Source organism: Trichosurus vulpecula, chromosome 5 (assembly GCF_011100635.1).
Source record: "Trichosurus vulpecula isolate mTriVul1 chromosome 5, mTriVul1.pri, whole genome shotgun sequence".
Classification (NCBI taxonomy): Eukaryota; Metazoa; Chordata; class Mammalia; order Diprotodontia; family Phalangeridae; genus Trichosurus; species Trichosurus vulpecula.
This window is the reverse complement of record NC_050577.1, coordinates 265,598,437-265,886,794: the sequence shown is the minus strand read 5'-3', so window position 1 is coordinate 265,886,794 and position 288,358 is coordinate 265,598,437. Positions and strand designations below refer to the sequence as shown.

General features: G+C 40.3%; 9 protein-coding genes and 5 pseudogenes across 22 annotated transcripts; 7 read left to right on the top strand and 7 right to left on the bottom strand.

The window, feature by feature from the left end:
- The first annotated feature begins 27,517 nt into the window (after positions 1–27,517).
- Positions 27,518–27,790, top strand: LOC118849824 (annotated as a pseudogene).
- A 6,384-nt stretch (positions 27,791–34,174) lies between these two features.
- NACA (nascent polypeptide associated complex subunit alpha) lies at positions 34,175–48,312 on the bottom strand. 5 transcript variants are annotated; one of them, XM_036759434.1, is made up of 10 exons: positions 48,234–48,312; positions 47,642–47,713; positions 41,381–44,890; positions 40,211–40,456; positions 38,896–38,981; positions 37,934–38,011; positions 37,461–37,607; positions 37,152–37,280; positions 36,609–36,731; positions 34,175–36,265 (listed from the first exon to the last, which is right to left on the bottom strand). In XM_036759434.1, exons 2-10 carry the CDS (start codon positions 47,709–47,711, stop codon positions 36,251–36,253), a joined length of 4,404 nt encoding a protein of 1,467 aa, XP_036615329.1. In that variant the 5' UTR covers positions 47,712–47,713; positions 48,234–48,312; the 3' UTR covers positions 34,175–36,250. The 5 variants fall into 5 exon arrangements, with proteins under 5 accessions (XP_036615329.1, XP_036615327.1, XP_036615328.1 ...); XM_036759432.1 differs by having other exon boundaries at positions 40,211–41,427; positions 41,704–44,890; XM_036759433.1 differs by having other exon boundaries at positions 40,211–41,427; positions 41,863–44,890.
- Positions 48,313–66,137: 17,825 nt separating this feature from the next.
- PRIM1 (DNA primase subunit 1) lies at positions 66,138–87,934 on the bottom strand. The gene is made up of 13 exons (XM_036762033.1): positions 87,744–87,934; positions 84,405–84,562; positions 79,247–79,353; positions 79,097–79,170; positions 78,009–78,145; positions 77,463–77,521; positions 76,965–77,074; positions 76,272–76,363; positions 75,737–75,875; positions 74,654–74,723; positions 74,396–74,490; positions 70,154–70,252; positions 66,138–69,586 (listed from the first exon to the last, which is right to left on the bottom strand). The coding sequence occupies exons 1-13, from the start codon at positions 87,844–87,846 to the stop codon at positions 69,567–69,569; spliced, it is 1,263 nt and encodes a 420-aa protein (XP_036617928.1). The 5' UTR covers positions 87,847–87,934; the 3' UTR covers positions 66,138–69,566.
- A 10,327-nt stretch (positions 87,935–98,261) lies between these two features.
- On the bottom strand, positions 98,262–106,842 carry LOC118851283 (annotated as a pseudogene).
- A 6,086-nt stretch (positions 106,843–112,928) lies between these two features.
- Positions 112,929–138,211, top strand: LOC118850653 (17-beta-hydroxysteroid dehydrogenase type 6-like). Of its 5 annotated transcripts, none has more exons than XM_036760218.1 (6): positions 112,929–113,025; positions 113,626–113,676; positions 120,352–120,683; positions 121,935–122,151; positions 127,912–128,075; positions 137,037–138,211. In XM_036760218.1, the coding sequence occupies exons 3-6, from the start codon at positions 120,371–120,373 to the stop codon at positions 137,252–137,254; spliced, it is 912 nt and encodes a 303-aa protein (XP_036616113.1). In that variant the 5' UTR covers positions 112,929–113,025; positions 113,626–113,676; positions 120,352–120,370; the 3' UTR covers positions 137,255–138,211. The 5 variants fall into 5 exon arrangements, with proteins under 5 accessions (XP_036616113.1, XP_036616109.1, XP_036616112.1 ...); XM_036760214.1 differs by having other exon boundaries at positions 121,893–122,151; XM_036760215.1 differs by lacking the exon at positions 112,929–113,025 and adding an exon at positions 113,078–113,096 and having other exon boundaries at positions 121,893–122,151.
- A 3,319-nt stretch (positions 138,212–141,530) lies between these two features.
- LOC118851282 lies at positions 141,531–142,271 on the bottom strand (annotated as a pseudogene).
- A 9,363-nt stretch (positions 142,272–151,634) lies between these two features.
- Positions 151,635–158,913, top strand: LOC118850652 (retinol dehydrogenase 16-like). The gene is made up of 2 exons (XM_036760213.1): positions 151,635–151,947; positions 158,641–158,913. The coding sequence occupies exons 1-2, from the start codon at positions 151,635–151,637 to the stop codon at positions 158,901–158,903; spliced, it is 576 nt and encodes a 191-aa protein (XP_036616108.1). The 3' UTR covers positions 158,904–158,913.
- A 5,064-nt stretch (positions 158,914–163,977) lies between these two features.
- LOC118851597 (17-beta-hydroxysteroid dehydrogenase type 6-like) lies at positions 163,978–188,973 on the top strand. Of its 2 annotated transcripts, none has more exons than XM_036761099.1 (6): positions 163,978–164,046; positions 164,638–164,688; positions 168,075–168,406; positions 175,131–175,389; positions 179,652–179,815; positions 187,800–188,973. In XM_036761099.1, the coding sequence occupies exons 3-6, from the start codon at positions 168,094–168,096 to the stop codon at positions 188,015–188,017; spliced, it is 954 nt and encodes a 317-aa protein (XP_036616994.1). In that variant the 5' UTR covers positions 163,978–164,046; positions 164,638–164,688; positions 168,075–168,093; the 3' UTR covers positions 188,018–188,973. The 2 variants fall into 2 exon arrangements, with proteins under 2 accessions (XP_036616994.1, XP_036616993.1); XM_036761098.1 differs by having other exon boundaries at positions 164,028–164,117.
- A 3,319-nt stretch (positions 188,974–192,292) lies between these two features.
- On the bottom strand, positions 192,293–193,033 carry LOC118851281 (annotated as a pseudogene).
- Positions 193,034–195,159: 2,126 nt separating this feature from the next.
- Positions 195,160–209,985, top strand: LOC118851413 (17-beta-hydroxysteroid dehydrogenase type 6-like). Of its 3 annotated transcripts, none has more exons than XM_036760849.1 (4): positions 195,193–195,232; positions 195,824–195,874; positions 202,691–203,022; positions 209,723–209,985. In XM_036760849.1, exons 3-4 carry the CDS (start codon positions 202,710–202,712, stop codon positions 209,983–209,985), a joined length of 576 nt encoding a protein of 191 aa, XP_036616744.1. In that variant the 5' UTR covers positions 195,193–195,232; positions 195,824–195,874; positions 202,691–202,709. The 3 variants fall into 3 exon arrangements, with proteins under 3 accessions (XP_036616746.1, XP_036616744.1, XP_036616745.1); XM_036760850.1 differs by lacking the exon at positions 195,193–195,232 and adding an exon at positions 195,285–195,303; XM_036760851.1 differs by lacking the exon at positions 195,824–195,874 and having other exon boundaries at positions 195,160–195,232.
- Positions 209,986–218,275: 8,290 nt separating this feature from the next.
- LOC118851548 (17-beta-hydroxysteroid dehydrogenase type 6-like) lies at positions 218,276–234,296 on the top strand. 2 transcript variants are annotated; one of them, XM_036761030.1, is made up of 6 exons: positions 218,276–218,353; positions 218,945–218,995; positions 222,413–222,744; positions 226,740–226,998; positions 232,582–232,745; positions 233,124–234,296. In XM_036761030.1, exons 3-6 carry the CDS (start codon positions 222,432–222,434, stop codon positions 233,339–233,341), a joined length of 954 nt encoding a protein of 317 aa, XP_036616925.1. In that variant the 5' UTR covers positions 218,276–218,353; positions 218,945–218,995; positions 222,413–222,431; the 3' UTR covers positions 233,342–234,296. The 2 variants fall into 2 exon arrangements, with proteins under 2 accessions (XP_036616925.1, XP_036616924.1); XM_036761029.1 differs by having other exon boundaries at positions 218,320–218,424.
- Positions 234,297–237,618: 3,322 nt separating this feature from the next.
- LOC118851280 lies at positions 237,619–238,357 on the bottom strand (annotated as a pseudogene).
- A 5,409-nt stretch (positions 238,358–243,766) lies between these two features.
- LOC118850303 (17-beta-hydroxysteroid dehydrogenase type 6-like) lies at positions 243,767–274,650 on the top strand. Of its 2 annotated transcripts, none has more exons than XM_036759603.1 (6): positions 243,767–243,848; positions 244,449–244,499; positions 251,180–251,511; positions 258,877–259,135; positions 266,402–266,565; positions 273,485–274,650. In XM_036759603.1, exons 3-6 carry the CDS (start codon positions 251,199–251,201, stop codon positions 273,700–273,702), a joined length of 954 nt encoding a protein of 317 aa, XP_036615498.1. In that variant the 5' UTR covers positions 243,767–243,848; positions 244,449–244,499; positions 251,180–251,198; the 3' UTR covers positions 273,703–274,650. The 2 variants fall into 2 exon arrangements, with proteins under 2 accessions (XP_036615498.1, XP_036615499.1); XM_036759604.1 differs by lacking the exon at positions 243,767–243,848 and adding an exon at positions 243,873–243,919.
- Positions 274,651–278,037: 3,387 nt separating this feature from the next.
- LOC118850305 (60S ribosomal protein L6-like) lies at positions 278,038–278,650 on the bottom strand. The gene has a single exon (XM_036759606.1). It carries the CDS (start codon positions 278,648–278,650, stop codon positions 278,054–278,056), a length of 597 nt encoding a protein of 198 aa, XP_036615501.1. The 3' UTR covers positions 278,038–278,053.
- Between the last annotated feature and the right edge of the window lie 9,708 nt (positions 278,651–288,358).

Below are 288,358 nucleotides of genomic sequence, written 5' to 3'. Positions count from 1 at the left end.
GAAAGATCTTCAAATCTAAATTGCTACTACAACAGGTTAAATAGGAAATAATTAAGGGAGGGAAGAGACTAGAATTATGAGGAGTTGGGATAGGCTTCATGAAAAGGTAGAATTTTAGTTGGATTTAAAGGAAACCAGGGAAGTCAGTAGGTGGAACAGAGAGGGAGAGTATTCCAGACGGGGAGACAGACAAAAAAAATGCTGAGTCTGGTTCCTGGAACAGCCAGGAGGCTAATGTCACTAGATAGAAAAATATGTGTTGGGGCGGGGTGGGGTAAGGTATAAGAAGACTTGAAAGGTAAGAGGGGGCTAGATTCTGAAGGGCTTTGAAAGACAAGACGATTTTGTATTTGATTCTGGAGGCGACGGAGCCATGGAGTCTGTTTCTGAGAAGGGGTGAAATGGTTCAACTTGAAAATAGGCAGCCAGACCCACCAACAGGTTATTGCAATTGTACAGGTATGAGATGATGAGGGCTTATGCTAGAGTGGTGGAAATGTCAGAGGAGAGAAGGGGTCATATCTGAGAGATGTTGTAAAGGTGAAATCAACGGGGTCTTGGCAACAGATTGGATGGGGTGGGAGAGAAGGGAGGGAAGGGGAAACTTGTTGCCTATGGAACAGGTCAGGCATAGTGGAAGGGCTGGATGATTTGGTTGAAACTTTGGTGTAGGAGGATTAAGGGGGCTGGGAATAATGAATTGGTTTGGTAGAGAGTTTGGAAGATGACCTTCAGGAGCTCAGAATCACTGAAATGTATCAGTGAGTGGAGGGTGCCACTCCTATTCTTAAAGGAGATTGGAAATCAGCTGGTGGCAAGTACTGTATGAGATGGGAGGTACATGGTCAGATGGGAGGCTTTGCTTCTCTGTTCTTCCCTCTAAAAGGTGGAGAGGAGGCAGGAAAGGGGCTCAGCAGGAGATGGAAGTTGAACCTGCACAGCAGGAGAAAGACATTCATTTCCCATCAACTTTCTTCTTCTTCCCTCAAAGGCCGGGTACAGCAGAAGATAGAAGGCCTGAGGTTAAAGGGAAGTGCCCCTCTTTGCACCAGAGATTTTCCATATCCCATTTGAGAGACTGGGCTGGCAGTAAGAGATGGAAGCTACCTTGTGCTGGCACAGATGGACATTGTTGGTTTGGGGTAGATGGATGACACCTGGCCAACTTTTTGCCTTCTTCCCTCAGGGGACGTGCCACATCCAGCAAGACATGAAGGCACAAGATGCACAATGAGAAAAATGTTTGGTTCCTCTTTTTGTGACCTATTGACTTTGTATGGACCAGATTCAGTCTTGGGAAAGCTTGGCCTCTGAAGAGAGAGATTAGACCTGATTTTCCATTGCTTCTGGCTCTTTATACCTTCACTGGGCACAGGAACCAGAAGGCAAAATAAAGATAGAGAGAATACGGATTACCTTCTGAAAGAAATGCTAAAAGGAAAAGTCCTAGGAATGTCATAGTCAAAATGCAGAACCCCAATGTCAGAGAAAAAATATTACAGACATCCAGAAAGAAACAGTTCAAGTGCCAAGGAACCACAGTTAGTATCTGACAAAGCTGGAAGTTTCTACTATAAATAAGAAGATATCTTGGAATACAATATTCCAAAAGGCAAAAAGTATGAATAATTTAATCTCAAAACCTGGATATAATCCTACAAGAAGAAAATAGATTTTTAATGGGATAAAGGTCTTTCAAGCATTTCTGAAGAAAAAACCAGAGATGAGTAGGAACTTTGAAATGAAAACATAGAAGTCAAGAGAAATTAAGAAAGGTAAATTTATTTGAGCAATTATAAAGGGCAATATAATGATGCAATGCTAACATTCTTTTTTTATTAAGATTTTTTATTTTTAGTTTACAACACTCAGTTCCACATGGTTTTGAGTTCCAGATTTTCTTCCTCCCTCCCCACCTTCTCCCCAAGATGGCATGGCATCTGATATATCTTCTATATATAACTTCGCATTAAACTTATTTACACAACAGTCAAGTTGTAAAGAAGAATTATAACCAATGGAATGAATCATGAGAAAGAAGAAACAAAAGCAAAAAAAAAATCCAAACAAATCCAAAAAGAAAACAAGAGAGCAAATAGTTTGCCTCAGTCTGCATTCAGACTCCATAGTTCTTTCTCTGGACATAGATAGCTCTTTCCATCATGAATCCTTTGGAGTTGTCTTGTATTGCTGAGAAGAGCCAAGTCTATCAAAGTTAGTCATCACAGAATCAATATATCTGTGGTTGTGTACAATGTTCTCCTGGTTCTGCTCCACTCACTCAGCGTTATATCATGTAGGTTCCAATGCTAATAGTCTAATAGGGGAGAAGAAACAAGTATCCCTTTGGAACCTTAATGTGTTCAAAGAGTATTGAGAGAATTAAAAAATAAGATAAACAGAAGTTCCGGTATGTGAATGGGTGCTGTTCTGAGAATTTTAAGAGAGGAAAGGGAAGGAAGGGTAAAAGGAATACATTAGCATAGAAAGGAGGAAGAAGGAAGTAGACCTTGGTATTACTCATAATAAGACTGCATGGGAAAAAAGTATACAAACTTGGGTTGATTATCTCCAATTTATCTTTAATAATAGTTTGTACATAGTCGTTTCCATTCTGTCACTCCATTAGACTATGAGTCCTGTCTTTTTATAACCCTTCTGGCATTGCTTTGTTCAATAGTTTTTCAGTTGTGTCTGACTCTATATGATCCCATTTGGGGTTTTCTTGGTTTGCCATTTACTTTTCCACCTAATTTTACAGATGAGGAAACTGAGACAAACAAAGTTAAATGACTTGCCCAGGGTCATACAGCTAGTAAGAGTCTGAGGCCAGATTTGAACTCAGGAAGATGAATCTTCGTGACTCCAGGCCTGGAGCTCAATCCATTGCACCACCTAGCTGCCCAATATAATATGTAATATAATATTATTGCACCATTAAAAAAAATTACTCGGGGTAGTTTCAGAGAATCCTGAGTAGCATGAAATGATACGGAGTGAAGTGAACAGAACCAAGAAAACAATTCAAAGACAGCAAAATTGTAAAAACAATAGAAAACCAAAAAAAACCCTGCAACTTTGAAAGACTCATGATCAGTTCAATGCCCAACTATGTCTCCATAGGATCTATGATAAAGCACATTACCTACCTCCTGACAGAGATGGTAGGCTCAAGGCACAGAGACATTTTTTCCCCTGACATGGCCACTATTTAGATTTGGTTTTGTTTAACTATGTGTATTTGTTACAAAGATTTTTTTTTCTTTCTCTTGGTTTTTAATTAGGAGGAGAGATTTGATGGAGATTTGAGTTAGCAATAGTGATGCCAAAAGAAAAAAAAGCTATTGAAACATTTAAAAAATGTACATAAGATGCGGTGGATAGAGCACTGGTCCTGGAGTCAGGAGGATCTGAGTTTGAGTCCAGCCTCAGACACTTGACACACTTACCAGCTGTGTGACCTTGCGCAAGTCACTTAACCCCAATTGCCCTGCCTTCTCTCCTCCAAAAAAAAAGTGTGCACAAGAGAAGAGAATGAAGTTCAGAAGGAAGCATAGAAAAGCATGACACTTTTGAAAATAATATGTGGAATTTATATTCTTTTTTTAAAGTAAATCACATGAAATAGTGTTCATTATTTCATATATAACCTCTGGGTTCTCCTATATATATTGAAATGCCCTTTTTTCTTGGTGTTTAAGTTCAGATTAAAATTAAAATAACATAAAATAAAATGGAATACATGTAACTTAAGCTCTAGGCTCACCTTCCAATTCCAACTTTCAACAGCAGGTTCGGTCACCAGAAGGTAGCTGTTAGTTGTTTCCCTTAGTGTTCTAAGTTTGACCTTTAGGAGCTGGAGGGGAGAAAGTATCCAACACCATTACTGCTCAAGAGCCCCCATCCAGTGTGTCCCTCAATATCACTTAACCAGTTAACATCTTCCCAATATCAATTAACCAATTAATATCAATTAGCTCTTAAAAAATAAAGAATAAACACAAAGGGATAGAAGAAATAGAGATGGTATGCATTCATTTATGGCCACACAGTAGCTGGATGAGGAGAAAAAGTAGCTATGGAAGACTGCCACTGACACCCGTGCCAATGCCTAGGGCGTTTCTTCTTTTTCATTTGAAAGCTGCCAGGGAAGAAAGGGAGAATTTGTTTGCTCAAATCTTTGGTAGGTACACTCAATTTTTAGTCACCAGGCAATAACAAATAATAATAGCTAGTTTTATATGGTGTTTTAAGCTCTGTAAAGCACTTGCAAATATCTCATTTTATTTTTGCAACAAGCCTGGAAGGTATTTGCTATGATCTCCATTTTATAGATGAGGAAACTGAAACAGCCTAAGGTTCAGAAGTAACTTGCTTAGAGTCACACAGCTAGTAAGTGGATTGGAACTCAGTTCTTCTCAACCACAGATGTACCGCTCTAACCACCATACTATCTAGCTGCCTTTAAAGTAAGCCAACATAATAGTCCGTGCTATGAAATGGGCTGCAAGCCCTCTCCATTATTAGGCTAACTAAACCTTCAAGTGGATTGGTTTCAGAGAAAGCATATTGAATATATGCTTAAAGACTGGGCTGGCCAGTCATCCCATTACATACAACAGGCTTATAAGTGTGCATTGACAAAGACTGAAAACATAAAACAATAGCCTATTATCCCCTTTATACTCTCTGTCTAGGTTAATGCCTACAACTAAAAATATTAAACAGTTTATGGGACTGTTGAATAGATACTTCACTTTCTTCTAGGTTGTGCATTATTCCAAAAACTCATACACTCTCCTTATTTTCAGACAAGCTAGGATATGTCTTAGACCCATCTTCCTGTCAGGGACTTTTCTTCTCCAAAAAGAAAATTGCAGAAAATTCTTGCTGGTGTCAGTCAGTACCAATTGAGCAACCTAGGAATTCCTGACTTTCTAAACTCAATATGATTGTTACCAAGGCTAGAAACACTTATCTCAGGATTTCTGTTTAGTCACCTGTGTTCAGGGAAAGAAAAACAGAAGAGGTATCCAGAGATGTAAAGTACAGTCTTAGGCTCATCTAGGCTGGCATATATGCTCAGTGTCATGTGTAGGCAGTTGTCAGTGCTGTTGGAAGGGGGAGTGAAAGACGGAGCCCCTTGTACTCCTTACAAGAAGTCCAAAAGAAAGTGCTAAGCTACGTAATCAGAAAGAAGCTAGAACAGAAATTATTTCTCCCTTTAAAGTCTACTAAGTTGGCAGCTCCTGCTGCTCAGTAATCAGTGTTCATTGGCATAGCCCCCCATTCCAAGGGTAGGAGAAGGTACTTGAGAATTAACCAGAAGCCTTTAGTTATAGCTGTCCTTTAGCAGGGGGCAAAAATCTTTGTTCCATTGCCCGTAGAGCAAAAGCAAGTGCTCCAGTGGGATCACTCCTGTTACAAAATGAAAAGCTCCAAGCTTCTCCTAATCACGTTCCAAGATTTAATAACAGGAATTTAGTTGTTTGTAGATATTTTCAAGTTCTTGTCTTCTTCTGAGTTTGTGTATCGAGCTTCCCTGTCACCACAGTAGCTTTTTATGGTCAGATTCTTAATTTGTTGTTTGCTCATTTTTCCAGCCTTTCTTGATTTTGGACTTTAAGTTAGAGTTGGGCTCTGCTCACCTCTGTGGATGAAAGGGGGGAATGTCTGGCCTGAGTTTCTGTCATTTATGAGCTCTGCTGCTTTTATAGCTCAGTGGGGTGTCAATGCTTCCAAAGTGATCCAGGAGAGAGGTCTGGTCACAACCCTCCTGGTCTCCATTCTCCTTACAAAGGTAGGGCCTCTGCTCCCTTATGACTGTGACTATTCCTCTCCACCTTAGAACTACTACTTGGAACTGGGTAATGGGCAAACGGAGCAGCCAAATGGCACCTGATTGTGACCAGGTGTTCAGTTTCCTTACTGTCCCTAGGCACTTGGATGCTCCTGCTGCCCCACAGGTTCTGGACTATTCTCATCTCATTGTCTGAAAACCTTTGTATCTCCCTAAGCTGCCCTGGACTGGAAAAATTATTCACTGTGACTTTTTCCACTCAGCAAAAATGCTGACTTCATTCTACCATCTTGGCTCTGTTCCCAGGAAGTTAATTATTTAGGAAATTCTTTAGATCTAGTTTAAGCTCACTTTTGCTGAATAGAGGTGACGATGATTAGGTTCCCTCAGCTCTCTAGGTGTGTTTCTGAGGGGTTGAGGGTTGTTTTTCTAGGATTATGTAGCTCATAGGCCCCCACTGATGTACTTCCCACCATGATTATAGGTTGATTACCGCTTAGCCAGATTCAGTTGGTTTTTAAAGATAGGTATTTACTAAGGTGGTATGATATGAATAGCTGGTACAAAACATTCCCCCCAAAGTCTGTATGTCACAGACTTTTGGTACATTTCCACCAGAACATGCAGAATCTAAGGGGTAATGTGCTCTAGCTTAAAGTGCTTGTTGCAAAGTATTAGAAGTACTTTGTGGGGGTCCCAAGAAGTTTGTCGTAGGCATTGTCCAGCTACTTTTCATGAATCTTTGTTGAGTTTATACTTGGACTCCAATGGGAGAGCACTGCTCTCAACTGGTTTGGGAAATCACAAAGATGCTGATGAGAAATCCAAATCATCCAGACTCTTTGAAGGTTGAAAGGTCCTCCTCTGGCCAAAGGTAGCATGGAAGGAGACTTAGTTTGAGGCCAAAGCTGAGACCTCTCCTTTCCCCATCAAGTGGGTTCCTCTTCTGGGGTTTTATTGGTATGTCACACTGGCCCCAAACTCTCTTGGTTCTTTTTTTGGTTGTTTTTGGTTTTTAACTTTCTGAGTTTTTATTTTTTATTATGTATGTTTATTTTTTATTTTTTATTTTTAGTTTACAACATTCAGTTCCACAAATTTTTGAGTTTCAGATTTTCTCTCCCTCCGTCTCCTCCCCCTCCTCCCAAGAAGCATGTAATCTGATATAGGTTCTACATGTACCTCCGCATTGAACTTATTTACATAATAGTCCAGTCGTAAAGAAGAATTATAACCAGTGGGATGAATCATGAAAAAGAAGAAACAAAACCAAAAAGCAAGGGGAAAAAAAAGAGAGAGCAATTATTTTGCCTTAATCTGCATTCAGACTCCATAATTCTTTCCCTAGATGTGCATAGCTTTTTCCATCATGAGTCTTTTGGAGCTGTCTTTGAACCTTGCATTGATGAGAAGAGCCAAGTCTATCAAAGTTAGTCCTTACAGATACTGTGTGTCTGTAATTATGTATAATGTTCTCCTGCTTCTGCTCTCCTCACTCAGCATCAGTTCATATATGTCTTTCCAGGTTATAATGAAGTCCATCTGCTCATATAGCATAATAGTATTCCATTACATTCATATATCACAATTTGTTTAGCTATTCCACAATTGGTGGGCATCTCCTTGATTTCCAATTCTTTGCCACCACAAAAAGAGCTGCTATAAATATTTTTGTACATACTGGTCCCCACGGCCATATGGATTTACATGTGAAGTCTATCAAACATTTAAAGAACAATTAATTCCCATACTTTATAGACTATTTGGGAAAATAGGCAAAGCAGGAGTCCTACCAAATTCTTTTTATGACACAAATATGGTACTAATACCTAAACCAGGAAGAGTCAAAACAGAGAAAGAAAATTATAGACCAATTTCCCTAATGAATATTGATGCAAAAATTTTAAATAAAATATTAGCAAAAAGATTGCAGCAACTTATCACAAGAATAATATACTATGACCAGGTAGGATTTATTCCAGGAATGCAAGGCTGGTTCAGTATTAGGAAAACTATCAGCATAATTGATCATATCAACAACAAAACTAACAGAAGCCATATGATTATCTCAACAGATGCAGAAAGAGCTTTTGACAAAATACAACACCCATTCCTATTAAAAACACTAGAAAGCATAGGAATAAACGTAGTCTTCCTCAAAATTATAAGTAGCATCTACCTAAAACAATCAGTAAGTATTATATGTAATGGGGATAAGCTAGATGCATTCCCAATAAGATCAGGGGTGAAACAAGGATGTCCATTATCACCCCAATTGTTCAATTTGGTACTAGATATGTTAGCTTTAGCAATAAGAGAAAAAAAGAAATGAAAGGAATTAGAATAGGCAAAGAAGAAACTAAGTTATCACTTTTTACAGATGATATGATGATTTACTTAGAGAATCCTAGAGAATCAAGTAAAAAACTACTTGAAAAAATAAATAACTTTAGCAAAGTTGCAGGATATAAAATAAACCCACATAAATCCTCAGCATTCCTATACAGTGCTAACAAAGCCCAACAGCAAGAGATAGAAAGGGAAATTCCATTTAAAGTTACTATAGACACTATAAAATATTTGGGAGTCTATCTGCTAAGACAAACCCAGGACCTATATGAACACAATTACAAAACGCTTTTTGCACAAATAAAGCCAGATCTAAATAAATGAAAAAGCATCAGTTGCTCATGGTTAGGCAGAGCTAATATAATAAAAATGACAATTTTATCAAAATTAATTTACTCATTCAGTGCCATACCAATTGAACTACCAAAAAATTATTTTACTGAGCTGGATAAAATAATAACAAAATTCATCTGGAAGAACGAGAGGTCTAGAATATCAAGGGAATTAATAAAAAAATGCTAGGGAAGGTGGTCTAGCCATACCAGATATTAAATTGTATTATAAAGCAGCAGTCGTCAAAACTACTTGGTACTGGTTAAGAAAGAGTGGTGGAATAGATTAGGTACTATAGCAATCTACTGTTTGATATACCCAAAGAATCCAGCTTCTAGGTTAAGAACTCACTATTTCGCAAAAACTGCTGGGAAAACTGGAAAATAGTATGGCAGAAACTAGGCATGACCAATACCTTACATCGTTTAACTCTCTTGGTTCTTAAAATCCACTTTCTTTAGTTTATCTGAACACTGTTCCTATACAACTTCACTCAAGTTCCCAGAACTTTTCATACACAATTCCAGTCTATGATTGAATTGATTGAAACTAAAGCCTATGATTGAGAGACTGGTTTCACCTGGTTAAGGTATCACAGCATCTTATGATTTTCTTTAAGTGGGGCTGGGATGTTTATTTACTAGAGCAATCCTGCCTTTTAGATTTATGTTACTTTCATTTCCAAATATGCTCCTCCTCCCTCTTCTGCCCAGTGAGACATCTCTTGTTAAAAAAAAAAAGAGAGAGAGAGAATTAAAAAGAAGGAAAGAAAGTTCAGTAAAACTAGCCAACATATTGATCTAGTCTGAAGGAATATTCAATGTTCCACACCCATAGTCTCCCACCTCTCCAAAGAAAAGAGGGAAGTACATTTTCTCATCTCTCCTTCAGGGCTAGACCTGGTCATTATAGTGTCCAGTTTCATCCTTTGGTTGTTCTTGTTCTTCTCACTTACACTGTTCTACATTCTATATGTTGGGGGTTTTGAGTTTGTTTGGTTTTTTTTCTGGATCTGCTTGCTTCATTTTGCACCAGTTTGTATGTCTTTCCATTATGTCTTCAATCCATGGGTCGAAAATGGCTTAACAGATTCTTTCTTAGAATTCACCAGTTTGGTCAGATTTTTTGAACTTGACATTGAAACTTGTTGAAAGGAAAAACCAGAAGATGTTTTATCTCGACAGCCACATGGAAGCCCTTTCCCCTACCTGCCCCCTTGCTTACTAGAACCCTTGCTGGCTTCCATTGGAGGATATTTGCAATTGCAACTGATGAGACAGAGAGAGATTAATCAGAGATGATTTTCATGTTGTCGAGTTCTGAATTGCTGCAGCTAGCTGGGCACTCTGCTTCTTTATGGGGCGGCATTTGCTTAAGGTGAGGTTAATTTAAGGCTCCCTAATTCCCAACTGAACTATAGTAAGCTGTCTACTGACCCCATTTTTCTTCCTACTTGGCTAGGGGTGGATGGGGTGGAAAGAGAAACTGAGATTTGTTCCTCCTGACTGCTAACCAGAATTGACCAGTTCTCACTTGTATTGGTCTTTTTTCCCCCTTTTAAATAGTATTTTATTTTTTCTAATTATATGTAAAGGTAATTTTTTAACGTTCATTTTGGGGGGAATGGGGGGAGGCAATCAGCATTAAGTGACTTGCTTAGGGTCGCACAGCTAGTGTTAGAGGTCAAATTTGAATTAAGGTCCTTCTGACTCTATGACCAGTATTTAATTCACTGCACCACCTAGCTGCCCCAATATTCATTTTTTAAAATAAAATTTTGAGTTCCAAATTTTCTCCCTCCCGTTCTTCCTTCCCTTCTCCCTGAGATGGTAGGCAATTTGATATAGGTTCTATATGTCTCACTTGCACTGGACACTTCCTGACTATCAATCTGTATTCTTATGCAACTCCACATGTCTGATACATGCAAGGTTATATGATTAATGCCCCTTTAGTTTCTCTTTCTGTATAAATGTAAGTGCAAGAGAGGTGGACTGTGGATATGGATGTCAATTGGATTTCCCATAAACAAGAGAGCTCCATGATAATCACACCAGCTGAAACAGCACAACTATCCTTAAATAGGAAAGTGCACAAACACAAGCCATAATCTATAAACTTATAGATCTAATACAGATAAGCACTTGAGGCAAACAAGAGCCTAGAAAAGATAAGTTTCATATGGGGTAACAGTGGAGAACCTTGGGGGGCATCAACATACATGGACACTCATGGTAATGCTATTGCCTAGAGATCTCAGTGAAACAAACTCTGAATGTGAGAGACCTTATCTACTATATATGCTTCTTTGTATTTCTTATATTTGTTTCTTATGATATATTGATATTTCATCATATTCATGTGCCCCAATTGATAGGCATCTAACTTTATTTCCAGTTCTTTGCTATTATAACAAGTACTGCTACAAATATTTTCACATATATGAAATCTTGCTATCTACCTTTAACTTCTTTGGGTTATGGCTAGCTGTGGGATCTCTGGGTCAACAACTATGGACATATTAGTCATTTTCTTTGCATAATTTAAAATTCTTCAAACAATTTGTTGAACCATTTACAGAATGATTGAATTCACAGTTTGGATAGCAAAGTATTGTTAGTGGTCCTTTCTTCCTATAACCCAGCACTGCTTTGTTCAGTCATTTTTTCAGTTGTGTCCAATGCTTTGTGACTCCATTTGGGTTTTCTTGGCAAAGATACTGGAGTGGTTTGCCATTTCCTTCTCCAGTTCATTTTACAGATGAGCACTTGAGGCAAACAGGGTTAAATGACTTGCCCAAGGTCACACAGCGGAAAAAGTGTCTGAGGCCAGATTTGAACTCAGGAAGATGTCTTCCAGATGTCAGGCCCAGTGTTCTGTGCACTATGGTGCCACCTAGCTGCCCCTCCAGTACTTCTAGTTATTCTATTTTAAAGTGCCTTGATCAACAGATTTGAAAGTTATATTCAAATTTATCATGTGTTTAAAAAGAAAAGCAAGCAGACCATAATAGAGATTTGCAGTTTCATCTACAACTCCTTTTTTTATTCTGTTCTTTTCAGGAAAATGCTTCTTTTTTCTGGTGTTCATTCAGTTCAAAATTAAAAAAAAAAATTAAAAACTAGTGTAATGAGGGTCTATCACAGGTGCTGAGGCCTCAGATCCTATTAAAGTGATACCTTGGAGAAACTGTTGGACATACTGTAACTGGTTCTAGTTGGATAACCACATGTTGAAGGGGAGGATTTTCAATAGGCTGTTGGAGGCATTCAAAAGGGCCCTGTCAAGTTCAGCTACTTCCTTTTTTGCCTTCAATTGCTCTTGAGGGGATCTTGTTGTCTCTTGCTTATAATTTCTGGTGAGAGACCATGCTATAAGAGGAAAGACATCCCAACATTGCAGAGTCTGCAGATGTACAGATAGTGACGCATTCATTGATGATGTCCTGAGAAACCGGGAGTAAAATTTGGGTGACAGTTGAGATCCAGGTCAGCAGTATCTGATATGCGGGTTATACTGCAATCATGCCACATCTGGACATAAACTTGGAGGGACCCAATGCTGTGTAGGAACTAAGCTAAGTTTAGAGCCTACTGTCCCAGAAAAACTGAGGTGGCATAGGGGAGGGTATGGCCTCTCAGATTTTGGGGAGGAGGTGGAGGAAAGATTCCTACGTTCTTCCTATATCTTCCGAGTAAATATTCCTTTGTAAAAGCCAGTTCATATTAAGTGGTTATACCTAACAATGAATAAATATTCATTAAAATAAATATTCAATAAACCAGGTGTTAAAGACAATGACAGTAAATAAAAAGCCATAGACCCTGAGGGAGCTGGGTGGCTCAGTAGATGGAGTGTTGGGCCTGGAGTCAGGAATATTTGAGTTCAAATCAGCCAACATAAACTTCCTAGCTGTGTGACCCTGGGCAAGTCACTTAATCACTTCAGCTATTAAAAAAGGATAATAATAGTACCTACCTAGAATGGTAATAGATGCTACATGAATGCTTATTCCCTTTCCCCTCAGGGTAGCATAGACTCAGGAGGGGCAGATATAGTCAGCCTTTACTGCGAGAGAGTCAGCCAGAGTGCACTCACTGCATTGTTGTATGTCTGTGAAACCTGGACAGTCTACCAGCACTATGCCAGGAAACTGAATGGCTTCCATCTGAATTGTCTTTGGAAGATTCAGAAGATCACCTGGCAGCATAAGATACCAGACACTGAGGTCCTTACTTGAACTAGACTGCCAAGCATTCAAACTCTGCTTCAGAGAGTACAACTCCAATGGGCTGGACACGTTGTTCAAAATACAAAACATACGCCTGCCAAAAAGACTATTTTATGGAGACCTCACACAGGGCAAGCGTTCACATGGTGGTCAGAAGAAGCCATACAAGGACACTCTCAAAGTCTCTCTCAAGAATTTTGGAATTAATTGTGTGACATGGGAGACACTAGCACAGGACCGCTCAGCATGCCACGCCCACATCAGAGAAGGTTTGCTCTATGAGCAAGGCAGAATTGAAACAACTCAAAGGAAGCGCAGGATGCACAAATTCGGAGTATCTACCCCAAATGTTCACACAGACTATTTGTGCCCAACCCGTGGCAGAGCATTCCGAGCTTATATTGGTCTGATCGGCCACAGTTGGACACGTTGAAACTTGACTAATGTCATTTTGGTCCTCTTCAAGAATGAAGGACAACAACCAATAAACTGCAAAAAAAAAAAAAAAACCCAATAAAATTAAATGTCTTCCCTCTGATTCCTCTCCCCAGAGTGGGAAGTTTTTTCTGTGCCTGTTTTATTTTTTGTGGGGGAGGGGGCGGGGCAGGGAATCCAAGAACGTGGAGGAAAGATCAACACCAGGTACATTCTGTTCTATATTTTCAAGCCAAACACAGCTAGAAAGGTCAGTTTTCCATGATAGGTTTCTCTTTTCTCCCCACCCCCCTTTTTTTATTTTAAAGTTTAATTGATGTCTTTTAAAAAATAACAGCCATTTCTCAATTTTATAATAATAGCTAACATTTATATGATGTTTCAAGGTTTACAGAATGCTTTCCCTCCATTATCTCATCTGACCTTCAAAACAGTCCTGTGAGCTGAGTGTTATATTGTTATTTTGATTTTACAGATGAGAAAAATGAGGCTCAGGGAGGTTATGGAATAAATAGTAAGTGTCTGAGCCAGGATTCAAATCTAGGTCTCCCTGACTGCAAGTCCATGGCTCTATACACTATTTTACAGTCTTTCTTATATAGGGTGTCCCAAAAGTCTTAGTGCAGCTTTAAGCTTTAGTACCTATGCTACTAAACCTTCTCCAACATACATATGATTGGGTACAGTCTCTGGGAACCCCCTTGAACTCTCCTTGAATCTTCCCACTTGATCTGGCCTTCACCTGAGGCCATAAGTCTTTCCTTATCGCTAGGCCCAAATCTCTACCTAGTCTAGCCCTCTGTTGTCCAGCTGCTTCCCACCCTGGATCCCATCAAAATCCCATTCTCTTGTTTCCTGGAGTCTTGACCTCTAGTCACCCCAGTCCCATCAAGATCCTCCTTAGACTCCTCCTCAAGACCCTCCCTAAACCCCTCCTCTAGTCACCCCAGACTACTTGACCACCCCTCAATCCCTCCCACAATCTTTCTGTATGTAAACTTGTGGTAGCAAGCTCCATCTTGCCTCTATGAAGGCACTCAGATTCGATCTAGCTCAGTTTAGATTCAATCTGGCCCGCTGGCATTAGTGTCGCAAATGCTCAGGCTCCCTAAGAATCTGCCCATTACGGCAAATCTTTAATAAACTTTGTTTTTCTTTGACTGAGAAAGCTTGAGTCGAATTCATTCGGCAGGACTCTGTGCTTCAGTATTTTGGGGTCTCGAGCACGCCTAAAAACATGGTTCCTGAGCCTCATCATTTTGGTTAAACTCATCACATACAAATATCAAACTTTCCCTAACAAATAGAAACAATTAAGCAAAACCAACCACCAATATGACTGTGTCTACTTTGCAATGTATTTCAAGTCCAAGAAAAAAAACAACTTTGTATTATTTACTGTTTTCCTGAGCACTGAATGTAGTTTCAAATGTAACATGTACCATGCTGGTTTTTCTGGCACACTCTGTCCTCCAGTCACTCTGGGTTTTCTGGTTCTTCCAGTAGTTGGAAGCTTCTGTGCCAAAAGTCAAAGCCAAATTCTTCTAGTGACTGGGTGTATATACCCCAGAACCTGTTTTCCCAGTTGGTTCAGCTCCAACAGGTGTGGGGAGACAGACACAGGACAAGATGAGACACATTTGTGTGTTGGGGGCTGTCAACTCATGGACAACCAACTCCCAGTGAGTGGAAAAGAAGGACCTTTGAGTTTGAATTTTCCATTTCACCAGCTCTGGTGGAAACAACCTATGGATTGAACTATGTAAGATGAATCAAAATAAACCTGATCTGGGATCACAGCATCTTTCAAGTGAATACTTTCACCAGCAAAAAATATTTCCATGTTTCCGTCTTCCCCTGTAGCCTATGGCTTCTGGCTCAGTCCTAGACAATAATTTCCATGAGAAATGGAACCATGTCTTACCTGAATTTTTGTAACACACCTAGCACTTACTACAATGATCTGTGTGAATTAAGCATTTAATAAATATTTGATTGAGGTGAATGGAATAAAGAGAAATGGAGCTAGGGATGTCAGAGTCAAAGTTATCTAAATAAAACTAATAATTATATACCATTTTAAAATTTAAAATATATGTGTTATCTTTTTTAAAAAGTTTCTATTAATGCTTATTTCTTGAATCACTGACGTTTCCCAAAGACTCTCCTTTTAGTAGAACCTTATCTTATAGCAGCCAAAAATTGTGCTACTGGGGCAAAAATTCCTAATGCATTGGCCATGTCTGCCAACATATGTACCTCATTCCTCACCTCTAGCCTAATGTCTCTGTCAAAAAGAGAAGGATATGTTTCAAAATCAGTCCTCTGGAATAAAGATTGGTCACTACATTAATGAAAGTTCTGATATCTTTAATATTTTCTTCACATTACTGTGGTCATCTCATGTTTTCCTGGTTCGGCTTAGTTTACTCTGAATCAGTTAATACAAATCTTCCTAAGTGTAAGGCGATGGGGTTCCATTCTCACCTGAATTAGTGTAGGATGTAATCAGAAGTGTTAAGGATAAGAGTGGTCATACAGGATGAAATTTCAATGTGTAAAAAAAGATGAGTCTACCTCCTATGATCTCTTTGTGAGGCAAATACCTTTGGTCAAGAAGCAAAAAGCAATTAGTTAATGAAGACAAATAGATAACTATGCCTTTGAGGTCTTTAAATAGGAATAGGAATTTCATCAGGTTAGCTAATGCAGTGGTCGGTTATTCCAGATTTGGAAGAGTTCCAATTCAGAATTCAGAGTCATCAGTTTGGATCTGGAAATATAAGAAAAACCAATCCCACTAATGGATATTGATGCAAACATTTTGAATAAAATCCTCACAAGGAAATAATAATGTATTCAGAAAATTCATATCAGGAATGCAACAGTGGTTCACCATTAGGGAAACAATTAGTAAAATTAATTATATAAATAACAAAGATAACAAAAGCCAAATAATTATTAATAGATTTAGAAAAAGTCCTTGACAAAATACAGCACTCATTTGTGTTAAAAACCCTAAAAAGCAAAGATATACATATTCTTTAATATAATAAAAACAAATAATTCAAAATCAAGACCTGGCATTTTTTTCAAAAAAGAAGCACTAGAAGTTTTCCTAGTACATACAGGGACAAAACAAGAAGGTCCTTTTTCTCCCCTATTTATTAGACATTTCTAGAAATTCTAGGTCCAGTAATAGCATAAGGGAACAAAACAAAAAATATAAATATAAGCAAAGAAGAGATAAAATTATCAATATTTGTAAATAATTTGAAGTATATTTTTATTTTTATTACTAATACAAATGTTTTTTCCATTCTACTTTTCCTAATTTTTGTCTTTTAGTTATGTAAAAGTCTTTTCATTTTATATAGCTGAAAAGGTCTGTTTTATCTTTAATATCTTCTCTATGCCTTCTTTGATTTTAATTCTACCCCTAACTCTAGTTGTCAATTTTATCTTACTGTGTTCTCTTTTAATTTTTTTATGATATGACTTTATCCAACCATCAGCAGCTAATATTTCCCAACTATTTATCTCCCTTAATTGTTTTAGTATTTTATAGTTTTATACTCACATGTGCATATATGTTCCTATACAAATTTTGTATGATTTTGCGAGGTTAAGTTACAGATACTTTGTTAATGCACTAGTTATTTTGAATAGAATTTCTCCTGTTTCACCTATTTTTTCCCCCTCTGAGGGAAAAATTATATTGGTGGATTTATTTATTTTTATTCTTTTTAGCCTGTAAAGCCTGGGTGTACATGGAAAGATTTAACTTTGGTGGTGAGAAGAAAGTGCCTTGGACATACTTTTAAATTTAACCTGCATTATTAACACTTTCTCCATCACTTTCTTAAGTCTAGACCAGTGGTGTCAAACTAAAAAAGATTAGGCCACAAATTAACATCATCTATGTTGTATTGACTTTTATTATTTTGTTAAACATTTCCCAATTGCATTTTAATCTGGTTCTGGCAGTATTCAGGGGAGTTTTCCTTATGTGTGAAGCCTGTAGCCTGAAAGTTTAACATGCCTGGTCTAACAATCAACAAAATAAATCAAAACCTGATTTGTAGTTCTGCTGATTTCCAAGGTGTAAATACACTGAAAATTTAACAATTGGCTCTTAGGAGCTGGTCTGAATTAACTCTAGTACACTCCAGCTATAAGCCAGATAATAATATTGCTGGGTCTGAGGATATGTAGAGTTTTATGACATTTGGAGTAGGAACTAGGGATGGGGAATGAATATGATATTTCATTGATGTAGATCGGGGAGACAACAGGAGTCGTATAGGCTGCACATGGCCCACAGCACTCCTGAGTTCTGGCCAACAAGATTTTAATGTGTTGATACATTAATTTAAATATATACATGCACATATGTAACAACAAAGTTGCTTGCAGCTGCTGTTGAGGTATAAGACCAATAACACCAACACACAAGATAGCTGCTAGCACAGGTTCTTTGATCTGCTTTTCTAAAGGAAAGCAACTTAAAAGGGGTCAACAATCTTACTTTAATTAAACATATCTATATATAGATATATATACATATATATAAAATTCACTTAGTTCAGGGGAAAAGTCAGCAGCCTGAACTTCAGAACAAATACAAACAGAAATTATAAGCAGGAATTATATAAACAGCGCAAATACAAACAGCAAAGACCAACAGACAGGGCTTCCAACTGTCTGACAAAAAGCAATACATACACGGTTACCAGAGAGAAAAGCACCAACATCTGGGTTTTCAAAGCCAGGGGGCTCCATTAACAGCTATCCAGTGTCTCATCTGGCTACATCACACAAAAATTCTTCCCTTGAGTGAGCCCCAAAGCAAAATGCTAACCTCTGAGTATATATACACTTCTTCAGGATCAGAGGGCATCACAACCCTTGTGACCCAGGCTCTTGTGACTCAAATCATGTGTCTTAGGCTTCCAAGTGACTTAAGCAGGTCACATGGGCCTATTAATGGATGGGAAAGATCTTCCTATTAAGCAAAAATACATTAACAATACATTGGGCCCCAGGATCTTTCGTATCCATTACATAGGCAACTTCTATCTGAATGGGTGTTAACATTTCTTAAGTACAACAAAATTGCCACAAAATAAACACAGCACATTTGCAAAATACATAACAACTCATTACCAGAGTGGCCACATGGCCCTAAACAAACACCAAGTACATAACATTATAATCCCCTCAATCCAAAACAAAAATGTCCAAATAAAGTCCTTCTTGGGAATATGTCCTTCTCTCCATGCTGCTATTCCAGGCTTCTGTCATAGCACTCTCAGGTGCAAGAATGCTTTAATGAGCAAAGTCTCAACACAAACAAAAATGTTTAAATAAAGTTTTCTTGGGGGTGTGTCCTTCTTCCCACACTGCTTCAGCCCTTGCTTTCAAGTCCTGAGGGGGGCCTGGGCAACAAAGCGAACGGGGGAGGTCCTTGGGGGTCCATGGCACTTCCTCCAACTCACCACATCCTCCCCCTGGGTCCCAAACCATCCCAGGGGGACAGAACAGAAAAGCACACTCAGAACCTTGCTGTAAAGTTTTTATCTTGTCCCAGCGCTGAGAATTCTGAACAGGAGTTCCTCCTCCTCTCACAGCAGCCAGCAGCTCCTGGCTTTTGCCTGAGTCCTGATGCAGGTAGCTCTCCATTTCCACTCTCACCTTGCCAAAGTCTGCACGCAGGCAGTTCTCTGATCCTGTGCCATGGCTCCACAGATTCATAGCTACCACAACTGGGAAACAAACCCCAGCCCCTATACTTTCCTTTTAGTTTGCAGATCCTGCCCAACCATGCCATTTTGTAACAACAATGTTGCTTGCAGCTGCTATGGGGGTGTAAGAGCAATAACACCAGCACACAGGAGGGATGCTAGCACAGGTTCTTTGACTTGCTTTCTAAAGGAAAGCAAATTAAAAGGGGTCAACAATCTTACTTTAATCAAACATATATATAATATATACATATATGTATACATACATATACATACATATACACATATATAATACATACACGTACATACATGCATATACACATATACATATACATATATATCTCATTCACTTAGTTCAGGAGAAAAGTCAGCAGCCTGAACTTCAGAGCAAATACAAACAGAAATTACAAGCAGAAATTATATAAACAGAGCAAATACAAACAGCAAAGATCAACAAATCTTCCAACCGTCTGACCAAAAGCAATACATACATAGTTACCAGAGAGAGGATTGTCATATGGGTTTCAAAGCCAAGGGGCTCCTTAATGGCTGCCCAGAGTCTCATCTGGCTACATCACACAAATACTCTTCCCATGAGTGAGCTCCAAAGCAAAATGCTAAACTCTGAGTATATATAAATTTCTTCAGGGTCAGAGGGCATCACAACCCTTGTGACCCAGGCTGTTGTGACTCAAACTCATGTGACTTACATAGGTCACATGGGCCTATTAATGGATGGGAAGGATCTTCCCATTAAGCAAATTGCATTAACAATACAACACATACATATATATACACACACACATATGCATATACACGCATGTGGTTTTCTAGGTAAATATATAACCCACAGGGATCCTTATGTAATGTTTAGTGGCCTCTAGTTCCAGTTTCCATCTGAGTTTGATACCACTGGCATAAGGGTCTCCCAGGTGAAAAAATTCCCTCTATCAATGCAAATCAACAACTTTTCTGTATTTTATCATTCTAGGGAGTTGCCTGGAGATACTGAGAGATTAAGTAATTTGCCAGGGCCCTCACAACTAGTATGTGTTAGACTTAGAGGAAGGGCTTGAACTCAGCTCCAAGGCCACATCTCTATCCACCACATCTTTGGGGTCATGGCAAGAGGAATGGTGCCTTATGAAACCAGCTAATATAGAAGTTCTGCTGAGATTAAAAGACAGAGACACAGAAAGATAAAGGAGAATGCTTTCAGATTCCCCACACTAGAAAGGATCATAATACTATGCCCTAAGGGCTACAAAACAGTGCATACCCTTTGATCCAGCAATACCACTACTAGGTCTGTATTACAAAGAAATCATAAAAAAGAAGAAAGGATCTACATGTACAAAAATACTTATGGCAGGTCTTTTTGTGGTGGCAAAGAAGTGGAAACTGAGGGAATGCCCATCAATTGGGGAATAACTGAACAAGTTATGGTATATGATTATGATGGAATATTACTGTGCTGTAAGAAATGATGAGCAGGCAGATTTCAGAAAACCTGGAAAGACTTACAGGAACTGATGCTGAGTGAAGTGAGTAGAACCAGGAGAACATTGTACATAGTAATAGCAGCATTGTGCAATGATCACTTAGCTCTTCTCAGCAATACAATGATACAAGACAATGCAATAAAACTCATGATGGAAAATGTTATCCATATCCAGAGAAAAGACTATGGAGTCTGAATGCGAACAAAGTATACTATTTTCACTTTTTTTTCTTTCTTGTGGTTTTTTCCTTTTGTTCTGATTCTTCTTTCATAACATGACTAATGTGGAAATATGTTTAACATGATTGCACATATGTAACCTATGTCAGATTGCTTGCTGTCTTGGGGAGGAGTGAGAAAAATTTGGAACTCAAAATCTTATAAAAAATGAATGTTGAGGGGCAGCTAGGTGGCGCAGTGAGTATAGCACCGGCCCTGGAGTCAGGAGGACCTGAGTTCAAATCAAGCCTCAGATACTTGACACACTTACTAGCTGTTTGACCTTGGGCAAGTCACTTAACCCCAGCTGCCCTGCCTTCCTCCCTCCAAAAAAGAAAAATTAAAAAAAAATGAATGTTGATAACTATCTTTACATGTAATTGGGGAAAAAATTAAACACTATTTACAAAAAGAAGGGTCATAATGGCAGGGATCGAATACAACGAGACCTGTTAAGATAATGAATGCCTCCCTGGCATAGACTTGCTTCTAGCTACATTCATCTATATAAGATTCCCAAAGATTAGGAGTTGAAAATGACTGCACTGAAAAATATTCTTCACTGTGAGAGTTGGGGAAGAAACTTTTGTAGATTGCAAGCTAAGATTAGTGGCCCTAACTGAAAGAGTGTAAGACACTTTCTGGGGTGCCATACCGACCATACTGTTGGGGACCTGACTCCTCTCTGAGTGGTAGCATGCCATATCATTTGATTAAGAGATCCTGCCGCTCATTATATTCTTCAAGGAGGTAAAAGAGAGAAAGATTCCATGTATGCCAAGAGAGTCATAGTAGCACTTTTTATAGTAGAGTGGAAACAAACTAGATGCTCATCCAGAAATAATCTTGGTTCTCTCAAGTGATGCTTTTATGTCATGGTTCCCTCAATGCCCTGGTTCCCCTCCTCTGAGCTTTCTTTCCCTAGTGTCAATGTTCTTCCTAAAATGTAGGATCCAGGTCATTCATTCATGAATTCTTTTAACAGGCATTTCTTAAGTGCCTGTTGTATGCTAGGCAATGTGCTAGGTATCAGGATACAAAGAAAAAAAGCAAAAACAGTCCTTAATCTCAAGGAGCTTACAATCTATTTTAAATATAGGACAAAATAAAGTACTTTATTTATTTTTTGTGGGGTGGGGAAATTGAAATGTAATGGTAGAATTCTAGTTGCTATGACTGGTTTACAGTCAGTGTTAACTTGAGATTAAAAAATCACCCCAAATTTTTTTTAAAAATCTGACTTGTTTCCCTTTCTCCCAAAAGAAAGCAAAATAAAACAAAACAAAACAAAACTAGATTCCCATTTGTTGGGCAATGTAAAGGAATTTATCTTTCTATTCAATTTATCAGTATGTCTGGCTGGGAGTTTGAATGAACCAAAGATTTTTCATTTTTTTAGTAGTATTTTATTTTTTCCCCCGATTGTATGTCAAGGAAATTTTTATTTCATTTTTACAAGATTTCAAGTTCCAAATTTTTCTCCCTCCCACCCCTCCCTTTTTCCTAAAATGATAGGCAACTTGATATAGGTTATATGTGTGCAATTACGTAAAAAATATTTCCATATTAGTCACAGTTGTGAAAGAAGAAACAGATCAAAGGGGAAAAAAAAAACATGGAAGTAAGTGAAAAAAGTATGCTTTGATCTGCCTTCAGTGTCCATTAGCTCTTTATCTGGATGTGGATAGCATTTTCCATCATGGGTCCTTTGTACTCATCTTGGATTGTTGGGTTGCTGGGAAGAGCTATTAAGTCATTCAGAGTGGATCATCATACAATATTGCTGATACTGTATACAATGTTTTCCTGGTTCTGCTCATTTCACTTTGCATCAAATTCATACAAGTCTTTCCAGGTTTTTCTGAAATCTGCTGGCTCATCATTTCTTATAGCACAATAGTATTCCATTACATTCGTATACCACAGCTTGTTCAGCCATTCCCCAATTGATGGGCATCCCCTCAATTTCCAAAACTTTGCTACCACAACAAGGGCTGCTATAAATATTTTCGTACCTGCAGGTCCTTTTCCCCTTTTGATGATCTCTTTGGGATATAGACCTAGTAGTGGGCAAAAGGCCTTATTTCTCAAATGCTTAGAGAATTGAGTCAAATTTATAAAAAATAAGTGCCATTCCCCAATTGATGAATGGTCAAAGGAGAAGAAGAAGAAATCAAAGCTCTCTATAGTCATATGAAAAAATTCTAAATTGCTATTGATTAGAGAAATGCAAATTAAAACAACTCTGAAGTACTACTACCTCACACTTATCAGAAATGACAAATGGTGGAAGGGATTAGGGAAAAATAGGTACACTAACGAATTGTTAATAGAATAGTGAATTATTCCAACTATTCTGTCGAATAATTTGGAACTATGCCCAAAGGGCTATAAAACTGCATACCCTTTGACCCACAATACCACTGTTAGATCTGCATCCCAAAGAGATCAAAGGAATAGGAAAAGGATTTCTATGTACAAAAATATTTATAATAGCTCTTTTTTGGCAGCAAAAAATTGGAAATTGAGGGGATGCTCATCAATTGTGGAATGGCTAAACAAGTTGTGGCATACTATTGTGAAGTGCTATGGTGTTATAAGAAATGATGAAGGGGATGGTTTCAGAAAAACATGGCAAGACCTGTATGAACAGATGCAAAGTGAAGTGAGAAGATCATTATGCACAGTAACATCAATATTGAAATGATGACCAATGAAAGATTTGGCTTCTCTGATCAATACAATGATCCAAGACAATTCCAAAGGACTCATGATAAAAAAAAAAAAAGAAATGCTATCCACCTCTAGAGAGAGACTGATGAACTCTGAATGCAAATTGAAGTGTAATTTTCTCACTTAAAATTTTTTTGGCTTTAAAAAATATAGTTTTGCATGATTTCATATGTATAATTAATTTCATATTGCTTGACTTTTCAGTGGGTGGGGGAAGGGGGTGGGAGGAAGAGAATTTGGAACTCAAAATTTAAAAAGAAAAAAATGTTAAAAAAATATTTCTTTGGAAAAAAAGGAATTGAATTGAACAAGGCAGTTAGAGATACTTAAGTCTGGGATGTGTCTGTGAACCTGACCTTTCTCATCTCTCAGTTAGGTGGTGCCATGAATAGAGCACAGGACCTGAAGTCAGCTCAAATCCTATCTCAGACAGCCTACTAGCTATATGACCCTGGGCAATTCATTGTTGTCCCCAGTTTTCTCATCTGTAAAATGGGGGGGTGATAATAATAACACATAACAATTATTAATTCATTCAATCCTCACAACTTGTAAAGTACAGTGCCTGGCACATAGTAAGTACTATATAGATGTTAGTTATTATTGCTCTTTCCCTCGGTAATCTCTAGTTCTTTAGACTCAATGATCACTTCTATACAGATTACTTCCATATCTTAATATCTAATCCCACCCAGCAATACCACTTCTAGGGTTGTATCCCAAAGAAATCACACAAGCGGGAAAAGGACCCATATGTACAAGGATATTTATAGCGGCTCTTTTTGTGGTAGCCAAGAATTGGAAATCAAAGGGATGCCCATCAATTGGGGAATGGCTGAACAAGCTGTGGTATATGAAGGTAATGGAATACTATTGTGCCATAAGAAATGGGGATGATATGAACTTCGTAACAACCTGGAAAAACCTACACGACATAATGCTGAGTGAGCAGAGCAGAGCCAGGAGAACATTGTACACAGCCACAGATATATGGATTCCGTGAGGACCAACCCTAACATACTTCGCTCTTCTCAGCGACGAAAGGTGCAAGGACAACTCCAGGGGACTCACGATGGAGAATGCTATCTTCATCCAGAGAAAGAACTGTGAAGTTTGAATACAGATTGAGGCGCACTACATGCTCGCCTTTTTTCTTCTCTTTTGTTTTTGTTTTTGGGTTGGTTTTTTTTTGGTTCTGTCTCTTCTTTCTCATGATTCATTCCATTGGGCATAATTCTTCTCCACAACTTGACTAGTGTATAAATTAATTCAATGTGACGTTATACATGGTAGTTATATGAGATTCCAGGCCGTCTTGGAGAGGGAGAGGGGAGGGAGGGGAGAAAATCTGAAACTCAAAATTATGTAGAACCGTGTGTGGTAAACTAAAAATAAATTTAAATAAAAAAAAATATCTAATCCAATCTCTCCCCAGGGTTTCTTTCCATCATCCTGCTGGACAAATTCTTCTCAAATTCAATATATACAAAAGTGAACTTATCAGTTCTTCAAAAACTACCCTTTCTTTTATTTATGGTAATGGCACCAGAAGTAGCCATGGGTTGGGCGTCAGCTCTGGCACTTTCTTCTCTGGCTTGTAAAGCAATGTATGTTTGCTTAAGGCAGAGTTGTACCCAGTGTGCTGTATCTCCCCCATTTTCTGGCTTGTTAGTGAGGAAGTTCAAATTCCATGTGTATGGTCTGAGGATACTCTTCCCTTGCTGAATGGGTCGGTGTTGGTATAGGCTGATCTTGTCCCTTGCACTAAGCCCATGAGGCCCAGCCCCATATACCCACTGGACTCTGGGGGTGTGTTTGCATATTTGCCCAATGTGCGGAGTTGGGTGCCAGGAGCTGAATGCATTCTAACCTTCCTAAGGGTGATAAACTTTTGATTCCAAACCTTCTGCTGTCCAGTATGTCTTTCCAATTCCAATTCCTATGGAACATTCTTTTATCATAAGATCATAGGATCCTAGATCTAGAACTTGAAGAGACTTCAGATAACAGCTATGATGCCACCTCCCTCATTTAACAAATAAGAAAATGGAGGTACAGGAGTGATAAATTACTTAACCAAAGTTACACAGATAGTGACCATCAGAGATGGGATTTTAATTATGGTCTTCTGACTCTGGGGCCATTCTTTTCAATTCTTTTTATTTTTATTTTTTTAATTCTGGACTTAAACACCAAAAAAGAGCATTACCATATATACAGCCTAACACAAAAAGATGATTATATATAAAACTGTGAATCTCTATTTCATACTACTTGCTCTTTTTTAGATGTTTAAAAATTTTTTTCATACTACTTACTCTTTAAAAAAGTACATAATAAATTCTACATGTCCTTTTCAAAACTGTCCTGATTTTCTGTGCCTCTTTCTATACTACATTAAGAATTATGTGCATTGCGTATGACCTGTATCAAATTGCTTGCCTTCTCAATGAGGGGGCAGGATGAAAGAGAATTTGGAACTCCAAATTTAAAAAAAAAAGAATTGTTTTTACATGTAATTGGAAAAAATATTTTTAAAAAACATGTAATTCTGTGCACTTAAAAAACATGTGGTCTGGTTAAAAAAATTTTTTCTTCTCACTGTTGTTAACTCTTCTGAGTCAGTGCTCTTTCCACAGGACTACATCCTTCATCCTTCCTAAACACCTCTCTCCTTTCCATTCCCCACTCTCCACTGCAACAGCTACCAGGCTCTAAACTCTCCTCACTTAGATAAATGTGTCTCAGTCTCCGTCTCCCCCCTCTTAAATCTAATCTCTGATTTCAAATCCAGCATTCTTTCCTTTGCACTGCATAGCTTCCCCACTGCTCCCCGCATTGTAGCCTGCATAATCTTTCCAACATCCTATACTGTAGTCTATTTAAAATGTTCAGTGACTCTCCATTGCTTACCAAATAGGGTTGTGTTTGTCCTTCGTTTTCAAAGAGGACCATGGCATCAGGGAAATGATGCTGTGACTTGCATGACTTTGATCTGAGTGAAGGAGGGCTGTGCAAAGTCACCAGCCTCACCTTCTCCTCCAGAGCCATCTGGATCCAGTGACCCGATATTCATCAAGTTGACTGGAGGTAACCCAGGATGCAATGGGGGACCCTGGCCCCTTTAGGCTAAGGCCTTTTCGTGCACTCACTTAGAGTGAGGTGATGGCCATTCAGTGAATAGGTCTCTTTAAGAAGTGAGTCAATGGATGGCCTCTTTAATTAGAAAAAAAGAAAAAAAAACAAGCTGGGAGGGGAAGACCCTCAGGGTTGCTGTTCCAAAGAGAAACAGTTACCATTGACATTTGCTGTAAGCCAATGGGGCCCAAAATAGGCCATTAAGTGGAGCTTGGGCAGGGACCTATTGTGGTCAAATCTACGAGCTTCAGAGTGAACTAGGTTTAAGTTTTTGTGAAAGAAGAGAGAGAGAGAGAGAAAGAGGGAGAGAGAGAGAGAGAAAGAGAGGGAGAGAGAGAAGGAGAGAAAAAGAGAGAAAGAGAGAGAGGGAGAGAGAGAAAGAGAGAAAAAAAGAAAGAAATCACAAGACCCTAAATTATCTGGGATTTCCACAATGCAGCCCCACCCTCTCTAGTCATCTCATACTAAATACCTTCACATATTTGATGTTCCAGCCCAACTGGAATATTCCTCATTCTTGGTTCTGATTCCTTCCCCTGTACCTTTGGCTCCTTTACTTATGTTATTTATTCATCATGCCTGGAATGGACTCTTCTCCCTGTGGAAAAAAAACTTAGTACTCTGGCACAAGTCTGTCAGGAACAAATTCAATAGTTTTCTAATTCTAAGCATCTCTGCTTAGATAGAGAAATCCAAAGGGATATAAATGTATCCTGCTTTTGAAAATCTCTTTGATCCAAACCATTTTCTACCCATAATTTATAAATTCAAGAACAAAGTTCAAGAACAAAGACAAAATTCCATAGTCGAGATTAAATCAGAGTACACAATTTAGTTTTAAGGTTTTCATCAAAATAGAATGGTAAAAAGGCTAGGGAGTGAGGATCTTCACCAAACAGTACTATAGAAATTTCAGTGTTAAGAAGGGCACTCTTATAGAAGATGTCTTCTGGGGGAGTGGCCCAGGACTTTGGCTGCCTCAGTCCCATGCTTCACCTAGGATCAAGGAAGCCACTGTGGTGTGAGTGACTGTGATGGATGCAATTAGGGCCCAACAGCTGGCAGCTGAACTGGAGGTGAAGATGATGGCTGACATGTACAATAGGATGACCAGTGCATGCCAATGGAAGTATGTCTCTCCCCATTACAAGGAAGCCGAACTTTCCGAGGGGGAATCTGTGTGTCTGGATCGATGTGTCGCCAAGTACTTGGACATACATGAGTGAATGGGCAAAAAATTGACAGAGGTGTCCATGTAGCATGAAGAGCTTATGAAGAGCATACAGCAGGGCTCAGAGCCAGCATGAAGGCCCCAGAGACAGTGAGCACCTAGCTCTAGACTGCAGCCCTAACCCTTTTACACTTGTCAATAAAAATATTGGTGATTATAACAAAAAAAAAGATGTCTTCTGTCAGGGCTAGGATATATCAAAAGGGTCACATGCCTTAATAAAACTTCATATTAAAAGAAAAGGCAAAAAAGTAGAAGATGCAGAGTGGGCAGAAACAATGTGGTAAGACTCCCATCCACAAACTCCTCCAAACAGATCTAGAAAATATGTCAGAATAAGTCCTGATGCTGCTGCTAAAGTGCTGCACTCAATGAGCCAGCAAATTTGGAAAATACAACAGTGGCCACTGGATTGCAAAGGATCAGTTTCTATCCCAATCCTAAAGAAGGGCAATACCAAGGAATGTCCAAATTGCTCAACAGCTGCACTCATCTCACGCACCAGCAAGGTTAGGCTTAAGATTCTACAAATTAGGCTTCAGCAATATGTGAACTGAGAATTACCAGAAGAGCAAGGTGGTTTTTGAAGTGAATTGCCAACATTCTTGCCAACATAGAAAGCAAGTGAGTTCCAGGAAAACATCTACTTCTATTTCATTGACCACACTAAAGCCTTTCACTGTGTGGATCACAACAAAATGTGGCAAGTCCTCAAAGAGATGGGAGTACTGGATCATCTTACTTGTCTCCTGAGGAGCCTGTATGCTGGCCAAGAAGCAACAGTTAGAACCGAACATGGAACAACTGACTAGTTTAAGATTGGAAAAGGAGTACAACAAGGCTGTAAATTTTCACCTTATTTACTTAACTTATATAAAGAGTACATCATGTGAAATGCCAGGCTGGATGAATCAAAAACTACCAGAAGAATTATCAACAATCTCAGATATGCAGATAATACTACTCTGATGGCAGAAAGTGAAGAGGAATTAAGAAGCCTCTTGATGAAGTTGAAAGAGGAGAGTCTCAAAGCTGGCTTGAAGCTTAACATTAAAAAAACTAAGATCTTGGCAACTGGTCCCATCAATTCCTGGCAAATAGAAAGAGAAGAAATGGAAGCAATGTCAGATTTTATATTCTTGGCCTCAAAGATCAAAGCAGACGGTGACCGTAGCCATAAAATTAAAAGATGCTTACAGGTAGAGGTGGTCTAGGTTCCTAGCCAATCAGAGCTAGCTTCAAACAATGCAATAAAGTTTTCTCACAATTTCCATAACGCAATAAAATTTCCTCACAGGACAGAAATTAGACTAGATTCACAATTGAATAGAAAGGGAAATGAACTAAATACAGAATTGAGTCACAAGATACAGTCAATCAATTCCCACATTATTAGACACATCTGTGAGCTACCATGATTCATCTTATTGAGTGTTCCATTTAGTACTTCTTTTGCCTCTCTGTTTTGCTTTTGCAAGTTGCATCCAGATTTAAGTTATTTTACAAAAAAAATTGTAATTTATGGTTAAAATATGGAAGAAATATGGAAAAAATGTGGGAAAAAGTTGCATCCAGATTTAAGTTATTTTACAAAAAATAAATTGTACTTTATGGTTAAAATATGAAAAAACAGGAAAATCCACAATAAAAATTCCAAATTAAAAAAAAAAAGAAATTAAAAAGATGCTCGTTGGAAGGAAAGCTATGGCAAATCTGGGGACAGCATACTAAAAAGCAGAGATACCACCTTGCAGACAAAGTTCGTAGAGTCAAAGCTGCGATTTTTCTAGTATTAATGTATGGCTATGAGAGTTGGATTACAAGGAATGTGGAGCGCTGCAGAATTGATGCTTTTGAATTGTGGTGCTGGAGAAGACTTTTGGGAGTCCCTTGGATGAAAGGAAATCAAATCAGTCAATAGTTAATGAAATTAATTCATGATATTCACTGGAAGGTCACATACTAAAGCTAAAGCTTAAATACTTTGGCCACATAATGAGAAGATAGTACTCATTGGAAAAGATCCTGATGTTGGGAAAGATTGAAGGCAAAAGGAAAAGGGGATGACAGAGGATGAGATAGATAGTGTGGAAACAACAAACCTGAACTTGGACAGACTTTGAGAAATAGTGGAGGACTGAAGGGCCTGGAGTGCTACGGTTCATGGAGTTACTAAGAGTCAGGCACAAGGAAATGACTGAACAACAAACTAAGTCTACATCTTCTCTCCTAAGAAGTCTTCTCTGCCTTGATAGATGAAAATGATCTCTCCCTCCTGAGATTTCTTTGAGGACTTTTCTGGACCTTTCCTTTTTTTTTTTTTCCACTTAGTAGTATTTTATGTTTTCCAATTACATGCAAAGATAGTTTTCAACATTCACTTTTACAAGATTTTCTCCCTCTTCTTTCCTCCCTCCTCCCCAAGATGGCATGCAATCTAATATAGGCTACACATCATATTAACATATTTCCAAGTTAGTCATGTTGTGAAAGAATGAGAACAAAAGGGAAAAACCATGAAAAAGAAAATAAAAGAGAAAATAGTATGCTGTGATCTGCATTCAGACTCCATAGTTCTTTCTCTGGATGTGGACAGAATTTTCCATCATGAGTCCCTTGGAATTGTTTTACATCATTGCATTGCTGAGAAGAGCTAAGTCTATCTATCAAAGTTTGGACCTTTCCTTTTTACTCATGCTCCCTTCAATTTATTTGTAGGCATGTCTTTACCCTCAGTGGTCCGCTAGGTGGCACAGTGGATAGAGTATCGGGACTAGAGTCAGGAAGACTCATCTTTGTGAGTACAAATATGACCTCAGATACTACCTGTGTGACGCTGGGCAAGTCACTTACCCCTGTTTGCCTTAGTTTCCTCGTCTGTACAATGAAGGAAATGGAAAACCACCCTTGTATCTTTTCCAAGAACACCCAAAATGGGATCAAGAAAACTCAAACATGACTGAAAATGACTCAACCAAAAAATCCCCCTTCACTCTCATTAGATCCCAAGGTTCTTGAAAGCAGCCTTTCAAAAAATCTTTTTGTACCCCTAGCCCAGCATAATTTCTTCGCACATAGTTTAAATTCAACTCAAGACATTTATTGAGTAGCTGCTTATAAGCAGCTTGTAAGAGTCATATCTTTGTTTTCTTTTTTTTAATAAGTTATTTTATTTATTTTTAGTTTTCAACATTCACTTCCATAAGTTTTAAATTTTCTCCTCTTCCCTCCCCTCCCCCTCCCCAAGACGGCACACAATCCAAGATTCATATTTTATAATCTTACAATATTTCTTATAAGAAACCTAAAAAGAGATGAATTTCACTTCCATTCACGAAGCATTCACACACCTGCAAAGGCAGGATGCTACAGCTCAGGTATAAATGAAAATGAAGCTACAGAACTATGAATGAAAAGTCCCTGTCCTTAAGGACCCTCCATTCTACAGGGGCTACGAATGTCAACAAATGTAAGACAAAGAATAATATTACACAAATATAAAATACAAAATAATAAAGGAAAAAGGGAGCCCTAACCTCCACGAGGATCAGGATCAGTGCTTCCTCTCCAATGTGAGCCCTGAATTGGGAAGCAAAGGATTTGAAAAGGCTGCTTCATGGAAGGAATGTATTCCAGGCCTGGGAGACAGCCTTCACAGGGGCACAGAGGTAGTAGGTGACTTGAGGATGAAAAGATTATTTCCTCAGAAGAGGGTGCTGATTGCCAGAAGCTAGTCCATCTTTAAAGTTTATTCAGCCTCTGTTTAATTCAACTGAATAAATATTTATAACAGGCCAGGATGCGGTGAGGCACTGTGCAAGGTTGAAAAAAAAACAGAAAATCAACGCGCGCGCACACACACACATCTCTATCTACCTATCTATCTAATCCATCTATCTATCTATCTATCTATCTATCTATCTATCTATCTATCTATCTATCTATCTATCTGTCCGTCCGTCTGTCCGTCCATCCGTCTATCCGTCTATCTATCTGTTTTCTTTTTGCTCTTACGGATCTTACAATTTAGTATGAGAGGTAAGAGACATAGGTAATTCTAATTATATAAAGATAACTGTAGAACTATAAGAACACGATTTAACACCTATCTTTAAAGGACTGTGCTGTGGAAGTAAGGACCCAAATATTAAAATGGTAAGAGTTCAGATAATTCTGAAGGAAGAAGTACACAGAACAAAGTAGAAATCAGGCTGGGTTTTAGCTTCTGAAAAATTGCCCTGGGCATCAACAAAGTTTGACTCATTTAGCCTGTAGGGAAGAGAGGGGAGGGAGGTACAGAGACTCATAAGTCTTATGTTCTAATGTCCACAGCTTTGGGCCCCTCTATTGTTTACTCTGATTAGGACATTCTGTTCTACTACCAGTGACCAGGATGATGCAATTCCTTGGTGTTAACCACACACCCTTCCCCTCCTCTTCTTCCTCCTCCCCCATATCCGGTTGGAGTTTCGTGATCTCCATTTGCCATAGCTTCTCCAAGTATGAGGACAGCTTCTCTGGATTTGGCTGCCACCTTCAAGGGGACCTTGAGCTACAAACAGACTTAGAGGTGGAAGAACAAAGTTAGTTAGGTGGGGTGCACTACCCTTAGGGTCAGGAAAGACCTGAATTCAAATGTAGCCTTAGACACTGGAGAAGGAAATGGCAAACCACTCCAGTTATCTTTGCCAAAAAAAGCCTAGGGACAGCACTGGCCTGCTATGGTCCAAGTCAGACATGACTAAGCCAACAAAGCTGTGTGATTCTGGGCAAATCACTTAACCTCTGCCTGCCTCAGTTTCTTCAACTGTAAAATAGGGGTAACAGCACCTACTTCACAGGGTTGTTGTGAGGATTAAGTGAGACACTATTTTTTTGTAAAGCACTTAGCTGTGCCTGGCACATAGTAGGTGCCATATACTTATTGCTATTATTATCACCTGCAGTAAAAGAGACATAGCTTCCAGGAATAAGAAAGTGATAGTACCCCTATACGGGGCCTTGGAGTATTGTGTTGAGTTCTGGGCATCACAGCTGATATTGATAAGCAGGCATATGAGTGCCCAAGAGGGGCAGCCAGGGTGATGACAGACTCTGAGTTCAGGGTCATATGAGGAATGATTGGGTGGGCATATTCAGCCTGGAGAAAAAGATTTAAGGGGAAACATGAGAGACATGTTCAAGTATTTAAAGGGCTGACATACGGAAGAAGGATTGGGCATAGAACCAGGAGCAAAGCGTGGAAGTTGCATATGTGACTTTGATGTGAGGAAAACCTTTGTAACAACGATAGCCATTTCAGAGTGGGTTCCCTGTAATTGGAAGTCTTCAAGCAGAGGCTGGGTGACTGCTTTTATGAGTAGATGGCTGCTAAGACCCTTTTAAAACTCTGAACTTTTTGAAGTTCACCTTTCCTGTTTGGTGGTGAAATGGAAGTAATTAGACTTTCAATTGTAGGATCATAGGATTGAAAATCTAGAGCAGGGAGGGACTCAGAGGCCATCATTCCCATTTTACAGGTTAGGAAGTTGAAGACCAAGAAGGTAAGTGATTTGTCAAAGATCACAGGTAATGAGCATCATAGGTGGGGTACTTAGCCCAAAGAAACCAATAGTTCAGTGGGGGAGATCAAACAGACACAACTTAAGAGTGTATCACTAAGCAGGTAGAACTGGATAAGGAATGTTTTCAGCCACAGCCTAGGATCTTTTTATTCCTTTGAAACAAGGAAAACCCAGGGCCCTCAGAAAGGCCTCATTCAAGTTTTGCAAAAGCACGTGCCCCTGGGATGTAACTCTCATCACATCATTTCCCTAGTGTTTGTGAAGACCATCTCCTTTAAAAGTCCTGCCCTAAGTACTCTGGGTGGAAAAGCCAGCCTTTTGCTGCTTTACCAGATAATGGGGCCCATGAGGCCCTTGCCACGGACCAAGTCCTGGAGTTGTTTCCAACCTTAAGAAGACTAGATTTGTGATGGCTAGGTTATTGGGGATGTGATAATGGAGTCTGTGTGTACAGAAGCTAACCCATTTAGGTATTGTTCGGGAATAACAAGTATATAGTACCTACCATGTGCCAGGCTCTGTGTTCTACTATCTACCTTGTTTGATCCTCACACCTCCAGGAGGTAGGTACTATAATTGAATCCAAGTCTTTCTGACTCCATCTACTAGTCAGCTAGCTGTCTTATTAGCTTCATTAACTAATCACTGAATTAGAATATAGTCAAGAACTATGGGAAAGAAAAGGCACTTTCCACAGAAGAGCCTCTTAGGCTTGTTACACAATCCTGAGTATGGTTTTCATTTTAAACTTAGAAACACAAACCCGGCCTCAGGCATCAATGTGCGATGTAAATATTTTTATGGAACTTGCAAAGTCCTTTACATTTGATCCTCCCAAGTAGCACAAAATGCATAATGATGACCTTGAGTCATCAAGAAAAGGTATATACAAGGTATATATACAAGATATTTTATTTACGAACACAGCTAACATTTACATAGTGCTTTTTAGGGTTTGCAAAGCGTTTTACATATTTAAGGCAGGGAAGTAGATAATAACAATTTACACAACTTTAGTGTATAATGGGATAAGCCTTCAGCTGTCCAGAATGTCCAGAATTCCTTGAGATTTCCAGATGTTGAGGTGGTGCCTAAGGCCCTTTTCATGTTGTCTGAAAAGTAATTTTATTTTTGATGCTTTTGTCTTTATATCATATTCATTTCTGAACATAGCCCTCTTCCATCCAGTGAGAATTCATGGAACATTAAAAAAAAAGAGTTGTTTTTGCTTCCCCCCCATCATTTGTTTGAGATGGCTCACTATGTATGTGGCAATGTTATATAAAGAGGTCAATAAAAATTTCAGTAAAATCAAATAATACACTACAACATGCTCAATATCAGTAGTCCCTAATCTTGGAAATAAGGGGAGATTCCTTTTCTTACCTCTTCTCCAGGGTCCAACTTGGACATCTTTTGTATTTGGTCTTCCTGGTTATGCTTACGTCACTTTGCATTAATTTGTCTCTCTGTGCTTTCTAAATTCTTCATGTTGATAATTATTTAATGTTGGATTAGTATTCCATTACTTCACACACAGTTTAACCATTCCCTAAATGATGGACATCTTATTTCTAGTTCATTGCCACTATAAATGTTTATATATAAATATACTGCACCTTCGTTCATGTCTTTTATCACCTTGTGGCCTATCTCTAGCAGGATCTGAGCCGAGAGTATTTTAATTTTTCCCCCAAGAATGGTTCAAACAGATCATAGCTCCACCAACAATTTGCCTTGTCATCACACAGCCCTCCTGACAATGACTAGCCCTTCATTTGACATCTATGAATTCATTGGTTATGCAAGCTCACATTTTGATTTCTTATTTATTAGTAATTAGGCTTTCATACCATTTGGTTTGCGAATTCTTATGAGAACTCGATTCTTGCTCTTAGCTACTTGTGTTATTTGGGCCATCAGATCCTTTAAGAGATTCGATGCAAAAATTTCCCCCCCCAGTGACAGCTTCCCTACTTATCTTTTCATCGATTTTGTTTCTGTAAGAGAGCTTTCAAAATTCATGTAAACAAAAATAATCTATTCCATCCTTACTGCCTCTATTGTTTTTGTGGTTAAGAAATCTTCCCTGGCTACAGCTTCTTTGAAAGACAACTATTATAGTTGTAATTTTTTTTAATGGCAAGACCTTTAAAATTAAGGCTTCATTTCCATTTTGACCTTTTTAAAGGTATAGTTTAAACTCCATTTCTGTAAAATTGCCTTCCAGTTTTCCTAACAACTCCTGTGAAACAGAGTTCTTCCTCAGTTAATTTACAGAACACTGGATTGTTAAATTGTATATGATTTAGTTATTTGCTTTTAATAAGTGATTACAATCTAATTAGTATGTTCTCAAAGATCACTTTAACCTTTACCGTACAATATCTCTAGCCCCATCCCTTCAACGTAACAGCAATAAAGCCTTTGGTCCTCAGAGGACGAGACCACCAAAGAATTGTTTGTAAGACAGAAAACAGGGCATAGTTTACAAGGTCTTTTAAGACTATGAATTAAATGAAGGCCAAGGGACTCAGTACACTTCCCCTCACCCCCACAAATGAAATGATTCAAGGCTTGCCGGTAGAATGTTTAACTAGGAGCAAAGAAGTGGGAAAAAAATTTGAGTTGGCAGAGGAAAAAACATGTCTAGTAGCAAGACGTGTTCACTGCAAGAAAAGAAAGCCACACATTCCAGGTGTCTTACAAAAAGCGGGAGGGCCTACGTTATGAACAAAGAAACTGAAGCCTGCATTCCTCCAACTGGGGCTGATTCAAAATAGTGGTACTAAAGTAATCTGTGTCAGGCTTCTGAAGTCTCCACATTCTTGGGGAGTGCGCGCAGAACAAGCAGCTACTGGGTTCATCCAACAAGAAGCCACAACTTTATTGATAGAAACAGTACAAATTTCAAATCGGGTTGCGTTTAATCTTCTCTGAAACACTGAAAAAATGTCTTTGTCTCCAGATTGTTACATCGTTAATTCCTGCAAAAGAAAAACGATAATCAGAGGAAGGGACAGACAATTCTGAAAACTCCAATCAACAGGGACTAGACACTAACAGAAAATAATGGGCTCGAGGATGAATGCCTCCCTGATGGACAGAGATTGAGAGTGGAGGCTGAAAAGCAAAGCGGGGGCTGGTGCTCTCTTAGAAAGGCTGTTCTGTTTTCAAAGACAGCAAGAGGATCCAAAACCATACAAAGCTTGCTAAATAATTCAAAATGTCTCAAAACTCCACTTTATTTAGGTTAATGGTAGAGTTTCTAAGTGAAACCCTTCACTAAGAATCAGGGCAGAGGGAAAGAAAAAGGACATCAATACTTACCATAATTGCATTTACAATATCATTACTGTTGTTCTTTAGTGCTCGGACAGCCTTTGCTCTGGATACGTTTGCTTGGGACATGACCAATTCTATGTCTTTAACTTCCACACCTGTTTCATCAACCTGGGGACAAGAGAGAAAACTCAAGCCTATAACCATGGGTAGGACAGAACCTGGCCCAAGAAGCTTCTGGACTACCAGACAGATCTCATACCAAACTCCTCACTACTAGCGGTTGATACTAGCTAATTGGAATAGTAAGCTCTTCACATAATATGAGCCTAATTAAGACCAGGCAATCATAGATGTAGAATAGGAAGGGACTTTAGAGGTCATCGCATTCATATCTCCCCCCCTCCATTTTACAAATAAGGAAACTGAGGCCCAGAGAGGTTAAAAGACCTGCCAGTCCAGTGCTCTATGTGCTGTGACACTAGGAAAGGACTTCTAAGAATCACCACCACCACTTATGACAAAGCAGCTCATCAAGGAAGCCACTTCACAAGATCACTGCAAAGACACCATATCCCCAATCCGTTATACCTCTTCCTCTTCGCTTTCTTCTTGTACAGTTGGAGTCTGTGTGTTCTCCTGTATGTTTGAAACAGCTTCACCCTGAACTTTGAATTTCTCAGCAGCAGCTAGCTGTGCCTGCTGAGAGAGATCCTCAATCTGCAGAAAAAGAAAACACAGGCAGAGACACTCATCAGTTCAGACCATCAGTCTAGATCAGCCAGGGGATCCCAGACAAGCCCAAGTACCAGCTCTAGACTGCTTGCCCAACCCCATAGTCCTGTGCCATAGGAGAGAACAATTTCAAAACCTCTGGCTCAGTCGTGGAGTCTAGCTCACCTTGGCCTCCCCAAAGACTATGTAGGTATCTGAAGCTGGGCTCTTGTAGACATCGGGCTTTGTGATTACAAAGAGGATATTCTTAGATTTCCGGATGGTGACTCTAGTAACCCCTGTCACTTGTCGAAGTCCCAGTTTGGACATAGCCTGCAAAGTGATAGGAAATACATAGAAACCAAAACTTCCAGCTCAAGAAGGGAGCTTTGAGTCTAAGACATATTAGAAACATAATATCCAAGATAAAAACCACCTCCTTGGCTCAAAAGACCTTGCCAACTGCTGAGAAGGAAAGGTTTGCCAGGACCTCTGGACTCTGGTTACCTTTGCCGTACGTGAGGCTAATTTTCTCTAAGGTTAGAATGCTAGAGACGAAAGTTAGAAGAGAAATACCCCATGACATCAGATTTGCTAATATCATTCTTCAAAATCATTTCAAGAAAGTCCTTGTTCCCTTCCTTTTGGCTCCCTCATACCTTTCGTGCTTTCTTTTCACTTCGACTCTGTTTTGCTTTACTGACTGGTTCCTCATCGATCTCAGCGGCTGCTGCCAGCTGGTGAAAGAAAAGTAAGACTTGAGTCAACTCCACAAGAGTCCTGGCAGTCACATTCCCCCTGAGGATGGATGGTCAGTGTTTTCTCAAAGTCTCTTTTTCCAACAGAGCTCTATGAGGTTACTTCTACAATGACCTTCTTCTTCCGAGAGGGAACTCTTTTTCCCTAGTAAGTTTTTAATCGATATTTTCAGTTTCTTAGATCACACTAATATCCTACGATAAGTGTCTTTCCCTTCCCCCTTCCCAGAACGCTATCTTTGGAGAAAAAAGGAAAAAAAAAGTCAGACAACTGATAGCTATATTGAAAAAGTCTGAAAAGATGTGCACTGTGTAAGCCACGGACCTCCCACCCCTATGAGTTGGGGGGCTGTCCTCTCAAATTTCTTCACTCAAGTCTTGCTTGATCTTTATAATTTTGTTACATTTCCTTTTGATTGCTTTGTGTTGCTGTTCTTTCCATTTGTTGTGGTTACTGAGTATATTGGTTTCTTGGTATATTGGTTTCTGCTTCAGTTCATATACATCTTTCCATGCTTTTCTATGTCCATCACATATTCCATTTAGCATTCCATTATATTCATGTACCACAATTTCAATGGGCATCTACTATGTTTCCTATTCTTAGGTATCACCAAAAAAGTGCGGTTATAAATACTTTAGCATTTATGGGGCCTTTTTTCCTGCATGGTGTATAAGCCCAGTACCGGGGTTTTTTAGTGATTTCATTTCCATCATTTCAAACTGCTTTCCAAAATGGTACTACCATTTCACAGCTTCACCAACAATACATTGTATTCCCTATCTTTCCACAACCACTGCAACACTGACCACTGGACATCCGATCACTATCAAAAGGGAACTTTTAAAGGAAATGTGCCTACCTGGGCCTGTTGCGTGGTTGCCTGTGTAGAATCCTGTTCCTCAAGCTCTGGTACTGATTCATCACTGTCAGATTCTGTTCCAGACCCTGTGAGGACAAAAAAAATCTTTATTTTCTAATAGTTACTTTGAAGAAAGGAACCTGAAGATGAGGTGGGAGGTAGCAGAAGCCACTTACCATACATACCCCATAGACTAGCATATCATGCTGTTTCTTTTGTTAGAAGCTGACTCCAAATGAGCAGATTTCTAGGAAGCCAGCTAGGCAGACCCCCACATAAGGGTTACTGTGGGTGTGCCCACACAACTTTATACATAAAGGACTCAAGCCCCACCAAGGCAATCTGATGATTTCTCACTTCTTGGCAAAGTCCACTTTATGTTGGTCCATTCAACTCCAACCTCACCACACCCCTCCAACTATTCTGGAACAAGTTTTGCAAGCAAGGTACAACCAGTGACCAAGTGACACATGTGAAGCAAACTTAGTCTAGCTATACAGTAAGGGGGGAAGGGGGGAGCAAGCCAGGCAGGGCATTTCCTCCCTCTCTTCAAACAGCAAGGAGCCATAAATAGCTGGTACAGGAGTTTGACAACTTTAAAACAGCTTTCCCCTATAAGTTTGGACTAGATTAGTTAAAATTTCTCAGCAATGCCAAATTACAAGCTGATTAGCAACACCTTCACTAATATTGAAGTCATCACATTCTTTCTCTTATGACTCCTCTGAAACCCCCAATACTTTAAAGATAAAAATTTTCCCAACTGAAAGGCAAGCATGAGTAAAAACTACTGAAGAGCAAATCTGCTGTACCATCTCACAGAGGGAAAGATAATACAGACCAAAGTCCTAAATCTAATAGAGGTTTATAAGAGTCCCTGGGCCTCAGTCATTGACAAATCTTAATGTGACAGGAAAGAAAATTGAGGTAGCTAGAGACCCCCAATTCTATCATACAATCCTAGGCCCAGGGACATGGTTAGTGATATGGGTAAAGATTAAGCAAATGACAGTGTGGTGGGTCTTGGTTTTCAAAGTCAGACTAGATAGGCAGGGAAAGGAGTTGATAGAAGACTCAAGAATCTAGTTTAGTGACCATACCACATGAAGTTGCATGGGGCAAGTCTGAGATGATGAAAACCAAGAACCCACACCATTTCCCCAAAGTCTTTGCATTTTAAAATACCATTCTATGATCTATGTTCAAACACAAGCAAGGATAGGGGAGAGTGGCGCATCCTAAGGTTAGTATTGGTGGGTGGCCCTGAGAAGGGTGCGGGCGACACACCATGCACACGGCAAACCAAGGCGAATACCCTTGTTGTTCTTCAAAACGGGCTGCTTGGCAGGAGGGATTGGGGCAGGGACCCCAGTAGGTTTGGGGGTGGGCATGTCCACCAGGACCGGCTGGAAAGGCACTCCCCCTGAGGGTGGTTCCGGGGGGATCAGAGGCGGCAGCTCGTCCTCATCAGCTGGGGCTTGGGGCTTACAGGGTGCTTCGGGCACCAGCCCAGGTGAGGACGGCAGAAGAGGCTGCTGTTTAGGGAGCAAAGGAGGAGGGACTGGGGAGGGAACAAGAAGCAAAGAAACCGGTGGGATGGGAGCTGGAGAGAGACAAGCTGACTCAGCCTTAGTAAGGTTGGATTCAGAGGCAGCAGCTACTAAGGGAGAAGATGGGGCAGGAATAGGCATTATGAGATCCTTTGAGGAGGAAGCAGGACCTTCCTCCTTTTCAGTAACAGGGGGACCTTTAGAAGCCTGGGGTGAAGCACCTTTTTGGCCTAGAGGGGCTTCTGTAGTACCAATCTTAGTTGAGGGATCAGGGGAAGCTGCTGGGGTAAAAGGAGTCCTAATGGGTGAAGTTGCATGACCTTTCTTGGCTGATGGGCCTTTTGGAGTCAGGACAATAGGTGTACTCTTGGGAGTTGTAGGGGCAGCAGAACCCTTCTTGGTTGGGGGACCTTTAGGAGCTTGAGAGACATTGGCTCCCAAAGGTGAGACCACTTCAGAAGTGTGATTAGTGGCCCCTTTAGGGGTTACAGTCAATACTGTGGAAGGAGAAGTTGATTTGGGAGATGAAGGAACAGGGCCATCTTTGGGAGATGGAATCATATCTGACGAAGTAGGAGCTTCTTTGGGAGCTAAGTCGGATGGAGCAGCAGAACCCTTTTTGGGTAGGGACCTTTTAGAAGTTTGAGGGGAGACAGCTGCCCCTTTAGGGGATGGAGAAGTAGCAGCTGGGGGAGCAGGGGCACCTTTAGCTGCTGCAGGGGAAGTAGCTGAGCCCTTTTTGGCTGGGGACCCTTTAGGAGCCTGAGGACAGACAGTGGCCTCCAAAGGTGAGGTGGCTTCTTTAGGGGACAGAGAAGTAGCAGCGCCCTTCTTGGCTGGGGATCCTTTAGGAGTCTGAGGAGAGACAGTGGCCTCCAGAGGTGAGGTGGCTTCTTTAGGGGACAGAGAAGTAGCAGCTGGGGGAGCAGGGGTACCTTTAGCTGCTGCAGGGGAAGGAGCTGAGCCCTTCTTGGCTGGGGACCCTTTAGGAGCCTGAGGAGAGACAGTGGCCTCCAGAGGTGAGGTGGCTTCTTTAGGGGACAGAGAAGTAGCAGCTGGGGAAGCAGGGGCACCTTTAGCTGCTGCAGGGGAAGGAGCTGAGCCCTTCTTGGCTGGGGATCCTTTAGGAGTCTGAGGAGAGACAGTGATCTCCAGAGGTGAGGTGGCTTCTTTAGGGGACAGACAAGTAGCAGCTGGGGGAGCAGGGGCACCTTTAGCTGCTGCAGGGGAAGTAGCTGAGCCCTTCTTGGCTGGGGACCCTTTAGGAGCCTGAGGAGAGACAGTGGCCTCCAGAGGTGAGGTGGCTATCGATGAGGAATCAGAAGAGACTTTGGGGGACAGAGAAGCAGCAGCTGGAGGAGCGGGTGCACCTTTAGCTGCTGTGGGAGAAGTAGCTGAGCCCTTCTTGGCTGGGGACCCTTTAGGAGTCTGAGGAGAGACAGCGGCCTCCAGAGGTGAGGTGGCTATCGATGAGGAATCAGAAGAGACTTTGGGGGATGGAGAAGCAGCAGCTGGAGGAGCGGGTGCACCTTTAGCTGCTGCAGGGGAAGTAGCCAAGCCTTTCTTGACTGGGAGTCCTTTAGGAACTTGAGAGACAGTGGCCTCCAAAGGAGAGGTAGTTACAGCTGGAGTGTTGGAGGATGGAGAAGGCACAGCTAGTGTAACAGGGGCCTCTTTAGGGGATGGTGGAGCTATAGCTGGTGTAGTAGGGACCCCTTTGGGGGAGGGTGGAGCTGCAGCTGGTGTAATGGGGGCCCCTTTAGGGGATGGTGGCATTACAGCTGGTGGGGTAGTGGGGGTCCCTTTGGGGGAGGGTGGAGCTGCAGCTGGTGTAGTGGGGGACCCTTTGGGGGATGGCAGCATTGCACCTGGGACTTCTTTGGGGGCCGGAGGCACAGCTGGTGGAGTAGTGGGGGACCCACTGGGGGAAAGCAGAGCTCCAGCTTTTGGAGCAGTAGGGGCTCCTTCGGGAGATGGTGGTGTTGTAGCTGGAGGAATAGCAGGGGCCTCTTTAGGGGCTGAAGGTGGCAGAGCTGGTGAAGTAGTGGAGATCCTTTTGGGAGATGGTGGAGGAGTCACAGTGGGTGGAGTAGGGCCTCCTTTGTGGGGTGGAGTCACAAGTGGGGATGTAGGTGACCCTTTAGGAGATGGAGTGGCTGAGGCCAGATCAGAGGCAAGGGGGAATCTGTTAGGAGTAACAGTGATCTCTAAAGGAGAGGTGGCCACTCTTGGGGAATCAGAAATCTCTTTGGGGGATGGAGTCATAGTAGCTGGCAAAACAGATGGAACTGGTACACTTTGGGGAGTAATAGAAGCTAGAGTTAAGGAAGCAGGGATTGTAGCAGAGCTTGTCTTATTTGGGAACACCTCTGGAGTTTGAGGAGTGACAGAAGCTCCCAAGGGAGAAACAGCAATAGTTGAGGGAATATGGGGACTTTCAGGAGATATAGCCATATGACCTTTTGGAGCGGCAGGAGAGAGAGTTGCAGCTGGATTACTAGTGGTTTCTTTGGGAGCTACAGGGGAAAGAGTGAGGAGAGCAGCAGGATTTTTCTTTGTTGGCGAGTCCATCTGAGATGAAGAAAAAAGGAGCCCCTGAGGAGAGGGGTCTATAGTTGGGGTAGTAGGGGAGCCTTTGAGGGCTAGGCTAACAGAGCTGGAGGGGCTATCAGGGACTACAAGAGGAGAGCCTAAAGGACAAGGAGTAGAAAGATCTGTTTTGGCTACAGGGACTTTTGGAAAGCCAGAGACCTCTAGAGTAGAATTGTCTGCATTTTTGTTTGGAGCAGTTGGTACTGTCAGAGAGGGGACTACAGCAGGAAGGGGGGATCCCACAAGATCTTTTTTTGCTGGGGTGGTTTCCTGAGATGGAGAACCTGGTGAGGATTTCAAAGAAGAAGATGAAGGGCTTGGGAGAGCCACATGGGCCAAAGGTAATGTAATAGGTACTTCCTGGGTTGGAGAATCTGTTTGGATTGGAGTAGAGACTCCAAGAGGAGACATAGGGACAACTTGGGAATCTGTGAGATCTTTCAGAGCTGGAGAGACAGGGGTCTTAAGAGAAGGGGCTGCAACCTGAACAATAGAAGGATCCTTGGGAACGACAGTGGACAGAGGTAAGGCTGTAGGGACAACAGCACATTCCTTCTTGGGCTTGGAGTCTGCTGAATCGGAAGGAATAAAAGGGCTACCCAATGGACAGTTGCCTCCCTCAAGGGAAATGGGTACAGTAGCAGTTACAGTAGGGGGAGCCAGTGTGGCAACTTGTGTGGTTCTCCCAACTGGAGTAGGGGTTCCTTTTAGGGATAGACTCCCAAGGCAAGGAGCTTTGGGACCTAAAGACAGAACAGGCGGAGACAAGGGGTAAGTAGGGGGAACTGGTGGAGAAGTGGCAACAAATGGCGGGTCAGAAGACAATTTAGGGACTATGCTTATGGAAGAAGGATCTTTCTGAACAGGTGACATCAGTAAGGAAAAGGGACTCCCTACAGGTGAACTGGATACAACAGGAGAAACCAGAGGGTCTTTTGGAAATAAAGTGACAGGGGATCCTAGGGTTGTAGGGGACGTTGTAGGTCCCTGGGAAGATATACCTAGTGGGATGGTAATCGGAGCAGGGCTTTTAGGTTTTGAGAAATTATCAGAGCCTATCTGAGCTGCAGCTCCAGAGTTGGGAGAAACAATCTGTTCTGCATGTGAGACAGGAGGGCCTACAAGAGGAGTAAAGGCAGCAGAGGGGGCTGTTGGAGAAGGGGGGGCCACAGGAGCAGCCTGGATTGAAATAGGTAAGGCAGGGGCCGTCTGGAGAACTGTATTTGACTCAGAGGCTAGAGGAGTTCCAGGATGTGGTGGGAGAGCAGTGACTACAGCTGGAGGGGTGCAAGTGCCTTTTAGGTCAGTGGATTCCTGAGGGGGAACTGTGGCAGAGGTGGAAGCCACTTTTGGGACTGGAATTTTAGGATTAGTAGGACTCAACAGAGATGTGACTGTCCCAGGTTGAGTCGGGCTCACTGGATTTGGTGAAGCATCCAGGCTCTTTTGAGCAGAGGAAGGTGCCAGGGCCACCAGAGACAAAGGAGCTGAAGAGGAAGGGGCACCTTTCAGGGCTGGAGAAATCATAGGGGAAGCCAGAGCTAGGGCAGCTGGGGAGATGGGAGGTCCTATAAGGTCTGGGAGAAAGGCTGGTGTGGCCATGGGGGATGATGGTGGCAAAGTATAAGTGGCTGGAGCTTGGGGAGGACCAGTTCCTAATGGCAGGGTTGCCAAAGGGGATGCCTGGGAAAAGGGTGCTACAGAAGGAAGAGAAAATGGGGAGGGTGGGTCAGGTGTAGTCAAAGGACAAAGGGGCTGGGGATTGGGAGAGAAAGAAGAAAGGGGAGGAGGGGGAAGGGGAGGAACAGGTCCAGGCTGTGCCAAAGCAGCGCTAAAAGACACAGGGGGCATAGCTGGAAGGAAGAGAGAATAAAAGAGGGAGGAGAAAGGAAAAAACAAAGGTGAGTTATCCAATCCCATTCAGTGAAACATGCCTCACAGAAAATACTTTTTGTTTTACCTGAGCATCAAAGTCACTTTGTATGAAAGCTCATTTAGATGGGAGCAACACATCACCAACTAACTTTCTCTAAATATAAGGACATCATAGGGGTTACCCATAAGGATTTTGCCAAGTCCCTACAACAGAAACAAAGTCTCAGGGGAGAGAAGAGCACCTAAAAAGTGGTTTTACAAAGGAAGCGTGGCATGTTGGGACCCTATAGTCCACATGGCCTCTATTTCCCAATTCTAGGACCACTGACAAAAAACCCCTTTCCTACCAGCACATTCTTTCATATTGCCTACCCAAGGATCATAAACTAACAAAACCATGTTCATGTACCTGCTACTTGGTGTTGATAAGACGAATGAGCAAGAAACAGTTCAGTACAAATCCAAGAACACCATCAGATCAGGAACCATCCCCTGACCCACCCCAGGCCACAGATTCCCTCAAGTCAGCAAAAAAGGAAGTCTAAAATCCCCTCTCCTCCCGATTCAGTGCAGAGCAGTGTGGAATTACTGAAAGAATATTGGAATGGGATTTGGGTTCTAGTTGACTGCTACCATATGATCATGGAAAAATAACTTCAGTGTTTTGGGCCAGTATCTTCCTTTGCAGAACACAAAAAAGTTGGTCTAAATAACCCCTTATATCCCCTTTCCATCTCTAGGATTCTATACTTACAGGCAAATGTGCTGGGAAGGAGGGAAGAAAAGATATATGCCCTCGTTTGGCAATGTTAGCTCTTTAGAGGCATGACGATTAATCAGAAATTCCAGGGGTTTAATCTTAGTCATAAGGGTGTAGACTGTCATATAATTGTGGCTCAACCTGTCCAACCAGACAAGACTTCAGTTTGAAACTAGGGTACTATACAGAAAAGGGGTGGGGGTATGGGTATGAAAGATTTAGAGTGGAAAGGGAACTCTGCATCACCTAAATAATCACTTGATGCTCCCCAGCCCTGAAATGAGGAAATGAAGGTCAACATCAGAGATAAAAGTTTGGCTCAGTCGAAGGATTCCTCTGAATACTGAACTAGCATGAGTATTCAGGGAGGTATAAAACTGGATAATCACTGGAAGGGAACACCTTGCCAAGAAATCACAGTTTACTCCACATATTCAACTCAACCCAAAAGTTCCTATACAAAAATAAGGTGTTCCAACTAGTCCTCTTTGGAAAACTTGTAGTTCAAAGCTTAATTGAACTATGCCTGTCCAGTAGGAAGGCAAGACAGAAACCCAAAACAAGAAAGTGCCCCACTCCTGCTTTAGCTTGAAATCTGGCCATCTGGCCAGTAATATACTGTCCATGGATACCTGGGTTATTCACTTCAGTACTGCAACTGCACTGTTTAGTCATACAAAGTCATATTCCACAAATCACTGGCACCCCTCAACATTGAAAACCCATTGTTCCAAATCAAGTCTCTTCACGTTAGAATTAAGGCTCGTCAAGAACAACTGGGACAGAAAATCCTGTCCATGGGCAAGAAAACTAGAAGCCAGTTTTCTCTCTCAATGAATGGGAGTCAGAGTAACTCAAAATTTGAGGAACATTATGAACTTGACAGCTCAGATTTCAGAAGTGCCTTGGACTCCATCATATGCTTCTATAGTGATATTTAAAGAAAAACTGTATTAGATTGATTCTTCTGAGAAATACTGAAATCATTTTACCTTCTCACAAGCCTTCCCTGTCCCCTTCCAACCAAGGACCCTGCTTTTCTTTCTGAGAATAGTGGCAGCTGCATTTAATCCCTTCAGCTGTTCAAAGTCAGACTGGAGGATAGGGAGAATTTTACCATATCCCCAAAGAGCTCACTGTGTAAGACACTACTGGCTACCCAATGACCATTTTCTATAAACCAAAAACGAAAGTCTCATTTTAAATCAGGGAATGTGAAGTAGGGGTAAAGAAGTTGTAGGCATGAGAAGAAGCGGGATACACTTCACTCAGCCTAATCCCAAACCACTCATTCGCCTTCACCTCCCATACAGCAACACACCTGTCTTTACAGATTGAAAAGTAAAGAAAAAAGCAACTTTATTGGGCTCATTGGATATCAGGTCCCAAAGTTTCATCAGGTTAACATCTGCTGAAAACGTTGCTGCAACACACTAAAAAACCCATTCACAGCACTAACCCCGGGATACACCATCCCAAGGGAGAACTCCAAGGCCCACTAGGGCTCTCTCACCACTTGTGAGCATCTAATCCAGACACGTGACGCAAGGCACAATGCCAAACGACATCTAAAACCTTGATGCCACTTCCTGGCTGGAGCTTCACCCAAGCTCGGGTCTCTTCAGCCAGTCTGAGTGTCGGCCACTTCCAGCAGGGGGAGAATCTCTGGAACCTGCTCAATTTCGTTGTGGGGGAGGGGTCACAAAAGCTCCTTTTTCGGAAATAGATGTAACCCACAGAGATAGTCCCATGGGGGGCGGAGGTACTGAGAACTTTAATCAAAGTGATGCTCGAGAAACTACCCCTAACTCCCATCAACTAGATCTTATCAAAGAGTCACGCTGCAGCTGACGATCCTCTGCTGCCCTCCCTCCACCCCCTCCATTCCTCCACCCGCACCCCGCTCCCTGTCACTTGATCCCCTAAGACTGTTCAATCAATCTTATCGTGAACCGACGGGAGGACCTACCTGTCTCAGCCTGGGGCTGTGGCAACTCTTGCTCTGTGGCTGGGACGGTTTCTGTCGCTTCGCCGGGCATTTCTGGGGGGGGATAGAGACCTTGAGTTACCAGGGAACCCCTCCCCCGGCTGCCCCCGCAGCCCGCTGATTCCCACTTGGGTCCAGCACCAGCTTCGCGCGAGGTCCGGGCCCCGAGGATCAGGGGAAAGCGGTGACTTCTATCAACGCCTCGGGGGCTCCGGCCTACCCGCTGACCCACAGGTCCGCGGCGGCTTGGTGACCCGCCTGGCCGCGGGGCCCCCTGCTCCCACGGCGCCACAACGGCTGAGCTCCGCACGCCGTGGGGGTGGGGGCGGCTCTCGTTCCGATGCCTCTCCCCTCACCCCCCCCCCTCCACCCCAGGCCGGACGACGGCCTGCAGACCCCATTTTGTCCGGGGGACCCGGGCTACCCTCCCCATCCCGCAGTCCCCCGTGTCCCGAGGGACTCCACCGGACTCTTGGTTCTCCTTAGCTCCGTCCCCGGTGGCAGGGGAGGAGGCCTGGCTCTTGGGGGAGGCGGATGGCGGCGGATAGAGAGCGGCGGCAGACCCCGCACTTACTGTGAGAGGAACGCGGAACCAAGATGGCTGCAGAAAGAGATCGGGAGTGAGCGTGACCGGCCCCTGCTGCGGCGGAAACTAAGCGCGAGAAGGGGCGGGGCCAGCGCGTGCGCTTCCGGTTCAGCAGCTTCTAGTTGAGGAGCCACCTGAGCAGGGAGTGGCTTCTAGCCGGGGCTGTCATTCTGCCTCTTGCTCCGTATATATTTATTAAGCGTCTGTGCTGAGCGCTGGAGATATGGAAGGAGAGGTCACAGAGAGTTAGTCCGTGCTCTCCAGGGTCTCGCAGTCTAATGATGGCGCCCACATGCAAACAACTATGTAACAAACAAGTCACACTTATAATAAATTGGAGATAACCGAAGAAAAGCACTGGAATTTAGAGGCACTGGGGAAGGCTTCCTGTGGAAGAGGGGAGTTTAGCTGGGGCTTGCAGGAAGCCAGGGAGGTCAGTGGTAGTCCGAGTTGGGGAAGGAGAGCGCTGCAGGCATGGGGTACAGCCAGGGAAAATGTCGGGAGTCTGGGGAAGATGGAATTGCTTGATCAAGGATCAACCATAGAGTACATGGGGTGGGGATGAGGGTGTGTGTGTGAGGTATAATAAGACTGGAAAGGAATGAGGGGGCTAGGTCATGAAGGTCTTTGAATGCTAAACAGAGCATTTTATGTTTGCTTCTGGAGGCAATAGAAAGCCACTGGAGTATATTGAGTAGGAGGTGTATATGTGTGTGTGGCATGATTGGTCCTGCTCTTTAGGAAAATCGCTTTAGTGTCTGAATGGAGGACAGATTGGAGTAGGGGGAGACTTGAGGCAGGCAGACCCACTAGCAGGCTATTGCAGTAGTTCAGGAGGTAGGTGACAAAAGCCTGCTGGAGAGTGGTAGCAGTGTCAGAAGAGATGTGGCAAAGGTGAAACAGACAGTTCTTGGTAACATTGGATATTGGGGGTTAGAGATAGTGAGGAGTTGAGGGTGATTCCTAGGTTTCCAGCGTGGGGGATTGAGAGGATGGTGGTACCCTTACCAGCAATAGGGAAATTCGGAAGAGAGAAAAGTTGGGAAAAAAGATAAGTTCAGTTTTGGACATGTTGAGTTTAAGACACTTACTGGACATTCAGTTTGAGATATCTCATGGGCAATTGGAGATGTGAGACTGGAGGTCAGAAGTCACATTAGGACTAGAGAAATAGATTTGAAAATCATCAGCATAGAGATGATAATTACACCCAGAAAAAAATAAGGGGCAAGATAGAGCCCCAAGGGACACCCACAGTTAGAGGGTATTGTTATACCAGAAGCGAGTGAGACACGCCACAGAGTGTAAGTTTTGAATGGAGAAGTTTATTAGCCGGCGGTCATTCGGGAAAATTCCCATAGCAAATGACCACGTTTAAACCGAGAGGGTGGTTTATATAGACAATACAGGATTCAATGCTTAATTATCTCTTAAAGTTTACATATGTTACTTTGCAGACTCAGCAAGCCTGTGTTATTTCACTTTTTATGACCATGATACGTTAGAGGAACCCTGAATAGATTGTAAATACAACATATCAGATAGTTGACAAAGTGTCAATTGGAATTACAACCCAGGATCTCTGTCCAGTTTGCCATACATCCCACAACATGACTCATGAGATAAGAGCTAGGAACAGTCACATAATTCAAAAGAATATCTGGGGCTGAGGCTTTCATCCTTCAAGGCCATAGGCAGACTGAGGGATGCTCCAGCTGGCTTTGTTAAGCGGGAGACAGAGTTGTCTCTCAGCCCACTCAGTTAGTTAAAGGAAGATCGTTAGGCTTTCCTGGTAATTAGCTTACATTCCTTGGAAATGTCTTAGGGGCCCAACGGCAGGACCTCAGTCTGTTTTTGTCTTATGCAGACTGGGGTTTGCAGTTAGGGGCTGGGGAAAGGGTTTTTCTAGCAATAGCTGGCTACTCAGGTATCACAGTATGACCAGGATGAAGGAAACTGAGAAGGGGCAGTCGGAGAGATAGAAGAACTGAGACAGAGTAGCATCATGAAAGCCTGGAGAGAAGAACTTTTCCAGTAGAAGAGAGTGGTCCACAGGAGTAAAGGCTGCAGAAAAGTCAAGGATGAGGATTGAGAAAAGGAGATCAGATTGGACAATTAAGAGATTGTTAGTAACTTGGGAGAGAGCAGTTTCAGTTGATGAGTTAGGAAGGTTGAAAGTAGGTAACAGAATGAGAGGAAAGGAAGGATAGGAAAGGCAGTAGAGGAAAGGATGGTAGACAGCCTTATCAAGGAATTTAGTCCCAAAAGGGAGGAGAGCGAGAGGACAATAGTTGACAGGCATGGGTAGATCGAGTGAGAGTTTTTTGATGATGAGGTAGATATGGACATGTTATGGAAATATTTGCAGGCAGTAGGGAAGAAGCCAGTAGCGAAGGAGAGACTGAAGCTAAGTGAGAGAGTAGGGATGCAATGATAGAAGGAGTAATAATATGCTGGAGAAGACAGGATGGAATGGGATCACTTGTATATGCAAAGGGGCTTGCCCTGGCAAGGAGAAAAGCTCCCTCTTCATGTGAGATGGGGATGAGGGAAGAGACAGCGGAAGAAGAAATTTAAGTGATACGACATGAGGAACAGAGGAAGAGGGGCCTCTCAGCAAATGGCCTCATTTTTTTTTTCAGTGAAATAGGAGGAAAGAGGCAGAGCTTTGGAAGATCCGAAGAAGGGATGAGGATTTGGAAAAGCCTCCGTGGTAAATGGGATAGTGAGTCATTTAGGGAGGTTTAAACAGATTGCCTCACACAGTGAGGACCCAGTTGAGATTACATAAATTTGTAGTCAACCTAGTTAGCAAGGTTGCTGGTAGTTTGGCTTGGGAGTGTAAGAGGGTAGGTCTTTGATAAGGCTGCCAATCACTACTCTTCAAATTAAGCAGACTTCCTGCCTACTGCAGTCCCTTATACCTTCTCACTTCCCCTCGGTTTCTGGAAACAGTAAGAATTGTAGGGAATGCTAGTCTTGACACTATCTGCTTTGATGGACAGAAACAATATTCTTTCTTTACTAACCTAGAAAGATGGCAATCTCCCTTCCTCACATAATGCTTCTTAATGACTGAGTCTTACGTCACAGTGGCATATTTGCTAAGGCTTGCAAAACTTTACATAAATTAGATTCTCAGAACAACCCTATGAAGTAGGTACTTTTATTTATCCCTTTACAGATGAGGACACTGAGAGCCATAAAGTGACTTGCCCCTGGGGTCACCCAGCTAGTAGGTATCTGAGGCAGGATTTGAACTCAGCCTTCCTGACCTCAAGTCCACTATACCACCAAGTAGCCACAATTTTTAATGCTCTTGTATACTATAGATGGCTCAAGTGTTAAGGAAACAATTCTTAATTCCTTTTTATATACAAATTTGTGTTACTAGGGAAAAAGCAGAGATGCAGATAATCTTTTTCATAATAAATTTATTTATTTTTAGTTTTCAACATTCACTTCCATAAGATTTTGAGTTTTAAGTTTTCTCCCCCTTCTTCTCCTCCCCCCTCCCCAAGACAGCAAGCAATCTGACATAGGCTCCACTTATGCATTCATATTAAACATTTTCACATAAGTCATGATGTAAAGAAGAATTAGAATTAACCAGAGGAACCATGAGAAAGAAGAAAATAAACAAAACAACAAAAGAAAAGGAGAGCAAAAGTGTGCTTCCAATATGTGGATAATTTTACCCGGATAGATGGCTGGAACTGTTTCTATCTTTGTATCATACCCAGTGCTTTCTTAGCAAGCTGTTAAACTGTATCATGATTGCTAAATGTTTGTTGAATAAATGAATCCTCTGTAAATGTGGATACTCCTTCTCTTAGTGTTGAAAGCAACAAGTCAATCTCCTCCCACTCTCCTTCTCCAAACACACCCACTCACTCTGCCTGTTTGACGCCAGGCCTCACTCAGGCCAGGACTGGAACGAAATGAGACATTCTAGGTAACCAAGAAGCTACGTCTATCTCCTTAGAGCCTTAATGCCCTGGGCCAATTGAGTCTTGAGGACAGTTTCATTGACTTTTTGGGAAAAATACTAGTCTATGTGACCTTTGATTTTTACTGCCATAGGTCCGAACCAGATGTTGCTCCTATTATATCTGTCAATCTGTATGCTGTAATCTAGTTAATATGCCGTATTTTGCATTCTCTTTGTTTTTGCTGTGTGAATGGTTAGATGGATATCTTTTGATCAGTTATGGTCTCGTTAAAGTGACTTTGTGTTCCTAGGATCTGTGACATTGCTAGGGAGCTTTTAATCTCACCACTCAACTGAATCTGCTTTCTCATAAGAACAAGAGCCATTCCCCAATGACATGTCTTCAAAGGATCAGAATAGACAGTTTTTGAATGAAATTACAAATCACTTTCCATAACCACCTGTGAACTAGTTTAAGTATTAGTTTCATTCTATACAGAGGCTCAGGGACATTAAGTAACTTATGGTCACGGTCACAGCAGTCTGCAAGCAGCTGAGACTCCATTATGCCAGATTCTAGTTTCCTTTCTCTAAGCGTACATCAGCAGACTAGAGTAATGGTAACTAATTTGGGATTAATGATTTATTTATTCATGAAGTATACTAATCTACAGGAAAATGAGTTAACTCTGTCTTGAAATGGAAGAGATCTTAGGCATCATACAGTCTCCTAGAGGGGTGCCCACACTAATGAACCCTTGAAATAGTCTCCTAATACCATATGGAATATTGTCCTCATTCTTCAGGTAAGGAAACAAAGACCCAGGGAAATTAAGTTTGTTTTAGTTAACACAGAGTGATCTGAAATTGGAGTGAAAAGAGCCAGTGTTCCTGGTAGTTCATAAACCACAAGTCATCAAGGGTCCAGAAAGGGTTTCCATAGTTTGAAGTATTTTGAATTATAGAAAATGAAGTAAAAATAGTACTTGTTATATGTTTTGTACTTGTAAACAGGGGTGGTCAGGAGGACAAGCACCTTTGGTGTGAGGGCTTGCCAAGACCTTTTCAGGGTTGCTTGTCCACCTGATTCACTCAATTCTCACCTGTGGCTCCAAGAAGCTGTGACATGCATGGTGGCCACACATGAGACAGGGTAAACTGTCTCAGCCACACCAAACCAGGATGAAGATGACTGAGAAGTCTCAAACCTGTTGGTGAGTTCGGGGAATGTCTACCCCAAGCATGCGAAGACTTCCCCTGCCTGAATGGGCAGATGAGAACAATATGTTCCAATGACCATGAAGACTGCTGAAGCAGGTGCTGTGGAGCTCTTAGACCTTGGTCAGATATTGAAGATGCTATGGTCATCCACTGTATCCGGGGCTATGGCCAGTTGTCTTGACTTTTGTCCTGTCATTGAACTTTGATGACTCAGGAAGAGAGTGAGGCTGGTAACTTTATGCAACTCTGCCTCACTTAAATCCAATTCATAGGCAAGTCAAGACACCACTAAGTGACATCATTGATCCTTTTTGAAAATGAAAGAAAAACAACTTGCAAACAAAGAACAATGTTTATTTATCACGCCCATATTTTTATTATGTTATCAGCATGCTTTTATGTTAACTAAGGTTATTTTGTATTTTATTTATTGGAAAAATGAAAATTTTGTCCTCAATTTAGAGGGGAAAAATAGATCATTCTATGAAAAAGAGACTAATATACCTTTCAGGGGTGTTTAATCTTGGCTGAGAAATTTTCATGTAGTTTTATATTCCTCAGTATATATTTTTGTGTGCAGTCTAATTTTTTTATATTTTTTATTTAAATTTATTTATTTAACATATTTGGTTTTCAGCATTGATTTTCACAACAATTTGAATTACAAATTTTCTCCCCTTTTCTCCCCTCCCCCCCACTCCAAGATGGCATATATTCTGGTTGCCCTGTTCCCCAGTCAGCCCTCCCCTCTATCACCCCCCTCCCCTCTCATCCCCCTTTCCCTTCCTTTCTTGTAGGGCAAGATAAATTTCTACGCCCCATTGCCTGTGTATCTTATTTTTCAGTTGCATGCAAAAACTTTTTTTTTGAACATCTGTTTTTAAAACTTTGAGTTCCAAATTCTTTCCCCTCTTCCCTTCCCACCCACCCTCCCTAAGAAGTCGAGCACTTCAACCTAGGCCACGCATGTATCATTATGTATAACCCTTCCACAATACTCATGTTGTGAAAGGCTAACTACATTTTGCTCCTTCCCAACCCATCCCGCTTTATTGAATTTTCTCCCTTTCCAAAGTGTTTGTTTTGATTACCTCCACCCCCATCTGCCCTCCCCTCCATCATCCCCCCCTTTTTATTTTTTTTTTATCTTCCTCCCTCTTCTTTCCTGTGGGGTAAGATACCCAACTGAGTATGTATGGTATTCCCTCCTCAGGCCAAATCTGATGAGAGCAAGGTTCACTCATTCCCCCCTCACCTGCCCTCTCCCCTCCTCCCACAGAACTGCTTCCTCTTGCCACCTTTATGCGAGATAATCCACCCCATTCTATCTCTCCCTATCTCCCTCTCTCAGTATGTTGCTCTCTCATCCCTTAATTTCATTTTATTTCTTTTAGATATCTTCCCTTCATCTTCAACTCACCCTGTGTCTGCTCTCTCTCTTTTACATATATATAATATATATATATATACATATACACATACATATATATACAAAAACACACATATATATATACACATACATGCACATGCATACATATACACATAGATACATACATACATACACATTCACTTATATATATACATAAACATATATATATGCATATTCCCTTCAACTACCCTAATACTGAGGTCTCATGAATCATACACATCATCTTTCCATGTAGGAATGTAAACAAAACAGTTCAACTTTAGTAAGTCCCTTGCAATTTCCGTTTCTTGATTACCTTTTCATGCTTCTCTTGATTCTTGTGTTTGAAAGTTAAATTTTCTATTCAGTTCTGGTCTTTTCACTGAGAAAGCTTGAAAGTCCTCTATTTTATTGAAAATCCATATTTTGCCTTGGAACATGATACTCAGTTTTGCTGGGTAGGTGATTCTAGGTTTTAATCCTAGCTCCATTGACCTCCGGAATATCGCATTCCAAGCCCTTCGATCTCTTAATGTAGAAGCTGCCAGATCTTGGGTTATTCTGATTGGGTTTCCACAATACTCAAATTGTTTCTTTCTGGCTGCTTGCAATATTTCCTCCTTGATCTGGGAGCTCTGGAATTTGGCAACAATATTCCTAGGAGATTTCTTTTTGGGATCTATTTGAGGAGGTGATCGATGGATTCTTTCAATCTCTATTTTGCCCTGTGGCTCTAGAATATCAGGGCAGTTCTCCTTGATAATTTCTTGAAAGATGGTATCTAGGCTCTTTTTTTGATCATGGCTTTCAGGTAGTCCAATAATTTTTAAATTATCTCTCCTGGATCTATTTTCCAGGTCAGTGGTTTTTCCAAGGAGGTATTTCACATTGTCTTCCATTTTTTCATTCCTCTGGTTCTGTTTTATAATATCCTGATTTCTCATAAAGTCACTAGCTTCCACTTGCTCCAATCTAATTTTTAAAGTAGTATTTTCTTCAGTGGTCTTTTGGACCTCCTTTTCCATTTGGCTAATTCTGCCTTTCAAGGCATTCTTCTCCTCATTGGCTTTTTGGAGCTCTTTTGCCATTTGAGTTAGTCTGTTTTTTAAGGTGTTGTTTTCTTCAGTGTATTTTTCAGTATTTTTTTGGGTCTCCTTTAGCAAGTCATTGACTTGTTTTTCATGGTTTTCTCGCATCCTTCTCATTTCTCTTCCCAATTTTTCCTCTACTTCTCTAACTTGCTTTTCCAAATCCTTTTTTAGCTCTTCCATGGCCTGGGACCAGTTCCTGTTTTTCTTGGAGGTTTCTGTTGTAGGCTCTTTGACTTTATTAATTTCTTCTGTCTGTATGTTTTGGTCTTCTTTGTCAGCAAAAAAAGAATGCAAAGTCTGAGACTGAATCTGGGTGCGTTTTCGCTGCCTGACCATATTCCCAGCCAACTAACTTGACCCTTGAGTTTTTCAGTGGGGTATGACTGCTTGTAGATTACAGAGTTCTATGTTCCACGTTTGGGGGGGAGGTGCCAGCTCTGCCACACCGGCACTGCTCCTTCCCCAAGAACCCCCAACCCAAACTGGGCTTAGATCTTCAGCTGTGCACTCCTGCTCTGATCCGCCACTTAATTCCTCCCACCAGGTGGGCCTGGAGCCGGAAGTAACAACAGCTGTAGCTGCCCCACCTCCGCTGCCCCTGGGGCTGGAAGCCGAACCGCGAACTCCTTCCACTCCTGCAGCTTTTCCCACTAACCTTCTCAGCAATCTTTGGTGTTTGTGGGTTGAGAAGTCTCGTAACTGCCGCAGCTCACTGAATCAGGGCGCTAGGGCCCTCTCCGCCCGGCTTCTGGTCTGGATGGTCCACGCCGCTCAGGCTGGGCTCTGCTCCACTCCGTTTCCAGCTCCCAGCTCCCAGCTCCCAGCTCCGAGCTCCGCGTGGGATAGACCTCACTCAGAGACCATCCAGGCTGTCCTGGGCTGGAGCCCTGCTTCCCTCTGCTGTTTTGTGGGTTCTGCCATTCTAGAATTGGTTCAGAGCCATTTTTTATAAGTTTTTGGAGGGTCTCGGTAGGGAGCTCACACTATTCCCTGCTTACCAGCCGCCATCTTGGCTCCGCCCCCCTGTGCAGTCTAATTTTTAAGGAATTGTTTTCTTTGGTGAGCTTTTGTACCTCCTTTTCCATTTGACCAATTCTACTTTTTAAGGAGTTGTTTTTTTTTTCAGTGATTTTTTTGTGCATCTTTTTCCATTCTTTGTGCTTCCTGTACCAAGCTGTTGAGTTTTTTCATGATTCTCTTGCATCACTCATTTCTTTTCCCAATTTTTCCACTACCTCCCTTATTTTATTTTTAAAATTCTTTTTGAGTTCTTCCAGTAAATCTTTTTTTTTCTTTTTTTTGGGGAGCGGGGGTGGGGGAGAGACCAATTCACATTTTTCTTTGGAGCTGTGCATATAGCCGTTTTGATACTGTTATCCTCTTCTGAATTTGTGTTTTGATGTTTCCTGTCACCATAATAACTTTCCATGGTCAGGTTCTTTTTTTGTTGCTCATTTTACCAGCCCATTTCTTGACTTTCAACTTTATGTTAAAGTTGGGCTCTGCTCTTAGGATGGAACGGGCACTGTCACAAGCTTCAGGTTTTTTCTGCTGCTGTTTTCAGAGCTAGTTCTGGGAGTCTATAAGTTTTCAATTCTTCCAAAGTGGTATGAACTAAGGAGAGGTACAGTCACTGCTATCCTGACCTGTGCTATGGCCTATGAATGACCTTAAGCTTTCTTTTCTATCCTGGAACTCTGACCAGGGTCCCCGTTCCCTTGTGGCTTTGAGCTCTAGTGTACTAATGCCCCTTCTTGACCTGGGACTGTACCCATTCCAGCATCCCACATCTCTGTATAGGCAATGCAACAGAGTCCTGCACCTAGTGCCAGCAAAGGGTCCAATCATCTTTCTGGCCAATTGTCCCACCCCCTTATGATCTGAGGGCTGAGAGCTCTGGAAGTCACTGCCACCCATTCAGTCACCCCCAAAGCCTACAGCTGGCTTGCTAAGGCACTGCCTGTGCTAAACTACACTCTACTCTCACCCCAGTGAACAGACCTTTCCTGTTAACCTTCTAAATTGTCTTGTGCTGGAACATTGTTTCATCTTGTCCTTTTGTTGGTTCTGCTGCTCCAGAATTTGTTGAAGCATTATTTTAAAGTTGTTTGGAGGGGAATTTGGGAGAGCTCAGGTAAGTCCCTGCCTCTACTCTGCCATCTTGGCTCCACCCTCTTGTGTGTAGTCTAAACTGGAGGTTCCCAAACTTGTTTGGCCACTGCTCCCTTTTCAAAAGAAATAATAATAATTACTCAGTGCCCCACTGGGGTTAAGTTAGGTTAACCCTTATTTTTATCCAGTGGCCTCTAATTGTACCCAGGGCTACCACCGTGGCCCCCCACGCCCCCACCCTGGTTGTTCCAGTGCCCCCTAAGGGGTGGTATCGCCCAATTTGGGAACCTATGGAAACCACAAACCAATAAAAATTCACATTATTTTTCAAGTCAAGTGCTTTTTAATTTGTCCTCATATCACAATATAATGCACCAATCTTCCTTCTATAGGAAAGTAGGAGGTAATCTACAATATCTCTGGCAAAAGTGATCCTTAGACCAAAAAATATATTTAAGGGTATATATTGTTGTTCAGTTGTGTCCAATTCTTTGTGATCCTGTGGACCATAGCACACCAGGCCCTTTTATCCTCCACTATCTCTTGAAGTCTATCCAAGTTTATGTTCATTGCTTCCATGACACTTTTTAGATATCTCATCTGCTGTCCCCTTCTCCTTTTGCCTTCAATCTCTCTCAACATTAGAGCATTTTCCAAATAATACTATTTTCTTATTATGTGGACAAATTATTTAAGCTTCAGCTTCAATATTTGAACTTCCAGTGAATAGTCTGAATTTATTTAAGTGTTGACTGATTTGATCTCCTTTATGTCCAAGGGACTCTCAAAAATATTCTCCAGCACCATGGCATATCCGTAAGGGGCCATAGCCACCTGGATTCCTACCGTGAAGCTACCAAGTAACTGTTTTCTTTGAGAACATAGTTGATAGGAAAGATTACCAACAGATTCTTTCTTAGAGCAAAGAATTCTCATGGAAAAGAAATATCTATGACTTGTCATTTTTGTGTAGTGAGGCTTATCTATAATGATGAATTTTAATTATCACTCTGAAGATCAGGATGATTGTTAACTGTCTAACTAAATATCTAAGCTTTCAATGAAGCTATGGTAGGAGTAACATAACAGGGACTAAAGTCTCTACCATGTAGACTAATCTATTTTTTCTCCAAAAATGTGGTGAAATTGTCCTTGAGAATTCATTGGTCCGGTGAACTCAGGCTCTGGCTATTGTGACATGACTTCTTGTTGGCCTAAATACCAGAATCTCTCTCCCTTACGCTTAGCCAATGTTCTTATACAACCAGCGGGGAAATCCTTGCTTGCCCAAATCAACTCTCTATTCTTGCTGAATCAATTCTTTCCATACTATGGTTAATCAAACCTCCTTATTAGATGTTTATTAGTGCCTCATTTTGTTCCAGTCCTGAACTTGAATCACCATATTGGTCTGAGGCAGGCCTGGCCTGGCCTAAAATGGAAGCCATTTTATCTAAGAAAAAAATTTTTCTTCTTAATCTTCAGAGAAGGAAAAGGCCATGGATGCTTCCTTCCCCCCATCTCAGAAATTAAAACCCATCAAAATCATTTCCCATTCTTTGTTCTTTTGATTCAGTCTCTAATAATGAGGAGGCCTTTCTTCTCAATAAGGCAGCCTCTTCTATCTATCCCTTTTATTCCAACCCTTCTGAGACCACTACCCCCTTACCCCATCTTTAATCTCTATTGGTTCTTTCTTTGCTATCTAAAGACATAACCAGGTTTTCCCCATATTTAAGATTTTTTTCTTTTACCCTATCATCCTCTCAAACTCCCATACCACAGTTTGCTCAGTTATTCCCCAACTGATGACCACCCATTTTGTTTTCAGTTCTTTCCTAAAACAAAAAATGCTGCTGCAAATCCTTTTTGTACATATGAACTCTTTACCCATCTTTGATCTCTTTAGGGTTTATGCCCAATGAAAACACTGATTTTCTGAGTATAGTTCAAATTACTTTCCAGAATGGTTGGACCAATTCATAGCTCTTTCAACAATGCATTAGTATATTTGTATTCCCATAGCTCCTGTAAAATTTTTAATATCTAAACAGTAAAATCTTTCTTGTTCTTTATATATCAAAATGTTTTTACTGATGTTTAAGTATATAATAAAAAAGAAAAATTTAAAAAATATGAGTGATGATCATTTAGACTATACAAACTGTAGTATATGAATGCAATGGATATGGTATCAGAAGAAATGAAAAATATGAAGAATTCAGAAACTTGGGAAGACTTGTATGAACTGATGCATAATGAAGTAAACCAAACTAAAAGAACAACTTTTACATGAAAAATCACAATATATAAAGGAAAACAATGTAGAAGGACACTAGAGTTTTTTTTTTAGATTTTTTATTTTTAGCTTACAACACTAAGTTCCACATAATTTTGAGTTCCAGATTTTCTTCGCTCCCTCCCCCACCTCCCTCCCCAAGACGGCATGGAATCCAATATATCTTCTACGTACAACTTTGCATTGAACGTATTTACACAATAGTCAAGCTGTAAAGAAGAATTATGACCAATGGAATGAATCATGAGAAAGAAGAAACAAAACCAAAAAAAAAATTAAAAAACAAAAATAAAAGAGAAAAAGAAACAAAGGGGGAAAAAAGGTAAGCATAAAGTGTGCCTTAATCTGCATTCAGAATCCATAGTTCTTTCTCTGGATGTAGATAGCTCTCTCCATCATGAGTCCTTTGGAGTTGTCTTTGCACCTTGTATTGCTGAGAAGAACAAAGTCTGTCATGGTTAGTCATCACAGAATCCATATATCTGTGGTTGTGTATAATGTTTTCCTGGTTCTGCTCCGCTAGCTCAGCATTATATCGTGTAGATTTTCCCAGGTTATTATGAAGTCCATATCATCCCCATTTCTTAAAGCATGATAGTATTCCATTACCTTCATATACCACAACTTGTTCAGTCATTCCCCAATTGACGGACATCCCCTTGATTTCCAATTTTTTGCTACTACAAAAAGAGCTGCTATAAATATTTTTGTACATATGGGTCCTTTTCCCACTTCTGTGATCTCTTTGGGATACAACCCTAGAAGTGGTATTGCTGGGTCAAAGGGTATGAACATTTTTATAGCCATTTGGGCATAGTTCCAAATTACTCTCCAGAATGGCTGGATTAGTTCGCAACTCCACCAGCAATGTAACAATGTTCTAATTTTCTCACATCCTCTCCAGCATTTATCATTTTCCTGTTTTGTCATTTTAGCCAATCTGATAGGAGAGATGTGGTACCTAAGAGTTGTTTTGATTTGCATTTCTCTAATCAGTAGTGATTTTGAGCATTTTTTCATATGCCTATAGGTATCTTTAATTTCTTCCTCTGGAAACTGCCTGTTCATATCCTTTGACCATTTCTCAATTGGGGAACGGCTTCTATTCCTATAAATTTGGCTCAGTTCCCCGTATATTTTAGAGATGAGGCCTTTATCAGAGACGCAAGTTGTAAAGATTTTCTCCCAATTTTCTGCTTCCCTCCTAATCTTTGTTGCATTGGCTTTTTTTATACAAAAACATTTCAATTTAACATAATCAAAATTATCCATTTTGCATTTTGTAATGCTCTCTATCTCTTGTTGTGTCATGAATTCTTTTCTTTTCCATAAATCTGATAGGTAAACTATTCCTTGCTCTCCCAAATTGCTTATAGTATTGGTCTTTATTCCTAAATCATGAACCCATTTTGACTTTATTTTGGTATATGGTGTAAGATATTGGTCTATGCCCAGTTTCTGCCCTACCATTTTCCAATTTTTCCAGCAGTTTTTTGTGAAATAGTGAATTCTTAGCCCAGAAGCTAGATTCTTTGAATTTATCAAAGAATAGATTGCTATAGTCATTGACTACTGTGTCTTGGGCACCTATCCTATTCCGCTGATCCATGCCTCTGTTTCTTTGTTAGTACCAAGTAGTTTTGATGACTGCTGCTTTATAATACAGTTTAATATCTGGTATGGCTAGGCCACCTTCCCTAGCATTTCGTTTCATTAATTCCCTAGATATTCTAGACCTCTTCTTCTTCCAGATGAATTTTGTTATTATTTTATTCAGCTCAGTAAAATAATTTTTTGGTAGTTCAATTGGTATGGCACTGAATAGATAGATTAATTTAGGTAAAATTGTCATTTTTTATTATATTAGTTCAGCTTAACCATAAGCAACTGATATTTTTCCATTTATTTAGATCTGACTTTATTCACGTGAAAAGTGTTTCATAATTATGTTCATATAGGCCGTGGGTTTGTCTTGGCAGGTAGAGTCTCAAATATTTTATAGTGTCTACAGTAACTTTGAATGGAATTTCTCTTTCTATCTCTTGCTGTTGGGCTTTGTTAGTGCTGTATAGGAATGCCGAAGATTTATGTGGGTTTATTTTATATCCTGCAACTTTGCTAAAGTTGTTTATTATTTCAAGTAGTTTTTACTTGATTCTCTAAGTAAATCATCATATCATCTGCCAATAGTGATATTTTAGTTTCTTCTTCGCCTATTCTAATTCCTTCAATTTCTTTTTCTTCTCTCATGGCTACAGCTAACATGTCTAGTACCAAATTGAACAATAGGGGTGATAATGGACATCCTTGTTTCACCCCTGATCTTATTGGGAATGCATCTAGCTTATCCCCGTTACATATAATATTTGCTGATTGTTTTAGGTAGATGCTACTTATAATTTTGAAGAAGACTACGTTTATTCCTATGCTTTCTAGTGTTTTTCATAGGAATGGGTGTTGTATTTTGTCAAAAGCTTTTTCTGCATCTATTGAGATAATCATATGGCTTCTGTTAGTTTTGTTGTTGATATGATCAATTATGCTGATAGTTTTCCTAATATTGAACCAGCCTTGCATTCCTGGAATAAATCCTACCTGGTCATAGTGTATTATTCTTGTGATAAGTTGCTGCAATCTTTTTGCTAATATTTTATTTAAAATTTTTGCATCAATATTCATTAGGGAAATTGGTCTATAATTTTTTTCTATTTTGATTCTTCCTGGTTTGGGTATTAGTACTATATTTGTGTCATGAAAAGAATTTGGTAGGACTCCTTCTTCACCTATTTTCCTAAATAGTCTATAAAGTATAGGAATTAATTGGTCTTTAAATGTTTGATAGAACTCACATGTAAAACCATCTGGCCCTGGAGATTTTTTCCTAGGGAGTTCATTGATGGTTTGCTCAATTTCTGTTTCTGAGATGGGGTTATTTAGGAATTTTATTTCCTCTTCTGCTAACCTGGGCAATTTATATTTTTGTAGATATTCATCCATATCCCTAAGGTTATCAAATTTATGGGCATACAGTTGGGCAAAAAAAATTCGCAATTATTGTTTTAATTTCCTCTTCATTGGAGGTGAATTCACCCTTTTCATTTTTGATACTGGTAATGTGGTTTTCTTCTTTCTTTTTTTAAATCAAATTGACCAAAGGTTTATCAGTTTTATTGGTTTTTTCATAAAACCAGCTCTTTGTTTTATTTATTAATTCAATAGTTTTCTTGATTTTAATTTTATTAATTTCACCTTTGATTTTCAGTATTTCTAATTTGGTGACACTAGAGCTTTTGATCAATGCAGAGACCAATTTCAACTTCAGAGGAGTGAGGTGAAAAACGCCCCTTTACTCTTGGTAGAGAGGTGGGATACTCTTGGTGCCAAATGAGTCATGTCTTTTAGACATGACTGATGTGTCAGTTTTTTTTGGTTTCCAAACTTCTTTGTTAAGGAAGACATTATTTGGAAATGACAGTGATATAAAAGATAAAAAAAAAAGCATCAAAAGACTACAAAGAGAAACTACTGTCTTCAAAGTTATTAATAGTCAAATGGACAAATCCAATGATTTCATCTTCTTTTATCTTTTCAAGTATTTGACACACCCTCCTTCTGTATACTATCTCTTCCCATATTTTTGTGACACTACTCTCTCCTACTTCTTCAGTCTGACCACTTCTTTTGCTGGGCCATGTTCCATATCCTGTTCTTTAACCATAGGTGTCATACAAGGGTCTGTCCTATGTCAAGTACTGTTCTCTCTCTAGTGATCTTATCTGCTTCGATGGGCTTAATTATCATTCCTATGCCTATGACCTTCATCTATACATCCAGCCTTTATCTCTCTCCTGGCTTACAGTCCTACATGATTATCACCTCTTGGTTAATTTGAATTGGATGTCCCATTGACAGACATTTCAAACTCAATAAACTTACTGTCTTTTTCCCCAAGCACTCCTTTCTGAATTTCCCTATTTCTTTTGAAGGTAACAGCATCATTCCAGTTACCCAGGTTTGCAGCCTCAGAGTCATCCTTGGTTGCTTGCCTTCCCTTTTCAATCAGTTTCCAAGTCCTTTTTTGATTCTACTTCTATAACATCTCGTAACTACCCCCTTCTTTCTATTCAACCCCCTAGTTCAGGACTTCATCATTTCTCCTTGACTATTGATTGCAACATTCTCTTAGTTGGACTTTTGGTTTATAGTCTCTTCCCTCCAATTCATCCTCTATACACCTATTAATTCATAAGGGACCATGTCATTTCTCAAGAACCTTTAATATCTCCTTATTGCCTTTCAGATAAAATTAAGACTCCTCAGCTTAGCACGTATAGTACGAGTCTAAGGCCTTTTTTCACATTACCCTTCATGCATTGTTTCAGTTAAATTCGACTACTTACTGATAACCAGACTTAGCCTTCTACATGCCCTGAATACTTCTGAGTCCTAGTTTTCTTCAGGGCTCAACCCAGATGTCACCTTTTATAAGCCCTCTTTCCTATCTTTAACTTTCTCTCCTTCATAAGTCATTATGTATATCCTTATGTGTTTACAAGTTTCATGAGCTCAGCAGGGACTTTTTGTTGTTGTTGCATCATCAGGACTTGGAACAATTTCTCACACATAGTAGGCACATAATAAATGCTTAATGGATTAGATGGATGGCCTGTCCTCTCATTTGTAGTTACCCAAACAAAAAGCCTCAACCTTCAAGAAGATCCTCTTTGACTCACTGCTTAAATAGATAGCTAAGGATGGATGTTCAATCTCTTTTTTAAAGGCATCCTCAGCACCTATTATGTGCCAAGCACAGGGCTCAAGGCTGGGAGATACAACAAAAAGAAGGAACTGTTCCTTCCCTCCTAAACCTTGAATTCTCATTGGGAAGAGGGCAAACCTGGGGACTGGTGGTCAGGAGGAGCACTTTGGTCTGAAACATACAAGGACAGTGATTGTGACCACGGGGGAATAGATTGACATGCCCCATCCAGGAACAATGGCACAACAGATTTGATCTTGAGTGGGGTAGAAGAAATACCAAATACTACAGGCTTTCCTAAAAAGATTAGGGGGTAAAGAAAGGTTACTTATTGTTACCACCATTATTTAACTGTTTTAGAAATGCTACCTGAAGCAGTAACACCAGAAAAAGGAATTTAGGGAATATGCAGAAGCAAAGAGAAAACACAGAAACAAAATCATCACTACTTGTAGACAATATGATGGTTTTACTTAGAGAACCCTAGAGATTCAATCACAAATTAATTGCAAATAGTATCTTTAATAAAGTAGTGCATATGAAAAAATCCACCAAAATCAATAGCCTTTCTGTTTATTACTTACAAAACCCAGTAGGCAGAGAAAAAATAAAATTTAAAATAAGTACATGATATATAAAATATTCTATCTGTTAGTCCATCAACCAAGACAGCCCCAAGACTTATATAAAAAGCCAGCTAACTAGCATTTATTAAGTGCCTACTATGTGCCAGGAACATAACAGTATACAAACATCCATATATACAATGATAGGATAAATTGAAGGTATTCTCAGAGGGAAGGCATGCAAATTAAGGATGGGGAAGGCTTCTTTCATAAGATGAGACTAAGGAAGCCAGGGAAACCAGGAGGTAAAGATGAGGAGGGACAAGGTTCTAGGCATGGGAGATGGCCAGTGAAAAATTGTCAAAGGCATTTCAGTGTATTCTCTTGTCTAACAATCCTGAGTAAAGAGCATCCCATCACAGTGAGTGAGTGATCTTTGAATTGGAACCGTGAACGGAGAATTACCAAAAGAGCAGGCTGGTTTTCTTTTCTTTTCTTTTTTTTTGCAGGGGGGAAGGCAGGGCAATTGGGGTTAAGCGACTTGCCCAAGGTCACACAGTTAGTGTGTCAAGTGTCTGAGGCTGGATTTGAACTCAGGTCCTACTGACTCCAGGGCCGGTGTTCTACTCACTGCACCACCTAGCTGCCCCAGCAGGCTGGTTTTCAAAGAGACAGAGGAACTAGAGACCAAATTGCCAACATTTGTTGCATTATGGAGAAAGGAAGAGAGTTCCAGGAAAAAAAATCTGTTTCTGCTTCATTGAGTACACTAAAACCTTTGACTGTGTGGGGTAACACCAAAATGTGACAAGTCCTCAAAGAGGCGGGAGTACCAGATCATCTTGTCTCCTTAGGAACCTGGTATGCTGGCCAAGAAGCAACAGTTAGAACCAGACATGGAACAAATAATTGGTTTAAATCTGGAAAAGTGGCATGACAAGGCTGTATATTGTCACCTTACTTATGTAATATATGCAGAGCATAGCATGTGAAATGACAGGCTGGACAAATCAAAAGCCAGAAGTAAGGCTGCTAAGAGAAATATTAGTCTCAGATGTGCAGACATTACCACTCTGAAGGCAGAAAGTGAAGAATTAAGAAGCCTCTGAGAGTAAAAGAGGAGAGTGTAAAAGATGGTTTGAAGCTTAACATAAAAAAAATCAAAAAACTTAAGATCCTGGCAACTGGTCCCATCACATCCTGGCAAAGAGGGAGAAGAAATGGAAGCAGTGTCAGATTTTATGTTCTTGGGCTCAATGATCACTGCAGATGGTAACTGCAGCCATGGAATTAAAAGATGCTTGCTCCTTGGAAAGAAAGCTATGGCAAATCTGGACAGCATACAAAGAGGAGAGACAGCGTCTTGCTGACAAAGGTCCACATAGTTAAAGCTATGGTTTCTCCAGCAGCAATGTATGGCTGTGAGAAGTGGACTATAAGAATAACTGAGTACTGCAGAATTGATGCTTCCAAATTGTGGGCCTGGAGAAGACTTTTGAAATTCCCTTGGACAGCAAGGAGATCAAATCAATTAATACTTAGAGAAAGAAAATAACTTAGACTATTCATTGGAAGGTAAAATATTGAAGCTGGAATGCTTTGGCCACATGATGATAACACAGGACTCATTGGAAAAGACTGATGTTGGGAGTGAAGGCAATAGGAAAAGGGAATGGCAGAGGATGAAATGGATAGTGTCCTAGAAACAATGACCATGAGCTTGGAGAGACTTTGGGAGATAGTAAAGGACAGAAAGGACTCGTGTGCTATGGTCCACGTGGTCATGACTCAGACACTACTGAACACAACAACAAATGTGCCAGGCATTGTGCTAAGGGCTGGGGATGTCTTGGTGGCATCTCATTTCCCACCTGGGTACTTTTGTTGTGGACTTTTTGGGTTCTCCCATGCTCCCAGTAAACTCATCATTGGGAAATCTCATTATCTTGTAAGATGTAATCAGCCTTGATTCTTGTACTTCATTAGTACCTTCTGCCCTTCTGATTGGAGAGTAGAACCATAAATTTCTCCATTTAAAGAGTGGAATGGGACTGATGTCTCATTTCTCACTCACCAGCACTCATTGTGAATGAACTTTGGCTTCTCCATCAGTCCATGTGGGCCCTTTCACCATCTCTTTTCAGCTTTCTTTTGTATGGTTCCCTCCCTCTGCATTAGGTTGTAAGCTCCTTGAAAGTAGGGACTTACTAATATTTGTATCCCCAACACCAGGCATAGTGCCTGTAAGCACTTACATATTTACTGACTGGTAGAGAAGTGAAAGAACAGAGGTCCAGAATCAGATGTACATTTTTTGGATATGGGCAATATTTTGATGTTTTGCCTGATTATATAAATTTTCTATACTGGAGGGCTTCCCCTTGGGGGCAAAGGAGAGGTGAGTTGGTAGGAAGTACATTAATATGAAAAAAGAACATTAATAAAGCATTTTAAAAGTTTAATGGTAAATAAAAGAAATCTGTCACTTGGATCATATTGATACAAAATTAGGTACCTGGATGAAACCAAATTAAAAATATATTTTCAAAGTAAAGTATTTGGCTAGTTTAAAATGTCAACGTGCTTTTTATCACATAACTCTAAGTCTTTGACAGTAAGGTTAGCCAATATTTATTTCCAGACTGTTCCTTAATTTTAGAATTCTAAGAACATGGGAACAAGAAGTAGCGGCAAGTAGTTTCTTTGGAAACAGCCATGAAGAATACTTAGGATCAATAGTGTTAAACCAGCAAGTAAGGCTGAAATTTTAAAAATGAAATGGAATAGAAGACTTTTAAGCATTTCTGAAGAAAAGACCATCACTGAATAAAAACAAGGAAATGAAAACTCAAAGACAAGAAAAAGCTAGAAGGGTAAATTTAAGAACTCTGATCAATGCAACGACCAACCACGTCTCCAGAGGCAAGGCACGTTGTCCATCTCCTGACAAAAAAGTGATGGAGTCAAGTTCAGAAAGAGATATACATTTTTCAACTCGGTCACTATGTGGATTCGTTTTGTTTGACTTAGGTGTTACAAGTTTTGTTTTTTTCAGTTTTTAATGGAGGAGTAAAGGGTGGGGGTTGGGGGAGAAAGCATATTAGCAGTTACGATGCCAAATAAAGTGGGCCACTGAAACATTTTTAAAAAATGCATAGAAGAGAATAGAAATAAGTATAGATAAGCAAGTTGGTTTGGAAAGCAACATATAAAATTTATCATTTTAAAAAAGCAAGAAGTATGAAGCAGAGATTCACAGTTTCATAAGCAATCCTCTGTTTTGTATGGAAAGGCTCATTTATTGGGGGGGGGTTGTTTTAAATTAAAAATTTTTTAAAAGGTAAAAAAGTTTCTATGTGCTACTTAAAAATTAATTGCGAAGGCTGGGCACTGGGGGTATGAATGGCTGACCAACAAAAACTCGGAAAAGTTCTGTTGTGACTTAAGAACATACACGACATTAATAAACTTGAGGACAAACCCTTCCTCTATCAGGAAAATCTCCTCTTTCCAGTGAATTGAAATTAGGATCTTGAGTGTATTATCGCTCAGATGCCTTTAATAATATTTTTAGTAACTAAGGTGAAAACTGTGGTTACCAAAAAATATTAAAGGTACCCCTGTGTTACAAATTATTCCAGAAAGCTAATGAACTGGAATCTGTGAAAGCCTGATTTCTCCTCTACAAAAAAAAAAATATACTTTGAAAATGATATCAAATTCAACTATCACCAAATTCTCTTTCTGCCAGATGCCTTACATTTGTAAAATATATTTTTAATGGCATTAGGAACCTTTTCAATATAAACTTCTGTTAACATTTGTAAGCTATGACCCAATAATTATATTGTGCATGGTCCAACATGATTGGATGTAATGAGCTATTGGTTGAAGGTCAGAGAAATCCACTTTGGTATAAAGGGAGCTGTTGTCTTCAGAAGTCTCTCTGTGCATCTAAAATAGAAAGTTACAGATTTTTTTTTTTTAAGCAAAGTAATATCAGAGGATAGTAAGAAACAACCCATCATTTCTATATTTAAATATTGTTTTTAATGAATTCTCAGTCCTCTTAGAGACTTGCTCTTATGTTTACTGAAACCTACATTGTAGGTTGGTACAGTATAATAGGACTACTTAGAACTTAATATTAATAGTGTCTCATCATGGCAATTAAGGTGGCTTTCTGATTTTAAGTTACAACTGTGTTAATTCTCTCAACAAATATTTATTGATTTCCTGCTACATAGGAGGTACTATATTGGGCTCTGTTCCTTAAATTTTTATATAGATGCTTCAAAAAGAAGTAAGAAATTTATACTTCCATAGTACTGCCATATACTTCTAGAGAAGGGGATTACAACTTTCAAAAACACTTTAAGGATATCAAAACCAAGTCAATAATTTGAGGGAATGCTGAGGTTAGAACCTGAACATCTTCCTTCTTCCTATACTTTATTCCTCCCCCACAGACAGGTTAAAGGGGGAAGGCCATGGAAACTTTGCTAATTTTTGAATGCTTACCACTCTTCCTCAGAAGTTCTCCTTTTCTGGACTTATCCAGTTCTTCTAAAAATTGTTCAAAGCTTCTCACGTAGGGAGCCAGACTTGTCTTCTTATAATCTAAGGGACAAATAAAATGTGTTCAACTCAACATTTTAGCATCGAAGGCATCACAACTGTGCTTATGGGGTCTATGAATGTTCTTTAATGTACGCCACTTCTGCTTGGTTGACTGCTTTCATAGTCTATTCTAGTAATAGGCAAAGTCAAATTACTATTTATTTAAGCTTCTTCCTCTTAGAAATTTTGGCTTCTAATAATAGATTTCCTAAAATAGCAATATATTTTAGGGTGATCAGGCCTATGGTTTTTGGAGACATTAGGACTGTGATGCTGAGAGAAAGAATATACATTTTTTCAAAGTATATGAAGCAAAGGTTTTATGTTGAATTCTCTTCTCTTTTATATTATGTGAGTTGTACATGTGCAGGGAAAAAAAATCTACTTTGGAAACTTTTGGAAAGGAAGGGGTTAAGATGGCTTACAGGTCTATCTCATATTCCGTTTTATAGTAGTCTAGGAGTATCCCTGCATAAGTCCCAATCCTCACTTAAGCAGGCTTAATTTAAAAAATAAAACAAATCTAAAACATCTGCAAAAATTTCTTTGCTGTTGTTCATTCTTTTCCGGCATGTTGGATTCTTCATGACCCCGTTTGGGTTTTTTGGGCAGAGATAATAGAGTGGTTTGCCATTTTCTTCTCTAGGTCATTTTACAGATAAGGAAACTGAGGCAAACAGGGTTAAGTGACTTGCCCAGGGTCACACAGTTAGTGTCCGCGGCTGAGTTTAGGGTCTCCTGACTCTAGGCCTGGCACTCTATCCATTGCACCATCTAGCTGCCCACAAAACACTTAGGGGACCTTCATTTATTCATCTAATAGATTACATTAATGACTACTGTTTTGGACTGGTGGCACAGAGTCCCAAAACACCTCTTCACTGAAAAGTTGGATAATATAAGAAATTTGTATTTTACAAAAAAAAAAGTCTCACAGCGAATTTTCCTGATCTTAGTTGACATATCACAGGAATAACTTTATCACTAATTGTAATAACAAACAACCTCATTAAGACAATGTTTTAAGGCTTACAAAGCACCTTTCAGATAACAACCCTGTGAGGGAGTAGTACAAGTATTATAATTCTCAGAGGTCAAAGGCTAAGTCATTTGGCTAGGATCTTAAATCTAATAAGTTAGAGCCAAAACTTCACTAATCTAGCACTGTCATAATGAAAACGTTTTCTGACTTTTAGCTATCATACCATGGGGCAGCGAGGTGGCGCAGCGAGTAGAGCACCGGCCCTGGAGTCAGGAGGACCTGAGTTCAAATTCGACTTCAGACACTTGACACACTTAAAAGTGTAAGATACAGTGTCTATTCTAAAGGATTTTAATTGGAGAAACAAGATGTATTCTTCTGAAGAAATTATCTGATTAAAGAGCAAAATCAGTTGAACAGATAATTAAGTACTACAGAAGCCTAGATATGGAAGACATTTACAGACTGAAATGGTTAAGGTGGTGCTACAGCTGTCCTTTGCCTTCAGGTGAAATGCACTCTAGGTGAGGAAGCACAATTAATTTAGTGATTGTGGCACAGTACTGTTTGACAAGCATGCTGTAACCATAAAGAGGCAGCTAGGTGGCTTACTGGATAGTGCTGGACTTGGAGTAAGGATGATCTGAGTTCAAATCCTGCCTCAGACACTTACTGGCTGTGTGACTCTGGGAAAGTCACAGGTTCACTCAGCCTGTTTCCTTATTTGCAAAATAGGGATGGTAACAGCACTTATCTCATAGATGTTAGGACCAAATGAGACAAAGTGAGAAGTAGTATATAAATGCTAGCTGTTATTATCATGGACCTAGGTTGTATGATCATTTACACAGCTGTAAGGCTCCTTCAAGGTCACCTACTTCAACCCACTCATTTTACATATGAGGAAACTGAGGCCCAGAGAAATTAAGAGACGTGTTAAAGGTCCCAGAGCTAGCAAATGATAATACTGGGGCTGAACCGCAGGTCCGTTGCCTCCAAATCCAGTGCTCTTCCTCTGATACATGCCACTTCTGTGACTCAGAGTCTTGGTGGAGACCTCTGAGATCACTGCATTTTAGTTCAACCTTCCACTCAAAGCAACATTCCTGACAAAGTCACCAAAGCTTAGCCCACAGCCTCCAGAGATGGGTACCTCATTAAAAATAAGATAGCATCCCTTATGTAAGCCACTAGGTTATTACCGTTATGCCACCTAATAATACCACCAGCCTATACTATTTTGGTAGGGTTCTAATTATTACACAAGTCCTCATGTTGGTTTGAAAACTGCTTCCATGGTATTTCTATCCGGTGGTCCTGGTTCTATCTTCTGAAGCTACACAGAATATACATATCCCATCTTCCGCGTGATCCATTTAAACATTTGAAGACATCTATCATATTCCTCTCTACATCTGATCTTTTGCAGGTGAGACATTCCCAATTTCTTCATCTACTACTGTATATGCTTTTCAGACTCTTCACTATAGCATAGTCGCCCAAACTTGAATACATTACAGTTTCATGTCTGATTTGCCTAGGTTAGCTTTTTTCTCTAAGGGCTGAAAGTCAATTAAACTAGCTACTACGGAGATGTCATTTCTAATGAGACAAAATGATCTGCCCTCTAGACTTGCCATAATAAAAATCTGGATAGTTGAAATAATACCAGGTGGTATCCACTGGCCCGTTTAAAATTTATCCTTTTTCCATAATACATACCATTACATTTTTTTTTTGGAGGGGGGAAGGCAGGGCAATTGGGGTTAAGTGACTTGCCCAAGGTCACATAGCTAGTAAGTGTGGCAAGTATCTGAGATTTGAACTCAGGTCCTCCTGACTCCAGGGCTGGTGCTCTACTCACTGTGCCACCTAGCTGCCCCACCAGTACATGTTAAATGTATTAGAGTTGCAAAGTAAAGTGTTATGTGAGGTCTGAGGGGGAAAGCTATTAATTTTTTTTCTTTTTAAATTAAGATTCTTATTTTTAGTTTGCAACACTCAGTTCCGCATGATTTTGAGTTCCAGATTTTCTTCCCCCACCTTCCCCCCTCCTTCCTCCCCAAGACGGCATGGAATCTGATACATCTTTTACATATACCTTTGCATTAAACTTACACAACAGTCAAGTTGTAAAGAAGAATTATGACCAATGGAATGAATCATGAGAAAGAAGAAGCAAAACCAAAAAAAAAAAAAAACAAAAGAAAAAAATGGGAGAGCAAATAGTTTGCCTCAGTCTGCATTCAGACTCCATAGTTCTTTCTCTGGATGTAGCTAGCTCTCTCCATCACGAGTGCTTTGGAGTTGTCTTTAAACCTTGTATTGCTGAGAAGAGCAAAGTCTATCAGGGCTAGTCATCACAGAATCCACATATCTGTGGTTGTGTATAATGTTTTCCTGGTTCTGTTCCACTCACTCAGCATTATATTGTGTAGGTTTTTCCAGGTTGTTATGAAGTCCATATCTGAGGAAAGCCGTTATTAATCAAAGGGAATAAGGGAAGATTTTATAGAAGAAATGCCATTGGTCATTCAGTTGTGCTTTAAAGAATAAGCTAGAATTAAAAAAAATGCAGGGAAGCCATTCTAGGCAAGACGAATATTATCAGTAAAGACAGTAAGATGACAGAGTCAAGAGTTGTCCAATTAGGCTCCAGTGTGGAGTATGTGGAAGGGAATAATATGAGATAAATCCAGATATATAGACTGGTGCCAGATTGTGGAAGGCTTTCAGTGCAAAGCAGAATAGTTTCAAAGTTATTTGATAGGCAGTAGGGAGCCACTGAAGATTTTCGAGGAGATAACTGGAGATCTTTGAATACGCAGTTTTATTTTAAAAGTAATACGATGGACAGATTGAAAAGGGGAGAAGGCAAAGATAGAGGGGCCTATTAGGATGACCAGGATGTTGAATCAACACGATGTGATAAATGACTGGCAGGTGATGCGTTACAGTGCAGCCTCCTCGATTCTTTCTTTGTACTTGGATCTCTAGAGCCTAGCAATGTGGACGGCAGATAGCAAGCACTGAAACGCTCGCTGATGGCTATGATACCGTTACTACTGTCATTAAGAACTGACCATACTGAATCTACATATGCAGGGCTCTCCTATGAGCAAGGTGAGTTATAGGGAGGCACCTATGTATCACCCACCTACCTCTAGTTCGACGCTTGGTTTCAGGTTCAGCTTCATTCTCCTTGTCCCCATCATCTTCGTTAGTGGAGACCGTATCTAATTCGTGACAGATCTGGCTACAAATAAGAGAACTTCAAAGTTGGGTCTAGGTTGTCATTATAACGTAACTACTTAATTAACAGCTGTATTACAAACTATGCTACTCCTTTAGGAAGCCTACTCAGAACAAAGGTCTCTAAGAAAATTTAAATAAAGGGCAGCCATTGATATAGAACACACCTTATGGTAGGAACGGTGAATGGGTCAAATTGATCCACTTTCTGCAAATCAATAGGAACAGAAATACGACCTACAAGAACCAAAATAAACAAATAGCTTTAATTCTTTGCTGTTAACAGAGAGCAAATCATCTCAATTTGTCTGTCATAAGAAATTATTCAATAATACTTTTTCTAAAAATAAAATGGGGGGGAAGCTGAACTAGAAGCACTTTGAGAAATGTTTGGAGTTGTCATACAACAAAGTTTATAAACTCATGCATAGTCTGTACAGAGAGAACACTGGCTTATTCACCAGTTCTCTGAACCATGAAATGAAGGGTATCACTTTGAAGTTTGAAGTTAAGTTTCAGACAACTGAAGAGGAAGTACTATTTGAATCCATCACCCAGAGATGGGATAGGCTAAAAATAGCTTCAAAAGGTTTAGATAAAATCATGAACAACAGAGCCCTAAGGGGTTACACCAAGAGAATACAAACTTTGAGGATGTACCAACTCTAAGGAGGAAAACCACATTCCACTACAACATATCCAATAATGCCTCTGTCAAAGGCAAAGCACTGTGCTGGGTGGGCCATGGTTATTCCCCAGTATGGCAATTTTAATTTTCATTTTAATTGGAATCATTAAAATAATCAAAAGATCTAAAAACATATTTTACAACTACTGCGAAAATGACAGAGACAGTAGTGGGCTGGGAATTAAGAATCCCAACTCTGCCCTTAATTAGAAATATAATAGTGGACAAATAACTTAATCTCTCTAGGGTTCCTTCCAATTTGTGAGTTCTGATATTAATATTGTAAATAATAGATCCATTTAAAAAGTACATAGTTAGTGGCAATTGTTTAGTTGAGAGTGGCTGGCACATTAGAGGTACATGATGTTTCTTAAAATTTAAATTTGTTATTACTTGACTATATAGAAAGACAGTTAACTGAGTTACCTTAATGGATTACTACTAGATACCAACTCTTCAACCTTTCTATCTCAGCAGAGGATACTCTACCCATAAGACTTTCTTGCTAAGATAAAAACTTTTAAGAATTTTCATTTCCTATTTGTGCTTATTTAAATTGTACCTGTTTTAGGATGAACGCTGAATGGACTCTTCAATAAATGATTGATTCCTTTGCTAACATTAATATCCAGCCGAGGAAAACAGTATTGTAGCATGATTTCCCACTCTACCCAGGGTCCGAACTTCTCATTTTTAACAGCCTTTTAAAAATAAACAGAAGTCCAATGTGATAAGCAGCAGAGAACCTTTTACATTATTTTTTCTTTTTGGTCTGGTTCTGTGATTTCATTGGTATAGCAAACTCCTGATGAAGAAACTCTCTGTACCAATGCAGATGGGTATCTGTTCTACAACTTCTGGTCTTACAAGACTATGTGGGGCACTTATAAGGTCATCTTAAGGTCACATGTTAAAGTCACAGGCCAGTATGGCAAAAGGATGTATCAAACCTGATCTTCTAGACCATGCCACACCTCTTTTTTTTTTAGCAAGGGAAAAATGACCGGCCATTTTCAACACACTAAGAAAAAAAAAATGAGTACTCAATAAATCATATTCTTTCCCTTTCCCAAACCAAGTATTTTAGTGAAACATACCCGATTTTTGCTCATTACTTTCTTCAAATGCTCCCAGCGCTGGACTGAATTATGACATTTCTGGAATCCTTGTTGAAGATCAGCATGAATACGTGACAGGCAGTTAAGAAACTGGAACATTAGCTTACGGCATAAATAAAACCAATTCCAAAGCTGATTTATTCAATGGATCCTCATTAGAGGGCTTAAAATTTGCAGATATTTGGGGGGTAAATACTCATTTTTTAGAGCCACAATTTGTAAAAGAATCTTTAACCATTCGACACAACATAATGATGGCATGCCAGAAAGCCTTCCTAACGAAACAGCAACAACCCAATCAGTCTACTTTATTCCTCAACAAAATGCAATAAGAGCTTAGGACAAATTCTCCTAGATCTACATATTTTTAAACTTCATTTAGTTATATGGAAGAAGCGGTATTCCTAAATTCTGAAGGAGTGGTAACTTCCAAAGACAGAATAAATGTGATGCTATAGCATGTTGATTTTTAAGTTGACTAGATTTTCTGAATGTCAATTTTTTGTTACTATTTTTGCAGTTCCTTAGGAAATGAAGGAAAGAAATCCACAGGGCAAAAAAATTACATTAATAGACTCGAAGGATAAAAAGGACGAAAATAGGGCAGAAAACAATTATTCACAGTATCACAGATGAAGACACTTAGTTTAATAATCTTTTTAGAAAGGATATATTCAGGGACAAGAGTTAAAATTTTATCCCAGTTCTCTTTATTTTCAAGAATATCTTGACCAACCAGGGCATATTCTTCAAAATATTTTTCTACTATATTTATTGATTTTCTGTAGGAACAAAAACCACAAATCCATCATAAGCAACACGCACATATGAATTCTGTTATTTATTGGGATTAGTTAATTCAATTCATCTATTATTCAGTTTTCACTGAGTTGATGTTTAGATATGCAAATGTTAATTAACTGTGTTAAAGCCCACAAAACTATAGTGTCAGGAATAGCCTCAGACAGTATAGTAACCTAATCAGCAGCAGCAGAATAGAGAACATAATTCATAGCTTTAATTTTGAGCAACCTGCTTTAATCACATAACAGCATTTTAAAAGACAAAAGTTGAAATTGGCAAAATAAAAATAAAAAAGAATAACATATATGAAGTATATCTCAGAAAACATGAAAAAAATCTTGAATTACAGTGTCTTTTTGAACAGACCTGATGAAAGGGTGAATCTTTGTGCCGAGATGAACCTTCTTTCTCATCTCTTCTCCGCCCTGAAAAATAATAAAAAAGAACTGTTTGTGCATTAAATAGTACAAGAAAAATAAAAAAAAATTATTCAAAATGTTCTGTTATTATTATTGGTAACCACGAGGTTATAAAAATACACAAAATGTTGATTATATTCTTTCTTTAAATGTGGATGCTTGGAAGCTATTTAATATGCTGTTCCGACACCTGCAATTTCATATGATAATTTCACTTGACACAAACAAATAGGAAAAACAAATTAACTTCTGGAAAGTTTTACTATGACAGTAAAAACTTACATGCAAGTTTGAAATATCAAATTATTCCTTAAGAGTTTCCAAATAAAATCAGCCATCATGATTAAAGTTACTTTAGAATGGGATAATCTAAAGGATGTACTTATCATAATAAACAGAGTACCAAGCTTTCATTTGCTGTACTACTAAATATTCCAGACTTAATAATGTTTGGCATATAAGTAAATTTCAATTGTAGTTAAGAGTACCATACCTTTACAAGACTTAGATATTCTACTATCCCAGAGCGTACTGCTGAGGACAATTTTCTGACTGTTTCATCACAGACCCAGCAATGAACACCTCTCCTTCCAGAATATACCCAGAGGCAATGTTTAAATCCAAAGTCCTCTGTGGGGAGAAAAATTGGGTGTTTTTTTCTCTCCTAATAAATCTACACAATACTTTGTTTGCAAATAGTAATTACTGTAACACTCCATTTTTCTATCACATATTTAAGGATAATAATACATTAGCACAACTTGAGAACTTATGAAAAAAAGATGCTATAGTAGTATAAGGACAGGTAGGTGGCACAGTGGATAAAACATTGGGCCTGGAGTCAAGAAGACTCATCTTCCTGAGTTCAAATCTAGTCTCAGACACTTACTAGAGGTATGACACTGGGCAAGTCACTTAACCCTGTTTGCCCCAGTTTCCTCATCCGTAAGATGAGCTGGAGAGGGACATGGCAAACCACTCCAGTATCTGCCAGGGAAACTCCAAATGGGGTCATGAAGAGTTGGCACAACTGAAAAGACTGAACAACAACATAGCAGTATAACTAATGCTCAAAAGAAAACCACTGATCTAAATTAGGAAGTCTTCTCTTCTGTAATGAGGTGACATATAGTTCTAGAACCTTCCACCCAATGGAACTCAATGGTTATATTTCCTGAATAAATCTAATCATTTTTCTTTCTTTATTTGCAGGGGTGGGGAAAGGCAGGGCAACTGGGGTTAAGTGACTTGCCCAAGGTCACACAGCTAGTAAACGTGTCAAGTGTCTGATGCCGCATTTGAACTCAGGTACTCCTGACTCCAAGGCCAGTGCTCTACTCTCTGCGCCACCTAGCTGCCCCATCATTTTTCCATTTAACAGTCCTACACATATTTGAAAACAGCCTCTCTAGGTTTATACTTCTTCAGGCTAAACATTCTTACTTCCTCTAACCATTTCCCACATGACACTGTTGAGTCCTCTCACTATCCTGGTTGCCCTTCTATCTATGTGCTACAGTTTGCCAGCATCCCTACTAAAATATAGTGTCTAGAATTCAGAAACCATGTAAGATACTTTACCTTTTAGAGCTCTGTCTATGATGTGGATGGCCACTGTCATAAGGGTCCAGCATCTAGAACATATATCTGCAGAACTGAAGCAGAGTGACCATTAGTGACCATTAGCCAACGGAACCCCTCCATATAGCTCTGAGGTGCTTATGTCCTTACCTACAGCACCTCCTCACATCATCATAGTCTGTCATGTCAATGTCAAACACCAGCTCTTTTTCCTGAGCTTGAAAAGCCCCTAGCTTCACTGCATTATGTTGAATGGGCTGTGGACAAGACAAAAAAAAATCTATTGACTTCAAGCAAGCATTTTCATTTGCTCTACTATTAACTAACCATCACATATAGAATAGTGGCCAAAATGAAGAAAGCATAGATATTCAGGTTAAATTAGTTAAATCTCATTAATTTGGATCTTACATATTAGGAATTTGTGATAATTTAATGAGGGTTGGCCCTGTCTACTTTTATACTAGCTATTAAAAAGAGGGTTTGAAGAAAATTATAAATGTTGGAGATGTGGGAAAATTGGAAAATTAATATATTGTTGGTAGAGTTGTGAACTGATCCAATCATCCTGGACAATTTGGAACCATGCCCACAGGGCTATAAAACTGTGCATACCCTTTGATCCAGCAATACCACTACTAGGTCTGTGTCCCAAAGAGATCATAAAAAAGGGAAAAGGACCCACAAGCACAAAAATACTTATCGCAGCTTTTTTTGTTGTGGCAAAGAATTGGAAATTGAGGGGATGTCCATCAATTGGGGAATGGCTAAACAAGTTGTGATATATGAATGTAATGGAATACTATTGTTCCATAAGAAATGGTGAGCATGAAGACTTCAGAAAAACTCAGAAAGACTTGTGTGAACCGATGCTAAGTGAAGTGAGTAGAACCAGATGAATACAGTACAGTAACAGCAACATTGTTTGATGACCAACTTTGTCAAACTTAGCTCCTCTGAGCAATGCAATGATCTAAGACAATTCCAAAACACTCATGATGGAAAATGCTATCCACATCCAGAGAAAGAATTACGGAGTCTGAATGCAGATTGAAGCAAACTATTTTCTCTTTTTTGTTGTTGTTTTTTCTTTCTCATGGTTTTTCCCTTTTGTTCTAATTCTTCTTTCACAACATGAGTAATGTGGAAGTATGTTTACTATGATCATACTTGTATCGTCCCTATCAGTTTGAATGCCGTCTCGGGGAGGTGGGAGTGGAAGGAGGGGGGAAAAATTAAGAACTCAAAATCTTATAAAAAAGATGATCCCTCCCCCAAATAAACAAAACAAAACAGAGGGTTTGCTAAATAGTTTATATAGGTGTTCAATATATATTGACTGTTAGAGTGTTTAATCTTAAGGTAAATCTTTTCAAATACTTTATAAACAAATATTGTAATAAATAATATGCTAATTATAAATTTTTCTAAGGATTTCTACTTCAATGTGAAAAACACTTATTAGGTGCCTATTCTGTTAAGAGTACTCTGCTAAGTATTGGGAGATGCAAAGTTTACATAGACATAATCTCTGCCCTCACAGAACTTATAACCTAGTAGCTTATATAAGATATCTATGTAACTATGAGATAATGATGACAACTTACACTTATATAACTCTTTAAGGATTACAAGTACATTCCTAGCAACAATTGCATGAAGAAGATAGCGTAAGTATTATAATATCCATTTTATGATGAGAAAACTGAGACTAACTAATGAGAAAATGAGATAATATGGTTTTGATTCTGACCATTTCACTTCCTACCAACAAGACCTTGGCTGAGTCATTTAAATCCTCTGCATCAGCTTCCCTCTCTGTGAAATGAGGGTCTTCAGTCTTATAATCTCTAAAGCCCTTTTTTTAGCTCCCAAGTCCTAGATCTCTGAAGTCACAATGTTAGGAAATACAGTAGCCAGGATCTGAATACAAGTCCTCTGACTTAAAATCCAGTGCTCTGTCCATTCTACTACGCTACCTTTTGGTTCTCACTTCTCGATCTTTTAAGAATGGGCTTTCAACTCAACCTGCAGGTTGGATGGCTCTTTCTAGTGTTGCCCCTTAACTGCTAAATTCAATGTCCTTCTCTGTCTTCATTCTCCTTGACGTAGCTGCAGATTTTGACACTAATAAGCCCATCCTCCTGACCACGCCTTTTGCCCTTGATTAAGATGACTTTTTTTCTAGTTCTCCTCATAGCTTTTTGTCATCCTCCTTCCTGGTAAGCTTGGGCGGCACCCCACAAGGGCAGTGTGTTGTTCCCCACCCCACCCCACTTCTCTCTCTTACACACACACTCCTCTCTTTTCCCCTTGGTAATCTCATCAGCTATCTTAGATTCAATTATCACCTCTGTTTGATTCCCAGATCTACACACCCAGGCTTGCATCATGAACTGCTTCTTAGACATCGCCCCCAGGATGCCCAGTAGGCACCTCAAACTCAACATTTCCAAAATGTAATTATATCTCCCCACCCCTCTCCTACTACTTTTCCCATCACCCAGGTTCCTGATCTTGGACTCATCCTTAATTCTTCCATCTCCCTGCCCCACAAAAATCCATTTAGTCGCCAAGTCTTTTGATTCTGTGTCTCATTTCCATCCCCTTCTCTCTATCCACACAACCTGTACCCAAGCTAAGCTATCACCACTTGCCTAGACCAGAGACCTTCAGACTTTTTTGAGGGCACATACCTATCAGTAAACATTTTTTGAGTGTGTACTCTCTCTCTGTTTACTTATTTGTACATTTTATATACATTACTACTGTACTAATAAGTATATTATCACTATGCACGCTCATAAACTACACAAAAAACCAGATGATTTTTAAAATCCTTAAAAAAGGATAAGATAAAGATGGAAATAATATTTTAACCTAGAGTCATTAGGGAGCCACTGGCATTTACTGAGTAGGGAATGGTATGGTCTAAACTTCCCTTCAGGCAGTTCTCAAAGAGGGACAGGGGTGGAAGAGGAGGAGAGCCTTGGGGCACAGAGACCATTAGGAGGCTGTTGCAATCATCCAAGGGAAGGATAATGAGGGCCTCACCTGGAGTATTGGAGACAAGTCCTCATTTGGCTAAGGGGGGTAGGGAGTAGGGAGGAAAGTGGGAAGAGGGTGGCATGTGACTGTCTTTCCACTCTCGGATTAGTTGATCACACATTCCTTGGGGTTAAGTCATGGTTCTCTTGGAGTCATTACACAGCCTCTACATTGGCAACCACTAGCCTAGAATGAAGTAATCTTAATCGGTCTCACCACTTCCAGTCTCTCTCCATTGTCAAACTATCCTATACCCAACTGTAAAAGATATTCTTCAAACAGACATAGCAAATATGTTTAAAATATTTTTCTCTTGAGAATAAAATGCAAATGCCTTAGCTTGTCACCTAACATTCTCCACAATCTGGTTCCTGCATCTTTCTCCAGTTTTATTTTATATCATTCTCCTTCACCCAATGTCTTTTTCCAGCCAAACTGTACTGCTAGCTGTTTCCTATACACATTCAATCTCTGGCCCCCATGTCTTTGAACAAGTAGCCCCTGATGTGTGGAATACCCCTCCCCCTTAAAGAATGTTCCAAAGTATAGTTGAGGTGTCACATCCTACTTAAGGCATTTCTTGGCTCTTGATTATTAGCATGGTCTCCCTCATGAAATTACTCTGTATTTACTATCTTATGTCTATCTTTCATTTTTTCGGTAGAATGTAAGCTTCTTGAGTGTAAAGATGGCTTTGTTTTTGTATCCTGAGCCCTAGCACAGTGCCTTACACATAGTAGGCCCTTAATAAATGTTCATCGAACAATGTAAGTGCACTAGAGAGATGTAAAATGCTAAAATCTATTCAAAAGAAGAGAGATCCACTTTTTTAATGACTAGGGGACCAGGGACGGATCTGCATAGGAAGGGGAACTTCAGTTAAGCCTATTTGACTACGGTACATAAAAGTTATCAAACAGCATTTCTTTAAAGATATTTTAAGTTTTTTTTAATTCAGATTTAATCTGAGGAAAACAGAGTTCCTTTTATTATCCCCTCAAATCCTATGATCTTCTCAAACCAACCTTCCAGTCAACTTTATTAAACAAATGTTTTGTGGTTATCTATCATGTACAACTGAGACAGAGAATACACGGAGCACTGACATGAGTTCAAATCTGGCCTTAGACACTTACTAGCTGTGTGATGCTGGGCAAGTCACCTAATTTCTGTTTGCCTTGGAGGCAGCTAGGTAGTTCAGTGGATAGAGTATCTGGCCTGGAGTGAGGAAGTTTTTGTTGTTGCGTCGTTTTGGTTGTGTCCAACTCTTGACTCTTTGTCACTCCTTTTATGGGTTTTCTTGGCAACGATCCTGGAATGATTTGCCATTTCCTTCTCCATCTTATTTTATAGATGAGGAACTGAGGCAAACAAGGTTAAGCGACTTGCCCAGGATCATACAACTAGTAAGTGTCTGAGGTCAGATTGGAACTGATCCCTGATTCCAAGCCCAATGCTCTAGCCATTGCACCACTGAGCTGCCAGAGTTAGGAAGAATCCAAATTCAAATCCAGCCTCACACACTCACTAGCTGTGTGACCTTGGGCAAGTCATTTAACCTGTTTCAATTAATCCACTGGAGAAGGAGATGGCAAACCATTCCACCAATATCTTTGCCAAGAAAACCCTACACGGAGTCACGAAGAATAAGACTTGACTAAACAACTGAACAGCAACGACAACATACAATACACTGAGCCTTGACTGACTGCCAACTCACATTTGAATTTGACCAGTTCAACTTTAGATTCCTGAGAAGTCAGTGGTTTAGGGCAATGAGTGGTTTCCAAAGTGGGGAAGGGAGTATTCTGCAGATGTCCGTGACCACCCTATGGGAGGTGAGGTCTATCACATCCCACCCACCTTGTGACAGCCAATCACAATGGCTTACCCCCTACCTAACCACACCTATCACGACCCTTCTGCCATCTGCATGCACTAAGGCCTCTGGCAGCTGTCCCTTTCTCTACTCACAAAGCCTAGTCCAGGTCCTCATCACCTCTTGCTTTGACTGCTGAGCCGATATTCTAACAGTCCCCCTGCTTTAGGTGTCTCCATAATACAATTCATCCCCTACAGAGCTACCCTAAAACTTAGGTCTGACCATGTCACTCCCCTTCTCAATCAATTCTGGTTTAATGAACTTGTACAACTTGCTGTAGTCACGCTTCTTTAGCAACATTGTGAATATATCCAAAAAGTTTACCTCAACAAGGTTGGGGGCCCCATATACACTTCGTAAAAATGTGCAGACACTTACTCTGTGGGAATACACTGCTCCAATATCAATTTTGTATGGATTCAATTTCTGTATTTCCTTTTCCATCTCATTTTGGTTGTTGAAAGACTGGTAGCGAATGTATATATCATCTTTCAGTGTGAATGAAAACTCCCGGTGTTGAAAATAATTCTTTACCACTGCAAAATACAAGCTTCTCTTTAAATTTAGTTTTTTCCATCTTTCAGCTCAAAGCAGACACGACATTAATCATGTCAATAAATATTGAGGGCTTACTATTCAGTTTCATTCAACAAGTATCGTTTAAGTGTGCAAAGCATTATGATAGGTGCTGTAGAAGCAAAAATAAAAAAAACTCACATGTACATAGAATTGTGGTGGGCCTGTTACTTATGAGGGAGGGTGGAAAGAGAGGGAGATAAGAGAACTTAAAACAAGGCAGTGCTCCAGGAAGAGGTACTTATAAGGAGACCTCAGATAAGTATTCCAGCATGGTTACTGCGCTATGCCTACCTCTCTCTGTATTTTAGACAGGAGACATAGTAAAGAGACTTGTTCAATCAGTCATTATTTCTAGTCTAGATTTCTAAGAACATTACTTCCTTAAGCAGGTAGAAGGCAGTGCTACACGCCAAGTCCTCCCCACCTGCTGATTGTAAGATTCAGGTTCTACCTAGTCTCAGGGTTTGTTTATAGAAAACCAAGAGCTGATTATCAGGATTCAACAAGAACAAGGCGCAAGATTGATGCTTATATGCATTTGGGAAAAACAAATTATTAATGCAAATAAAATGTATTTTTAAGTATATAAAAGGCAGAAATTAAGCTTCACTAATACATAATATATGGATTGACACTGATGATTTCACTTGATCCATGCCAGATGGTCGTGTAACTACAATATACAAGGAAGAGTGGGAATTACAAGATACAGAATGGTTGACAATGGTACCCCCCTGTGTTCTTTCACTTTCAGTAATATTGTAACTTAATTGTAGCATCACGTAGTATTAAATCAAGATTTTTAAGAATAATAAAGCATATTCAATCACCCTGCTCTCGCTGAAAATGTTTTTATGACAGCAAAGATATTTTATGAACTGTTAATAAAATTAAAATTATTTAAAATATTGTTTGTTCCATCTTTACATCATTTTAAAAGTAAATACCACAGTTATATAATTTATAAAAAATTGAATATAAATACGTGGGGAGAGGGGAGATTTACCTCTTACACATACTTGACACTTCTAACACTGGGCAACTTAATCTCTGTGTTCTCTAGGCAACTCCCTCAGACTGACTGTAAGCTCTGCATTGGTAGAGGGAGCTTCCTCATTTGGGAGTTCACTATAACAATGAAAGCATAGGCCCAGCCCCTATTCCTACATTGGGGAATGAGTGCTCAAAAGCTTTCACTGTGAAGGATGCATGATTTAAAATAAATTTAGAGAACACTGATCTTGAACAAACAGATGAGGGAATATCTGAATAATTCTCTTTTCAGAAGATGGAAAGACAACAATAAACACACCCAATAACACTTAAAAATAACAGCAGCAAAACCTGAAAAAAATACACATGGGAAAGAAGATCATCAGGGAAGAAATTTGCTAAAATTAACATGCCTAATTTAAAAACAAATTGCAAACAACTTGGATTACATAAGTTATGTAAACAATGGTTTATGTAAGATCATTCTTATATTATTTATTTGAATGTTTTGGTTGATTTATAAATTAAGACAAAAAGATTTGTCTTCTTAGTCCCTCAATAGGGTTTTCTCAGGATTAATATTTCAGTTTCATAGGTGTATTAGATAGAGGCAGAAAGATGTTAAGTCCTGTTCCTGGTATAGCGGAAAAGAACCTTGAATATGGAGACCTGGGATCAAATCCTGGCTCACCTGGTCACCCATGTGACTTTGGGAAAGTCACTAAATCTCTTTGGGCCTCAGTTTTCTCATCTGTAAAATGAGAAGCTTGAATTAGATGATTTTGAAGGTCCTTTTCCCTTCCAGACCTATGAAGCTATGATCCTGGTGAATTGCTCTTCATAGATCTATGATGAAGGGATCAAAATTCCATGCCAACCCTCTCATTTTCTTAGTGAGTTAGGAGAAGGTGGATTAGAACCCAGGTCTCCCAGTTCCCAGAGCCCTAGGATTTCAAAGCTCAAACTGTGCAATACCTCTCTTCTCCTCCAACTCTAAGCAGCGATCCTCACAAGATTGGGGGGAAGAATGGGGAGAATCCACAAAATCTCAGATGATGAGACCTCAGGGGGCATCTAGTCCAACCCAGAACTAAAACAAGAAGCCAGTCTACAACACAATGAAGTGCTCACCCAGCTTTTGCTCAAGGACCTTAAGAGAGGAGCGACTCTCACTTTCTATAGGCAGGCTGTTACCTCTGGAAAGATCTCATGGGAAGTACTTTCTTTCCATTCCACGCGTTACCTTCCTCTTCAACTTCTACCTGCTGCTCCTAGGTTGGTATTATGGGAGCCAGCGGAACAAGTCTATTCCAATGCAACCCAACCAGAATTCATTAAGTAACTGCCATGTGGTAAGGGGTGAGAGGAAGCGCTGGGAAGCTTACAGAGGCATCCCCAGACTCAAGAATACCCGGCTTCTCGTCTTGTCTAAAATACAGCCTGGCTGTGTAACTCTGGCCGAGCCACTGTGGATACCTCACTGTGGATAACGATGATGGTGACAGAGCGCTTCGACTACAATCATGATGATAGCTAACATTTATATGGTGCTTAATAATAATGTCGATAATGGCTGACATTTTCATAGCGCTTCAACAAGAATGATAGCTATTGATGTAGCGCTTCAACAACATCGACGGCTTTGTAGCGCTTCAACAGTAACAGTAATGACGGCTAACATTTTCATAGCACTTCAACAACAATGATGCTGGCTGACATTTACATAGCGCTTCAACAAGAATGATAGCTATTGATGTAGCGCTTCAACAACATCGACGGCTTTGTAGCGCTTCAACAGTAACAGTAATGACGGCTAACATTTTCATAGCACTTCAACAACGACGATAGCTGACATTTACATAGTGTTTCAACAGGAACAACAATAAGGAAGACAGCTAACTTTTACACGGCACTTCAACAATGATGGCTAATATTTATGTAGCGTTTCCACAGTATAGCACTTCCTATGTGCCAGGGTCAAGGAGGTCAGTCCCCAGAAGCGGGGTTGATCAGGTCACTCTTTGTAACTGGACATGGCTGCACCCCAGTCCAGGGCTCCCCCAAGGCTCTCCCCGCCTTCCCCAGTCCCCCACCCTCCCACCCCGCAGCTACTCCCCCCTCCCCAGGAGCCCATTCCCCGGTCACCTCCGCCATAATTGAGCCAGCGATAGTATTGGGAGAAGGGAAAGAGCCTCCGGTAGTAAAGCTTGAGAAGCTCGGGCAGCTCGTTGGGGTCAAACACCTCCATGAGCCTTGGGGGTTTTGCCTGACAGCACCTCTGGCGGGAAGAGAAACCCCAGCCTCACAGTTTGGCGGGAGATGGGAATCCTGAGTCTGAGTCACTGCGCAGGCGCGCCCAGGGCGCGACGGGAAAGGGTCTTTCGCGGGGCCCGCTGGGACTTGTAGTTTCTGGCTCTGTAAACTGGAGAGGGCAGTTGCTGCTGGAGAAGGGAGAAGGAAGTATTTGCTTCTGTAGCCATCATACGGATCCCGTGAGACTCGTTAGAGATGGGCGCACGTTGGAGCTCACGCAGTCCTCCGCCCCATCATTTCACAGAGGAGGGAAATGTTACAAGAATCATTAACCTGAATATGGACATATGTTTTGCATGATTTCACGTGTATAATTGATATCACATTCTTGCCTGGGAAGGGCTGGAAAGAGGAAGAGAATTTGGAACTCAAAATTAAAAAAAAAGAATATTAAAGTATAATTTTTAATTTTTTTTTAAAGAATCATTAGCCTGACTGACCTTTGAGATGAGTTTGAACTTAAAGAAACGAGACCAGGAGGGAGGTCATCAGCAGTCAGCAGTTCAGCGAACATCTATTATGCTCCTGCTGTGTGCAAGGCACTACATTGGGCACCACGGCATAGTAAGAGGGAAAGGAAATAATCCCAGCCTTTAAGCAGCCCGTATTCTGTAGGAAGATACAGTACAAACATAAATACAAAATTGGAGGAGGAAGAGACAGGGTAAAAGTATTGGTAAAGGTTTAGCAATTGCCTGGGGGGGATGGGTTATATGCTGCACACAATTTTAAGTTTAATCTGCATTATTGACATTTTTTCCATTACTTTCTGGTAAATCTGGCACTTTGTTTTTTAATTTCTTTTTAAAAATTTATCTTTAGTTTTCAACATTCACTTCCATAAGTTTAACATTTTCTCTGCCTCCCTCCTCGCCCCCCCTCCCCAAGATGTCTTCCCATCTAATATAGGCTCTACATATACATTCATATTAAACATATTTTCTTATTAATCATGTTATATAGAAAAATTAGAATGAATGGGAGGAACTATGAGAAAGAAAAAACAAAAAAAGAGCAAATAGTATGCTTCGATCTGCATTCAGACTCTATATTTCTTTATCTGGATGTGGATGGCATTTTCCATCATGAGTCTTTTGGAGTTTTGTTTTAGGTGCTTGCATTGCTGAGAAGAGCTATGTCTATCAAAGTCAGTCATCGCAAAATATGGCTGTTACTGTGTAATCTATCACTTTCTTAAATCTAGAATCTCTATCATCAACAAAATAATACATGAAGCGCTAACTTGTAGCTGCTGATTTTCCTGGTGTAAAATTCTCAAGATGAAAATTTAGCGATTGGCTATCGCAAGTCGAGTCTCCAGCACACGCAGGGAAGAAACACTAATTGCTTGGTGTCCGACATTTTCTTTCCAGGCTCAACTGAAGTATTCCCTCTTTTACAAAGCCTTCTCTGATTCCCACCCACCCCTGAACAATAAATCAAGCCCCAATTTGTAGCTTGCTGATTTTCGAGGTGTAAATTCTCGCAATGAAAATTTAGCAATTGACTCTTCCAAGTCAGATTTCCATCACACCCCTGGATAAGCACCAATTGCTTGAATATTTGAGCTGAGCCTTGAAGGAAAATGTCCGAATGTGAGCAAGCTTTTGTGACTCTGGGCATTCAGAAATACGGGAAGAGGTACTGAAGTTCTGCCCGTTGGAAGGGGATGTGTTAATGGGAGAATGTCAACATGTCCAGAGAAGGTGTAGAGGGTTGAATGGACCTTCATTTGCTCTGGTTGAAAGGAAGGAGCATCCCTACTCCCTACCTTGTTGGAAAACATTGACCTATTCTTTCAAATGTATTCTCAAAATATTCCAAGTAAACTTTTTCTCTCTCTCTCTCTGTGTGTGTGTGTGTGTGTGTGTGTGTGTGTGTGTGTGTGAGAGAGAGAGAGAGAGAGAGAGAGAGAGAGAGAGAGAGAGGGATGGATACATTCACAAAGAATTGGTAGAAGATGTGGTGCCCCATTTTTGTTCTAATAATTTACTCTCAGTCTCCACTGGGTTGGGAGAAAGTCAGCACTTTTATCCATAGATCATAAGTCAGACTTCCCTTTCAGTCAGTTGAATGTCATCTTCTCCTCATTGATTTCTCCCATTCAGATAGGTATCTGGGTATGAACCTCCCCAAACCTCCTTGAACCCTCCTCACCTGAGAAAAGCCTAAAACTTGGATTGGCCAATCAGGAGAAAGACATTTTTTTGCCCACTCTGAGCTTAACTTACCATAATGCTTTGTGTGCTCTAGCATAACAGACATGCTTTGCTCTGCTCTCTGAGTGAACCCAAAATGTCCCTTCCTGTGTCAACAGCTACAAGGCTGGATGAAGCTGACCAGAAACATTCTCCTGTTTATGACTGCCAAGGACAACTTTCCTTGAATGGGACACTATCTTGAATAATGGTACTTTTCTTATCATGGTAGTTTATGGACACATGTTATATTACATTATGTTATGTTATATTATGTCATGTTAATGATAGAAGAAACACAGACATCCTGGAACTGTAATTTCAATGGACACTTTGACACTTCTCCTATCTTACCGTATTTACAATCCATCCTACTAAGAAATTCCTTTCTCATATTATGGTTAACACATATACAGACTATAATTTTGGCTGACAGGCATCTTGATCAAGAAAGGGAGGGATGAGAGGGAATTACTCTGAAGATATAAGGTCCTCTTTGTCTATCCTTCCTTGGGCTCATTTTCACAATGAACTCCCATGCGTATCTCTATATGCATGATTCACCAGCTTTGAGAGACATAAACAAATTGCAAATTTCTAATTTTGTTTGTTTCTTAGAACAAACTCTATAATGGTTGACATAGGTTACATAATTTTGGAAGTAGCTTGAAAAACTGGTTTCCAGAAGTAATCCCAGGACTCTCTTTGTGCTTGACTTCCACAGCTACTTATTTCAGATTGTTTAAAATAGTCAGGATTTGACCACATTTGAAAAGTCATTGTCATTCTTTCAAGATCAATAGCTCTCTCCAAAGTTATCAACAACCTCTTAAGTGTTAAATCCAGTAGCCTTTTCTCACTCTGCACTCTATTTCTTTGCAACTTTGGAAGCCCAGTCTTGATTGGAGTTCTTAACCATTTTTGGGTCCAGGGTCGCTTTGGCAGTCTAGTGAAGCCTGTTAGAGCTCTTCTCAGAATAAGTGTTTTTAAATGCATGAAATAAAATACATAGGATTACAAAAAAACCCAATTACAGTGAAATATGGTTATCAAAATTATTAAAAGTCCCAAGTTCATAGAGCCCCTCCTGAAATCTATGCATGAACCACCTGAGGGGTATTTGGACCCCAAGTTAAGAACCCCTCATCTAGATCAAACCTTTCTGGAAACTCCATCTTCCTTTTCTTCTGTGACATCACTCTCTCCTGATTATTTTTCTTCTATTTGGTTGAACATTTCTTCGCTTTGTTAGATAATCATCTTCATTCTTCCTGTCCTGGGCCCTCTTCTTTCTCTACACTCTCTTCCCTTAATGATCTCATCAACTCTTCATAGATTTAATTGTCTCTAGGCATATGTAATCCATGTCCCAGACTCTCCCCTTAATTTCCTTTATCGATTTCAGGCTCACACAAATTGGGTCCAATTCTGGAGGCTGACCCTAGGAGGGTCAATTTTTCTCTCTTTGGCCTACTCCTAAAATGTATTCAGGAAACCTCCCCGGCAAAAGTGGATTTCTAGCTCCCACACAAGCCTTGAAGCCATCAAGTGCATATCAGGACAGTTTTAAAAAAAAATTACTAGAAGATGAAAATGATGGAAAAACTCATAAGAACTCATAAGGGAATACAGAAACACACAAAACACTCAAATAATCCATCACCTCCTTCCAGAAGGGAACTGGATTTGGGCTTCTATACATGCAGCACTGACATTCTCATGATTTCCTCTTTCTGACAGAATTCCTGACAGACTCATAGTGATCCTGAGATTAAGAATTCTTCTGGAAGGTGGGGGGCTGCTGAACAACCAATCTCTTTTATATTGGTCTTGTACTGTCTGAGTAAACTCATTTGTTAAGTGGGACACTGCTTAGGACCTAGGGGAACTTTCTCTGAGGAGGATGCTACATCAGGAAATTCTTTTCTCTCTTTAGAAGGTTCAATCTCTGAACTCTTGAACAAGTCCCAAAATTGGTGGTAGTCAGGATTTTGGTAGCCACCAATTTTTCTTATAAACAAAAACCAATCACATACATATATCAAATAACTTGCAAAACATCAGAATTGAAAGGGTTGAAATTGAGGGGGGGTGCCCATCAATTAGGAATAATTGTGAATGTGGTAGGATACTCTTATGCCAAATGAAATAAGAGAAGAGACAATTTGAGAGAAAATTAGGAAGACATGTGAACTGATATAGAATGAAGTGCGCAAGACTAGAAAGACAATTTATACAATAACACCATTGTGAAGACAAACAATTTTGAAAGACTTAAGAACTCTGCTCAATGCAATAACCAACCATGAAGGATGCTACCTACTTCCTGACAGACAAGTGATGGACTCGAGATACAGAATGAGACATATTTTTGGGCATGGCCAGTCAGGGTATTTGCTTGTCCTGACTATGCATAGTTGTTACAAGGGTTTGATTTTCGTTAATTTTCATTTGGGTAGAGGATGAGAAAATAAATGCTTGTTAACTGAAAAAAATTAAAGTTAAAACATTTTAAAATAAATGAAAGGGTTACAGGCAAGGTAAAAAAAAAGTCTGATTACTAGCCATTTTTGGTTGGTAGCCCTGGAGGGACAGAGTGAGCTTCTCTCTCTTAGTTCTTCTTTATGGATGGTTTGGATAGTTAACAGGTGGCCAGTCACCTGCTAGGGGCAGAGAAGGGGAAAATTAAGGTGTCAGTGATAGCATGTATGATACACTCCAGTCCATTATGGACTGCTTGTAGATCTACAGATTTTAATTGTCATCATCTGTAACTATAATCTGAAAACATCTCACTGTACAAGTCCTGAATGGGTTGGGGAGAATATCTATCGCCAGGGGGTGTCCACATAACCCCCCAGTCCTGCTCTACACTTGTGCATGACTTGTCAAGATGGACTATCATTATCTATGGCTTTCCCTTTTTCCCAGAGTTCTCAACTCTGAGTTCCAACCTCTCTATTTCTGTGACCTTGGATAAAAGTCTATTGACCTTGGTACTTCTGACATCCTTAATCTCCCTGGACACTCTCATTGATTATTGGACTAGGGTTACACTTTTGTAACTGGTGCCCACCTACTGCCCTCTTTATTTGAGGATTCTGAGAAGATGGCAGAGTAGGTCAGAAAATTCTAAGCTCTCAAGATTTTCCCCCACAAAAGAAATGAAATAATGCCTCAGGGAAAATATTGAGGGTAAAAATAAATAAGAGTAAGGGCGGAACAGGATCTGAAGAAAAGTTCCAGGATGAGATTTGGTTCCTGCAAAGACTAAACACCTCCAGGCCAGTTCCTGTTAAACAAATGGTAAGCTCTGGGGTTAGCAGGGTTGGGAGGCCAGATGAAGGAACTTTTACTGCAGAGACAGTGAGGGAAGTTGGGTGTTTGAGCTAGGGAAGGTGGGGGAACCTCTGCTAACAAGGAGTGCCAAACCTAGTTGTGCTGTGGGGATGCAGTAGGGGCTACGAGGAACCAGCACAAGCCTGGTGAGTACAGAAGCAGTGGGGCAGGGATACTGCTGACTGTGGGCACCTGCAGGAAGTTGGAGTCTTGGTTCTAGTTCTGGGACAGAAGAGAGAATTGAGGGAGGATCTGAGGCCAGAGGCACCATTCTCCCATACCGCAGGACTAGAGGTGGTTATAAAAACTAAGCTACTAAAAATTAAAAAAAAAAAAGTACAGGCAAAGGAGAAAGAATATAACCATAGAGAGTTTTGTCTTCAAAGGAGGATACTGGAGCAAAGAAACCCTCTTCTACCCCAAATAGTCACCTGCTCAAAAAGAATTCATAAAATTAAAAAGTATTAAAAAAGTATTAAAAAGTACTTTAAAAATCAAATGAGAGAGACCGAGGAAGAAAAAAGAGAACGATCCAAGACAAACAAGAAGACTATGAAAAGAATTAGAAAAGGAGATCCAGAATCTTAAGGAAGAAAACGACTCCTTGAAAATAAGAATTGGAAGGGGAAGCCAGCAAACTTATAAGAGATCAAGAAATAATAAAACAAAATATAAAGAATGAAAAAAACAGAAGAGAATATGAAATATCCCATAAGAAAAACAGCTGATCTGGAGAACAGATCAAGAAGAGAAAACATAAGAATAATTGGACTACCTGAAAGTTATGAAAAAAAAAAGAATCTTGATACAATAATACAAGAAATAATTAAAGAAAGTTATCCTGAAGCATTAGAACAAGAGGAGTAAGTAGAATTGATCACCCCCTGAAAGGGATCCTATGAGGAAAGCCCATAGGAATACTCTAGTTGAATTCTGAAACCCCCAGCTCAAAGATAAAATATTACTAGCAACAAGAAAAAAAATTAAATATGGTGGTACCACAATTGGAATTACACAAGACCTAGCAGTGGTGACACTAAAAGACCGCAGGTCTTGGAACACTATATATTGAAGAGCAAAAGAACAGGTTGTGGCCAAAAGTATCATACTGTTGTACCAGAAGCGAGCGAGACACACCACAGAGTATAAGTTTTAAGTGGAGAATTTATTAGCCGGCGGCCATCGGGGTACGGCACCACAAATCAATGGCAAATGTGTTGGGGTGATGGCTTGGCTTATATAGGATATGGGGGTACAGAGTAGGGGGGAAGAGGAACAAAGGTCCTGGCTGATCAAAAGATTCAGTCAGGTTATCGTACTAGTGGGATAATCTCATTTACATTCCTTGGTGGAGTCACTGAGTCCCAGGGATATCTCCCAGGAAGGGTCTATCAAGTTATCTCTCAGTGGGATGGTCCTATCTATTGACATTCCAGGAAGGAACCAAGGAGTCTCAGGGATATCTGCTAGACAGGATCTGCCAGGTTATCTCTCAGTGGGATGGTCCTATCTATTGACATTTCAGGAAGGAGCCATGGAGTCCCAGGGGTTTGCTAAATACCAAAGATATCTGAATCCATTCTTTCTGGGGGGGCTTGTCAGTAGCTAGGGGTTACTCAGGGGTTCCTAATTTTCCTTGTATTACAATACCCAGAAAAGCTAAGAATAATTCTGAATAAAAAAAATTAATGGTATTTAATGAACTGTCAGACTTTTGGGACTTTGTTAAAAAACAAGCAAACAACAAACCTGAACTTAATAGAAGATTTTACATACAAGAGCCAAGAGAAATATAAGGTACATACCAAAAACTAATTATGAAGGACTCAATAAGGCTAGACTGTTTAGTTTTTATGTATGTAAAATGTAAAACATATGTCTAAGATTGTTATTAATAATTAGGTAGTTTGTAAGAAAGAGTAGAGTAGACCTGAGTATGATATGACTTTTAAAAGTAAAACAATTTAGGAACAGCTAAAAAGAGTAATTATTTTATACAAACGTGGTGTGACAGGAAGAACTGACACAGAGAAATTGGATGGGGGAGGAGGGCTGGTAGTTCTGGAAACCTGCTTTCGTTGGGGATGGATTCAAGAGGGAACAATACATAAATATCTAGAAGAGTATAAAAGTTTTCTAAATTCAGAAAGAAATAAAACACTAAGAGGATAGGGAATGGGGAAAGGATAAGGGAAGGAGCTCTAGAGGGGAGGGTGAGGGAATAGGTTAAAGGGGGGTTATACAAGGGTATTTAGATTAATGGAAATGGTAGGATAAGAGAGGGATCCTGGGGGGAGGGCAGTAGGTTAAGTAATAGGAGGGCAGGGTAGCAGGTAGAAGTAAAGTAGAGGAGTTTAGGAGGGATAGGAAATAAGAGATATGCACAAACAAAAACAAAGATCAGAAGCAGAATTTGTTATTTGTCTATATATATCTATATGTATATATGTATATGTATATCTATGTATCTACATCTCTATATAAATATATCCATGCTTAATTGTAGCTTTCTGGGGGATGGGGAGGAAGGGGGAAAAAAGAACAAAGTAAAAAGTGCACAGGAGAGAACAAAAGAAAACTAACAAGGAAGCAAAGAAAAGATGGACTGCTTTCAACACAATGCCTAATAATTATTATATAGGCTTTTTCAAAATGGAAATTTATTGGTATATATTTTAATCCTCTCTTACTTTCTGCTGTGCATATGACATGCCTTTTTTTCTTTTATTTTTTGTCTCTTTCAATATTTAAGTTTATAATGTTTTTTTCTTTTCTTATTGTGTATTTATGTTTCAATAAAAAACCCCCAGCAAAAAAGAAATAAAAAAAGAAAAAATAACAATGTAAAAAAACATGAAAAAACTAGAATAAAAAATTTAAAAAACCCCCCAAATAAAAAATGAATAGTTGCTATGGTCCACACGGGCCCCGAGAAAAATTCGTATGATTTAAAGGAAGTGGGTAGTGACATGGATGGTGAGAATCATCCTTCCCTTCCTCCCATCATCTTGCCCACCTCAGGAAGTTGGGGGACACCTATTTACCACAGCCCATGGGAAAGAAGAGAGCATTGAGTTACTCTTCCCTTTATTCCATTTTTCCTTGAGATTTTGGTTCGTTGAGTTGAGTCTAGATTGGTCGGAGACCTGTAACAGCTTCTGTAAACCTCTTTGGCTGGTGAGAAGGCTGGGAGACTAAACTGACTTCATCTCCCCCCCCGCCCCCCCCCCCACCCCCCATCCCATTCCCCCGCCCCCCCCCACCCCCCATCCCATTCCCCCGCCCCCCGCCCCGCCCCAGTTTTAATGGCTTTCACTATTCCTAAACAGGACCCAAAGGTGTGTTCCAGAACAGAATTTTTCCTCTCACTCTTCGTTTTTTTTCCCCTATGATTTGTGTTGAGGAGCATGGCTTGGTAGATGATTGGAAAAAGCGCTCCTATTCTGTGCAGCTGTACTATGTTTAATAAACTATGTAGCCAGAGAAAAGTTGCTTCACTGTGTAATATCAACAGAGTATGAATAGTGAACTAGGAAATTTCCCAGAAATTAGGGACGGGGACTCTAGTCTAGACCTAGACTGGTTCTAGTTTTATAATCCTGAACAATGCTTTGAATCATGCCTTAGGTTCATTCTTTACTAAAGTCAGTGAGAGTTTTCTTTGCTGGGCTCTTTGAAGTCAGAAACTTGGTGAGAGTGTGCTTCCTGCTCATGGATCCGGCGGTAGAATTTTTTGCACCCATTTCAAGTGACCCGAGCAGAACTGCTGCCCTCGTGGCTGGAGTAGAGTGCCACCTGGTGGGAAAAATGATAAACTACACTCCCTTTCTTATCAATGGTAAAGGGACAGACCTCTTATCTTCCTGTGAGCCTGCCTACTGAAGGCAAGATTTGAGTTGATGTAGGTTGCTAACACCCCCAGGGTAGCTTGTGTCACATGAATACCAACGAATGCACATGCAATGTCATACAATTTGTAATTTACTTATCTGTGTACATTCTATATTACTCAACAAAATAAGAGTTTCTCAAGATCAAGGATCTTTGACATTGACTGTATCCCCAGTACCGAGCATAGTACTTTACATACAGCCAAATCTGATAGGCATTTCTCAGTACTGATCCTTCTTGACCTCTCGGCACATTTGAAACTGTTGACCACCCTCTCCTCCTGGATACTCTGCATTTGTTTCGCTCCCACTTCTCTGACCATACCTGAGTCTCCTTTGAAGGACTGCCAGCCATGTCACAACCTTTACTTTGTAGGTCTACTCTAAGACTTTGTCTAGGGTCTTTTCTTTTTTTTCTCCATATATTTTCTTAGTCATCTCATCAACTCCCATAGTTCTAAGTATCGTCTCTGTGCGGATGCCTCCCATATCTATACTTTAGATTTTCTCCTGAGCTCCATCCAGCCTTGCATCACTAGTTGGTCACCTGTTGGGTATTTTAAATTGCATGTTCCGTAGACATCTCCAATTCTCCATATCTGAAACAGAATTTATCTTTCCCACCTCTAACTCTTTTCTAAACTTTTCTTTTTCTGTGAAGAGTGCCACTGGTTGAAGTCCTTCCAGTTACTTGCATACCTAGGTCTGCAACCGTAGCCATTTTTCATTTCTCTCATTCCCTCATGCCCCATATTGAATTGATTGCAATGTCTTTTTGATATTATTTTCCCAACACCTCTTACATCCATTCATTTTTTTCTCTTCACACATGGTCACCAATATAGTTCAGACCATTGTCATCTCTTTCCTTGATGATTGCAGTAGTTTTTTCATCAACTTTATTATTTCAATTATGCAAAAAATTACTTTGTTTCTGTTGTTCTTTTGAAGGGCTTGGGTTTTCAGTGGTGATTCTTGAGCTTCTTCATCAAAGCCGACTTTTTTGTCCTCTTAGTGCATGTTGGCCTGTCCACCTCCATCTTCTGGCCTCTACTCATAGTGCCATTCTCTTGAAAACTGTGTATTGTTGTCTTCAGTGTCTGTCAAGTAGTTCCTTGTGACATCTACATTCTCACCTGGATTTTTTTCGGTGAACAGCTCAGGTGAGTATAAGTCACTCATGGTGTCATCACTGTGGTCTTCTTCATCACTGGACACAGGCTTCCAGAAACCTTCCTTTTTTTGGGGCTGCTGGTCACCGTCAACCAAGTCTTCCCATCTCCTCTTTTGCAACAAGCAGGCAGGAACACACTCCACACCCTGCTTCTGGTACTCTTCATATTTGTGCAGAGCCTTTTGGTAGCACTGGCCCTGGAGATGATGTAGGATGTGCTCTGGAAGCCTGTTGATATGCTGAAGGGTGAGTTTGAAGAGCATTTGGTGCCACTGGCATAGGCCTGAAAGTCTGAAAGTTGGCTGGGCAATTCATGGCCTGTCACCTTACCTTGGCCCCACCGAGCACAGCTGTAGCCCAGGGTGGCCCAGGAGGAATTTCTGCACATCTGGCAGTACCTGGCCTTCAGTGCTGCCAGATCAGTAGTTTGCTGATTGGTTTCCCTACTTCCAGTCTCTCCCCATTTCAATCTATCTTCCATATATCAATGATCTCTATATTGCCAAATTCAATGACCTTTTCTCAATCCTCATTCTGCTTGAACTCTCTGAACCTTGGGCACCATTGAGTACCCTCTTCTCCCTCGGTTCAGGGGATACCACTTTCTCCAGGTTCTCGTCCTACCTATCGGATCATTTTTCTCATTCTACTTTGCTGCATCTTCATCCAGGACATGTTTTCGAACCGTGAGTATCACCCAGGGCTCTGTCCTGAGCCCTCTTCTCCTCTCCCTCTGTTCTACTTCACTTGGTGATCCCATCAATTTAATCACCATCTCCACTCTGATGATTCACAAATCTACCTATCTTACCTTAACTTCCAATGTCTCAACTCCAACTGCCTATCAGACATCTCCAACTGGGTGTCCAATAAACATCTTAAACTCAGTATATCCCAAATTGAACTCATTATCTTTTCCCCTCAGCCCTACCTCCCCCTCTAATTTCCATATTATTAGGTTACTACTCTCCTTCTTATTCTCCAGGCGTGCAACATAGGTGTCATCCTTGATTTCTCACTATCTCATCCCCCATATCCAATCTGTTGGCAAGGTCTGTGGATTTCACCTTTGCACCATCTCTCGAATATGCCCCCTTCTCTCCTCTGATAATACTCTTGCCCTGATGCAGGCCCTCATCACCTGGCCCTGGACTAGGCTGCTACTGGGTCAGCCTGCCTCAGGCCTCTTCCCACTCCAGTCCATCTTCTATTCAGCAGCCAAAGTAAATTTCCTAAAGTGCAGGTCTAACTATGTTACTCTTCTACTCAATAAACTCCAGTGACTCTCTATCACCTTCAGGATCAAACACAAAATTCTCTTTTTAGCATCTGAAGTCCTTCATAAATCTGTTTCCTCCTCCCATGCTCCTTTTCCAGTCTTCTTCTCCTCCTCCTCCTTCTTCTTCTTTTTCTTCTTCTTCTTCTTCTTCTTCTTCTTCTTCTTCTTCTTCTTCTTCTTCTTCTTCTTCTTCTTCTTCTTCTTCTTCTTCTTCTTCTTCTTCTTCTTCTTCTTCTTCTTCTTCTCCTTCTTCTTCTCCTTCTTCTTCTTCTTCTTCTTCTTCTTCTTCTTCTTCTTCTTCTTCTTCTTCTTCTTCTTCTTCTTCTTCTTCTTCTCCTTCTTCTTCTTCTTCTTCTTTCTCCCCCTCCTCTCCTCCCCTCTCTCTCCCCCCCCCTTCCTCCTCCTCCTCCTTCTTTTTCTTCTTCTTTGGCTATAGCATTAGGTGACTTACCCAGGGTCACACAGCTAGTGAGTATCTGAGGCCAAATTTGAGTTCAGGAAGAGGAGTCTTCCTGACTCTAGGCCTGGTGCTCTATCCACTGGGCTACCTAGCTGCCCCTCCTTTTCAGTCTTCTTATACTTTATACCCTCAACATACTCTCTGATCCAGTGACACTGGCCTCCTTGCTGTTCCTCAAACAAGGCACTCCATCTCTCAGCTCTGGGTATTTTCTCTGGCTGTCTCCCATGCCTGGAATGCTTTCCTTCCTCATTTCTGCCTCATGGCTTCCTTGGCTTCCTTGAAGTCCTTACATTTAATATTTTATTTTTCCTCTAATTACATATAAAAATAATTTTTAACATTCTTTTTCTAAAAAACTTTGTGTTTCAAATTCTCTCCTTCCCTTCCCCTACCCCTCAGCATTGAGAAGGCAAGCAATTTGATATAGATTATTTATGTGCAGTCATGCAAAACACATTTCCTTTAAGTCTCACCTAAAATCCTATCTTCTACAGGAAGCTTTTGCCAACTCCTTTTAATTTTAGTGTCCTCCTTTTTTTTGCCTTCCCTTTTAAAATTATTTCATGTTTATCCTGTGTGTAGTTTGTTTGTACATATCTGTTGTCTCCTCCATTAGATTGTGAATTCCTCAAGGGCAGAGATTGTCTTTTACCTTTTTTTGTATCCCCATCCCTCAACACAGTGCTTGGCACATAGTAGGTGCTTAATAAATGCTTGTTGCCTTCCCTGTACTGGTTGCTGAACTTTAGTGGCTTTCTATTACCTCCACTATTGAATACACAGCTTTCTGTTTGAATTTAAAGGTTTCACAAACTGGCTTCAGCCTACTTTTCCAACCTTGTTATTCTACCATTACTTCCCATCATACCCTCTCTGATTTAGCCAAACTGGCTTTCTTAATGTTTCTCATGATTTCATGTTCTGTTCCTAGTTTCCTTCAAAGTTCAAAGCTCAAGTAGTACTTTCTACGCAAAGGCTTTTCTGATCCATCTCCCTCAGCCTCTAATGTCTTCTCCCCACTCAAAGATGAGCCTGAATTTCTTTTGCTTTTTTTAAAAAAAGGTACTTATGTAACAGTGACGAGGTGGTGTGACAAGTAAGGTTGCTCATTCACTCCTATTTGTCCCCTTCCTATTCTATTACTGATTTGTTGACCACATGGGTTTCTCAGTATGAATGCTCTTTCTCTGTTCTGAGAAGTTATCACAAATGTTGTGCAATGATATCTGTCTTTTGTAGCTCTGAGCCCCCAGCCAAACATAGCACCCAGGCAAAATACCTCAGTGTTAGATCTTTCTCTTCTTCTATTCTCTGGGGAGTTTTCCTTCACTCCTACCTCCACCTCCAATCTTTGATTTCTTACTTCCAATAAGTACAATTAAATTAGCGAAATTCTGTGTTTGATATTGTGTATTAACACAAAGCAAAATTTAAAGTAAATAAGGGTAAATAGACTTGCCTTTTCTCATAAAGAAAGGCTTCTACAAAGGAGCCCAAAGGGAGAAGGAAGATATAGGATCTTAAAGGGAAACAAGATGAAAGGGGGAAATCGTTCATACTGTTTCTTCTTCCTTTCCACTGGTTGTGGCTACAGACTGCATGGCCAAATTTAGAACTATTCTCTATTTAAGTGGTATTGTTTTACGTTTTCTTTGTTGCATACATTTACAATATATCAAAAGCTGGACAGTTATTGATATCTGTGCCAATTCTGCTTATTTGAATATGAGTGATGAGATTGGTAAGGAAGGAGCACAAACCTGGAAAGAAGCATAGTTAAATTATTAATATTTTGTAAACCCAACTAGGATTTTCAATTTCCTGAACTCTCTTAAGGTAGCTGGCATTTTTAAATGGCTCATTTTAAAATGATAGAATGGGCCCTTGAACCAATAGCAGACCCCACAGAAGTCATGTCCATTATTGGCTCTACACTAATAAGGGGGAGGACACTATAGTCCACTGGTTTTTGAGATATGATTTCCAGGAAGACTGACTTAATAAGAATGGATGTGGGGCAGCTAGGTGTCACAGTGGATAGAGCACCAACCCTGGAGTCAGGAGAACCTGAATCCAAATCTGGCCTCAGACACTTACTAGCTATGTGACCCTGGGCAAGTCACTTAACCCTGACTGCCTTCCCCACTCCCTCCCCCCAAATAAGAATGAACTGCTTTAGTATAGTCCCATTTGACCCTCTCTGAACCCTCCTTATTCTATTCCCTGTGCTGAATCATTTGACCCTTGAAATCCTTGACTTATTAAAGTGCAATAACCTTGGAGAAATAGCTCAGGTCTCCTTGAGAGTTGGTCAATTTCCTTAACCTTGAAGTGGTTTGGACAAATTCTTCCTCGGGAAGGCTTGGGGAGACCAAGAGGTGGAATTGTTAAAAGTGTCTTGCTTTTTAATGGCATGGGAGAGGTGAAATGGTATCTATAATTATGGTGAATGTGACTTTCTTGTGTAAGAATGGAGTAATTGCAGGGGTATGCCGGACCCAGCTCAGACTGGCTCACATGAGCTAATTGTTAAATTTTCAGTATAAGCATTTATACCACTGAAATTGGCAAAGCCTGCAAATCAGGGCTTGATTTGTTGTTTTGTTAATTGTCTATACTTAAAGTGATGGAGAAAATGTTAACCATGCAAATTAAATTTAAAAGTGCATGCACATTTCCTTTTTGGAGAGCCAGTTGTTTACCAGGACATAACAGGTAATTGATATACTCAGTTTCATTCACTGAAACTGATCTGATATCCAATCAATCATGTTCAAGTAGACTAAATGTGAAATGTCCTTTCAAACTGGAATGCAAGTGCTGTTCAGAGAGGGGTCATCTGTACATTTTTGAGCCAGTTGAGAAGAAATTAATTCAAAAGGCAGAAGCAAGTATGGCATTCTAGTATACCCTTGAGGAGCAAAAGTCTTTGCTGTGACAGAGAATGGAAATATTGAGGAGAGTCAACCACTTTATAGGTATCTCGGAGCACAAGACTTGGATTTTGGGACATCATTAGAAAAGATTGGCTGTACAACTGGGCTATTGTGAAAATATGTTTAGTGTGAAGGTATATGTAGAGCCTATATTGGATAGTATGCCATCTTGGGTGGGAGTGGGGGAGAGGAGGGAGGGGGAGAAAATTTGAAACTCAAAAACTTGAGGAACTGAATGTTATAAACTAAAACTAAAAATAAATAAATTAATTAATAAAAAAAGTTTAAAAGAAAAGATTGGCTTTTTTGACAACTTCCCCTCCCAGTGCTTGTCTATCTACTGTGATAAAATCTGCTGTTTTATTACCTAAACACTTCCAATAAACCTTATTTTTATGTTAACCACAAAGAGGCCAAGGAATAAGTAGAGATAGATGTAAATATAAAATTAAGTAGCGTACCCTACTCTCTGGCTAAATGTTAAGCATTTTCCTTACTGGGTATTTAGAATGATTGTGACTGAACTCACCACTTAAAAAATGTTTATTGATAGCTTCTGTTTTTTACATAACCATAGTATCACATGTATCTCTGATAAGACAAGTAGTAGTTTTTGGAGAGGAAAAAGAAAAAAAATAGTCAGCACAACTGGTTAAAACATTAAAAAAAGTCACATGTGCAATGTGTAACATCTATGGATTTTCCTTCTCCATGGAGGCGTGTCCCTTCAAATCTCTTCTTTCGAGTCTTGCTTGATCTTTATAATTTTGTTACATTTACTTTTAATTTTTTGGTGTGCCATTGTACATTCCATTTACTTTACTCTGCTTATTTTACTCTGTATCAATTCATACAGATCTTTCCATGCTTCTTTGTATTCCTCATATATATAGTTTCTTACAGCATCGTTCTCTGGTTCAAAAAGCATGGACATTTTAGTCACTTTATTTGCATAATTCCAATTTGATTTCCAAAACGGTTGTTCCATTTCACAGCTCCACCAACAATGTCTTAGCATACTAATCTTTCTACAGCGCCTCCAGTATTGAATGCTGTCACTTTTTGGTCATTTTTGTCAATTTGCAGGGTGTGAGGTGAAACCTCATGATTGTTTTGATCTGCATTTCTTTTATTGTTAGCGATTTGGAGCATTTTTTTTTTTGTCATGGTTGTAAATACTTTGCAATTCTTCTTTTGAGAACTATTTGTTCATATCCTTTGACCATTAGTTATCCATATGTGTGGATATGTGTACATACATGTACATATATGTATACACACACACACACGTATGCATTTATTGTTTGTATCTCTTGGATACCAAACCCTTAACAGAGACATTTGATACAAAGTCGCCCCCCCCCCCCCCCCCCCCCCCCCCGCCCCACCATTTGACTACTTCCTCTTATCCTAGGTGCAATTGTCTGTGCAGAAGCCTTTCAGTGTCAAGTTCTTTTATTTTAATCCTTTTTTAAGGTGATCTTGTTCCCACTGGCTCCCTTACTCTTACCCTTAATCCCCTCTTCTCTTGGACCTTTCCTCCCCTTGAGGTAGTCTTAGTGTTTACATTTATTTGTTTTTGGCATTCCTCCCCAAAAAAGGATTTCTCTCATTCCTTTCATTATTTATTTTCTCTCTGTTTACTTTAGACCTTCATTCTTTGATTCCCAACCCCTATAGTTATCTGTTCTCCCTCTTTTCTCTGTATTCTTCATGCCAAAGTATCCATTCTAAACTCTTTCCTCTAGGTGCTTTCTAGCCCTGTAAGGCTAGCCCTATGGATTCCCCTTTTCTTCCCCTGCTTGTAGTTACAGATTGTATGGCTAGATTTAGAACTATCATCTCTTTAAATGGTATCATTTTAAGTTTTCTCTGCGGTGCAAATGTATATATGACACTATATCAAAATCTGGACAGCAGCTATTCATATCTATGCCAATTCTGCTTATTTGAATATGAGAGATGAGTTTGGTAAAGAAAGAGTATGAATCTGGAAGAGAAGCATGCTTAAATTATTGAGGTTTATAAACCCCATTGGGATATTCAAAGTCCTATACTATCCCAAGCCAATTGGAATTTTAAAATGCTGAAACGGGCTCTTGAAACACCAGTCTGTGACTACTGGAGTTTACTGTCCCAACTCATAGAAGTCATGTCCATGACTGACCCCACACTGAGAAGGGGGTTTCCCCTTTTCCAAGGGTAACAACAATGCTACTAGCAGCTGCTGTGGAGGTGTAATACCAACAGCAAGACCAGCAACACCAGCACACAGGAGGGCTGCTAGCACAGGTTCTTTGATCTGCTTTTCTAAGGAAAGCAACTTCAAGGGGTTTACAATCTCACTTTAATTAAACATACATATATCATTCACCTAGTTCAGGGGAAAGAGTCAGCACCTTGAACCTCAGAGAAAACACAAACAGAAATTACAAGCAGAGATTATATAAACAGAGTAAACAACACAAATCAGCAGACTGGGCTTCCAACCGTCTGTCCACAGCAATACATACATAGTTACCAGAGAGAAGCACCAACATCTTGGGCTTCCAAAGCCAGGAGGATCTCCTTAAGGGCTACCCGGAGTTTTGTCTGGCCAAATCACAGGAACACTCTTCCAATGAGTGAGCCTCCAAGCAAAATGCTAACCTCAGAGTATATATACACTTATTCAGGGTCAGCCCACAGAGGGTGTCACAACCATGTGACTCAAACTCATGTGACCTAGGTTTTCTTGTGACTCATCAAAGACTCTTGATTCAATCAAAGACTCTTGATCAAACAAAGGCAAGACTCCATCAAAGGCACTTGATTGCCTTAGTGCTGAGAAGCACTCCAAAAGAGAAAAAAAACAGCAAAAAGTCCCATTCTGCTTGCCACTACACCAAGGATTTCCCCTTGTTTCTTTTCCAGAACAATGCCAATTATTGCAGCTGTCAGAGAGGACATTGTCCCATGGTAGGGCCCCTCCCCCACCAAGTCCCTGATCATGCAGCCCACCACTGATCTGTACCCTCTCTTGTTGACCTTTTTTCTCCCCTACATTTGTCTAGAAGTCCATGTCCATGCTCTTGCACTACTCTAGATATTGGTTTCTCCCAGGGGTTCCAATTTCCTCTTTCTTAGACTTTTCAAACACTAAATCTCCCAAGCCCCATCCGTTGAAAGGTCCTTATCCCCTTTCACCAACAATCTCTTTGCTCATGGAAACATTCATCAGTGGAACTCCTAGCTCCATGCCCTGGCGCCCCCCACCCCCCGCTTCTGCCCAAAGTAAGACTTTCTTCCTTCTCTCATTTCTATCTTTCTCTCTCCTTCCATTCTCTTGTGGGCTCTTCTCTTTCAGAGACCATAGAAGTCATCTTTCTGTCATTAGTAACCTTGATTTGACACTGGTCCATCACTCCTCTCTATCTCCCTGCTTCTTTCCCCATTTTTACGTATGTTCCCATGTCATACTCCCACACAAAACAAAACAAATAATGTTGATTCACTTGTAGGCATGAGGTTGCCAGGTTCTATCCATAACGCCCTCTCTCTGCCTCTTTACTTTTACCTCTGCCAGATTTCCACATTTACTTCCATCTCCCTGTTTACATTTAGAAAAAAATTCTCGTACTGGCCTTTCTGTTGTCCCTGTTGCTGTTGCCATCTTTGCCTGCTGCATTTATTCACTACTGCATTTCTGTTGTTTAGGGTGTTTGAGAAGTGAATAATCTCCTTGGTTCAGTTTTTCTTTCTAATAGTGTTTTAAATGCTATTACTGAATATCCATCTTTTGTCTAGTATGGTTAAGTTCAGATTTGCAGGGCTGGTCACCTTGGGCTGCATTCTGGGCTCCAATGCTCTTCAGAACACATTATTCTTTTCCTTACTCCTTTTCCTAGTGGGTGTTAGTTGGTTATTTGAATGTTCTTTCCTTTGTATTTGAAGATTTTTCTCCTGATGGCTTGCAGAACTCGTTGTTCTGACTTGAATTGTCAAATTTAACTACTAGTGTCTTGGAGTTTTTTTCTGGAAGTGATCTGTGAATTCTTTAAATTGGAATTTTATTTTCTATGTTTAGAAGTTCTGGGCAATTCCTTTGAATTATTTCCTTTATTATGGTGTTGAGATTTTTGTCCTGTCATGTTCTTCTTGGAGACCTATGCTTCTCAGGTTGCCTCTACACATCCTGTCTTTGAGATTGGTATCTTTCTCTTGCATAGTAAACATATTTTCTTTTAATGTTATTGGTTTTTGCTTCTCTTCTTCTAGGTTGTCCTTTACTTCTGTGTATTTACATTCTCAATCTATTGTTTGCTCTCTTCTTTCTTTGGAGGGGCTTGCTGTTATCCAAGTTTTTCTATTCTGCCCATTATTTTTGCTGTGCAGGCCATAAATTCTGCTCTCATAATTCTCATTACTCTATTTTTTCTTTTTAAACTAATTAATTTATTTTTAGCTTTCAACATTCATTTCCACAAGATTTTGAGTTCCAAATTTTCTCCCCATCTCTCCCCTACCCCCCACCCCAAGATGGCATGCATTCTGATTACCCCGTCTGCCCTCCCTTCTATCACTCCACCCCACCCTCTCTTATCCCTTTCCCCCTTACTTTCTTGTAGGGCAAGATAGATTTCTATACCCCATTGCCTGTATACCTTCTTTCCCAGTTGCATGTAAAAACAATTTTTAACATTTTTTTTTAAGACTTTGAGTTCCAAATTCTCTCTTTACTTCCCTCTCCACCCACCCTCATTGAGAAGACAAACAATTCAATATAGGTTATACATGTGTAGTTATGCAAAACATTTCCATAATAGTCATATTGTGAAAGACTGTATTTCCTTCCATTCTATCCCACCTCCCATTTATTCTATTTTCTCCTTTCACCCTGTCTCTTTTCAAAAGTGTTTTATTCTGACCACTCCTGCCCCAATCTGCCCTCACTTCTCATTACTCTTTTAAACTACCAAGGAACTATGTGCTAGAGTTCCACATACTCCTTATATTCTGCAGGGTCCTCTGTCTCATCAAATGTGGGATCATTTACTTTCATTTTACAGTATTTATTCATAGATGGCTGAACTAATTTACTAGATTTGAAGGCCATATTTTCGAGGTCTTTGGGATTTCTTCTTCCCGAAATCTTTGAATCTTTGGTACTTTCAGTGTTCCCCCCTTCCCTCTGCCCCCTTATTATTCACTTCCTGTATCCCTCTCCACTGACTGGGGTTTTCTTGGGGGCTATATCTCAAATACCACTTTGGCCATCTGAACCAATACTGCATCCTTCTGATTTTTCTTTTCATGCTATTGTTGAGTAAACTTTCTTTTTGTTAAATGTTACATGGTCCTCCAAGTGTCTCATTTGTTCCCATCCTGAGATTGGAACATTGGTTTGAACTGCATCAGACTAAGCTCAGAGACGTTAATCTTGCTGTTTCTTCACCCCCAGTCACACTCTCCACTGTTGCCACCTTTGTGGCTGAAAACCACCGAAAGGGAAAAAAGAGATATAGTATTATCACCTTGGAGGAGAGTGAGATAATAAAGAAGTAAGTCACAGTATTTCCTCTTCCTCTGCTTACCACTTGCGGATGGATACTGCTTGGCCAAGTTTAGAACTGTTATCTCCAAAAGTGGTATTGTCTTAAGTTTTTTTCATCATATCTGTGATGCCATATTAACAGATAGAAAGCTATTTGAATCTGTGCCAATGCTACTTACTCAAGTGGGAGTGGTGAGATTGGGTAAGGAGAGAAAACAACCTCAGAAGGGAAGTTGATTTAAATTATGTTGTTTTATAAATACAGTTTGGATTTTTTCAGCTCAGACTGGTTGGGGATTTCAGCCAGTATTTAACTGAAATGAGATTGCATTAGAGAGAGAAAGCAAACGTTTTTTGGGGGGCCCCATTCTTCTGAGATGTGGGCCAATAAAAGAAAGATAAGCCCTTGAAAGATTTAAGCAAGACACCAGTTATTCTCTGTGGGAATGACAAGAAAGTCCCACCCTTTCCCCTGTGAAGGGAGAAAGGGAGGAATGAATTGCTGAGGAAGAAAGCCATACCTGATCAAGATAAGGTCAAAATGGGTGCATGATTTAGATATAAAGGGTTATAACATAAGCAAATTAGGAAGGCAAGGAATAGTTTATCTGTCAGATCTAAGGAGAAGGGAAGAATTTATGACCAAACATGAGACAGAGAACATTCTGAAATGCAAAATGGATAATTTTGATTACATTAAATTAAAAAGGTTTTATAGAAACAAAACCAATGCAACCAAGATGAGAAAGAAAGCAGAAAGGTGGGAAATCATTTTTATAGCCAGTGTTTCTGATAAAGGCCTCATTTTTTAAAATATATAGAGAGTTGAGTCAAATTTATAAGAATATCAGTCATTCCCCAATTGATAAATGGTCAAAGACTATAAATGGGCAATTTTCAGATGAAGAAATTAAAGCTATCTATAGTCATATGAAAAAGTGTTCTAAATCACTATCAATGAGAGAAATGCAAATTAAAACAACTGTGAGGTAGCATACCACACCTCTCAGATTGACTAATATGACAGAAAAGGAAAATGATAAATGTTGGAGAAGATATGGGAAAATTGGAACACTAAAGCATTGTTGGTGGAGTTGTGAACTGATCCATCCATTCTGGAGAGCAATTTGGAACTATGCCCAAAGGGCTATAAAACTGTGCATTCCCTTTGATTGAGCAATACTCCCTCTAGATCTGTATCCCAAGGAGATCATAAAAAAGGGAAAAGGACCCACATGTACAAAAATATTTATAGCCACTCTTTTTGTAGTGGCAAAGAATTGCAAATTGAGGGGATGCCCATCATTTGGGGAATGGCTGAAGAAGCTGTGGCTTATGAATATAATGAACACTAAATAATGAGCAGGCAGATTTTAGAAAAACCTGGAAAGACTTACATGAACTGATGCTGAGTGAAGTGAGCAGACCTAGAACAACATTGTATGTAGTAACAGCAACATTGTGCAATGACCAGCTTGGATAGATAGCCCTTCCCAGCAATGCAATGATCCAAGACAACTCCAGGGAACTCATGATGAAAAATGCTATCCACATCTAGAGAAAGAACTATGGAATCTGAATGCAGATCGAAGCATACTATTTTCTCTTTTTCCCCCTTTTTTGTTTTTTCTTTCTCACGGTTTTCCCTTTTTGTTCTGATTCTTCTTTCATAATATGACTAATGTGGAAATATGTTTAACATGATTGTACCTGTAAAACCTATATTAGATCGCTTGCTGTCTTGGGAAGTGAGGGAGGAAGGGAGAGAGGGAGAAAAATTTGGAACTTAAATCTTACAAAAAATGATTGTCAAAACTATCTTTACATGAACTTGGGAAAAAATACTATTTAGTGCAAATCCCTCCCCCAAATAAAAAAGGAAAGAAAAGAAAGGCATACCTCCATGAAGGGCGGAGGGAATGAATTCTTTTCCTGCTTAGGCTAAGCAGTGATGGCAGTTCATCTTGCCATACTTGACAACAATCCTAGTGGATTATATCTGTAAAATGGGGGAGTTAGACCACCTAGCAAATGAGATCACTTTCACCTCCAAGGTCATGATTCTGATTTTTCTGAGAGAGGCCACACTTTCAATTCCTGTTTCTGGGTTAGTGTTTACAACTCAGAGAAAGTCCTGTTGGAAAAGAAAAAGGGGCAACTGGAAAGGGAAAGAAAGGTCTTAAAAAGGCAAGGCCTCACGCTAACCCTGGCTTCAACCCAATTTAAACTTCTGGTCTAGTGTGTTGTGAAGGGTGGCAGGATTGGCTTAAGATATCAATTCGTGATACAGAATAGTCAGGCTGTTGTCAGTTAGGGAGACAATGTTTCCTACAGCTTCCTCTGTGACTGTTGCTTTTTGTAGCTTTGAGAGTCTCTGGGTAGTTCACAGATTCTCTTTGTGCTGTGTTTGGTGGAGTTTGGGTGCAACATTCGTACAACTTCTGACTAAGATCACTCTCCAAAGCTCTTCTTTGCACTTTGGGAAACACTGAACTGTCTTATTTTCAGGTCTACAAAGCTTTCTTCCAACAGCCTTGTGAGATAGGGAATAAATAATAACTGAACTTTCTATAGCGCTTTAAAGTTTTCATAGCGATTTTTATATATTTTCTCAGCAGAGCTGCACAATAACACCATGACGTTGATATTAGCCCCGTTTGAAATATGAGGAAGGCTGGGCATAGTGGTGTCCTTGCTCCTGAGGAGAGTAAGGTTGGTGGATTGCTTGAGTTTGGGAGTTCTGAGCTGCAGTAAAGCACAAAGTCTAGCACCAATATGGTAGGCATTCTGAAGTGAAACACCACCAGGCTGCCTAAGGAGGGATGAACCTGCTTAGATTAAAAAAAAAAAACAAACCACTAGATTAAAACTTCCATACTGATCAATATTGTGATGAAATCCATGAGTGGCCATTATACTTCCTGCCCAGGCTTGCCCAGACCTTGTTACTACCACTATTATACAAAGGAAACAGATTGACACGTCAGGTGAGTTGCCCATAGTTAGCTCTCTGGCAAGTCTAAGGAGTAGGATTCAAATCTAAATTTCCTGATTCTAAGTTCAGGGTCCTTTCCACTGCACTCTCCATCATACTTGATTCATTTTGTAAAAGCTGCTTCAGAAGCAAAGATTTCTATCAGCATCCCACAAATCCTCTCCTTTCTTTCGTTTTTTTTTTTTTAGAGAGAGACAATCAAAGTTAAGTGAGTTGCTCAGGGTCACAAGCTAGTAAGTGTCAAATGTCTGAGGCCAGATTTGAACTCTGGTCCTCCTGACTCTGGGGACAGTGCTATATCCATGGTACTACCTAGCTGCTCTCCCTACCCCCAATTCTCTCAACCAACCCACCAATCAATCAACAAATCACCTATTAAAAGCATACTATGAGCCAGACATTGTGCTAGATGTTGGGGATACAAAGAGAAACCCAAAACAGTCTTTGCCCTCAAAGAGCTTACAACATTAGAGGCAGCTAGGTAGTACAAAGCTGGATTTGGAGTCAGGAAGGAGTTCGAATTCTGCTTCAGACCAGTGTGACCCTGGGAAAGTAATTTCACTTGTCTCAGCCTCGGTTTCCTCTGCTGTAAAATGAAGATAATTATAGCAGCTCCTTAACCGGGTTATTGTGAAGATCAAATGAGATGACGCATGTAAATTACTTTGTAAACTTTAAAGCACTACATAAATGTTAGTTATGTTATTATTGCATACATATGTAAGTATATGGCAAACATACACAAAATAAATATAAGATAATTTTGTCCTCCACTATACCTCAGGGCATCTAGGTGGCATAGTGGATAGAGTGCCAGGCCCAAAGTCAGGAAGACTCCTCTACCTTAGTTCTAATCCAGCCTCAAATTAGAACCTACGAAAGTCATGTGACCCTCTTTATCTGTAAAATGAGCTGGACAAGAAAACGGCAGTCATTCCAGTGTCTCTGCCCAGAAAACCTGAAAGGAAGTCATGACACAACTGAACAACAGAAAGAACATGGTGTAAACTGATGGGAGGGAGTGTGTATGGTGAGAAAAGCATCAGCAATGCTTTTTAAACTTCCTTTCCACCAGTGACCAGTGATTCATGGGCCCCTGAGCTCTGAGCCTAGGAAGCTCAGTCAGGATGGGACAGAATGAGGCAAGTCTAACTTTCACCACAAGAGGGGGATGTTGTTTGAAAACAACAACTAACCACCTTAGATGAAATTGTAAAGGCCAAGGGAGGAGAAAGATAACAGGGTGGTGATTTGCATTTTGCCCGGCTGAGAGTTCGAGAAGCTGTTAAGCAGTCTCTATCTGCCAGGTAAGACTTCATCTACACCTGTATGCTCAGATGTGTTGTGGAGAGTAGATTGGGGGAGAGGAGAGGACAAGGTATGGGTAAATGGCTGTGGTGAGTGATCTTTCTGATTTTTTAAAAATCCTCCGAGGGCAAGGCTCTCCAGCTGTACCAAGAATTTTGTTTGTGGTGAAAGAAAACATGAGTACCAGGATACACTTGCTGGAAGGCCATTAACATTTTTTTTCTCTTGCAGTTTTGATTGGTGGATTGGTTTTGCTATTCTTTTCCCACTGGCCCTTTCTCCCCCAGCAGTAAGGGTGTGGATAAGTCATATATGTTTCTTAGACGTCGCAAAATATCATCATGGCATGAAGGCCTCGAGAATTTATAACGTTGTTGGTGGGGGTCAGAGAGGAGGAAGGTTGACTTTATGGACAAGCTGAGTGAGGCTATGGCCTTTGAACTGTGATGACCAATTTCTTCTGCTTAAGGAGATTATTGTCACAACATAGCACCTGAAATTTTACTATGTTGAGAATGGAGAGCTATAGTATCACATGACTTTGAGTTAGAAGGTATTCTAGAGATCATCTAATCCAACCAATTTATTTTGCATTTCAGCAAACGAAGCACAGAGCTTGTGAAATATCTCCTCCATTGTTAACACTAGTGGTGAGTTGCAGAGTTGATCTTTGAACTGGGGTTCTTTAGGGCCAAAATGCATTGTTCTTTCTCCTTCTTGTCTTGAAATGTATAAACCCCTTTGAGATTGTAGGTGTTAAAACTTTCTCAACTAATACTTTAGTCTTTATGGGGATTAATTACTATTTAACTGAGAGCAAGATAAGTATCTGCTGGGGGTTAGAAAAATATTTATTTAGAAAGTCTGCCCTAATCTTTGACCTGAGCAAATAATGACTGTTCAGTTTGTGAAGTAATGAAAGGGAGAGAGTGAAGCATTGCTTGGAGAGATGGGAACTGAGGAATCAAGTAATGGGGAATTTTAGCATGGCAGAGCAGTCTAAAATCATCCTTTTCCTTGTGGATTCTTTATTTATGGCAATTAAGACTAGATGCCAGTCCTGGGGCAAGTTTTGGAAAATGAGAGAAAAAGGACCTTTCAAATTTGTTTCGCCAAACTCGGGCTGTCACTTTTAATTTCTTTTTTTTTTGTTTGCCACACACGGTTCTACATAATTTTGAGTTCCAGATTTTCTTGCCTCCCTCCCCACCTCCTCCCCAAGATGGCATGGAATCCCACATAACTTCCATGTTTAACTTGGCATTGAATTAATTTACACACTAGTCAAGTTGTGGAGAAGAATTATGAACAATGAAATGAATGCAGATCAAGGCACACTTCATGCTCGCCTTTTTCTCCCCACTTTTTTTTCCTCTCTTTTGTATTTGTTGTTGGGTTGTGTTCTTTTTTTTTTTTTTTTGGTTCTGTCACTTTTAATTTCAATGTCAAATCTCATTTTTGAATCTCACAACCATAGGCAAATCTCAGTGTACTTTCCTCTGGCAGGGATAGTGCTAGTATTGCTGGTGGTACAGACATATCTAAGAAGCAAGTATTTGACCAAACGGATCCTGTGATTCCTTTTCATTGCTTATGTTTCTGACCTCTGACATTCACATTTAAAGAGGGAGCAGCATAAAGGAGAAGCCCAGGAAAAGAAGAAAATTATTTATTAAAACAGGAATGCAGCCAGTAATACTTCTTTCTCTGAGTCTGGGTAATAGCTTTGTAAGATTTCTGTCTGCTGATATGAAGGTTGATCCCAATAAATACAACAAAAGGTGTCAGCTGCCACAAAACTGACTTTTTATCACTCAGTCCTTAAATGTATTTTGGAGTGAGATATTTTGGTAATGATAGTTCACATTCACATGTGTTTACAAAGCTTTCTTCTTTGAGAGAAAGGGCTAGGGTTTTTTTTTTTTCTATCTATAGTAGCTTGCCCATAATAAGCATTGAATAGATATTTGCTTAATTGAAATGTTTGAGGAAACTGAGGTTCTGAGAGGTTGTGATTAGTCTAGGGTGACACAGATACTATTTTGAAATTAGTATTATAATCTAGGCATATTGACTCTATGACCAGGTCTCAGACCTCACTCGTTGTGTGACCTTGGACAGGTCACCTAACTTCTCTTTGCCTCAGTTTTCTCCTCTGTGAAAGGAGGATAATAATACCATGTATCTGACAAGGTTGTTGTGAAGATCAAATGAGGTGATATTTGTAAAGCGCTTAGTCATTTAAATGCCCACCATTATTATTATTAGACTTTATTCCTTCTTGATTCTCTTGTCTCTTATGTGATGGAAACTTTTCTTTCAGATCTTGTGTCTAGAGTCTCTTGTCCCAATCTTGTCTGGTTTGGACGCTAAATAAACCTCTAAGTTTCTAGTCAGGGTAGAATCAGCTTGACAAGGCTGCAGTGGGTGTCAGGCCTCATGGAATCCATTTCCCCAGTCATGGTTCCATATATAAGAGCCTCACGATTGCAGTAGGCACTTCTTTCTCTGGGTTCCCAATGGCCCACAAGAACTTTGGAGTTGCCTCCCTTACTTTAGTCTCAATGACTATAATCCCATTAAGGTGCTGTCCTTGTCTTCTGGTTCCCTGCCGTATGTGGCCTCTGAAGACTCTTTCACTGAAAATCAGGGCTCTCACCATGATCTTCCAGTCACCACTTTCTTCAGTGTCTTGGTGATCTCAGTGACTTTGGTGCCTGGAATCTCTTTTAACTGCTGAACCATTCTTTCTCTCTTTTTTTTTTTGAGGGGAGAAGGCAGGGCAATTGGGGTTAAGTGACTTGCCCAAGGTCACACAGCTAGTGTGTCAAGTGTCTGAGGCCGGATTTGAACTCAGGTCCTCCTGAGTCCAGGGATGGTACTCTACTCATGGAGCCACCTAGCTGCCCCCTGAACCATTCTTTCTATCCTCAATGATTCACCTAAAGCAAAGACACTTACAAAAATGAGGGCAGCCTGGTGGGGCAGTGGATAGAGCAGTGAGCTTGGAATCAGGAAGATTCATCTTTATGAATTCAAATATTGCCTCAGATGCTTACTACTTGTGTAACTGTGAGCGAGCCACTTAATCCTGTTTGCCCTAGTGCTTTTTTTTGTGAAATGAGCTGGAGAAGGAAGCAGCAAATCACTCCAGTATCTTTGCCAAGAAAACCCAAAATGTGGACATGGAGAGTCAGACAGGACTCAATAACTGAGGCTCTGCCCTCTAAGTGGAGTTTCGTCTTTTCCATCTCTTCCCTCAGCCTGAGCCTCTTCTTTCCCAGAGGTCAGATGGCCACAAACCACTAAGAGTAGGCTACCATTGTTCCTTTCCTTGGGTGTGCTACCTGGTGAAACTCCCACCCAGACTTATTCTTCTTCCTCTCCTCAAATAGGGGCCTCTGAAGCTGAGGCAGCTTGTTTGTATAGTGGATAGAATGCTAGACCTTGAATCTGAGTCCCAATCTTGCCTCAGACACTTCCTAGCTATTGTAGTCATGGAAAAGTCTCTTATTTATTCTCAATTTCCTCGTCTGCAAAATGGGGATAAAAATAGCTACCTTACCTTCCAGGGTTGTGGTGAGGCTCCAATGAGATAATAATTGTCAAGTGCTTAGAATAATCCCTTGCACATAAAAAATGCTCCAGAAATATTAGCTATTATTATTGTTAAGATAGGATAATAACAGCATCTACCTCATAGGTTGTTGGGAGGATCAAATGAGATAGTATTTACAAAGTGCTTATTGTAATGCGTGGCACATAGTAGGTTCTATATAAATGCTAGCTCTTATTACTTAAAAATTGTTATTGAATCCTATTATCATTTGACTAAAATGTACTTTAAAATTTCATATTGACAAAGCTGATTTTTAACGAGCAGAGTTTATTTAAACTACCAAAGACATATCTGAAAACATTTGTCCTTTTTAAATTCACTCTGCCTACATTTTTGACTTTTTTTCAGGAAAAAGAATTCAGCAATCTGCTTTTCCCCTATATGGTTTCAGAATTTCTTTCTCTTCTCAGGACTTTATCTGGCCTTTAAGGGGCTTCAAGCTGTGTTGAGTCAAGGTTACTCTTACCCTCCTAAGGGCAGTAGCAGACGTTCTCTTTCTTCCACACAGGCCTGTCTCTGCACAGCTCCAAGTATGGAGCCTCATGTATACCTAGCATTTTGGTTTTAGCTTCTTCCCTACTCTCCCAAATCCTGACAAAAGTCTCTGGTGCTCCCCAACTATGTCCAGATCTCACCTCATGTCTGAGGAGGTAGCCCTGGTCCTGGTCTCACCACCTTGGCTCTTCTCTAACAGGAACATTCTAGGTTTAGGGGTTTCTTCCTCTGACTAGATGACTAGCACCAAGCCTTCCAAGAGATCACGTTGGTGATAATCCTAAATGAGAAAAAGGAGGAGTTCTGTAAGATTTTAAAAAATCTTTCTTTCCTCTGGTGCTCTTTATTATTCCTGTGGTAGGTGAGGTTCATGCTGCAGTTGGCTAGAAAATTTCACATTTCTGTCTTTATTGTTGTTATTAATACACTTTTTAATATAGTAACTTTTTCTGAAGGGCTTTTGTATTTCTTGAAAAATTCATATTTCTGCTCTTCAATGTTTAAGAATCTGTGTAGAGGTGGTCCTGGTCAATTTACATATAGGTTTCCCACTTTAGTACCCTAAATACATCTTTTTATTCTCCCTAAATATATCTTTAAATTTTTCTTGAGAGGTGGGTTAGTTAGTGGATCAATTGCTATAAGGAGCATGGTCTGCCTTCTTTTTTTTTTAAATTAGATTTTTTAGTTTTAGTTTACAACACTTAGTTTCACATGTTCTTGAGTTTCAAATTTTCTTCCCTTTCCTCTGTTTCCCTCCCTCCTAAGACAGCATGCAGTCCAATATAGATTCTACGTAAACCTAACCATTAAACTTATTTACACAATAATCAAGTTGTAAAGAAAATTTATGACCAATGGAATGAATCATGGGAGAGAAGAAACAAAACCAAAAAAAAAAAAAAGAGAAAATAAAGAGAGTAAATAGTTTTCCTCAATCTGCATTCAGATTCCACAGTTCTTTCTCTGGAAGTAGATAGTTTTTTCCATCATGAGTCCTTTGGAGCTGTCTTTGAGCCTTGTGTTGCTGAGGAGAGGGAAGTCTATCAAAGTAAGTTGTCATAGCATCAATATGTCTGTGGCTGTGTATAATGTTCTCCTAGTTCTGCTCCTCTCACTCAGCATCAAATCATGTAGTTCTTTCCAGGTTATTATGAAGTCCATATCTTCCCCATTTCTTATAGCACAATGGTATTCCATTCCATTCATATACCACAACTTGTTCAGCCATTCACCAAATGATGGGCATTTCCTTATTTCCAGTTCTTTGCCACCACAAAAAGAGCAGGTATAAATATTTTTGTACATACAGGTCCAAAGCTTTGCCACTTGTGTGATCTCTTTGGGATATAGCCACAGGGGTGGTTTTGCTTGGGTAAAAGGGCATACACATTTTTATAGCTCTCTGGGCATCGTTCCAAATTGCTCTCCAAAAAAGCTGGATCTGTTCACAACCCCACCAACAATGTATTAATGTTCCAATTTTGCCACATTCTCTCCAGCATTTATCATTTTCCTGTTTTGTCATGTTAGCCAATCTGACAGGAGAGATGTGGTACCTCAGAGTTGTTTTGATTTGCATTTCTCTAATCAATAGTGACTTAGAGCATTGTATTCATATGCCTATAGAGAGCTTTAATTTCTTCCTCTGAAAACTGCCTGTTCATATCCTTTGACCATTTCTAAATTAGGGAATGACTTATATTCCTATAAATTCAGCTCAGTTCCCTGTGTATTTTAGATGTGAGGCCTTTATCAGAGACATTGGTTGTAACATGGTCTGCCTTCTTTGTGCTTATTCCAGCCTTACCTCTGGGCCCTTAGGAATCTGTGGATTGATCTGCTCCAGGAATTCCTTGTCAGTGAATTGTAGGGACTCCATATGCAAATTAGAACTATTTCTAGGTTCTTTTACTTGTAAAAATGAAGTCTCAACAAATCTTAGCCTCTGAGAACATCAGGTGCTTAGAAGGGACTTTGTTTCTGTATGCTCTGGTTTTTAAATGCACATTTTCCAGCATAATAATAACTAATAATAATAGTAACATTTCTATAGTGCTTGGAAGTTTGTAAAGCCCTTTTCAAAACATCATCTCATTTGCTCTTCATAACAAATGTGGGAGGTAGTTGCTAGCTATTATTACTGCAGTTTTATAGTTGAAGAAATCGAGGCAAGCTAGATGACCGGTTTCTGGAAATGGAGCTAAGGAAGATTTCAGAGGGCAGGTTTGAACCCTTGTCTTCCTTGTTGTAAATCTCTAAACTCCACTCCATGTAATACCAGTGAGAGGGATTCAGGCTATCTCTTTATCTGTTGGGGGAAGGTGGGGTTTGGTCGTCATGTAGGATGGGATGTAGATGAACCCCTCCCAGACAACAGAAGAGGGAAGGAGAGGGAGACCAGAAAAGAATAAAACAATATGCATGTGTCTGCTTGAAGTTTGAGATCAGGATAAGTAGGGATGGCATGGCATGAGTATGGTGTGCAGTGAAACATTCTTGGCATTTCAGTGACAGAAGTTTCTAATGAATGACTGCCAAGCATTTTTATGGTTGGTTGGTTGTTGTCCCATATTCTTGAAGAGGACCAAAATGACATCACTATGTTAGAATCAAGTTAGAACCAAGTGTCCAATCAGACCAATAGGAGCTTGGAATGTTCTACCACAAGTTAGGCACAAATAATCCACATGAACATTGGTGTGGATTTTCTAAATTTATGCATCTAGTGTTTCTTTTGAGCTACTTGAATTCTGCTTTGCTCATAGAGCACAGCACCTTCTCTAATGAGGGCATGCCATGCTGGGCAGCCTTGTGCCAGTGTCTCCAATGTCATGCAATCAATTCAAAAGTTCACTAAGCATTGAGGAAATGACCCCATCAACATGGCACTAGAATCATGGAAACTTCCAGTGGGCAGTGACCTCAGTCATATAGTCCAATGCCTTAAAGTGGCTTCAGAGAGCTGGGTTCAAGTTTCTCTCTGACATATACTGGCTATGTGACCCTAGGTAAATCACTTAACCTCTAAATGACTTAGTCAAGTCCAGAGTAGGTCCTGCCTTGGTAAAGGTAGCTCTCTTTGCTAGGAGTTCTCTACTAATGAAATCACAGGTCTGGTAGAAAAGAAAACTATTAGGGACAAAAAATGCCTTGTGAAGGCTTGAAAGAGAGCAGAGCAATTAACATTTTTTTTATTCTTTATTTATAGTGAAAGACCAATTGCTTCCATGTGGCTTTACGTGGCCTGCCTCATTGGCCTGTATTATTTGTTTCGCTGGTACCGGGAGAGGCAGGTGGTGAGTAACCTTAGAGACAAATATGTCTTTATCACTGGCTGCGACTCTGGATTTGGGAACCTGCTGGCTAAGCAGCTGGACCTTCGAGGCCTGAGAGTGCTAGCGGCCTGTCTGACAGAGAAAGGGGCTGAGCAGCTGAGGCGTGAGACTTCAGACAGGGTAGAGACAGTGATCCTGGATGTGACCAAGACTGAGAGCATCACTGCAGCGGCCCAGTGGGTGAAGGAGCGTGTGGGAAATAAAGGTATGAATGAAAGAGAGACACTATAATATTTTTCTTAAATCCTTTAGCATGAAGAAGGGATATGTGGGGTTTGAAAGTTTAATTTCATTATTTAGGAGAACAGGTATGGCCTTTTGTGTTGTTTACACTTGCTGAACAGTTTACCTTGGAAAATGAGCACTGGGGATTTGGGGGTATTGTTTCCATCTTGGGATTGGAGGATTTAGAGGCATAATCTTTTTTTAAAAAAAGTAATTCATTAATTTGTTTTTAGTTTTCAGCATTCACTTCCACAAGAGCTTCCCTCCCCAAGACAGTGTACAATCTGATATAGGCTCTACTTACACATTCATATTAAACATATTTTCACATTAGTCATGATATAAAGGAAAGTTAGAACTAATTTGAGGAACCACAAGAAAGAAAGAAGAAACAAAACAAAATAACAGAAGAAAAGGAGACAAAATAGTATGCTTCAATTTGCATTCAGACTCCAAAGTTCTTGTTCTGGATGTGGATAGCATTTTCCATTGTGAGTCTTTTGGAGTTGTTTTAGATTCTGGTATTGCTGAGAAGAGCTAATATCCAAGCCAGTCATTGGACAATGTGGCCGTTACTGTGTACAATGATTGAGGAACAGGGCAACCAGAATACATGCCATCTTGGATTGGGGGGGAGGGTAGAAATGGGGAGATAATTTGTAATTCAAACTCTTGTGAAAATCAATGCTGAAAATTAAAAATATTAAATAAATATATATTACAAAAATAAAAATAAAAAGGAGAAAAAAAAAGAAACTGCCAATGGAAATAGGCTACTCACTTGTAACTTATAGTCTTTTAGAGTTGCTTAGAACTGAGAGGTTGAGTAACTTATTCAATCAATAAATCAATCAACCTTATGACGTCCCTAGTATGTGCTAGCCACTATGTTAAGTGCTGTGGATCCAAAAAGAGACAAAATACAGTCCCTGCCCTCAAGAAGCTAATAATCTAACGATTATAGGGATAATGTTCATGATCATACAACTAACATATATAAGAGGCAAAGCCCAAACTGAGACCTTCCTGACTGCATGGGTCTCTCTACTATACTTTATTGCCTCTCATTAAATTGATTAGGGTTGGAATATATTAGAGTCTATAACTGAGGTTAGTTTAGGTGTGCTCTAACATCCATTTCTAATGCTACATTTTAAGACACTTTTGATCTTGATTTATATCTTGGTAGGACTCTGGGGCCTCGTGAATAATGCAGGAGCTGTCTTTCCAGATGTTTGTACTGAGTTGATGACCAAAGAGAACCTTATGAAGACAATGAATATAAACCTGTTTGGAGTAATTGAGGTGACAATGAGCATGCTGCAAATGGTGAAGCGAGCCAGGGGGAGGATTGTCAATGTCTCTAGCATCATGGGGAGAGTTGCTTTCTGTTCAGTAGCCTACTGCTGTTCCAAGCATGGAGTGGAAGCTTTTTCAGATTGTCTGCGGTAACTATCATTATACTGTATCCATCCAAACATCCAACCATCCATCTATCCATTCATCCATCCATCCATCCATCCATCCTGGGGAGAGGGAATGGAATCAGGGAGACAATTTCAATTCTCCAAGTAAATGAGTCCCTGAACTAGGACAGCTGCCACTTGAGTGAAGTGAAAGCTATAGATTTGAAAGATCTTGTCAAGGTAGAATTGATAAGACTTGGCACCTGATTGGATATGAGGAGAGGGTGAGAGTGAGGAGTTGAGGATGTCTTCAGGATAGGGATCTGGGGTGACTAGAAGGATTGTGGTGCCCTCAACAGAAATAGAGAGATTACAAAGAGGAGAAGATTTAGGAAGAATGATAATGAATTTTGTTTTGGATATATTGAGTTTGAGAGACATACAGGATATCCCATCCCTCTGGAGAAGTCCAGTGTGTTCAGTTGATGACATGGACCTGGAGTTCAGTCAAATCAACAAGCATTTATTCATCACCTATTATGTGCCAGGAAGAGAAACTAGGAGTGGATATATAGATGTGACTGTCAACTGCAAAGAGAATATGGTTGAACCTACATTAGTAAGAGAGAGAATAGAGAGAAGGAAGAGGACCTACAACAGAACCCAGGAGAACATCAATACAAAGGGGGTAAGATGTGTGTGATGATGCAGTGGAGACTGTGAAGTGGCCAGAATGAGGTCTCAATCCAGGAGAGAGCAGTGTCATAAAAACCCAGGGAAGAGCAAGTGTCTAGAAGTAAGTGCTGGTAATAGTACCCAATACCAGAGATATGTCAAGTAGAATAAAGACTGAAAAAAAGGACGTTGGATTTGTCAATTAAGAAAGTTTTGGGAAGAACAGTTACAATCGAGTGATGAGGCTGGAGATGCGATGCCAAGGATTTAGGAAGTGAATAAGTGGTGAGAAAGTGGAGGTAATGAGTGTAGATGGATTTTTCTATAAGTTTCATTTTAAAAGGGGGGCAGGATATAGGACAATAACTTTAGGGCATAGTAAGATCAAATGAAATTAAAAGATACTTGCTCCATGGAAGAAAGGCTATGGCAAATGTGAGCAGCATACTAAAAAGCATAGAGAGACATCATTTGGCAACAAAGATCTGTATAGTCAAAGCTGTTGTTTTCCCAGGAGCAAGTATGGCTTTGAAAGTTGGACTCTAAGGAAAGCAGAGTGCCGCAGAATTGATACATTCAAATTTTGGTTCTGGAAAAGACTTTTGAAAGTCCCTTGGACAGCAAGGAGATGAAATCAGTCAATATGTGAAGAAATTAATTCAGATATTCACCAGAGGGTCAAATGCTGAAGCTGAAGCTTAAATACTTTGGCCGTATAATGAGAAGCTAGGACTCATTGGAAAAGATGCTGATTTGGGGAAAGATTGAAGGCAAAAGGAGAAGGGGATGGCAGAGGATGAGATGGATAGATAGTACCATGGAAACAATGAACACGAGCTTGGACAGACTGCAAGAGAAAGTGGGGGATAGAAGGGCCTGGCATGCTATGATCCAGGGGTCATGAAGAGTCGAACACTGCTGCACAACCTAACAACAATAAGGTCAAATGCAATGATTTTTAAGGATGAGGAAGACAGATTGCATTGCATTTTTGTAGGCACAAGGGAAGGAGCCATTGGATAAGGAGAAACTGAAAATTAAGGAAAAAGAGGGAATGATCAAAAAGGCATAATCCTAGTAGAGATGGGATGAAGGGTAGAAGTAGAGGAGTGATCATTAGCATGAGAAGGTCTACATCTTCCCCTAAGAATGAGGATTCCAAGCATAGTTGTATTTGCCCTTGGGGGTTGTGGTCAGATTGAAGCATTGTATACCTTAAATGGATACATATATGGTCATATTTCTGCCATCAAGTATTCCACCAACAGGGCTCTCTATCTCCTGGCTCTGGGTGTTTTCTCTGGCTGTCCCCCATGCTTGGGATTCTCTCTCCTTATCTCTGTCTCTTGGCTGCCCAGGAGTAAATTCCAGCAAGAATCCTACCTTCTACAGGATCAGGATGCCTTTCCAGATTCCTCTTAATTCTAGTGCCTTCCCCCTGTTGATTATTCCCTGTATACAGCTCGTACACAGTTGTTTGCATGTTGTCTGCCCCTCTAAAGTGTGAGTTTCTTGAAGGCAGGGACTCTCTTTTGGCTCTTCTTGTATCCTAGCACAGTGCCTGGATCATTGTTGTTGTTTTAGTCATTCAGTTGTGTCTAACTGTACTCATGGAGAAATCCACGGGGTTTTGTTGGCAAAGATACTAGAGGGGTTTGCCATTTTTTCTGCCAACTTTGAAATGAGTTACTGAGGCAAATAGGGGTTAAGTGACTTGTCCAGGGTCACACAGTTAGCAAACTTTTGAGGTAGGATTAGAACTCAGATCTTCCTGAGTCCAGGCCTGGTGCTTTATCCACTGCACCACCTAGTTTTCCACCTAGAACATAGTAGGCATTTAATAAATGCTCAGTTAGTAGACTGACATTATTCAAGAGAGGGACTGAGAATCATTCCAAAAGTTGACACATTCCTTTGTTTCCTTAAGGTGATATTCTTTTAAGTCAGAGGGATGAAAATAATAATAGTACATATAGATTTTTAAAGTTTATAAATCTCTTTTTTCCTTCATGACTTCCTCTGTCTTCCCCTTTCTCTCTCTCTTTCTTTCCCTCCTTCCTTCTCTCTCTTTCTTCCCCAGTTCACTCCTGCCTTCCTTCCTTCTTTCCTTCCTTCCCTCCCTCCCTCCTTCCTTCCCTGATTCTTTCCTTCCTTCCCTGCTTCCTTCCCTCCTTCCCCCCTTCCTTCTTTCCTTCCTTCCTTTCCTCCTTCCTGCCTTCCCTTCCTCCTTCCTTCCTTTCTTCCCTCCTTCCTGCCTTTGCTTCCTTCTTCCTTCCTTCCTTCCTTTCTTCCTTCCTTCCTTCCTTCCTTCCTTCCTTCCTTCCTTCCTTCCTTCCTTCCTTCCTTCCTTCCTTCCTTCCTTCCCTCTTTCCTTCCATCCTTCCCTCCTTCCTTCCTTGCTTCCTTCTTTCCTTCCTTCTTTCCTTCCCTGCTTCCTTCCTTCCTTGCTTCTTTCCTTCCTTCCTTCCTTGCTTCTGTGTGAGAAAATAAGATGGGAAGACTTAGCAGGGAGTATATTTGTATGAATATATAACTATATCTATTCATATCTATACTTAGAAATGTTTAATAATCAAGAAATAGGGAAATAGGGAAGTGGAAGAATTCTGAGGCTGTGAGAGCCTGATTGCTCAGCCTCTGGGAAGGTTTCTTTTCTTTTTTTTTTTTTTTGGTTTTTGGCAGGGCAATTGGGGTTAAGTGACTTGCCCAAGGTCACACAGCTACTACATGTGTCAAGTGTCTGAGGCCACATTTGAACTCAGGTCCTCTTGACTCCAGGGCCGGTACTCTACTGACTGCACCACCTAGCTGCCCCTTTTTTTTTTTACCCTGAAACTTTTTATTCTTTCTTCCGGTTCTGGTTTAAAATTTGCTCAGTAAGAATATGGTCACTGTGACCTGCTTTCCTTTACTGTGAGAGTACTGTAGAAGAATGGAGAGGGTCTCCCCCTCCCCTTATCTTATTCTCCTTCTTTAGATTTATAGACGTCACCTCAGTTGTAATTATTACCTAAGGGAATGGGAATTGGAATTTCTGTGCCTTGATTTCCCAGTTCTTTGTCTAGTTTTTTTGTGGTCAGAATGTAAGCTCACCTCCCAGCCAATTGTGAGAGGAATCAGAAGTGGGTGGGAATTCTCTTGTGTTAGGTGTAATTCTTGGTGCTTTGCACCTTGTATGGGCCTCCTTTGCTTGATCTGTTCTGGCAGAGGATGCCCTATTCTTGCGAGAATTGAATTGAATAAAATTTTATCTCTGCTCTTACCCTGTGATGGCTCCTTATTAAAAATTCACTTTTTTTAATTTGCGAGGGTTTTTCACCCCCCCCTTCCTTCCTTCCTTCCTTCCTTCCTTCTTCTCTTCCTTTCTTCCTTCCCTCCCTCCCTCCTTCCTTCCTTTCTTCCCCTCTGATTTCATCTGTCTAAGAAGCTCCCAATGTAGATCTCCCCCTCCCAATGCAGATTTACCATTTCTAGTCTTACAGAGTTGCCTGAGAGCAATCAGGGCTCAAGTGACTTTCTCATGGGACACCTAGCCAGTAAGTGTGGGAGGTAGAATTTGGACCGAGGTCTTCCTGACTCTAAGGGCAGTTCTCTATTCACTAGGCCATGCTGCCTTGCCTACAGAAGGTGCTTAACAAATATTTTTAAGTGAATTAATCAATACTAAGAGGCTTGTGGGGGGAGCTTGTACATAGTTGTAGGCCTGTTGTCTCTCCCATTATACTGTGAATTTCTTGAGTGAAGGAACTCTCTTTTGCCTCTTTTTGTATCCCCAGTGCCTAGCACAGTACCTGAAGAATAGTGGGCACTTAGTTGTGGTTGTGAAGAGGACTATGACATCAGGGAGATGATGACATGACTTGCAGTTGACTTTGGTTTGAGTGAGGGAGGGCTGTGCCAAGTCACCAGCCTTACTTTCTCCTCCAGAGCCATCTGGGTCCAGTGGCCACATATTCATCGGGATGACTGGAGATGGCCCAGGATTCAATGGGAGACCCTGGCTCTTTCAGGCTAAGGCCTTTTTTGGTTTTCACTTTGAGTGTGGCAACACGCATTCAGTGAATGACAGGCCTCTTTAAGACATGAGTCAAGGGATGGCCCTTTTAATAAAAAAGAAATCTAACTGGGAGGGGAAGACCCTCAGGGTTGCTGGCCAAAAGAGAAACAGGTACTCTTGACATTCACTTAGATCCAGGAGGGCCCAAAAAATAACCATTAAGTGGTCCTTGGGCAGGGACCTGTTGTTGTCCAATCCATGAGATCCAGAGTGAATTGAGTTTGAGGCGTGGTCTTTGTGAAAGAAATCTGGCCAATGAACCTCAAGTTAACCAGGTAGCTTTTGGCAGAACACCCTCAGGTAAGGGGAGGAGAGAGGAAGGAAGAGGAGAGAAGGGGAAGGGAGGGGAAGAGTTGCCCTAGTGGAACTGGTCAGCTGGGGACCCATTCTTTTAATTAAAGGGGCTATCCCTTGAATCACTCTTAAAGAGGCCTATTCACTGAATGGGTGTTACTTCACTCAAAGTGAGAACTTGAAGAGACCTTAGCTTAAAAGGGCCAAGGTTTCCCATTCCAGGTATCCTGATCTATGTCTGGCCACTGAACCCAGATGGCCCTGGTGCAGAAAGTGAGGCTAGTGACCTTGTACAGCCCTCCCTCCCTCAAATCAAAGTCAATTGCAATGTCATCATTTCCCTGACATCAGGGACAAACCATAACCTGTGAGGCGCTTAATAAATGCTCGGTCAATAGACTGACATTTAAATTTTCCAAGCATTATTCAGAAGAAGTGAGTACTCATGGGAGTATTATTAGCCTCATTTTGCAGATGCGGAAGCAAGTTTTCAAAGAAGTTAAAAGACTTTACCAGGGGCCACTTAACTAGCTGCTAAGTCTCAGAGCAGGGACTTGACCAAAGTTGTCATAGTTAATCTACAGCCTGCAGGGATCTGTTTCTGCTTGAGTTTGACACAGCTGGACTAGATAACTTCTCATATCCCCTCCAGCTCTACAGCAGTGATTTCATGAGAGATTTCACAAGTTCTTGAATAATTTGTATTTTCTTTCTATGAACATTAAATTTGAGGGGGTGTTTAAAGTATTGTGTTAACTTGGGTGGATCTGTTTCAGGCTTGACGTTCAGCCATTTGGGGTGAAAGTCTGCGTGGTTGAGCCAGGCTATTTCAAAACGAACCTTACCAATGTTCAGAAGCTCCAAGAGTGTTCAGAAAATTCTTGGAATAAAGGCCCAGTGGAAGTCAAAGAAAGCTATGGACAAGAATTCTTTGAGAAACGTAAGTTTCTCTGTTTTGATTGAGATGGTGTGTTATGTGAGGGGGAAAATAAAAGGATGAATTTTGGCATTTATAAAATGTCTTTGAGTGGGGTTTTTCATTGGGAAATATATGCTTGTTTAGACTTTAGGATTATATGAATAGTGATATCTTGAATAACAGATCCTCTGAGAACAAGTCTTTCAATAGTACTACTCATAACTCTTACTTAGTAATAAATAAATAAATATTCTTTTTACAGCTTGTCCAAATTTTATTTCCCACTTTCTCTCTTCTACCCTTATTCCACACTACCCTTTCCCTTTTTATCTTTTTTCCCTTTTTTTCTTTTATTATTATTATTTTTTATTTAATATATTTAGTTTTAAGCATTGATTTTCAGAAAGAGTTTGAATTGCAAATTTTCTCCCCATTTCTACCCTCCCCCAACTCCAAGATGGCATATATTCTGGTTGCCCTGTTCCCTAGTCAGCCCTCCCTTCTGTCACCCCACTCCCCTCCAATCCCCTCCAATCCCCTTTTCCCTTTCTTTCTTGTAGAGCAAGATAAATTTCTACACCCCATTGCCTATATATCTTATCTTCTAGTTGCATGCCAATAACTTTTTTTTTGTTTTTGAACATCTGTTTTTAAAACTTTGAGTTCCAAATTCTCTCCCCTCTTCCCTTCCCACCCACCTTCCCTAAGAAGTCAAGCAGTTCAACATAGGCCACATGTGTATCATTATGTATAACCCTTCCACAATACTCATGTTGTGAAAGACTCACTATATTTTGCTCCTTCCTAACCTATCCCCCTTTATTAAATTTTCTCCCTTTACCCTGTCCCCTTTCGAAAGTGTTTGTTTTTGATTACGTCCACCCCCATCTTCCCTCTGGTCTATCATCCCCCCTTTTTTATCTTCTTCCTCCTTTTTTCCTGTGGGGTAAGTTACCCAATTGAGTATGTATGGTATTCCCTCCTCAGGTGAAATCTGATGAGAGCAAAACTCACTCATTCCCCCTCACCTGACTTCTCTTCCCTTCCTACAGAACTGCTTTTTCTTGCCACTTTTATGTGAGATAATTTAACCCATTCTATCACTCCCTATCTCCTTCTCTCACTATATTCCTCTCTCATCCCTTAATTTGATTTTATTTCTTTTAGATAGCTTCCCTTCATACCACACCCTGTGCCCTTTCTCTCTCTCTCTCTATATATACACATACATATATACTTACATACACACTCACATATACATATATATGTAAGTATATGTATATAAGTATGTAAGTATAAACATATATATATATATGTATATGAATATTCCCTTCAACTACCCTAATACGGAGGTCTCATGAATCATACACATCATCTTTCCATGTAGGAATGTAAACAAAACAGTTCAACGTTAGTAAGTCCCTTGCAATTTCTTTTTCTTGATTACCTTTTCATGCTTCTCTTGATTCTTGTGTTTGAAAGTCAAATTTTCTATTCAACTCTGGTCTTTTCACTGAGAAAGCTTGAAAGTCCTCTATTTTATTGAAAGTCCACATTTTGCCTTGGAGCATGATACTCCGTTTTGCTGGGTAAGTGATTCTTGGTTTTAATCCTAGCTCCATTGACCTCTGGAATAACGTATTTTGAGCCCTTCAATCTCTTAATGTAAAAGCTGCTAGATCTTGGGTTATTCTGACTGTGTTTCCACGATACTCAAATTGTTTCTTTCTGGCTGCTTGCAGTATTTTCTCCTTGATCTGGGAGCTCTGGAATTTAGCGACAATATTCCTTGGAGAATTCTTTTTGGGATCTATTTGAGGAGTTGATCGGTGGATTCTTTCCATTTCTATTTTGCCCTGTGGCTCTAGAATATCAGGGCAGTTCTCCTTGATGATTTCTTGAAAGATGATATCTAGGCTGTATTTTTGATCATGGCTTTCAGGTAGTCCAATAATTTTTAAATTATCTCTCCTGGATCTATTTTCCAGGTCAGTGGTTTTTCCAATGAGATATTTTACATTGTCTTCCATTTTTTTCATTGCTTTGATTCTGTTTGATAATATCTTGATTTCTCATCAAGTCACTAGCTTCCACTTGCTCCAATCTCATTTTTAAGGTAGTATTTTCTTCAGTGGTCTTTTGGACCTCCTTTTCTATTTGGCTAATTCTGCCTTTCAAGGCATCCTTCTCCTCCTTGGCTTTTTTGGAGCTTTTTTGCCATTTGAGTTAGTCTATTTTTTAAGGTGTTGTTTTCTTCAGTGTATTTTTCAGTATTTTTTTGGGTCTCCTTTAGCAAGTCATTGACTTGTTTTTCATGGTTTTCTCACATCCTTCTCATTCCTCTTCCCAATTTTTCCTCTACTTCTCTAACTTGCTTTTCCAAATCCTTTTTGAGCTCTTCGATGGCCTGAGACCAGTTCATGTTTTTCTTGGAGGCTTTTGTTGTAGGCTCTATGACTTTGTTGACTTCTTCTGGCTGTATGTTTTGGTCTTCTTTGTCACCAAAGAAGGATTCCAGAGTCTGAGGCTGAATCTGGGTGCGTTTTCGCTGCCTGGCCATATTCCCAACCAACTAACTTGACCCTTGAGTTTTTCAGCGGGGTATGACTGCTTGTAGACTAAAGAGTTCTATGTTCCACGTTTGGGGGGGGAGGTGCCAGCTCTGCCACACCAGCACTCCTCCTTCCCCAAGAACCCCCAACCTGGACTGGGGTTAGATCTTCAGCAGGCTGTGCATTCCTGCTCTGATCCGCCACTTAATTCCTCCCACCAGGTGGGCCTGGGTCCGGAAGCAACTGCAGCTGTACTTCTGTAGCTGGCCCACCTCCACTGCTCCCAGTTGCGGTAGCTGAACTGGGAACTCCTTACACTCCCGCAGCTTTTCCCACAAACCTTCTCTGTTGTCCTTGGTGTCTGTGGGTTGAGAAGTCTGGTAACTGCTGCAGCTCACTGATTCAGGGCGCTAGGGCATGCTCCACCTGGCTCCTGGTCTGGTTGGTCCGCGCTGCTCATGCTAGGCTCTGCTCTGCTCTGCTCCGCTCCCAGCTCTGTGGGGGATAGACCTTACCCAGAGACCATCCAGGCTGTCCTGGGCTGGAGCCCTGTTTCCCTCTGTTCTTTTGTGGGTTCTGCAGTTCTAGAATTAGTTCAGAACCATTTTTATAGGTTTTTGGAGGGACTCTGTGGGGAGCTCACGCTAGTCCCTGCTTTTCAGCCGCCATCTTGGCTCTGCCCCCCCTTTTTATGTTTTAAAAAGAGAATGTTATTATTTTTTCACAATTACATGTAAAAACAGTTTTAATATTCTTTAAAAAAATACTGTAGCTCTGAATTCCCTCCTTCACCTCTCCCTTTCTTGAGAAGGCAAGCACTTTGATATAAATTATACATGTGCAGTCACATAAAACATAATTCCATATTAGCCACGTGGCAAAAGAGAATACAGATTAAAAAAAGAAAAAACCCAAGAAAAATAAAGTAAAAAAAGTATGCATCAGTCTGCATTCAGACTCTATCAATTCTTTCTCTGGAGATAAAAAATATTTTATTTTTAATTTATGGAGTAGAAGAACGTTTCTATAATATAGTATAATAAAAAAGAGGAAACTGCAAATCCACTGCGCCCAATGTGCTATTCCTTCTTACTGTACAATAAAGTTAACATGTAAATTTCTTTTTCTCCTTTTTTTTCCCCTTGCACCCTGGAGATGGTCACCATTAGGTTGGGTTTGTCCTTCATCTTTGAAGAGGACCATGACATCAAGGAAATAATGACATGACTTTTAGTTGACTTTGATTTGAGTGAGGGAGGGCAAGGTCACTAGCCTCATTTTCTCCTCCAGAGCCATCCTGGTCCAGTGGCCTGATATTCATCAGGATGACTGGCAATGGCCCAGGATGCAATGGGAGATTGTGGTCCTTTTAGGTTAATGCCTTTTCAGGTTCTCCCTTTGAGTGAGGTGTTGCCTATTCAGAGAATAGGCCTTTTTAAGAAGTTAGTCAAGGGATGGCCCCTTTAATTAAAAAAAACAACCTGGGAGGTGAAGATCGTCAGGGTTATATATGTAAAATTATTCTATGTGTACTTGCATTTATCAGTTCTTTCTCTGGATGCAGATAGTGTCTTTCTTCATATGTCCTTTATTTTTAATTTGCGTATTTATAATAGTCAAAATGACTTAGTTGCTCAAAGTTGTTCTTAAAACAATATTGTTTTTACTATACACGATGTTCTCTTGGTTCTGCTCACTTTGCTCTTCACCATTTCCTATCTTTCTACGCCTTTCTAATATCATTGAGCTCATTAATTCTTATAGCGTTTTCATCCTAAGTCCTTCAGAATTGTCTTGTGTCATTGTATTGCTGAGAATAGCTAAATCATTCACAGTTGGTCCTTGTATAATATTGTTGTTCCTATGTTATAATGATCTCCTGGCTCTTCTCACTTCACTTTGTGTCAATTCTCAGGTTTTTCTGAAACCATCTAATACAACTTTAAAGGCTTTAGGATCATGGTTTTAGAGTTCATCTAGGCTGACGCCCTCATTTTAGAAGTGAGAAACCTGAGGTCCAATGAGTATGTTTCCACATACTCTCACAGGCAGTTGAGAAACAGATGAGGGACTCGAATCCAGCTCCACAGAACAGCATCCCAACATACTTTCCCTTGATCTACTTCAAACCTTTGTTGACATCATGGTTTGCAAAGACTACATACATTCTCATTTGATCTTCTCGACAATGTCAGTACTAGGGTATTACTGTCCCTTTTATATACATGGAGGAATGGATGGTCACTGGGTGAGGTTGATGGAGCATGGAGCTGGGAGCGCAGGGGAGCGGAGCCCAGTGTGGGCCACGCCTGGACCAACCAGACCTGGAGCCAGGCAGAACAGGCCCTAGCGCCCTGAATCAGTGAGCTGTGGCATTTACCAGACTTTTCAACCCACAAACACCAAAGACAAGAGAGAAGGTTAGTGGGAAAAGCTGCGGGGGACAGAGTGGAAGGAGTTTGAGGTTCGGCCACTGCCCCAGGGCTGTGGAGGTGGTGCAGCTACAGAACTACAGCTACAGTTGCTTCCAGCCCCAGGCCCACCTGGAGGGAGGAATTAAGTGGTGGATCAGAGCAGGTGTGCAGAGCCTGCTTGAGATCTGAGTCAAATTCCCAGCATAGACTTATAGCATTTAAAGTTGGGTGGGTCCCATTTAGGCCAACTCTTTCATTTTACAGATGAGGCAATTGAGACCCCCAAGAAGTTAAGTGACTTATCCAGGGCCACACAGGCAGCAGTGATGAGACTTGAAGCCAGGTTCCTTGATCAAAGATCTAATGTTCTGGGGCTGAGCAAAGATGGCAGCTGGAAAGCAGGGACTTGTGTGAGCTCCCCACCATGTCCCTCCAAAAACCTATAAAAATGGCTCTGAACAAATTCTAGAACTGCAGAACCCACAAAATAGCAGAGGGAAACAGGGATCCAGCCCAGCACAACCTGGATGGTCACTGAATGAGGTCTATCGCACATGGAGCAGAGGAGAGTGGAGCCCAGTGTGGGAAGCGGCAGGACCAACCAGACCAGGAGCCAGGTGGAACAGACCCTAGCGCCCTGAATCAGTGAGCTGTGGCATTTACCAGACTTCTCAACCCACAAACACCAAAGACAAGACAGAAGGTTAGTGGGAAAAGCTGCGGGGGACAGAGTGCAAGGAGTTTGTGGTTTGGCCAGCACCCTGGGAGAAGCGGGGGTGGTGCAGCTAGAGAACTACAACTGCAGTTGCTTCTGGCCCCAGGCCCACCTTGAGGGAGGAATTAAGTGGCAGATCAGAGCAGGAATGCAGAGCCTGCTTAAGATTTGAGTCAGGTCCAGTTTGGCAGTTCTTGCGGAAGGAGAAGTGCTTGTGTGGCAGAGCTGGCTGTATAGAAATAGCTCTGAAATCAATGGCACATCCCCTCAAGCTTGGGACAAAGTACTCTTTACTGCTGAAAAACTCAAGGGTCAAGTAAGCTGGCTGGGAACATGGCCAGGCAGAAAAAGCGCACTCAGATTCAGTCTCAGACTTTGGAATCTTTCTTTGGTGACAAAGGAGACCTAAACATACAGCCAGGAGAAGTCAACAAAGTCAAACAGCCTACATCAAAAACCTCCAAGAAAAACATGAACTGGTCTCAGGCCATGGAAGAGCTCAAAAAGGATTTGGAAAAGCAAGTTAGAGAAGTAGAGGAAAAATTGATAAGAGAAATGAGAATGACGCAACAAAACCATGAAAAACTAGTCAATGAATTGCTAATGGAGACCCCCAAAAATACTGAAAGAAATATCGAAGAAAACAACACCTTAAAAAATAGCCTAACTCAAATGGCAAAAGAGCTCCAAAAAGTCAATGAGGAGAAGAATGCCTTGAAAGGCAGAATTAGCCAAATGGAAAAGGAGGTGCAAAAGACCACTGAAGAAAATACTACCTTAAAAATGAGATTGGAGCAAGTGGAAGCTAGTGACTTTATGAGAAATCAAGATATTATCAAACAGAACCAAAGGAATGAAAAAATGGAAGACAATGTGAAATATCTCATTGGAAAAACCACTGACCTGGAAAATAGATCCAGGAGAGATAATTTAAAAATTATTGGACTACCTGAAAGCCATGATCAAAAAAACAGCCTAGATATCATCTTTCAAGAAATCATCAAGGAGAACTGCCCTGATATTCTAGAGCCAGAGGGTAAAATAGAAATTAAAAGAATCCACAGATTGCCTCCTCAAAAAGATCCCCCCCAAAAAACTCCTAGGAACATTGTCACTAAATTCAAGAGCTCCCAGGTCAAGGAGAAAATACTGCAAGCAGCCAGAAAGAAACAATTTGAGTATTGTGGAAAAATAATCAGGATAATACCCGATCTAGCAGCTTCCACCTCAAGGGACCGAAGAGCTTAGAATACTATATTCCGGAGGTCAATGGAGCTAGGATTAAAACCAAGAATCACCTACCCAGCAAAACTGAGTATCATGCTCCAAGGCAAAATATGGATTTTCAACAAAATGGAGGACTTTCAAGGTTTCTCAGTGAAAAGACCAGAACTGAATAGAAAATTTGACTTTCAAACACAAGAATCAAGAGAAGCATGAAAAGGTAAACAAGAAAGATAAGTCATAAGGGACTTGCTAAAGTTGCACTGTTTTGTTTATATTCCTACATGGAAAGATGATGTGTATGATTCATGAGACCTCAGTATCATAGTAGCTGAAAGGAATATGCATGTATATGTATATATTTATATATGTATATATGTGTATATGTATATATATACATATGTGTGTGTCTATGTTTGCATACGTGTATATATATATATGTATATGTATAGACAGAGGACACAGGGTGAGTTGAATGTGAAGGGATGATATTTAAAAAAAATCAAATTAAGGGATAAGAGAGGAATATATTGAGAGAGCGAAAAAGGGAGAGATAGAATGGGGTAAATTATCTCACATAAAAATGTCAAGAAAAAGCAGTTCTGTAGGAAGGGGAGAAGGGGTAGGTGAGGAAGAATGAGTAAATCTTGCTCTCGTTGGATTTGACCTGAGGAGGGAATACCATGCACACTCAATTGGGTATCTTACACCACAGGAAAGAAGGAGGAAGAAGATAAAAAAGGGGGGACGATAGAGGGGAGGGCAGACAGGGGGAGGAGGTAATCAAAAACAAACACTTTCAAAAAGGAACAGGGTCAAGGGAGAAAATTCAATAAAGGGGGATAGGTTAGAAAGGAGCAAAACATAGTAAATCTTTCACAACGTGAGTATTGTGGATGGATTTTACATAATGATACGCATGTGGCCTATGTTGAATTGCTTGCCTTCTTAAGGAGGGTGGGTGGGGAGAGAAGAGGGGAGGGAATTTGGAACTCAAAGTTTTAAAAACAGACATTCAAAAACAACAAAAAAAAGTTTTTGCATGGAACTAGGAAATAAGATATGCAGGCAATGGGGCGTAGATGTTTATCTTGCCCTACAAGAGAAGAAGGGAAAGGGGGATGGGAGGGGAGTGGGGTGACAGAAGGTAGGGCTGACTGGGGAACGGGGCAACCAGAATATACGCCATCTTGGAGTGGGCGGGAGGGTAGAAATGGAGAGGAAATTTGTAATTCAAACTCTTGTGAAAATCAATGCTGAAAACTAAATATATTAAATAAGTAAAATAAAATAAAAAGAAGATCTAATGTTCTTCTCATTGCATCATACCACCTCTCCTAACTTCCTTTTGTGCTATTCTCTAACGTACCAGGGATTTGGTATGATTTGGTACATTTCCCACTCTACAAGTTTTCAGTTCAGTTCATTAGAGTTTTTGTTTTGTTTATTTTTTCCCTCTGGTAACATATGTCTGATTTGAAAGTCAATAAGGAAGTGTTAATTTTGTTAGGATACTTAGGGTATTGTTATTTATAATTGAAAGTTAGGTTATACAGTAGAAAGAATTCTGGACTTAGAGTTTGCAAGACTTGAGTTTACATTGTCTCTCAGACTCCTACTAGCTGTGTGGCTATGGCAGGTCACCTTAGCCTACCAATGTCATTTTCCTCCTCTCTAAAATGGGAATAATGATACCATGTACCTTACAGGGTTGTTTGAGAATTAAACAAGATATGTGCAAAATACATTGTCCACCTTAGAATGCATTGTATAAATGCTAGATATTATTACTATAACTGGAAGGTATCTTATTGATCATTGTTTTTACTTATAAAGGCAAAGTTGTCCATGTTTCAAGGTTTGAGTTTCAGTCATTTTGAAGAAGTGGAATCAGTTTTCTTTGAATGCTGAAAGAATGGTGTAATTTTCCATAGATTTGTCCACAGACACAAATCGTCTGGATTTGTATGAGCCTTCCATTGCTTCCATTTGGATTTCTGTAAACTCGTGCCATTGGATTTTAGACTGAAAAAGTGAGGCACAAAAAAGCTAACCACTTTTTCCTTTGTGCTTACAGTTCTCATCCGTAACAAAAACTCACTGCAAAAGTGTAGTACGAATTTGCACCTGGTAACTGACTGTATGGAACATGCGCTGACATCGCATTACCCTCGCTATCGCTATTCAGCTGGCTGGGATGCTCAGTTCTTCTTTATTCCCTTGTCCTATTTGCCCACAGTACTGTCAGATTATGTATGGTCTGCAAATAATCCAAAACCTGCACATGCTGTCTAAAGATGGATTGGAAAGCTGACTTGTGAAGAAGGAACTGAACGCTATGGAATTTGATGATGGTGTTTGTATAGGTTTTTAAAAGAAATTTACTCTTTGTAAGATTTGGTTCCCATCCTAATCCTTTGTGAAGGAGCTGGTAAATGCCTCATTTATCTGGAATCACTAGGGAATAAGGCATTCCACATGAGTCAATTTTCCAGAAAACGAAGACTTTCCCTTTTATTCACCAAAACCACAAAAATGATTTAAAAGTAAAAATCTTCTCAAAATGTAGGGTCCATTTATCTGCTTTAGTGAACACATTATACTGAGTCAGGCAGATCCACATTCAAATCCAGTCCCATTCACTATCCTAGTTCAAATCCAGTTTCATTCTCTTACTAGTGAACCCAAGGAAAATTACAACCTTTGTCTGTCTACCTTGGTTTTCCTATCTGTAAAAGGGGAATATTAATAACACCTACTTCCAAGGACTTTTGTGAAGATCAAATGAGAGAATGTTTTTAAAGTACTTCGCAAACCTTAAAAGTGCTTTATAAATGCTCTTATGAAAATAATCATCATTATCGTCTTTTGTTGAACATGATCCTTTTCTTAATGACTGATTATAATGTAAGACAAATGGAAAATTTTAGTTACCAGCTAATAAAAGTTGTTAAATCAGTAACCCTGATTTTATAGATAATTCTGAGTCAATTCTTCGCCAGGATTAGGGCCAAAGCCTGTATTTTGCCTCTTCTGTAGAATAAAATGCATGGGTTTCTGAGAGATTCTTTTTCTTTACTTACAGTTTTGAATCTATGTTCTGTTGTTTGAGGTTGCTAGAAACCTTACTAAATGGATTAATGGGGTGTTTGGTTAGAAAACCTACTTAATGCTGAAATGGTTGTTCATTGTTAAACATAATGACCAATACTGTGAAATATTGGGAGCAAATAAACTTTCTTGTTGATTTTATGTATCATGTATTGATTCACTATCAGGCTCAAGATCATGGATTGTGATGAGTTGATGGGTGGGATTGATGAACTGGGATTAGTAACACCAAGGCAAAACTGTGTATCTTAGCTAGGCCCATACTGAGAAGGTGATAATCAGGAAACCAGAAAAACAGCCCGTGGTCAGAGAGTAGATAGCAATCAAGATAAACTAATGGTTGTTATCAACCAGATAGATGGTCAGTATTCAAATAAGATGGGGAATACAAGGCTGTAGGTTAGAAATCTCCCTGCCTGCCTAAGGAGAAAAATCATGTTTCCACCTGCTACCCATCTCCTGGCCTAGTCAGGTTTTCATCTGCCCACCTGGGAAGTTGCAAAATACTGTTTCATTTTATCGCACTCCCATCTAAGGTCTCCAATTCCCTGACAGCACTCTACCCTGAGTTTGAATCCTTAGAGATGTGGATAACCTCCCACAACCCCTTAACAAACTCCCACCAGGTCAAGCCCTCTCCATTTAAGGTATTTTGTACCTCCAGTTGTTATTCTTCAAACTCTATTCTCTATCCCTCACAGCCTGCTCCCTTATTCCTACCCTCTTCAATTCATCCCCCTTAATGTCCCACTCCAAAGCTACCAGTTCCTTCCATTGTGCCCTTTGGACTGTCTGCTCCAGAAGTAACAAACTTATTTTCATCTTAAATCTTTCCTTTACCACGCCCTCCATCTTTGGCTCTCACTGAAAGTTGGCTCCCTACTGATGACACAGCCTCCATGGCCACCTTTTCCAGCACTGGTTGCACTTTCACTCTTTCCCCCCAAACTTATAGGTCAAGGTGGAGGAGTTGGAATACTCCTCGCTCTCCATTGCCTCTTCTAAGCTTTCCCTCTACCACCACCACTAAGTAAACTCTTTGAGATTCACTCAATCCATATTCATCACCCAGTCAAACTTTATTGTCTACTACTCTCTAGGACATTTCCCTTCTTTTCTCAATGAATTCAGTGCCTGGCTTACAATCTTTCTCTCCTCCTCAACTCTTGCCCTCGTACAAGAGAACTTCAACATACACATTATTACTTCTGCAAATATCCCAACTTCACAGTTTCTCAATTTACTCATTCCCCATGGCCTATTCCTCTACCTCACCTCAACAACACTCAGAGGTGGTCATATCTTTGGTGTTACCATCAACCACAAATATTCTACTTCCATGTTCTTCAACTCTGAAATTCCCTTCTCTGATCACAATCTGTTATCACTGCACCTCTTCCTCTGTCTTGCATCTTCAAATCGTTCTTCAATGCCAGTGCGACTTTTAATTTTTCAATACCTCAGTTATTTCTTAGTCTATCATCCTTGCCCTGGTGATATTCTTTTTCCTCATCTTGACCCCTTGGTGGACCAGTTTAATTCTATACTGTTCTCTTCTCACAAGATCCTTGGCTTCTTATCCTATTGCTGGTTTTGCCTTGCCATATTTAAGCCTTACATTATTCTCACCCTCCACTGCCTTTGTTCTTCCACACATATAACTGAACATACTGGAGAAAATCGTGAGATTGTGTTGAGTGTGTCCAGTGCAAATTTATGTAACTTAATTTTCAATGAATCTTAGCTATGGCAAAGCAATCCTTTTAAAACTCTCTAATTGACTCACTCTCCTACTAACCGTAGGGGTTTCCCAAACCTTTTATCCTTCCTCAATTCTCCCATGGCATCCCTTCCCCCACTTTCCCTCCAAAATTTAACACTCAGAGATCCTTCATCTCTTTTTCTCCTCATCTCATATCACCTAGATGTCTTCTGCCGCAATCTTTTCTTCACTTCAGTCTCACAGGAAGAAGTAGCCCCTCTCCTTACTAAGACAAACCCCTCTCTATACACAAATGATCCCATTCCATCTTGTCTTCTCCAGCATATTGTGCCCTCTGTCATCCCTATTCTCTTACTTCTCTTCCATTTATCCCTGTTTACTGGCTCTTTCCATATTGCCTGTAAATATTTCAATTCTTTCCTCATTCTCTAAAAACTGCATTTGATCTGGCATGCCCCACTGTCTTTTGTCTCATATCTTTCTTTCCTTTTGTGCCTGATTTTCTTGAGAAGATCATCTGTAGTGGATGCCTCCACTTCCTTTCCTCTCACTCTCTTTTTACCTTTCTACTGTCTGACTTTCAACCTCATTATTCAACTGAAACTGTTCTCTGCAAAATTTTTGATCACTTAATTGCCAAATCTAGTGGTCTTGTCTCCATTTTTGTCCTTCTTGACCTCTCTGCAGCCTCTGACACTGTTGTTGACCATCCTTGTCTCTCTAGGGTTTCTGGACACCACTCTCTCCTAGTTCTCTTCCTGTCTTCTTAGTGGTCTTTGCTGGTTCTTCATCAAGATTATGCCCCATAAGTAAGGATGTTCTTCAAGGCTTTGTACTCACATTCTCCCTCTATTCTACTTCACTTCATGTACTCATCAATTCCAGTGGATTAAGTTATAATCTTTATGTTGATAATTCTCAGATCTACTTATTCAGTTCTGCCTCTCTCTTGAACTCCAGACTCACAATTCTAATCACGTTTTGGACATGTTGAAGTGGATGTGCCATAGACACCTTAAAGTTACTATGTTTAAAACTGAACTAAATAACTTTTCCCCTAAATGCTCCCCTCTTCTGAATTTTGCTATTATTATTAATGTCATCAGTATCCTCCTAGTTACCCAGGCTTGAAACCTAGGTGTCATCTGTGACTCCTTACTTTCTCTTACACTCTCATCTGAATCTTTCACTAAGACCTGTCAGTTTTGCCTTCATAACTTCTCTTGAATATGTCCCCTTCTCTCCTCTGACACTGTCATCTATGCCCTCATCACTTCACACCTGGATTAGTGTAATAGCCTTCAGGTGGGTCTGCCTGCTTCAGGTCTCTCCCAACTCCTATCCATCTTCCATTCACTCATCAAAATGATTTTTCTAAAGCACAGATTTGACTATATCATGCCCCTCTTCTACATCCAATAAACTTCAGTGGTTCCCTATCACCTTCAGGATCAAATATAAAATCCTCTGTTTGGCTTTTAAAGCCCTTCATAAACTAGCCCTTTCCTACCTTCCTATCTTCTTACAGTTTCTTGCACAAGACACTCCATTTCCTCCTGTGCCTTTTTACTGACTGTTCTTCCATGTCCAGGATGCTCTCCCTCCTTATCGCCACTTCCGGATTTCCCTGGCTCTCTTCAAGTTTTGGTTAACACCTTTTATAAGAAGCCTTTCCCTATCCCTCTTTTTCTTTTTTAGGTATTCCAAATATTTTAATATGAGTTCTCTGGAAGGCATTTAAAACAGCAGTTTATGAGGATAAACTGTTGGAGAGAGAGGGAATACGGAACACAGGTGGCCATGGAGCTGAGGAATTTTCTTGAATTAGGGCAGAATCTGAGAGTCCACTGTTTTCTGATCAGCCTTGCGCTGCTCTGTAATCTTGTATTTCTCTTTTTCTGTGTCAAAAATCTCTCCTTCTTGATGTTTAGGCTTACGGAGCCTCTTCTTCTTGAAGTAAGCATCAATCAGATGATTTGGATTTTTTACACCTGAAAGGTTAACCCTGGTAGAGGTGGTGATGACAAATTTCTGATGGGTCCTTCTCAGAGGAACACAGTTGATGGTCAGAGGTCCAGTCACCAGTAGCAAGCCACTAGCCAGCTGCATCAGGAAAACCACTTGCTTGCCCCTGTGGTGGCCAGTGAGAATGGTGCCTGGCTTGATGCTAGCTTGAAGTCTCCTCACATGCTGGCTGAAGGCCTTTTTGCCATGACTTAGCAGCTTTCTAGGCACATCCTTAGTAGGGTAATACCGAGGCATTTTGCAAATCTTTGCCACATGTGTTCCTCCATTCTCATCCCCACCAACTGTCTTGGAGATAGTAGCAGGCACCTTCTCTTTCTTTTTCCTTTCAATCTAGGTTTTTGGTGCAGCATGTTTCTGCTTGTACATGGCTCTCTGGGAATACATTGCAGGCCAGGACTGGTTTCCTACTGCAATGCTTTCGAGGCTTTTTCCCCACCTTTTCAGCCGCATCTTTTTTAATTCTCTTTTTTTTCCTTTTTGACCTTCTTTTCCTTTGGTTCCTTTGGGGATTTTTTGTCTGCCATCTTGAGAGAAGGGAAAGATTCCCTATCCCCCTTAAAGCTAATGCCTTCCCCCTAGTGATGATTTTCAATGTAACTTGTGTATCTCTTGTCTGGAAGTAGTTGCTCATATCCCCATTGGACTGTGAGCCCCTTGAGAATAAGGACTTTTTTCATTTTGTATCGCCAGCACTTAGTACGTCTGCCACACAGGAAGCACTTCACAAATTTTTGTTGACCGACTAGAAACCAGGTAGGCAGGGGTTCAGGAGCCCTAGAGTCAGCATTTGAAGCCAAGCAGTCATCTAAGCAGCTGGATGGCAACCAAAATCAGAATAAAAATGCCAGGCAGAAAGTTAAGAAAGTTGGTAAGAAGCTGGGTTGGTCCTGGTCTTGAGCAGCTCCAACTCTTCTACTTGTCTCTAGAAATCAGGTAGGACATTGGGTCAGAGGCCAAGGATCACTAATGTCATTGTGTGAAGCAAAGCACTGGTCACACCAAGTAGGCCCAAACCAGGAGCCTATCTAAGACCATGTGTCTCTGGTGGGCTTCTCTTCTTCTCTCCATGGTTCCATTGTGTTCCTGATGGAGTCTTTTCTGTTTTTGGTCACTGGGCACAGCAGTCTTTCTTCTCCCTGTACACCTCCCTGCCTCCGCATGCTCAGAGCATGGCTAGACCTACATGGAGTCCAAGAGTAGGCACTTTTGCCTCCTTTTGTCCCCCTTTCTGCATAATAGCTCTCTTAAATATCGGGTGGAAAGTCATTCACTTCCTGTCTCCATCTCCACTGACTGTGGTTTTCTCAGGGGCTATATCTCCAATGTCACTTTGGCCATCTGAACCAATACTGCATCCCTCTGACTTTTCTTTTCATGCTATCGTTGAGTAAACTTTCTTTTTGTTAAATGTTACACGGTCCTCCAAGTGTCTCATTTGTTCCCATCCTGAGATTGGAACATTGGCTTGGACTGCATCAGACTAAGCTCAGAGATGTTAATCTTGCTGTTCTTTCACCCCCAGCTGCCCACTGCTGCCACCTTTGTGGCTGGAAACCATCCAGAGGGAAAAAAGAGATATAGTATTATCATTTTGGTGGAGAGTGAGATAAAAGGGAAGTGAGTTACAGTATTTCCTCTTCCTCTCCCTGCCACTAGCTGTTCTCCCTACCCCCCAATTCTCTCAACCAACCCACCAATCAATCAACAAATCACTTATTAAAAGCATACTGTGAGCCAGACATTGTGCTAGATGTTGGGGATAGAAAGAGAAACCCGAAACAGTCTTTGCCCTCAAAGAGCTTACAACATTAGAGGCAGCTAGGTAGTACAGAACTGGATTAGGAGTCAGGAAGGAGTTCAAATTCTGCTTCAGACCAATGTGACCCTGGGAACGTAATTTCACCTATCTCAGCCTCGGTTTCCTCTGCTGTAAAATGAAGATAATTATAGCAATTTCTTTACAAGGTTGTTGTGAAGATCAAATGAGATGACACATGTAAATTACTTTGTAAACTTTAAAGCACTACATAAATGTTAGTTATTATGTTATTATTGCATACATATGTAAGCATATGGCAAACATATGCAAAATAAATATAAGATAATTTTGTCCTCCACTATACCTCAGGGTAGCTAGGGGGCATAATGGATAGAGTGCCAGGCCCAAAGTCAGGAAGATTCCTCTACCTTAGTTCTAATCCAGCCTCAAATTAGAACCTACGAAAGTCATGTGACCCTCTTTATCTGTAAAATGAGCTGGACAAGAAAACGGCAGTCATTCCAGTGTCTCTGCCCAGAAAACCTGAAAGGAAGTCATGACACAACTGAACAACAGAAAGAACATGGTGTAAACTGATGGGAGGGAGTATGTATGGTGAGAAAAGCATCAGCAATGCTTTTTAAACTTCCTTTCCACCAGTGACCAGTGATTCATGGGCCCCTGAGCTCTGAGCCGAGGAAGCTCAGTCAGGATGGGACAGAATGAGGCAAGTCTAACTTTCACCACAAGAGGGGGATGTTGTTTAAAAGCAACAACCAAACACCTTAGAAGAAATTGTAAAGGCCAAGGGAGGAGAAAGATAACAGGGTGGTGATTTGCATTTTGCCGGGTTGAGAGTTCGAGAAGCTGTTAAGCAGTCTCTATCTGCCAGGTAAGACTTCATCTACACCTGTATGCTCAGATGTGTTATGGAGACTAGATTGGGGGAGAGGAGAGGACAAGGTATGGGTAAATGGCTGTGGTGAGTGATCTTTCTGATTTTTAAAAATCCTCCGAGGGCAAGGCTCTCCAGCTGTACTAAGAATTTTGTTTGTGGTGAAAGAAAACATGAGTACCAGGAGACACTTGCTGGAAGGCCATTAACATTTTTTTTCTCTTGCAATTTTGATTGGTGGATTGGTTTTGCTATTCTTTTCCCGCTGGCCCTTTCTCCCCCAGCAGTAAGGTGTGGATAAGTCTATTGTGTTTCTTGGACGTCACAAAATATGATTATGGTCTGAAGACTTTGTGAATTTATAACGTTGTTGGTGGGGGTCAGAGAGGAGGAAGGTTGGCTCTACAGGTCAGCTGAGTGAGGCTTTGAACTGTGATGATCAATTTCTTCTGCTTAAGGAGATTATGGTCACAACATAGCACCTGAAATTTTAATATGTTGAGGATAGAGAGCTATAGTATCACTTGAGTTTGAGTTAGAAGGTATTCTAGAGATCATCTAATCCAACCAATTTATTTTGCATTTCAACAAACGAAGCACAGAGCTTGTGAAATATCTCCTCCATTGTTAACACTACTGGTAAGTTGCAGAGTTAATTTTTGAACTGGGGTTCTTTAGGGCCAAAATGCATTGTTCTTTCTCCTTCTTGTCTTAAAATGTATAAACCCCTTTGGGATTGAAGGTGTTAAAAACTTTCTCAATTAATACTTTATTCTTTATGGGGATTAATTACTATTTATCTGAGAGCAAGATAAGTATCTGCTGGGAGTTAGAAAAATATTTATTTAGAAAGTCTGCCCCAGTCTTGGACCTGAGCTAATAATGACTGTTCAGTTTGTGAAGTAATGAAAAGGAGAGAGTGAAGCATTGCTTGGAGAGATGGGAACTGAGGAATCAAGTAATGGGGAATTTTAGCATGGCAGAGCAGTCTAAAATCATCCTTTTCCTTGTGGATTCTTTATTTATGGCAATTGAGACTAGATGCCAGTCCTGGGGCAAGTTTTGGAAAATGAGAGAAAAAGGACCTTTCAAATTTGTTTCGCCAAACTCGGGTTGTCACTTTTAATTTCAATGTCAAATCTTACTTTTGAATCCCACAACCAGAGGCAAATCTGAGTGTACTTTCCTCTGGCAGGGATAGTGCTAGTATTGCTGGTGGTATAGACATATCTAATAAGCAAATATTTGAAGAAATGGACCCTGTGATTCCTTTTCATTGGTTATGTTTCTGACCTCTGACATTCACATTTAAAGAGGGAGCAGCATGAAGGAGAAGCCCAGGAAAAGAAGAAAATCATTTATTAAAACAGGAATGGAGCCAGTAATACTTCTTTCTCTGAGTCTGCGTAATAGCTGTCTGTCTGCTGATATGAAAGTCGATCCCAATAAATACAACAAAAGGTGTCAGCTGCCACAAAACTGACTTTTTCTCACTCAGTCTTTAAAAGTATTTTGGAGTGAGATATTTTGGTAATGATAGCTCACATTCACATGTGTTTACAAAGCTTTCTTCTTTGAGAGAAAGGGCTATGGTTTTTTTTTATCTATCGTCCCTTGCACATAATAAGCATTGAATAGATATTTGCTCAATTGAAATGTTTGAGGAAACTGAGCTTCTGGGAGGTTGTGATTGGTCTAGGGTGACACAGATACTATTCTGGAATTGGTATTATAATCTAGGCATATTGACTCTATGACCAGGTCTCAGACCTCACTCATTGTGTGACCTTGGACAGGTCACCTAACTTCTCTTTGCCTCAGTTTTCTCCTCTGTGAAAGGAGGATAATAACACCATGTATCTGACAAGGTTGTTGTGAAGATCAAATGAGGTGATATTTGTAAAGCACTTAGTCATTTAAATGCCCACCATTGTTATTATTGGACTTTATTCCTTCTTAGTTCTCTTGTCTCTTATGTGATGGAAACTTTTCTTTCAGATCTTTTGTCTAGAGTCTCTTGTCCCAATCTTGTCTGGTTTGGATGCTAAATAAACTTCTAAGTTTCTAGTCAGGGTAGAATCAGCTTGGCAAGGCTGCAGTGGGTGTCAGGCCTCATGGAATCCATTTTCCCAGTCATGGTTCCATATATTGGAGCTTCACGATTGCAGTAGGCACTTCTTTCCCTGGGTTCCCAATGGCCCACAAGGACTTTGGAGTTGCCTCCCTTACCTTAGTCTCAATGACTATAATTCCATTAAGATGCTATCCTTGTCTCCTAGTTCTCTGCCCTATATGGCCTCTGAAGACTCTTTCACTGAGAATCAGGGCTCTCACCATGATCTTCCAGTCACCACTTTCTTCAGTGTCTTGGTGATCTCAGTGACTTTGGTGCCTGGAATCTCTTTTAACTGCTGAACCATTCTTTCTCTCTTTTTTTTTTCTGAGGGGAGAAGGCAGGGCAATTGGGGTTAAGTGACTTGCCCAAGGTCACACAGCTAGTGTGCCCTGTGTCTGAGGCCGAATTTTAACTCAGGTCCTCCTGATTCCAGGGATGGTACTCTACTCATGGAGCCACCTAGCTGCCCCCTGAACCATTCTTTCTATCCTCAATGATTCACCTAAAGCAAAGATACTTACAAAAATGAGGGCAGCTGGGTGGGGCAGTGGATAGAGCAGTGAGCTTGGAATCAGGAAGATTCATCTTTATGAATTCAAATATTGCCTCAGATGCCTACTACTTGTGTAACTGTGAGCGAGCCACTTAATCCTGTTTGCCCTAGTGCCTTTTTTGTGAAATGAGCTGGAGAAGGAAGTGGCAAATCACCCCAGGATCTTTGCCAAGAAAACCCAAAATGTGGACATGGAGAATGAGACAGGACTCAATAACTGAGGCTCTGCCCTCTAAATGGAGTTTCGTCTTTTCCATCTCTTCCCTTAGACCGAGCCTCTTCTTTCCCAGAGGTCCGATGGCCACAAACCACTAAGTCTAGGCTACCATCATTCCCTTCCTTGTGTGTGGTACCTGGTGAAACTCCCACCCAGACTTATTCTTCTTCCTCTCCTCAAACAGGGGCCTCTGAAGCTGAGGCAGCTTGTTTGTATAGTGGATAGAATGCTAGACCTTGAATCTGAGTCCCAATCTTGCCTCAGACACTTCCTAGCTACTGTAATCATGGAAAAGTCTCTTATTTATTCTCAATTTCCTCGTCTGCAAAATGGGGATAAAAATAGCTACCTTACCTCCCAGGGTTGTGGCAAGGCTCCAATGAGGTAATAATTGTCAAGTGCTTAGAATAATCCCTTGCATATAAAAAGTGCTCCTTAAATATTAGCTATTATTGTTATTATTATTAAGACAGGGATAATAACAGCATCTACCTCAGGTTGTTGGGAGGATCAAATGAGATAGTATTTACAAAGTGCTTATTGTAATGTGTGGCACATAGTAGGTTCTATATAAATGCTAGCTTTTATTACTTAAAAATGTTTATTGAATCCTATTATCATTTGACTAAAATGTACTTTAAGATTTCATAGTGACAAAGCTGATTTTTAACGAGCAGAGTTTATTTAAAGTACCAAAGACGTATCTGAAAACATTTGTACTTTTTAAATTCACTCTGCCTACATTTTTGACTTTTTTTCAGGAAAACGAATTCAGCAATCTGCTTTTCCCCTATATGGTTTCAGAATTTCTTTCTCTTCTCAGGACTTTATCTGGCCTTTAAGGGGCTTCCAGCTGTGTGGAGTCAAGGTTTCTCTTACCCTCCTAAGGGCAGTAGCAGACTTTCTCTTTCTTCCACACAGGCCTGTCTCTGCACAGCTCCAAGTATGGAGCCTCATGTATATCTAGCATTTTGGTTTTAGCTTCTTCCCTACTCTCCCAAACCCTGACAAAAGTCTCTGGTGCTCCCCAACTATGTCTAGGTGTCACCTTATCTCTGGGTAGGTAGCCCTGGTCCTGGTCTCACCACCTTGGCTCTTCTGTAACAGGAACATTCTAGGTTTAGGGGTTTCTTCCTCTGACTAGATGACTAGCACCAAGCCTTCCAAGAGATCACATTGGTGATAATCCTAAATGAGAAAAAGGAGGAGTTCTGTAAGGTTTTAAAAAATCTTTCTTTCCTCTGGTGCTCTTTATTATTCCTGTGGTAGGTGAGGTTCATGCTGCAGTTGGCTAGAAAATTTCACATTTCTGTCTTTATTGTTGTTATTAATACACTTTTTAATATAGTAACTTTTTCTTGAAAAATTCATATTTCTGCTCTTCAATGTTTAAGAATCTGTGTAGAGGTGGTCCTGGTCAATTTACATATAGGTTTCCCACTTTAGTCCCCTAAATTATCTTTTTATTCTCCCTAAATATATCTTTAAATTTTTCTTGAGAGGTGGGTTAGTTAGTGGATCAATTGCTATAGGGAGCATGGTCTGCCTTCTTTTTTTTTTAAATGAGATTTTTTAGTTTTAGTTTACAACACTTAGTTTCACATGGTCTTAAGTTTCAAATTTTCTTCCCTTTCCTCTGTTTCCCTCCCTCCTAAGATGGGATGCAGTCCAATATAGATTCTACATAAACTTAACCGTTAAACTTATTTACACAATAATCAAGTCGTAAAGAAGATTTGTGACCAACGGAATGAATCATGGGAGAGAAGAAACAAAACCAAAAAAAAAGAGAAAATAAAGAGAGTAAATAGTTTTCCTCAATCTGCATTCAGATTCCACAGTTCTTTCTCTGGAGGTAGCTAGTTTTTTCCATCATGAGTCCTTTGGAGCTGCCTTATATTGCTGAGGAGAGGGAAGTCTATCAAAGTTAGTCATCATAGCATCAATATGTCTGTGGTTGTGTATAATGTTCTCCTGGTTCAGCTCTTCTCACTCAGCATCAAATCATGTAGTTCTTTCCAGGTTATTATGAAGTCCATATCTTCCCCATTTCTTATAGCACAATAGTATTCCATTCCATTTATATACCACAACTTGTTCAGCCATTCACCAAATGATGGGCATCTCTTTGATTTGCAATTCATTGCCACCACAAAAAGAGCAGGTATAAATATTTTTGTACATACAGGTCCAAATCTTTGCCACTTGTGTGATCTCTTTGGGATATAGCCACAGGGGTAGTATTGCTTGGGTTAAAGGGTGTTCACATTTTTATAGCCCTCTGGGCATCGTTCCAAATTGCTCTCCAAAATGGCTGGATCTGTTCACAACTCCACCAACAATGTATTAATGTTCCAATTTTCCCACATCTTCTCCAGCATTTATCGTTTTCCTGTTTTGTCATGTTAGCCAATCTGACAGGAGAGATGTGGTACCTCAAAGTTGTTTTGATTTGCATTTCTCTAATCAATAGTGATTTAGAGCATTTTTTTTTCATATGCCTATAGAGAGCTGTAATTTCTTCCTCTGAAAACTGCCTGTTCATATCCTTTGACCATTTCTCAATTTGGGAATGACATATTCCCTATAAATTCAGCTCAGTTCCCTGTGTATTTTAGATATGAGGCCTTTATCAGAAACATTGGTTGTAACATGGTCTGCCTTCTTTGTGCTTATTCCAGCCTTACCTCTGGGCACTTAGGAATCTGTGGATTGATCTGCTCAAGGAATTCCTTGTCAGTGAATTTTAGGGATTCCATATGCAAATTGGAACTATTTCTAGGTTCTTTTACTTGTAAAAATGAAGAGTCTCAACAAATCTCAGCCTCTGAGAACATCAGGTACTTAGAAGGGACTTTGTTTCTGTATGCTCTGGTTTTTAAATGCACATTTTCCAGCATAATAAGCACTGTATAACATTTCTATAGTGCTTTGAAGTTTGTAAAGCCCTTTTAAAAGCATCATCTCATTTGCTCTTTATAACAAAAGTGGGAGGTAGTTGCTAGGTATTATTATTGCCTTTTGACAGTCAAAGAAATCGAGGCAAGTTAGATGACCTGTTTCTGGAAATGGAGGTAAGGAAGATTTCAGAGGGTAGGTTTGAACCCTTGTCTTTCTGGTTGTAAATCTCTAACACTTGGTCCATATCACTCCACTTCATGTAATACCAGTGAGAGGGATTCAGGCTATCTCATTATCTGCTGGGGAAAGGCGGGCTTTGGTCTTCATGTAGGATGGGATGTAGATGTACCCCTCCCAGAAAACAGAAGAGGGAGACCAGAAAAGAATAAAAAAAATAAATGTGTCTGCTTGAAGTTTGAGATCAGGATAAGTAGGGATGGCATGGCATGACTGTGGTGTGTAGTGAAGAATTGTTGGCATTTTAGTGACATAAGTTTGTTTTTTTTTTTTGGAGTGGGGAAGGCAGGGCAATTGGGGTTAAGTAACTTACCCAAGGTCACACAGCTAGTAAGTATGTCAAGTGTCTGAGGCCATATTTGAACGCAGGTCCTCCTAACTCCAGGCCTTGTGCTGTACTCACTGCACCACCTAGCTGCCCTGACAGAGGTTTCTAATGAATGACTGTCAAGCATTTTTATGGTTGGTTGGTTGTTGTCCTATATTCTTGAAGAGGACCAAAATGACATCACTATGTTAGAATCAAGTTAGAATCAATGTCCAATTAGACCAATAGGAGCTTGGAATGTTCTACCACAAGTTAGGCACAAATAATCCACATGAACATTGGTGTAGATTTTCTAAATTTGTGCGTCTAGTGTTTCTTTTGAGCTACTTGAATTCTGCTTTGCTCACAGAGCACAGGACCTTCTCTAATGAGGGCATGCCATGCTGGGCAGCCCTGTGTCTCTAATGTCATGCAATCAATTTAAAAGTTCTCTAAGCATTGAGGAAATGACCCCATCAACATGGCACTAGAATCATGGAAACTTCCAGTGGGCAGTGACCTCAGTCATATAGTCCAATGCCTTAAAGTGGCTTCAGAGAGCTGGGTTCAAGTTGTCTCTCTGACATATACTGGCTATGTGATCCTAGGCAAATCACTTAACCTCTAAATGACTTAGTCAAGTCCTGAGTAGGTACTGCCTTGGTAAAGGTAGCTCTCTTTGCTAGGAATTCTCCACTAATGAAATCACAGGTCTGGTAGAAAAGAAAACTATTAGGGATGAAAAATGCCTTGTGGAGGCTTGAAAGGAAGCACAGCATTTAACATTTTTTTTCATGCTTTATTTATAGCGAAGGACCAATTGCTTCCATGTGGCTTTATGTGGCTTGCCTTATTGGCCTTTATTATTTGTTTCGCTGGTACCGGGAGAGGCAGGTGATGAGTGACCTTAGAGACAAATATGTCTTTATCACTGGCTGTGGCTCTGGATTTGGGAACCTGCTGGCTAAGCAGCTGGACCTTCGAGGCCTGAGAGTGCTAGCGGCCTGTCTAAGAGAGAAAGGGGCTGAGCAGCTGAGGCGTGAGACTTCAGACAGGGTAGAGACAGTGATCCTGGATGTGACCAAGACTGAGAGCATCACTGCAGCGGCCCAGTGGGTGAAGGAGCGTGTGGGAAATAAAGGTATGAATGAAAGAGAGACATTATATCATCTTTCTTAAATCTTTTAGCACGAAGAAGGGCTATGTGGGGCTTGAAAGCTTCATTTCATTATTTAGGAGAACAGGTATGGCCTTTTGTGTTGTTTACATTTGCTGAACAGTTTACCTTGGAAAATGAGCAGTGGGGATTTGGGGGTGTTGTTTCCATCTTGGGATTAGAGGATTTATAGGCATAATCTTTTTTTAAAAAAAGTAATTCATTAATTTGTTTTTAGTTTTCAGCATTCACTTCCACAAGAGCTTCCCTCCCCAAGACAGTGTGCAATCTGATATAGGCAATACTTACACATTCATATTTTCACATTAGTCATGATATAAAGGAGAATTAGAACTAATTTGAGGAACCACAAGAAAGAAGAAACAAAACAAAATAACAAAAGAAAAGGAGACAAAATAGTATGCTTCAATCTGCATTCAGACTCCAAAGTTCTTGTTCTGGATGTGGATAGCATTTTCCATTGTGAGTCTTTTGGAGTTGTTATAGATTCTTGTATTGCTGAGAAGAGCTGTCTATCAAAGCCAGTCATTGGACAATGTGGCTGTTACTGTGTACAACGTTCTCCTTGTTCTGCTCACTTCACTCAGCATTAGTTCATATAAATATTTCCAAGTTTTTCTGAAGTCTGCCTGCTCATCATTTCTTGTAGCACAATACTATTCCATGACATTCGTGTACCACAACTTGTTTAGCCATTCCCCAATTGCTAGACATCCCCTCAATGTCCAATTCTTTGCCATCACAAAAAGGACTACTATAAATATTTTTGTACATGTGGGTCCTTTTCCCGTTTTTATGATCTCTTTGAGATACTGACCTAGAAGTGGTATGTCTGGGTCAGAGAGAATGCACAGTTTTATAGCCCTTTGGGCATAGTTCCCAATTGCTCTCCAGAATGGTAGGATCAGTTCACAACTCCACTAACAATGCATTAGTGTTCCAATTTTCCCACGTCTTCTCCAATATTTATCATTTTCCTGTTTTGTCATGTTAGCCAACCTGACAGTTGTGATGTGGTACCTCAGAGTTGTTTTGATTTGCATTTCTCTAATCAATAGTGATTCAGAGCATTTTTTCATGTGAGTATAGATAGCTTTAATTTCTTCCTTTGAAAATTGCCCATTCATATGAATTTTGACCTTTGACCATTTACCAATCGGGGAATGACTTGTATTTTTATAAATTTGACTCAGTTCTCCATATATTCTAGAAATGAGGCCTTTATCAGAGACCCTGGCTGTAAAAATTGTTTCTCACCTTTCTGCTTCCCTTCTAATGTTGGTTGCATTGGCTCCGTTTGTGCGAAAACTTTTCAATTTAATGTAATCAAAATCATCCATTTTGTATTTCATAATATTCTCAAGGCATAATCTTTAAAGCACTACAAAGCTTGAGCATGATTGTTCAGAAAGTAAGTTTATAAAGTATTTTTAGATACTGATTTTTATCACAAGGTAAGCATGATAATTGTTTAGGCAGCAACTTATTGCCACTTTTCTTTCTATGTCTGCCCAAATATGTTTTTGTTATGAATAAGCAAAAAAAATCCATGGAGCCCTACAGACATCCCTCCAAATTCTTTGTTTTTACTGTCTGTTGTTGGACATCTATTCCCAGAATGCCTTTTAGGCCTGTCAAACTCAATATATTCCAAACAATTAATTATTTGGCCTCCTAAGACCTTCTCTCCTTTAACAGTATCCTCTTTCCCATCACCCAGGTTGCCAATCTCAGAATCATTCTTTACTCTTTACCCATATTCCATCATTTGCCAGGCCTTGTTAAATCTACCTCATCAATATCTCCCTTCTCCATTGATGTGGCTGGCTACTCTAGTTCAGGTTCTCAATAGTTCTATTGGATCATGGTGGTAGTCTCTTGATTGACATCTCTGCTTTCAATCTCTCCCTCTCTCCGATTTATCTTCCCTATGTTTACCAAAATAATCTTCCTGACCTCTCTCTTGCTCCAGAATCTCCATTGACTCATTGCCTCTGGGATAAGATATAAACTCCTCAGCTTGCCATGTAAAGCCCTTTACAAAGTGGCTGCGGACTACCTTTCCATTCTTTATTGTATGACTTTCTTTCATGTAGCCTGTATCCCAAAGAAATTGACCTATTTGTGGTTTCCTGAGCTTGGCATTCTATCACCTGCCTTTGTACCTGTGAACAGGCTGTCTGTCCTTCATGGCTAGAATGCATTAATGCCATGTAGCATCATTTAAAGCTTAGCTTGGATGCCCCTCACACAGGTAACCTTTCATGATCCTTCTGGATGTGGGCATTTTCCATTTCTGCTCAAATTAGCCTACATTTTTTTTACATGTGGAATGCAAGTTTCTTGGGATTAGGGATATTTTTCATTTTTGTCATTGTATCCATAGTACTTCGCACAAAGCAGACATTTATTAATTGCTTGTTGAGTTTTACGTAGTTGTAACTAGGGTGTACCAACTGTCTGTTGCTCTGCAATGGGGTGGAAATATGTGGTGGCAAAAGCATGGGATTTGATGTGGAAGGAAAAGGATCCAAATACCAACCCTGGTACTTATCTGTGCAGCCTTAGGCTTTGTGATCCCAATGTATGATCACCTTTGCTTGCTTGTGATCAGTCCAGATTCAGCTACTTACACTCCCCAGACTTCTGGCAGTTAGGTGGCACAGTAGATGGAGCATTGGACCTAGCAGGCTTGGAGTGAGGAAGACTAGAGTTCAAATCTAGCCTCAGATGTTTACTAGCAATATGACCCGTGGTAACTCACTTAACCTGTGTCTGTCTCAGTTTCCTCAACTGTAAATGGGAATAATGATAGCAACTACCTTGCAAGGTTGTTAGGGGAATCACAATATTTGTTAGAAAAAAAGTTCTTAGCCCAGTGCTTTCCAAAGTAGACTTAAATGCTTTAGCAAGCTATAAATACTTATTCCCTTGCCTTCCTGTTGGGATCATAACTTTGTTGCTATTTAGTCATTTTTCAGTCATGTCAGACTCTTCATGGCCCCTTTGGGGTTTTCTTGGCAGAGACACTGGAGTGGTTTCCATTTCTTTCTCTAGGCCATTACAGATGATGAAACTGAGGCAAATAGGATTAAATGACTTGTCTAGGGTCACACAGGTAGTAAGTGTCTGAGGCCAGATTTGAACTCAGGAAGAAGAATTTTTCTGACTCTGGGCCTGGTGCTACCTAGCCACTCCCCATAATAGCTGGGGGCAAAGGTATGGAATGAGTGTGTAAGAGTCAGGCAAGTTCATTGTCTCACTGGCCTTTTCAGAGACACTTGAAAAATTTAAGCCTTAGACCTTTTCTAGGTGTGGAATTTTCTTTTTTACATCTGAAAAGACTTCCTTTTTAACATTGAAATGTCTATTTTGGCCCCTAAAAATCTTTTATTTTGCTACATCTCAACAAGACAGACTTAGGTCGTGTTGCACAATAGTTTTTAATTGAGTCCTTAGCCCCTTTATCATATTGTAGTTTACTCCCAGCCACTCTATTGGCTTTAACTGACTCTCTCCATTTTCGACCTTCACTCCTGCACACATATTGCTGAATGAAGATGGAGAAAATCACACAACCACAATGACTGCGTCTACTGCAAATTTATGTCACATAACCTCAATGGGGACTTCACTGCTGCTTGGCAATCCTATTTCTCCCTTATCCATTCACTTTCCCATCCTCCACAGCAGTTCTTCCAAACCATTTCATCCCACCTCAAATCTCCCATGGCTCCCACTTATCCCACTTTTAGCTGAGAACCTTGCCTCATATTTTATAGAAAAAAATTCAAGCCATTCCTTGGGAACTTCCTCTTTCCTCCTCTTAGTCATTTCCTATCACTCAGGTGCTTTTGTCCACTCTCTCCTCCTTCACCCCTGTCTCGCATGATGAAATGGCCTGACTCTTAATCAAGGGTAACCCCTCTTCTTGTGTAAGTGATCTCATTCCATCCTGTCTCTTCCAACAAATTGCCCCCTCTGTTATCCCTACTCTTTCATTTATTTTCCATTTCTTGCTGCTTATTGGCTTATTCCCTACTGCCTACAAATATGGCCATGTCTTCTCCCTTCTGAAAAAAAGTCCACTCGATCCTTGCATCCCCATTAATTATTGTCCTGTACCTCTTTTGCTCTTTGGAGCTACACTTCTTTAAAAGGCTGTGTACAATAGGTGCCTCCATTGTCTCTTTTCCTACTTTTCTCTTATTCCTTTACAATCTGGCTTCCCACACTGAAATTCCACTCTCCAGTTACCAATGATCTAATTGCCAAATCCTTTTCTCAATCTGCATTCTCCTTGACCTTTCTGTAGTCTTTGAAACTGTTGATCACTTTCTTTCCCTTCATACTCTCTTCCCTCTAGGTTTCTCAGGAACACCACTCTGTCCCAGTTCTTCTTACATCTGTTTGGCTACTCTTTTTCTGTTTCCGTTACTGGATCCTCCTCCAAGTCACATCCTGTGGCCATAACTGTCCCTCCAGATTCTGTCCTGGGCCCTCTTCTTTTTTCCCTCTATGCTACTTCAATTGGTGATCTCATAGGCTTTCAAGGACTTATTTTTCATTGTTCTCTATCTATGTTAACAATTCTCAAATCTACCAATCTTGCCTGAACTTCTCTGCTGTCTCCTAATTTTGTGTCTCCGACTGCCTTTCAGACTTCTCAAACTGGATGTCCAGTAAACGTCTTCTGTTTCCCCACCCCCACCTTTCTTACTACTAGGGAAGAGTTGTTGTATTCATTGTGTGTATCATTTTCCTGGTAGTGTTTTCTACTCTCTTCTGCAGTTCATGGCTTTCCATGCTTCTCTGTATTTTACATAGTGGCCTTTTCTTACAGCACAGTAATATTCTGTTACATTCACATATCACACTATATTTATCCATTCCCTAACAATTGGCCATCTAATTTGTTTCCAGGTCTTTGCTACCACAAAAAGTGCTGCTATAGCTTGGTGCATATGGAACCTTTTTTTTTTTTGTGGTAATTGACCTCCTTGGAGTATATGCCTGGCAATGGAATCATTTTATTTATTTGCACAATTCCAAATTACCTCCCAGAGTAGTTGTCTATTCACAGTTCTGCCAACAATGCATTCATGTGCCCATCTCTTCAACAATTTATTTTTCCATTTAAAAAACAACTAAATTTTAAAAATGTTTATATCATCCACATTTCTTTACCTGCCCCCTTACCCACTTGCTTCCAGAGACTCATTCTTTATTAAAAAGAATAAAAAATGAAAGAAAACAATTTAGCACAACTAACCAATATGCCAAAAGTCTGACATTATATGTAGTATTCACATCCATATTCCCCTACCTGTGCAAAGGAAACACAGGTGTCTTTTCACAACTCTTCTTTGGGGCCAAACTTGGTCAATATAATTGTGTACCATTCAGTTTCCACTGTTTGGTTGTTATTCATTCCATCAATATTGTTATAGTCCTGTATATTGTTTTCTTGGTTTTACTTACTTCATTTTGTATCAGCATTTCCCATGCTTCTCAGTAGTGATCATATTCATTATTTTTTATAGTGCAGTAAACCTTTGTGTTTCTAAATATATTCTTGACCTGGTCTCCAAATCTAGAAAAGAGGGAATTTTTGTACTGGATGGTATGCTAGATTCCTTATTAAATTAATCAATAGATTGATTAGGCTATGATCTGTGATTTCATTTGTGTGGAGAAGTCACTTGTATAGAAACTGCCAATGCCAGAGTCAAGGAGGAAAATTGAATAAAGGGGGATAGCATAGGAAGGAGCAAAATATAGTTAGTGTTTCACAAAATGAGTGTTGTGGAAGGATTTTACATCATGATACACATGTGGCTTATGTTGAATTGCTTGCTTTCTCAGGGAGGGTGGATGGGGAAGGAACAGGGGAGAGAATTTGTAAATCAAAGTTTTAAAAACAGATGTTCAAAAAGGTTTTTGCATGCAACTAGGAAATAAGATATACAGGCAATGGGGCATAGAAATTTATATTGCCCTACAAGAAAGTAAGGGAAAAGGGGATGGGGTGGAGTGGGGTAACCGAAGGGAGAGCTGACAGGGGAACAGGGCAACCAGAATATATGCCATCTTGGAGCGGGGTGAGGGTAGAAATGGGGAGATAATTTGTAATTCAAACTCTTGTGAAAATCAATGCTGAAAACTAAAAATATTAAATATATAAATTTAAAAAATTAAAAATAAAAATAAAAAGGAGGAAAAAAAGAAACTGCCAATGGAAATAGGCTACTCACTTGTAAATTATAGTCTTTTAGAGTTGCTTAGAACTGAGAGATTGAGTAACTTATTCAATCAATCAATCAACCTTATAAAGTCCCTACTATGTGCTAGGAACTATGTTAAGTGCTGAGGATCCAAAAAGAGGCAAAATACAGTCCTGCCTTCAAGAAGCTAACAATCTAATGATTATAGGGATAATGTTCATGATCATACAACTAATATATATGAGAGGCAAGGCCCAAACTGAGACCTTACTGACTCCAAGGCTCTCTGTACCGTACTTTATTGCCTCTCATTAAATTGGTTAAGGTTGGAATATATTAGAGTCTATAACTGAGGTTAGTTTAGGTGTGCTCTAACATCCATTTCTAATGCTACATTTTAAGACATTTGTGATTTTGATTTATATCTTGGTAGGACTCTGGGGCCTCGTCAATAATGCAGGAGCTATCTTTCCAGATGTTTGTACTGAGTTGATGACCAAGGAGAACCTTATGAAGACAATGAATATAAACCTGTTTGGAGTAATTGAGGTGACAATGAGCATGCTGCAAATGGTGAAGCAAGCCAGGGGGAGGATTGTCAATGTCTCTAGTGTCATGGGGAGAGTTGCTTTCTCTTCAGTAGCCTACTGCTGTTCCAAGCATGGAGTGGAAGCTTTTTCAGATTGTCTGCGGTAACTATCATTATACTTTATCCATCCAAACATCCAACCATCCATCTATCCGTTTATCCATCCATCCATCCAAACATCCATCCCTCCATCCATCCATCCATCCATCCATCCAGGGGAGAGGGTATGGAGTCAGGGAGAGTATCTTAATTCTCCAAGTAAATGAGTCCCTGAACTAGGGCAGCTCCCATGTGAGTGAGGTGAAAGCGATAGATTTGAGAGATTTTGCCAAGGTAGAATTGATAAGACTTGGCATGTGATTGGATATGAGGAGAGGGTGAGAGTGAGGAGTCGAGGATGTCTTCAGGATAGGGATCTGGGGTGACTAGAAGGATTGTGGTGCCCTCAACAGAAATAGGGAGATTACAAAGAGGAGAGGATTTAGGAAGAATGATAATGAATTTTGTTTTCAATGTATTGAGTTTGAGAGACATACAAGATGTCCCATCCCTCTGGAGAAGTCCAGTGTGTTCAGTTGATGACATGGACCTGGAGTTCAGTCAAATCAACAAGCATTTATTCATCACCTATTATGTGCCAGGAAGAGAAACTAGGAGTGGATATATAGATGTGACTGTCAACTGCAAAGAAAATATGGTTGAACCTACATTACTAAGAGAGAGAATAGAGAGAAGGAAGAGGACCTACAACAGAACCCAGGAGAACATCAATACAAAGGGGGTAAGATGTTTGTGATGATGCAGTGGAGACTGAGAAGTGGCCAGAATGAGGTCTCAATCCAGGAGAGAGCAGTGTCATAAAAACCCAGGGAAGAGCAAGTGTCTAGAAGTAAGTGCTGGTAATAGTACCCAGTACCAGAGATATGTCAAGTAGAATAAAGACTGAAAAAAAGGACACTGGATTTGTCAATTAAGAAAGTTTTGGAAAGAACAGTTACGATCGAGTGATGAGGCTGGAGATGCGATGCCAAGGATTTAGGAAGTGAATAAGTGGTGAGAAAGTGGAGGTAATGAGTGTAGATGGATTTTTCTATAAGTTTCATTTTAAAAGGGAGGCAGAATATAGGACAATAACTTTAGGGCATAGTAAGATCAAATGAAATTAAAAGATGCTTGCTCCATGGAAGAAAGGCTATGGCAAATGTGAACAGCATACTAAAAAGCAGAGACATCATTTTGGCAACAAAGATCTGTATAGTCAAAGCTGTTGTTTTCCCAGGAGCAAGTATGGCTTTGAAAGTTGGACTCTAAGGAAAGCAGAGTGCCGCAGAATTGATACATTCAAATTTTGTTCTGGAAAAGACTTGAAAGTCCCTTGGACAGCAAGGAGATGAAATCAGTCAATATGTGAAGAAATTAATTCAGATATTCACCAGAGGGTCAAATACTGAAGCTGAAGCTTAAATACTTTGGCCATATAATGAGAAGCTAGGACTCATTGGAAAAGATGCTGATTTGGGGAAAGATTGAAGGCAAAAGGAAAAGGGGATGGCAGAGGATGAGATGGATAGATAGTACCATGGAAACAATGAACACGAGCTTGGACAGACTGCAAGAGAAAGTGGGGGATAGAAGGGCCTGGCATGCTATGATCCAGGGGTCATGAAGAGTCGAACACTGCTGCACAACCTAACAACAATAAAGTCAAATGCAATGATTTTTAAGGATGAGGAAGACAGATTGCATTGCATTTTTGTAGGCACAAGGGAAGGAGCCATTGGATAAGGAGAAATTGAAAATTAAGGAAAAAGAGGGAATGATCAAAAAGGCACACTCCTAGCAGAGATGGGATCAAGGATAGAAGTAGAGGAGTGATCGTTAGGAAGAGAAGTCTACATCTTCCCCTAAGAATGAGGATTCCAAGCATAGTTGTATTTGCCCTTGGGGGTTGTGGTCAGATTGAAGCATTGTATGCCTTAAATGGATACATATATGGTCATGTTTCTGCCATCAAGTATTCCACCAACAGGGCTCTCTATCTCTTGGCTCTGGGTATTTTCTCTGGCTGTCCCCCATGCTTGGGATTCTCTCTCCTTATCTCTGTCTCTTGGCTGCCCTGGAGTAAATTCCAGCAAGAATCCTACCTTCTACAGAATCAGGATGCCTTTCCAGATTCCTCTTAATTCTAGTGCCTTCCCCCTGTTGATTACTTCCTATATACAGCTCGTACACAGTTGTTTGCATGTTGTCTGCCCCTCTAAAGTGTGAGTTTCTTGAAGGCAGGGACCCTCTTTTGGCTCTTCTTGTATCCTAGCACAGTGCCTGGATCATTGTTGTTTTAGTCATTCGGTTGTGTCTAACTGTACTCATGGAGAAATCCACGGGGTTTTGTTGGCAAAGATACTAGAGGGGTTTGCCATTTTTTTCTGCCAACTTTGAAATGAGTTACTGAGGCCAATAGGGGTTAAATGACTTGTCCAGGGTCACACAGTTAGCAAGCTTTTGAGGTAGGATTAGAACTCAGATCTTCCTGAGTCCAGACCTGGTGCTCTATCCACTGCACCACCTAGTTTTCACCTAGAACATAATAGCCATTTAATAAATGCTCAGTTAGTAGACCAACATTATTCAAAAGAAGGATTGAGAATCATTCCAAAAGTTGACACATTCCTTTGTTTTCTTAAGGTGATATTCTTTTCAGTCAGAGGGATGAAAGTAATAATACCACATATAAAGTTTTAAAGTTTATAAATCTCTTTTTTCCTTCCTTCCTTCGTGACTTCCTACCTGTCTTCCTCTTTCCCTCTCTCTTTCCTTCCCTCCTTCCTTCCCTGTCTCTCTCCCCCATTTCCCTCATTCCTTCCTTCCTTCCTTCCCTTCTTCCTTTCTTTCCTCCCTCCCTCCTTCCTTCCTTCCCTGCTTCCTTCCTTCCTTCCCTGATTCTTTCCTTCCTTTCCTCCTTCCTTCCCTCCTTCCTTTCTTCCTTTCTTCCTTCCTTCCTTCCTTTCCTGCTTCCTTCCTTCCTTCCTTCCTTCCTTCCTTCCTTCCTTCCTTCCCTTATTCCCTCCTTCCTTCCCTGATTCCTTCCTTCCTTCCTTCCTTTCTTCCTTCCTTCATTCCTGCCTGCCTGCCTTCTTTCCTTCCTTCCTTCCTTCCTTCCTTCCTTCCTTCCTTCCTTCCTTCCTTCCTTCCTTCTGTGTGAGGTAGTGAGAAAATAATATGTGAAGACTTAGCAGGGAATATATAAGTATAAATATCTAACTATATCTATTCATATGTATACCTAGAAATGTTTAATAATCAAGAAATAGGGAAATAGGGAAGTGGAGAAATTCTGAGGCTGTGAGAGCCTGATTGCTCAGCCTCTGGGAAGGTTTTTTTTTTTTACCCTGAAACTTTTTGTTCTTTCTTCTGGTTCTGGTTTAAAGACTTGCTCATTAAGAATAGGGTCACTGTGACCTGCTTTCCTTTAGTGTGAGAGTACTGTAGAAGAAATGAGAGGGTCTCCCCCTCCCCTTATCTTATTCTCCTTCTTTAGATTTACAGATGTCACCTCAGTTGTAATTATTAACTAAGGGAATGGGAATTGGAATTTCTGTGCCTTGATTTCCCAGTTCTTTGTCTAGTTTTTTTGTGCTCAGATTGTAAGCCCACCTCCCAGCCAATGGTGAGAGGAGTCAGAAGTGTGTGGGAATTCTTTTGCGTTAGGTATAATTCTTGGTGCTTTGCACCTTGTATGGGCCTCCTTTGCTTGATCTGTTCTGGCAGAGGATGCCCTATTCTTGCGAGAATTGAATAAAATTTTATTTCTGTTCCTACCCTGTGATGGCTCCTTTTTAAAAATTACGTTTTTTTTAATTGGCGAGGGTTTTTCACCCCACTTCCTTCTTTCCTTCCTTCCCCTCTGATTTCATCTGTCTAAGAAGTTCCCAATGTAGATCTCCCCCTCCCAATGCAGATTTCCCATTTCTAGTCTTACAGAGTTGCCTGAGAGCAATCAGGGCCCAAGTGACTTTCTCATGGGACGCCTAGCCAGTATGTGTGGGAGGTAGAATTTGGACCCAGGTCTTCCTGACTCTAAGGGCAGTTCTCTATTCACTAGGCCACTCCAAGATGGCATATATTCTGGTTGCCCTGTTCCCCAGTCAGCCCTCCCTTCTGTCACCCCACTCCCCTCTCATCCTCTTTTCCCTTCCTTTTTTGTAGGGCAAGATAAATTTCTACACCCCATTGCCTGTGTATCTTATTTTTTAGTTGCATATAAAAATTTTTTTGTTTTTGAACATCTGATTTTAAAACTTTGAGTTCCAAATTCTCTTCCCTCTTCCCTTCTCACCCACCCTCCCTAAGAAGTTGAGCATTTCAACCTAGGCCACACATGTATTATTATGTATAACCCTTCCACAATACTCATGTTGTGAAAGGCTAACTACATTTTGCTCCTTCCCAATCCATCCCGCTTTATTGAATTTTCTCCCTTGACCCTGTCCCCTTTCCAAAGTGTTTGTTTTTGATTACCTCCACCCCCATCTGCCCTCTCCTCCATCATCCCCCCCTTTTTTTTATCTTCCTCCCTCTTCTTTCCTGTGGGGTAAGATACCCAATTGAGTATGTATGGTATTCCCTTCTCAGGCCAAATCTGATGAGAGCAAGTTTCACTCATTTCCCCCTCACCTGCCCTCTCCCCTCCCCCCACAGAACTGCTTCCTCTTGCCACCTTTATGTGAGATAATCCACCCCATTCTATCTCTCCCTATCTCCCTCTCTCAGTATGTTGCTCTCTCATCCCTTAATTCAAACTTTTGGGAAAATCAATGCTGAAAACTAAATATATTAAATAAATTAAAAAAAAAAAGAAAATGGCAGTCATTCCAGTATCTCTGCCTAGAAAACCTCAAATAAAGTCATGACACAACTGAAGAACTAAAAGAACATGGTATAAACTGAGGGGAGGGAGTGTGTATGCTAAGAAAAGTATCAACAATGCTTTTTAAACTTCCTTTCCACCAGTGACATAAATTCATGGGCCCCTGAACTCTGAGCCTAGGAAGCTCAGTCAGGATGGGACAGAATGAGGTAAGTCTAACTTTCACCACAAGAAGGGGATGTTGTTTAAAAACAACAACCAATCCAAATACTTTAAAACCACCTTAGATGAAATTGTAAAGGCCAAGGGAGGAGAAAGATAACGGGGTTGTGATTTGTACTTTGCCCAGTTCAGAGTTCCGTTAAGCAGTCTCTATCTACCAGGTAAGACTTCATGTACACCTGTATGCTCAGATGTGTTGTGGAGAGTGGATTGGGGGAGAGGAGAGGACAAGGTATGTGTAAATGGCTGTGGTGAGTGATCTTTCTGATTTTTAAAAATCCTCTGAAGGCAAGGCTCTCCAGCTGTACTAAGAATTTTGTTTGTGGTGAAGGAAAACATGAGTACCAGGAGACACTTGCTGGAAGGCCATTAACATTTTTTTCTCTTGCAATTTTGATTGGTGGATTGTTTTTGCTATTCTTTTCCCACTGGCCCTTTCTTCCCCAGCAGTAAGGGTATGGATAAGTCTATTGTGTTTCTTGGACGTCACAAAATATGATTATGGTCTGAAGTCCTTGAGAATTTATAATGTGGGGGTCAGAGAGGAGGAAGGTTGGCTTTATGGGTAAGCCAAGTGAGGCTATCACCTTTGAAATGTGATGACCAATTTCTTCTGCTTAAGGAGATTATCGTCACAACATAACACCTGAAATTTTAATATGTTGAGGATGGAGAGCTATAGTATCACATGAGTTTAAGTTAGAAGGTATTCTAGAGATCATCTAATCCAACCAATTTATTTTGCATTTCAGCAAACGAAGCACAGGGCTTGTGAAATATCTCCTCCATTGTTAACACTACTGGTAAGTTGTAGAGTTGATCTTTGAAATAGGGTTCTTTTGGGACAAAATTCATTGTTCTTTCTCTTTCTGGTCTTGAAATGTATAAACCCCTTTGGGATTGAAGGTGTTAAAAACTTTCTCAACTAATACTTTAGTCTTTATGGGGATTAATTACTATTTAACTGAGAGCAAGATAAGTACCTGCTGGGGGTTAGAAAAATATTTATTTAGAAAGTCTGCCCCAGTCTTGGACCTGAGCAAATAATGACTGTTCAGTTTGTGATGTAATGAAAGGGAGAGAGAGTGAAACTTTGATTGGAGAGATGGGAACTGAGGAATCGAGTAGTGGGGAATTTTAGCATGGCAAAGGAATCTAAAATCATCCCTTTCCTTGTGGATTCTTTATGGCAATTCAGACTAGATGCCAGTCCTGGGGCAAGTTTTGGAAAATGAGAGAAAAAGGACCTTTCAAAATTGTTTCACCAAACTCGGGCTGTCACTTTTAATTTCAATGTCAAATCTTATTTTTGAATCCCACAACCATAGGCAAATCTGAGTGTACTTTCCTCTGGCAGGGATAGTGCTAGTATTGCTGGTGGTATAGACATATCTAATAAGCAAATATTTGAACAAACGGACCCTGAGATTCCTTTTCATTGGTTATGTTTCTGACCTCTGACATTCACATTTAAAGAGGGAGGAGCATAAAGGAGAAGCCCAGGAAAAGAAGAAAATTATTTATTAAAACAGGAATGGAGCCAGTAATACTTCTTTCTCTGAGTCTGGGTAATAGCTTTGTAAGATTTCTGTCTGCTGATATGAAGGTGGATGCCAACAAACAAAACAAAAGGTATCAGTTGCCACAAAACTGACTTTTTCTCACTCAGGCTTTAAATGTATTTTCTAGTGGGTTATTTTGGTAATGATGGCACACATTCACATGTGTTTACAAAGCTTTCTTCTTTGGGAGAGAGCGCTAGGGTTTTTTTTTTTGTATCTATGAGTACCTTGCACATAATAAGCATTGAATATATATTTGCTCAATTGAAATGGATTAGGTAAGTGTCCTGTTATTCCCATTTTACAGGTGAGGAAACTGAGCTTCTGAGAGGTTGTGATTGGTCTAGGGTGACACAGATACTATTCTGGAACTGGTATTATAATCTAGGCATATTGACTCTATGACCAGGTCTCAGACCTCACTCGTGTGACCTTGGGCAAATCACTTAACTTCTCTTTGCCTCAGTTTTCTCCTCTGTGAAAGGAGGATAATAATACCATGTATCTGACAAGGTTGTTGTCAAGATCAAATGAGACAATATTTGTAAAGCACTTAGCACAGTGCCTGGAACACAGTAGGTGTTATTTAAATGGCCAACACTATTATTAATAGGCTTTAGTATTCCATACATTCATATAACACAACTTGTTCAGCCACTCCCCAGTTGATGGGCATCCCTTTGATTTCCAATTCTTTGTCCCCACAAAAAGAGTCGGTATAAATATTTTTGTACATACAGGTCCAAAGCTTTGCCACTTGTGTGATCTCTTTGGGATATAGCCCTAGGGGTGGTTTTGCTTGGGTAAAAGGGCATGCATATTTTTATAGCCCTCTGGGCATCGTTGCAAATTGCTCTCCAAAATGGCTGGATCTGTTCACAACTCCACCAACAATGTATTAATGTTCCAATTTTGCCACATTCTCTCCAGCATTTATCATTTTCCTGTTTTGTCATGTTAGCCAATCTGACAGCAGATATGTGGTACCTCAGAGTTGTTTTGATTTTCATTTCTCTAATCAATAGTGATTTAGAGCGTTTTTTTCACATGCCTATAGAGAGCTTTAATTTCTTCCTCTGAAAACTGCCTGTTCATAACCTTCGACCATTTCTCAATTGGAGAGTGACTTTTATTCCTATTAATTCAACTCAGTTCCCTGTATATTTTAGATATGAGGCCTTTATCAGACATTGGTTGTAACATGGTCTGCCTTCTTTGTGCTTATTCCAGCCTTACCTCTGGGCCCTTAGGAATCTGTGGATTGATCTGCTCCAGGAATTCCTTGTCAGTGAATTGTAGGGACTCCATATGCAAATTGGAACTATTTCTAGGTTCTTTTACTTGTAAAAATGAAGAGTCTCAACAAATCTCAGCCTCTGAGAACATCAGGTGCTTAGAAGGGACTTTGTTTCTGTATGCTCTGGTTTTTAAATGCACATTTTCCAGCATAATAATAACTAATAATAATAGTAACACTTCTATAGTGCTTTGAAGTTTGTAAAGCCCTTTTCAAAACATCATCTCATTTGCTCTTCATAACAAATGTGGGAGGTAGTTGCTAGCTATTATTACTGCAGTTTTACAGTTGAAGAAATCGAGGCAAGCTAGATGACTGGTTTCTGGAAATGGAGCTAAGAAAGATTTCAGAGGGCAGGTTTGGACCCTTGTCTTCCTGGTTGTAAATCTCTAACACTTGGTCCATATCACTGCACTCCATGCAATTCCAGTGAGAGGGATTCAGGCTATCTCTTTATCTGCTGGGGGTAAGTGGGGTTTGGTCGTCATGTAGGATGGGATGTAGATGAACCCCTCCCAGAACACAGAAGAGGGAAGGAGAGGGAGACCAGAAAAGAATAAAACAATATGCATGTGTCTGCTTGAAGTTTGAGATCAGTATAAGTAGGGATGGCATGGCATGAGTGTGGTGTGCAGTGAAACATTCTTGGCATTTCAGTGACAGAAGTTTCTAATGAATGACTGCCAAGCATTTTTATGGTTGGTTGGTTGTTGTCCCATATTCTCGAAGAGGACCAAAATGACATCACTATGTTAAAATCAAGTTAGAATCAAATGTCCAATTAGACCAGTGTGAGCTTGGAATGTTCTACCACAAGTTAGGCACCAATAATCCACATGAACATTGGTGGAGATTTCTTAAATTTGTGCCTCTAGTGGTCATAGAGCTCATAGAGCACAGCACTTTCTCTGATGAGGGCATGCCATGCTGGGCAGCCCTGTGTCTCCAATGTCATGCATCCAATTCAAAAGTTCTCTAAGCATTGAGGAAATGACCCCATCAACATGACACTAGAATCATGGAAACTTCCAGTGGGCAGTGACCTCAGTCATATAGCCCAATGCCTTAAAGTGGCTTCAGAGAGCTGGGTTCAAGTTTCTCTCTGACATATCCTGGCTATGTGACCCTAGGCAAATCACTCAACCTCTGAATGACTTAGTCAAGTCCAGAGTAGGTCCTGCCTTGGTAAAGGTGGCTCTCTTTGCTAGGAGTTCTCTACGAATGAAATCACAGGTCTGGTAGAATAGAAAACTATTAGGGACGAAAAATGCCTTGTGGACGCTTGAAGGGGAGCAGAGCAATTAACATTTTTTTTATTCTTTATTTATAGTGAAAGACCAATTGCTTCCATGTGGCTTTACGTGGCCTGCCTCATTGGCCTGTGTTATTTGTTTCGCTGGTACCGGGAGAGGCAGGTGGTGAGTAACCTTAGAGACAAATATGTCTTTATCACTGGCTGTGACTCTGGATTTGGGAACCTGCTGGCTAAGCAGCTGGACCTTCGAGGCCTGAGAGTGCTAGCGGCCTGTCTGACAGAGAAAGGGGCTGAGCAGCTGAGGTGTGAGACTTCAGACAGGGTAGAGACAGTGATCCTGGATGTGACCAAGACTGAGAGCATCACTGCAGCGGCCCAGTGGGTGAAGGAGCGTGTGGGAAATAAAGGTATGAATGAAAGAGAAACATTATATCATTTTTCTTAAATCCTTTAGCATGAAGAAGGGATATGTGGGGTTTGAAAGTTTAATTTCATTATTTAGGAGAACAGGTATGGCCTTTTGTGTTGTTTACGTTTGCTGAACAGTTTACCTTGGAAAATGAGCAGTGGGGATTTGGGGCTGTTGTTTCCATCTTGGGATTGGGGGATTTAGAGGCATAATCTTTTTTTAAAAAAAGTAATTCATTAATTTGCTTTTAGTTTTCAACATTCACTTCCACAAGAATTTCCCTCCCCATGACCGCATGCAATCTGATATAGGCTCTACTTACATATTCATATTAAACATATTTTCACATTAGTCATGATATAAAGGAGAATTAGAACTAATTTGAGGAACCACAAGAAAGAAGAAACAAAACAAAATAACAAAAGAAAAGGAGACAAAATAGTATGCTTCAATCTGCATTCAGACTCCAAAGTTCTTGTTCTGGATGTGGATAGCATTTTCCATTGTGAGTCTTTTGGAGTTGTTTTAGATTCTTGTATTGCTGAGAAGAGCTGTCTATCAAAGCCAGTCATTGGACAATGTGGCTATTACTGTGTACAACGTTCTCCTTGTTCTGCTCACTTCACTCAGCATTAGTTCATATAAATATTTCCAAGTTTTTCTGAAGTCTGCCTGCTCATCATTTCTTATAGCACAATAGTATTCTATGACATTCGTGTACCACAACTTGTTTAGGTATTCCCCAATTGCTAGACATCCCCTCAATGTCCAATTCTTTGCCATCACAAAAAGTACTAATATAAATATTTTTGTACATGTGGGTCCTTTTCCCATTTTTATGATCTCTTTGGGATACAGACCAAGAAGTGGTGTTTCTGGGTCAGAGAGAATGCACAGTTTTATAGCCCCTTGGGCATAGTTCCAAATTGCTCTCCAGAATGGTTGGATCAGTTCACAGCTCCACCAACAATGCATTAGTGTTCCAATTTTCCCACATCTTCTCCAACATTTATCATTTTCCTGTTTTGTCATGTTAGTCCACCTGACAGATGTGATGTGGTACCTTAGAGTTGTTTGGATTTGTGTTTCTGTAATCAATAGTAATTCAGAGCATTTTTTCATATGATTGTAGACAGCTTTAATTTCTTCCTTTGAAAATTGCCCATTCATATGAATTTTGACCTGTGACCATTTACCAATTGGAGAATGACTTGTATTTTTATAAATTTGACTCAGTTCTCTATATATTCTAGAAATGAGGCCTTTATCAGAGACTCTGGCTGTAAAAATTGTTTCTCACCTTTCTGCTTCCTTTCTAATGTTGGTTGCATTGGCTTTGTTTGTGCAAAAACTTTTCAATTTAATGTAATCAAAATCATCCATTTTGTATTTCATAATATTCTCAAGGCATAATCTTTAAAGCACTAAAAAGCTTGAGCATGATTGTTCAGAAAGTAAGTTTATAAAGTATTTTTTAGATACTGATTTTTATCACAAGGTAAACATGATAATTGTTTAGGAAGCAACTTATTGCCAATTTTCTTCTTATCTCTGCCCAATTTTTTTTATTATGAATAAGCAAAAAAAAAAGTCCATGGAGCCCTACAAACACCCCTCCAAATTCTTTTTTTTACTGTCTGTTGTTGGACGTCTCTTCCGAGAATGCCCTTTAGAACTGTCAAGCTCAATATATTCCAAACAATTAATTATTTGGCCTCCTAAGCCCTTCTCTTCTTTAACAGTATCCTCTTTCCCATCACCCAGGTTGCCCATCTCAGAATCATTCTTTACTCTTTACCCATATTCCATCATTTGCCAGGTCTTGTTAAATCTACCTCATCAATATCTCCCTTCTCCATTTATGTGGTTGGCTCCTCTAGTTCAGGTTCCCAATAGTTCTCTTGGACCATGGTGGTGGACTGTTGATTGGTACCTCTGCTTTCAGTGTCTCCCTCTCTCTGATTTGTCTTCCACATGGCTACCAAAATAATCTTCCTGACTTCTCTCTTGCTCCAGAATCTCCATTGACTCATTGCCTCTGGGATAAGATAAAAACTCCTCAGCTTGCCACGTAAAGCCCTTTTCAAAGTGACTGCGGACTACCTTTCCATTCTTTATTGTATGACTTTCTTTCATGTAGCCTGTATCGCAAAGAAACTGATCTATTTGTTGTTTTCCTGAACTTGGCATTCTATCACCTGCCTTTGTACCTATGAACAGGCTGTCTGTCCTTCACGGCTAGAATGCATTAATGCCTTGTAGCATCATTTAAAGCTTAGCTTGGATGCCCCTCACACGGGTAACCTTTCATGATCCTTCTGGATGTGGGCATTTTCCATTTCTGCTCAAATTAGCCTACATTTTTTTACATGTGGAATGCAAGTTTCTTGGGATTAGGGTTTTTTATTTTTGTTATTGTATCCATAGTAGTTCGCACAAAGCAGACATTTATGAATTGCTTATTGAGTTTTATGTAGTTGTAACTAGGGTGTACCAACTGTCTGCTGCTGTGTAATGGGGTGGAAAAATGTGGTGGCAAAAGCATGGGATTTGATGTGGAAGGAAAAGGATCCAAATACTAACCTTGGTACTTATCTGTGCAGCCTTAGGCTTTGTGATCCCAATGTATGATCACCTTTGCTTGCTTGTGATCAGTCCAGACTCAGCTACTTACACTCCCCAGACTTCTGGCAGTTAGGTGGCACAGTAGATGGAGCATTGGACCTAGCAGGCTTGGAGTGAGGAAGACTAGAGTTCAAATCTAGCCTCAGATGTTTACTAACAATATGACCCTTGGTAACTCACTTAACCTGTGTCTGTCTCAGTTTCCTCAACTGTAAATGTGAATAATGATAGCAACTACCTTGCAAGGTTGTTAGGGGAATCAAAATATTTGTTAGAAAAAAAGTTCTTAGCCCAGTGCTTTCCAAAGCAGGCTTGAATCCTTTAGCAAGCTATAAATACTTATTCCCTTGCCTTCCTGTTGGGATCATAACTTTGTTGCTATTTAGTCATTTTTCAGTTATGTCAGAGTCTTCATGACCCCATTTGGGGTTTTCTTGGCAGAGACACTGGAGTGGTTTCCATTTCCTTCTCTAGGCCATTACAGATGATGAAACTGAGGGAAACAGGATTAAATGACTTGTCCAGGGTCACACAGGTAGTAAGTGTCTGAGGCCAGATATGAACTCAGGAAGAAGAATTTTTCTGACTCTGGGCCTGGTGCCGCCTAGGCACTCCCCATAATAGCTGGGGGCAAAGGTATGGAATGAGTGTGTACAACTCAGGCAAGTTCATTGTCTCACTGGCCTTTCCATAGACACTTGAAAAATTTAAGCCTTAGAACTTTTCTAGGTGTGGAATTTTCTTTTTTACATCTGAAAAGACTTCCTTTTTAACATTGAAATGTCTATTTTGGCCCCTAAATATCTTTTATTTTGCGACATCTCAACAAGACAGACTTACGTCATGTTGCACAAAATTGTTTAATCGAGTCCTTAGCCCCCTTATCACATTGTAGTTTACTCCCAGCAATCTCTCGGCTTTAACTCACTCTCCCCAACCTCCACCTTCAGTCCTGCACACATATTGCTGAATGAAGATGGAGAAAATCACACAACCACAATGACTGGGTCTACTGCAAATTTATGTCACATAACCTCAATGGGGACTTCATTGCTGCTTGGCAATCCTATTTCTCCTTTATCAATTCACTTTCCCATCCTCCACAGCAGCTCTTACAAACCATTTCATCCCACCTCAAATCTCCCATGGCTCCCACTTATCCCAATTTTAGCTGAGAACCTTGCCTCATATTTTATAGAAAAAAAATTCAAGCCATTCCTTGGGAACTTCCTCTTTCCCCCTCTTACTCATTTTCTATCACTCAGGTGCCTTTGTCCACTCTCTTCTCCTTCACCCCTGTCTCGCATGATGAAATGGCCTGACTCTTAATCAAGGGTAACCCCTCTTCTTGTGTAAGTGATCTCATTCCATCCTATCTCTTCCAACAAATTGCCTCCTCTGTTATCCCTACTCTTTCATTTATTTTCAATTTCTTGCTGCTTATTGGCTCATTCCCTACTGCCTACAAATATGGCCGTGTCTTCTCCCTTCTGAAAAAAAGTCCACTTGATCCTTGCATCCCCATTATTTATTGTCCTGTACCTCTTCTGCTCTTTGGAGCTACACTTCTTTAAAAGGCTGTGTACAATAGGTGCCTCCATTGTCTCTTTTCCTACTTTTCTCTTATTCCTTTACAATCTGGCTTCCCACACTGAAATTCCACTCTCCAGTTACTAATGATCTCCTAATTGCCAAATCCAAAGACCTTTTCTCAATCTTCATTCTCCTTGACCTTTCTGTAGTCTTTGACACTGTTGATCACTTTCTTCCCCTTGATACTCTCTTCCCTCTGGGTTTCTCAGTAACACCACTCTGTCCCAGTTCTTCTTACATCTATTTGGCTACTCTTTTTCTGTTTCCTTTACTGGATCCTCCTCCAAGTCACATCCTGTGGCCATTCCTGTCCCTCCGGGTTCTGTTCTGGGGCCTCTTCTCTTTTCCCTCTATGGTACTTCAAATGGTGATCTCATTAGCTTTTGTGGATTTATTTGTCATTGCTCTCTATCTATGCTAATGATTCTCAGATCTACCAATCTTGCCTGAACTTCTCTGCTGTCTCCTAATTTTGTGTCTCCAACTGCCTTTCAGACTTCTCAAACTGGATGTCTAGTAGAGATCTTATGTTTCCCCTAAAATCTCTCCCCATCCCCACCTTTCCTACTACTAGGGAAGAGTTGTTGTATTCATTGTGTGTATCATTTTCCTGGTAGTGTTTTCTACTCTCTTCTGCAGTTTGTGGTTTTCCATGCTTCTCTGTATTTTACATAGTGGTCTTTTCTTACAGCACAGTAATATTCTGTTACATTCACATATCACAGTATATTTATCCATTCCCTAACCAATGGCCATCTAATTGGTTTCCAGTTCTTTGCTACCACAAAAGGTGCTGCTATAGCTTGGTGCTTATGAAAACTTTTTTTTGTGGTCATTGACCTCCTTGGAGTATATGCCTGGCAATGGAATCATTTTATTTATTTGCACAATTCCAAATTGCCTCCCAGCGTAGTTGTCTATTCACAGTTCTGCCAACAATGCATTAATGTGCCCATCTCTTTAACAATTTATTTTTCCATTTCAAAAACAACTAAATTTTAAAAATGTTTACATCATCCACATTTCTTTACCTGCCCGCTTAACCACTTGCTTCTAGAGAACCATTCTTTATTAAAAAGAATAAAAAATGAAAGAAAACAATTTAGCACAACTAACCAACATGCCAAAAGTCTGACATTATATGTAGTATTCACATCCATATTCCCCTACCTGTGCAAAGGAAACACAGGTGTCTTTTCACAACTCTTCTTTGGGGCCAAACTTGGTCAATATAATTGTGTACCATTCAGTTTCCACTGTTTGGTTGTTATTCATTCCATCAATATTGTTATAGTCCTGTATATTGTTTTCTTGGTTTTACTTACTTCATTTTGTGTCAGCATTTCCCATGCTTCTCAGTAGTGATCATATTCACTATTTTTTATAGTGCAGTAAACCTTTGTTTTTCTAAATATATTCTTGACCTGGTCTCCAAATCTAGAGAAGAGGGAATTTTTGTACTGGATGGTATGCTAGATTCCTTATTAAATTAATGAATAGATTGATTAGGCTATGATCTGTGATTTCATTTGTGTGGAGAAGTCACTTGTATAGAAACTGCCAATGCCAGGGTCAAGGGGGAAAATCGAATAAAGGGGGATAGGATAGGAAGGAGCAAAATATAGTTAGTGTTTCACAATATGAGTGTTGTGGAAAGGTTTTACGTAATGATACGCATGTGGCTTATGCTGAATTGCTTGCCTTCTCAGGGAGGGTGATGGGGAAGGAACAGGGGAGAGAATTTGTAAATCAAAGTTTAAAAGTAGATGTTCAAAACCAAAGTTTTTGCATGCAACTAGGAAATAAGATATACAGGCAATGGGGCATAGAAATTTATCTTGCCCTACAAGAAAGTATGGGAAAATGGGATGGGGTGGAGTGGGGTGACAGAAGGGAGGGCTGATTGAAGAACGGGGCAACCAGAATACATGCCATCTTGGATTGGGGGGGAGGGTAGAAATGGGGAGATAATTTGTAATTCAAACTCTTGTGAAAATCAATGCTGAAAATTAAAAATATTAAATAAATATATATTACAAAAATAAAAATAAAAAGGAGAAAAAAAAAGAAACTGCCAATGGAAATAGGCTACTCACTTGTAACTTATAGTCTTTTAGAGTTGCTTAGAACTGAGACGTTGAGTAACTTATTCAATCAATAAATCAATCAACCTTATGACGTCCCTAGTATGTGCTAGCCACTATGTTAAGTGCTGTGGATCCAAAAAGAGGCAAAATACAGTCTCTGCCCTCAAGAAGCTAATAATCTAACGATTATAGGGATAATGTTCATGATCATACAGCTAACATATATAAGAGGCAAAGCCCAAACTGAGACCTTCCTGACTGCATGGGTCTCTCTACTATACTTTATTGCCTCTCATTAAATTGATTAGGGTTGGAATATATTAGAGTCTATAACTGAGGTTAGTTTAGGTGTGCTCTAACATCCATTTCTAATGGTACATTTTAAGACACTTTTGATCTTGATTTATATCTTGGTAGGACTCTGGGGCCTCGTCAATAATGCAGGAGTTGTCTTTCCAGATGTTTGTACTGAGTTGATGACCAAAGAGAACCTTATGAAGACAATGAATATAAACCTGTTTGGAGTAATTGAGGTGACAATGAGCATGCTGCAAATGGTGAAGCAAGCCAGGGGGAGGATTGTCAATGTCTCTAGCATCATGGGGAGAGTTGCTTTCTTTTCAGCATCCTACTGCTGTTCCAAGTACGGAGTGGAAGCTTTTTCAGATTGTTTGCGGTAACTATCATTATACTTTATCCATCCAAACATGTGTCCATCCATCTATCCATTCATCCATCCATCCATCCATCCATCCATCCATCCATCCTGGGGAGAGGGAATGGAATCAGGGAGACGATTTCAATTCTCCAAGTAAATGAGTCCCTGAACTAGGACAGCTGCCACTTGAGTGAAGTGAAAGCTATAGATTTGAAAGATCTTGTCAAGGTAGAATTGATAAGACTTGGCACCTGATTGGATATGAGGAGATAGTGAGAGTGAGGAGTTGAGGATGTCTTCAGGATAGGGATCTGGGGTGACTAGAAGGATTGTGGTGCCCTCAACAGAAATAGAGAGATTACAAAGAGAAGATTTAGGAAGAATGATAATGAATTTTGTTTTGGATATATTGAGTTTGAGAGACATATAGGATGTCCCATCCCTCTGGAGAAGTCCAGTGTGTTCAGTTGATGACATGGGCCTGGAGTTCAGTCAAATCAACAAGCATTTATTCATCAGCTATTATGTGCCAGGAAGAGAAATTAGGAGTGGATATATAGATGTGACTGTCAACTGCAAAGACAATATGGTTGAACCTACATTACTAGAGAGAGAATGCAGAGAGGGAAGATGACCTACAACAGAAATCTGGAGAACATCAATACAAAGGGGGTGAGATGTGTATGGTGATGCAGGGAAGGAGAATGAGAAGTGGCCACAATGAGGTCTCAAATCAGGAGAGAGCAGTGTTGTAAAAGCCCAGGGAAGAGCAAATGTCTAGAAGGAAGTGCTGGTAATAGTACCCAATACCAGAGATATGTCAAGTAGAATAAAGACTGAAAAAAAGGACATTGGATTTGTCAATTAAGAAAGTTTTGGGAAGAACAGTTTCAATCGAGTGATGAGGCTGGAGAAGCGATGTCAAGGATTTAGGAAGTGAATAAGTGGTGAGAAAGTGGAGGTAATGAGTGTAGATGGATTTTTCTATAAGTTTCATTTTAAAAGGGAGCAGGGATACAGGACAATAACTTTAGGGCATAGTAAGATCAAATGAAATTAAAGGATGCTTGCTCCATGGAAGAAGGGCTATGGCAAATGTGAACAGCATACTAAAAAGAATAGAGAGACATCATTTGGCAACAAAGGTCTGTATCGTCAAAGCTGTGGCTTTCCCAGTAGCAAGTATGGCTTTGAACGTTGGACTCTAAGGAAAACAGAGTGCCGCAGAATTGATATGTTCAAATTTTGTTCTGGAAAAGACTTGAAAGTCCCTTGGACAGTACGGAGATGAAATCAGTCAATAAGTAAAGAAATTAATTCAGATATTCACCAGAGGGTCAAATACTGAAGCTGAAGCTTAAATACTTTGGCCATATAATGAGAAGCTAGGACTCATTGGAAAAGATGCTGATTTGGGGAAAGATTGAAGGCAAAAGGAGAAGGGGATGGCAGAGGATGAGATGGATAGATAGTACCATGGAAACAATGAACACGAGCTTGGACAGACTGCAAGAGAAGGTGGGGGATAGAAGGGCCTGGCATGCTATGATCCAGGGGTCATGAAGAGTCGAACACTACTGCACAACCCAACAACAATAAGGTCAAATGCAATGATTTTTAAGGATGAGGAAGACAGATTGCATTGCATTTTTGTAGGCAAAAGGGAAGGAGCCATTGGATAAGGAGAAATTGAAAATTAAGGAAAAAGAGGGAATGATCAAAAAGGCATAATCCTAGTAGAGATGGGATGAAGGGTAGAAGTAGAGGAGTAATCGTTAGGAAGAGAAGGTCTACATCTTCCCCTAAGAATGAGGATTCCAAGCGTATTTGTATTTGCCCTTGGGGGTTGTGGTCAGATTGAAGGATTGTATACCTTAAATGGATACATATATGGTCATGTTTCTGCCATCAAGTATTCCACCAACAGGGCTCTCTATCTCTTGGCTCTGGGTATTTTCTCTGGCTGTCCCCCATGCTTGGGATGGTCTCTCCTTATCTCTGTCTCTTTGCTGCCCAGGAGTAAATTCCAGCAAGAATCCTACCTTCTACAGGATCAGGATGCCTTTCCAGATTCCTCTTAATTCTAGTGCCTTCCCCCTGTTGATTACTTCCTGTATACAGCTTGTACACAGTTGTTTGCATGTTGTCTGCCCCTCTAAAGTGTGAGTTTCTTGAAGGCAGGGACTCTCTTTTGGCTCTTCTTGTATCCTAGCACAGTGCCTGGATCATTGTTGTTGTTTTAGTCATTTGGTTGTGTCTAACTGTACTCATGGAGAAATCCACGGGGTTTTGTTGGCAAAGATACTAGAGGGGTTTGCCATTTTTTTCTGCCAACTTTGAAATGAGTTACTGAGGCCAATAGGGGTTAAATGACTTGTCCAGGGTCACACAGTTAGCAAGCTTTTGAGGTAGGATTAGAACTCAGATCTTCCTGAGTCCAGGCCTGGTGCTTTATCCACTGCACCACCTAGTTTTCCACCTAGAACATAATAGCCATTTAATAAATGCTCAGTTAGTAGACTGACATTATTCAAGAGAGGGACTGAGAATCATTCCAAAAGTTGACACATTCCTTTGTTTCCTTAAGGTGATATTCTTTTAAGTCAGAGGGATGAAAATAATAATAGTACATATAGATTTTTAAAGTTTATAAATCTCTTTTTTCCTTCGTGACTTCCTCCGTCTTCCCCTTTCTCTCTCTCTTTCTTTCCCTCCTTCCTTCTCTCTCTTTCTTCCCCAGTTCACTCCTTCCTTCCTTCCTTCTTTCCTTCCTTCCCTCCCTCCCTCCTTCCTTCCCTGATTCTTTCCTTCCTTCCCTGCTTTGTTCCTTCCTTCCTTGCTTCCTTCCTTCCTTCCTTCCTTGCTTCTGTGTGAGGTAGTGAGAAAATAAGATGGGAAGACTTATTAGGGAGTATATTTGTATGAATATATAACTATATCTATTCATATCTATACTTAGAAATGTTTAATAATCAAGAAATAGGGAAATAGGGAAGTGGAAAAATTCTGAGGCTGTGAGAGCCTGATTGCTCAGCCTCTGGGAAGGTTTCTTTTCTTTTTTTTTTTTTTTTGGTTTTTTGCAGGGCAATTGGGGTTAAGTGACTTGCCCAAGGTCACACAGCTACTACATGTGTCAAGTGTCTGAGGCCAGATTTGAACTCAGGTCCTCTTGACTCCAGGGCTGGTGCTCTACTGACTGCACCACCTAGCTGCCCCTCTTTTTTTTACCCTGAAACTTTTTGTTCTTCCGGTTCTGGTTTAAAATTTGCTCAGTAAGAATAGGGTCACTATGACCTGCTTTCCTTTACTGTGAGAGTACTGTAGAAGAATGGAGAGGGTCTCCCCCTCCCCTTATCTTATTCTCCTTCTTTAGATTTATAGACGTCACCTCAGTTGTAATTATTACCTAAGGGAATGGGAATTGGAATTTCTGTGCCTTGATTTCCCAGTTCTTTGTCTAGTTTTTTTTGTGGTCAGAATGTAAGCTCACCTCCCAGCCAATGGTGAGAGGAATCAGAAGTGGGTGGGAATTCTCTTGCGTTAGGTGTAATTCTTGGTGCTTTGCTGGGGCCCCATTCATTTAATTAAAGGGGCTATCCCTTGACTCACTCTTAAAGAGGCCTATTCACTGAATGGGTGTTGCTTCACTCAAAGTGAGAACTTGAAAAGACCTTAGCTTAAAAGGGCCAAAGTTTCCCATTGCATCCTGGGCCATTTCCAGGTATCCTGATCTATGTCTGGCCACTGAACCCAGATGGCTCTGGAGCAGAAAGTGAGGCTAGTGACCTTCCTCCCTCAAATCAAAGTCAATTGCAATGTCATCATTTCCCTGACATAATGGTCCTCTTCAAGAACAAAGGACAAACCATAACCTGTGAGGCGCTTAATAAATGCTCGGTCAATAGACTGACATTTAAATTTTCCAAACATTATTCAGAAGTGAGTACTCATGGGAGTATTATTAGCCTCTTTTTGCAGATGCGGAAGCAAGTTTTCAAAGAAGTTAAAAGACTTTACCAGGGGCCACTTAACTAGCTGCTAAGTCTCAGAGCAGGGACTTGACCAAAGTTGTCATAGTTAATCTACAGCCTGCAGGGATCTGTTTCTGCTTGAGTTTGACATAGCTGGACTAGATAACTTCTCATATCCCCTCCAGCTCTACAGCAGTGATTTCATGAGAGATTTCACAAGTTCTTGAATAATTTGTATTTTCTTTCTATGAGCATTAAATTTGAGGGGGTGTTTAAAGTATTGTGTTAACTTGGGTGGATCTGTTTCAGGCTTGACGTTCGGCCATTTGGGGTGAAAGTCTGCATGGTTGAGCCTGGCTGTTTCAAAACGAACATAATCAGTCCTCAGAAGGTCCAAGAGTGTTTAGAAAATTCTTGGAATAAAGGCCCAGTGGAAGTCAAAGAAAGCTATGGACAAGAATTCTTTGAGAAATGTAAGTTTCTCCCTTTTGATTGAGATGGTGTGTTATGTGAGGGGGAAAATAAAAGGATGAATTTTGGCATTTATAAGAATGTCTTTGAGTGGTGTTTTTCATTGGGAAATATATGCTTGTTTAGACTTTAGGATTATATGAATAGTGATATCTTGAATAACAGATCCTCTGGGAACAAGTCTTTCAATACTACTACTCATAACTCTTACTTAGTAATAAATAAATAAATATTCTTTTTACAGCTTGTCCAAATTTTATTTCCCACTTTCTCTCTTTTACCCTTATTCCACACTACCCTTCCCTTTTTATCTTTTTTTCCTTTTTTCTTTTATTATTATTATTTTTTATTTAATATATTTAGTTTTAAGCATTGATTTTCAGAAGAGTTTGAATTGCAAATTTTCTCCCCATTTCTACCCTCCCCCAACTCCAAGATGGCATATATTCTGGTTGCCCTGTTCCCTAGTCAGCCCTCCCTTCTGTCACCCCACTCCCCTCCAATCCCCTTTTCCCTTTCTTTCTTGTAGAGCAAGATAAATTTCTATACCCCATTGCCTAGATATCTTATCTTCTAGTTGCATGCCAATAACTTTTTTTTTGTTTTTGAACATCTGTTTTTAAAACTTTGAGTTCCAAATTCTCTCCCCTCTTCCCTTCCCACCCACCTTCCCTAAGAAGTCAAGCAGTTCAACATAGGCCACATGTGTATCATTATGTATAACCCTTCCACAATACTCATGTTGTGAAAGACTCACTATATTTTGCTCCTTCCTAACCTATCCCTCTTTATTGAATTTTCTCCCTTTACCCTGTCCCCTTTCAAAAGTGTTTGTTTTTGATTACGTGCACCCCCATCTTCCCTCTGTTCTATCATCCCCCCTTTTTTATCTTCTTCCTCCTTTTTTCCTGTGGGGTAAGTTACCCAATTGAGTATGTATGGTATTCCCTCCTCAGGTGAAATCTGATGAGAGCAAAACTCACTCAGTCCCCCTCACCTGACTTCTCTTCCCTTCCTACAGAACTGCTTTTTTCTTGCCACTTTTATGTGAGATAATTTAACCCATTCTATCGCTCCCTATCTCCTTCTCTCACTATATTCCTCTCTCATCCCTTAATTTGATTTTATTTCTTTTAGATATCTTCCCTTCAAACCTCACCCTGTCCCCTTTCTCTCTCTCTCTATATATATACACATACATATATACTTACATATACACTCACATATACATATATATGTAAGTATATGTATATAAGTATATAAGTATAAACATATATATATATGTATATGAATATTCCCTTCAACTACCCTAATACGGAGGTCTCATGAATCATACACATCATCTTTCCATGTAGGAATGTAAACAAAACAGTTCAACGTTAGTAAGTCCCTTGCAGTTTCTTTTTCTTGATTACCTTTTCATGCTTCTCTTGATTCTTGTGTTTGAAAGTCAAATTTTCTATTCAACTCTAGTCTTTTCACTGAGAAAGCTTGAAAGTCCTGTATTTTATTGAAAGTCTACATTGTGCCTTGGAGCATGATACTCCGTTTTGCTGGGTAGGTGATTCTTGGTTTTAATCCTAGCTCCATTGACCTCCGGAATATCGTATTTTGAGCCCTTCAATCTCTTAATGTAAAAGCTGCTAGATCTTGGGTTATTCTGACTGTGTTTCCACGATACTCAAATTGTTTCTTTCTGGCTGCTTGCAGTATTTTCTCCTTGATCTGGGAGCTCTGGAATTTAGCGACAATATTCCTTGGAGAATTCTTTTTGGGATCTATTTGAGGAGGTGATCGGTGGATTCTTTCCATTTCTATTTTGCCCTGTGGCTCTAGAATATCAGGGCAGTTCTCCTTGATGATTTCTTGAAGGATGATATCTAGGCTCTTTTTTTGATCATGGCTTTCAGGTAGTCCAATAATTTTTAAATTATCTCTCCTGGATCTATTTTCCAGGTCAGTGGTTTTTCCAATGAGATATTTTACACTGTCTTCCATTTTTTTCATTGCTTTGATTCTGTTTGATAATATCTTGATTTCTCATCAAGTCACTAGCTTCCATTTGCTCCAATCTCATTTTTAAGGTAGTATTTTCTTCAGTGGTCTTTTGGACCTCCTTTTCTATTTGGCTAAATCTGCCTTTCAAGGCATTCTTCTCTTCCTTGGCTTTTTTGGAGCTTTTTTGCCATTTGAGTTAGTCTATTTTTTAAGGTGTTGTTTTCTTCAGTGTATTTTTCAGTATTTTTTTGGGTCTCCTTTAGCAAGTCATTGACTTGTTTTTCATGGTTTTCTCACATCCTTCTCATTTCTCTTCCCAATTTTTCCTCTACTTCTCTAACTTGCTTTTCCAAATCCTTTTTGAGCTCTTCGATGGCCTGAGACCAGTTCATGTTTTTCTTGGAGGCTTTTGTTGTAGGCTCTATGACTTTGTTGACTTCTTCTGGCTGTATGTTGTGGTCTTCTTTGTCACCAAAGAAAGAATCCAAAGTGTGAGACTGAATCTGGGTGCGTTTTCGCTGCCTGGCCATATTCCCAAACAACTCACTTGACCCTTGAGTTTTTCAGCGGGGTATGACTGCTTGTAGACTAAAGAGTTCTATGTTCCACGTTTGGGGGGGGAGGTGCCAGCTCTGCCGCACCAGCACTCCTCCTTCCCCAGAACCCCCAACCTGGACTGGGCTTAGATCTTCAGCAGCTGTACATTCCTGCTCTGATCCGCCACTTAATTCGTCCCACCAGGTGGGCCTGGGGCCGGAAGCAACTGCAGCTGTACTTCTGTAGCTGGCCCACCTCCACTGCCCCCAGTTGCGGTAGCTGAACTGGGAACTCCTTACACTCCTGCAGCTTTTCCCACAAACCTTCTCTGTTGTCCTTGGTGTCTGTGGTTTGAGAAGTCTGGTAACTGCTGCAGCTCACTGATTCAGGGTGCTAGGGCATGCTCCACCTGGCTCCTGGTCTGGTTGGTCCACGCTGCTCATGCTGGGCTCTGCTCTTCTCTGCTCCACTCCCAGCTCTGTGGGGGATAGACCTTACCCAGAGACCATCCAGGCTGTCCTGGGCTGGAGCCCTGTTTCCCTCTGTTCTTTTGTGGGTTCTGCAGTTTTAAAATTAGTTCAGAGCCATTTTTATAGGTTTTTGGAGGGACTCTGTGGGGAGCTCACGCTAGTCCCTGCTTTTCAGCCGCCATCTTGGCTCTGCCCCCCCTTTTTATGTTTTAAAAAGAGAATGTTATTATTTTTTCACAATTACATGTAAAAACAGTTTTAATATTCTAATATCATTTCTAATATCATTGAGCTCATTAATTCTTATAGCGTTTTCATCCTAAGTCCTTCAGAATTGTCTTGTGTCGTTGTATTGCTGAGAATAGCTAAATCATTCACAGTTGGTCCTTGTATAATATTGTTGTTCCTATGTTATAATGATCTCCTGGCTCTTCTCACTTCACTTTGTGTCAATTCATATATGTCTTCTCAGGTTTTTCTGAAACCATCTAATACAACTTTAAAGGCTTTAGGATCATGGTTTTAGAGTTCATCTAGGCTGACGCCCTCATTTTAGAAGTGAGAAACCTGAGGTCCAATGAGTATGTTTCCACATACTCTCACAGGCAGTTGAGAAACAGATGAGGGACTCGAATCCAGCTCCACAGAACAGCATCCCAACATACTTTCCCTTGATCTACTTCAAACCTTTGTTGACGTCATGGTTTGCAAAGACTACATACATTCTCATTTGATCTTCTCGACGATGTCAGTACTAGGGTATTACTGTCCCTTTTATATACATGGAGGAATGGATGGTCACTGGGTGAGGTTGATGGAGCATGGAGCTGGGAGCGCAGGGGAGCGGAGCCCAGTGTGGGCCACGCCTGGACCAACCAGACCTGGAGCCAGGCAGAACAGGCCCTAGCGCCCTGAATCAGTGAGCTGTGGCATTTACCAGACTTTTCAACCCACAAACACCAAAGACAAGAGAGAAGGTTAGTGGGAAAAGCTGTGGGGGACAGAGTGGAAGGAGCTCGAGGTTCGGCCACTGCCCCAGGGCTGTGGAGGTGGTGCAGCTACAGAACTACAGCTACAGTTGCTTCCAGCCCCAGGCCCACCTGGAGGGAGGAATTAAGTGCTGGATCAGAGGAGGTGTGCAGAGCCTGCTTGAGATCTGAGTCAAATTCCCAGCATAGACTTATAGCATTTAAAGTTGGGTGGGTCCCATTTAGGCCAACTCTTTCATTTTACAGATGAGGCAATTGAGACCCCCAAGAAGTTAAGTGACTTGTCCAGGGCCACACAGGCAGCAGTGATGAGACTTGAAGCCAGGTTCCTTGATCAAAGATCTAATGTTCTGGGGCTGAGCAAAGATGGCAGCTGGAAAGCAGGGACTTGTGTGAGCTCTCCACCATGTCCCTCCAAAAACCTATAAAAATGGCTCTGAACAAATTCTAGAACTGCAGAACCCACAAAATAGCAGAGGGAAACAGGGATCCAGCCCAGTACAACCTGGATGGTCACTGGATGAGGTCTATCGCACATGGAGCAGAGGAGAGTGGAGCCCAGTGTGGGAAGCGGCAGGACCAACCAGACCAGGAGCCAGGTGGAACAGACCCTAGCGCCCTGAATCAGTGAGCTGTGGCATTTACTAGATTTCTCAACCCACAAACACCAAAGAAAAGACAGAAGGTTAGTGGGAAAATCTGCGGGGGACAGAGTGCAAGGAGTTTGTGGTTTGGCCAGCACCCTGGGAGAAGCGGGGGTGGTGCAGCTAGAGAACTACAACTGCAGTTGCTTCTGGCCCCAGGCCCACCTTGAGGGAGGAATTAAGTGGCAGATCAGAGCAGGAATGCAGAGCCTGCTTAAGATTTGAGTCAGGTCCAGTTTGGCAGTTCTTGCGGAAGGAGAAGTGCTTGTGTGGCAGAGCTGGCTGTATAGAAATAGCTCTGAAATCAACGGCACATCCCCTCAAGCTTGGACCAAAGTACTCTTTACTGCTGAAAAACTCAAGGGTCAAGTAAGCTGGCTGGGAACATGGCCAGGCAGAAAAAGCGCACTCAGATTCAGTCTCAGACTTTGGAATCTTTCTTTGGTGACAAAGGAGACCTAAACATACAGCCAGAAGAAGTCAACAAAGTCAAACAGCCTACATCAAAAACCTCCAAGAAAAACATGAACTGGTCTCAGGCCATGGAAGAGCTCAAAAAGGATTTGGAAAAGCAAGTTAGAGGAAAAATTGGTAAGAGAAATGAGAATGATGCGAGAAAACCATGAAAAACAAGTCAATGAATTGCTAATGGAGACCCCCAAAAATACTGAAAAAAATATCGAAGAAAACCACACCTTAAAAAATAGACTAACTCAAATGGCAAAAGAGCTCCAAAAAGCCAATGAGGAGAAGAATGCCTTGAAAGGCAGAATTAGCCAAATGGAAAAGGAGGTGCAAAAGACCACTGAAGAAAATACTACCTTAAAAATGAGATTGGAGCAAGTGGAAGCTAGTGACTTTATGAGAAATCAAGATATTATCAAACAGAACCAAAGGAATGAAAAAATGGAAGACAATGTGAAATATCTCATTGGAAAAATCACTGACCTGGAAAATAGATCCAGGAGAGATAATTTAAAAATTATTGGACTACGTGAAAGCCGTGATCAAAAAAAGAGCCTAGATATCATCTTTCAAGAAATTATCAAGGAGAACTGCCCTGATATTCTAGAGCCAGAGGGTAAAATAGAAATTAAAAGAATCCACAGATTGCCTCCTCAAAAAGATCCCCCCCAAAAAACTCCTAGGAACATTGTCACTAAATTCAAGAGCTCCCAGATCAAGGAGAAAATATTGCAAGCAGCCAGAAAGAAACAATTTGAGTATTGTGGAAAAATAATCAGGATAATACCCGATCTAGAAGCTTCCACCTCAAGGGACCAAAGAGCTTGGAATACGATATTCCGGAGGTCAATGGAGCTAGGATTAAAACCAAGAATCACCTACCCAGCAAAACTGAGTATCATGCTCCAAGGCAAAATATGGATTTTCAACAAAATGGAGGACTTTCAAGCTTTCTCAGTGAAAAGACCAGAGTTGAATAGAAAATTTGACTTTTAAACACAGCAATCAAGAGAAGCATGAAAAGGTAAACAAGAAAGATAAGTCATAAGGGACTTGCTAAAGTTGCACTGTTTTGTTTATATTCCTACATGGAAAGATGATGTGTATGATTCATGAGACCTCAGTATCATAGTAGCTGAAAGGAATATGCATGTATATGTATATATTTATATATGTATATATGTGTATGTATATATATATACACATATGTGTGTGTCTATGTTTGCATACGTGTATATATATATGTATATGTATAGACAGAGGACACAGGTTAAGTTGAATGTGAAGGGATGATATCTAAAAAAAAATCAAATTAAGGGATAAGAGAGGAATATATTGAGAGAGGGAAAAAGGGAGAGATAGAATGGGGTAAATTATCTCACATAAAAATGTCAAGAAAAAGCAGTTCTGTAGGAAGGGGAGAAGGGGTAGGTGAGGAAGAATGAGTAAATCTTGCTCTCGTTGGATTTGACCTGAGGAGGGAATACAATGCACACTCAATTGGGTATCTTACACCACAGGAAAGAAGGAGGAAGAAGATAAAAAAGGGGGGACGATAGAGGGGAGGGCAGACAGGGGGAGGAGGTAATCAAAAACAAACACTTTCAAAAAGGAACAGGGTCAAGGGAGAAAATTCAATAAAGGGGGATAGGTTAGAAAGGAGCAAAACATAGTAAATCTTTCACAACGTGAGTATTGTGGATGGATTTTACATAATGATATGCATGTGGCCTATGTTGAATTGCTTACCTTCTTAAGGAGGGTGGGTGGGGAGAGAAGAGGGGAGGGAATTTGGAACTCAAAGTTTTAAAAACAGACATTCAAAAACAACAAAAAAAAGTTTTTGCATGGAACTAGGAAATAAGATATGCAGGCAATGGGGCGTAGATGTTTATCTTGCCCTACAAGAGAAGAAGGGAAAGGGGGATGGGAGGGGAGTGGGGTGACAGAAGGTAGGGCTGACTGGGGAACGGGGCAACCAGAATATACGCCATCTTGGAGTGGGCGGGAGGGTAGAAATGGAGAGGAAATTTGTAATTCAAACTCTTGTGAAAATCAATGCTGAAAACTAAATATATTAAATAAGTAAAATAAAATAAAAAGAAGATCTAATGTTCTTCCCATTGCATCATACCACCTCTCCTAACTTCCTTTTGTGCTATTCTCCAACGTACCAGGGATTTGGTATGATTTGGTACATTTCCCACTCTACAAGTTTTCAGTTCAGTTCATTAGAGTTTTTGTTTTGTTTATTTTTTCCCTCTGGTAACATATGTCTGATTTGAAAGTCAATAAGGAAGTGTTAATTTTGTTAGGATACTTAGGGTATTGTTATTTATAATTGAAAGTTAGGTTATACAGTAGAAAGAATTCTGGACTTAGAGTTTGCAAGACTTGAGTTTACATTGTCTCTCAGACTCCTACTAGCTATGTGGCTATGGCAGGTCACCTTAGCCTACCAATGTCATTTTCCTCCTCTATAAAATGGGAATAATGATACCATGTACCTTACAGGGTTGTTTGAGAATTAAACAAGATATGTGCAAAATACATTGTCCACCTTAGAATGCATTGTATAAATGCTAGATATTATTACTATAACTGGAAGGTATCTTATTGATCATTGTTTTTACTTATAAAGGCAAAGTTGTCCATGTTTCAAGGTTTGAGTTTCAGTCATTTTGAAGAAGTGGAATCAGTTTTTTTTTGAATGCTGAAAGAATGGTGTAATTTTCCATAGATTTGTCCACAGACACAAATCGTCTGGATTTGTATGAGCCTTCCATTGCTTCCATTTGGATTTCTGTAAACTCGTGCCATTGGATTTTAGACTGAAAAAGTGAGGCACAAAAAAGCTAACCACTTTTTCCTTTGTGCTTACAGTTCTCATCGTTAACAAAAACTCACTGCAAAAGTGTAGTACGAATTTGCACCTGGTAACTGACTGTATGGAACATGCTCTGACATCGCGTTACCCTCGCTATCGCTATTCAGCTGGCTGGGATGCTCGATTCTTCTTTATTCCCTTGTCCTATTTGCCCACAGTACTGTCAGATTATGTATTGTCTGCAAATAATCCAAAACCTGCACATGCTGTCTAAAGATGGATTGGAAAGCTGACTTGTGAAGAAGGAACTGAACGCTATGGAATTTGATGATGGTGTTTGTATAGGTTTTTAAAAGAAATTTACTCTTTGTAAGATTTGGTTCCCATCCTAATCCTTTGTGAAGGAGCCGGTAAATGCCTCATTTATCTGGAATCACTAGGGAATAAGGCATTCCACATGAGTCAATTTTCCAGAAAACGAAGACTTTCCCTTTTATTCACCAAAACCACAAAAATGATTTAAAAGTAAAAATCTTCTCAAAATGTAGGGTCCATTTATCTGCTTTAGTGAACACATTATACTGAGTCAGGCAGATCCACATTCAAATCCAGTCCCATTCACTATCCTAGTTCAAATCCAGTTTCATTCTCTTACTAGTGAACCCAAGGAAAATTACAACCTTTGTCTGTCTACCTTGGTTTTCCTATCTGTAAAAGGGGAATATTAATAACACCTACTTCCAAGGACTTTTGTGAAGATCAAATGAGAGAATGTTTTTAAAGTACTTCGCAAACCTTAAAAGTGCTTTATAAATGCTCTTATGAAAATAATCATCATTATCGTCTTTTGTTGAACATGATCCTTTTCTTAATGACTGATTATAATGTAAGACAAATGGAAAATTTTAGTTACCAGCTAATAAAGTTGTTAAATCAGTAACCCTGATTTTATAGATAATTCTGAGTCAATTCTTCGCCAGGATTAGGGCCAAAGCCTGTATTTTGCCTCTTCTGTAGAATAAAATGCATGGGTTTCTGAGAGATTCTTTTTCTTTACTTACAGTTTTGAATCTATGTTCTGTTGTTTGAGGTTGCTAGAAACCTTACTAAATGGATTAATGGGGTGTTTGGTTAGAAAACCTACTTAATGCTGAAATGGTTGTTCATTGTTAAACATAATGACCAATACTGTGAAATATTGGGAGCAAATAAACTTTCTTGTTGATTTTATGTATCATGTATTGATTCACTATCAGGCTCAAGATCATGGATTGTGATGAGTTGATGGGTGGGATTGATGAACTGGGATTAGTAACACCAAGGCAAAACTGTGTATCTTAGCTAGGCCCATACTGAGAAGGTGATAATCAGGAAACCAGAAAAACAGCCCGTGGTCAGGAGAGTAGATAGCAATCAAGATAACTAATGGTTGTTATCAACCAGATAGATGGTCAGTATTCAAATAAGATGGGGAATACAAGGCTGTAGGTTAGAAATCTCCCTGCCTGCCTAAGGAGAAAAATCATGTTTCCACCTGCTACCCATCTCCTGGCCTAGTCAGGTTTTCATCTGCCCACCTGGGAAGTTGCAAAATACTGTTTCATTTTATCGCACTCCCATCTAAGGTCTCCAATTCCCTGACAGCACTCTACCCTGAGTTTGAATCCTTAGAGATGTGGATAACCTCCCACAACCCCTTAACAAACTCCCACCAGGTCAAGCCCTCTCCATTTAAGGTATTTTGTACCTCCAGTTGTTATTCTTCAAACTCTATTCTCTATCCCTCACAGCCTGCTCCCTTATTCCTACCCTCTTCAATTCATCCCCCTTAATGTCCCACTCCAAAGCTACCAGTTCCTTCCATTGTGCCCTTTGGACTGTCTGCTCCAGAAGTAACAAACTTATTTTCATCTTAAATCTTTCCTTTACCACGCCCTCCATCTTTGGCTCTCACTGAAAGTTGGCTCCCTACTGATGACACAGCCTCCATGGCCACCTTTTCCAGCACTGGTTGCACTTTCACTCTTTCCCCCCAAACTTATAGGTCAAGGTGGAGGAGTTGGAATACTCCTCGCTCTCCATTGCCTCTTCTAAGCTTTCCCTCTACCACCACCACTAAGTAAACTCTTTGAGATTCACTCAATCCATATTCATCACCCAGTCAAACTTTATTGTCTACTACTCTCTAGGACATTTCCCTTCTTTTCTCAATGAATTCAGTGCCTGGCTTACAATCTTTCTCTCCTCCTCAACTCTTGCCCTCGTACAAGAGAACTTCAACATACACATTATTACTTCTGCAAATATCCCAACTTCACAGTTTCTCAATTTACTCATTCCCCATGGCCTATTCCTCTACCTCACCTCAACAACACTCAGAGGTGGTCATATCTTTGGTGTTACCATCAACCACAAATATTCTACTTCCATGTTCTTCAACTCTGAAATTCCCTTCTCTGATCACAATCTGTTGTCACTGCACCTCTTCCTCTGTCTTGCATCTTCAAATCGTTCTTCAATGCCAGTGCGACTTTTAATTTTTCAATACCTCAGTTATTTCTTAGTCTATCATCCTTGCCCTGGTGATATTCTTTTTCCTCATCTTGACCCCTTGGTGGACCAGTTTAATTCTATACTGTTCTCTTCTCACAAGATCCTTGGCTTCTTATCCTATTGCTGGTTTTGCCTTGCCATATTTAAGCCTTACATTATTCTCACCCTCCACTGCCTTTGTTCTTCCACACATATAACTGAACATACTGGAGAAAATCGTGAGATTGTGTTGAGTGTGTCCAGTGCAAATTTATGTAACTTAATTTTCAATGAATCTTAGCTATGGCAAAGCAATCCTTTTAAAACTCTCTAATTGACTCACTCTCCTACTAACCGTAGGGGTTTCCCAAACCTTTTATCCTTCCTCAATTCTCCCATGGCATCCCTTCCCCCACTTTCCCTCCAAAATTTAACACTCAGAGATCCTTCATCTCTTTTTCTCCTCATCTCATATCACCTAGATGTCTTCTGCCGCAATCTTTTCTTCACCTCAGTCTCACAGGAAGAAGTAGCCCCTCTCCTTACTAAGACAAACCCCTCTCTATACACAAATGATCCCATTCCATCTTGTCTTCTCCAGCATATTGTGCCCTCTGTCATCCCTATTCTCTTACTTCTCTTCCATTTATCCCTGTTTACTGGCTCTTTCCATATTGCCTGTAAATATTTCAATTCTTTCCTCATTCTCTAAAAACTGCATTTGATCTGGCATGCCCCACTGTCTTTTGTCTCATATCTTTCTTTCCTTTTGTGCCTGATTTTCTTGAGAAGATCATCTGTAGTGGATGCCTCCACTTCCTTTCCTCTCACTCTCTTTTTACCTTTCTACTGTCTGACTTTCAACCTCATTATTCAACTGAAACTGTTCTCTGCAAAATTTTTGATCACTTAATTGCCAAATCTAGTGGTCTTGTCTCCATTTTTGTCCTTCTTGACCTCTCTGCAGCCTCTGACACTGTTGTTGACCATCCTTGTCTCTCTAGGGTTTCTGGACACCACTCTCTCCTAGTTCTCTTCCTGTCTTCTTAGTCCTCTTTGCTGGTTCTTCATCAAGATTATGCCCCATAAGTAAGGATGTTCTTCAAGGCTTTGTACTCACATTCTCCCTCTATTCTACTTCACTTCATGTACTCATCAATTCCAGTGGATTAAGTTATAATCTTTATGTTGATAATTCTCAGATCTACTTATTCAGTTCTGCCTCTCTTTTGAACTCCAGACTCACAATTCTAATCACCTTTTGGACATGTTGAAGTGGATGTGCCATAGACACCTTAAAGTTACTATGTTTAAAACTGAACTAAATAACTTTTCCCCTAAATGCTCCCCTCTTCTGAATTTTGCTATTATTATTAATGTCATCAGTATCCTCCTAGTTACCCAGGCTTGAAACCTAGGTGTCATCTGTGACTCCTTACTTTCTCTTACACTCTCATCTGAATCTTTCACTAAGACCTGTCAATTTTACCTTCATAACTTCTCTTGCATATGTCCCCTTCTCTCCTCTGACACTGTCATCTATGCCCTCATCACTTCACACCTGGATTAGTGTAATAGCCTTCAGGTGGGTCTGCCTGCTTCAAGTCTCTCCCAACTCCTATCCATCTTCCATTCACTCATCAAAATGATTTTTCTAAGGCACAGATTTGACTATATCATGCCCCTCTTCTGCATCCAATAAACTTCAGTGGTTCCCTATCACCTTCAGGATCAAATATAAAATCCTCTGTTTGGCTTTTAAAGCCCTTCATAAACTAGCCCTTTCCTACCTTCCTATCTTCTTACAGTTTCTTGCACAAGACACTCCATTTCCTCCTGTGCCTTTTTACTGACTGTTCTTCCATGTCCAGAATGCTCTCCCTCCTTATCGCCACTTCCGGATTTCCCTGGCTCTCTTCAAGTTTCGGTTAACACCTTTTATAAGAAGCCTTTCCCTATCCCTCTTTTTCTTTTATAGGTATTCCAAATATTTTAATATGAGTTCTCTGGAAGGCATTTAAAACAGCAGTTTATGAGGATAAACTGTTGGAGAGAGAGGGAATACGGAACACAGGTGGCCATGGAGCTGAGGAATTTTCTTGAATTAGGGCGGGATCTGAGAGTCCACTGTTTTCTGATCAGCCTTTCGCTGCTCTGTAATCTTGTATTTCTCTTTTTCTGTGTCAAAAATCTCTCCTTCTTGATGTTTAGGCTTATGGAGCCTCTTCTTCTTGAAGTAAGCATCAATCAGATGATTTGGATTTTTTACACCTGAAAGGTTAACCCTGGTAGAGGTGGTGATGACAAATTTCTGATGGGTTCTTCTCAGAGGAACACAGTCGATGGTCAGAGGTCCAGTCACCAGTAGGAAGCCACTAGCCAGCTGCATCAGGAAATCCACTTGCTTGCCCCTGTGGTGGCCAGTGAGAATGGTGCCTGGCTTGATGCTAGCTTGAAGTCTCCTCACATGCTGGCTGAAGGCCTTTTTGCCATGACTTAGCAGCTTTCTAAGCACATCCCTAGTAGGGTAATACCGACGCATTTTGCAAATCTTTGCCACATGTGTTCCTCCATTCTCATCCCCACCAACTGTCTTGGAGATAGTAGCAGGTACCTTCTCTTTCTTTTTCCTTTCAATCTAGGTTTTTGGTGCAGCATGTTTCTGCTTGTACATGGCTCTCTGGGAATACATTGCAGGCCAGGACTGGTTTCCTACTGCAATGCTTTCGAGGCTTTTTCCCCACCTTTTCAGCCGCATCTTTTTTAATTCCCTTTTTTTTCCTTTTTGACCTTCTTTTCCTTTGGTTCCTTTGGGGGTTTTTTGTCTGCCATCTTGAGAGAAGGGAAAGATTCCCTATCCCCCTTAAAGCTAATGCCTTCCCCCTAGTGATGATTTTCAATGTAGCTTGTGTATCTCTTGTCTGGAAGTAGTTGCTCATATCCCCATTGGACTGTGAGCCCCTTGAGAATAGGGACTTTTTTCATTTTGTATCGCCAGCACTTAGTACGTCTGCCACACAGGAAGCACTTCACAAATTTTTGTTGACTGACTAGAAACCAGGTAGGCAGGGGTTCAGGAGCCCTAGAGTCAGCATTTGAAGCCAAGCAGTCATCTAAGCAGCTGGATGGCAACCAAAATCAGAATAAAAATGCCAGGCAGAAAGTTAAGAAAGTTGGTAAGAAGCTGGGTTGGTCCTGGTCTTGAGCAGCTCCAACTCTTCTACTTGTCTCTAGAAATCAGGTAGGACATTGGGTCAGAGGCCAAGGATCACTAATGTCATTGTGTGAAGCAAAGCACTGGTCACACCAAGTAGGCCCAAACCAGGAGCCTGTCTAAGACCATGGTTCTCTCCATGGTTCCATTGTGTTCCTGATGGAGTCTTTTCTGTTTTTGGTCACTGGGCAGAGCAGTCTTTCTTCTCCCTGTACACCTCCCTACCTCCGCACGCTCAGAGCATGGCTAGACCTACATGGAGTCCAAGAGTAGGCACTTTTGCCTCCTTTTGTCCCCCTTTCTGCATAATAGCTCTCTTAAATATCGGGTGGAATGTCATTCGCTTCCTGTCTCCATCTCCACTGACAGTGGTTTTCTCGGGGGCTATATCTCCAATATCACTTTGGCCATCTGAACCAATACTGCATCCCTCTGACTTTTCTTTTCATGCTATCGTTGAGTAAACTTTCTTTTTGTTAAATGTTACATGGTCCTCCAAGTGTCTCATTTGTTCCCATCCTGAGATTGGAACATTGGCTTGGACTGCATCAGACTAAGCTCAGAGATGTTAATCTTGCTGTTCTTTCACCCCCAGCCACACTGCCCACTGCTACCACCTTTGTGGCTGAAAACCACCGAAAGGGAAAAAAGAGATATAGTATTATCATTTTGGTGGAGAGTGAGATAAAAGGGAAGTGAGTTACAGTATTTCCTCTTCCTCTCCTGCCACTAGCTGTTCTCCCTACCCCCCCAATTCTCTCAACCAACCCACCAATCAATCAACAAATCACTTATTAAAAACATACTGGGAGCCAGACATTGTGCTAGATGTTGGGGATAGAAAGAGAAACCCGAAACAGTCTTTGCCCTCAAAGAGCTTACAACATTAGAGGCAGCTAGGTAGTACAGAACTGGATTAGGAGTCAGGAAGGAGTTCAAATTCTGCTTCAGACCAATGTGACCCTGGGAAAGTAATTTCACCTATCTCAGCCTCGGTTTCCTCTGCTGTAAAATGAAGATAATTATAGCAATTTCTTTACAAGGTTGTTGTGAAGATCAAATGAGATGACACATGTAAATTACTTTGTAAACTTTAAAGCACTACATAAATGTTAGTTATTATGTTATTATTGCATACATATGTAAGCATAAGGCAAACATATGCAAAATAAATATAAGATAATTTTGTCCTCCACTGCAGTATGGGCTTTGCACCTCAGGGCAGCTAGGGGGCATAGTGGATAGGGTGCCAGGCCCAAAGTCAGGAAGACTCCTCTACCTTAGTTCTAATCCAGCCTCAAATTAGAACCTACGAAAGTCATGTGACCCTCTTTATCTGTAAAATGAGCTGGACAAGAAAACGGCAGTCATTCCAGTGTCTCTGCCCAGAAAACCTGAAAGGAAGTCATGACACAACTGAACAACAGAAAGAACATGGTGTAAACTGATGGGAGGGAGTGTGTATGGTGAGAAAAGCATCAGCAATGCTTTTTAAACTTCCTTTCCACCAGTGACCAGTGATTCATGGGCCCCTGAGCTCTGAGTTGAGGAAGCTCAGTCAGGATGGGACAGAATGAGGCAAGTCTAACTTTCACCAGAAGAGGGGGATGTTGTTTAAAAGCAACAACCAACCACCTTAGAAGAAATTGTAAAGGCCAAGGGAGGAGAAAGATAACAGGGTGGTGATTTGCATTTTGCCCGGTTGAGAGTTCCAGAAGCTGTTAAGCAGTCTCTATCTGCCAGGTAAGACTTCATCTACACCTGTATGCTCAGATGTGTTATGGAGACTAGATTGGGGGAGAGGAGAGGACAAGGTATGGGTAAATGGCTGTGGTGAGTGATCTTTCTGATTTTTAAAAATCCTCCGAGGGCAAGGCTCTCCAGCTGTACTAAGAATTTTGTTTGTGGTGAAAGAAAACATGAGTACCAGGAGACACTTGCTGGAAGGCCATTAACATTTTTTTTCTCTTGCAATTTTGATTGGTGGATTGGTTTTGCTATTCTTTTCCCACTGGCCCTTTCTCCCCCAGCAGTAAGGTGTGGATAAGTCTATTGTGTTTCTTGGACGTCACAAAATATGATTATGGTCTGAAGACTTTGCGAATTTATAACGTTGTTGGTGGGGGTCAGAGAGGAGGAAGGTTGACTCTATAGGTCAGCTGAGTGAGGCTTTGAACTGTGATGACCAATTTCTTCTGCTTAAGGAGATTATGGTCACAACATAGCACCTGAAATTTTAATATGTTGAGGATAGAGAGCTATAGTATCACTTGAGTTTGAGTTAGAAGGTATTCTAGAGATCATCTAATCCAACCAATTTATTTTGCATTTCAACAAACGAAGCACAGAGCTTGTGAAATATCTCCTCCATTGTTAACACTACTGGTAAGTTGCAGAGTTGATTTTTGAACTAGGGTTCTTTAGGGCCAAAATTCATTGTTCTTTCTCCTTCTTGTCTTAAAATGTATAAACCCCTTTGGGACTGAAGGTGTTAAAAACTTTCTCAACTAATACTTTAGTCTTTATGGGGATTAGTTACTATTTATCTGAGAGCAAGATAAGTACCTGCTGGTCCTTAGAAAAATATTTATTTAGAAAGTCTGCCCCAGTCTTGGACCTGAGTTAATAATGACTGTTCAGTTTGTGAAGTAATGAAAGGGAGAGAGTGAAGCATTGCTTGGAGAGATGGGAACTGAGGAATCAAGTAATGGGGAATTTTAGCATGGCAGAGCAGTCTAAAATCATCCTTTTCCTTGTGGATTCTTTATTTATGGCAATTAAGACTAGATGCCAGTCCTGGGGCAAGTTTTGGAAAATGAGAGAAAAAGGACCTTTCAAATTTGTTTCGCCAAACTTGGGCTGTCACTTTTAATTTCTTTTTTTTCTTTCTTACTTTTTTTTTTTTTAGTTTGCAACACACGGTTCTACATAATTTTGAGTTTCAGATTTTCTTCCCTCCTTCCCCCCATCCCTCCCCAAGATGGTATGGAATCCCATATAACTTCCATGTATAACCTGGCATTGAATTAATTTACACACTAGTCAAGTTGTGGAGAAGAATTATGAACAATGAAATGAATGCAGATCGAGGCACACTTCATGCTTGCGTTTTTCTCCCCACTTTTTTTTTCCTCTCTTTTGTATTTGTTGTTGGGTTGTGTTCTTTTTTTTTTTTTGGTTCTGTCACTTTTAATTTCAATGTCAAATCTCATTTTTGAATCCCACAACCATAGGCAAATCTGAGTGTACTTTCCTCTGGCAGGGATAGTGCTAGTATTGCTGGTGGTACAGACATATCTAATAAGCAAATATTTGAACAAACGGACCCTGAGATTCCTTTTCATTGGTTATGTTTCTGACCTCTGACATTCACATTTAAAGAGGGAGCAGCATAAAGGAGAAGCCCAGGAAAAAAAGAAAATCATTTATTAAAGCAGGAATGGAGCCAGTAATACTTCTTTCTCTGAGTCTGGGTAATAGCTTTGTAAGATTTCTGTCTGCTGATATGATGGTTGATCCCAATAAATACAACAAAAGGTGTCAGCTGCCACAAAACTGACTTTTTCTCACTCAGTCTTTAAATGTATTTTGGAGTGAGATATTTTGGTAATGATAGCTCACATTCACATATGTTTACAAAGCTTTCTTCTTTGAGAGAAAGGGCTAGGGTTTTTTTTTATCTATCGTCCCTTGCACATAATAAGCATTGAATAGATATTTGCTCAATTGAAACGGATGAGTAAACTGAGCTTCTGGGAGGTTGTGATTGGTCTAGGGTGACACAGATACTATTTTGGAATTAGCATGATAATCTAGGCATATTGACTCTATGACCAGGTCTCAGACCTCACTCGTTGTGTGACTTTGGACAAGTCACTTAACTTCTCTTTGCCTCAGTTTTCTCCTCTGTGAAAGGAGGATAATAATACCATGTATCTGACAAGGTTGTTGTGAAGATCAAATGAGGTGATATTTGTAAAGTACTTAGTCATTTAAATGCCCACCATTATTATTATTAGGCTTTATTTCTTTTTAGTTCTCTTGTCTCTTATGTGACTGAAACTTTTCTTTCAGATCTTGTGTCTAGAGTCTCTTGTCCCACCCTTGTCTCGGTTGGATGCTAAATAAACCTCTAAGTTTCTAGTCAGGGTAGAATCAGCTTGACAAGGCTGCAGTGGGTGTCAGGCCTCATGGAATCCATTTTCCCAGTCATGGTTCCATATATAGGAGCCTCATGATTGCAGTAGGCACTTCTTTCTCTGGGTTCCCAATGGCCCAAGAACTTTGGAGTTGCCTCCCTTACCTTAGTCTCAATGACTATAATCCCATTAAGGTGCTATCCTTGTCTTCTGGTTCCCTGCCGTATGTGGCCTCTGAAGACTCTTTCACTGAGAATCAGGGCTCTCACCATGATCTTCCAGTCACCACTTTCTTCAGTGTCTTGGTGATCTCAGTGACTTTGGTGCCTGGAATCTCTTTTAACTGCTGAACCATTCTTTCTCTCTTTTTTTTTGAGGGGAGAAGACAGGGCAATTATGGTTAAGTTACTTTCCCAAGGTCACACAGTTAGTGTGTCAAGTGTCTGATGCCGGATTTGAACTCAGGTCCTCCTGACTCCAGGGATGGTATTCTACTCATGGAGCCACCTAGCTGCCCCCTGAACCATTCTTTCTATCCTCAATGATTCACCTAAAGCAGACATACTTACAAAAATGAGGGCAGCTGGGTGGGGCAGTGGATAGAGCAGTGAGCTTGGAATCAGGAAGATTCATCTTTATGAATTCAAATATTGCCTCAGATGCTTACTACTTGTGTAACTGTGGGCGAGCCACTTAATCCTGTTTGCCCTAGTGCCTTTTTTGTGAAATGAGCTGGAGAAGGAAGTGGCAAACCACCCCAGGATCTTTGCCAAGAAAACCCAAAATGTGGACATGGAGAGTCAGACAGGACTCAATAACTGAGGCTCTGCCCTCTAAGTGGAGTTTCGTCTTTTCCATCTCTTCCCTCAGACCTGAGCCTCTTCTTTCCCAGAGGTCAGATGGCCACAAACCACTAAGTCTAGGCTACCATCGTTCCCTTCCTTGTGTGTGGTACCTGGTGAAACTCCCACCCAGACTTATTCTTCTTCCTCTCCTCAAATGGGGACCTCTGAAGCTGAGGCAGCTTGTTTGTATAGTGGATAGAATGCTAGACCTTGAATCTGAGTCCCAATCTTGCCTCAGACACTTCCTAGCTATTGTAGTCATGGAAAAGTCTCTTATTTATTCTCAATTTCCTCGTCTGCAAAATGGGGATAAAAATAGCTACCTTACCTCCCAGGGTTGTGGTCAGGCTCCAATGAGATAATAATTGTCAAGTGCTTAGAATAATCCCTTGCACATAAAAAATGCTCCGGAAATATTAGCTATTATTATTATTATTATTATTAAGTCAGGGATAATAATAGCATCTACCTCAGGTTGTTGGGGGGATCAAATGAGATAGTATTTACAAAGTGTTTTTGTAATGCTTGGCACATAGCAGGTTCTATATAAATGCTAGCCCTTATTACTTAAAAATGTTTATTGAATCCTATTATCATTTGACTAAAACGTACTTTAAAGTTTCATATTGACAAAGCTGATTTTTAATGAGCAGAGTTCATTTAAAGTACCAAAGACGTATCTGAAAACATTTGTACTTTTAAATTCAGTCTGACTACATTTTTGACTTTTTTTCAGGAAAACGAATTCAGTGATCTGCTTTTCCCCTATATGGTTTCAGAATTTCTTTCTCTTCTCAGGACTTTATCTGGCCTTTAAGGGGCTTCAAGCTGTGTGGAGTCAAGGTTTCTCTTACCCTCCTAAGGGCAGTAGCAGACGTTCTCTTTCTTCCACACAGGCCTGTCTCTGCACAGCTCTAAGTATGGAGCCTCATGTATATCTAGCATTTTGGTTTTAGCTTCTTCCCTACTCTCTCAAATCCTGACAAAAGTCTCTGGTGCTCCCCAACTATGTCCAGATCTCACCTCATGTCTGAGTAGGTAGCCCTGGTCCTGGTCTCACCACCTTGGCTCTTCTCTAACAGGAACATTCTGGGTTTAGGGGTTTCTTCCTCTGACTAGATGACTAGCACCAAGCCTTCCAAGGGATCACATTGGAGATAATCCTAAATGAGAAAAAGGAGGAGTTCTGTAAGGTTTTAAAAAATCTTTCTTTCCTCTGGTGCTCTTTATTATTCCTGTGGTATGTGAGGTTCGTGCTGCAGTCGGCTAAAAAATTTCACATTTCTGTCTTTATTGTTGTTATTAATACACTTTTTAATATAGTAACTTTTTCTGAAGGGCCTTTGTATTTCTTGAAAAATTCATATTTCTGCTCTTCAATGTTTAAGAATCTGTGTAGAGGTGGTCCTGGTCAATTTACATATAGGTTTCCCACTTTAGTCCCCTAAATTATCTTTTTATTCTCCCTAAATATATCTTTAAATTTTTCTTGAGAGGTGGGTTAGTTAGGGGATCAATTGCTATAGGGAGCATGGTCTGCCTTCTTTTTTTTTTAAATGAGATGTTTTAGTTTACAACACTTAGTTTCACATGGTCTTAAGTTTCAAATTTTCTTCCCTTTCCTCTGTTTCCCTCCCTCCTAAGATGGGATGCAGTCCAATATAGATTCTACATAAACTTAACCGTTAAACTTATTTACACAATAATCAAGTCGTAAAGAAGATTTGTGACCAACGGAATGAATCATGGGAGAGAAGAAACAAAACCGAAAAAAAAGAGAAAATAAAGAGAGTAAATAGTTTTCCTCAATCTGCATTCAGATTCCACAGTTCTTTCTTTGGAAGTAGCTAGTTTTTTCCATCATGAGTCCTTTGGAGCTGTCTTTGAGCCTTATATTGCTGAGGAGAGGGAAGTCTATCAAAGTCAGTTATCATAGCATCAATATGTCTGTGGTTGTGTACAATGTTCTCCTGGTTCTGCTCTTCTCACTCAGCATCAAATCATGTAGTTCTTTCCAGGTTATTATGAAGTCCATATCTTCCCCATTTCTTATAGCACAATAGTATTCCATTCCATTTATATACCACAACTTGTTCAGCCATTCACCAAATGATGGGCATCTCTTTGATTTGCAATTCATTGCCACCACAAAAAGAGCAGGTATAAATATTTTTGTACATACAGGTCCAAATATTTGCCACTTGTGTGATCTCTTTGGGATATAGCCACAGGGGTAGTATTGCTTGGGTTAAAGGGTGTTCACATTTTTATAGCCCTCTGGGCATCGTTCCAAATTGCTCTCCAAAATGGCTGGATCTGTTCACAACTCCACCAACAATGTATTAATGTTCCAATTTTCCCACATCTTCTCCAGCATTTATCATTTTCCTGTTTTGTCATGTTAGCCAATCTGACAGGAGAGATGTGGTACCTCAAAGTTGTTTTGATTTGCATTTCTCTAATCAATAGTGATTTAGAGCATTTTTTTTCATATGCCTATAGAGAGCTGTAATTTCTTCCTCTGAAAACTGCCTGTTCATATCCTTTGACCATTTCTCAATTTGGGAATGACATATTCCTATAAATTAAGCTCAGTTCCCTGTATATTTTAGATATGAGGCCTTTATCAGAGACATTGGTTGTAGCATGGTCTGCCTTCTTTGTGCTTATTCCAGCCTTACCTCTGGGCACTTAGGAATCTGTGGATTGACCTGCTCAAGGAATTCCTTGTCAGTGAATTTTAGGGACTCCATATGCAAATTGGAACTATTTCTAGGTTCTTTTACTTGTAAAAATGAAGAGTCTCAACTAATCTCAGCCTCTGAGAACATCAGGTACTTAGAAGGGACTTCGTTTCTGTGTACTCTGGTTTTTAAATGCACATTTTCCAGCATAATAAGCACTATATAACATTTCTATAGTGCTTTGAAGTTTGTAAAGCCCTTTTAAAAACATCATCTCATTTGCTCTTTATAACAAAAGTGGGAGGTAGTTGCTAGGTATTATTATTGCCGTTTGACAGTCGAAGAAATCGAGGCAAGTTAGATGACCTGTTTCTGGAAATGGAGCTAAGGAAGATTTCAGAGGGCAGGTTTGAACCCTTGTCTTCCTGGTTGTAAATCTCTAAACTCCACTCCATGTAATACCAGTGAGAGGGATTCAGGCTATCTCTTTATCTGTTGGGGGAAGGTGAGGTTTGGTCTTCATGTAGGATGGGATGTAGATGTACCCCTCCCAGACAACAGAAGAGGGAAGGAGAGGGAGACCAGAAAAGAATAAAAAAAATAAATGTGTCTGCCTGAAGTCTGAGATCAGGATAAGTAGGGATGGCATGGCATGACTGTGGTGTGCAGTGAAGAATTGTTGGCATTTTAGTGACATAAGTTTCTTTTTTTTTTTTTTTTGGAGTGGGGAAGGCAGGGCAATTGGGGTTAAGTAACTTACCCAAGGTCGCACAGCTAGTAAGTATGTCAAGTGTCTGAGGCCATATTTGAATGCAGGACCTCCTAACTCCAGGCCTTGTGCTCTACTCACTGCACCACCTAGCTGCCCCGACAGAAGTTTCTAATGAATGACTGCCAAGCATTTTTATGGTTGGGTTGGTTGTTGTCCTATATTCTCGAAGAGGACCAAAATGACATCACTATGTTAGAATCAAATTAGAATCAATGTCCAATTAGACCAATAGGAGCTTGGAATGTTCTACCACAAGTTAGGCACAAATAATCCACATGAACATGATTCTAGTGTTTCTACTTGAATTCTGCTTTGCTCACAGAGCACAGGACCTTCTCTAATGAGGGCATGCCATGCTGGGCAGCCCTGTGTCTCTAATGTCATGCAATCAATTCAAAAGTTCTCTAAGCATTGAGGAAATGACCCCATCAACATGGCACTAGAATCATGGAAACTTCCAGTGGGCAGTGACCTCAGTCATATAGTCCAATGCCTTAAAGTGGCTTCAGAGAGCTGGGTTCAAGTTGTCTCTCTGACATATACTGGCTATGTGATCATAGGCAAATCACCTAACCTCTAAATGACTTAGTCAAGTCCAGAGTAGGTACTGCTTTGGTAAAGGTAGCTCTCTTTGCTAGGAATTCTTCACTAATGAAATCACAGGTCTGGTAGAAAAGAAAACTATTAGGGATGAAAAGTGCTTTGTGGAGGCTTGAAAGAGAGCAGAGCAATTAACATTTTTTTTTATTCTTTATTTATAGTGAAAGACCAATTGCTTCCATGTGGCTTTACGTGGCCTGCCTCATTGGCCTGTATTATTTGTTTCGCTGGTATCGGGAGAGGCTGGTGGTGAGTAACCTTAGAGACAAATATGTCTTTATCACTGGCTGTGACTCTGGATTTGGGAACCTGCTGGCTAAGCAGCTGGACCTTCGAGGCCTGAGAGTGCTAGCGGCCTGTCTGACAGAGAAAGGGGCTGAGCAGCTGAGGTGTGAGACTTCAGACAGGGTAGAGACAGTGATCCTGGATGTGACCAAGACTGAGAGCATCACTGCAGCGGCCCAGTGGGTGAAGGAGCATGTGGGAAATAAAGGTATGAATGAAGAGAGACATTATATCATTTTTCTTAAATCCTTTAGCATGAAGAAGGGATATGTGGGGTTTGAAAGTTTAATTTCATTATTTAGGAGAACAGGTATGGCCTTTTGTGTTGTTTACGTTTGCTGAACAGTTTACCTTGGAAAATGAGCACTGGGGATTTGGGGGTGTTGTTTCCATCTTGGGATTGGGGGATTTAGAGGCATAATCTTTTTTTAAAAAAAGTAATTCATTAATTTGTTTTTAGTTTTCAACTTTCACTTCCACAAGAGCTTCCCTCCCCAAGACAGTGTACAATCTGATATAGGCTCTACTTACACATTCATATTAAACATATTTTCACATTAGTCATGATATAAAGGAAAGTTAGAACTACTTTGAGGAACCACAAGAAAGAAGAAACAAAACAAAATAACAGAAGAAAAGGAGACAAAATAGTATGCTTCAATCTGCATTCAGACTCCAAAGTTCTTTTTCTGGATGTGGATAGCATTTTCCATTGTGAGTCTTTTGGAGTTGTTTTAGATTCTGGTATTGCTGAGAAGAGCTAATATCCAAGCCAGTCATTGGACAATGTGGCCGTTACTGTGTACAATGTTCTCCTGGTTCTGCTCACTTCACTCAGCACTAGTTCATATAAATATTTCCAAGTTTTTCTGAAGTCTGCCTGCTCAACATTTCTTATAGCACAATACTATTCCATTACATTCATGTACCACAACTTGTTTAGGTATTCCCCAATTGCTAGACATCCCCTCAATGTCCAATTCTTTGCCATCACAAAAAGGACTACTATAAATATTTTTGTACATGTGGGTCCTTTTTCCGTTTTTATGGTCTCTTTGAGATACTGACCTAGAAGTGGTATTTCTGGGTCAGAGAGAATGCAGTTTTATAGTGCTTTGGGCATAGTTCCCAATTGCTCTCCAGAATGGTAGGATCAGTTCACAACTCCACTAACTATGCATTAGTGTTCCAATTTTCCCACGTATTTTCCATTTATCATTTTCTTGTTTTGTCATGTTAGCCAACCTGACAGTTGCGATGTGGTACCTCAGAGTTGTTTTGATTTGCATTTCTCTAATCAATAGTGATTCAGAGCATTTTTTCATGTGAGTATAGATAGCTTTAATTTCTTCCTTTGAAAATTGCCCATTCATATGAATTTTGACCTTTGACCATTTACCAATCGGGGAATGACTTGTATTTTTATAAATTTCACTCAGTTCTCTATATATTCTAGAAATGAGGCCTTTATCAGAGACCCTGGCTGTAAAAATTGTTTCTCACCTTTCTGCTTCCCTTCTAATGTTGGTTGCATTGGCTTTGTTTGTGCAAAAACTTTTCAATTTAATGTAATCAAAATCATCCATTTTGTATTTCATAATATTCTCAAGGCATAATCTTTAAAGCACTAAAAAGCTTGAGCATGATTGTTCAGAAAGTAAGTTTATAAAGTATTTTTTAGATACTGATTTTTATCACAAGGTAAACATGATAATTGTTTAGGAAGCAACTTATTGCCACTTTTCTTCTTATGTCTGCCCAATTATTTTTTTATTATGAATAAGCAAAAAAAAAGTCCATGGAGCCCTACAAACACCCCTCCAAATTCTTTTTTTTACTGTCTGTTGTTGGACAGACATGCCCTTTAGGACTGTCAAGCTCAATATATTCCAAACAATTAATTATTTCGCCTCCTAAGCCCTTCTCTCCTTTAACAGTATCCTCTTTCCCATCACCCAGGTTGCCCATCTCAGAATCATTCTTTACTCTTTACCCATGTTCCATCATTTGCCAGGCCTTGTTAAATCTACCTCATCAATATCTCCCTTCTCCATTCATGCGGCTGGCTACTCTAGTTCAGGTTCTCAATAGTTCTCTTGGATCATGGTGGTAGCCTCTTGATTGATATCTCTGCTTTCAATCTCTCTCTCTCTCCGATTTATCTTCCCTATGTTTACCAAAATAATCTTCCTGACCTCTCTCTTGCTCCAGAATCTCCATTGACTCATTGCCTCTGGGATAAGATATAAACTCCTCAGCTTGCCATGTAAAGCCCTTTACAAAGTGGCTGTGGACTACCTTTCCATACTTTATTTTATGACTTTCTTTCATATAGCCTGTATCCCAAAGAAATTGACCTATTCGTGGTTTCCTGAGCTTGGCATTCTATCACCTGCCTTTGTACCTGTGAATAGGCTGTCTATTCTTCATGGCTAGAATGCATTAATGCCATGTAACATCATTTAAAGCTTAGCTTGGATGCCCCTCACACAGGTAACCTTTCATGATCCTTCTGGATGTGGGCATTTTCCATTTCTGCTCAAATTAGCCTACATTTTTTTTTACATGTGGAATGCAAGTTTCTTGGGATTAGGGATATTTTTCATTTTTGTCATTGTATCCATAGTACTTGGCATAAAGCAGACATTTATTAATTGCTTGTTGAGTTTTACGTAGTTGTAACTAGGGTGTACCAACTGTTTGTTGCTCTGCAATGGGGTGGAAATATGTGGTGGCAAAAGCATGGGATTTGATGTGGAAGGAAAAGGATCCAAATACTAACCTTGGTACTTATCTGTGCAGCCTTAGGCTTTGTGATCCCAATGTATGATCACCTTTGCTTGCTTGTGATCAGTCCAGATTCAGCTACCTACACTCCCCAAACTTCTGGCAGTTAGGTGGCACAGTAGATGGAGCATTGGACCTAGCAGGCTTGGAGTGAGGAAGCCTTGAGTTCAAATCTAGCCTCAGATGTTTACTAGCAATATGACCCGTGGTAACTCACTTAACCTCTGTCTGTCTCAGTTTCCTCAACTGTAAATGAGAATAATGATAGCAACTACCTTGCTAGGTCGTTAGGCGAATCAAAATATTTGTTAGAAAAAAAGTTCTTAGCCCAGTGCTTTCCAAAGCAGGCTTAAATCCTTTAGCAAGCTATAAATACTTATTCCCTTGCCTTCCTGTTGGGGTCATAAATTTGTTACTATTTAGTCATTTTTCAGTCATGTCAGACTCTTCATGATCCCATTTGGGGTTTTCTTGGCAGAGACACTGGAGTGGTTTCCATTTCCTTCTGTAGGCCATTACAGATGATGAAACTGAGGCAAACAGGATTAAATGACTTGTCCAGGGTCACACAGGTAGTAAGTGTCTGAGGCCAGATATGAACTCAGGAAGAAGAATTTTTCTGACTCTGGGCCTGGTGCCACCTAGTCACTGCCCATAATAGCTGGGGGCAAAGGTATGGAATGAGTGTGTACAACTCAGGCAAGTTCATTGTCTCACTGGCCTTTTCAGAGACACTTGAAAAATTTAAGCCTTAGAACTTTTCTAGGTGTGGAATTTTCTTTTTTACATCTGAAAAGACTTCCTTTTTAACATTGAAATGTCTATTTTGGCCCCTAAAAATCTTTTATTTTGCTAAATCTCAACAAGACAGACTTACATCGTGTTGCACAAAAGTTTTTAATCCAGTCCTTAGCCCCCTTATCATATTGTAGTTTACTCCCAGCCACTCTGTTGGATTTAACTGACTCTCTCCATTTTCCACCTTCACTCCTACACACATATTGCTGAATGAAGATGGAGAAAATCACACAACCACAATGACTGGGTCTACTGCAAATTTATGTCACATAACCTCAATGGGGACTTCACTGCTGCTTGGCAATCCTATTTCTCCTTTATCAATTCACTTTCCCATCCTCCACAGCAGTTCTTCCAAACCATTTCATCCTACCTCAAATCTCCCATGGCTCCCACTTATCCCACTTTTGGCTGAGAACCTTGCCTCATATTTTATAGAAAAAAAATTCAAGCCATTCCTTGGGAACTTCCTCTTTCCTCCTCTTAGTCATTTTCTATCACTCAGGTGCCTTTGTCCACTCTCTCCTCCTTCACCCCTGTCTCGCATGATGGAATGGCCTGACTCTTAATCAAGGCTAACCCCTCTTCTTGTGTAAGTGATCTCATTCCATCCTATCTCTTCCAACAAATTGCCCCCTCTGTTATCCCTACTCTTTCATTTATTTTCAATTTCTTGCTGCTTATTGGCTCATTCCCTACTGCCTACAAATATGGCCGTGTCTTCTCCCTTCTGAAGAAAAGTCCACTTGATCCTTGGATCCCCATTAATTATTGTCCTGTACCTCTCCTGCTCTTTGGAGCTACACTTCTTTAAAAGGCTGTGTACAATAGGTGCCTCCATTGTCTCTTTTCCTACTTTTCTCTTATTCCTTTACAATCTGGCTTCCCACACTGAAATTCCACTCTCCAGTTACTAATGATCTCCTAATTGCCAAATCCAAAGGCCTTTTCTCAATCTGCATTCTCCTTGACCTTTCTGTAGTCTTTGACACTGTTGATCACTTTCTTCCCCTTGATACTCTCTTCCCTCTGGGTTTCTCAGTAACACCACTCTGTCCCAGTTCTTCTTACATCTATTTGACTACTCTTTTTCTGTTTCCTTTACTGGATCCTCCTCCAAGTCACATCCTGTGGCCATAACTGTCCCTCCAGATTCTGTCCTGGGCCCTCTTCTCTTTTCCCTCTATGCTACTTCAATTGGTGATCTCATAGGCTCTCAAGGATGTATTTGTCATTGTTCTCTATCTATGCTAACGATTCTCAAATCTATCAATCTTGCCTGAACTTCTCTGCTGTCTCCTGATTTTGTGTCTCCAACTGCCTTTCAGACTTCTCAAACTGGATGTCTAGTAGAGATCTTATGTTTCCCCACCCCTACCTTTCTTACTACTAGGGAAGAGTTGTTGTATTCATTGTGTGTATCATTTTCCTGGTAGTGTTTTCTGCTCTCTTCTGCAGTTCAAGGCTTTACATGCTTCTCTTTATTTTACGTAGTGGTCTTTTCTTACATCACAGTAATATTCTGTTACATTCACATATCACACTATATTTATCCATTCCCTACAATTGGCCATCTAATTTGTTTCCAGCTCTTTGCTACCACAACAAGTGCTGCTATAGCTTGGTACATATGGAACCTTTTTTTTTTTTGGTCAGTGACCTCCTTGGAGTATATGCCTGGCAATGGAATCATTTTATTTATTTGCACAATTCCAAATTGCCTCCCAGAGTAGTTGTCTATTCACAGTTCTGCCAACAATGCATTCATGTGCCCATCTCTTCAACAATTTGTTTTTCCATTTAAAAAACAACTAAATTTTAAAAATGTTTACATCATCCACATTTCTTTACCTGCCCGCTTACCCACTTGCTTCCAGAGACCCATTCTTTATTAAAAAGAATAAAAAATGAAAGAAAACAATTTAGCACAACTAACCAACATGCTAAAAGTCTGACATTATATGTAGTATTCACATCCCTATTCCCCTAACTGTGGAAAGGAAACACAGGTGTCTTTTCACAACTCTTCTTTGGGGCTAAACGTGGTCAATATAATTGTGTACCATTCAGTTTCCACTGTTTGGTTGCTATTCATTCCATGAATATGGTTGTAGTCCTGTATATTGTTTTCTTGGTTTTACTTACTTCATTTTGTATCAGCATTTCCCATGCTTCTCTGTAGTAATCATATTCATCATTTTTTATAGTGCAGTAAACCTTTGTTTTTCTAAATATATTCTTGACCTGGTCTCCAAATCTAGAGAAGAGGGAATTTTTGTACTGGATGGCATGCTAGATTCCTTATTAAATTAATCAATAGATTAATTAGGCTATGATCTGTGATTTCATTTGTGTGGAGAAGTCACTTGTATAGAAACTGCCAATGCCAGGGTCAAGGGGGAAAATTGAATAAACGGGGATAGCATAGGAAGGAGCAAAATATAGTTAGTGTTTCACAAAATGAGTATTGTGGAAGGGTTTTGCATAATGATACACATGTGGCTTATGTTGAATTGCTTGCCTTCTCGGGGAGGGTGAGTGAGGAAGGAACAGGGGAGAGAATTTGGAAATCAAAGTTTTAAAAACAGATGTTCAAAAACAACGTTTTTGCATGCAACTAGGAAATATGATATACAGGCAATGGGGCATAGAAATTTATCTTGCCCTACAAGAAAGTAAGGGAAAAGGGGATGGGGGGGGAGTGGGGTGACCGAAGGGAGGGCTGACAGGGGAACCGGGCAACCAGAATATATGCCATCTTGGAGCGGGGTGAGGGTAGAAATGGGGAGATAATTTGTAATTCAAACTCTTGTTAAAATCAATTCTGAAAACTAAAAATATTAAATAAATAAATTTAAAAAATAAAATTAAAATGGAAGAAAAAAAAGAAACTGCCAATGGAAATAGGGTACTCACTTGTAAATTATAGTCTTTTAGAGTTGCTTAGAACTGAGAGGTTGAGTAGCTTATTCAATCAATCAATAAATCAACCTTATAAAGTCCCTAGTATGTGCTAGCCAGTATGTTAAGTGCTGAGGATCCAAAAAGAGGCAAAATACAGTCCTGCCTTCAAGAAGCTAACAATCTAATGATTATAGGGATAATGTTCATGATCATACAAGTAATATATACGAGAGGCAAGGCCCAAACTGAGATCTTCCTGACTCCAAGGCTCTCTGTACCATACTTTATTGCCTCTCATTAAATTGATTAGGGTTGGAATATATTAGAGTGTATAACTGAGGTTAGTTTAGGTGTGCTCTAACATCCATTTCTAATGCTACGTTTTAAGACACGTGTGATTTTGATTTATATCTTGGTAGGACTCTGGGGCCTCGTCAATAATGCAGGAGCTGTCTTTCCAGATGTTTGTACTGAGTTGATGACCAAGGTGAACCTTATGAAGACAATGAATATAAACCTGTTTGGAGTAATTGAGGTGACAATGAGCATGCTGCAAATGGTGAAGCAAGCCAGGGGGAGGATTGTCAATGTCTCTAGCTTCATGGGGAGAGTTGCTTTCTCTTCAGTAGCCTACTGCTGTTCCAAGCATGGAGTGGAAGCTTTCTCAGATTGTCTGAGGTAACTATCATTATACTTTATCCATCAAAACATCCAACCATCCATCTATCAGTTCATCCATCCATCCATCCATCCATCCATCCATCCATCCAGGGGAGAGGGTATGGAGTCAGAGAGAGTATCTCAATTCTCCAAGTAAATGAGTCCCTGAACTAGGGCAGCTGCCACGTGAATGAAGTGAAAGCGATAGATTTGAGAGATTTTGCCAAGGTAGAATTGACAAGACTTGGCAGCTGTTTGGATATGAGGAGAGAGTGAGAGTGAGGAGTCGAGGATGTCTTCAGGATAGGGATCTGGGGTGACTAGAAGGATTGTGGTGCCCTCAATAGAAATAGGGAGATTACAAAGAGGGGAGGATTTAGGAAGAATGATAATGAATTTTGTTTTCAATGTATTGAGTTTGAGAGACATATAGGATGTCCCATCCCTCTGGAGAAGTCCAGTGTGTTCAGTTGATGACATGGGCCTGGAGTTCAGTCAAATCAACAAGCATTTATTCATCACCTATTATGTGCCAGGTAGAGAAACTAGGAGTGGATATGTAGATGTGACTGTCAACTGCAAAGAGAATATGGTTGAACCTACATTACTAAGAGAGAGAATAGAGAGAAGGAAGAGGACCTACAACAGAACTCTGGAGAACATCAATACCAAGGGGGTGAGATGTGTGTGGTGATGCAGTGGAGACTGAGAAGTGGCCAGAATGAGGTCTCAAACCAGGAGAGAGCAGTGACCTAAAAACCCAGGGAAGATCAAGTGTCTAGAAGTAAGTGCTGGTAATAGTACCCAATACCGGAGATATGTCTAGTAGAATAAAGACTGAAAAAAAGGACATTGGATTTGTCACCTATTAAAAGCCTACTATGAGCCAGACATTGCGCTAGATGTTGGGGATACAAAGAGAAACCCAAAACGGTCTTTGCCCTCAAAGAGTTTACAACATTAGAGGCAGCTAGGTAGTACAAAACTGGATTTGGAGTCAGGAAGGAGTTCAAATTCTGCTTCAGACCAGTGTGACTCTGGGAAGTAATTTCACTTGTCTCAGCCTCGGTTTCCTCTGTCATAAAATGAAGATAATTATAGCAGCTCCTTAACCGGGTTATTGTGAAGATCAAATGAGATGACACATGTAAATTACTTTGTAAACATTAAAGCACTACATAAATGTTAGTTATTATGTTATTATTGCATACATATGTAAGCATATGGCAAATATATGCAAATAAGTATAAGATAATTTTGCCCTCCACTGCAGTATGGGCTTTGCCCCTCAGGGCAGCTCAGTGGCATAATGGATAGAGTGCCAGGCCCAAAGTCAGGAAGACTCCTCTACCTTAGTTCTAATGCAGCCTCGAATTAGACCCTGTGAAACTCATGTGACCCTCTTTGCTTCAATTTCTTTATCTGTAAAATGAGGTGGACAAGAAAATGGCAGTCATATTTTGCCTTGGAGCATGATACTCAGTTTTGCTGGGTAGATGATTCTTGGTTTTAATCCCAGCTCCATTGACCTCCGGAATATCGTATTCCAAGCCCTTCAGTCCCTTAATGTGGAAGCTGTCAGATCCTGTGTTGTCCTGATTGTTTTTCCACAATATTCAAATTGTTTCTTTCTGGCTGCTTGCAGTATTTTCTCCTTGACCTGGGAGCTCTGGAATTTGGCGACAATGATCCTAGGAGTTTTCTTTCTGGGATCTATTTGAGGAGGTGATCTGTGGATTCTTTCAATTTCTATTTTACCCTCTGGCTCTAGAATATCAGGGCAATTCTCCTTGATAATTTCTTGAAAGATGATATCTAGGCTCTTTTTTTGATCATGGCTTTCAGGTAGTCCAATAATTTTTAAATTATCTGTCCTGGATTTATTTTCTAGGTCAGTGGTTTTTCCAATGAGATATTTGACATTGTCTTCCATTTTTTCATTCCTTTGGTTCTGTTTGATAATATCTTGATTTCTCATCAAATCACTAGCTTCCACTTGCTCCAATCTCATTTTTAAGGTAGTATTTTCTTCAGTGGTCTTTTGCACCTCCTTTTCCATTTGGCTAATTCTGCCTTTCAAGGCATTCTTCTCCTCATTGGGTTTTTGGAGCTCTTTTGCCATTTAAGTTAGTCTATTTTTTAAGGCGTTGTTTTCTTCAATATTTTTTTCAGTATTTTTGGGGGTCTCCTTCAGCCAGTCATTGACTTGTTTTTTACGGTTTTCTTGCATCATTCTCATTTCTCATCCTAATTTTTCCTCTACTTCTCTAACTTGCTTTCCCAACTCCTTTTTGAGGTCTTCCATGGCCTGAGAGCAGTTCATGTTTTTCTTGGAGGCTTTTGGTGTAGGCTCTTGGACTTTGTTGACTTCTTCAGGCCATATATTTTGGTCTTCCTTGTCTTCAAAGAAAGATTCCAAAGTGTGAGACTGAATCTGGGTGTGTTTTTGCTGCCTGGCCATGTTCCCAGACAACTTACTTGACCCTTGAGTTTTTCAAGGGGGTATGATTGCTTGTAGAGCAAAGAGTACTTTGTTCCAAGCTTGAGGGGATGTGCTGTTGATTTCAGAGCTATTTCTATACAGCTAGCTCTGCCACCCCAGCACTCCTCCTTCCTCAAGAACCACCAACCCGGACCTGCCGCAAATCTTCAGCAGGCTCTGCACTCCTGTTCTGATCCACCACTTAATTCCTCCGGTCACGTGGGCCTGGGGCTGGAAGTAACTGCAGCTGTAGTTCTGTAGCTGCACCTCCCCCACTGCCCCTGGGGTGGTGGCCCAACCGAGAACTCTTTCCCCTGGAGCTTTTCCCACTATCCTTCTCTGTTGTCTTTGGTGTTTGTGTGTTGAGAAGTCTGGTAACTGCCAGAACTCACTGGTCCAGGGTGCTAGGGCCTGTTCTGCCCGGCTCCTGGACTGTCTGGTCCTGCTGTCTCCCATGCTGAGCTCTGCTCCCCTCTCCTCCATGCATGATAGACCTCATCCAGCCACCATCCAGGCTGTCCTGGGCTCGATCCCTGATTCCCTTTGCTATTTTGTGGGTTCTGCAGTTCTAGAATTTGTTCAGAGCCATTTTTTATAGTTTTTTGGAGGGGTGTGGTGGGGAGCTCATGCAAGTCTCTGCTTTCCAGCCGCCATCTTGGAGACCCCCCAAAAAACTGTAAAATATACTGAAGAAAACAACACCTTAAAAAATAGACTAACTTAAATGGCAAAAGAGCTCCAAAAAGCCAATAAGGAGAAGCATGCCTCGAAAGGCAGAATTAGCCAAATGGAAAAGGAGGTCCAAAAGACCACTGAAGACAATACTACCTTAAAAATTAGATTGGAGGGGGGCGGAGCCAAGATGGCAGCTGGTAAGCAGGGACTAGAGTGAGGTCCATACTGAGTCCCTCCAAAAACCTATAAAAAAATGGCTCTGAACCAATTCTAGAATGGCAGAACCCACAGAACAGCAGAGGGAAGCAGGGCTCCAGCCCAGGACAGCCTGGATGGTCTCTGGGTGAGGTCTATTCCGCACGGAGCTGGGAGCTGGGAGCTGGGTGCTGGGAATGGAGTGGAGCAGAGCCCAGCCTGAGCGGCGTGGAACAACCAAACTTGGAGTCAGGCGGATGGGCCCCTAGCGCCCTGAATATGTGAGCTGCAGCAGTTACCAGACCCCTCGACCCACAAACACAAAAGACTGCGGAGAAGGTTAGTGGGAAAAGCTGCGGGATTAGAAGGAGTTCGCGGTTCAGCTTTCAGCCCCAGGGGCAGCGGAGGTGGGCCAGCTACAGTTGCTGCTGCTTCTGGCCCCAGGCCCACCTGGTGGGAGGAATTAAGTGGCGGATCAGAGCAGGAGTGCAACAGCCTGCTGAAGATCTAAGCCCAGCCCAGGCTGGGGGTTCTTGGGGAAGGAGGAGTGCGGGTCTGACAGAGCTGGCACCTCCCCCTCAAACGTGGAACATAGAACTCGTTAGTCTACAAGCAGTCATACCCCACTGAAAAACTCAAGGGTCAAGTTAGTTGGTTGGGAATTTGGCCAGGCAGCGAAAACGCACCCAGATTCAGTCTCAGACTTTGGATTCTTTCTTTGGTGACAAAGAAGACCAAAACATACAGCTTAAAGAAGACAACAAAGTCATAGAGCCTACAACAAAAGCCTCCAGGAAAAAAAACATGAACAGGCCCCAGGCCATAGAAGAACTCAAAAAGGATTTGGAAAAGGAAGTTAGAGAGGTAGAGGAAAAATTGGGAAGAGAAATGAGAAGGATGCGAGAAAACCATGAAAAACAAGTCAATGACTTGCTAAAGGAGACCCAAAAAAATATTGAAAAATACACTGAAGAAAACAACACCTTAAAAAACAGAATAACTCAAATGGCAAAAGAGCTCCAAAAACCCAATGAGGAGAAGAATGCCTTGAAAGGTAGAATTAGCCAAATGGAAAAGGAGGTCCAAAAGACCACTGAAGAAAATACTACTTTAAAAATTAGATTGGAGCAGGTGGAAGCTAGTGACTTGATGAGAAATCAGGATATTATAAAACAGAACCAAAGGAATGAAAAAATGGAAGACAATGTGAAATATCTCATTGGAAAAACCACTGACCTGGAAAATAGATCCAGGAGAGAGAATTTAAAAATTATTGGACTACCTGAAAGCCATGGTCAAAAAAAGAGCCTAGATACCATCTTTCAAGAAATTATCAAGGAGAACTGCCCTGATATTCTAGAGCCACAGGGCAAAATAGAAATTGAAAGAATCCATCAATCGCCTCCTCAAATAGATCCCAAAAAGAAATCTCCTAGGAATATTGTCGCCAAATTCCAGAGCTCCCAGATCAAGGAGAAAATACTGCAAGCAGCCAGAAAGAAACCATTTGAGTATTGTGGAAATCCAATCAGAATAACCCAAGATCTGGCAGCTTCTACATTAAGAGATCGAAGGGCTTGGAATGTGATATTCCGGAGGTCAATGGAGCTAGGATTAAAACGTAGAATCACCTACCCAGCAAAACTGAGTATCATGTTTCAAGGCAAAGTATTGACTTTCAATAAAATAGAGGAGTTTCAAGCTTTCTCAGTGAAAAGACCAGAACTGAAAAGAAAATTTGACTTTCCAACACAAGAATCAAGAGAAGCATGAAAAGGTAATCAAGAAACGGAAATTGCAAGGGACTTACTAAAGTTGAACTGTTTTGTTTACATCCCTACATGGAAAGATGATGTGTATGATTCATGAGACCTCAGTATTAGGGTAGTTGAAGGGAATATGCATATATATATATATATATGTTTATGTATAAGTGAATGGGTATGTATGTATATATCTATGTGTATATGTATATATGTGTATGTATGTGTATATATATGTGTGTTTATATATATATATATATGTAAAAGAGAGGGAGCAGACACAGGGTGAGTTGAAGATGAAGGGAAGATATCTAAAAGAAATAAAATGAAATTAAGGGATGAGAGAGCAACATACTGAGAGAGGGAGATAGGGAGAGATAGAATGGGGTAGATTATCTCGCATAAAGGTGGCAAGAGGAAGCAGTTCTGTGGGAGGAGGGGAGAGGGCAGGTAAGGGGGGAATGAGTGAACCTTGCTGTCATCCGATTTGGCCTGAGGGGGAATACCATACATACTCTGTTGGGTATCTTACCCCACAGGAAAGAAGAGGGAGGAAGATTAAAAAAAAATAAAAGGGGGGGAATGATGGAGTGGAGGGCAGATGGGGGTGGAGGTAATCAAAACAAACACTTTGGAAAGGGGACAGGGTCAAGGGAGAAAATTCAATAAAGCGGGATGGGTTGGGAAGGAGCAAAATGTAGTTAGTCTTCCACAACATGAGTATTGTGGAAGGGTTATACATAATGATACATGTGTGGCCTAGGTTGAATTGCTCGACTTCTTAGGGAGGATGGTTGGGAAGGGAAGAGCGGAGAGAATTTGAAACTCAAAGTTTTAAAATCAGATGTTCAAAAAAAAAAGTTTTTGCATGCAACTAAAAAATAAGATACACAGGCAATGGGGCGTAGAAATTTATCTTGCCCTACAAGAAAGGAAGGGAAAAGGGGATGAGAGAGGAGGGGAGTGATAGAGGGGAGGGCTGACTGGGGAACAGGGCAACCAGAATATATGCCATCTTGGAGTGGGGGGGAGGGTAGAAATGGGGAGAAAATTTGTAATTCAAACTGTTGTGAAAATCAATGCTGAAAACCAAATATGTTAAATTAAATAAATAAATTTAAATTAAAAATAAATTTAAATTAAAAATTAGATTGGAGCAAGTGGAAGCTAGTGACTTTATGAGAAGTCAAGATACTATAAAACAGAACCAAAGGAATGAAAAAGTGGAAGACAATGTCAAATATTCCATTGGAAAAACCACTGACCTGGGAAATAGATGCAGGACAGATAATTTTAAAATTATTGAACTACCTGAGTGCCATGATCAAAAAAAGAGCCTAGATATCATCTTTCAAGAAATTATGAAGGAGAACTGCCCTGATGTTCTAGAGCTATAGGGCAAAATAGAAATTGAAAGAATCTACAGATTGCCTCCTCAAATAGATCCCAGAAAGAAATCTCCTAGGAATATTGTCACCAAATTCCAGAGCTCCCAGATCAAAGAGAAAACACTGCAAGCAGCCAGAAAGAAACAATTTGAGTGTTGTGGAAACACAATTAGAATAGCCCAAGATCTAACAGTTTCTACATTAAGAGATCGAGGGGCTTGGAATATGATATTCCGGAGGTCAATGGAGCTAGAATTAAAACCAAGAATCACCTACCCAGCAAACTGAGTATCTTGCTCCAAGGGAAAATATGGACTTTCAATAAAATAGAGGTCTTTTAAACTTTCTCAGTGAGAAGACCAGAGCTGAATAGAAAATTTGACATTCAAACACAAGAATCAAGAGAAGCATGAAAAGGTAAACAAGAAAGAGAAATCACAAGGGACTTACTAAGTTTGAACTGTTTTGTTAACATTCTGACATAGAAAGATGATGTTTATGATTCATGAGACCTCAATATCATAGTAACTGAAAGGAATATGCATATATATGTATATACATATATATGCATATGTGTGTGTCTATGTGGGTATAGGTGTATATATATATATATATGTATGCATATATATACACACAAAAAGGGCACAGGGTGAGTTGAATATGAAGGGATGATATCTAAAAAAATAAAATTAATTTAAGGGATGAGAGAGGAATATATTGAGAGAGGGAGAAAGGGAGACATAGAATGGGGTAAATTATCTCGCATAAAGGTGGCAAGAAAAAGTGGTTCTGTAGGAAGGGAAGAGAGGGCAAGTGAGGGGGAATGAGTAAATCTTGCTCTCATTGGATTTGACCTGAGGAGGGAATATGATACACACTCAATTGGGTATCTTACCCCACAGGAAAGAAGGTGGAAGTAGATAAAAAAGGGGGGATGATAGAAGGGAAGGCAGACGGTGGGGAGGAGGTAATCAAAAACAAACACTTTTGAAAAGGGACAGGGTCAAGGGATAAAATTCAATAAAGAGGGATAGGTTAGGAAGGAGCAAAACTTAGTTAATCTTTCAAAACATGAGTATTGTGGAAGGTTTTTACATAATGATACACATGTGGCCTTTGTTGAATTGCTTGCTTTCTTAGGGAGGGTGGGTGGGGAGGGAAGAGGGGAGAGAATTTGGAACTCAAAGTTTTAAAAACAGACGTTCAAAACCAACAACAACAACAAAAAAAGTTTTTGCATGCTACTAGGAAATGAGATGCACAGGCAATGGGGCATAGAAATTTATCTTGCCCTACAAGAGAAGAAGGAAGAGGGGGATGGGAGGGGAGTGGGGTGACAGATGGGAGGGCTGGCTGGGGAACGGGGCGACCAGAATATAATCCATCTTGGACTGGGGGGAAGGTAGAAATGGGGAAAAAATTTGTAATTCAAACTTTTGTGAAAATCAATGCTGAAAACTAAATATATTAAATAAAAAAAAAAAAGAAAATGGCAGTCATTCCAGTATCTCTGCCTAGAAAACCTCAAATGAAGTCATGACAAAACTGAAGAACAAAAAGAACATGGTGTAAACTTATGGGAGGGAGTGTGTATGCTAAGAAAAGCATCAACAATGCTTTTTAAACTTCCTTTCCACCAGTGACATAAATTCATGGGCCCCTGAACTCTGAGCCTAGGAAGCTCAGTCAGGATGGGACAGAACGAGGTAAGTCTAACTTTCACCACAAGAGGGGGATGTTGTTTAAAAACAACAACCAATCCAAATACTCTAAAACCACCTTAGATTAAATTGAAAAGGCCAAGGGAGGAGAAAGATAACGGGGTTGTGATTTGTACTTTGCCCAGTTCAGAGTTCCAGAAGTTGTTAAGCAGTCTCTATCTACCAGGTAAGACTTCATCTACACCTGTATGCTCAGATGTGTTGTGGAGAGTGGATTGGGGGAGAGGAGAGGACAAGGTATGTGTAAATGGCTGTGGTGAGTGATCTTTCTGATTTTTAAAAATCCTCAGAGGGCAAGGCTCTCCAGCTGTACTAAGAATTTTGTTTGTGGTGAAAGAAAACGTGAGTACCAGGAGACACTTGCTGGAAGGCCATTAACATTTTTTTCTCTTGCAATTTTGATTGGTGGATTGGTTTTGCTATTCTTTTCCCACTGGCCCTTTCTCCCCCAGCAGTAAGGGTATGGATAAGTCTATTGTGTTTCTTGGACGTCACAAAATATGATTATGGTCTGAAGGCCTTGAGAATTTATAATGTGGTGGTCAGAGAGGAGGAAGGTTGGCTTTATGGGTAAGCCAAGTGAGGCTATCACCTTTGAAATGTGATGACCAATTTCTTCTGCTTAAGGAGATTATCGTCACAACATAGCACCTGAAATTTTACTATGTTGAGGATGGAGAGTTATAGTATCACATGAGTTTAAGTTAGAAGGTATTCTAGAGATCATCTAATCCATCCAATTTATTTTGCATTTCAGCAAACGAAGCACAGGGCTTGTGAAATATCTCCTCCATTGTTAACACTACTGGTAAGTTGTAGAGTTGATCTTTGAACTAGGGTTCTTTTGGGCCAAAATTCATTGTTCTTTCTCCTTCTGGTCCTGAAATGTATAAACCCCTTTGGGATTGAAGGTGTTAAAAACTTTCTCAACTAATACTTTAGTCTTTATGGGGATTAATTACTATTTAACTGAGAGCAAGATAAGTACCTGCTGGGGGTTAGAAAAATATTTATTTAGAAAGTCTGCCCCAGTCTTGGACCTGAGCAAATAATGACTGTTCAGTTTGTGATGTAATGAAAGGGAGAGACAGTGAAACTTTGTTTGGAGAGATGGGAACTGAGGAATCAAGTAATGGGGAATTTTAGCATGGCAAAGGAATCTAAAACCATCCCTTTCCTTGTGGATTCTTTATTTATGGCAATTCAGACTAGATGCCAGTCCTGGGGCAAGTTTTGGAAAATGAGAGAAAAAGGACCTTTCAAATTTGTTCCACCAAACTCGGGCTGTCACTTTTAATTTCAGTGTCAAATCTTATTTTTGAATCCCACAACCAGAGGCAAATCTGAGTGTACTTTCCTCTGGCAGGGATAGTGCTAGTATTGCTGGTGGTACAGACATATCTAATAAGCAAATATTTGAACAAACGGACCCTGAGATTCCTTTTCATTGGTTATGTTTCTGACCTCTGACATTCACATTTAAAGAGGGAGGAGCATAAAGGAGAAGCCCAGGAAAAGAAGAAAATTATTTATTAAAACAGGAATGGAGCCAGTAATACTTCTTTCTCTGAGTCTGGGTAATAGCTTTGTAAGATTTCTGTCTGCTGATATGAAGGTGGATGCCAACAAACAAAACAAAAGGTATCAGTTGCCACAAAACTGACTTTTTCTCACTCAGGCGTTAAATGTATTTTCTAGGGAGTTATTTTGGTAATGATGGCTCACATTCACATGTGTTTACAAAGCTTTCTTCTTTGAGAGAGAGCGCTATGGTTTTTTTTTTTATATCTATAGTACCTTGCACATAATAAGCATTGGATAGATATTTGCTCAATTGAAATGGATTAGGTAAGTGTCCTGTTATTCCCATTTTACAGGTGAGGAAACTGAGCTTCTGTGAGGTTGTGATTGGTCTAGGGTGACACAGATACTATTCTGGAATTGGTATTATAATCTAGGCATATTGACTCTATGACCAGGTCTCAGACCTGACTCGTGTGACCTTGGGCAAATCACTTAACTTCTCTTTGCCTCAGTTTTCTCCTCTGTGAAAGGAGGATAATAATACCATGTATCTGACAAGGTTGTTGTGAAGATCAAATGAGACAATATTTGTAAAGCACTTAGCACAGTGCCTGGAACACAGTAGGTGTTATTTAAATGGCCAACACTATTATTACTAGGCTTTAGTATTCCACACATTGATATAACACAACTTGTTCAGCCAGTCCCCAGTTGCTGGACATCCCTTTGATTTCCAATTCTTTGGCCCCACAAAAAGAGTCGGTATAAATATTTTTGTACATACAGGTCCAAAGCTTTGCCACTTGTGTGATCTCTTTGGGATATAGCCCTGGGAGTGGTATTGCTTGGGTAAAAGGGCATGCACATTTTTATAGCCCTCTGGGCATTGTTCCAAATTGCTCTCCAAAATGGCTGGATCTGTTCACAACTCCACCAACAATGTATTAATGTTCCAATTTGCCACATTCTCTCCAGCATTTATCATTTTCCTGTTTTGTCATGTTAGCCAATCTGACAGGAGATATGTGGTACCTCAGAGTTGTTTTGATTTGCATTTCTCTAATCAATAGTGATTTAGAGCATTTTTTTTCACATGCCTATAGAGAGCTTTAATTTCTTCCTCTGAAAACTGCCTGTTCATATCCTTTGACCATTTCTCAATTGGGGAATGACATATTCCTATAAATTAAGCTCAGTTCCCTGTATATTTTAGATATGAGGCCTTTATCAGAGACATTGGTTGTAACATGGTCTGCCTTCTTTGCACTTATTCCAGCCTTAACCTCTGGGCACTTAGAAATCTGTGGATTGATCTGCTCCAGGAACTCCTTGTCAGTGAATTGTAGGGACTCCATATGCAAATTAGAACAATTTCTAGGTTCTTTTACTTGTAAAAATGAAGTGTCTCAACAAATCTCAGCCTCTGAGAACATCAGGTACTTAGAAGGGACTTTGCTTCTGTATGCTCTGGTTTTTAAATGCACATTTTCCAGCATAATAATAACTAATAATAATAGTAACATTTCTATAGTGCTTTGAAGTTTGTAAAGCCCTTTTCAAAACATCATCTCATTTGCTCTTCATAACAAATGTGGGAGGTAGCTGCTAGCTATTATTACTGCAGTTTTACAGTTGAAGAAATCGAGGCAAGCTAGATGACCGGTTTCTGGAAATGGAGCTAAGGAAGATTTCAGAGGGCAGATTTGAACCCTTGTCTTCCTGGTTGTAAATCACTAACACTTGGTCCATATCACTGCACTCCATGCAATTCCAGTGAGAGGGATTCAGGCTATCTCTTTATCTGCTGGGGGTAGGTGGGGTTTGGTCTTCATGTAGGATGGGATGTAGATGAACCCCTCCCAGACAACAGAAGAGGGAAGGAGAGGGAGACCAGAAAAGAATAAAACAATATGCATGTGTCTGCTTGAAGTTTGAGATCAGGATAAGTAGGGATGGCATGGCATGAGTGTGGTGTGCAGTGAAACATTCTTGGCATTTCAGTGACAGAAGTTTCTAATGAATGACTGCCAAGCATTTTTATGGTTAGTTGGTTGTTGTCCCATATTCTTGAAGAGCACCAAAATGACATCACTATGTTCGAATCAAGTTAGAATCAAGTGTCCAATCAGACCAATAGGAGCTTGGAATGTTCTACCACAAGTTAGGCACAAATAATCCACATCAACATTGGTGTATATTTTCTAAATTTGTGCATCTAGTGTTTCTTTGGAGCCACTTCAATTCTGCTTTGCTCATAGAGCACAGCACCTTCTCTAATGAGGGCATACCATGCTGGGCAGCCTTGTGCCAGTGTCTCCAATGTCATGCAATCAATTCAAAAGTTCTCTAAGCATTGAGGAAATGACCCCATCAACATGGCACTAGAATCATGGAAACTTCCAGTGGGCAGTGACCTCAGTCATATAGTCCAATGCCTTAAAGTGGCTTCAGAGAGCTGGGTTCAAGTTTCTCTCTGACATATCCTGGCTATGTGACCCTAGGCAAATCACTCAACCTCTGAATGACTTAGTCAAGTCCAGAGTAGGTACTGCCTTGGTAAAGGTGGCTCTCTTTGCTAGGAGTTCTCCACTAATTAAATCACAGATCTGGTAGAAAAGAAAACTATTAGGGATGAAAAATGGTTTGTGGACGCTTGAAGGGGAGCAGAGCAATTAACATTTTTTTTATTCTTTATTTATAGTGAAAGACCAATTGCTTCCATGTGGCTTTACGTGGCCTGCCTCATTGGCCTGTATTATGTGTTTCGCTGGTACAGGGAGAGGCTGGTGGTGAGTAACCTTAGAGACAAATATGTCTTTATCACTGGCTGTGACTCTGGATTTGGGAACCTGCTGGCTAAGCAGCTGGACCTTCGAGGCCTGAGAGTGCTAGCGGCCTGTCTGACAGAGAAAGGGGCTGAGCAGCTGAGGCATGAGACTTCAGACAGGGTAGAGACAGTGATCCTGGATGTGACCAAGACTGAGAGCATCACTGCAGCGGCCCAGTGGGTGAAGGAGCGTGTGGGAAATAAAGGTATGAATGAAAGAGAGACATTATATCATTTTTCTTAAATCCTTTAGCATGAAGAAGGGATATGTGGGGTTTGAAAGTTTAATTTCATTATTTAGGAGAACAGGTATGGCCTTTTGTGTTGTTTACATTTGCTGAACAGTTTACCTTGGAAAATGAGCAGTGGGGATTTGGGGATGTTGTTTCCATCTTGGGATTGGGGGATTTAGAGGCATAATCTTTTTTTAAAAAAAGTAATTCACTAATTTGCTTTTAGTTTTCAACATTCACTTCCACAAGAATTTCCCCCTCCATGACAGCGTGCAATCTGATATAGGCTCTACTTACATATTCATATTAAACATATTTTCACATTAGTCATTATATAAAGGAAAATTAGAACTAATTTGAGGAACCACAAGAAAGAAGAAACAAAACAAAATAATAAAAGAAAAGGAGACAAAATAATATGCTTCAATCTGCATTCAGACTCCAAAGTTCTTTTTCTGGATGTGGATAGCATTTTCCATTGTGAGTCTTTTGGAGTTGTTTTAGATTCTTGTATTGATGAGAAGAGCTAAGTCTCTCAAAGCCAATCACTGCACAATGCAGCTGTTACTGTGTACAATGTTCTCCTGGTTCTGCTCACTTCACTCAGCACTAGTTCATATAAATTTTTCCAAGTTTTTCTGAATTCTGCGTGCTCATCATTTCTTATAGCACAATACTATTCCATTACATTCATGTACCACAACTTGTTTAGGTATTCCCCAATTGCTAGACATCCCCTCAATGTCCAATTCTTTGCCATCACAAAAAGGACTAATATAAATATTTTTGTACATGTGGGTCCTTTTCCCGTTTTTATGATCTCTTTGAGATACGGACCTAGAAGTGGTGTTTCTGGGTCAGAGAGAATGCACAGTTTTATAGCCCCTTGGGCATAGTTCCAAATTGCTCTCCAGAATGGTTGGATCAGTTCACAGCTCCACCAACAATGCATTAGTGTTCCAATTTTCCCACATCTTCTCCAACATTTATCATTTTCCTGTTTTGTCATGTTAGCCAACCTGACAGGTGTGATATGGTACCTTAGAGGTGTTTGGATTTGCATTTCTCTAATCAATAGTGATTAAGAGCAATTTTTTTCATATAACTATAGATAGCTTTAATTTCTTCGTTTCTTCTTACTCATTTTCTATCACTCAGGTGCCTTTGTCCACTCTCTCCTCCTTCACCCCTGTCTTGCATGATGAAATGGCCTGACTCTTAATCAAGGCTAACCCCTCTTCTTTTGTAAGTGATCTCATTCCATCCTGTGTCTTCCAACAAATTGCCTCCTCTGTTATCCCTACTCTTTCATTTATTTTCCATTTCTTGCTGCTTATTGGCTCATTCCCTACTGCCTACAAATATGGCTGTGTCTTCTCCCTTCTGAAGAAAAGTCCACTTGATCCTTGGATCCCCATTAATTATTTTCCTGTTCCTCTTCTGCTCTTTGGAGCTACACTTCTTTAAAAGGCTGTGTACAATAGGTGCCTCCATTGTCTCTTTTCCTACTTTCCTCTTAATCCTTTACAATCTGGCTTCCCACACTGAAATTCCACTCTCCAGTTACTAATGATCTCCTAATTGCCAAATCCAAAGGCCTTTTCTCAATCTGCATTCTCCTTGACCTTTCTGTAGTCTTTGAAACTGTTGATCACTTTCTTTCCCTTGATACTCTCTTCCCTCTGGGTTTCTCAGGAACACCACTCTGTCCCAGTTCTTCTTACATCTGTTTGGCTACTCTTTGTCTGTTTCCTTTACTGGATCCTCCTCCAAGTCAATCCTGTGGTCATAACTGTCTCTCCGGATTCTGTCCTGGGCCCTCTTCTCTTTTCACTCTATGCTACTTCAATTGGTGATCTCATAGGCTTTCATGGATTTATTTGTCATTGTTCTCTATCTATGCTAATGATTCTCAAATCTACCAATCTTGCCTGAACTTCTGTGCTGTTTCCTAATTTTGTGTCTCCAACTGCCTTTCAGACTTCTCAAACTTGATGTCCAGTAGACGTGTTCTGTTTCCCCACCCCCACCTTTCTTACTACTAGGGAAGAGTTGTTGTATTCATTGTGTATATTATTTTCCTGGCACTGTTTTCTGCTCTCTTCTGCAGTTCATGGCTTTCCATGCTTCTCTGTATTTTACATAGTGGTCTTTTCTTACAGCACAGTAATATTCTGTTATATTCACACATCACAGTGTATTTATCCTTTCCCCAACTAATGGCAATCTAATTTGTTTCCAGTTCTTTGCTACCACAAAAGGTGTTGCTATAGCTTGGTGCTTATGAAAACTTTTTTTTTTTGGTCATTGACCTCCTTGGAGTATATGCCTGGCAATGGAATCATTTAATTTATTTGCCTCCCAGCGTAGTTGTCTATTCACAGTTCTGCCAACAATGCCTTTATGTGCCCATCTCTTCAACAATTTATTTTTCCATTTAAAAAACAACTAAATTTTAAAAATGTTTACATTATCCACATTTCCTTACCTGCCCCCTTACCCACTTGCTTCTAGAGAACCATTCTTTATTAAAAAGAATAAAAAATGAAAGAAAACAATTTAGCACAACTAACCAACATACCAAAAGTCTGACATTATATGTAATATTCACATCCATATTCCCCTACCTGTGCAAAGGAAACACAGGTGTCTTTTCACAACTCTTCTTTGGGGCCAAACTTGGTCAATATAATTGTGTACCATTCAGTTTCCACTGTTTTGTTGTTATTCATTCCATGAATATTGTTGTAGTCCTGTATATTGTTTTCTTGGTTTTACTTACTTCATTTTGTATCAGCATTTCCCATGCTTCTCAGTAGTGATCATATTCATTATTTTTTATAGTGCAGTAAACCTTTGTGTTTCTAAATATATTCTTGACCTGGGCTCCAAATTTGGAGAAGAGGGAATTTTTGTACTGGATGGCATGCTAGATTCCTTATTATATTAATCAGTAGATTAATTAGGCTATGATCTGTGATTTCATTTGTGTGGAGAAGTCACTTGTATAGAAACTGCCAACGCCAGGGTCAAGGGGGAAAATCGAATAAAGGGGGATAGGATAGAATGGAGCAAAATATAGTTAGTGTTCCCAATATGAGTGTTGTGGAGGGGTTTTACATATGATGCCCATGTGGCTTATGTTGAATTGCTAGCCTTCTCAGGGAGGGTGGGTGGGGAGGGAACAGGGGAGAGAATTTGGAACTCAAAGTTTTAAAAACAGATGTTCAAAAAAAAGTTTTTGCATGCAACTAGGAAATAAGATATACAGGCAATGGGGCATAGAAATTTATCTTGCCCTACAAGAAAGTAAGGGAAAAGGGGATGGGGGGAGAGTGGGGTGACCGAAGGGAGGGCTGACAGGGGAACCGGGCAACCAGAATATATGCCATCTTGGAGTGGGGCTGGAGTCGAGGGTAGAAATGGGGAGAAAATTTGTAATTCAAACTCTTGTGAAAATCAATGCTGAAAACTAAGAGTGTTAAATAAATAAATTAAAAAGAGTAAAAATGAAAACAAAAAGGAGGAAAAAAGAGAAACTGCTAATGGAAATAGGCTGCTCACTTGTAAATTATAGTCTTTTAGAGTTGCTTAGAACTGAGAGGTTGAGTAACTTATTCAATCAATCAATCAACCTTATAAAGTCCCTACTATGTGCTAGGAACTATGTTAAGTGCTGAGGATCCAAAAAGAGGCAAAATACAGTCCCTGTCCTCAAGAAGCTAACAATCTAATGATTATAGGGATAATGTTCATGATCATACAAGTAATATATATGAGAGGCAAGGCCAAAACTGAGACCTTCCTGACTCCAAGGCTCTCTGTACCATACTTTATTGCCTCTCATTAAATTGATTAGGGTTGGAATATATTAGAGTGTATAACTGAGGTTAGTTTAGGTGTGCTCTAACATCCATTTCTAATGGTACATTTTAAGGCTCTTGTGATTTTGATTTATATCTTGGTAGGACTCTGGGGCCTCGTCAATAATGCAGGAGCTATCTTTCCAGATGTTTGTACTGAGTTGATGACCAAGGTGAACCTTATGAAGACAATGAATACAAACCTGTTTGGAGTAATTGAGGTGACAATGAGCATGCTGCAAATGGTGAAGCAAGCCAGGGGGAGGATTGTCAATGTCTCTAGCATCATGGGGAGAGTTGCTTTCTCTTCAGCAGCCTACTGCTGTTCCAAGTATGGAGTGGAAGCTTTTTCAGATTGTCTGCGGTAACTATCATTTTACTTTATCCATCCAAACATCTGTCCATCCATCTATCCATTCATCCATCCATCCATCCATCCATCCAGGGGAGAGGGAATGGGATCAGGCAGAATATCTCAATTCTCCAAGTAAATGAGTCCCTGAACTAGGGCAGCTGCCACGTGAATGAAGTGAAAGCGATAGATTTGAGAGATTTTGCCAAGGTAGAATTGACAAGACTTGGCAGCTGTTTGGATATGAGGAGAGAGTGAGAGTGAGGAGTCGAGGATGTCTTCAGGATAGGGATCTGGGGTGACTAGAAGGATTGTGGTGCCCTCAACAGAAATAGAGAGATTACAAAGAGGAGAGGATTTAGGAAGAATGATAATGAATTTTGTTTTGGATATATTGAGTTTGAGAGACATATAGGATGTCCCATCCCTCTGGAGAAGTCCAGTGTGTTCAGTTGATGACATGGGCCTGGAGTTCAGTCAAACCAACAAGCATTTATTCAACACCTATTATTTGCCAGGAAGAGAAACTAGTAGTGGATATATAGATGTGACTGTCATCTGCAAAGACAATATGGTTGAACCTACATTACTAAGAGAGAGAATAGAGAGAAGGAAGAGGACCTACAACAGAACCCAGGAGAACATCAATACAAAGGGGGTGAGATGCGTGTGGTGATGCAGGGAAGGAGACTGAGAAGTGGCCAGAATGAGGTCTCAAACCAGGAGAGAGCAGTGTCATAAAAACCCAGGGAAGAGCAAGTGTCTAGAAGGAAGTGCTGGTAATAGTACCCAATACCAGAGATATGTCAAGAAGAATAAAGACTGATAAAAGGGACATTGGATTTGTCAATTAAGAAAGTTTTGGAAAGAACAGTTTCAATCGAGTGATGAGGCTGGAGGTGAGATGCCAAGGATTTAGGAAGTGAGTAAGTGGTGAGAAAGTGGAGGTAATGAGTGTAGATGGATTTTTCTATAAGTTTCATTTTAAAAGGGAGCAGGGATACAGGACAATAACTTTAGGGCATAGTAAGATCAAATGAAATTAAAAGATACTTGCTCCATGGAAGAAAGGCTATGGCAAATGTGAACAGCATACTAAAAAGCAGACACATCATTTTGTTAACACAGATCTGTATAGTCAAAGCTGTGGCTTTCCCAGTAGCAATGTGTGGCTTTGAACGTTGGACTCTAAGGAAAGCAGAGTGCCGCAGAATTGACACGTTCAAATTGTGGTTCCGGAAAAGACTTGAAAGTCCCTTGGACAGCAAGGAGATGAAATCAGTCAATAAGTAAAGAAATTAATTCATCTATTCAGCAGTGGGTCAAATACCGAAGCTGAAGCTTAAATACTTTGGCCATATAATGAGAAGCTAGGACTCTTTGGAAAGGACCCTGATTTGGGGAAAGATTGAAGGCAAAAGGAAAAGGGGATGGCAGAGGATGAGATGGATAGATAGTATCATGGAAACAATGAACACGAGCTTGGACAGACTGCAAGAGAAGGTGGGGGATAGAAGGGCCTGGCATGCTATGATCCAGGGGTTATGAAGAGTCGAACACTGCTGCACAACCTAACAACAATAAGGTCAAATGCAATGATTTTTAAGGATGAGGAAGACAGATTGTATTGCATTTTTGTAGGCACAAGGGAAGGAGCCATTGGATAAGGAGAAACTGAAAATCAAGGTAAAAGAGGGAATGATCAAAAAGGCATAATCCTAGTAGAGATGGGATCAAGGATAGAAGTAGAGGAGTGATCATTAGCATGAGAAGGTCTACATTTTCCTCTAAGAATGAGGATTCCAAGCATATTTGTATTTGCCCTTGGGGGTTGTGGTCAGATTGAAGGATTGTATACCTTAAATGGATACATATATGGTCATATTTCTGCCATCAAGTATTCCACCAACAGGGCTCTCTATCTCTTGGCTCTGGGTGTTTTCTCTGGCTGTCCCCCATGCTTGGGATGCTCTCTCCTTATCTCTATCTCTTGGCTGCCCTTGAGTAAATTCCAGCAAGAATCCTACCTTCTACAGGATCAGGATGCCTTTCCAGATTCCTCTTAATTCTAGTGCCTTCCCCCTGTTGATTATTTCCTGTATACAGCTCGTACACAGTTGTTTGCATGTTGTCTGCCCCTCTAAAGTGTGAGTTTCTTGAAGGCAGGGACTCTCTTTTGACTCTTTTTGTATCCTAGCACAGTGCCTGGATCACTGCTGTTGTTTTAGTCATTCAGTTGTGTCTAACTGTACTCATGGAGAAATCCACGGGGTTTTGTTGGCAAAGATACTTAGAGGGGTTTGCCATTTTTTTCTGCCAACTTTGAAATGAATTACTGAGGCAAATAGGGGTTAAGTGACTTGTCCAGGGTCACACAATTAGCAAGCTTTTGAGGTAGGATTTGAACTCAGATCTTCCTGAGTCCAGGCCTGGTGCTCTATCCACTGCACCACCTAGTTTTCCACCTAGAACATAGTAGGCCTTTAATAAATGCTCAGTTAGTAGACTGACATTATTCAAAAGAAGGACTGAGAATCATTCCTAAAGTTGATACATTCCTTTGTTTCCTTAAGGTGATATTCTTTTAAGTCAGAGGGATGAAAGTAATAACAGCACATATAGAGTTTGAAAGTTTATAAATGTCTTTTTTCCTTCCTTCCTTTGTGACTTCCTCCCTGTCTCTTTCCCTCTCTCTTTCCTTCCCTCGTTCCTTCCCTCTCTCTCTCCCCCACTTCCCTCCCTCCTTCCTTTCTTCCTTCCCTCCTTCCTTTCTTTCTTCCCTCCTTCCTTCCCTTCTTCCTTCCTTTCTTCCTTCCTTCCTTCCTCCCTTCCCCCCTTCCCTTTGTCCCTCCCTGCTTCCTTCCTTCTTTCCTTCCTTCCTTCTCTCCCTCATTTCTTCCCTCCCTCCTTCCTTCCTTCCCACCCTCCTTTCTTCTTTTCTTCCTTCCATCCCTCCTTCCTTCCTTCCCTCTTTCCTTCTTCCCTTCCTTCCTTCCTTCCCTCCTTCCTTCCTTCCTTGCTTCTTTCCTTCCTTCCTTACCTGATTCCTTCCTTCCCTGCTCCCTTCGTTCCTTCCTTCCTTCATCATTTCCTGCCTGCCTTCCTTCCTTCCTTCCTTCCTTCTGTGTGAGGTAGTGAGAAAATAAGACGTGAAGACTTAGCAGGGAATATATATGTATGAATATATAACCATATCTATTCATATGTATACTTAGAAATGTTTAATTATCAAGAAATAGGGAAATAGGGAAGTGGAAAAATTCTGAGGCTGTGAGAGCCTGATTGCTCAGTCTCTGGGAAGGTTTCTTTTTTTTACCCTGAAACTTTTCATTCTTTCTTCTGGTTGTGGTTTAAAGAGTTGCTCAGTAAGAATAGGGTCACTGTGACCTCCTTTCCTTTACTGTGAGAGTACTGTAGAAGAATGGAGAGGGTCTCCCCCTCCCTTTATCTTATTCTCCTTCTTTAGATTTATAGATGTCACCTCAGTTGTAATTATTAACTAAGGGAATGGGAATTGGAATTTCTGTGCCTTGATTTCCCAGTTCTTTGCCTAGTTTGCTCAGATTGTAAGCCCACCTCCCAGCCAATGGTGCGAAGGGTCAGAAGTGGGCGGGAATTTTTTTGCGTTAGGTACAATTCTTGGTGCTTTGCCACTTGTACAGGCCTCCCTTGCTAGATCTGTTCTGGCAGAGGACGCCTTATGCTTGTGAGAATGGAATAAAATTTTATTTCCATTCCCACCCTGAGATGGCTCCTTATTAAAAATTAACTTTTTTTAATTGGCTAGGGTCTTTCATCCCATTTTCTTCCTTCTCGCCTTCCTTCTTTCCTTCCTTCCTTCCTTTCTTTGCCTCTGATTTCATCTTAGAAGCTCCCAATGTAGATCTCCCCCTCCCAATATATATTTACCATTTCTAGTCTTACAGAGTTGCCTGAGAGCAATCAGGGCCCAAGTGACTTTCTCATGGGACATCTAGCCAGTATGTTTGGGATACAGAATTTGGACCCAGGTCTTCTCGACTCTAGTGCAGTTCTCTATTCACTAGGCCATGCTGCCTTGCCTACAGAAGGTGCTTAACAAATGTTTTTAAGTGAATTAATCAATACTAAGAGGCTTGTGGGGGAAGCTTGTACATAGTTGTAGGCTTGTTGTCTCTCCCATTAGACTGTGAATTTCTTGAGTGAAGGAACTCTCTTTTGCCTCTTTTTGTATTCCCAGTGCCTAGCCCAGTACCTGAAGAATAGTGGGCACTTAATTGTGGCTGTGAAGAGGATTATTACATCAGGGAGATGATGATATGACTTGCAGTTGACTTTGGTTTGAGTGAGGGAGGGCTGTGCCAAGTCACCAGCCTCACTTTCTCCTCCAGAGCCATCTGGGTCCAGTGGCCACATATTCATCAGGATGACTGGAGATGGCCCAGGATTCAATGGGAGACCCTGGCTCTTTCAGGCTAAGGCCTTTTTGGTTTTCACTTTGAGTGTGGCAACACCCATTCAGTGAATGACAGGCCTCTTTAAGAAGTGAGTCAAGGGATGGCCCTTTTAGGAGAAAAAAGAAATCCAACTGGGAGGGGAAGACCCTCAGGGTTGTTGGCCAAAAGAGAAACAGGTACTCTTGACATTCACTTAGATCCAGGAGGGCCCAAAAATAACCATCAAGTGGTCCTTGGGCAGGGACCTATTGTTGTCCAATCCATGAGATCCAGAGTGAATTGAGTTTGAGGCTTGGTCTTTGAGAAAGAAATCTAACCAACGAACCTCAAGTTAACCAGGTAGCTTTTGGCAGAACACCCTCAGGTAAGGGGAGGAGAGAGGCAGGAAGAGGAGAGAAGGGGAGGGGAGGGGAAGAGTTGCCCTAGTGGAACTGGTCAGTTGGGGCCCCATTCATTCAATTAAAGGGGCTATCCCTTGAGTCACTCTTAAAGAGGCCTATTCACTGAATGGGTGTTGCTTCACTCAAAGTGAGAACTTGAAGAGACCTTAGCTTAAAAGGGCCAAGGTTTCCCATTGCATCCTGGGTCATTTCCAGGTATCCTGATCTATATCTGGCCACTGAACCCAGATGGCTCTGGAGCAGAAGGTGAGGCTAGTGACCTTGCACAGCCCTCCCTCCCTCAAATCAAAGTCAATTGCAATGTCATCATTTCCCTGACATCATGGTCCTCTTCAAGAACAAAGGACAAACCACAACCTGTGAGGTGCTTAATAAATGCTCGGTCAATGGACTGATATTTAAATTTTCAAAACATTATTCAGAAGTGATTACTCATGGGAGTATGATTAGCCTCATTTTGCAGAGGAGGAAGCACGTTTTCAAAGAAGTTAAAAGACTTTACCAGGGGCCACTTAACTAGCTGCTAAGTCTCAGAGCAGGGACTTGACCAAAGTTGTCATAGTTAATCTACAGCCTGCAGGGATCTGTTTCTGCTTGAGTTTGACACAGCTGGACTAGATAACTTCTAATATCCCCTCCAGCTCCACAGTAGTGATTTCATGAGAGATTTCACAAGTTCTTGAATAATTTTATTTTCTTTCTATGAGCTTTAAATTTGAGGGGTGAGTATTGTGTTAACTTGGATGGATCTGTTTCAGGATTGACATGCAACCGTTTGGGGTGAAAGTCTGCATGGTTGAGCCTGGCTGTTTCAAAACGAACATAATCAGTCCTCAGAAGCTCCAAGAGTGTTTAGAAAATTCTTGGAATAAAGGCCCAGTGGAAGTCAAAGAAAGCTATGGACAAGAATTCTTTGAGAAATGTAAGTTTCTCTCTTTTGTTTGAGATGGTGTGTTTTGTGAGGGGGAAAATAAAAGGATGAATTTTGGCATTTATAAGAATGTCTTTGAGTGGGGTTTTTCATCAGGAAATATATGCTTGTTTAGACTTTAGGTTTATATGAATAGTAATATCTTGAATAACAAATCCTCTGAGAATAAGTCTTTCAATACTGCTACTCATAACTCTTACTTAGTATAAAATATAGATTTTATTTTTTTTAATTATTTGTCCAAATTTTATTTCCCACTTTCTCTCTTCCATTGCTTCCATTTGGATTTCTGTAAACTTGTCCCATTGGATTTTAGACTGAAAAAGTGAACAACAAAAAAGCTAACCACTTTTTCCTTTTTGCTTACAGTTCTCACTTATAATAAAAACTCACTGCAAAAGTTTAGTACGAATTTGCACCTGGTAACTGACTGTATGGAACATGCTCTGACATCGCATTACCCTCGATATCGCTATTCAGCTGGCTGGGATGCTCGATTCTTCTTTATTCCCTTGTCCTATTTGCCCACAGTACTGTCAGATTATGTATGGTCTGCAAATAATCCAAAACCTGCACATGCTGTCTAAAGATGGATTGGAAAGCTGACTTGTGAAGAAGGAATTGAACGCTATGGAATTTGACGATGATGTTTATATAGCTTTTTAAAAGAAATTTACTCTTTGTAAGATTTGGTTCCCATCCTAATCCTTTGTGAAGGAGATGGTAAATGCGTCATTTATCTGGAATCACTAGGGAATCACTAGGCATTCCACGTGAGTCAATTTTCCAGAAAACGAAGACTTTCCCTTTTATTCACCAAAACCACAAAAATGATTTAAAAGTAAAAATCTTCTCAAAATGTAGGGCCCATTTATCTGCTTTAGTGAACACATTATACTGAGTCAGGCAGATCCAAGTTGAAATCCAGTCCCATTCACTATCCTAGTTCAAATCTAGTTTCATTCTCTTACTAGTGACCCCAGGCAAATTACAACCTTTGTCTGTCTACCTTGGTTTTCCTATCTGTAAAAGGGGAATATTAATAACACCTACTTCCAAGGACTTTTGTGAAGATCGAATGAGAGAATGTTTTCAAAGTACTTTGCAAACCTTAAAAGTGCTTTATAAATGCTCTTATGAAAATAATCATTATTATCATCTTTTGTTGAACACGATCCTTTTCTTAATGACTGATTATAATGTAAGACAAACGGAAAATTTTAGTTACCACCTTATAAAAGTTGTTAAATCAGTAACACTGATTTTATAGATAATTCTGAGTCAATTCTTCGCCAGGATTAGGGCCAAAGCCTGTATTTTGTCTCTTCTGTAGAATAAAATGCATGGGTTTCTGATAGATTCTTCTTGTTTGCTTACAGTTTTGAATCTATGTTCTGTTGGTTGAGGTTGCTAGAAACCTTACTAAATGGATTAATGGGGTGTTTGGTTAGAAAACCTACTTAATGCTGAAATGATTGTTCATTGTTGAACATGACAATATTGTGAAATATTGGAAACAAATAAACTTTCTGGTTGATTTTACGTAGTATGGGTTGATTCACTATGAGCATCAACATCATGGATTGCGATGAGTTGATGGTTGGGATTGATGAATTGGGATTAGTAACACCAAGGCAAAACTGTGTATCTTATAGAGGCCAGACCTAGGCAGATACTGAGAAGGTGATAATCAGGAAACCAGACAAACAGCCCATGGTCAGAGAGTTGATAGAAATCAAGATGGTTGTTATCGACCAGATAGATGGTCAGAAATCAAATAAGATGGGCAATACAAGGGTATAGGTTAAAAATCTCTCTTCCTGCCTAAGGAGAAAAAACATGTTTCCACCTGCTACCCACCTCCTGACCTAGTCTGGTTTGCATCTGCCTGCCTGGGAAGTTGAAAAATACTGTTTCATTTTATCGCACTCCCATTTGAGCTCTCCAATTGCCCGAGAGCACTCTACCCTGAGGCTGATCCTTTAGACATGTGGATAACCTCCCACAACTCATTAACAAACTTCCACCAGGTCAAGCCCACTCCATTTAAGGTATGTTGTACCTCCAATTGTTATTCTTCAAACTATATTCTCTATCCCTCACAGCCTGCTCTCTTAATCCTACCCTCTTCAATTCACCCCCCTTAATGTACCACTGTAAAGCTACCAGTTCCTTCCATTGTGCCCTTTGGAATGTCTCCTCCATAAGTAACAAACTTATTTTCATCTTAAGTCTTTCCTTTGCGCCTCAATCCATCTTTGGCTCTCACTGAAAGTTGGCTCCCTACTGATGACACAGCCTCCATGGCCACCTTTTCCAGCACTGGTTGCACTTTCACTCTTTCCCCCCAAACTTATAGGTCAAGGTGGAGGAGTTGGAATACTCCTTGCTCTCCATCACCTCTTCTAAACTTTCCCTCTACCACCACCAAACTCTGTGAGATTCACTCAATCCATATTCATCACCCAGTCAAAATTCTGCTGTTTACCACTCTCTAGGACATTTCCCTTCTTTTCTCAGTGAGTTCAGTGCCTGGCTTATAATCTTTCTCTCCTCCTCAACTCTTGCCCTCGTACAAGAGAACTTCAACATGCATATTATTCATTCTGCAAATATCCCAACTTCACAGTTTCTCAATTTACTCATTCCCCATGGCTTATTCCTCTACCTCACCTCAACAACACTCGGAGGCGGTCACATCTTTAATGTTACCATCAACCATAAATATTCTACTTCCATGTTCTTGAACTCTGAAATTCACTTCTCTGATCACAATCTGTTGTCATTGCAGCTCTTCCTCTGTCTTGCACACTCAAATTGTTCTTGATTGCCAGTGTGACCTTTAATTTTTCAATGCCTCAGTTATTTCTTAGTCTATCATCCTTGCCTTGGTGATATTCTTTTTCCTCATCTTGACCCCTTGGTGGACCAGTTTAATTCTACATTGTTCTCTTCTCACAAGATCCTTGGCTTCTTATCCTATTGCTGGTTTTGCCTTGCCATATTTAAGTCTTACATTATTCTCACCCTCCATTGCCTTTGTTCCTCCACACATATAATTGAACATAGTGGAGAAAATCATGAGATTGTGTTGGGTGAGTCCAGTGCAAATTTATGTAACTTAATTTTCAATGGATCTTAGCTATGGCAAAGCAATCCTTTTAAAACTCTCTAATTGACTCACTCTCCTACTAACTGTAGGGGCTTTCCCAAACCTTTTATCCTTCCTCAATCCTCCCATGGCATCCCTTCCCCCACTTTCCCTCCAAAATTTAACACTCAGAGATCCTTCATCTCTTTTCTTCCTCATCTCGTATCACCTAGATGCCTTCTGCCACAATCTTTTCTTCACCTCAGTCTCATATGAAGAAGTAGCCCCTCTCCTTACCAAGACAAACCCCTCTATATACACAAATGATCCCATTCCATCTTGTCTTCTCCTGCATGTTGTGCCCTCTGTCTATCATCCCTATTCTCTTACTTCTCTTCCATTTATCCCTGTTTACTGGCTCTTTCCATATTTCCTGTAAATAGTTCAATTCTTTCCTCATTCTCTAAAAACTCCACTTGATCTGGCAAGCCCCACTATCTTTTGTCTCATATCTTTCCTTCCTTTTGTGCCTAATTTTCTTGAGAAGATCATCTATAGTGGATGCCTCTACTTCCTTTACTCTCACTCTCTTCTTCCCTTTGTACTGTCTGACTGTCAACCACATCATTCAACTAAAACTGTTCTCTCCAAACTTTTTGATCACTTAATTGCCAAATCTAGTGGTCTTGTCTCCATTTTTGTCCTTCTTGACCTCTCTGCAGCCTCTGACACTGTTGTTGACCATCCTTGTCTCTCTAGGGTTTCTGGACACCACTCTCTCCTAGTTCTCTTCCCATCTTCTTAGTCCTCTTTGCTGGTTCTTCATCAAGATTATGCCCCATAAGTAAGGATGTTCTTCAAGGCATTGTATTCACAATCTCACTCTATTCTACTTCACTTCATGTACTCATCAATTCCAGTGGATTAAGTTATAATCTTTATGTTGATAATTCTCAGATCTACTTATTCAGTTCTGCCTCTCTCTTGAACTCCAGACTCACAATTCTAATCACGTTTTGGACATGTTGAAGTGGATGTGCCATAGACACCTTAAAGTTACTATGTTTAAAACTGAACTAAATAACTTTTCCCCTAAATGCTCCCCTCTTCTGAATTTTGCTATTATTATTAATGTCATCAGTATCCTCCTAGTTACCCAGGCTTGAAACCTAGGTGTCATCTGTGACTCCTTACTTTCTCTTACACTCTCATCTGAATCTTTCACTAAGACCTGTCAGTTTTGCCTTCATAACTTCTCTTGAATATGTCCCCTTCTCTCCTCTGACACTGTCATCTATGCCCTCATCACTTCACACCTGGATTAGTGTAATAGCCTTCAGGTGGGTCTGCCTGCTTCAAGTCTCTCCCAACTCCTATCCATCTTCCATTCACTCATCAAAATGATTTTTCTAAAGCACAGATTTGACTATATCATGCCCCTCTTTTGCATCCAATAAACTTCAGTGGTTCCCTATCACCTTCAGGAGCAAATATAAAATCCTCTGTTTGGCTTTTAAAGCCCTTCATAAACTAGCCCTTTCCTACCTTCCTATCTTCTTACAGTTTCTTGCACAAGACACTCCATTTCCTCCTGTGCCTTTTTACTGACTGTTCTTCCATGTCCAGAATGCTCTCCCTCCTTATCGCCACTTCCGGATTTCCCTGGCTCTCTTCAAGTTTTGGTTAACACCTTTTATAAGAAGCCTTTCCCTATCCCTCTTTTTCTTTTTTTAGGTATTCCAAATATTTTAATATGAGTTCTCTGGAAGGCATTTAAAACAGCAGTTTATGAGGATAAACTGTTGGAGAGAGAGAATGCGGAACACAGGTGGCCATGGAGCTGAGGAATTTTCTTGAATTAGGGCGGGATCTGAGAGTCCACTGTTTTCTGATCAGCCTTGTGCTGCTCTGTAATCTTGTATTTCTCTTTTTCTGTGTCAAAAATCTCTCCTTCTTGATGTTTAGGCTTACGGAGCCTCTTCTTCTTGAAGTAAGCATCAATCAGATGATTTGGATTTTTTACACCTGAAAGGTTAACCCTGGTAGAGGTGGTGATGACAAATTTCTGATGGGTCCTTCTCAGAGGAACACAGTTGATGGTCAGAGGTCCAGTCACCAGTCGCAAGCCACTAGCCAGCTGCATCAGGAAATCCACTTGCTTGCCCCTGTGGTGGCCAGTGAGAATGGTGCCTGGCTTGATGCTAGCTTGAAGTCTCCTCACATGCTGGCTGAAGGCCTTTTTGCCATGACTTAGCAGCTTTCTAAGCACATCCCTAGTAGGGTAATACCGAGGCATTTTGCAAATCTTTGCCACATGTGTTCCTCCATTCTCATCCCCACCAACTGTCTTGGAGATAGTAGCAGGTACCTTCTCTTTCTTTTTCCTTTCAATCTAGGTTTTTGGTGCAGCATGTTTCTGCTTGTACATGGCTCTCTGGGAATACATTGCAGGCCAGGACTGGTTTCCTACTGCAATGCTTTCGAGGCTTTTTCCCCACCTTTTCAGCCGCATCTTTTTTAATTCTCTTTTTTTTCCTTTTTGACCTTCTTTTCCTTTGGTTCCTTTGGGGGTTTTTTGTCTGCCATCTTGAGAGAAGGGAAAGATTCCCTATCCCCCTTAAAGCTAATGCCTTCCCCCTAGTGATGATTTTCAATGTAGCTTGTGTATCTCTTGTCTGGAAGTAGTTGCTCATATCCCCATTGGACTGTGAGCCCCTTGAGAATAAGGACTTTTTTCATTTTGTATCGCCAGCACTTAGTACATCTGCCACACAGGAAGCACTTCACAAATTTTTGTTGACCGACTAGAAACCAGGTAGGCAGGGGTTCAGGAGCCCTAGAGCCAGCATTTGAAGCCAAGCAGTCATCTAAGCAGCTGGATGGCAACCAACATCAGAATAAAAATGCCAGGCAGAAAGTTAAGAAAGTTGGTAAGAAGCTGGGTTGGTCCTGGTCTTGAGCAGCTCCAACTCTTCTACTTGTCTCTAGAAATCAGGTAGGACATTGGGTCAGAGGCCAAGGATCACTAATGTCATTGTGTGAAGCAAAGCACTGGTCACACCAAGTAGGCCCAAACCAGGAGCCTATCTAAGACCATGTGTCTCTGGTGGGCTTCTCTTCTTCTCTCCATGGTTCCATTGTGTTCCTGATGGAGTCTTTTCTGTTTTTGGTCACTGGGCAGAGCAGTCTTTCTTCTCCCTGTACACCTCCCTACCTCCGCACACTCAGAGCATGGCTAGACCTAAGAGTGCCTACCAAGAGTAGGCACTTTTGCCTCCTTTTGTCCCCCTTTCTGCATAATAGCTCTCTTAAATATCGGGTGGAAAGTCATTCACTTCCTGTCTCCATCTCCACTGACAGTGGTTTTCTCAGGGGCTATATCTCCAATATCACTTTGGTCATCTGAAGCAATACTGCATCCCTCTGACTTTTCCTTTCATGCTATCGTTGAGTAAACTTTCTTTTTGTTAAATGTTACATGGTCCTCCAAGTGTCTCATTTGTTCCCATCCTGAGATTGGAACATTGGCTTGGACTGCATCAGACTCAGCTCAGAGATGTTAATCTTGCTGTTCTTTCACCCCCAGCCACACTGCCCACTGCTGCCACCTTTGTGGCTGAAAACCACCGAAAGGGAAAAAAGAGATATAGTATTATCATTTTGGTGGAGAGTGAGATAAAAGGGAAGTGAGTTACAGTATTTCCTCTTCCTCTCCCTGCCACTTGCAGATGGATACTGCTTGGCCGAGTTTAGAACTGTTATCTCGAAAAGTGGTATTGTCTTAAGTTTTTCAGTATGTGTGTGATGCCATATTAACAGATAGAAAGCTATTTGAATCTGTGCCAATGCTACTTACTCAAGTGGGAGTGGTGAGATTGGGTAAGGAGAGAAAGCAACCTCAGAAGGGAAGTTGATTTAAGTTATATTGTTTTATAAACACAGTTTGGATTTTTTCAGTGCAGACTGGTTGGGGATTTCAGCCAGTATTTAATTGAAATGAGATTGCATTAGAGAGAGAAAGCAAACAGTTTTTTGGGGGGCCCCATTCTTCTGAGATGTGGGCCAATAAAAGAAAGATAAGCCCTTGAAAGATTTAAGCAAGACACCAGTTATTCTCTGTGGGAATGACAAGAAAGTCCCAGCCTTTCCCCTGTGAAGGGAGAAAGGAAGGAATGAATTGCTGAGGAAGAAAGCCATACCTCATCAAGATAAGGTCAAAATGGGTGCATGATTTAGACATGAAGGGTTATACCATAAGCCAATTAGGAAGGCAAGGAATAGTTTATCTGTCAGATCTAAGGAGAAGGGAAGAATTTATGACCAAAGAAGAGACAGAGAACATTCTGAAATGCAAAATGGATAATTTTGATTACATTAAATTAAAAAGTTTTTGTACAAACAAAACCAATGCAGCCAAGATGACAAAGAAAGCAGAAAGGTGGCAAACAATTTTTATAGTCAGTGTTTGTGATAAAGGCCTTGTTTTTCAAATGTGTAGAGAACTGGGTCAAATTTATAAGAATATCAGCAATTCCCCAATGGTCAAAGACTATGAATAGGCAGTTTTCAGATGAAGAAATTAAAACTACTTATAGTCATATGAAAAAGTGCTGTAAATCACTCTCAATGAGAGAATGCAAATTAAAACAACTGTGAGGTAGCACATCACATCTCTCAGATTGGCTAATATGACAGAAAAGGAAAATGATAAATATTGGAGAAGATGTGGGAAAATTGGAACACTAAAGCATTGTTGGTTGAGTTGTGAACTGGTCCAAAAATTGTGGAGAGCAGTTTGGAACTATGCACAAAGGGTATAAAACTGTGCATTCCCTTTGATTGAGCAATACTTCCTCTAAATCTGTATCCCAAGGAGATCATAAAAAAGGGAAAAGGACCGACATGTACAAAAATATTTATAGCAAGTCTTTTTGTGTTGGCAAAGCATTGCCAATTGAGGGGATGCCCATCAATTGGGGAATGGCTGAAGAAGCTGTGGCTTATGAATGTAACGAATACTAAATGATGAACAGGCAGATTTTAGAAAAACCTGGAAAGACTTACATGAACTGATGCTGAGTGAAGTGAGCAGACCTAGGACAACACTGTATATAGTAACAGCAACATTGTGCAATGACCAGCTTGGATAGATAGCCCTTCTCAGCAACACAATGATCCAAGACAACTCCAGAGAACTCATGATGGAAAATGGTATCCACATCTTGAGAAAGAACTATGGAATCTGAATGCAGATCGAAGGGTACTATGTTCACTTTCCCCCCTTTTTTCCTTTCTCACGGTTTTCCCTTTTTGTTCTCATTCTTCTTTCACAACGTGACTAATGTGGAAATATGTTTAAAATTATTGTGCCTGTATAACCTAGATCAGATTGCTTGCTGTCTTGGGAAGGGAGGAAGGAAGGGAAGGAGGAAGAAAAATTTGGAACTCAAAATCTTACAAAAAATGAATGTTGAAACTAACTTTATGCGTAATTGGGAAAAAATACTATTAAGTGCAACCCCCTTCCACACCTAAAATGTTCTCAATTGATTAAAAAACAGGAAGACAAGAAAGGCATACCTCCGTGAAGGGAGGAGGGAATGAATTCTTCTCCTGCCTAGGCTAAGCAGTGATTGCCGTTCATCTTGCCTTACTTGACAATGATACCTGGTGGATTATATCTGTAAAATGTGTGGTTAGACTAGCAAGCAAACGAGATCTCTTCTAGGTCCAAGGCTATGATTCTGATTTTTCTGAGAGAGGCCACACTTTCAATTCCTGTTTCTGGGTTAGTGTTTACAGCTCAGAGAAAGTCCTGTTGGAAAAGAAAGGGGCAACTGGAAAGTGCAAAAAGGTCTTAAAAAAGGCAAATCCTCATGCTAACCCTGTCTTCAACCCAATTTCAACTTCTGGTCTAGTGCGTTGTGAAGGGTGGCAGGATGGGCTTAAGACATCAATTCACGGTACAGAATACTCAGGCTGTTGTCAGTTAGGGAGACAATGTTTCCAACAGCTTCTTCTGTGACTGTTGCTTTTTATAGCTTTGACAGTCTCTGGGTAGTTCACAGAATCTCTTTGCACTGTGTTTGGTGGAGTTTGGGTGCAACATTCATACAACTTTTGACTAAAATCATTCTACAAAGCTCTTCTTTGCACTTTGGGAAACACTGAAGTCTCTTATCTTCAGGTCTACAAAGCTTTCTTCCAACAGCCTTGTGAGATAGGGAATAAATAATAACTGAACTTTCTATAGCGCTTTAAAGTTTGCAAAGTGATTTTTATGTATTTTCTCAGAAGAGCTCCACAATAACACCATGACGTTGATATTAGCCCTGTTTGAAAAATGAGGAAGGCTGGGCATAGTGGTGTCCTTGCTCCTGAGGAGAGTAAGGTTGGTGGATTGCTTGAGTTTGGGAGTTTTGAGCTGCAGTAAAGCACAAAGTCTAGCACCAATATGGCAGGCATTCTGAAGTGAAACACCACCAGGCTGCCTAAGGAGGGATGAACCCGCTTAGATTAAAAAAAAAGCACTAGATTAAAACTTCCATACTGATTAATATTGTGATGAAATCCTTGAGTGGCCACTGTACTTCCTGCCCAGGCTTGCCCAGACCTTGTTACTACCACTATTATACAAAGGAAACAAGATTGAGAGGTCAGGCGAGTTGCCCATAGTTAGCTCTCTGGCAAGTCTAAGGAGTAGGATTCAAATCTAAATTTCCTGATTCTAAGTTCAGGGTCCTTTCCACTGCACTCTCCATCATATTAGATTCATTTTGTAAAAGCTGCTTCATATGCAAAGATTTCCATCAGCATCCCACAAATCCTCTCTTTTCTTCCTTTTTTTTTTTTTAGTGAGGCAATCAAAGTTAAGTGAGTTGCTCAGGGTCACAAGCTAGTAAGTGTCAAATGTCTGAGGCCAGATGTGAACTCTGGTCCTCCTGACTCTGGGGCCAGTGCTATATCCATGGAACTACCTAGCTGCTCTCCCTACCCCCAATTCTCTCAACCAACCCACCAATCAATCAACAAATCACCTATTAAAAGCATACTATGAGCCAGACATTGTGCTAGATGTTGGGGATACAAAGAGAAACCCAAAATGGTCTTTGCCCTCAAAGAGTTTACAACATTAGAGGCAGCTAGGTAGTACAAAACTGGATTTGGAGTCAGGAAGGAGTTCGAATTGTGCTTCAGACCAGTGTGACCCTGGGAAAGTAATTTCACTTGTCTCAGCCTCGGTTTCCTCTGCTATAAAATGAAGATAATTATAGCAGCTCCTTAACAGGGTTATTGTGAAGATCAAATGAGATGACACATGTAAATTACTTTGTAAACATTAAAGCACTACATAAATGTTAGTTATTATGTTATTATTGCATACATATGTAAGTATATGGCAAACATATGCAAAATAAATATAAGATAATTTTGCCCTCCACTGTAGTATAGGCTTTGCACCTCAGGGCAGCTAGGTGGCATAGTGGATAGGGTGCTAGACCCAAAGTCAGGAAGACTCCTCTTCCTTAGTTCTAATCCAGCCTCAAATTAGAACCTACGAAAGTCATGTGACCCTCTTTGCTTCAATTTCTTTATCTGTAAAATGAACTGGACAAGAAAATGGCAATCATTCCAGTTTCTCTGCCCAGAAAACCTGAAAGGAAGTCATGACACAACTGAACAACAAAAAGAACATGGTATAAACTGATGGGAGGGAGTGTGTATGGTAAGAAAAGCATCAACAATGCTTTTTAAACTTCCTTTCCACCAGTGACCAGTGATTGATGGGCCCCTGAGCTCTGAGCCTAGGAAGCTCAGTCAGGATGGGACAGAATGAGGCAAGTCTAACTTTCATCACAAGAGGGGGATGTTGTTTGAAAACAACAACCAACCACCTTAGAAGAAATTGTAAAGGCCAAGGGAGGAGAAAGATAACAGGGTGGTGATTTGCATTTTGCCGAGTTGAGAGTTCCAGAAGCTGTTAAGCAGTCTCTATCTGCCAGGTAAGACTTCACGTACACCTGTATGCTCAGATGTGTTATGGAGACTAGATTGGGGGAGAGGAGAGGACAAGGTATGTGTAAATGGCTGTGGTGAGTGATCTTTCTGATTTTTTAAAAATCCTCAGAGGGCAAGGCTCTCCAGCTGTACTAAGAATTTTGTTTGTGGTGAAAGAAAACATGAGTACCAGGAGACACGAGCTGGAAGGCTATTAACATTTTTTTTCTCTTGCAATTTTGATTGGTGGATTGGTTTTGCTATTCTTTTCCCACTGGCCCTTTCTCCCCCAGCAGTAAGGGTGTGGATAAGTCATTTATGTTTCTTGGACATCGCAAAATATGATCATGGCATGAAGGCCATGAGAATTTATAATGTTGTTGGTGGGGGTCAGAGAGGAGGAAGGTTGGCTTTATGGACAAGCTGAGTGAGGCTATAACCTCTGAACTGTGATCACCAATTTCTTCTGCTTAAGGAGCTTATTGTCGCAACATAGCGCCTGAAATTTTACTGTGTTGAGAATGGAGAGCTATAGTATCACATGAGTTTGAGTTAGAAGGTATTCTAGAGATCATCTAATCCAACCAATTTATTTTGCATTTCAGCAAACGAAGCACAGAGCTTGTGAAATATCTCCTCCATTGTTAACACTACTGGTAAGTTGCAGAGTTGATCTTTGAACTGGGGTTCTTTCGGGCCAAAATGCATTGTTCTTTCTCCTTCTTGTCTTGAAATGTATAAACCCCTTTGGGATTGAAGGTGTTAAAAACTTTCTCAACTAATACTTTAGTCTTTATGGGGATTAATTACTATTTAACTGAGAGCAAGATAAGTACCTGCTGGGGGTTAGAAAAATATTTATTTAGAAAGTCTGCCCCAGTCTTGGACCTGAGCAAATAATGACTGTTCAGTTTGTGAAGTAATGAAAGGGAGAGAGTGAAGCATTGCTTGGAGAGATGGGAACTGAGGAATCAAGTAATGGGGAATTTTAGCATGGCAAAGGAATCTAAAACCATCCTTTTCCTTGTGGATTCTTTATTTATGGTAATTAAGACTAGATGCCAGTCCTGGGGCAAGTTTTGGAAAATGAGAGAAAAAGGACCTTTCAAAATTGTGTCACCAAACTCGGGCTGTCACTTTTAATTTCTTTTTTTTTTGTTTGCCACACACGGTTCTACATAATTTTGAGTTCCAGATTTTCTTGCCTCCTTCCCCCCTCCCTTCCCAAGATGGTATGGAATCCCATATAACTTCCATGTATAACTTGGCATTGAATTAATTTACACACTAGTCAAGTTGTGGAGAAGAATTATGACCAATGAAATGAATGCAGATCAAGGCACACTTCATGCTCGCCTTTTTCTCCCCACTTTTTTTTCTCTCTTTTGTATTTGTTGTTGGGTTGTGTTCTTTTTATTTTTTTTGGTTCTGTCACTTTTAATTTCAATGTCAAATCTCATTTTTGAATCCCACAACCATAGGCAAATCTGAGTGTACTTTCCTCTGGCAGGGATAGTGCTAGTATTGCTGGTGGTACAGACATATCTAATAAGCAAATATTTGAAGAAATGGACCCTGTGATTCCTTTTCATTGGTTATGTTTCTGACCTCTGACATTCACATTTAAAGAGGGAGCAGCATAAAGGAGAAGCCCAGGAAAAGAAGAAAATCATTTATTAAAGCAGGAATGGAGCCAGTAATACTTCTTTCTCTGAGTCTGGGTAATAGCTTTGTAAGATTTCTGTCTGCTGATATGAAGGTTGATCCCAATAAATACAACAAAAGTTGTCAGCTGTCACAAAACTGACTTTTTCTCACTCAGTCTTTAAAAGTATTTTGGAGTGAGATATTTTGGTAATGATGACTCACATTCACATGTGTTTACAAAGCTTTCTTCTTTGAGAGAAAGGGCTAGGGGTTTTTTTTTGTATCTATAGTACCTTGCACATAATAAACATTGAATACATATTTGCTCAATTGAAATGGATGAGTAAACTGAGGTTCTGAGAGGTTGTGATTGGTCTAGGGTGACACAGATACTATTTTGGAATTAGTATTATAATCTAGGCATATTGACTCTATGACCAGGTCTCAGACCTCACTCGTTGTGTGACCTTGGACAAGTCACTTAACTTCTCTTTGCCTCAGTTTTCTCCTCTGTGAAAGGAGGATAATAATACCATGTATCTGACAAGGTTGTTGTGAAGATCAAATGAGGTGATATTTGTATAGCACTTAGTTATTTAAATGCCCACCATTACTATTATTAGGCTTTATTTCTTTTTAGTTCTCTTGTCTCTTATGTGACTGAAACTTTTCTTTCAGATCTTGTGTCTAGAGTCTCTTGTCCCAACCTTGTCTCGGTTGAATGCTAAATAAACCTCTAAGTTTCTAGTCAGGGTAGAATCAGCTTGGCAAGGCTGCAGTGGGTGTCAGGCCTCATGGAATCCATTTTCCCAGTCATGGTTCCATATATAGGAGCCTCACGATTGCAGTAGGCACTTCTTTCTCTGGGTTCCCAATGGCCCAAGAACTTTGGAGTTGCCTCCCTTACCTTAGTCTCAATGACTATAATCCCATTAAGGTGCTGTCCTTGTCTTCTGGTTCCCTGCCCTATGTGGCCTCTGAAGACTCTTTCACTGAGAATCAGGGCTCTTACCATGATCTTCTAGTCACCACTTTCTTCAGTGTCTTGGTGATCTCAGTGACTTTGGTGCCTGGAATCTCCTTTAACTGCTGAACCATTCTTTATCTCTTTTTTTTTGAGAGGAGAAGGCAGGGCAATTAGGGTTAAGTGACTTGCCCAAGGTCACACAGCTAGTGTGCCCTGTGTCTGAGGCCGGATTTGAACTCAGGTCCTCCTGAGTCCAGGGATGGTACTCTACTCATGGAGCCACCTAGCTGCCCCCTGAACCATTCTTTCTATCCTCAATGATTCACCTAAAGCAAACATACTTACAAAAATGAGGGCAGCTGGGTGGGGCAGTGGATAGAGCAGTGAGCTTGGAATCAGGAAGATTCATCTTTATGAATTCAAATATTGCCTCAGATGCTTACTACCTGTGTAACTGTGAGCGAGCCACTTAATCCTGTTTGCCCTAGTGCTTTTTTTGAGAAATGAGCTGGAGAAGGAAGTGGCAAACCACTCCAGTATCTTTGCCAAGAAAACCCAAAATGTGGACATGGAGAGTCAGACAGGACTCAATAACTGAGGCTCTGCTCTCTAAGTGGAGTTTCGTCTTTTCCATCTCTTCCCTTAGCCCGAGCCTCTTCTTTCCCAGAGGTCAGATGGCCACAAACCACTAAGTCTAGGCTACCATCATTCCCTTCCTTGTGTGTGGTACCTGGTGAAACTCCCACCCAGACTTATTCTTCTTCCTCTCCTCAAATAGGGTCCTCTGAAGCTGAGGCAGCTTGTTTGTATAGTGGATAGAATGCTAGATCTTGAATCTGAGTCCCAATCTTGCCTCAGACACTTCCTAGCTATTGTAATCATGGAAAAGTCTCTTATTTATTCTCAATTTCCTCGTCTGCAAAATGGGGATAAAAATAGCTACCTTACCTCCCAGGGTTGTGGTGAGGCTCCAATGAGATAATAATTGTCAAGTGCTTAGAATAATCCCTTGCACATAAAAAGTGCTCCATAATTATTAGCTATTATTATTATTAAGATAGGATAATAACAGCATCTACCTCACAGGTTGTTGCGAGGATCAAATGAGATAGTATTTACAAAGTGCTTATTGTAGTGCTTGGCACATAGTAGGTTCTACATAAATGCTAGCTGTTATTACTTAAAAATTGTTATTGAATCTAATTATCATTTGAATAAAATGTACTTTAAAATTTCATATTGACAAAGCTGATTTTTAATGAGCAGAGTTTATTTAAACTACCAAAGACGTATCTGAAAACATTTGTCCTTTTTAAATTCAGTCTGCCTACATTTTTGACTTTTTTTCAGGAAAAAGAATTCAGCGATCTGCTTTTCCCCTATATGGTTTCAGAATTTCTTTCTCTTCTCAGGACTTTATCTGGCCTTTAAGGGGCTTCCAGCTGCATTGAGTCAAGGTTTCTCTTACCCTCCTAAGAGCAGTAGCAGACTTTCTCTTTCTTCCACACAGGCCTGTCTCTGCACAGCCTCCAGGTATGGAGCCTCATGTATATCTAGCATTTTGGTTTTAGCTTCTTCCCTACTCTCCCAAATCCTGGCAAAAGCCTCTGGCGTTCCCCAACTATGTCCAGGTCTCACCTCATCTCCGGGTAGGTAGCCCTGGTCCTGGTCTCACCACCTTGGCCCTTCTCTAACAGGAACATTCTGGGTTTAGGGGTTTCTTCCTCTGACTAGATGACTAGCACCAAGCCTTCCAAGAGATCACGTTGGTGATAATCCTAAATGAGAAAAAGGAGGAGTTCTGTAAGGTTTTAAAAAATCTTTCTTTCCTCTGGTGCTCTTTATTATTCTTGAGGTATGTTAGGTTTGTGCTGCAGTTGGCTAGAAAATTTCACATTTCTGTCTTTATTGTTGTTATTAATACACTTTTTAATATAGTAACTTTTTCTGAAGGGCTTTTGTATTTCTTGAAAAATTCATATTTCTGCTCTTCAATGTTTAAGAATCTGTGTAGAGGTGGTCCTGGTCAATTTACATATAGGTTTCCCACTTTAGTCTCCTAAATATATCTTTTTATTCTCCCTAAATATATCTTTAAATTTTTCGTGAGAGGTGGGTTAGTTAGGGGATCAATTGCTATAAGGAGCATGGTCTGCCTTCTTTTTTTCTAAATTAGATTTTTTAGTTTTAGTTTACAACACTTAGTTTCACATGATCTTGAGTTTCAAATTTTCTTCCCTTTCCTCTGTTTCCCTTCCTCCCAAGACGGCATGCAGTCCAATATAGATCCTACATAAACCTAACCATTAAACTTACTTACACAATAATCAAGTCGTAAAGAAGATTTGTGACCAATGGAATGAATCATGGGAGAGAAGAAACAAAACCAAAAAAAAAAAAAGGAAAAAAAAAGAGAGAGTAAATAGTTTTCCTCAATCTGCATTCAGATTCCACAGTTCTTTCTCTGGAGGTAGCTAGTTTTTTCTGTCATGAGTCCTTTGGAGCTGTCTTTGAGCCTTGTATTGCTGAGGAGAGGGAAGTCTATCAAAGTTAGTCATCATAGCATCAATATGTCTGTGGCTGTGTATAATGTTCTCCTGGTTCTGCTCCTCTCACTCATCATGAAATCATGTAGTTTTTTCCCAGGTTATTATGGAGTCCATATTTTCCCCATTTCTTATAGCACTATATTCCATTACATTCATATACCACAGCTTGTTCTGCCATTCCCCAATTGATGGGCATTTCCTTGATTTCCAATTCTTTGCCACCACAAAAAGAGGAGGTATGAATATTTTTTTTTTACATACAGGTCCAAAGCTTTGCCACTTGTGTAATCTCTTTGGGATATAGCCCTAGGAGTGGTATTGCTTGGGTAAAAGGGTATGCACATTTTTATAACTCTCTGGGCATAGTTCCAAATTGCTCTCCAAAATGGCTGGATCTGTTCACAACTCCACCAACAATGTATTAATGTTCCAATTTTGCCACATTCTCTCCAGCATTTATCATTTTCCTGTTTTGTCATGTTAGCCAATCTGACAGGAGATATGTGGTACCTCAGAGTTGTTTTGATTTGCATTTCTCTAATCAATAGTGATTTAGAGCATTGTTTTCATATGCCTATAGAGAGCTTTAATTTCTTCCTCTGAAAACTGCCTGGTCATATCCTTTGACAATTTCTCAATTGGGGAATGACTTTTATTCCTATAAATTCAGCTCAGTTCCCTGTGTATTTTAGATATGAGGCCTTTATCAGAGACATTGGTTGTAACATGGTCTGCCTTCTTTGCACTTATTCCAGCCTTAACCTCTGGGCCCTTAGGAATCTGTGGATTGATCTGCTCCAGGAATTCCTTGTCAGTGAATTGTAGGGACTCCATATGCAAATTGGAACTATCTAAGTTCTTTTACTTGTAAAAATGAAGAGTCTCAACAAATCTCAGCCTCTGAGAACATCAGGTACTTAGAAGGGACTTTGTTTCTGTATGCTCTGGTTTTTAAATGCACATTTTCCAGCATAATAATAACTAATAATAATAGTAACATTTCTATAGTGCTTTGAAGTTTGTAAAGCCCTTTTCAAAACATCATCTCATTTGCTCTTCATAACAAATGTGGGAGGTAGTTGCTAGCTATTCTTACTGCAGTTTTACAGTTGAAGAAATCGAGGCAAGCTAGATGACCGGTTTCTGGAAATGGAGCTACGGAAGATTTCAGAGGGCAGGTTTGAACCCTTGTCTTCCTGGTTGTAAATCTCTAACACTTGGTCCATATCACTCCACTCCATGTAATACCAGTGAGAGGGATTCAGGCTATCTCTTTATCTGCTGGGGGTAGGTGGGGTTTGGTCTTCATGTAGGATGGGATGTAGATGAACCCCTCCCAATACACAGAAGAGGGAAGGAGAGGGAGACCAGAAAAGAATAAAACAATATGCATGTGTCTTCTTGAAGTTTGAGATCAGGATAAGTAGGGATGGCATGGCATGAGTGTGGTGTGCAGTGAAACATTCTTGGCATTTCAGTGACAGAAGTTTCTAATGAATGACTGCCAAGCATTTTTATGGTTGGGTTGGTTGTTGTCCCATATTCTTGAAGAGGACCTAAATGACATCACTATGTTAGAATCAAGTTAGAACCAAGTGTCCAATCAGACCAATAGGAGCTTGGAATGTTCTACCACAAGTTAGGCACAAATAATCCACATGAACATTGGTGTAGATTTTCTAAATTTATGCATCTAGTGTTTCTTTTGAGCCACTTCAATTCTGCTTTGCTCATAGAGCACAGGACCTTCTCTAATGAGGGCATGCCATGCTGGGCAGCCCTGTGTCTCTAATGTCATGCAATCAATTCAAAGGTTCTCTAAGCATTGAGGGAATGAACCCATCAACATGGCACTAGAATCATGGAAACTTCCAGTGGGGAGTGACCTCAGTCATATAGTCCAATGCTTTAAAGTGGCTTCAGAGAGCTGGGTTCAAGTTTCTCTCTGACATATGGTGGCTACGTGACCCTAGGCACATCACTTAACCTCTAAATGACTTAGTCAAGTCCTGAGTAGGTACTGCCTTGGTAAAGGTAGCTCTCTTTGCTAGGAGTCCTCCACTAATGAAATCACAGGTCTGGTAGAAAAGAAAACTATTAGGGACCTAAAATGGCTTGTGGAGGCTTGAAGGGAGCAGAGCAATTAACATTTTTTTTTATTCTTTATTTATAGTGAAAGACCAATTGCTTCCATGTGGCTTTACGTGGCCTGCCTCATTGGCCTGTATTATTTGTTTCGCTGGTACAGGGAGAGGCAGGTGGCGAGTAACCTTAGAGACAAATATGTCTTTATCACTGGCTGTGACTCTGGATTTGGGAACCTGCTGGCTAAGCAGCTGGACCTTCAAGGCCTGAGAGGGCTAGCGGCCTGTCTGAGAGAGAAAGGGGCTGAGCAGCTGAGGCGTGAGACTTCAGACAGGGTAGAGACAGTGATCCTGGATGTGACCAAGACTGAGAGCATCACTGCAGCGGCCCAGTGGGTGAAGGAGCGTGTGGGAAATAAAGGTATGAATGAAAGAGAGACATTATAATATTTTTCTTAAATCCTTTAGCATGAAGAAGGGATATGTGGCGTTTGAAAGCTTCATTTCATTATTTAGGAGAACAGGTACGGCCTTTTGTGTTGTTTACATTTGCTCAACAGTTTACCTTGGAAAATGAGCAGTGGGGATTTGGGGGTGTTGTTTCCATCTTGGGATTAGAGGATTTAGAGGCATAATCTTTTTGTTTTTAAAGTAATTAATTAATTTGTTTTTAGTTTTCAACATTCACTTCCACAAGAGTTTCCCTCCCCAAGATAGTGTGTAATCTGATATAGGCTCTGCTTACATATTCATATTAAACATATTTTCACATTAATCATGATATAAAGGAGAATTAGAACTAATTTGAGGAACCACAACAAAGAAGAAACAAAACAAAATAACAGAAGAAAAGGAGACAAAATAGTATGCTTCAATCTGTATTCAGACTCCAAAGTTCTTTTTCTGGATGTGGATAGCATTTTCCATTGCGAGTCTTTTGGAGTTGTTTTAGATTCTTGTATTGCTGAGAAGAGCTGTCTATCAAAGCCAGTCATTGCACAATGCAGCTGTTATTGTGTACAATGTTCTCCTGGTTCTGCTCACTTCACTCAGCATTAGTTCATATAAATCTTTCCAAGATTTTCTGATGTCTGCGTACTCATCATTTCTTATAGCACAATTCCATTACATTCACAACTTGTTTAGGTATTCCCCAATTGATAGACATCCCCTCAATGTCGAATTCTTTGCCATCACAAAAAGGAGTACTATAAATATTTTTGTACATGTGGGTCCTTTTCCCATTTTTATGATCTCTTTGGGATACAGACCTAGGATTGGTATTTCTGCATCAGAGAGAATGCACAGTTTTATAGCCCCTTGGGCATAGTTCCAAATTGCTCTCCAGAATGGTTGGTTCAGTTCACAACTCCACTAACAATGCATTAGTGTTCCAATTTTCCCACATCTTCTCCAACATTTATTATTTTCCTGTTTTTTCATGTTAGCCAACCTGAGAGGTTTGATATGGTACCTCAGAGTTGTTTGGATTTGCATTTCTCTAATCAATAGTGATTCAGAGCTTTTTTTCCTATGACTATAGATAGCTTTAATTTCCTCCTTTGAAAATTGCCCATTCATATGAATTTTGACCTTTGACCATTTACCAATTGGGGAATGACTTGTATTTTTCTAAATTTGCCTCAGTTCTCCATATATTCTAGAAATGAGACCTTTATCAGAGACCCTGGCTGTAAAAATTGTTTCTCACCTTTCTGCTTCCCTTCTAATCTTGGTTGCATTGGCTTTGTTTGTGCAAAACTTTTCAATTTAATGTAATCAAAATAATCCATTTTGTATTTCATAATATTCTCAAGGCATAATCTTTAAAGCACTAAAAAGATTGAGGAGGATTGTTCAGAAAGTAAGTTTATAAAGTATTTTTTAGATACTGATTTTTATCATAAGGTAAGCATGATAATTGTTTAGGCAGCAACTTGTTGCCACTTTTCTTTTTATGCCTGCCCAATTATTTTTTTTATTATGAATAAGCAAAAAAAAAAATCCATGGAGCCTACAGACATCCCTCCAAATTCTTTTTTTTTTACTGTCTTTTGTTGGACATTTCTTCCCAGAATGCCCTTTAGGCCTGTCAAAACTAAATATATTCCAAACAATTAATTATTTGGCCTCCTAAGCCCTTCTCTCCTTTAACAGTATCCTCTTTCCCATCACCCAGGTTGCCCATCTCAGAATCATTCTTTACTCTTTACCCATATTCCATCATTTGCCAGGTCTTGTTAAATCTACATCATCAATATCTCCCTTCTCCATTCATGTGGCTGGCTACTCTAGTTCAGGTTCCCAATAGTTCTCTTGGATCGTGGTGGTGGTCTCTTGATTGGTACCTCTGCCCATTTGGCTACCAAAATAATCTTCCTGACCTCTCTCTTGCTCCAGAATCTCCATTGACTCATTGTCTCTGGGATAAGATATAAACTCCTCAGCTTGCCATGTAAAGCCCTTTACAAAGTGGCTGCGGACTACTTTTCCATTCTTTATTGTCTGACTTTCTTTCATGTAGCCTGTATTGGAAAGAAACTGACCTATTTGAACTTGGCATTCTATCGCCTGCCTTTGTACCTATGAACATGCTGTCTGTCCTTCATGGCTAGAATGCATTAATGCCTTGTAACATCATTTAAAGCTTAGCTTGGATGCCCCTCACACAGGTAACCTTTCATGATCCTTCTGGATGTGGGCATTTTCCATTTCTGCTCAAATTAGCCTACTTTTTCTTTTACAAGTGGAATGCAAATTTCTTGGGATTAGGGATATTTTTCATTTTTTGTCATTGTATCCATAGTACTTCGCACAAAGCAGACATTTATTAATTGCTTGTTGAGTTTTACGTAGTTGGAACTAGGGTGTACCAACTGTCTGTTGCTCTGCAATGGGGTGGAAATATGTGGTGGCAAAAGCATGGGATTTGATGTGGAAGGAAAAGGATCCAAATACCAACCCTGGTGCTTATCTGTGTAGCCTTAGGCTTTGTGTTCCAAATCTATGATCATCTTTGCTTGCTTGCGATCAGTCCAGATTCAGCTACTTACACTCCCCAGACTTCTGGCAGTTAGGTGGCACAGTAGATGGAGCATTGGACCTAGCAGGCTTGGAGTGAGGAAGACTTGAGTTCAAATCTAGCCTCGGATGTTTACTAGCAATATGACCTTTGGTAACTCACTTAACCTCTGTCTGTCTCAGTTTCTGTATTGGCAACCAAAAATGGGCTCCTTAGCACTTAGTCAACAAGTGCCCTTGACTAGTTTGGCTTTTTCCCCTGAACTGAATGCTGTTTGTATGTTGGACTGGAGTAAGCTTGTCGGCCCCTTCACCTTGCTTCCCTTGCTTAAGCTGATGGAAAGAACCTATGCTTTCCCGGTCAACCCCTTCACCTTGCTTAAGCAGATTGAAAGAACCTGTGCTTTCCCCGGCATACCTTACACCCCTGCAGAAGCTGGATGGTTAAAAGCAGCTCCCGTTGGAGCCAGAGGCTGCTACAGCCACAGCCACAGCCACAGGCACAGCCGCAGCTACAGCCACAGCCACAGCTGAAGCAGGAGCTGCCAGTAGCAGAGCTGACCTACGGGAGGAAGCTGAACAAAGACTTCAGGCCAGTGGGTAATCTTTTTACCATAAAGGGGGAAGCATGATTTTGCTTTACGCAATCATGCTTCTCTGTAGCCTCCTGGTTACTCTTTCAAGGCGTACTTATTGGGCCTGGAAGCTTTTGATCAATATATCAAAATGGGGTTGCTGGTTCATGGGTTGGTTACTGTGGAGCCTAAATATATGTTTTGATTCTTCTGCCTTTTACTTTGAGTTTCTTATATCCGGCGGTTCCGAACCTTTCAGACATGTTTATGATCCTCTTTGAGATTATAAACTCTGCCCTCCTAATACAGTTTCCTCAACTGTAAATGGGAATAATGATAGCAACTACCTTGCAAGGTTGTTAGGGGAATCAAAATATTTGTTAGAGAAAAAGTTCTTAGCCCAGTGCTTTCCAAAGCAGGCTTAAATCCTTTAGCAAGCTATAAATACTTATTCCCTTGCCTTCCAGTTGGGGTCATAAATTTGTTGCTATTTAGCCATTTTTCAGTTATGTCAGACTCTTCATGACCCATTTGGGGTTTTCTTGGCAGAGACACTGCAGTGGTTTCCATTTCTTTCTCTAGGCCATTACAGATGATGAAACTGTGGCAAACAGGATTAAATGACTTGTCCAGGGTCACACAGGTAGTAAGTGTCTGAGGCCAGATATGAACTCAGGAAGAAGAATTTTTCTGACTCTGGGCCTGGTGCCACCTAGTCACTGCCCATAATAGCTGGGGGCAAAGGTATGGAATGAGTGTGTACAACTCAGGCAAGTTCATTGTCTCACTGGCCTTTTCATAGGCACTTGAAAAACTTAAGCGTTAGACTTTTTCTAGGTGTGGAATTTTCTTTTCTATATCTGAAAGGGCTTCCTTTTTAACATTGAAATGTCTATTTTTGCCCCTAAATATCTTTTATTTTGCTGTATCTCAACAAGACAGACTTATGTCGTGTTGCACAAAAGTTTTTAATCAAGTCCTTAGCCCGCTTTTCATATTGTAGTTTACTCCCAATCAATCTGTTGGATTGAACTCACTCTCTCCATCCTCCACCTTCACTCCTACACACATATTGCTGAATAAGATGGAGAAAATTACACAACCACAATGACTGGGTCTACTGCAAATTTATGTCACATAACCTCAATGGGGACTTCACTGCTGCTTGGCAATCCTATTTCTCCCTTATCAGTTCACTTTCCCATCCTCCACAGCAGTTCTTCCAAACCATTTCATCCCACCTCAAATCTCCCATGGCTCCCACTTATCCCACTTTTAGCTGAGAACCTTGCCTCATATTTTACAGAAAAAAAAATTCAAGCCATTCCTTGGGAACTTCCTCTTTCCCCCTCTTACTCATTTTCTATCACTCAGGTGCCTTTGTCCACTCTCTCCTCCTTCACCCCTGTCTCGCATGATGAAATGGCCTGACTCTTAATGAAGGCTAACCCCTCTTCTTGTGTAAGTGATCTCATTCCATCCTGTGTCTTCCAACAAATTGCCTCCTCTGTCATCCCTACTCTTTCATTTATTTTCAATTTCTTGCTGCTTATTGGCTCATTCCCTACTGCCTACAAATATGGCCGTGTCTTCTCCCTTCTGAAAAAAAGTCCACTTGATCCTTGGATCCCCATTAATTATTGTCCTGTACCTCTTTTGCTCTTTGGAGCTACACTTCTTTAAAAGGCTGTGTACAATAGGTGCCTCCATTGTCTCTTTTCCTACTTTCCTCTTAATCCTTTACAATCTGGCTTCCCACACTGAAATTCCACTCTCCAGTTACTAATGATCTCCTAATTGCCAAATCCAAAGGCCTTTTCTCAATCTTCATTCTCCTTGACCTTTCTGTAGTCTTTGACACTGTTGATCACTTTCTTCCCCTTGGTACTCTCTTCCCTCTAGGTTTCTCAGAAACACCACTGTGTCCTAGTTCTCCTTACATCTATTTGGCTACTCTTTCTCTGTTTCCTTTACTGGATCATCCTCCTAGTCAAATCCTGTGGCCATAACTGTCCCTTCGGGCTCTGTCCTGGGCCCTCTTCTCTTTTCCCTCTATGCTACTTCAATTGGTGATCTCATTAGCTTTCGTGGATTTATTTGTCATTGCTCTCTATTTATGGTAATGATTCTCAAATCTACCAATCTTGCCTGAACTTCTGTGCTGTCTCCTAATTTTGTGTCTCCAACTGCCTTTCAGACTTCTCAAACTTGATGTCCAGTAGATGTGTTCTGTTTCCCCACCCCCACCTTTCTTACTACTAGGGAAGAGTTGTTGTATTTATTGTGTATATTATTTTCCTGGCACTGTTTTCTGCTCTCTTCTGCAGTTCATGGCTTTCCATGCTTCTCTGTATTTTACATAGTGGTCTTTTCTTACAGTGCAGTAATATTCTGTTACATTCACGTATCACACTATATTTATAAATTCCCCAACTAATGGCCATCTAATTTGTTTCCAGTTCTTTGCTACCACAAAAAGTGTTGCTATAGCTTGGTGCAAATGGAACCTTATTTTTTTTTTTTTGGTCAGTGATGTCCTTGGAATATATGCCTGTCAATGGAATCATTTTATTTATTTGTACGATTCCAAATTGCCCCCCAGAGTATTTGTCTATTCATAGTTCTGCCAACAATGCATTCATGTGCCCATCTCTTCAACAGTTTATTTTTCCATTTAAAAAACAACTAAATTTTAAAAATGTTTACATCATCCACATTTCTGTACCTGCCCGCTTACCCACTTGCTTCCAGAGACCCATTCTTTATTAAAAAGAATAAAAAATGAAAGAAAACAATTTAGCACAACTAAGCAACTTACTAAAAGTCTGTCATTATATATAGTATTTCACATCCATATTCCCCTACCTGTGCAAAGGAAACACAAGTATCTTTTCACAACTCTTCTTTGGGGCCAAACTTGGTCAATATAATTATGTACCATTCAGTTTCCACTGTTTGGTTGTTATTCATTCCATCAATATTGTTGTGGTTTTGTATATTGTTTTCCTGGTTTTACTTACTTCATTTTGTATCAGCATTTCCCATGCCTCTCAGTAGTAATCATATTCATTATTTTTTATAGTGCAGTAAACCTTTGTGTTTCTAAATATGTTCTTGACCTGGGCTCCAAATTTGGAGAAGAGGGAATTTTTGTACTGGATGGCATGCTAGATTCCTTATTAAATTAATCAATAGATTAATTAGGCTATGATCTGTGATTTCATTTGTGTGGAGAAGTCACTTGTATAGAAACTGCCAATGCCAGGGTCAAGGGGGAAAATTGAATAAAGGGGGATAGCATAGGAAGGAGGAAAACATAGATAGTGTTTCACAACATGAGTGTTGTGGAAGGGTTTTACGTAATGATACGCATGTAGCTTATGTTGAATTGGTTGCCTTCTCAGGGAGGGTAGGTGGGGAGGGAACAGGGGAGACAATTTGAAAATCAAAGTTCTAAAAACAGAGGATCAAAAAAAAGTTTTTGCATGCAACTAGGAAATAAGATATACAGGCAAAGGGGCATAGAAATTTATCTTGCCCTACAAGAAAGTAAGGAAAATAGGGATGGGGTGGAGTGGGGTGACCGAAGGGAGGGCTGACTGAGGAACAGAGCAATCAGAATATATGCCATCTTGGAGTGGGGGAGAGGGTAGAAATTGGGAGACAATTTGTAATTGAAACTCTTGTGAAAATCAATGCTGAAAACTAAAAATATTAAATAAATTAAAAAAAAATAAAAAGGAGGAAAAAAAAGAAACTGCTAATGGAAATAAGCTACTCACTTGTAAATTACAGCCTTTTAAAATTTCTTCAAACTGAGAGGTGGAATAACTTATTCAATCAATAAATCAATCAACATTATAAAGTCCCTAGTATATGGTAGGCACTATGTTAAGTGCTGAGGATCCAAAAAGAGGCAAAATAAAGTCCCTGCCCTCAAGAAGCTAATAATCTAATGATTATAGGGATAATGTTCATGATCATACAAGTAATATATATGAGAGGCAAGGCCCAAACTGAGACCTTCCTGACTCCAAGGCTCTCTGTACCGTACTTTATTGCCTCTCATTAAATTGGTTAAGGTTGGAATATATTAGAGTCTATAACTGAGGTTAGTTTAGGTGTGCTCTAACATCCATTTCTAACGCTACATTTTAAGGCACTTGTGATCTTGATTTATATCTTGGTAGGACTCTGGGGCCTCATCAATAATGCAGGAGCTATCTTTCCAGATGTTTGTACTGAGTTGATGACCAAGGTGAACCTTATGAAGACAATGAATACAAACCTGTTTGGAGTAATTGAGGTGACAATGAGCATGCTGCAAATGGTGAAGCAAGCCAGGGGGAGGATTGTCAATGTCTCTAGCTTCATGGGGAGACTTGCTTTCTTTTCAGTAGCCTACTGCTGTTCCAAGTATGGAGTGGAAGCTTTTTCAGATTGTCTGCGGTAACTATCATTATACTTTATCCATCCAAACATCTGTCCATCCATCTATCCATTCATCCATCCAGGGGAGAGGGAATGGAATCAGGGAGAGTATCTCAATTCTTCAAGTAAATGAGTCCTTGAACTAGGGCAACTGCAACATGAGTGAAGTGAAAGGGATAGATTTGAGAGATCTTGTCAAGGTAGAATTGATAAGACTTGGCACCTGATTTGATATGAGGAGAGAGTGAGAGTGAGGAGTTGAGGATGTCTTCAGGATAGGGATCTGGGGTAACTAGAAGGATTGTGGTGCCCTCAACAGAAATAGGGAGATTACAAAGAGGAGAGGATTTAGGAAGAATGATAATGAATTTTGTTTTCGATGTATGGAGTTTGAGAGACATGTAGGATGTCCCATCCCTCTGGAGAAGTCCAGTGTGTTCAGTTGATGACATGGGCCTGGAGTTCAGTCAAATCAACAAGCATTTATTCATCACCTATTATGTGCCAGGAAGAGAAACTGGGAGTGGATATATAGATGTGACTGTCAACTGCAAAGAGAATATGGTTGAACCTACATTACTAAGAGAGAGAATAGAGAGAAGGAAGAGGACCTACAACAGAACTCTGGAGAACATCAATACAAAGGGGGTGAGATGTGTATGGTGATGCAGGGAAGGAGACTGAGAAGTGGCCAGAATGAGGTCTCAAACCAGGAGAGAGCAGTGTCATAAAAACCCAGGAAAGAGCAAGTGTCTAGAAGTAAGTGCTGGTAATAGTACCCAATACTAGAGATATGCCAATAAGAATAAAGACTGAAAAAAAGGATATTGGATTTGTCAATTAAGAATGTTTTGGGGTGGAGCCAAGAAGGCCGCATGAAAACAGCGTCTTACTGGAGCTCTCTCACAAGGTCTGTCAGATTCGTATAAAAAAGTGAATTTGAGCAGATTTGAGAGAGTTAGAAACTGCAAGCAGTCTGAGTGGGGCAAATTTCCAAGCCGGGAGAATCTGAAAGGCCGAAGGCACGAATCTGTAGGCTCAGAGAGTGCTCGGCCTGGGGAGTTGCTCCAGACCAAAGTGGAAGCGGTCGGCAGGGAAACCCATGTGGGAGACAGGCTGGGAGAAAGCTGGGCGCCTGAAAGCGGCAGAGATCCCCAGGCCTCCCAATACAGGACGGCAGTCTGTGTAAGCGAGGAGAGGCAACGCAACGACACCGGCCGTGAAATATCAACTCCTAAGGCTTGCAGCCCGAAGGAATGAAACGTGGATTCTTGAACTTCAGGGAGACATAATGGCTCTAATCCCTCCCCTCCTCAACCAGAGAATTCCTTGGGAAAAAAAAAGAACGCTGGAACAGAGGAGAAAGAAGTGGGACTTCAGTGGTCAAATAGTAGAAGTTCATTAGTCCCAGAGGGGCAGAGCTGGCAGGGGTCAACACCAGGAGCCCAGACGTAATCTTGCTCCCCCAGGAGAAGTGCGAGACATCAGATCAAACAACAAACAGCTGAGACTATTGCTGAAGCGCAACAGTGCTGGAGAGCACCCATAGGGAGTGAGATGTCAGGGAGTCAGACCCCTCCCCTACACCTCAGGAAACTGAAGGCTATAATTCTAGACTCACAATCCCCAGGATAAGAAAGCTGAGACAGAGAGCCCTGAGCCCCAAAGGCAGAAATTTGTTGTAAAGCCAGGAAAAGGCAAACCAACATGAAGAAGAACACAAAAAAACCGAGGACAATAGATTCTTTTTATGGAGACAGGCATGATCAAAATACCAATTTGGAAGAGGACAGCAATGACCCTATAGATACATCTGATACCTCAAAAGATAATGTGAACTTGTCTCCAGCCCAAAGAACATTGCTGGAAGAGCTAAAGGAGGATTTTAAAAACCAAATTAGGGAGGAAAAAGAAAACATGGAAAAAATGGAAAGGTCCCTAAAGAATAAGATTGGTGAAATGGCCATGGAGATTCAGAATCCAAATAGAGAAAATGACACCCTGAGAGGTAAAATCAACCAATTGGAAAAGGAGACTCATAAGCAAAATGAAAACACCTACTCATTAAAAATTAGAGTTGAGCAAGTGGAAGCTAATGAATCTATGAGGCACCACGAAGTAATAAAACAAAATGTAAAGAATGAAAAAAATAGAAAAAATTGTGAAATATCTGATTGGGAAAACAACTGACCTGGAAAATAGATCCAGGAGAGATAATTTAAGAGTTATTGGTCTACCGGAAATCCACGATGAAAAAAAGAGCCTTGACAGTATCTTCGAAGAAATCATCAAAGACAACTGCCCAGAGGTCCTAGAACCAGAGGGCAAAATAGTCATTGAAAGAATTCACCAATCACCCCCTGAAAGAGACCCCAAACTGAAAACACCAAGAAATATTATAGCCAAATTTCAGAACTACAAACTCAAGGAGAAAATACTGCAAGCAGCCAAAAAGAAGCAATCCAAATATCGTGGAACTACAGTCAGGATCACGCAGGATCTCTCAGCTTCCACATAAAAAGACAGGAGAAATTGGAATATGATATTCCGAAAGGCAAAGGAGCTGGGACTACAACCAAGGATCAACTACCCAGCAAAACTAAGCACAATTTTTCAGGCAAGGAGATGGATATTCAACGAAATAAGGGAATTCCAGATCTTCCTGATGAAAAGGCCAGAACTCAATGGAAAATTTGATCTCCAAATGCAAAACTCAAGAGAGACATAAAAAGGTAACCGGGGGAAAATCCCCCACAAACCTTATTAACCAATAAGGGCAGGTTGTTTGCATCTTTATGTGGGATTATATCATCTTATGTATGTTTTATATATATACGTATATATGTCAGTCTTGAGAATGGTACAGCTATTATGACAATTGAAAGGGATACACGTAGATTGTGAATGCCTGTATAAGTTAACTGATGTAAAGATAAAAAACATAAGTAAGAGATGTAAAGGTAGGGCTACGAGAGAAGAGGTTAGGAGGTAGTAGAAAAGGGAAAATTACACCAAATGAAGAGGCACAAAAACATATTATAGTAGAGGGAAAGAAGGGAAGGAGAAGAGCAGTATTTGAGCTTTAATGTCATCTGATCTGGTTCAAGAAGGGAATAACAGACCCTGATAAGGTTAGAAATCTAACTTGTCCTACGGGAAGTAGGAGGGGAAGAGGGGAAAAGGGAGGGGGAGTGGTCAAAAGGGAGGGGAGAAGTAGCAAGTGGGAAACAGTAAGATAAGGGAGGGGAATAAAGAGGGAGAGTAAACTGAGGAAGGCGGCGGTCAAAAGCAAAACTTTGTTGAGGAGGAGAAGGGGAAAGGGAGAAATAAAAGCATAAACAGGGGGAAATAAGATGAAGAAAAAGACACAGATAGAAATCATAACTGTGAACGTGAATGGGATGAACTCTCCCATACAACAGAAGCAGATAGCAGAATGGATTAAAAACCATAATCCTACAATATGCTGTTTACAAGAAACACATTTGAAACAGGGGGATACACACAGGGTAAAGATAAAAGGCTGGAGTAAAATATATTGCGCCTCAGCTAAAGTAAATAAAGTAGGTGTAGCAATCCTAATCTCAGACAAAGCAAAAGTAAAGATAGATTTAATTAAAAGAGATAAAGAAGGACATTATATCCTGCTAAAAGGCACCATAAACAATGAAGCAATATTATTGCTTAACATATATGCACCAAGTGGTAAGGCATACAAATTCTTAGAGGAGAGGTTAAGGGAGTTACAGGAAGAAATAGACAGCAAAACTGTAATATCGGGAGACCTCAACCTCCCCCTTTCTGAACTTGATAAATCTAACCTCAAAATAAATAAGAAAGAAGTTAAGGAGGTAAACAGAATTTTAGAAAAGGCAGATATGATAGACCTCTGGAGAAAACTGAATGGGGATAAAAAGGAATATACTTTCTTCTCAGTGGTACATGGCACACACTCAAAAATTGACCATGTACTAGGGCATAAAAACCTCACAATCCAGTGCAGAAAGGCAGAAGTAGTCAAAGCACACTTTTCAGATCATGATGCAAAAAGAATTATTTGTAACAAAGAACCATGGAAAAATAAGCTAAAAATTAATTGGAAACCAAATAATCTAATTCTAAAGAATGAGTGGGCCAAAGAACAAATCAGAGAAACAATTAACAACTTCATTCAAGAGAATGACAATAATGAAACAACATACCAAAACTTATGGGATGCAGCAAAAGCAGTTCTTAGGGGAAGTTGTATATCCCTAAATGCTTACATGAATAAAATAGGGAAAATGGAGATCAATGATCTTGGCATACAGCTGAAAAAGCTAGAAAAAGAGCAAATTGAAAATCCCCAATTAAATACCCAAATTAGAAATACTGAAAATCAAAGCAGAGATTAATAAAATTGCAACCAAGAAAACTATTGAATTGGTAAATAAAACAAAGGGCTGGTTTTATGAAAAAACCAATAAAATTGATAAACCGTTGGTCAATTTGATTAAAAAAAAGACAGAAGAAAATCAAATTACCAGTATCAAAAATGAAAAGGGTGAGGTCACCTCTAATGAAGAGGAAATCAAAACAATAATTAGGAATTATTTTGCCCAATTGTATGCCCATAAATTTGACAACCTTAGAAATATGGATGAATATCTACAAAAACGTAAACTGCCCAGGTAAACAGAAAAGGAAGTAAAATTTCTAAATAACCCCATCTCAGAAAAAGAAATTGAACATGCCATCAATGAACTCCCTAGGAAAAAAATCTCCAGGGCCAGATGGTTTTATATGTGAATTCTATCAAACATTTAAAGAACAACTAATTCCAATACTTTGCAGACTATTTGGGAAAATAGGTGAAGAAGGAGTCCTACCAAATTCTTTTTATGACACAAATATGGTACTAATACCCAAATCAGGTAGAGTCAAAACAGAAAAAGAAAATTATAGACCAATTTCTCTAATGAATGTTGATGCAAAAATTTTAAATAAAATATTAGCAAAAAGATTGCGGCAACTTATCATGAGAATAATACACTATGACCAGGTAGGATTTATTCCAGGAATGGAAGGCTGGTTCAATACTAGGAAAACTATTAGCATAATTGACCACATCAACAACAAAACTAGCAGAAACCATATGATCATCTCAATAGACACAGAAAAAGCCTTTGACAAAATACAACACCCATTGCTATTAAAAACACTAGAAAGCATAGGAATAAATGGAACCTTCCTCAAAATTATAAATAGCAACTACCTAAAACCATCAACAAGCATTATTTGTAATGGGGATAAGCTAGATGCATTCCCAATAAGATCAGGAGTGAAACAAGGATGTCCATTATCACCTCTATTATTCAATTTGGTACTAGAAACGTTAGCTGTAGCAATAAGAGAAGAAAAAGAAATTGAAGGAATTAGAATAGGAAAAGAAGAAACTAAATTATCACTTTTTGCAGATGATATGATGATTTATTTAGCAAATCCTAGAGAATCAAGTAAAAAACTACTTGAAATAATAAACAACTTTAGCAAAGTTGCAGGATATAAAATAAACCCACATAAATCCTCAGCATTCCTATGCATTACTGACAAAGCCCAACAGCAAGAGATAGAAAGAGAAACTCCATTCAAAGTTACTGTAGACACTATAAAATATTTGGAAGTCTATTTGCCAAGACAAACCCAGGGCCTATATGAACATAACTATGAAACACTTTTCATGCGAATAAAGTCAGATCTAAATAAATGGAAAAATATCATAATGTTTTTAAGTGAATTAATCAATACTAAGAGGCTTGTTGGGGGAGCTTGTACATAGTTGCAGGCCTGTTGTCTCTCCCATTAGACTGTGAATTTCTTGAGTGAAGGAACTCTCTTTTGCCTCTTTTTGTATTCCCAGTGCCTAGCACAGTACCTGAAGAACAGTGGGCACTTAATTGTGGTTGTGAAGAGGACCATGACATCAGGGAGATGATGACATGACTTGCAGTTGACTTTGGTTTGAGTGAGGGAGGGCAGTGCCAAGTCACCAGCTTCACTTTCTCCTCCAGAGCCATCTGGGTCCAGTGGCGACATATTCATCAGGATGACTGGAGATGGCCCAGGATTCGATGGGAGACCCTGGCTGTTTCATGCTAAGGCCTTTTTGATTTTCACTTTGAGTGAGGCAACACCCATTCAGTGAATGACAGGCCTCTTTAAGAAGTGAGTCAAGGTATGGCCCTTTTAATAAAAAAGAAATCCAACTGGGAGGGGAAGACCCTCAGGGTTGCTGGCCAAAAGAGAAACAGGTACTCTTGACATTCACTTAGATCCAGGAGGGCCCAAAAAATAACCATTAAGTGGTCCTTGGGCAGGGACCTATTGTTGTCCAATCCATGAGATCCAGAGTGAATTGAGTTTGAGGCATGGTCTTTGAGAAAGAAATCTAGCCAATGAACCTCAAGTTAACCAGGTAGCTTTTTGCAGAACACCCTCAGGTAAGGGGAGGAGAGAGGCAGGAAGAGGAGGGAAGGGGAGGGGAGGGAAGAGTTGCCCTAGTGGAACTGGTCAACTGGGGCCCCATTCATTTAATTAAAGGGGCTATCCCTTGAGTCACTCTTAAAGAGGCCTATTCACTGAATGGGTGTTGCTTCACACAAAGTGAGAACTTGAAAAGACCTTAGCTTAAAAGGGCCAAGGTTTCCCACTGCATCCTGGGCCATTTCCAGGTATCCTGATTTATATCTGGCCACTGAACCCAGATGGCCCTGGAGCAGAAAGTGAGGCTAGTGACCTTGTACAGACCTCCTTCCCTCAAATCAAAGTCAATTGCAATGTCATCATTTCCCTGACGTCATGGTCCTCTTCAAGAACAAAGGACAAACCATAACCTGTGAGGCGCTTAATAAATGCTCGGTCAATGGACTGATATTTAAATTTTCAAAACATTATTCAGAAGAAGTGAGTACTCATGGGAGTATTATTAGCCTCGTTTTGCAGATGAGGAAGCAGGTTTTCAAAGAAGTTAAAAGACTTTACCAGGGGCCCCTTAATTAGCTGCTAAGTCTCAGAGCAGGGACTTGACCAAAGTTGTCATAGTTAATCTACAGCCTGCAGGGATCTGTTTCTGCTTGAGTTTGACACAGCTGGACTAGATAACTTCTAATATCCCCTCTCAGCTCCACAGTAGTGATTTCATGAGAGATTTCACAAGTTCTTGAATAATTTGTATTTTCTTTCTATGAGCATTAAATTTGAGAGAGTGTTTAAAGTATTGTGTTAACTTGGGTGGATCTGTTTCAGGACTGACATGCAACCGTTTGGGGTGAAAGTCTGTGTGGTTGAGCCCGGCGGTTTCAAAACGAACCTTACCAATGTTCAGAAGCTCCAAGAGTGTTTAGAAAATTCTTGGAATAAAGGCCCAGTGGAAGTCAAAGAAAGCTATGGACAAGAATTCTTTGAGAAATGTAAGTTTCTCCCTTTTGACTGAGATGGTGTGTTCTGTGAGGGGGAAAATAAAACGATGAATTTTGGCATTTATAAGAATGTCTTTGAGTGGGGTTTTTCATCTGGAAATATATGCTTGTTTAGACTTTAGGATCATATGAATAGTGATATCTTGAATAACAAATCCTCTGAGAACAAGTCTTTCAATACTACTACTCATTACTCTTACTTAGTAATAAATAAATAACCATTTTCTTTTTTTAAGATTTTATCCAAATTTTATTTCTCAGTTTCTCTCTTCTACCCTTATTCCACACTACCCTTCCCTTTTTATCTTTTTAAAAAAGAATGTTATTATTTTTTCACAATTACCTCTAAAAACAGTTTTAATATTCTTTAAAAAAATACTGTAGTTCTCAATTCCCTCCTTCACCTCTCCCTTTCTTGAGAAGGCAAACACTTTGATATAAATTATATATGTGCAGTCACATAAAACACATTTCCATATTAGCCAAGTGGCAAAAGAGAATACAGATTAAAAAAAGAAAAAAAACCCAAGAAAAATAAAGAAAGTAAAAGAAAGTATGCTTTCAGTCTCCATTCTGCATTCTGCAGTCTGCATTCAGACTCTATCAATTCTTTCTCTGGAGATAAAAAATATTTTATTTTGAATTTGTGGAGTAGAAAAACATTTGTGTAAGATAGTATAATAAAAAAGAGGAAACTGGAAATCCACTGTGCCCAATGTGCTATTCCTTCTTACTGTACAATAAAATTAACATGCAAATTTCTTTTCCTTCTTTTTTTTTCTTCCCTTGCACCCTGTAGATGGTCACCATTAGTTTGTGTTTGTCCTTCATCTTTGAAGAGGACCATGACATCAGGGAAATGATGACATGACTTGTAGTTGACTTTGATTTGAGTGAGGGAGGGCTGTGCAAGGTCACCAGCCTCACTTTCTCCTCCAGAGCCATCTTGGTCCAGTGGCCTGATATTCATCAGGATGACTGGTGATCGTCCAGGGTGCAATGGGAGACCCTGGTCCTTTTAGGCTGATGCCTTTTCAGGTTCTCCCTTTGAGTGAGGTAATACCTATTCAGTGAATAGGCCTCTTTAAGAGGTTAGTCAAGGGATGGCTCCTTTAATAAAAAAAAAAAACAAACAACCTGGGAGGTGAAGATCTTCAGGGTTATATATGTAAAATTATTCTATGTGTATTTGTATTTATCCGTTCTTTCTCTGGATGCAGATAGTGTGTTCCTTCATATGTCCTTTATTTTTAATTTGTGTATTTATAATAGTCAAAGTGACTTAGTTGCTCAAAGTCGTTGTTAAAACAATATTGCTTTTACTATATACAATGTTCTCTTGTCTCTGCTCACTTTGCTCTTCACCATTTCTTATCTTTCTGCGCCTTTCTAAAATCATTGAGCTCATTCTTATAGCATTTTCATCCTAAATCCTTCAGAATTGTCTTGTGTCATTGTATTGCTGAGAATAGCTAAACCATTCACAGTTGGTCCTTGTATAATATTGTTATTACTATGTTATAACGATCTCCTGGCTCTTCTCACTTCACTTTGTGTCAATTTATATATGTCTTCTCAGGTTTTTCTGAAACCATCTAATAGAACTTAAAGGTTCTAGGATCACGGTTTTCAGTTCATCTAGGCTGACCCCCTCATTTTAGAAGTGAGAAACCTGAGGTCCAATGAGTACATTTCTGCATTCTCTCACAGGTAGTTGGGAAACAGATGAGGGACTTGAATCCAGCTCCACAGAACAGAATCCCAACATACTTTCCCTTGATCTGCTTCTAACCTTTGCTGACATCATGGTTTGCAAAGACTACATACATTCTCATTTGATGCTCTTGACAATGTCAGTACTAGGGTATTACTGTCCCTTTAATATACAGGGGGGAGTGGAGATAATGAAAGGTTAAATGACTCACCTATGGTCACACAGTTCAGAAGTATCAGAGGCAGAATTTGAATCTGGGCCCTCTGGGTATGCTAGACTGTCCCATGTATACCCCACATTGCCTGCCAAGTTGGCTTGAGAATGGAGTAGATTGGAAGAAGTTCTATTCCCTTTGGTGCTGGGTCTGCAGTGTTGCCTGAGGAAGAGGAGGAGGCAGTGAGGCCTCCCTGGGATCTGTTAAGGGGAAGGCCACACTTCTAAGGCTCACACAGATGAAGAAACTGAGGCCTGGGAAAGTTCAGTCTAAGTTTTTTAGATTAAAAGTGAGGATTTGAACCCATTTCTCCCAAGGTTTTGTGCCCCACTTGACAGCAGTAATCAAAGCATCATCCTCATTGTCCCTGTTGTAGTATCTATCAAGGAATTATTCATGGTCTTAATACTTTCATGGTAGATACCTTGTTGGTAGAGAGCCTTTCTTAAGAGACAGCCTTACATTTTGTGAATCAAATGCTTTGTTTTAGTCAACAAACTGTAAAACCCCTTTTAAAAGTCTCTAAATGCATCTTCTTCATTAATAGTAGTGTTTGCAAATGTGAGAATTACTGGTTATATTGATGGGGAGGGTAGGAGAAAGAAGAGTTTCTTTTTTTAAAATTCATTTATTTAATTTATTTAATATATTTAGTTTTCAGCATTGATTTTCACAAGAGTTTGAATTACGAATATCCTCTCCATTCCTACCCTCCCCCCCACTCCAAGATGGCGTATATTCTGGTTGCCCCATTCCCCAGTCAGCCCTCCCGTCTGTCACCCCACTCCCCTCCCATTCCCTTTACCCTTCCTTTCTTGTAGGGCAAGATAAATTTCTATGCCCCATTGCCTGTGTATCTTATTTCCTATTTGCATGCAAAAACTTTTTTTTTGTTTCTGAACATTGGTTTTTAAAACTTTGATTTCCAAATTCTCTCCTCTCTTCTCTTCTCACCCACCCTCCCTAAGAAGGCAAACAATTTAACATAGGCCACATGTGTATCATTATGTAAAACCTTTCCACAATACTCATCTTGTGAAATACTAACTATATTTTGCTCCTTCCTAACCTATCCCTCTTTTTTGAATTTTCTCCCTTGACCCTGTCCCTTTTTGAAAATGTTTGTTTTTGATTACCTCCTCCCCCTATCTGCCCTCCCTTCTATCATCCCCCCTTTTTATCTTCTTCCTCCTTCCTTCCTGTGGGGTAAGATACCCAATTGAGTGTGTATGGTATTCCCTCCTCAGGTCAAATCCGTTGAGAGCAACATTCACTCAATCCCTCTCACCTGCCCCCACTTTCCTCCCAACAGAACTGCTTTTTCTTGCCACTTTTATGCAAGATTATTTACCCCATTCTATCTCTCCCTTTCTCCCTCTCTCAATATATTCCTCTCTCATCCCTTAATTTGATTTTATGTTTTTTAGATATCATCCCTTCATATTCAACTCACCCTGTGCCCTCTGTCTATATCTATATATCTATATATATTATATGTACATAAACATACATACATACACACACATACACACACCCACACCCACACACACATATATATGTATATATGCAGATTCCCTTCAGCTACCCTAACACTAAGGTCTCATGAATCATACACATCATCTTTCCATGTAGGAATGTAAACAAAACAGTTCAACTTTAGTAAGTCCCTTGTGATTTCTCTTTCTTGTTTACCTTTTCATGCTTCTCTTGATTTTTGTGTTTGAAAGTCAAATTTTCTATTCAGTTCTGGTCTTTTCACTGAGAAAGCTTGAAAGTCCTCTATTTTATTGAAAATCCATATTTTGCCTTGGAACATGATACTTAGATTTTCTGGGTAGGTGATTCTTAATTTTAATCCTAGCTCCATTGACCTCCGGAATATCATATTCCAAGCCCTTTGATCCCTTAATGTAGAAGCTTCTAGATCTTGTGTTATTATGATTGTGTTTCCACAATACTCAAATTGTTTCTTTCTGGTGCCTTGCAGTATTTTCTCCTTGATGTGGGAGCTCTGGAATTTGGTGACAATATTTCTAAATTTTTGTTTTGGGGATCTATTTGGGGAAGCAATCTGTGGAGTCTTTCAATTTCTATTTTACCCCCTGGCTCTAGAATATCAGGGTAGTTCTCCTTGATAATTCCTTGAAAGATGATATCTAGGCTCTTTTTTTGATCATGGCTTTCAGGTAGTCTATTAATTTTTAAATTATATCTCCTGGATCTATTTTGCAGGTCATTGGTTTTTCCAATGATATATTTCACATTATCTTTCCCTTTTTCATTCCTTTGGTTCTGTTTGATAATATCTTGATTTCTCATAAAGTCACTAGCTTCCACTTGCTCCAATCTATTTTTTACGGTAGTATTTTCTTCAGTGGTCTTTTGGACCTCCTTTTCCATTTGGCTAATTCTGCCCTTCAAGGCCTTCTTCTCATTGGCTTTTTGGAGCTCTTTTGCCATTTGAGCTAGTGTATTTTTAAGGTGTTGTTTTCTTCTGTATTTTTTTCTGTATTTTTTTGGGTCTCCTTTAGCAAGTCATTGACTTGTTTTTCATGACTTTCTTGCATCATTCTCATTTCTCTTCCAATTTTTCGTCTACTTCTCTAACTTGCTTTTCCAAATCATTTTTGAGCTCTTCTGTGGTCTGAGACCCGTTCGTGTTTTTTCTAGGAGGCTTTTGGTGTAGGCTCTTTGTCTTTGTTGACTTCTTTTGGCTGTATGTTTTGGTCTTCTTTGTCACCAAAGATTCCAAAGTCTGAGACTGAATCTGAGTGTGTTTTCGCTGCCTGGCCCTGTTCCAAACCAACTTACTTTACCCTTTAGGTTTTCAGCGGGGTGTGACTGCTTGTAGAGTAAAGAGTACTTTGTTTCAAGCTTGAGGGCATGTGCTGTTTTTTTCAGAGCTATTTCTATACAGCCAGTTCTGCCATACCAGCACTCCTCCTTCCCCAAGAACTGCCAGCCCAGACTGGACTCAGATCTTAAGCAGGCTCTGCACTCTTGCTCTGATCTGCCAGTTAATCCCTCCCACCAGGTGGGCCTGGGACTGGAAGCAACTGCAGCTGTAGTTCTGTAGCTGCCCCCCCTCCACGGTCCTGGGGCGGTGGCCGAACCTCAAACTCCTTCCACTCTGTCCCCCGCAGCTTTTCCCGCTGACCTTCTCTGTTGTCTTTGATGTTTTTGGGTTGAGAAGTCTGGTAACTACCGCAGTTCACTGATTCAGGGCTCTAGGGCCTGTTCTTCATGGCTCCTGGTCTGCTTGGTTCAGGCGCAGCCCACACTGGGCTCCGCTCCCCTCCACTCCCAGCTCCATGCTCGATCGACCTCACCCAGCAACTATCCAGGCTGTCCTGGGCTGGAGCCCTGCTTCCCTCTGCTATTTTGTGGGTTCTGCAGTTCTAAGATTTGTTCAGAGCCATTTTTTATAGGATTTTGGAGGGACTTGGTGGGGAGCTCACACAAGTTCCTGATTTCCAGATGCCATCTTGGCTCCACTCCGAAAGAAAAGTTTCTAAGTAGTGATTATAGGAATTGTTTATTTTAAACAAACTTGATCATGTGAAATTTTTATTGTGCAAAATTAACCAAGTAGGCACGAATTTTTATGCTATCTGAGGCCTTATAGTCATGAACTGGTTGTTGGCCTTGATCAATAAGATGCAATTTTAAATTATAGATTAAAGAAGGAGAGGAGTAAAGTTCTCGGAGCTATAATTGTGGAAGCTGTTAATATCAAATTCAACAGAAACAAAGGTCACTGGTCTGTCTATTGACTTAGTTTTAAAATGTAACATTGTTTATGTTTTATTATATTTCTATTCATTTTGTTAAATATTTCCTAATAACACTTTAATCTAGTTTGGTGATACTCGGGAATTGTGGGCCCTATGCTGGGCCAAGAGCCTTGTGTTGGACACCTCTGCTCTAGGTATAAGAGAAAACCCTGACATCTGATGAGGGTAGAGTTGGTAATCAGTTATGGAAAGGATATCTGAGAGTGAGGAACATACCCCAAAGGAAATATGAACTGCTAATTTGGGGCTCAAATTCCCAGCATGGATTTATAGCATTTAAAGTTGGGTGGGTCCCATTTAGACCAACTCTTCTTACAGATGAGGCAATTGAGACCCCCAAGAAGTGAAGTGACTTGTCCAGGGCCACACAGGCAGCAGTGATGGGACTTGAAGCCAGGTTCCTTGATCAAAGATCTAATGTTCTTCCCATTATATCATACAAGCTCTCCTAGCTTCCTTTTGTGCTATTCTCCAACGTACCAGGGATTTGGTATGATTTGGTACATTTCCCACTCAACACATTTTCAATTCAGTTCACGAGCATTTTTGTTTTGTTTATTTTTTCCCCCGGGAACATATGTCTGATTTGAAAGTCAATAAGGAAGTGTTAATTTTGTTAGGATACTTAGGGTATTGTTATTTATAATTGAAAGTTGTGTTATATAGTAGAAAGAATTCTGGACTTAGAGTTTGCAAGACTTGAGTTTACATCGTTTCTCAGACTCCTACTAGCTGTGTGGCTATGGCAGGTCACCTTAGCCTACCAATGTCATTTTCCTCCTCTATAAAATGGGAATAATGATACCACATACCTTACAGGGTTGTTCGAGAATTAAACAAGATATGTGCAAAATACATTGTCCACCTTAGAATGCATTGTATGAATGCTAGATATTATTACTATAACTGGAAGTTACCTTATTGAGCATTGTTTTCTACTTATAAAAGGAAAGTTGTCCATGTTTCAAGGTTTGAGTTTCAGTCATTTTGAAGAAGTTGAATCAGTTTTCTTTGAGCGTGGAAAGAATGGTGTAATTTTCCATAGATTTGTCCACAGACACAAATCATCTGGATTTGTATGAGCCTTCCATTGCTTCCATTTGGATTTCTGTAAACTTGTCCCATTGGATTTTAGACTGAAAAAGTGAACAACAAAAAAGCTAACCACTTTTTCCTTTTTGCTTACAGTTCTCATCATTAACAAAAACTCACTGCAAAAGTGTAGTACGAATTTGCACCTGGTAACTGACTGTATGGAACATGCTCTGACATCGCGTTACCCTCGCTATCGCTATTCAGCTGGCTGGGATGCTCAGTTCTTCTTTATTCCCTTGTCCTATTTGCCCACAGTACTGTCAGATTATGTATGGTCTGCAAATTGTCTAAAGCCTGCACATGCTGTCTAAAGATGGATTGGAAAGCTGACTTGTGAAGAAGGAACTGAACACTATGGAATTTGATGATGGTGTTTGTATAGCTTTTTAAAAGAAATTTACTCTTTGTAAGATTTGGTTCCCATCCTAATCCTTTGTGAAGGAGCCGGTAAATGCCTCATTTATCTGGAATCACTAGGGAATAAGGCATTCCACATGAGTCAATTTTCCAGAAAATGAAGGCTTTCCCTTTTATTCACCAAAACCACAAAAATGATTTAAAAATAAAAATCTTCTCAAAATGTAGGGCCCATTTATCTGCTTTAGTGAACACATTATACTGAGTCAGGGAGATCCACATTCAAATCCAGTCACATTCACTATCCAAGTTCAAATCCAGTTTCAGTCTCTTACTAGTGACCCCAGGCAAATTACAACCTTTGTCTGTCTACCTTGGTTTTCCTATCTGTAAAAAGGGAATATTAATAATATGTACTTCGAAGGACTTTGTGAAGATCAAATGAGAGAATGTTTTCAAAGTACTTTGCAAACCTTAAAAGTGCTTTATAAATGCTCTTATGAAAATAATCATTATTATCATCTTTTGTTGAACACGATCCTTTTCTTAATGACTGATTTATAATGTAAGACAAATGGAAAATTTTAGTTACCAGCTAATAAAAGTTGTTAAATCAGTAACCTTGATTTTATAGATAATTCTTAATTAATTCTTCTCCAGTATTAGGGCCAAAGCCTGTATTTTGCCTCTTCTGTAGAATAAAATGCATGGGTTTCTGAGAGATTCTTTTTCTTTACTTACAGTTTTGAATCTATGTTCTGTTGTTTGAGGTTGCTAGAAACCTTACTAAACAGGGTGTTTGGTTAGAAAACCTACTTAATGCTGAAATGATTGTTCATTGTTGAGTATAATGACCAGTACTGTAAAATATTGGGAGCAAATAAACTTTCTTGTTGATTTTACTTACCATGGTTGATTCACTATCAGCATCAACGTCGTGGATTGTGATGAGTTGATGGGTGGGACTGATGAATTGGTATTAGTAACACCAAGGCAAAACTGTGTATCTCATAGAGGGCAGACCTAGACAGATACTGAGAAGGTGATAATCAGGAAACCAGAAAAACAGCCGATGGTAAGAGAGTCGATAGAAATCAAGATAAGCTAGTGATTGTTATCAACCAGATAGATGCTCAGACATGAAATAAGATGTGGAATGCAAGGCTATAGGTTAGAAATCTCCCTGCCTGCCTAAGGAGAAAAAACGTTTCCACCTGCTACCCATCTCCTGGCCTAGTCTGGTTTCCATGTGCCTGCCTGGGAAGTTGAATAATATTGTTTCATTTTATCACCCTCCCATCTAAGCTCTCCAATTGCCTGAGAGCACTCTACACTGAGGCTGATCCTTTAGACATGTGGATAACCTCCCACAACTCATTAACAAACTCCCACCAGGTCAAGCCCTCTCCGTTTAAGGTATTTTGTACCTCCAGTTGTTATTCTTCAAACTCTATTCTCTATCCCTCACAGCCTGCTCCCTTATTCCTAACCTCTTCAATTCATCCCCCTTAATGTCCCACTCTAAAGCTACCAGTTCCTTCCATTGTGCCCTTTGGAATGTCTGCTCCATAAGTAACAAGCTCATTTTCATCTTAAATCTTTCCTTTGCCACTCCTTACATCTTTGGCTGTCACTGAAAGTTGGCTCCCTACTGATGACACAGCCTCCATGGCCACCTTTTCCAGCACTGGTTGCACTTTCACTCTTTCCCCCCAAACTTATAGGTCAAGGTGGAGGAGTTGGAATACTCCTTGCTCTCCATCACCTCTTCTAAGCTTTCCCTTTACCACCACCACTAAGTAAACTCTTTGAGATTCACTCAATCCATATTCATCATCCAGTCAAAATTTTGTTGTCTACCACTCTCTAGGATATTTCCCTTCTTTTCTCATTGAGTTCAGTGCCTGGCTTATAATCTTTCTCTTCTCCTCAACTCTTGCCCTCGTACAATAGAACTTCAACATGCATATTATTCCTTCTGCAAATATCCCAACTTCACAGTTTCTCAATTTACTTATTTCCCATGACCTATTCCTCCACCTCACCTCAACAACACTTGGAGGTGGTCACATCTTTAATGTTATCATCAACCACAAATATTCTATTTCCATGTTCTTGAACTCTGAAATTCCCTTCTCTGATCACAATCTGTTGTCATTACACCTCTTCCTCTGTCTTGCATCTTCCAATTGTTCTTCATTGCCAGTGTGACCTTTAATTTTTCAATACCTCAGTTATTTCTTAGTCTATCATCCTTGCCCTGGTGATAGTCTTTTCCTCATCTTGACCCCTTGGTGGACCAGTTTAATTCTACACTGTTCTCTTCTCACAAGATCCTTGGCTCCTTATCCTATTGCTGGTTTTGCCTTGCCATATTTAAGCCTTACATTATTCTCACTCTCCACTGCCCTTGTTCCTTCACACATATAACTGAACATAGTGGAGAAAATCATGAGATTGTGTTGGGTGGGTCCAGTGCAAATTTATGTAACTTAATTTTCAATGGATCTTAGCTATGGCAAAGCAATCCTTTTAAAACTCTCTAATTGACTCACTCTCCTACTAACTGTAGGGGCTTTCCCAAACCTTTTATCCTTCCTCAATCCTTCCATGGCATCCCTTCCCTCCAAAATGTAACACTCAGAGATCCTTCATCTCTTTTCCTCCTCATCTCATATCACCTAGATGTCTTCTGACACAATCTTTTCTTCACCTCAGTCTCATATGAAGAAGTGGCCCCTCTCCTTACCAAGACAAACCCCTCTCTATACACAAATGATCCCATTCCATCTTGTCTTCTCCAGCATATTGTGACCTCTATCATCCCTATTCTCTTACTTTTCTTCCATTTATCCCTGTTTACTGGCTCTTTCCCTATTGCTTGTAAATATTTCAATTCTTTCCTCATTCTCTAAAAACTCCACTTGATCTGGCAAGCCCCACTATCTTTTGTTTCATATCTTTCCTTCCTTTTGTGCCTAATTTTCTTGAGACGATCATCTATAGTGGATGTCTCTGTTTCCTTTCCTCTCACTCTCTTCTTCCCTTTCTACTGTCTGACTTTCAACCTCATCATTCAACTGAAACTGTTCTCTCCAAAATTTTTGATCACTTAATTGCCAAATCTAGTGACCTTTTCTCCATTTTTGTCCTTCCTGACCTCTCTGCAACCTGTGACACTGTTGTTGACCATCCTTGTCTCTCTAGGTTCTCTAGACACCACTCTCTCCTAGTTCTCTTCCTATCTTCTTAGTACTCTTTGCTGGTTCTTCATCAAGATTATGCCCTATAAGTAAGGATGTTCTTCAACGTTTTGTATGCATATTCTCACTCTATTCTACTTCAGTTCATGTACTCATCAATTCCAATGGATTAAGTTATAATCTTTATGTTGATAATTCTCAGATCTACTTACTCAGTTCTGCCTGTCTCCTGATCTCCAGACTCACAATTCCAATCAGCTTTTGAACATTTTGAAGTGGATGTGCCATAGACACCTTAAAGTTACTATATTTAAAACTGAACTAAATAAGTTCTCCCCTAAATGCTCCCCTTTTCTGAATTTTGCTATTACTAATGGCATTGCTATCCTCCCAGTTACTCAGGCTTGAAACCTAGGTGTCATCTGTGACTCCTCACTCTCTCTTACACCAGCATCTGAATCTATCACTAAGACCTGTCAATTTTACCTTCATAACTTCTCTTGCATATATCCCCTTTTCTCCTCTGACACTGTCATCTATGGCCTCATCACCTCACACCTGGATTAGTGTAATAGCCTTCAGGTGGGTCTGCCTGCCTGAAGTCTCTCCCAACTCCTATCCATCTGCCATTCAGTCATCAAAATGATTTTTCTAAAGCACAGATTTGACTATATCATGCCCCTCTTCTGCATCCAATAAACTTTAGTGGTTCCCTATCACCTTCAGGAGCAAATATAAAATCCTCTGTTTGGCTTTTAAAGCCCTTCATAACCTGGTCCTTTTCTACTTCCCTATCTTCTTACAGTTTCTTGTACAAGACATTCCATTTCCTGCTGTGCCTTGTTACTGAGTGTTCTTCCATGTCCAGAATGCTCTCCCTCCTTAACTCCACTTCCTGATTTCCATGGCTCTCTTCAAGCTTTAGTTTACACCTTTTATAAGAAGTCTTTCCCTATCCCTCTTTTTCTTTTTTTAGGTATTCCAAATATTTTAATATGAGTTCTCTGGAAGGCATTTAAAACAGCAGTTTATGAGGATAAACTGTTGGAGAGAGAGAGAATATAGAACGCAGGTAGCCATGGAGCCGAAGAATTTTCCTGAATTAGGGCAGGAACTGAGAGTCCACTGTTTTCTGATCAGCCTTGTGCTGCTCTGTAATCTTGTATTTCTCTTTTTCTGTGTCAAAAATGTCTCCTTCTTGATGTTTGGGTTTACGGAGCCTCTTCTTCTTGAAGTAAGCATCAGTAAGATGATTTGGAATTTTTACACCTGAAAGGTTAACCCTGGTAGAGGTGATGATGACAAATTTCTCATGGGTCTTTCTCAGAGGAACACAGTTGATGGTCAGAGGTCCAGTCACCAGTAGCAAGCCACTAGCCAGTTGCCTCAGGAAAACCACTTGCTTGCCCCTATGGTGGCCAGTGAGCATGATCAGAACGGTGCCTGGCTTGATGCTAGCTTGAAGTCTCCTCACATGCTGGCTGAAGGCCTTTTTGCCATGACTTAGGATCTTTCTAGGCACATCCTTAGTAGGGTAATACCGAGGCATTTTGCAAATCTTTGCCACATGTGTTCCTCCATTCTCATCCCCACCAACTGGCTTGGAGATAGTAGCAGGCACCTTCTCTTTCTTTTTCCTTTCAATCTGGGTTTTTGGTACAGCATGTTTCTGCTTGTACATGGCTCTCTGGGAATACATTGCAGACCTGGAGTATCTACCACTCCCTCATGCCAGGACTGGTTTCCTACTGCAATGCTTTCGAGGCTTTTTCACCACCTTTTCAGCCACATCTTGTTTTATTCTCTCTTTTTTTTCCCTTTTTGACCTTCTTTTCCTTTGGTTCCTTTGGAGGTTTTTTCATCTGCCATCTTGAGAGAATGAAAAGATTCCCTATCCCCCTTAAAGCTAATGCCTTCCCCCTAGTGATTATTTTCAATGTAGCTTGTGTATCTCTTGTCTGGTAATAGTTGCTCACATCCCCATTGGACTGTGAGCCCCTTGAGAATACGGACTGTTTTTAAATTTTGTATTGCCCGCACTTAGTACGTCTGCCACACATTAAGCACTTTGTATATTCTTGTTGACCAACTCAAAACCAGGTAGGCTGGGTTTCAGGAGCCCTAGAGTCAGCATTTGAAGCCAAGTAGTCATCTAAGCAGCTGGATGGCAACCAACATCAGAATAAAAATGCCAGGCAGAAAGTTAAGAAGGTTCGTAAGAAGCTGGGTTGGTCCTGGTCTTGAGCAGCTCCAACTCTTCTACTTGTCTCTAGAAATCAGGTAGCACATTTTGTCAGAGGCCAAGGATCACTAATGTCATTGTGCGAAGCAAAGCACTGGTCACACCAAGTAGGCCCAAACCAGGAGCCTATCTAAGACCACATGTCTCTGCTGGGCTTCTCTTCTTCTCTCCATGGTTCCATTCTGCTCCTGATGGAGTCTTTTGTCTGTCTACCTTGGTTTTCCTATCTGTAAAAGGGGAATATTAATAATACCTACTTCCAAGGACTTTTGTGAAGATCAAATGAGAGAATGTTTTTAAAGTACTTTGCAAACCTTAAAAGTGCTTTATAAATGCTCTTATGAAAATAATCATTATAATCATCTTTTGTTGAACATGATCCTTTTCTTAATGACTGATTATAATGGAAGACAAATGGAAAATTTTAGTTACCAGCTAATAAAAGTTGTTAAATCAGTAACCCTGATTTTATAGATAATTCTGAGTCAATTCTTCGCCAGGATTAGGGCCAAAGCCTGTATTTTGCCTCTTCTGTAGAATAAAATGCACGGGTTTTTGAAAGATTCTTTTTCTTTACTTACAGTTTTGAATCTATGTTCTGTTGGTTGAGGTTGCTAGAAACCTTACTAAATGGATTAATGAGGTGTTTGGTTAGAAAACCTACTTAATGCTGAAATGATTGTTCATTGTTGAATATAATGACCAATACTGTGAAATATTGGGAGCAAATAAACTTTCTTGTTGATTTTACTTATCATGGGTTGATTCACTATGAGGCTCAAGATCATGGATTGTGATGGGTTGGACTGATGAATTGGGATTAGTAACACCAAGGCAAAACTGTATATCTTATAGAGGCCAGACCTAGGCAGATACTGAGAAGGTGATAATCAGGAAAACAGAAAAACAGCCCATGGTCAGAGAGTTGATAGAAATCAAGATAGGCTAGTGGTTGTTTTCAACCAGATAGATGGTCAGAAGTCAATTAAGATGCAGAATACAAGGCTGTAAGGCTGTAGGTTAGAAATCTCCCTGCCTGCCTAAGGAGAAAAAACATGTTTCCACCTGCTACCCATTTCCTGGCCTAGTCTGGTTTGCATCTGCCTGCCTGGGAAGTTGAAAAATACTGTTTCATTTTATTGCACTCCCATTTGAGCTCTCCAATTCCCTGACAGCACTCTACCCTGAGACTGATCCTTTAGACATGTGGATAACCTCCCACAACTCATTAGCAAACTCCCACCAGGTCAAGCCCTCTCCATTTAAGGTATTTTGTACCTTCAGTTGTTATTCTTCAAACTCTATTTTTTATTCCTCACAGCCTGCTCCCTTATTCCTACCCTCTTCAATTCATCCCCCTTAATGTCCTACTCTAAAGCTACCAGTTCCTTCCATTGTGCCCTTTGGAATGTCTGCTCCATAAGTAACAAACTTATTTTCATCTTAAGTCTTTTCCTTTGGTTCTCACTGAAAGTTGGCTCCCTACTGATGACACAGCCTCCATGGCCACCTTTTCTAGCACTGGTTGCACTTTCACTCTTTCTTCCCAAACTTATAGGTCAAGGTAGAGGAGTTGGAATACTCTTTGCTGTCCATCACCTCTTCTAAGCTTTCCCTTTACCACCACCACTAAGTAAACTCTTTGAGATTCACTCAATCCATATACATCACCCAGTCAAAATTCTGTTGTTTATCACTCTCTAGGACATTTCCCTTCTTTTCTCAGTGAGTTCAGTGCCTGGCTTATAATCCTTCTCTCCTCCTCAACTCTTGCCCTCGTACAATAGAACTTCAACATGCATATTATTCCTTCTGCAAATATCCCAACTTCACAGTTTCTCAATTTACTTATTTCCCATGACCTATTCCTCCACCTCACCTCAACAACACTTGGAGGTGGTCATATCTTTGATGTTATCATCAACCACAAATATTCTACTTCCATGTTCTTGAACTCTGAAATTCCCTTCTCTGATCACAATCTGTTGTCATTACACCTCTTCCTCTGTCTTGCATCTTCCAATTGTTCTTCATTGCCAGTGTGACCTTTAATTTTTCAATACCTCAGTTATTTCTTAGTCTATCATCCTTGCCCTGGTGATATTCTTTTCCTCATCTTGACCCCTTGGTGGACCAGTTTAATTCTACACTGTTCTCTTCTCACAAGATCCTTGGCTTCTTATCCTATTGCTGATTTTGCCTTGCCATATTTAAGCCTTACATTATTCTCACCCTCCATTGCCTTTGTTCCTCCACACATATAACTGAACATAGTGGAGAAAATCATGAGATTGTGTTGAGTGGGTCAAGTGCAAATATATATAATTTAATTTTCAATGGATCTTAGCTATGTCAAAGCAATCCTTTTAAAACTCTCTAATTGACTCACTCTCCTACTAACTGTAGGGGCTTTCCCAAACCTTTTATCCTTCCTCAATCCTCCCATGGCATCCCTTCCCCCACTTTCCCTCCAAAATTTGACACTCAGAGATCCTTCATCTCTTTTCCACCTCTTCTTCTCCCTGTACACCTCCCTACCTCCGCATGCCCATTACATGGCTAGACCTACATGGAATACAAGAGTAGGTACTTTTGCCTCCTTTTGTCCCCCTTTCTGCATAATAACTCTCTTAAATATCGGATGGAAAGTCATTCACTTCCTGTCTCCCTCTCTACTGACTGTGGTTTTCTTGGGGGCTATATCTCCAATATTACTTGGTCATCTGAAGCAATACTGCATCCCTCTGACTTTTCTTTTCATGCTATAGTTGAGTAAAATTTCTTTTTGTTAAATGTTATGTGGTCCTCCAAGTGTCTCATCCTGAGATTGGAACATTGGCTTGGACTGCATCAGACTAAGCTCAGAAATGTTAATCTTGCTGTTCTTTCACCCCCAGCCACATCGCCTACTGCTGCCACCTTTGTGGCTGAAAACCACCCAGAGGGAAAAAAGAGATATAGTATTATCATTTTGGTGGAGAATGAGATAAAAGAGAAGTGAGTTACAGTATTTCCTCTTCCTCTGCTTACCACTTGTGGAGGGATACTGCTTGGCCAAGTTTAGAACTGTTATATCCAAATTGGTATTGTCTTAAGTTTTTCAGTATGTGTGTGATGCCATATTAACAGACAGAAAGCTATTTGAATCTGTGCCAATGCTACTTACTCAAGTGGGAGTGGTGAGATTGGGTAAGGAGAGAAAACAATCTCAGAAAGGAAGTTGATTTAAATTATGTTGTTTTGTAAATACAGTTTGGATTTTTTCAGTGCAGACTGGTTGGGGATTTCAGCCAGTATTTAACTGAAATGAGATTGCATTAGAGAGAGAAAGCAAACAGTTTTTTGAGGGGCCCCATTCTTCTGAGATGTGGTTCAATAAAAGAAAGATAAGCCCTTGAAAGATTTAAGCAAGACACCAGTTATTTGCTTTGGGAATGACAAGAAAGTCCCAGCCTTTCCCCTGTGAAGGGAGAAAGGGAGGAATGAATTGATGCGGAAGAAAGCCATACCTCATCAAGATAAGGTCAAAATGGGTGCATGATTTAGACATAAAGGGTTATACCACAAGGAAATTAGAAAGGAAGGAATAGTTTATCTGTCAGATCTAAGGAGAAGGGAAGAATGTATGAACAAGAGAAAGAGAACATTCTGAAATGCAAAATGGATAATTTTGATTACATTAAATTAAAAAGATTTTGTACAAACAAAACCAATGCAACCAAGATGAGAATGAAAGCAGAAAGGTGGCAAACAATTTTTATAGTTAGTGTTTCTGATAAAGGCCTCATTTTTCAAATGTGTAGAGAACTGGGTCAAATTTATAAGAATATCAGCAATTCCCCAATGGTCAAAGACTATGAATAGGCAGTTTTCAGATGAAGAAATTAAAACTACTTATAGTCATATGAAAAAGTGCTCTAAACCACTCTCAATGAGAGAATGCAAATTAAAACAACTGTGAGGTAGCATATCACACCTCTCAGATTGGCTAATATGACAGAAAAGGAAAATGATAAATATTGGAGAAGATGTGGGAAAACTGGAACACTAAAGCATTGTTGGTAGAGTTGTGAACTGATCCAAGCATTCTGGACAGCAATTTGTAACTATGCCCAAAGGGCTATAAATTTGTGCATTCCCTTTGATTGAGCCATATTCCCACTAGATCTGTATCCCAAGATCATAAAAAAGGGAAAAGGACCCACATGCACAAAAAACTTATAGCAACTCTTTTTGTGGTGGCAAAGAATTGCAAATTGAGGGGATGCCCATCAATTGGGGAATGGGTGAAGAAGCTGTGGCTTATGAATGTAATGAATACCAAATGATGAGCAGGCAGATTTTAGAAAAACCTGGAAAGACTTACATGAACTGATGCTGAGTGAAGTGAGCAGACCTAGAACAACATTGTATGTAGTAACAGCAACATTGTGCAATGACCAGCTTTGATAGATAGTCCTTCTCAGCAATACAATGATCCAGGACAACTCCAGGGAACTCATGATGGAAAATGCTATCCACATCTAGAGAAAGAACTATGGAATCTGAATGCAGATCGAAGGGTACTATTTTCACTTTCCCCCATTTCTTTCCTTTCTCACGGTTTTCCCTTTTTGTTCTGATTCTTCTTTCACAACATGACTAATGTGGAAATATGTTTAACATGATTGTACCTGTATTACCTGTATCAGATTGCTTGCTGTCTTGGGAAGAGAGGAAGGAAGGGAAGGAGGGCGAAAAATTTGGAACTTAAAATCTTACAAAAAATGAATGTTGAAACTATCTTTATATATAATTGGGAAAAATTACTATTAAGTGCAACGCCCTTCCGCACCTAAAATGTTCTCAATTGATTAAAAAACGGAAGACAAGAAAGGCATAGCTCCATGAAGGGAGGAGGGAATGAATTCTTTTCCTGCCTAGGCTAAGCAGTGATTGCCGTTCATCTTGCCTTATTTGACAATGACACCTGGTGGATTATATTTGTAAAATGTATGGTTAGACTAGCTAGCAAATGAGATCTCTTCTAGGTCCAAGGCTATGATTCTGATTTTTCTGAGAGAGGCCACACTTTCAATTCCTGTTTCTGGGTTAGTGTTTACAGCTCAGAGAGAGTCCTGTTGGAAAAGAAAAAGGGTCAACTGGAAAGAGAAAGAAAGGCCTTAAAAAGGCAAGTCCTCACGCTAACCCTGTCTTCAACCCAATTTCAACTTCTGGTCTAGTGTGTTGTGAGGGTTGGCAGGATGGGCTTAAGACATCAATTTGTGATATAGAATAGTCAGGCTGTTGTCAGTTAGGGAGACAATGTTTCCAACAGCCTCTTCTCTGACGGCTGCTTTTTGTGGCTTTGACAGTCTCTGGGTAGTTCACAAATTCTCTTTGTGCTGTGTTTGGTGGAGTTTGGGTGCAACATTCGTACAACTTTTGACTAAGATCACTCTCCAAAGCTCTTCTTTGCCCTTTGGGAAACACTGAAGTCTCTTATTTTCAGGTCTACAAAGCTTTCTTCAAACAGCCTTGTGAGATAGGGAATAAATAATAATAACTGAACTTTCTATAGCGCTTTAAAGTTTGCAAAGTGATTTTTATGTATTTTCTCAGCAGAGCTCCACAATAACACCATGACGTTGATATTAGCCCCGTTTGAAAAATGAGGAAGGCTGGGCATAGTGGTGTCCTTGTTCCTGAGGAGGGTAAGGTGGTGGATTGCTTGAGTTTGGGAGTTCTGAGCTGCAGTAAGGCACAAAGTTTAGCACCAATGTGGCAGGCATTCTGAAGTGAAACACCACCAGGCTGCCTAAGGAGGGATGAACCCGCTTAGATTAAAAAAAAAAACCAAACCACTAGATTAAAACTTCCATACTGATCAATATTGTGATGAAATCCATGAGTGGCCACTATACTTCCTGCCCTGGCTGGCCCAGATCTTGTTACTATCACTACTACACAAAGGAAACAGATTGACACGTCAGGTGAGTTGCCCATAGTTAGCTAGCTGGCAAGTATAAGTACTAGGATTCAAATCTAAATTTCCTGATTCTAAGTTCATGGTCCTTTCCACTGCATTCTCCATCATACTTGATTCCTTTTGTAAAAGTTGCTTCAGATGCAAGGATTTCTATCAGCATCCCTCAAATGCTTTCTTTTCTTCTTTTTTTTTAGAGAGGCAATCAAAGATAAGTGACTTGCCCAGGGTCACAAGCTAGTAAGTGTCAAATGTCTGAGGCCAGATTTGAACACTGGTCCTACTGACTCTAGAGCCAGTGCTATATCCATGGTACTACCTAGCTGTTCTCCCTACCCCCCTGTTTTGTCAACCAAACTACCAATCAATCAACAAATCACTTATTGAAAGCAACCTATGGGGTGGCTGGGTGTGGGGCCAAGATGGTGGCTGGAAAGCAGGGACTTGTGGGAGCTCCCATCCAGGTCCCTCCAAACACCTATAAAAATGGTTTTGAACAAATTCTAGAACTGCAGAACCCACAAAATAGCAGAGGGAAGCCGGGCTCCAGCCCAGGACAGCCTGGATGGTGGCTGGGTAAGGTGTATTGCAGGGACCTGGGAGCGAAGTGGAGCTGAGCCCAGCGTGGGCTGTGTGGACCAACCAGACTGGGAATTGAGCAGAACAGGCCCTAGAGCCCTGAATCAGTGAGCTGTGGCAGTTACCAGACTTCTCAACCCACAAACACCAAAGACAACAAAGAAGGTTAGTGGGAAAAGCTGCTGGAGTTCACAGTTGGGCCACTGACCTGGGGGCTGCAGAGGTTGTGCAGCTCTGAGGCTGCTTCCGGAGCTACAGCTGCAGTTGTTTCCAGCCCCAGGCCCACTTGGTGGGAGGAATTAAGTGGCAGATCAGAGCAGGAGTGCAGAGCCAGCTTAGATCTGAGTCCAGTCCGAGTTGGCGATTCTTGGTGGAGGAGTAGCGCTGCTGAGGCAGAGCTTGCTGTGTGGCTCTGAGAGCAGCAGTGCAGCCCCTAAAGCTTGGGACAGGGTACTATATACTCTACAAGCACTCCTGCCCCAATGAAAAACTCTGGGGTCAGGTGAGTTGGCTGGGAACATGGCCAGGCAGCGAGATGCACTTGGATTCAGACTCGGACTTTGGAACCTTTCTTTGGTGACAAGGAAGACCAAGGCATACAGCCAGAGGAAGTCAACAACATCAAGGAGCCTATATCAAAAGCCTCAGAGAGAAACATGAACTGGTCTTGGGCCATGGAGGAGCTCAAAAGGAATTTGGGGAAGCAAGTTAGAGGAGTGGAGGAAAGACTGGGAAGAGAGATGAGAGTGATGTGAGAAAACCATGAAAAACAAGTCAGTGACTTGCTAAAGGAGATCCAAAAAAATACTGAAGAAAATAACACCTTAAAAAGTAGACTAATGAGCACCAAGATGGCGGCTGGTAAGCAGGGACTAGAGTGAGCTCCGTACGGAGTCCCTCCAAAAACCTATAAAAAATGGCTCTGAACCAATTCTAGAATGGCAGAACCCACAGAACAGCAGAGGGAAGCAGGGCTCCATCCCAGGACAGCCTGGATGGTCTCCGGGTGAGGTCTATTCCACACGGAGCTGGGAGCTGGGAACGGAGTGGAGCAGAGCCCAGCCTGAGCGGAGTGGAACAACCAAACTTGGAGTCGGGTGGATGGGGCCCCTAACGCCCTGAATATGTGAGCTGCGGCAGTCACCAGACTCCTCGACCCACAAACACCAAAGAATGCGGAGAAGGTTAGTGGGAAAAGCTGCGGGAGTGGAAGGAGTTCGAGGTTCGGCTTCCAGCCCCGGGGGCAGCGGAGGTGGGTCAGCTACAGCTGTTGTTACTTCCGGCTCCAGGCCCACTTGGTGGGAGGAATTAAGTGGCGGATCAGAGCAGGAGTGCAACAGCCTGCTGAAGATCTAAGCTCAGTCCGGACTGGGGGTTCTTGGGGAAGGAGTAGTGCGGGTCTGACAGAGCTGGCACCTCCTCCCCAAACCTGGAACATAGAACTCGTTAGTCTACAAGCAGTCATACCCCACTGAAAAACTCAAGGGTCAAGTTAGTTGGTTGGGAATATGGCCAGGCAGCGAAAACGCGCCCAGATTCAGTCTCAGACTTTGCATTCTTTCTTTGGTGACAAAGAAGACCAAAACATACAGCCTAAAGAAGACAACAAAGTCATAGAGCCTACAACAAAAGACTCCAAGAAAACCATGAACTGGACCCAGGCCATAGAAGAACTCAAAAAGGATTTGGAAAAGCAAGTTAGAGAAGTGGAGGAAAAATTGGGAAGAGAAATGAGAAGGATGCGAGAAAACCATGAAAAACAAGTCAATGACTTGCTAAAGGAGACCCCAAAAAATACTGAAAAATACACTGAAGAAAACAACACCTTAAAAAACAGACTAACTCAAATGGCAAAAGAGCTCCAAAAAGCCAATGAGGAGAAGAATGCCTTGAAAGGCAGAATTAGCCAAATGGAAAAGGAAGTCCAAAAGACCACTGAAGAAAATACTACTTTAAAAATTAGATTGGAGCAAGTGGAAGCTAGTGACTTTATGAGAAATCAGGATATTATAAAACAGAACCAAAGGAATGAAAAAATGGAAGACAATGTGAAATATCTCCTTGGAAAAACCACTGACCTGGAAAATAGATCCAGGAGAGATAATTTAAAAATTATTGGACTACCTGAAAGCCATGATCAAAAAAAGAGCCTAGATACCATCTTTCAAGAAATTATCAAGGAGAACTGCCCTGATATTCTAGAGCCACAGGGCAAAATAGAAATTGAAAGAATCCATTGATCGCCTCCTCAAATAGATCCCAAAAAGAAATCTCCTAGGAATATTGTCACCAAATTCCAGAGCTCCCAGATCAAGGAGAAAATACTGCAAGCAGCCAGAAAGATATCTAAAAGAAATAAAATGAAATTAAGGGATGAGAGAGCAACATACTGAGAGAGGGAGATAGGGAGAGATAGAACGGGGTGGATTATCTCGCATAAAGGTGGCAAGAGGAAGCAGTTCTGTGGGAGGATGGGAGAGGGCAGGTGAGGGGGGAATGAGTGAACCTTGCTCTCATCAGATTTGGCCTGAGGGTGAATACCATACATACTCAGTTGGGTATCTTACCCCACAGGAAAGAAGAGGGAGGAAGATAAAAAAAAATAAAAGGGGGGGGATGAT

Excerpts from the sequence above, each read along its gene's own strand:
- NACA (XM_036759431.1), bottom strand. The coding sequence starts at position 47,711 with ATGCCCGGCGAAGCGACAGAAACCGTCCCAGCCACAGAGCAAGAGTTG. Across the intron at positions 44,891-47,641 it reads ACAGCCCCAGGCTGAGACAG|CTATGCCCCCTGTGTCTTTT; the intron begins GTAGGTCCTCCC and ends TCTTCCTTCCAG. Across the intron at positions 36,732-37,151 it reads AAGAAAGCGAAGAGGAAGAG|GTTGATGAAACAGGTGTGGA; the intron begins GTATAACGGATT and ends TCTTGTCCCCAG.
- PRIM1 (XM_036762033.1), bottom strand. The coding sequence starts at position 87,846 with ATGGAGGTGTTTGACCCCAACGAGCTGCCCGAGCTTCTCAAGCTTTAC. Across the intron at positions 77,075-77,462 it reads AAGATTCACCCTTTCATCAG|AAAATCAATAAATATAGTAG; the intron begins GTCTGTTCAAAA and ends TTGTTCCTACAG. Across the intron at positions 75,876-76,271 it reads AAGTAATGAGCAAAAATCGG|GCTGTTAAAAATGAGAAGTT; the intron begins GTATGTTTCACT and ends TATTTTTAAAAG.
- LOC118850653 (XM_036760214.1), top strand. The coding sequence starts at position 120,371 with ATGTGGCTTTACGTGGCCTGCCTCATTGGCCTGTATTATTTGTTTCGC. Across the intron at positions 120,684-121,892 it reads GGAGCGTGTGGGAAATAAAG|GACTCTGGGGCCTCGTGAAT; the intron begins GTATGAATGAAA and ends ATATCTTGGTAG. Across the intron at positions 128,076-137,036 it reads ACAAGAATTCTTTGAGAAAC|TTCTCATCCGTAACAAAAAC; the intron begins GTAAGTTTCTCT and ends TTGTGCTTACAG.
- LOC118850652 (XM_036760213.1), top strand. The coding sequence starts at position 151,635 with ATGTGGCTTTATGTGGCTTGCCTTATTGGCCTTTATTATTTGTTTCGC. Across the intron at positions 151,948-158,640 it reads GGAGCGTGTGGGAAATAAAG|GACTCTGGGGCCTCGTCAAT; the intron begins GTATGAATGAAA and ends ATATCTTGGTAG.
- LOC118851597 (XM_036761099.1), top strand. The coding sequence starts at position 168,094 with ATGTGGCTTTACGTGGCCTGCCTCATTGGCCTGTGTTATTTGTTTCGC. Across the intron at positions 168,407-175,130 it reads GGAGCGTGTGGGAAATAAAG|GACTCTGGGGCCTCGTCAAT; the intron begins GTATGAATGAAA and ends ATATCTTGGTAG. Across the intron at positions 179,816-187,799 it reads ACAAGAATTCTTTGAGAAAT|TTCTCATCGTTAACAAAAAC; the intron begins GTAAGTTTCTCC and ends TTGTGCTTACAG.
- LOC118851413 (XM_036760851.1), top strand. The coding sequence starts at position 202,710 with ATGTGGCTTTACGTGGCCTGCCTCATTGGCCTGTATTATTTGTTTCGC. Across the intron at positions 203,023-209,722 it reads GGAGCATGTGGGAAATAAAG|GACTCTGGGGCCTCGTCAAT; the intron begins GTATGAATGAAG and ends ATATCTTGGTAG.
- LOC118851548 (XM_036761030.1), top strand. The coding sequence starts at position 222,432 with ATGTGGCTTTACGTGGCCTGCCTCATTGGCCTGTATTATGTGTTTCGC. Across the intron at positions 222,745-226,739 it reads GGAGCGTGTGGGAAATAAAG|GACTCTGGGGCCTCGTCAAT; the intron begins GTATGAATGAAA and ends ATATCTTGGTAG. Across the intron at positions 226,999-232,581 it reads GCTTTTTCAGATTGTCTGCG|GATTGACATGCAACCGTTTG; the intron begins GTAACTATCATT and ends GATCTGTTTCAG.
- LOC118850303 (XM_036759603.1), top strand. The coding sequence starts at position 251,199 with ATGTGGCTTTACGTGGCCTGCCTCATTGGCCTGTATTATTTGTTTCGC. Across the intron at positions 251,512-258,876 it reads GGAGCGTGTGGGAAATAAAG|GACTCTGGGGCCTCATCAAT; the intron begins GTATGAATGAAA and ends ATATCTTGGTAG. Across the intron at positions 259,136-266,401 it reads GCTTTTTCAGATTGTCTGCG|GACTGACATGCAACCGTTTG; the intron begins GTAACTATCATT and ends GATCTGTTTCAG.
- LOC118850305 (XM_036759606.1), bottom strand. The coding sequence starts at position 278,650 with ATGTATTCCCAGAGAGCCATGTACAAGCAGAAACATGCTGTACCAAAA.